General features: G+C 40.7%; 6 protein-coding genes across 13 annotated transcripts; 3 read left to right on the plus strand and 3 right to left on the minus strand.

Annotated features, from left to right (window-relative positions):
- Nucleotides 1-4,452: 4,452 nt before the first annotated feature.
- Nucleotides 4,453-18,683, plus strand: SYPL1 (synaptophysin like 1). Of its 3 annotated transcripts, none has more exons than XM_063134940.1 (6): nucleotides 4,453-4,547; nucleotides 6,098-6,216; nucleotides 8,417-8,621; nucleotides 9,953-10,141; nucleotides 11,118-11,199; nucleotides 18,189-18,683. In XM_063134940.1, the coding sequence occupies exons 1-6, from the start codon at nucleotides 4,479-4,481 to the stop codon at nucleotides 18,218-18,220; spliced, it is 696 nt and encodes a 231-aa protein (XP_062991010.1). In that variant the 5' UTR covers nucleotides 4,453-4,478; the 3' UTR covers nucleotides 18,221-18,683. The 3 variants fall into 3 exon arrangements, with proteins under 3 accessions (XP_062991010.1, XP_062991011.1, XP_062991009.1); XM_063134941.1 differs by having other exon boundaries at nucleotides 18,208-18,683; XM_063134939.1 differs by lacking the exon at nucleotides 18,189-18,683 and having other exon boundaries at nucleotides 11,118-12,080.
- Nucleotides 18,684-24,243: 5,560 nt separating this feature from the next.
- CDHR3 (cadherin related family member 3) lies at nucleotides 24,244-61,815 on the minus strand. Its single transcript, XM_063135015.1, has 19 exons — nucleotides 61,788-61,815; nucleotides 61,131-61,342; nucleotides 58,695-58,863; nucleotides 54,894-54,985; nucleotides 52,448-52,542; nucleotides 52,205-52,309; nucleotides 48,735-48,889; nucleotides 46,624-46,813; nucleotides 44,187-44,352; nucleotides 42,820-42,910; nucleotides 42,604-42,702; nucleotides 39,322-39,551; nucleotides 35,591-35,762; nucleotides 33,578-33,822; nucleotides 32,408-32,589; nucleotides 31,194-31,207; nucleotides 27,587-27,618; nucleotides 25,773-25,821; nucleotides 24,244-24,614 (listed from the first exon to the last, which is right to left on the minus strand). Exons 1-19 carry the CDS (start codon nucleotides 61,813-61,815, stop codon nucleotides 24,244-24,246), a joined length of 2,697 nt encoding a protein of 898 aa, XP_062991085.1.
- A 25,800-nt stretch (nucleotides 61,816-87,615) lies between these two features.
- On the plus strand, nucleotides 87,616-163,457 carry ATXN7L1 (ataxin 7 like 1). Of its 5 annotated transcripts, none has more exons than XM_063134165.1 (12): nucleotides 87,616-87,819; nucleotides 88,521-88,589; nucleotides 114,330-114,434; nucleotides 131,624-131,846; nucleotides 144,222-144,499; nucleotides 149,697-149,779; nucleotides 151,890-152,146; nucleotides 153,263-153,455; nucleotides 154,826-154,947; nucleotides 155,761-156,688; nucleotides 157,516-157,590; nucleotides 160,712-163,457. In XM_063134165.1, exons 1-12 carry the CDS (start codon nucleotides 87,705-87,707, stop codon nucleotides 160,751-160,753), a joined length of 2,490 nt encoding a protein of 829 aa, XP_062990235.1. In that variant the 5' UTR covers nucleotides 87,616-87,704; the 3' UTR covers nucleotides 160,754-163,457. The 5 variants fall into 5 exon arrangements, with proteins under 5 accessions (XP_062990235.1, XP_062990230.1, XP_062990232.1 ...); XM_063134160.1 differs by having other exon boundaries at nucleotides 87,628-87,819; nucleotides 160,715-163,457; XM_063134162.1 differs by lacking the exon at nucleotides 114,330-114,434 and having other exon boundaries at nucleotides 87,628-87,819.
- Nucleotides 163,458-164,906: 1,449 nt separating this feature from the next.
- On the plus strand, nucleotides 164,907-171,815 carry EFCAB10 (EF-hand calcium binding domain 10). The gene is made up of 4 exons (XM_063134168.1): nucleotides 164,907-165,036; nucleotides 166,851-167,015; nucleotides 169,232-169,316; nucleotides 171,576-171,815. The coding sequence occupies exons 1-4, from the start codon at nucleotides 164,940-164,942 to the stop codon at nucleotides 171,610-171,612; spliced, it is 384 nt and encodes a 127-aa protein (XP_062990238.1). The 5' UTR covers nucleotides 164,907-164,939; the 3' UTR covers nucleotides 171,613-171,815.
- A 168-nt stretch (nucleotides 171,816-171,983) lies between these two features.
- On the minus strand, nucleotides 171,984-194,539 carry RINT1 (RAD50 interactor 1). 2 transcript variants are annotated; one of them, XM_063134166.1, is made up of 16 exons: nucleotides 194,511-194,539; nucleotides 191,999-192,079; nucleotides 188,988-189,052; nucleotides 188,127-188,322; nucleotides 186,367-186,608; nucleotides 185,323-185,496; nucleotides 185,088-185,240; nucleotides 183,296-183,452; nucleotides 181,899-182,009; nucleotides 181,565-181,790; nucleotides 179,767-179,904; nucleotides 177,884-178,083; nucleotides 175,795-176,009; nucleotides 174,442-174,622; nucleotides 174,231-174,349; nucleotides 171,984-172,926 (listed from the first exon to the last, which is right to left on the minus strand). In XM_063134166.1, the coding sequence occupies exons 2-16, from the start codon at nucleotides 192,053-192,055 to the stop codon at nucleotides 172,704-172,706; spliced, it is 2,457 nt and encodes an 818-aa protein (XP_062990236.1). In that variant the 5' UTR covers nucleotides 192,056-192,079; nucleotides 194,511-194,539; the 3' UTR covers nucleotides 171,984-172,703. The 2 variants fall into 2 exon arrangements, with proteins under 2 accessions (XP_062990236.1, XP_062990237.1); XM_063134167.1 differs by lacking the exons at nucleotides 183,296-183,452; nucleotides 185,323-185,496; nucleotides 186,367-186,608; ... (2 more) ...; nucleotides 191,999-192,079; nucleotides 194,511-194,539 and having other exon boundaries at nucleotides 185,071-185,110.
- A 1,866-nt stretch (nucleotides 194,540-196,405) lies between these two features.
- On the minus strand, nucleotides 196,406-221,309 carry PUS7 (pseudouridine synthase 7). Its single transcript, XM_063134169.1, has 16 exons — nucleotides 221,194-221,309; nucleotides 218,232-218,631; nucleotides 216,658-216,742; nucleotides 216,435-216,536; nucleotides 214,868-215,012; nucleotides 209,890-210,001; nucleotides 209,219-209,296; nucleotides 208,755-208,883; nucleotides 206,280-206,405; nucleotides 204,860-204,921; nucleotides 203,568-203,728; nucleotides 202,246-202,372; nucleotides 201,272-201,373; nucleotides 199,289-199,418; nucleotides 198,468-198,559; nucleotides 196,406-197,273 (listed from the first exon to the last, which is right to left on the minus strand). The coding sequence occupies exons 2-16, from the start codon at nucleotides 218,600-218,602 to the stop codon at nucleotides 197,137-197,139; spliced, it is 1,959 nt and encodes a 652-aa protein (XP_062990239.1). The 5' UTR covers nucleotides 218,603-218,631; nucleotides 221,194-221,309; the 3' UTR covers nucleotides 196,406-197,136.
- Nucleotides 221,310-240,259: the final 18,950 nt, after the last annotated feature.

Below are 240,259 nucleotides of genomic sequence, written 5' to 3' on the forward strand. Positions count from 1 at the left end.
CTTCTCCCTGTCAACATCTCTCCCATGTGGCCATGGAAACCAGGCCAGGACAATGGCTGCCACACTGCCTCCTGGCATGTGCCACGAAAGCCATTTACGGGCTCAGGTACAACGACGGCTGATGGGGTCTGCAGGGGGTCATGGATTGGTCTCTTCACCCTCACCCCTCTGGCGGCTTTGGTCAAGGAGGGAGGAGAGCTTTTCAGGCAGTACTCTCTGCCAGCATGGAAGGCCTCTCCGAAGGACATGGCTGTGTGTGTGAGTGGGGCTGGGGGTATATCCAAACGATGGTCCTTGGACAAGCCTGAATAACAGCCAATTCCTTTCTCTTTTCTCCTCCCAGCCAAATCTGGGGACACTACAACCGGGAGCTCTAAGAGTACCTAACAAGTCTCCCTGAAAAGCTTTCCTCAAAAGAACAAGAACAAGAACTCACAATCCCCTCAGTCCTTCCCTTATATATATCACTCCTCCCCCATCCCAAGACATTCTAACTCCGCCCACTCAGGCCAACATTCTAAAAACCACAGACTTACAAACTGCAGACATACATTTGGAATTGACTTGTGGGGTGTAACGCCACAGGGGCCAGAGAGAACCGCCCAGAGAGCTTCGGCTATTGGGCGGTATAAAAATGTAATAAATAAATAAATAAATAATAAATAAAAACCAGGGCCACTGTCAGGGGGCAAAGGGTTAACCCCCATCCCATTGCCAGGTCCCCTTACAGCTCCCATGGAGGGCCTTTTCTACAGAGGCCCCGTGAGGCTAAGGGTCCACCCGAGAGAGAAGTGTGGGTAGAGATCTGTCTTGTTTTCTTTCCCCCTAGATGTTAGGAGAAGAATCCACCGTTCGGAGGCTCCTGGGGGAAGTTGGAGGGCTGCTTTCTCATGAGAGGGAGGAGATCCGGCAGCAGGCCAGCGAAGCCCTCCTGGCCTATCAAGAGCTCCTCCATCGCCAAAGGGGTAAGTTGGCAACAGAGGAGGAGGAGATGCAGAGCAGGGGCACGGAAGAGGCTCTGTTCTAGGCTACCTGAGGTCCAGAAGGAAAGAAGGAACCGTAGCCTTCCCTGTCTCAAGACAGTTTATCAATATTTGCCCCTAGCACCCCACAGCCTCCAGTTTTGAGGAGAGAGATTCCTCCAATGAGGCTGAACAACCTCTTTCCCCAATCTCACTAAAACACTCCCAAGGACTGTTGCTTTTCAGTGCGACCTCTGCAGTTCCGCTTGCTTTCAGGCTCTGAAGCTCTTCTTTTCTTCCCTTTCATCCAGAGGCCGTCATCATTGAGGACCTTTGAGGTCAAGATGTGTGGACACCTCCCAGTGAAGTAATGGAAGAAAGGCCGAAGGCTGGAGCAGCTGATGGAGGGAGCAGCCCAAGAGGAAAGAGAGGCCCTGCACAGGAGCCAGACGTCGATCCTGATAAAACGACCGCCAGCCAAGAATGCCAGGAGATGTCATTGGGCATTCAAGAGAAAAGAAAGTGTGGAAGGTGAAGCAGAACACCTCAAGGTGGAACGAGTGTCCCAAGGATTTGTGCAAAAGCATGGAGAAGACGTCAATGAAATTGTTGGCCCGGTTGTGAAATGCAGCAGCATCAGAACATTCCTGAAGCCAGCAACGCCCAGGAAGAGGCAAGCCAGGCACCTGGAGACATTAAGATGTAACGGAAGAACTGTATACAGAGCAGCCTCCAGGTTTGCCAAACCCTGAGCAAGGAAATGCTGGGTGCAAACCCAAGAACAGACTTCAAGGACTCCACTTTGAGCGATGGAGAACCAGGTGGGTTGTTGCACTAGAAGTAAATAAGGGTTTGGAGAACATTACAAGAGAAGAACCAGAAGAAGACGCGGCAGGAGGAGAGAAGTGACCAGAGCAAGAGGAAGACTCTGTTGGAAGAGCCTTCCTAAAGAAGGTCAGCTAGAAGCTACAGTGCCCTGGAATTGGGGCTGAAACACCAGAAGCAGTTTTAAAAACTGACTTTGGTAAATGAAGAGCTAAGCCAAAAGAGAGAATCTCTGGAGAACCCAACAGACGTGCTAACCTCGGAATTCAGTTACAGAATCAGCTGAGGGAAAGGAGATCATAGAGCCACACTGTCAAATGAAGCACTAAGAGATGCCATTTTCAAAGCTGCAAGAAACAAGCCTCCCCTGTTAATAGGGGGCACCACATTGCAACTTTGCCAAGACTTGAGTCCTGAGACCCTCAACAGAAGAAAATCTTTTAACTTCTTCACTGAACAACTCTGCAGAGCTAACATTCAACAATGCGGTGATCCTGTGAAACGAATAACCCACAAGGACAGCAAGACTTCACGTATTCTCCACTCACAAGGTAGCAAGATCTCAACTTGAAATGCTCAAGCTGAATATTGAAGGCTTGTCAGAATCTGAGGAGCAAGAATCTGACCCTCAAGTTAGGGTGACCATATTTTGGAAACCAAAAAGGAGGACAACATGGTCGCCCCCAAGGGGGCGTGTCCAGCACCAAGGGGGCATGCCCACCCGAACATAGCCTCGGTCACATGTCTGATTTTACAGCACACATTTAAGACAAATCTCTTCTACATAACATCTTAATGTTAAAATCACTGAAATAAAGAACAAGTGAGAGCTTCAATGTATCTGAAATTAACTTCACTCACTCCTACTTTTGTAGGTTTTGCTGTACTTTGAAGCTTTTGCTATACTTTTGCTATAAAATAATTTTAAAACCTCAATTTAAAAAAAAACCCTAAAAAATCAATGGATGAACGGATCTGTTTCAAATTTGGTATGACTAAAGCCCTTCCTAAGAGCTACCACTGTGCCAAATTTCATGTCTTTATCTTAAAAAATGACAGAGTTATAAGCATTTTTGTTAATTCCCATTAGAGCTACTCTTTGAAGACAAATCCGGATTTCCCCTCCCCTCCCGGATTTGCCATCATATGGTCACCCTAGCCTAAGGAATTGGTTTAGATTTAGTGATGACCAAACTTTCAGACTAGGTGCTTCTTTGCCTTCAATAGTTGTTTTGGGAATTTCAACAGGTGCAACTTGGTGTTTCACAGTGCTATGGGTGTTTGAAAAGCTCTGTCTGCTGAAATTCTAGTTTTTGCATACAATTTAAAGTTGCAGGAGCCCCAGTCTTGAAAGACTGGCAATCCTGTTTTAGATTTTCCTGCAGCAGCACATTTGAATCCCTGTGACCACTGAGGTCCTATAACTTCAGCAAAATTATCACTACTCCTACACAGTGAAACCAATATTCCTCTCTCTCTCATTCTGTATCAGATGAGCATTTTATTGCATGCTCATTGCTGGGCATTCACAGGTTTTCGCGGGTTCCTCCCACGTTGTCGTCTCCTGCCCTGTGGGCCTCCCACCCTTTCTAGCCTTTTTCACATGACAAAAAACACCCCAGTAAGTCCAACTTATTTTTTGAGATGGAACTTGCTGTGTGCAGGAGAAGCAGCGAGATCAAAATGACCAACATGCAAGTTGTTTACTTCCGCTTTTGAAAGGGGTAGAAATGAGGGACAAAGACACAGGCAGAGAAGCAACAGTAAGGAAACACCATTTCCCCCGTGTAATGACACTCCATATATTTTCTTTTGGAACAAAAGCACCAACCATTTACTCCTATATGATCCCTTCTGCATTTTGTCTTCTTGGATGTCCTGTGTTCTTGAAGGGCATTTCTCCTGTTTTCCCTCATTCTTCAATGGACTGCAAAATTAATTTGCACTGGCAAATTAACTCTGGGTTGGATCCATATTTATTCATACTTAAAGTAGACTCATTGAAATCAATGGGATTTAATGTAGCCCATAGATTTCAAGGGGTCTGCTATAAATATGACTAAATATAATCCACCTTTGCAAACTTAAAGTTGTCCACTGTACAAAATTAACACATCTCTCACTACACACACTACACTGCTAGCTTGCTTGACACACCAAGCCTTCCTCAAGGCCACTAATCAGCTCTTCTGTGGTAATGGAGTTCCCTGAGGGCCCAAGTTTTAACAGAGAAAAGATGCCACCACGAGCGCACCATTTAAAACAGTATCAGGGAAATCTTTAACAGGACCCAGCATACTGATTAAAACAGAGGTCAAATCGGTTTAAAAAGCATGTGGTTGTGCTGTGAGCTGTAATGCTACTGTCAGTCATGAGGCCCTTGTGAATTTGAGTGAGTGACAGCAGCTGACACCCACCTGGGCCTATTGTGAGACGACAGTTGGGGAACGAGGAAAAGGTGATTCCATTTGTGGGCGGAGCTTCATGAGGCAGGCTCTATAAAGGGGGAAACAGGCCTAGAGGGTGGCTACAGTTAGAGAGGGAATCTAGAGATAAGGCAGGTTGGTGGAGTGAGTCAAGATTGAGGTTGCTCGCTCACTCTTATCCCTTGTGTCTTGGGGTTTTGTTCTGGAGTGCCTTCTGGTTCTTGGTCCTTCCCTCTACTAATGTTTGTTTTTCTTCTCACAGAAAATGAGTGATTTTCACCTTGATCTTAGCCCACTCAGGGAGCCCCTGGCTTTCATCAAGATCCTTGAGTGGGTGAGTCTCTTGGGTGGGGTGCTTCAGGTGGCATGGTTTTGATTTTGCGAGAGGGAAACCTATGCAAAGGCAAGGGGTGAATGGGTTGTAATGGACCCTTTCCCCCTCAAAGACCCTGGGGAGTGGATGAGGAAAGGCTTCTGGGCCCCAAAAGCTACTTGGCCTGTTAACAAACTGGGGTTTATCATAACCACTTTTCTTCTGTAATGGGGCTTTTTTGCTAGGCCTGATGTAGCCCAAAATGTCTCTTGATTTAAAGTAGTTCTCCCTTAAAGCCTTTGTCTTGTGGGACACATGATATTGCTTGAAATATCTTAATGAATGTCTGTTAATACAGAATATTAAAACATAAAGAACTGTATTGGTTTCTATTCTGAGGCAGTAATGTATATCTTCTAATTCAAATACAGACTCTGAGAAAAGCTCTCATCAAAAACCTTAAAGCTTAGAATTTTGAATTTATAATTGTGTCTCATTTAGAAGGGGTTTTAAAGGGTTGGGATCTCCTTGTATATCTGTAACTGCAACAGTTATGCTATATAGGTCTGCTTAGCAATAATTATTGTTAGCAAATATTTATGGTGAGCACTGAGATTCTCCTTTAATTTACTTATCTTTGTGACTTCATATAAACAGCCACTTTGCCCTGGTTTATGACAACAGGGGGAATAAATTAAATTTAAGGTAGAAACCTAACTTTCTAAACAATAAGCTGATATTACTTTGACTAAATGTTAGAGGCCTTGTAGGATGTAATTGATTTCCAAAGAAGTTACAGACATCCAAATAGGCAATTTTCAAACATCTGGAGTTTCTGCACTTTCACAAGCTTCTTACTGAACTTTCAAAAGTTGTGCCTTTATTCATTTTATGGCCAGTTCAGTAGATGTTCAGTAGATACATGTTGGGGAAACTTGCTAAATTTGTTCATGTCATGCAGCGAGTAATGGCAGCCCTTAAAGTAAATCCTAATTGCTTTGCAAATGAATGCTTGCAGCACAATCATATCCATGTCTATTCAGAAGTAAGTCCCATTTAGTTCAGTGGGACCTACTCCCAGGTATGTGTGTATTAGATTGCAACATAAATGGACTGTAACCATTAAAATGGAGAGGAGGAGGATGTACGCTGCCTTGGGTTTGTTGGAGGGGGGAAAGCGAGATATAAATGCAATAATAAATAAATTATAGCATCAATACAATCTTTTAAATGGTTGAGTATCTTTTGATTGAAGATTCAGTTCTTAAGGTGCTAGAGCCGAGTTTCAGAGCTTTATATACCCTTATGCACAAAGATAGTAAAGGGAAAGGCCCAGACCTCTAGCATTTTAACCTATATCTATCTATATCTGAAAGTCTAGCTTGAGAAAATGAGGGCACAATTCTATGCAAGTTTATACAGAAAAAACCACCTCCTACTGTCTAAACTTGCGTACAATTGTGCCTTGAGTCAATTAAGGCAGGCTGTACAGTGTTCCTTGCAAGGAGGCACAAATGTGTATTCTGATTGGTATCTTCTTTTTATACAGTTCTTTTCTTCTTTTTATACAGTTCTTTTCTATCTTTGTATTTGGTACATGTGGAAGCTACAAAGGTGCAACTACACTTCTAGTCTCGTGCAAAGGACTTGTGAACAAAACAGTAACGGCTGCTTTTGCCTATCCTTTCAGGTATATTTCTATATGTAAATCTTACCACTCATACTCTCTCTCATTAAGTAGTATCCCAGTACTACTGGGTTGGTCCAGCAGTTAATAGCAGATGGAAAATTACTCAATATCTCTCTGATGATTAGTTGGATAAGTTTCCCTGTATTGATGAATGCACTGGTGCTCTGTGTATGTGTGTGTACACATACACACATGCATAGGGGCTAATGTGAGTTGAACAATTAATTTGCATAACAACTGGTCATTGTGAACATTCCCCAGTCATCTCAACAGTTTTATGTACTTTCTCTGGGCAATAAGCATAGTTTCAAAGGAACCTTAGAGAGTGTGCAGGAATCAGCAACATAAGAAAGGATTTTTGTACACTGTTTGTTCTGGGTGCTCTCCTATTCATGTTTAGATAGGAAAAAAAGTCCTGCAACTCCTGCATACCCCAGCCAAAATTACACTGGCTGGTGTATGCAGGGAGATGTACGTCTTCTTTCTGACTAAACATGTTATGTAAGATTGGGTCCTTAGTTTGCAGGTGATGTAAGAGAATGTTTATAAATAACTAGCAATATTAGATTAATTCTGCACACAAACACACCCAGACTGAAAATAAAGTCAATTTCTGGGATTACAGGAAACAAGGCTCAAATGGATCTGATTGTCAGCGGGTTTCTTTCTTCTTCTGCCCTTGGTTTATGGTCCGGTCTACCCATGCAGCAAAATGAGGTGGTAAAATAGGCTGTGTCTTTACATACTGAGTCTCGTGTGGCGCAGAGCGGTAAAGCAGCAGTTTCTGCAGCCGAAACTCTCCCCACGGCCTGAGTTCGATCCCAGCGGAAGCTGGTTTCAGGCAGCCGGCTCGGGTCGACTCAGCCTTCCATCCTCCCGAGGTCGGTAAAATGAGTACCCAGCTAGCTGGGGGAAAGATAATAATGGCTGGAGAAGGCAACGGCAAACCACCCCGCTATAAGGCCTGCCAAGAAAACGTCAGCGAAACCTGGCGTCCCTCCAAGAGTCAACAATGGCTCAGTGCTTGCACGAGAGGTTCCTTTCCTTTCCATACTACAAGTAGTAAACATATTTTTGATTGTTCACCTGTGTGAAAACCACACATAAGCAGAAAAGGATCATAGTAGGCAATAATACTACAGTTAAATTGGAAGACAGCATTATGGGATAGAGACAAAAAGAACTCCTCTTCACAGATTAGCTTCATTTTCCTAGTCACTGTGTTTGCTTTTTCTTCAATAAAATAGCTGTTTTGCACTTAAAAAAAGGCGAGAAGTTTCCATCTTTAGAGTAAGAGACCTAAACATCAGTCTGTTCCTTGGTTTCCAATGTTTCCTTCAGAAGACTGGAGTAATTGGAGACAATGGCCTGGTCTACACCTGCCAAAGAATTAGGTGATAGAAGCCTGACATAAGAGCAGGCTGTATTAAAAATGCAGATACTTCTTTTTTTAGTTCTCCCCATGTGAAAAAAATGCAATTAAAAACTAGCTCTCTGCTATGATCCTTTTCTACTCGCACATAGTTTTCACGCAGCCAAGCAATGAAAAATATGAATAACATTTATAGCCTGTAAAGGAAAAGCTCATTCTACCACTTTTGCACTGGCACCAGAATTAATCGTTCAGGTTAATCTCACATTTGTTAGTTATGGTGGAGGATGTATAAAAATCACTTGAAATATGCACATTCCCCAAGGCTTGTTGGGCTTACTGCTCTTTAATGCTTGCTTTTGTCTTCCATTCATTTTGTGCTTTATCCAGTAAATTATATCTGCTACCTTTCCTTTCTGAGCCATCACCCCTAGGTGTCATGGCACCATTAGTCCTAGGTTACATAGTCGCTTAGCTGCTTTTTCTTGGCTTGGGGTGGAATGGAAGCTTGTGTCAAGCATGCTCTTTTGAAAAATGTCTCGTATAGTTTTAGATATTTATAGTTAACCTGGTACGTAGGTGTTTGCTTAAATATATCTATAGCTAACTTTGACAATGCAATATAATTCATAGTTTTCCTATATGAAATAACAGGAAAATAGAATTTGATCTGCTAGCTGACTGTTGTACAGGAGTTTAACTTCAACAGCCCAGCCCAACTGGGTGTACTGGGTGTTTTTCCTTGCTATGATTGTAGATGTAGGAGTTGCATTCCCTGGTAATTCTTGAATATTTCTCTCATCTTCTGCTTATTTTTCCTTTTTTTAGGTTGAATCAAGTTACGTTTAGTTCACCAGATCCTAACCGATGCAATGGCACATGGCCTGAGTTACACCTTGTGGGCAACTTCTCCTCCTCTGCACAGTTCTTTGTAACATTTGCAGTCTTGATATTCTTGTACTGCATGGCTGCTCTTGTGCTGTACCTTGGTTATATGCACATATATAGGAGCGGTGGCATTTTCCCAATAATTGTAAGTTACTGAGATTTAAGGTCAGATCTAAAAAAGGAGAAAGTGTTCTCTTGCCCAGCCTTCAAATGAAAAACCCTTAAGGATAATAACTAATTTGATGAGTCGACGGTTTTCAGGCAGATCCAATACATTCAAAGTATACAGGGATTCTTTTAATTTGATATACCCATCTCAAACCAAAAATGGTTTTTAGAATCGTGCACCTGTACAGTTGAGCAAAGTTATGAAACTTAAAGTGGCTTCATAACCAGTGATTGATTCTGTTACTTGGAACAAGGAACCCTTAAATTGCCACTTATTCTAGAATGAGAATAATTTTTCCACTAGTAAAACTTTTGGCATGGCCTACTGTCAGTATAGCAAGCTCTTAGGAACAGAGGTAAATGCTACAGATTTGGCTGAACATGATGCATCTGCACTACAGGAGAACCAGGATGGTAAGGTTAAGAGAAGCTAGGATTGAGTAGACCTGGGTTCGAATACCAACTTGGCTATAAAACTCTCCTGGGTGACGTTTGGTTAGTCACTTGCCCCACCTACCTCAGGTTTGTTTTGGGAGTAAAATGAGATGTTCAAAATGTAACTTAGCATTTCATTTGGACAGAGAATTTCCCTCCAGCTTTGTGGCTGGAGCATGCCTGAATGAAGATGATAGATGTGCATTTTAAGTTCTTGCAATACAAGGAAGAGCAGTACATCTTCAGAGCTATATTTAACTAGCAGATCTGTATCGCTCTTGGGCTCCATGATGAATAAAGAGAGTGCTTCCAAAGTTTTCTGAAAATCAGTATTCTTTAAATGCATCCTCAGTACCACATCTTAGCTCATGTAGTCTTCATTCTGCCAGAAGAGTCACTCCCACATGAGGAAAACATTCCCCAGGAAATAGTAAAAGGCTTGCTAGGAGTGTAAGGATAGTTGTAGTACTGATCATAACTGATTAAAATTATAGGACTCTTGCCAGATCATGTAGGAAAATAACTCTCTAATTTTATGTTCCACAGTTGTAGATTCCACTAAGTTGTAACCTCTATACCACTTTAGTAACCGATAGCAATAAAGACATGTTATTGCTCACAAAGATTACTGAACCTGTTGGCTTTATTCCCTTCTCTTCTAGAAGTGTATCCAAAGCTACTTAAAAGTGAATAAAGCTTAATATAAAATAAAACCATAGTAAATGATCAAGAATAAAATGAACAAATACATAAGCATTCTTCATTTTAGTAACTATATATGTCAAATGCTAGTAGATGTCGGTTATTCTTTCACTTCTGTAATCCTGAAACCCTTGTATTGTGCTGAACAATTGGTAACTTGACTCTTTGCAGGATTATGTCTTTACTCTCTGTGCTGTTTTTCTGTGGCTGGTCAGCAGTACTGCCTGGGCAAAGGCCCTTGTTGACATCAAAGTGTCAACTGGTCCACGCCTTGTGGAAGAAATAGCTGCTTGCAAAATACAAGGATCCTCCTGTGTATTTGCTTCCGTTACCAGCATGGGAAGCCTGAATGTGTCTGTGGTACGTATGTCAACACTTGAGTGCTCAAGTATTGGTTTAGTGTTATGGACTGACTTAGCTACAAGAAAAGCTTGGATAATCACCCTACAAAGTAGAACTTGGGTTAAAAGAGACACAATGCTTGAGATCTGTGAACAGAATCTCCTACAGTGTGCTTTCCAGACTAAAATTTGACTGTGGTTAAACTTTTGTTCCCCGGTGCCATTTTTCTGACTCTTTGCCCACAGGGTGACAATGCAGTGGAACTATAAGGGGGTAACCTTTGATGAGAAAAAACGAGTGCGTTCAGTCAGGAGGGTGAGAGCAGGGGCTCAGCAATTTAGAGAATGTGGGGAGCGGGGAGGGAATTCTAAAAAAAATATTGGGAAGTTCTTTTCTGAAACATTTCGGCCAGCTTAAGTTTAACCATCCTTGCCCAGTGCAGCAGTCCCAAATTAAGGCCTTCCGCTGATAGCTTCTAAGTTAAAAACGTATCATGGTAAGTCCTATTGCTGATCTCCCACCCATGTCAAGTTTAATTTGGCTGTTAGGCTTGGGATCAACAACTGAAGACTTAAGACCAAATCTGGCTCATGGCCTCCAGTTGTTATTGTAAATATTGGATAGGCCAGATACTAGGAACACAAGGTTCACTTTGATAACTGCGACCCAGACCATGGTTCTAGAAGTCCTGTATCATTGCCAGGTTAATCCATGGGGTTCACCTAGGACATCTACTTTCTATTTTGTCTATGCCCTTGCTTCTGGGAGGTCCAGCACACTTACAGCTCAATCCATTCTGTGTTTACTCAGAAGTAAGTTGCACTTTGAGTTCAATGGCCCTTGCTTCCATATAAACCTCTTTATTTATTAGCTGCTCCTCATCTCTGAAGTGCAAAAAGTGCATAAAAATTGTACTAGAAAGAAGCTTAAAATGTATTAGTTCTTTTCAGATGTGAGATAGTAATGAATATGCATTTCTATTCTTAATATACAGGTTTTCGGCTTGCTAAATATGATTCTGTGGGCAGGAAATGCTTGGTTCGTATACAAAGAGACTAGTCTGCATAAACCAAATGGTAATTCTCCATCCTCTGGGCTCTATCCACCTGCATCCGGAATCTAAACAGATGTAGCGTCATACCAAAACAGCCTTGTTGCATTCTGTTTACAGTTTGAAAATGCTGTGATTCAAGTCCTTTAATAGTAACTTTTTTTCATGGATCAAAAACTTCAAACCATATGCTCTGGATTGAAAATGTAGAAAATTTGAAGGGATGGTTTATACTTCGTTGGAAATTCTCATTCAATCAAACCTGAAAATAGCCTTGTTAAAAACTAGATGAAAATCTTTCAGGAAAGAATATTTTGTACTGATTGTAAATATCTGCATTTGATTTGTACTAATTCTTGTCTCTCTAACTAGTACTGTTCCAAGCTCATGTTGCACCTCCGTTCAACATGTAATCTGGGGAGTTCAAAATAACTTGGTTGTGCATCCTAATGCTAATATGTGATACCTCATTGCTTAAGCAGGTTTGAGTTGTCTGGTTTAAAAAAAAAAATCTGAAATGGGTGTATTTGCATTTCTAATTTCTGTATACTTGTTTGACTGTTGCTTTAGAAGAGTAAATATTGGACACAACTTGAAACTTTATGGCATTTAAGACTGAGGCAGATCCTCAATATTTAAGGTGGTAACCTGTGCCCATTTTTAAGACAAAGTACCACCGGTGATAACATGTTTAAAATGGAAACACTGTAGGTACTTGTTTAAGTGAGAGATTCTGGTCCTGAGTGTACTAGTTACATAAACAGGTGCAGGAAGGAAACACTGGGAAGATGCTCCTAATTAATACTAAGTTTGCTGTAAAAACAAACATGGCTGCTGCTTAGAGGAATTGCCTGTGACACGCCTGTACTTTGGCTTCAGTTGACTTAATAAATCTAAGTTTCTAGGAATCTTGCTTGCTGTGTTGAATGTACTGTAAAACATGCTACCGAGTAATGTAAGGCCAATGTAAAAGCTAAAGCATCTTAACCTTTGCCCCAGGCTTGGGAGTTCTTGGCAGGCAGTCTCAACCCTTCAATTATGTAATATGCAGAAATTCATCCAGAAAAGCTTTCAGCTTGCTATATAGGTGCATGCCAAGAAAAGTTTATGTCACAGAAGGTGCCTTTGCCTGATTATTTTGGATCTCCTCAGCCTCCCCCACCATAGCCCACCTATTCAGCAGGGTCCCCCAACCCTTTGCCGCATCTTCAGGAGATTGCTGTGAGGAGGTCCATTTCTTGTCAGCCTTGCTGTATAGACATAGTCTTGCCTTCCCAAATGCAAGCAGTACTGATTGCCTGTGGAAGAACTGTAGAGCTGTTAACATTTAATTGCGTACATGATCCCTCAGGAATATCCCATTGTACCTGCACTGAAGTATACAACTATGCAAGAGAGCATCTGTTCATTTAGGCTTTCTCATGAGATGAAGGTCATCAGCTCTGACTAGGGGGCTGTCTATGCGTTGTCCTTGCCCCGTCCATGCCGTGTTGGTTGTATGGTGCAGCTGCTGATTCGGAGCCACCCGGGGGCAAAGAGCTGAAGATGCAGAGCAGAGAAGTCGAGAACTTACCCCAACTTTTCCTACCCGAGTGAGGTCAGCTCTTCCCTTTCTGTCCTCACTTGGGCGTTACGGGGTGTTCCCCACCGGAAGGCAGTCTGCCATTGGTTGCCTGAAGCTGGGGTAGGGCCCAGCGAGCCTTAATGGCTGCCGAAATACCTGCGCTGCCTCTCGCAGTGGAGATTATTTACCACCACCCTGCACCAGCAATACTGCGGGGCTTGGCAGTAGATCAGTACCAACTCAGCACTGTGAAGGCAGCCCCTAGATCAGTGTTTGGGAACCTCAGCCCCAGGGGCTAAGTTCAACCCCTTCCCTTTTTCAGAAACCAACAATTGTTTGGTGGTTTCTTGGCTTTTGAAGGATTGAAATGCTTCTCTTAAGGCTTAGTTGCTGGTAGTAAGCGCTTTAAACCAAAATAAGCTGGTTTTTTTTGTATTTTTGGCCCTACTCCCTTTGCATTCATCAGTGGGATGTCCCGTCCCCCACCCCCCCGAGAGCTTCTCTGAAATTGAATTTGGTCCTTTAGCTAAAAGAGGTTCCCCCCTGCCTGAACTAGATACTGCTTAGAGGTAAGTTGGATGTCTGTCACTGTGCAGTAAGCTACAGTCTCCTTGCAAACCCTCAAGCTTGCCTACTAATAATTTCTGAACAGTAGATTGAAGCTTAGGGCTCATCTACACTCAACAGTTTATTATTTGTATGGCTGCGTGTCAAAGTATGGTTTACAAAACCAAGAATAAACTAGAATACAATGATTTATAGTTGCACAAGGCAATGTGCAAACAGTTTCTTGTGTGGAGACGGGTTTTAAGTGGCTCAGGCAGCTCTCACCAAGTGGGGAGTTGTTCATGTGCAATAGCTTGCCCTGTGGTTAATTTTCTTTAAATGATAAAATAGTTTTTGATGGTTTGGAGAATATTGCCATTATATAGAACCCCTTCAGTATCTGTTTTGTAGGCTGCCATGAGGAGCAATTACAATGGCCTCTTGTGGCAACTATAGCCTCGCAAAACAAAATAGGCACAGCCTTTTTGTGTTTTGTACAAAGTGGGTATCCTGCTACATTACTAGGAGATGCAGAGGTAGGGTTAGCATCCTTTTGTTTACAACACATCTTCCACTTAGGACTGAGTGCCTGGTATGGTCTATAGAGTTGGCACAGAAACAGTACTGAATTGGATTTCAATGAGTTGGGGTACACCTTTTTGTAAGGATTAACTAGAATGGATTTCATGGCAGTGAATTTTGTGTGTGTTTGGCACAGTTGATCATAGAGTGAACACTTCTGTTAATGCCTTTTGGAATCTCACACAATGTGCTCTAGGAAGTGCAAATGTTATTGTGGTATCTGTGGAGGCTCTCCGCGTGATTTAGAACACTGGAAAATCTGGATTTTAAATTGGGCAGAGACTCTCCACAGATGCAGGAGTCCCTGTTGCATACAATTATCCACCAGGAGAATGGTGACCGGTGTGTGTGTGTGTGTGGGAGCTTGTATACTTGTCCCCAGGCCTGCTCCTTGTGTGTGGAGCATACATGCCTTGTAGTGCCACAATAGGATGCCCAAGGGAAAAGGAATGCTACCATTCAAAATCAGTGGGCTGCCACTTCTCAGGAAGCAAAGACAAACTGTTTTATGAATGGTCAGTGCTAATAACATTATTGTCACTACTTCCAGCACGTACTTTCTTTCTGGTCTCACTGTTTACAGTTCCACCACATGTACTGTATAAAACCCTGAAACTCGAATAGCTCTTCATGCATCTGATGAAGTGGACTATAGTACATCAAAGCTTATGACAGAACAAATGAGTTAGTCTTTAAGGTGCACAAGCCATGGTGGCCTGTTTTAATCTCTACTTTGCTGATGGTACTCAGAGTTTGGTATAATATGGCCTTGGCTGTCAATGACCTTAATAGTAGAAGTATTTTTCTTCACCAAATTTTCTTCACTATGGATCAAGGGAAAGTTAGTACTCCAAACTGCTATTAAAATCAATATATATAACTTTATTGCATATTAGCCACCTGGGCCATTCGCAAACATAAAACAATAACATACCCACCGCGAGCTTGCCACAAGCCAGCGGAAGTGCTACAAATAAGAGTAACTAGGATAACAATCGTCCAGGTTATATTTACAATGTTAACCAACATATAGTATTGGATATTAAAATTAATCGTTTGAGACAATCAGTAGTTCCCGGGCCTTAAAATCAATAAGGACTGAGACATGTGTTATCAATTTCATGTCCTTTAAGTTTACAGTCCCACTACTTCTTTTAGCTAGTTACATGGTCCTTCAGCAGGGCATTTTAAAGATAAGATGACCACAAATTCCTGAAAATACTCAAAAATGAAATAATTCTGCCCGTTACCTCTGAGAGAGTGCTTTTCTGTTCCACTAGGAGTCGCTGTTGCTGCATTAAGAATTTTTTAGTTTTTCAATCAGCACTCTTCATACGTCTAGTGTTAAGAAATACTAATTTCTGACAATATGCCACATGAGCTGCATGCTTGACTGTTATCACTCTCACACACCACTTTATTTTTTCATAAGCTTGCTGATTCTCCTGAGCAAATTGAATTTGACCTGCACTAGTGTTGTAGATGGTGTTTTGGATTTAAATCAGGATTCAAATTCTCACTCAGTCATAAAGGAAGCTCAATGAGTATCTTTGGGCAGTCACTGACCCTGGGTTTGCATGATCAAAACAAGCCACCATGGCTTATGTACCTACAAGGTAAGTAGGCTAGGTTGAGAATCTGGGACCCTTTCTGACCTAAGGATTATCCCAGGAAAACAGAGGGATCGCCTCTGCCTGCTCCCGGGATCCTCTGTGTGTCATTTAGACGCACGAGGACAATCCTGGGGGAAAAGGCAGGTGTAGACATGCCCTAAGTCTGTTTTCACACTCAAAACAAGACATGGTAGCTTAAAAAAGCCATGGTGGCCCGTTGAAATTGGCATGTGCTGGGTCTGGCCATGGCTTGTCGTCTCATCCATACTCAAGCCACATGCCTTATTTGAGGGGGGAAACAACATAGTATCAATATGTCCGTAGATTTTCCGTGCCTTTGTTGCTACCTGTGCAAATAATCTTTCTTAATGTTTTGTTATTTTAGCAGTCTATGTAAGTTCTAGGTGAAGCAGGTGGTAGAGGCTACCCATATATCAACTGATGAGATTTCTGAATCAAAGGCTTTAAAATCTTGACATAACAAGATGCAATTGGGTGAAGAAATGGAAAAAACTGGATTTGGGTGACAGGAATATAGCCATGTTTTCCAGCATGCAATTCTTACAAGACTTCCCTTCAGGAATGATTAATGGAATGTCCTTCAGCAAGGCCATCCCGTTCTTGATAAAACCGCTTATGAGTTCTGCATCTTATATATGCTGAGGTAAAAGAGATTCAGAAACAAAGCACGCCCATCCAAGGTAGTTGTAGATTAAATTTATTTCTTTCAGGCCTTGAAAGCTATTCAGATTCTGCCCGAAACTCTATGATACATAGAACATCATTTTTGTTTAAATATGAGGGTGTACAGCTATGTTTTTGCCAAATAAGTTCAGTCATGTCACAGATAACTTTTACCAGCACTCTCACCACCTTACACAGCAGTTTCTGTAAGAATAATTGAGATAATGTAGGTGAAGTGCTTTGAATACTTCATAGCCACTACATAAACGTTAAGTATTATTACCTTCAGACTGCACCATGTGAAAAGAACTTTAGAAAATAGTGAGCTACAGCTAACAGTGGAGATGAATATTGAATAATGATTGTAAGAGAACTGAAGATACATTATCCCAGTTAGGGCATGGTCTGAGGGCACATGTCGTATTACAGCCTTTCCCACCCTGGTGCCCTCCAGATGTGTTGGACTGCAAGTCCCATCAGCCCCACTGAGCATGGCCAGTGGTAAGGAATACTGGAAGTTGTAGTCCAAAGCAACCTGAGGGCACCAGATTGGGGAAGACGACCCATGGATTCTGCAGAACTTGCACAGATTCCGTGGACTTGTGGAATTTTACACAAATTTAGTCATAGAAAAAAAATTAAATAATTTAAAAAAAAATCTGGCTGCAAATGTGCACCTCCCCCATAGGCTAGAACATGAAAATGTGCATTTGAGGGATGGGGTGATTTGCAAATTCAGAAAATAGGAGGCGGGGATCTGTCAATGACTGAATGTGGAATGAAAGGCACCTGAAAATCTGAAGATGGAACGGATTTTACAAAATCTGTACATCCTTAGTTGAAGCTTAGTAAGTCTTGGTCTGGATAGGAGACCACTTGGTGATCCCATATATGCAGCCTTGAAACCCATGATGGAAGTAAGATAGGATGTAAACAGAACAAATAATTGAATATTGCACTGTTGTGAAAGAATCTGATTTGCATGCTGGTGGAGCTCCATTATTTATTTAATTGTGTTTGTTACTTACCCAGGTTTGGTTTTCTTTGGAAGGAGGACAGTGGAGGCTTGTGGCATTTTGCAAGTTAAGCATGGGTGTAGACACACAGCTTAAACACTATAGCAAACACATACAATTATTTATAAAATTACATGTGTGGTAGGCACTACTTAAGAAGAGGCATTCCGAGACTTTCCTCCTCCCAGAGGGAATGCCTCTTCTAAGATGGTGCGTACTGTGTGCAGGCCTCGCATCAACCATGGTTTCCTTTCGGTCTGACATATTGTTAAAGGTACAGTAAGTTCTAATTCTTATCTCACTCACTGGGAGGTTTCAGAAGATAGTGTAGGGAAACTGTTGTTCTTCCCAATGGTAACTCAGTAATGGGATATCACAGGGGTCTATTCTGTCCCCCATGCTTTTTATGTTCTACATGAAAACTTTGAGGGAGCTTGTTCAAAGATTTGGGGTAGGTTGCCTTCAGTATACTGATGTCATTCAGCTATTTTCCTTGGTCCACTGAAGCAGGCTTTGAAAACCGTTTTTATTTAGATTAGTTTTTGACTGCTGAATATGCCAATTACTGCTTTCCACAGCTGTTTGGAATTATTTGTTTGTCTTCATTTTGTTGTTTTATTGTTTTTATCATTGTTGCCTTATTTTTTATTTAGTAAATGCCTCATAAATACATTTCAGTAGGCATTTTACAACTTAAAATCACAATAATATCAACAAGATAAAACTAATAAACATGCCAACACAGCATAAAATAAAATATCAACATATAAAACTACATTGTGGAGATTAAAATAATAAAACACAAAAACAGTAATTTTTTTAGAGATTTTAGTTTTACTATGTTGTTGTTCCTTGCCTTAGAACTATTTTATGGAAAGGCAGGTTAACATTTTTTTAAAAATAAAAATAATCTTTTGTAAACCGCCCAAAGAGCTTCCGCTATGGGGCGGTACAGAAATGTAATAATAATATGTAACGATGAAGAACAATTGCTTTTATTCACATACAGTTTATCTAATTAAGTACAGTTTCTTGAATTGAGATGGCAGCCCTGTGCCTGCATGCAGGGATTAAGAAGAATCATTACAGAGATGCCAGTTTGAATACAGACAGAAAAATGTATGCAATGCTTTAAAGTCATTTTGTGTGGGTGACTAAGATGTACAGCTGTCTTTTTATGGGCCTGGTCAAGCTATGGGCATTTCAAAGTTGTGCTGATGGAAAGATTAAAGTAATAGGGTTCCAATGACAACAGCACCTCTTGCTTCATCCGAAAGGCACTCCTGCACAAATAGGATTATTTTATTTACACGAAACCAGTAGAAACAATGACATGGTGGAGTTCTGAATGGCAAACTCACCTCATTAGTGTTGCCTGAACTTTCGCCACTATAACAACCACAGACTCACAGTAAACTCTTGACATGTCAGGGCTGCCCACTGGCTGTGAATCACTCTTTCCTATCGCTGTTATGTGATTTTCTGATAAGTGGAAAATGAAATGTTCTAGTTGAACAACTTTTGTCTCCTTGATTTGTTGATGCTACTGAATAAGACGAGCTGCACTGGATCAGGCCAAAGGCCTAGCTAGTCCAACAATCTGTTTACACAGAGGCCAACCAAATGCCTATGAGAAGCCCACGGCAGGACATGAGCAAAATAGCACTTTCCAGCTCATGTCTCCCAGCAACAGGTATACATAGGCATATTGCCTGTGATACTGAAAGTAGCATGTAGACATCAGGACTAGTAGCCATGGATAGCCTTATCCTCCATGAATTTGTTTAATCCCCTTTTAAAGACATCCACGTTGGTGGCCATCACTTCATCTTGTGGTCATGTAATCCATAGCTTAACTTTGCACTATGTGAAGTAATACTTCCTTTTATCTGTCCTGAATCTTCTACTATTCAGCTTTATGGGAGGATACCGGCTTCTGGTATTATGAGAGACTAGTATCATTTCCAAAGTCCATATTTGTCTAATACCTTTGTTAGGCCAACTCAAAGATCACAACAAACATGCAAGGTTTCAAGATCTCCAGAGGGCTGTCTTTACGACGACGCTTTGATGCTTGTTCCTGCAAAACCCCGCAGCACTGCAGCTGCAGGATGGGGACGATAAATCCCGATGGCAGAAGGGAGCGTGGGCTATCCATCTAGAAAAGCCGTAGGATGGGTGGCCATTTGGTTCATCAAGCCTCTGCCCTGACTTCCTGCTCTTCCTGCGACCTATCCTGGGCTGCGATCCTCCCCCAGGAATGCCCACAGCCTCAACCCAAAGCGAGGTCACCAACAGACAGAGGAAAGAAGGCGGTGACATCGGAGCAAAGGAAAAGGTCATGGTACGTCAGTACTTTTAAAAATTGCAATTTCGGGGGGAAAGCCCCTCGTGGCTCCAAGTTGGCAGCTGCATCATATCAACAAAGCAGAGCCACTGTGTAGCCACCATAGAGTATACAGGATGTATAGACAGCATCTGTTTATTTACTTTATTTATTATTGCATTTATATGCCAACATTTTTCCTCCAAGGAACCCAAGTCGGCGTACATAATCCTCCTCTCCATTTTATCCTCACAACAACAACCCTGTGAGGTAGGTTGGGCTGAGAGTCTGCGACTGGCCCAAAGTCACCCAGTGGGTTTTCATGGCCGAGTGGGGACTAGAACCCGGATCTCCTGACTCCCAGTCCAACACCTTAGCCACTACACCACACTGGCATCTCTACCAGGCAAGATAATACAATAAAGGAGAATGGTGGCAGTGGTGAGGGAGTGCAGCTGTTAAAACTTTCTATCCTGGGCAAACCAAACAGGTTCCTTGGTTGGTGGGAAACAGAGGAACCTTTCTGGTTTATCCAGGTGTAGACAGTATAATGAAGGATCTACAATTGTCTGCTACTATCTTCTTCCCAGTGGTCCTTGGGGCACTGAAACCAGGCACTATCACATCACTGAGCAGAACTCAGTTTTAATACTTGAAAATTCATGACATTCAAACCGACCAAAGGAAGGGCAACCACAAAAGCCAACTGAAGATGCTTGCTACTCTTGTAGTAACTTAACAGAGTTTAACAAACCTTCACATACACCTCCGCTCCACCCTGATCTGAAATAAAGAGGAATTTTGGTCTTGATTATTCTTGGGGCTGCATTTGAGCAAATGCAGGTGTGTGTGTTGAATTGATCAAAGAAAAAGAGAACAACACAAACGCTATATTCATGTCTCCTCAGAAGCAAGTTCAAAAGCGACATCAATGGGACTTGATCCTAGGATTGCAGCCCAAAATAGTTTCCATCTAATTCTAATCAAAGTAGAAATTGAGGAATGCGTTTTAGAGTGAAGGCATAATGTTTATATAGATTTTGGTTTACAAATCAAGGAAAGTTCAGATAAAGATCACAAACCTACGTGAGCTCCACTACAGCATCTTATTTGTTCAGTGCTGTAACAGGCAACCTTTTTTTTTAGATATTATGAACTTGATATTTCAAGTCACATACAAAAACAGCAAACTGAGTAAATGATAAAATTAAATGGTGGTACAGATGTGAACAATTGTTTCCCATATAAAATACTTTTGAACCAATAATGTGCATATTTGAAGAAGATACAGATGAAACAATGCTCCTTAGGTTTCTTTATTCTCAACATACCAAAAATCACTTTTTAAAATCACTTTCCAATCAGCACATACACAATTATAGATTGCTCTCATCATGATTCAAGTGACATGCTATACCGAAATTATGCTGCTCTAGAGTTCCAGAGATGGTAAGATATTGCCCATTTTGGCCCTGAGATCACCATGCAAAAGTTTCCTACCACCTTATTGAAATATAAAGTAAACCTTTACCTACCTACGCTTTGTATACATACAGTCCAAACGTAGGCATGTTTACTCAGAAGTAAGCCCTACTGAGTTCAATTGGACTTATTCCCAAGTAAGTGAGTACAGGAGTATAGCCAAGTGCAAATAGAATTTTAAAATTGTGGAGGAGAGAGCAGTACAAATTCAATCGATCTCAAAGGGTGCTCACACCATATGAACATCCCTGTCACTGTGCATTATTAACTCCTACTACAACTCTCAGGAAGAGCTTAACATTTGGCTTGTCCCAGCCTTCTCCTTTGGGAGAACCACTTGCCAAGCTGCAGGTCACAAAACTTTAACTAGGACAAGTCTTTGAACAGAACATGAGTTGCAAAGGGATATAAGGGGCTGGTTCATTCTGAATCAACTTCATCGGTCCATTTATCTGAGTGCTGTCAAGTTGACTAAGAGCAGATCTAAAAAAAAGTTATCTCAACAGCTTACTGAGATCCTTTAAACCAGGGATGGGCAGCACATGGCACATGGGCCACAGGTAGACCCTCACCTGCCGTCCCCAAATTAGTTTTAATACATTTTGGGGGGGCAGGGAAATGACATCTGTAGTGGCTGTGGAATGCTCAGAGGATCAAAATTAACTTTTGGGGTTTAAGCTCCATGATTGAACTGACAAAGTATGTGCTCTGCCTATGAAGCTATGACATTGCATAATTGGGGAAATGCCAAGGGAAGCCTTCCTTGGCCCTGGCCTTGACACGGCAATTGCTGCTGCATTTAAGGAAACCCCACACTTTCTCTGTTATAGGGTGGCAGCAGTTAATCCCAACGCAGAGGGATGATGTGGGCTTTCTGGTGGCCATTTGGCTCACCGGGCCCACTCTCTGCCCTCTGCTCAGATGGACGGAGACCAATCCAGGGTTGCCATCTACCCAGGAACGGCCCCTCCACAACACAGGAGCAACGTTAGACAGCGGATGCGCCATACCTTGCTCCAGAAAAAAAACTCAGGGTAAATCTGGACTTTTTTAATTTGCAGCTTCGTGGGAAAGCCCCAGAACGGCTGTGAGGTGGCTGCTGCATGATATAACCGACGCAGAGCCAATGCACATCCATTGCAGGGCTTTCAAACTGTATAGACAGCCATCTTGTCAGATGTCCTTGCATGTGTCCATGTGCCATTTTGGGAGTAATCCAATTGGACGAGTTCCAAACTCAAACCCAAATATATGCCTTCTTTCCTTCACTCTTGCCAGTACCGACTGCTACAGATGTACAGCCTTTCGACACGGCAGTCCCCATATCTTTGCCTGCTCATTGCTATCACACTTTGCTGTTTATTAAATGTTTGTTAAACGTCCATTGACATTCATTATATGACTGCTGGCTAGGATAAATCGTGTTAAGGCTTTTGGTATATGCACAACACATTGGGCTCCCTATATTTTGTGCGCTCAACTTTAGGAGTGTTGGTGGATCTTTTCCCTTTCTTTTCAGTCTCACAGTGAGGGTTCCTTTCTTTTTTTGCTTTTGATCAAAACAAACATCAGCATGTTCTTGTACTAACCCTCTCCCACTTCTGCCTTTCCTCCTCTCCTGTGTGACTAAGGGATGATTCACACAAATAGTGAATTTTTGATTCTTATGTTGCGTAGCCACTTATGAGTTTCACTATGCAAATAGAAACCATTTTCTTTGGTAAGTATAAACACAGAACAGACAGTGAAGTGTGCGTGCGGGTTCTACAGAATTCTTGTGGTAAAATAATCCGCCTGTAGGGAATTTACGGAGAAAGCCGATTGAAAATTGCTATGGTTACAAGATTTTTTAATGCCTGCAACCATAAAAGTACTAGTAGCCCAACGGCATCTCTTATTTGGCCTATCAAATATATTTCCCTTAATTTTAATAATAATAATAAATTTATTTCTTACCCACCTCTCCATTTTGATTGAGGTGGGGAACAACAAGAAGTATAAAATACATAGTATGCATTGTTAAAACTTTCTAAAAAACATCCTAAAAAAACCCTAAAATTCCACTGGAAAGGCCTGCCGGAAGAGATTAGTCTTTATAGCTTTCTTAAATGCTAAAAGACTGTTAAGTTGACAAATCTCCTCCGGCAGGCCATTCCACAGTCTGGGAGCAACAGAAGAGAAGGTCCTCTGGGTAATACCTGTCAGCCTAGTTTTTGAAGCAAAACAGCTGTGTGTTACAAGATAATAGGCAAAATTCCATGGAAATACATGGCTTGTTCTCCCAGAGAAAAGTCATGTCCAATTTTCAACCTGATCCAGGATATTATGGAAGCCCAAAGATATTTGTAATTATGCAAATCATTCATGACCCCACTGGAATGGGGGAGGGAGGGTTGTGCCCTAACTATGCTGCCATTCTAACTAGAATACTTATATAGGAGAGGCTGTTATGTGTTAGCATTCCTCTTGCGTAGCTGATTCACGATGGTGAAACTAAAAGTAAGTACCCTTTGTCTGCACTCTTCCCTGTTTTGAATAGCAATAAAGTCAACCCACACACCCCTGCCCCGTCCAGCTAATGATCTACACTATTCATTACACCGTTGATTAAGTGCATTGTTGCGTCCTCCCTTGCTACGTTACAAAATGCAACTTGAGCCCAGTCAATCGAAATACCTTTTCTTCTATCGTTTTACCCCGGCACACTCTTCTTTAGAACGTTCTTCATTATGCTCATACCGGCTCTGAAGTAAACCTCCTTCTTCCGGTGACTCTGAGCTAGACCTGCTGGGATAAGCCGGCAGGGAGGCGGGGCGACGCGTAGGGACGAGGGAAGCCCTGCAGCGTCTTAAAGGGGCCACGTGCGCCCCGAAAGATAAGCGGTTTTTTTAAAAAATTAAGCCTCTGTCCCCTCTTTCACCGCCCTCCCTCCCCCTCCCCCTCCCCCTCCCCCTCGTCGCGTTGTGCCAGCTCTCCCTCCCCTAGAAAAGCCCTCACTTGTCCTAATCAGGAAGCAAAGACCATGGTCACGAAATATGACTTTGAAAGACGGCATTGAAAACAACGAAACGTTGGGGCACATTGTTAGTTTTAAAACGATTTTAACAGAAAGTGGAACGGTTTTAAAAGTCAGAAGAAACGTAACAACAACAGCATCACGTGACTGCTGACGTCATCTCTGCCAACTTGTTACGTTTCATCTAGACAAGTGTAGACGGGCAGCGGGTTACAGACACACATCATACTTCATTTTTCTTTAAGATTGATTTTGGTATTTGGGATATATTTTGGGAGAGGGGATTGGTGACCTGCGTGGGGGAACAGGTGAGGACGACCCCTTGACTAAAGGCCCTTCTTTCGGCTTCTGTAACTTTAGATTGCTATTTTGGTCAGCAGTCTCTGTCTTCTTCTCTGAGGGTTTTGGTGTCATGTGGTTTTGTTCTCCCAGCTTTCTGCCATTGGTATCAGCTTCCCTTTTGCTCAGATTCCCTCGACCACTCTGTGAAGTTGCTATCTCTGGGATTTCCAGTGCGACTGGGTCCTTCGCTTCCAACATAGGAGGCGCGTTTGTATCTTTCCATCTTCGGGCCCCAGACTTTGAATTATATTCGTACAGTTTGCCAGTGACTGTGAAAGAAACCGATAATTTAACTTTTCCTTTTCACATATGAAGGAGTAAGATTATCTTTAGTCTGTCTAGCTGTGAAGCATGAGAATTCTCCAGCTAGCTGCAGAAATTAAGGCCTTTCAATTGCACCAAATCTCTGAGTTGTGAAGAAGAAAGGTGCCAGGGCCATAAATAATATTTCAGCCTCAGAGTACAGTATTTGCCACAGAAAATTTCAGCTACTCTCCAGTAATTCCTATTTCTCCCAATCAAGTTTAATAAGAACATGGTGTCATAAATGAGATAATATGCATACTCACAATGCCCCCAAATCGAGAGATGGTCACATTTTTGCATGGCTGGTACAGCATGCAAGAAAACTATTTATAAATGCATATTCTCATCTACATCAAGAAAGACAGGGGAATGCACACCCACATCCATCTTTTGTAGAGGGAGCTAGAGTTTACATTGCACTGGATACACATCTCATTGGATCTGATGCACTTGAATGAGTCTGCAAAGGCATCGATGCTAGACGAACAGAAAGTGCTCTTGAGATTTGTCCTTTTAGCCTGTGAGGTTTTGCTTGAGGGGCAGCTATTCCACAGATATAGAGCTTTTCTACACGAGGCATTTATTGTGCGTTAGTCATTCCCTACTCACAGTTGGTTACGAGTTCTTTAGACAATGTTGTGACCCTCCAATTTCATTTCTGTTTTTAAAGAGCAGTTTCGGCAAGGTTTTTTAGAGCAGGAAAATGCGGTATTACTTGTGAAAGTGAAAGAAAATGCTTTTTCCACTTCTGTATTTGCACTATTCCACTACCCCAGAGTGCCACTTAGAGGTTATGCAGCAGGAAAGCAAATGTTCTTTGTGTAGTGCTTAGATCTCAATGATGCAATGAAACCAAAAATAGATACGGTGGATTAACAGCCTCGTATAGAAAAGCCCATAAAGTTTTTAACCAGTGGTTAAAGACCACTGCTGGGTGTGGGCAGATAATGATTTATGACTTTGGTACTCTTGCTAATACAACAGTATGACTTATTGTTTAAAATGTATGCCATTGACATTTGCCTTAGAAATGTAAATGTCTCACTGTAATTAAATTTAACCTCTTTCTTTTCAAACCAAAATTTTCTCATTTCTCCACCCACCCTCATTAATAGCAATACCTGGGTCTCTTGCTTCCCCATCAAAAACAGCGTTTATGTTTGTCATCTCCTAGGAAGAGAAACAAAACATTAGATCAGTATCATTCGTTAAAGAAGGAGCAGAAAGGTTGACACACATGGAGTGAAGTAGATTTTTATGACCTGCATGTTGCATTCTACTAGCAGTGCAAGTTTAATCAAAATTGCCCACAAAACCATTGCTACTTAGGGTGTTGCTACTTAATGTTCAAGGGAGGATTAAATATGTCTGGTATTCTAAGACCTCCAGCATTTAATCAGGAGGGAATCATAAGTAAAGGAAGAGAGATCTGGGAGTTTCTTACAAAAAAAAGTACACAAGCATTTCTTAAAGTTTGTGCATTGGTGTAAGTTTTTTTTAAAAAAACACCTTACAATTTCTCTTTCTGGAATTGAAATAATCAGCACATTATGTCCATGCACTTAGAGAGGCACTCCCAAGAGTGGCAGGTTAATTTTCCACCTGGGACAACTAACAATTAACTCCCCAGTTACTGCTATGTGAGTTCAGCCTGTTTTTCCATTATCTCCCTTTTGGTCAAAGTGTGTCGCATGAAATTGTGCATGGGGTAAAGATCCTTGAGTTGGTGAAAGCATAATCAACCCCCACAAGTTCCAAATTAAAAAGCTTTATTAGGATGGAGATATAAGGGTGGTTGAGGAAGAAAACAGCTAGCCAGCATAAAAAGAAGCAAAACAGTTTGATCTCTCAGTATCCTACTCTAGACTATCTTGAAGAGAAATCTCAGGTGATGAGCCAGAATCACCCATGATGTTCAGTACATGGCAATGTTAGGGAATAATCCCCACTTTTAACCCTATAGAATCAGGGGAGGGGATTTGACTGGAGAGGTAAAGCCATATGGGCTTGGGCAGATTTTTGACACTTAGAACATGGCACGACCAACACATAAGCAAAGGAGCAACCGGGAAGATGACCCATTGGCTCTTTTCAATAATCCAGGAAGGTAGAAGTAAAAACTTGAGAGGTGGGAAAGATTTCCATTCTGCTACTGGTAATCAAGAACCACGGGCTGGGGGAGGGGGGGTGCGGATTCCGGCCTGTGTGCATAGAGGATGCTTGAAATGTGACAGGTAGGCTGCTATGTAATGTGGAAGCTAGGCCTTGGTGCCAGGAATATTGGGGTATGTTTCGTTTTTGATTCGTTTTTTGTTTTTTAAGAGACAGGAATTTTATTTTTAGGTCTTTTCCCACAGATTGCAAATTCACCATTTTTAAAGCCCAAAGGAGCCTTGAAATTTATGGAGGACACAGTACTCTTGAATGGGGGTTTCTCCTTCTGATGAAAAAAGAATGTTGTACTGAATGGGCCTGTGGTCGGATCTAACAGGCCCCTTTTTATGTTCTTAAGCTCTATCCATTGCTCATATGTGTATCTTAATTCAATTATATATGTGCAAACTAGAGCCAACTAGTTTTTGCAAAGTATCTTGCTTTCTACTTCACTCGTGAATAAAGTTAACGTGGTTTAAACTTTAAAGCATAAAACGGCAAAGACTGGGAAGTGATAGGTCGCAAGAAAGGCATTGACTTCAAATGCTTGTGTGCTTTGTTAACTGATCTGAAACCTGTTTGTTTGAATCTGAGTATAAGTGAAAAGCAGCTCTAAGGTTAGGAAGGAGGAAGGGAAGAAGGAAGGAAGGAAGGAAGGAAGGGCAATAAGCTCACCACATGGCATCTGGGTAAAGGAGCGTAACCAGGGTAAATACTTTGCATAAAACTACCTCTATGTTGGCAACACTTCTGCTCAATTTTTATTTTATAGTCTACTTACCCATACTACTTCTTTCTTAGCTTTTTTCTTTTCTAAAGGGAAAAAGCACAATGTCATTTTATGTTTCCTAATGAACTATCCCCCCCACTTTAAATTAAATGTGTAACTATGGGTATGATAGAATAGAATTCAAACACTTTGAAGGACTTGAAGTGTTTAACTTTCCAACTGATATCAATGGGACATAGGGGCTGTCTGTATGTGGGGAAAGCCCAGGGGTGACACCACGGTGACACTGAGACATTTGTTCGATGCAGCAGCCACTGCAGAGCCATCCTGGGGCTTTCCCCTGAAGCTCCAAAGTAAAAAAAGTCAGGGACAGCACATTCACTGCTTATCACAGCTCCAGAGTCACTGCGGAGGTGTGGCCAGGCAGATGGCAATTCCTGATTGGATTCTGTCCGCCCGGGCAAGGGGCGGGACAGTGAGCCAAATGGCTGCTAAAACACCCCTGAGCTGCCGCCAGAGAAGAATCTCTCTCTCTCTCTCTCTCTCTCTCTCTCTCTCTGTCTTTTGCTGGGAAGTTCTCTGTTCCCTTTATGAGCTTGCTGTCAATACATAGGGAAAGCCCTGTGAGGCAAGGGGGTAAATGCGAGGGAGGGATGGGTGGAGGCAGCTGCTCTGATGACCAATGTAAATGCACTCGCTCCTTGGTGTGGGGATTACCTGGCGCAACCCCACAGGAGCAAAACCACGTGGTTTGGGGTGGGTGGGTTTGCGGAACCAATGCGTTGTCATTAAGACAGGCCCTCAGTCTCATTGTTTAATGCTGGAATGTAGAATGTGTCAAGTATAATTAATAACATGAACATAGCTTGAGCACTTGAATCCCCTTGATATCTAGAAGGGCTGAAGCCAAAACAACTGACAAGGCTGTTTTAAACATGAATGGTATGCAAAAGTATTTTACTGAGGGAAAAGGGAAATGCACAATTGTTGTTAGACATTTTTACCAGTTGCGAATCTTCCAAAATGCTTTCCTGATCAACTCTCCTGCAGATGGCTGCATTTGAGCAAAAGAAAAAGTGTTGGGAGATCCAATCACTGATCCTGTGTGTCATGTGTTTTTGGGCCACATGTACATTCTAAAAGCTCTATTCGACAAGCATTTTACTGCACACTCATTACTGGGCACTCACGTGAGGTCGTCTGCCTCTCGCACGTCTTCCACCCCTTCTGACCTTCATTGCGCCACCCCACCCCACCCCGAAAAAGTCCGGTTGCTGCTCTCTCCTACCGTACTGAATGGGCCTTTTTACTTTCTGTTTTCAGGAAGCGGCGTCAGAGCGATGACAGAGAAGCAACGGGAGCCGCTCATTTCAACTTAGATTTAATGGGGATCTAATATGCTCTGTTGGGCTGCCTTTGAACAGTATTTGAAAACTTCAGGCGCTGCAGAATGCAGCAGTGACTGCCATAACTGTTGCAGATTATTGAGATTATGTGACCTCACTTAGCTAATAGAGCATCTCCTCTGGTTTATACCCTAAATTCATCTTCTGAGGCTCTTCTTTGAGTCCCTCTGCCAAATTCTGAACTCCATCACACGTGGGAAAACATGCTCCCTACTGTCATTTCTCCGCTCCTGGTTTCATTGCTCAGTTACTTCCTGTTTCAAAACAGGAAGTAAACAAAGGGCACGAGGCCCATTCAGTTGGGCATTTCTAATCACTCTGCTTCTCCCGCACACAGCAGGAAAGAGCAGCAACTTCCGGCTTTAAAAATATTTTGGACTTTCTGTGGTTTTTCTTGTGGCGCAAGGAAGGCCAGAAGGGGTGGAAGGGGCGCAGGAGGCAGACGACGTCATGTGAGGAACCTGCAAAAAATCCATGAGTGCCCAGTAACGAGCATGTAATAAAATGCTTGTCGCATGGAGCCCAGGGTGAGGTAGGTGACTAACAGAAAGAGGGCCTTTTCAGTGCTGGCACCCCAGCTGTGGAATGCCCTCCCCCAGAGAGGCTTGTTTGGCACCTACTTTGTAGACTTTTTGGAGCCATGTGAAGAACTTTTCATTCTCCCAGACTTCAGCCTTTCAGATTAAAAAATATATTGTCCTTGGTGCTTTTTAGATTCTTGAACAGCTGTTGTCCTCTGCTACTGGATGTAGTTTGGTATTATTCGTTGGAGGTTTTAATTTACTTTTTTTCATTGCTATATTATATGATATAATATTATTTATTTATTTATTACATTTATATACCACCCCATAGCTGAAGCTCTCTGGGTGATTTACAAGGTTGAAAAAGATTGGATAAAAATACTGAAATTTAAAAATCAATATACAAAATTTAAAAACATAAAAACATAAAAAACCAGTTAACATTTAAAACAAATTTTAAACACTCAGCATAATATAATTAAATATTATATTAATATATTTTACCATTTTAATCTTTGTTTTGGAAACTGCACAAAGAGCTTCCGCTATTGAGAGGTATAGAAATGTAGTAAGTAAGTAAATGTTACATCAGTTGCACTGGTGCAATTTCTTTCCGAGCCAAATTCAAGGTGTTGTTCACCCTCTTTAAGTTAGACAGAAATAAAATCCTACAACTCCCAGCATTTCTCCAATCAGCATGGGTGGCTGGGGCATTCTGGGAGTTGGACTTGGAGAATATCAAAACCACTGATTATAGACTATATAACAAAACCCTGCATAGTTCTGCTAAGATTATAAAATGGTCTATGCCAGTGTAGGTTGCAATCCAACCCAGTTCTATGTATGACCTCAATGGGATTTTAGAACATGCCACTCTGGGGTCGGATACATATGAACCACCCAGAGAGCTTCAGCTATTGGGCGGTATAAAAATGCAATAAATAAATAAATGAAACATGCACACACACTTAAAAAAAACCCAACCTCTTACACATCAATAATGCGGCCCCATTCAGAAGACACCTTTAACCATGGCTTTAAGCACAGTGAATAAGGCTTTTTGCTTTATTCACCATGGTTAAAGCCATGGTTTAAGGTGTCATCTGAACACAGCCCGGCTTTCTGGCTTAACCACCATGGTTAAAGCTGTGGTTTACGGTGTCTTCTGAACAGGGCCATAGATATTTTTCAAGGAATAATGAAAGCAAGGGAAATACATACCTGGCATTTCTATCCTGTCATAAAGAATTAAAAATATTGATGTTATTAATATATTTGAGCAGAAATTTTCCAGTATAATACATAGAGAAAACTAGAATCCTATAATGAAAAATGTCAACAGCAATAGGGAGTCCACATTTTGCAGAATTTGCATTTTCTCACACTCTCACATTTAGGCACATATGGCAAAGTGAATGAAGTGTGCCCCTGGATATCATATCGTATAATATTTCAGTAGTTTTATACTTGGGGAAGAAATACCAGAGATTGCTATATCTCATGGACGTTCACTGAACTGCATTCAAGATACACACGCTCAATAGCTTATTTCTGCATAGAGGAAAACTTCCCATAGAATTCAGTGGGAAAGTTACTTGCATAGTTGTTGTACACTGGTTGCACAGGATCCAGATCTCTTCCCACAAGGTAGTTTTTCTGTTTTGGGATATTACATATCCCCAGCATTCAAGCCACAATATATTGGTGGTTGGAAAATTCAGGCAAAACTAATTTTGAGAGTTCTTCCAAAAACAGAGCTACTTACATGTCATAGGCCTCGATAGGCCAATGACTGGACCATCACCCATGATGCGTGAGTGACACAACTCCCCTCCCTTCTTCATTATGTGTGTTTTTTCTCCTTGCAAGCAACCTCTACAGGTTAAATAACAAGATTTTGAGAGTTGTGACCAAATTGGTCTCAGAGTATGAGAGAGATGTGCTAAATTCAGAACAGTTTTTTAGGATAGTTGAATGTGGTATGAAAAATGTGGTATCCTGAGAGCATAGGGACCATAGGGGTGAGCTTACCTGCTCAACCTGTCGTTCGCCCCAGACCTTGACCGCTAAGCAATAACTCCAAAGCCTCTTGCTTGATGGTTTCCTTTATTGTTAAAACATCTAGGAGCAGCCACACATCAAACTGCCTGCTTCAACACCCACACCAAGAAGAGCATAAAGCAGGAGCCCTGCCCAGGCCTTCGAGGAGGACCTGGAGACTGCAGACCTCTTAAAGGCTGACAGCTGCAGACCTCTTAAAGATACATTCACATATCACAAAAAATAGATCATTACCTGTGATATACATGGTAATATATTTTGTCCCACAGAAGTTGATCTAGCGAATCTAAAAGATTTTACTAACTTAACTCAGATTAGATAGCTAAAGAGTCTGCATATTTTACACAAGTAGCATTCCCACTGGATTCTATGGAATGTTTTCCTACATTAAGTTATAAACAATTGATAGTGTGGATCCCAAACACATATCAGTGCATTGGATGCTTCAGTAATGCTGCTATTAATTCCTGCTACTAAAATTCATCTAATACATTTCAGTTGGATGTGAAAATATGACATGTTTATGTAATTTTACCTTGGCTTTCTTGGTTAACCTTTATTATTCTCAGCATTAGTACTATGTGAAACTGTTTTTCAGTTTTGGTATTTACAAAAAATGATGCTGCAAAATAGGAAAAACATACATTCCATTAACATTGTGAGATTCTAGATCTAAGGCATCTCTTGAATGGAAACATAAGTGTAACAAAAACGACTGGGCATCTGAGTCCTATGCTAGGTGATCTGGTGCAGACCTCTGGCATTCTTATTGACTTCTATGGAACCTTAATATATGGACACACCCTGTATTGGGGAAAGACATTTGCAAACACGTTACAGTAGAAAGAAATTATACAAGGTGCATTGTTTCTTTTACTTACAGTGGCTTTTTATCAGCTTTGAGTTTTGGTGGGCAGCAGGTGCGGATGTATTTTGCCAGCAAAAAGGTAAGATACCCAAGAAGTCCAAGGAGTAGCAAGCTGCCAAGGGCAATGATGAATGGCACATACCAAGCTGATGCAGAATAAACATTTTCTCTATTGGTCACAAAGGTAACACCAGGCTTGTAAAATAAAGTTTGAAAGGAAATTTCTCAATTACCATGACCCCAGAAACATGCTCCTAAAGAAAAGCTAGACCTTGTGGTGGCAACTAGATTTCAGATACCTTTTATTCTGTTAGTGGATGTGCTTAGAAACTTGGTTTTACCTTAGTTCAGCAATTGTTAAATATTGTGAGCCTTCTAGAGGGTAGAGGTAACTGTACACCCCTGGTCAGCAACTACAAAGACGGAGATGTGGAATGGTGGCCCAGGACTTCCCCCACCTCCCACAGAGTTTCCCTAAGTCCATTACTTAGGGTGACCATATGAAAAGGAGGACAGGGCTCCTGAATCTTTAACAGTTGTATTGAAAAGGGAATTTCAGCAGGTGTCATTTGTATATATGGAGAACCTGGTGAAATTCCCTCTTCATCACAACAAGGCTCCTGCAGCTTTAACTGTTGTGATGAAGAGGGAATTTCACCAGGTTCTCCATATATACAAATGACACCTGCTGAAATTCCCTTTTCAATACAACTGTTAAAGATTCAGGAGCCCTGTCCTACTTTTCATATGGTCACCCTACCATTACTATAACCACCACTCCTTCCATGGACCTTGTTTGCCTCTAAATAGGCATCTGGGAGGGGCATGCTGGTAGTTGGCATTCAGGAGGCTGGATTTGCCCTAGCCTTCCACTTGTTCACCTTTACTGTATACCAGCCTCCCCCAACCTGGGGCCCTCCAAATGTTTTGGACTGCGGACCCCATCATTCCTGACCATTGACTATGGTGGCAGGAGCTGATGGGAATCTATCACATGTGATAGTCTATTTGAGCTACTGCCTACATGGAAGTATATTTGCGTGAAGCAATCATCCACTGAGGTTCCACTTATTTTAATACAAGTGATTGTGGTAGCTGGAATGCACATATAATCTACTTATGTCTTGTAAATAGTATACATACATCATTCTGCATTTAATATTCATCATGCTAACCAACTTACTGTTGTCGGAGCCACAGTGGTTGGGTTTGGAATGATTTTGATGGTTAATGTCACTGTGCCAGTCTGAATGAGGGCTGTAGCTCTGCCAGCACCGGATAATAAATTATCATCTGTTATGAAGACTAACAGTCTGTACTCCCAAATTCTGTCCAGGCCGCTCTCGTAGTCAAATGGGGATGCAAGTATCAGCCGTGAGACATTAGAGCCAGCGCTTGGCGAAAAGGCGAAATGGTTATTCACATTACCTAAAAGTGGAGCCAAAGGCAAAACAACAGATAAAAATACATAGGAAATGAAATAAAGACAGTGTCTGACTTAATTCACTGGTACATGTGATTTCTGACAAGATCAATTACATAGTGATTATTGCATAGATCCCTTAACAGGTGAGTGTTGCTCCCATTGATATGCATTGCTTATATGTGATGAAAGGGCTCTGCTCTGACCCTTTGAGCATGGTGGAAGTTTCAGACAACCCGGTTATCACTGAATCGTTACCATCACTGCGTGATAAAAATGGTCACATTGTCCTAAATAATTTGATTCTCTCTGTAATAGTTTTATTAAAGTTGTTGCACGTCTACTTTTAACAACAAAGTAAAACATGCAACGAAGTAACAACCCATGGGATTGTGCACAGCACACAGAATCTGAGACTGTAAAATGAATGCAAACGAGGATCATGGGTATGATATGCAGAGGTCAGATTATTCCTGACTGGATTTTATTTGTGATGGCTCCATTATTCTAAAACATACTTATGAGTGTTTTACACATTACATATGAAAATGCAACATATGCACACAACAAATACATGCTTACAAATGGGTGTACAATGCATGTACACATGCCAGGAAGTCAATATTGTTTGCAGCTCATTGCTGTACATACAGCTGGTGGCAAACACGTTTGCTGTTGTGTACTCTGTGAAGCATCCTTGGAGAATACAACAATGCAAACCCAAACTTACCACTGAAGCCAGCTAATAAGAGTCAGGACAGAGAGACAGAGAGAAGGTTTTAAGGATCAACTCTTTGTCTATATGAGCTGCCAGCCAGGCCAGTTTCATCTTTGCTGCTGCCCCAGATGACTTATGTGTCCAACACTACCCTGTGGCAACACCTTGTAGGGGGAGGGGTTGATAATGATGGACAAGCTGTCATTTAGGAAAACTTGCCTGCAGTTAGTGATCGTCATAGAATCTCTGATAAGTTTCTAAGGCACTCCAGAATCTAAAAACACAGTTTGTAAACTACTGCCTCAGAATCACGTACTGGAAACATCCAATTGGTTATGTGCACAAGAGAGGTCATAAGCCATGGGTTGGATTCAGGAGCTGCCTTCTGCAAACAGAAGGTGCGTCTGCCTGACTTTGGGGGAGCTCTTCTCCCCTGCTCATCCCATTCAACAGGCTTCACCCCCTCCCCCACGTATTTATTTATTTATTTATTTATTTATTACATTTTTATACCGCCCAATAGCCGAAGCTCTCTGGGCGGTTCACAAAAATTAAAATCATCATAAAACAACCAACAAGTTAAAAATACAAATACAAAATACAATATAAAAAGCACAACCAGGATAAAACCACGCAGCAAAATTGATATAAGGTTAAAATACAGAGTTAAAACAGTATAATTTAAATTTAAGTTAAAATTAAGTGTTAAAATACTGAGTGAATAAAAAGGTCTTCAGCTGGCGACGAAAGGAGTACAGTGTAGGCGCCAGGCGGACCTCTCTGGGGAGCTCATTCCACAACCGGGGTGCCACAGCGGAGAAAACACGTAGAATCCTTAGGACCTGGAGGGATTGCTGTGGGGACAACAGGGTAACAAAGTCACCTAAATCTGGCTCCAACCTCACATCTTTCCATTGAAGACTAGGTCAACTGATAGTGACATCCATCCACGCTACTAGAAACTACCACTGTATTAAACCAAAAGCTGCAACGCTGTAATAAATGTTAAATTTGACCTTACCAGCAGCCAATGAAAGAATCCAAAAGTAAAGTACCTGAATTAATAGAATATCGGAATGATTGAGGACTTGAATCCCGATCTTCACATGAAATAATAAAACCGCCAATGTTGGTGCCAAAATGTAGGTCCACTGGAACCTCCAGCAAATATGAATTGGGTGAGCAAATTGGTGGTTCATCATTTTCTTCAAGAACATTCACTGTTACCTAAAAGAAGAGACGTTTTAACCATCTTTCAATTATTCATAAGAACACAAAAAGAGATTGTCTATCTGATCCAGTATTCTGTTTACACAGTAGCCAAGCATCTACCTGTGCGAAACCCACAAGTAGGATATGAGTGCAATAGCAACCTCCAGCTCACATTCCCCAGCAACTGGTGTATATAGGCTTACTACCTCTGATAATGGAGGTAGCGCATAGCCATCAGGACTACAGTGGTGGCCAAAATTGTGGACACTTTTTGAAATTTTCATGTTTTGCAACTTTGCATGCTTATAGAAAAATGTTCTGTTTCACAAAATTCAAATGTTTATATATCAATTGAAAGACCTGATTCACGTAATACAACAACCTTGCTTCTTTTCCTGGGTGTCTAATCAACTCTTTACTTTGGTGCCATTGCTCTGTTTACACTTTTAATTTGAGAAATACTTCAAATATTCACACAATCTCCAATTGCGCTTCAGTTACAGAACAAACAGGAAAACTGACTTTCCCCAACTTGAAACATGATGTATCGCAGCTACTGCCATGTGATTGGTCCCCAGGACAAGGACTGTGATTGGCCAGTAGGGTTTGCAATTCCAATCCGCTTCTTCACTCAATCACCCGTGTTTGTTTTTAGACTAAAGTAAGCATAACTTTTTTTGTACTGCAGATATTTGCATTCTTTTTTTGTATTTAATTCAGCATTAAATTCTCTTCAAATTGATATATAAACATTTGAATATTGTGAAACAGAACATTTTCTATAAGCATGCAAAGTTGCAAACCATGAAAATTTCAAAAAGTGTCCACAATTTTGGCCACCACTGTAGTAGCCATTCATAGCCTTCTCCTCCAGGAATTTATCCAACCCCCTTTCACCATCACAACTTCTTGTGGTACCAAATCCCATATTTTAACTATATACTCATTAAACCAGAAAATTACCTTTTTCTAATCATTGGCAAAGATTGATCCACTTCCTCCCAACCTTCCAAATGTTAGGAATAATAACTGAACAGGAATAGAGTATCACCTCTGCCGCCTATATGTTTTTAAAGAAGTGTTTGAAAACCTATAAACCAATTATTATTAATTTTTTAAAAAGAGGAACTTCTTTAACAAGAGAATGCAGTGGTCCCTCTAGTTCAAAACAGTCCAATGTAGTTCTCTGATCTCCCAGAAACACGTCTTCTCTTGCCAGGGTACTCGAAATACTTAATTGAAGATGCCAGTAATCAAACCTGGAGCTTCATACATACCAATCATGTGCTCTACCACTGATGTATGAACTCTTCATGACTCTTAAAGTAGATTACATATCCAGTCATTTCAATTGCTTTTTTCTGTTGCAGCTGATGATTATCATCAATAATAAATAACTTAAATAAATATGCTTTAGTCATGCTGGAAGATCAGAGGATAGAGCATTTGCTCAAAATGATCTTTAAATCAGTTCTGGCTCGAAGCCTTCCAAGAGTATTTTTTTATTTTAAAAAACTACCCAGTGCTCAGTCACCAAAGGCCAAACTTTTGTGACTATTGTTGAATCAATCTAATCTCTACTCTGATAGGATAAATGCCACAAGACTTCCAGTTTTTGTCCCCTTTCCATAACACTGAACATTGCAACCCAGCCTTGCTTCTTTGTCATGATTTCATCCCTACATGCCAACTTGTCTCATCTTTGGCACTTTGTCCTGTGCTTCACATGTAGTCTCTACCTGTATTACTCAATGGCCCTAGTTCCAACCTGTTTTTTGTGGTCCATTTTCTGATCCTGACCCTACCACAGCTTGTGATAGTGCTTCTTGTAGATACCTGCACGCTCACATCTGCCTTCTTTCTTTTCATATACCTATTTCCCACCTCCAGTTTTGATGTCAGTCATATCCAGACTTCATAACTCCATTCATTTCAGACTCTTTTCAAAGCTTTATGAGTATATTCAGATTGAGGAATGTTGGGTCCATGTTGTGAACCATTTTCTCAAGCCCCAGAACTCCAAGAAAGTCATTCCGTCTGTCAATATTTATATACAATTTATATACAAAGCTGGACAGTGCACTCAGCCACATACCCTCCCTTATATTACCCTACCCTGTGCCTGCTTACCCTACCCTGTACCTGTTTGCATTCTCTTCCCCTCCTTATTGTTTTACTATGATTTTATTAGATTGTAAGCCTATGCGGCAGGGTCTTGCTATTTACTGTTTTACTCTGTACAGCACCATGTACACTGATGGTGCTATATAAATAAATAAATAAATAAATAAATAATAATAATAATAATAATAATAATAATAATAATAATATTTAATCCTGGTAAGAACACTGGCACTTCTTCCCTGATTTATATAACGAAAACTCCAGTTATATTTGGAATTGTGAGAAGTTTTAAAGGAGCCCATTATAAGGAGTAATAACAGCACAGGAAGCATACCAGGTTCACTAGTGATTATCCGCCCCTGTTGTCAACAACTAGTTTAGACCAGGAGTGTCCTATTCTTCCAAACACAGGAGCTGGCAGGCCTGGAATCACAGCCTAGCAAGGGAGCTGCCCAGCTAGGAAGTACAGCTGATGCTGGAGCCAAAGTCAAAGACATTTGCTAAAATGTCAGAGGAGCTGTCCACAAGGAGCTGGGTAGGATAGATGTTGCACCGCACCAGCCAAGCAGCAACCAACGTTAAAAAGCCAGCTTTCCGAAACCTGGTGCTCTCCTGATGTTTTGGACTTCAAATCCCATCAGTCCCAGTCAGCATGGTCAATGGTCAAGGATGCTGGAGTTACAGTCAAAACATCTGGAGTTCACCAGGCTGGGGAAGGGTGCAGTATAAGCCTTGCAACCACATTGTTCAAGGTTTATCAGTGGAGGCTCTTAACTGGAACCACAAGGGGGCTGTTTTTATGGTGGCTGGTTGCTGCCGTGATAATCCAAAACATCATGCTTTCAACTTCAGCAGAAAGCCCCAAAGTGGGTGCACAATTGCTGCTGTGTTGTATAATCACCGCTGCACCCACCCTGGAGCTTTCCGAACAAGTCTTATCCTTAAGGGTGGAGCTGGGTATAGGAGTCCTTAAGAGCAGAGCTGGGTGAAGGAAGGCCTTGTGCTGCCAGGCAATCACTCTGCCTTTTAATGGTGACTTCTGTCATTGTCTATGTTCTTGGAGGTGATCACGGACATTCTGAGGCATGGGACGGGGAAGGCATGTAGCAAAGTGTATACATCAGAGTCTCTAGATTCATTTGGGTCCAAGGATCCTGTGTCTTTTATAGAAATTGTCTCAGAATTCCACTAGGTCTGTTTGGGGCTTCCCTTTTTCTTCTGAGGAACTCCCATCTAATTCAATATTGCAGGAGCTGGCAGGTCATGACAAGGGATGACACCGGGAGTTAGAATTGGGGAGTGGGAATTCAGACATGAACTCTCTGTGTGGTTGCCCTGTGTGGTTGCAATGTCAGGCAAGCCCTAGTAATTCATAAAAATCATAAACAGGAAAGACAAGTGCATATTTCAGTTGCATTCATATCTGCATAAATGTTGTCATTTTACTTACAGATGCATTAGCATTTTTGAACTCGTTGTCAGATGCCTGCACTGTAAAATGGTGATTTGGAGTTGTTTCATAGTCTAATCTAGCTAAAATCTTCACTACACCCTTTTCAGGATCAATCCAAAATATTTCTGCGAGGTCACGAGTGCCTCCTCCGGCCAAAATCGAATATGATATTCCAGTAGAGGGAACATCTTTGTCTGTAGCAGTCACAAATCCAATTTCAGATTCGGCTGAAATAAAGCAGAATTTGAAGCACACACACACAGACACAGATTAGCAAACAAAACCAAACAAAGCAATATTAAAAAATAAGGTTTTTCAAGATTGCCTGAACAGGTTCCATATCAAATTTTCATATACACATGTTTCAGTCTAAACCATTTATATGGATGTTATGATGCAATCACATGGTGAGCCTCTGCCATGCACATAGCCTGAGCCAGGCCTTCTGCATGAGCACCTAGTCATGTAGAGGCCCAGTTCATGTGATCTTCCCCTGCTATTTTAAGGGGAAGGAGCTGCATGATCCAGGACTCTGTCTGACTGCTTGTTCCTTCTTTGGGAAGCTCGGTTTGTGCTGAATGCTAACCTCTTTTTCACCATGCTATTTCAGTGCTGGCCCTAACTGAATAATATGATATTTAGCACAAAAAAGGATGAGATTAAGACATTGTTTTAGCTCTACTCAGGCCTGGCCCTACCATTAGGAAGAATGAGGTATCGTAATTTTGGGCATCATGAAAGAGCAGGAAATTCTTGGTTGTTTTATTTATTATTTCGTGGGATTTTCTCTCTCAGGTGCCAAAGTAACATAGCTAGCACAACCCCTTTCCTTTCTCAGTTCACAGTTGCTTGAGCAGGGAACCATGAGCTAGACTGCTTTAGGCAGCCAAATATCTCGACCTGGTCCTGCCTATGATCTTTGGGATGACGTTAATTTATGAAAGGTCATCAAAAGAGCATGGATTGTATTCCAGGATTTATTATGCATCCCCTCTTTACACCCTTCAAAAAGAGAGAATAAGGAGAAGCAAAGGATGGAGGCAGGGAGAAAGGGAAGAAGTGGTGGTGTGGGAGAAATTGTGAACTGCGAAAGGGGAGGGGTGGTGGCCTTCAGCCAAAGGAACACTTTGTTTGGTGGTTCTTGAGCTTGAAAACTTTGACTACTTGTGATGCACAGCTTCGGATGCTTAAAGGACTGGAAATGTGATCCTACATTCCTCAGCACTAGCAGACTATAAGCTCCAATGGATTTGAGGGAGGAAATGTAAAAAACCATAAAAAATCAATGGATGATTCAATCTGGTTCAAATTCAGCATGCTGAAAGCTCTCCTTAAGACCTACCACTGTGCTGATTTGGATCTCTTTATCTTTAAAAATGAGGATGCTGCTGGCAAGGAGGGTGCATTTCCCAGTTAAGATGGAGGAAGCAGGAGGAGGAAGGATTTGAATTGGCAATCAAAAACACCCACTGGAGGCAAGACACACCCCTCTTTTGTCAGCAATTCTGCCCCTTGAAAACACACCCACAGAACACCGGATTCAAAACGAGGGATGAAAGTACATGTTGCAGTTTGAGCGATGTGCCTTCGCATGACCGGAAGAACCGTACTTTCTGCGCACCAAAATATTGCACTTCTTTTGGCTAAGTAGTGCAATTAAAGCAGGATGCATGGGAGTACTTCACAATAAAAGCAGATTGTAAACTGGAAAACTTCAGAGTCCTTTGCACGCAATTCGCAGTGATTGCAGAGTATAACGCTGGTGTGATAAAGCTCTTGATGTTTTGGAAGCACTGGAGGAGCTCCTCAATCACAGATGCTCAAAAGCCTAGCTTTGATTTAACGTGTTGTGTTTTTTAAAATTGTAAGCCACTTCGACTTTTCTTTTGAAAGGTAGGATATACATTTTGATGATGATAATGATAACAATGATGTTTGACAGAAATATTAATGGGTGCATACTGTATGCCACAGGTTTCAAGGACATTCTGTAAACTGCCTTAACTTCTGTAAACAGCCCAGAAAGCTTTGGCCATGGGGCAGTATATAAATGTAATAAAATAAAATAAAATAATTAGAAAAATGTTCCTTTAACCCAAGAGTCCGGTTCCTCATACACAGGCAGTTTCCCCACAAACAGATCTCTCTGCTGGTTAAATCATCTCTCTCTTTACATTTCTATAAGCTCACCCAGTCAGTAGAGGTGAAGCAAGAAGGGAAAAAGGGGATCTTTCAAATTAATGTAACTTCATTCATAGCTCTGTATCCAGGTATAGAGCATCATTGATGGATTTAATGTGGGAGCTGAATGCAGATCTGCTACAGAGACTTCTATGACTTTGGGTTCATCAACCTACTCTTTCCCCCAATTTTTCTACTTTTGAAACATCTCTTTTCCTGAGGCTGCAATCATAAGTGCACTTACCCAGGAGTAAGCCCCAGGGAACACAGTGGGACTTACTTCCAAGTAAATCTGCATAGGGTTGCACTATAAGGATGCATATAACTCTCATTCACTGTGAGACTGGTAAAGGAGGTTTTGCTGCTTTGTACACAGTTGTACTTCTGTTTTCAAGCAGACTTTTTAAAATGGTTGTGCAATGTGATGGAGCTTCAGCGGGGGGAAATATACCTGTGGAACGCACCTATTGGCTGGAGCCTGCGATGCCTTGAATGCATTCACCACCACTCCAATCTAGAGCAGTTTTGCAACTCTTTTAAAACTGTTTGCAGATTGAAAACAGCAACAAGGGCCTCATCTACACCAAACAGGATATTGCCGTATGAAAGTGGTATATAAAAGGCAAGAGCCACACTACTGCTTTATAGCGGTATTGAAGTGCACTGACAACTGTTGGGGCCCATTGACACAGACCATATACCACTTTCATAGTGCTATATCCTGCTTGGTGTGGCTCCTGCCTTTTATATACCGCTTTCATACTGGTGTAGATGAGGCCAAAGGCAAAGCATGAGCAAAGTAAAACAGAAAAAAAAGGCAAATCACCTGAAGCAAGAAGGCTAATGGCTAAATCATCATATAATTCATACAAACAGTGAAACCAGGAGGACCCGTTGTGACATCTCCCATTATATCACATCTGTCTTTAACCTAAACAAACACACAGAAAACCTCAATCTGTCCATAAAGCCTTGACTATTATTGTGTCTGTTTGTAAAGCATTAAGCGACTGATAGCTCAATACAATCAACAATACTCTTGGAGCATACTTAAATTCTACAACCTTGCAAAATCCTGAAAAGGGGCTCATTACTTACCTGGTGTTGTTTCCTTAACATTAAAAACATATGAAGTACTACTGAAGACTGGATAAAACTCGTTGACTGGTAGTATTTTGACGTGAATGTAGATATTACCTGCAAATATAGCAATTAAAGAAAGCATGAAGATGAATCAAACTTGCAAATCCTATTTTAAAGAGAGACCAAGAAGAATATTGACAACCCCGAAAAGAGAATAAAGGAGATACTTGCTAGAGAAGAAAGGTGAAGCAATATCTTGCACCAAAATATTCAAAATATATCTGTCCACTGCTTCACTTTCAAGATCCACATTTCCTGCGAGCTGGAATAAAATGAACATAATTTTATTGGGTTGTTGTTTATTTGTTTGTTGTCACTTCCTGTGATTTTATTGTTGTAGCTTGCATTTATTTGTAAGATGCCTTAGAAGGGTTTCTATTCCTAAAGGCGGGGTATAAATTGTGATGATTCATTCATAAATAAATAAATAAATAAATAAGCAAACAAGTAAAAGGTTACTTCATACACAACACAAATGGGTTATTCAGTGTACAAATACTGAATACGTTTCAAGTACAAAATGATATTTATTTAGGGAAGTTTGGCTCTACCAATTTTGATGGGGTTTCTTAGAAAGCAAATGAAGGCCTTTTCTATTTTTTTAGGAGAGATTTATATATTAACAAGACAATCTTTTGGGGAAGGGAGACTCCAAGCCAGAGGAATCATCAAAGCCCAATCCCTGCCAGAGTCTTGCTGGCAGAGCAGACGGTGGGTGGTGGGAAAATAAGTACGCTTGCTCAGGGGCAGACATACTTTCCTTCCCCCAATCTGCCCCTCTCTTCCCTCCCTTTTACTTGTTACAATCCTTGGAGCACTGACAGCAGAGCAGAAATAGGATGAGCACTTTTGGGAAACCAAAAAAAAGGACACCTGGTGTGGGGGGAGTGGATTTCTGGGGCCTCCAGAAAGTGCATCATCCCCCCTGCCACCTTAAAGGCCCCAATTGGAGTGGAGGAGGGGAAAGTCTGTCATTCCCACCCCACACTGTGGGGTCAGAGGGATAGCATGTTTTCCAGGGCCTCTGGAAAGTGCATTGTTCCCTCCACCACATGGCGAGGGGGAATGACGTACTTTCCGGAGGCCCCTGAAAGCACGCTTTCCCCTCCTCCACTCCAATGGGGGCCTTAAAGACCCCAATTGGAGGGGAAAGTGTGTCATCCCCCCTCCCAGTGCTACAGTCAGGGGCCTTTCTATAATATCTGGGAATGACACACTTCACCTTTAAGGTCCCCATTGGAGTAGTGGGGGAGAATGACACGCCTCCAGAAAGCACATCATTCCACCTCCCCACCCCCATTACACTAATGGTGGCCTTAAAGCGGAAAGCGTGTCATTCCAGGATGGGGCTTAAGATTAACTACTAAATTTCTCTTGACTGGGCCTAATATCTTGTCTGTCCCTAGCCAACAGTTATGCCACCTTTAACACTACTGCAATGTGAAATATTTTTTTCTGACTGAACGTGAGCTAAAACAAATGCTTTATTATGAAAAATTGCCTCCTTCCCCATGTTCTGTAGGAATAAATTAGCTGACCTCGATACTTCCTGAGCCAGGTGATTTCTGACGGAATTTATTACTTCCAACTCCAGACAGTCCAGTGAAGTTAAACAGGTTGTTTGGTGACTCAGCATCAATGTCTTTACAGTCATTTCTCAAATCAATGACTGATCCATTATGACTTGTTTCAGGAATCTCTACTCTGCTTAAAAGGGGGGAAATACACATAAAGACTGTTTCAGGCTTTCTAGTACTTTGCAATTAATAGAACCTTTCCTAAATGTTTAAAACACTTCACGTGTGTTATTTTAGTAAGGTATTTCTTTTTTAGAGTATGCTCACATAGGAACAGAAGTGAGACACTGATTAGGCATACTTGATCCCAACAAGGCACATTGCACTGGTGAACAACCAAGGCATTTTGGTCATGGAGTAGTCTGCCACAGAAGTTGTGGGAACATCATAGGACCAGTCCTAGCGGCAATGTTCACACAGAAAAATGTGTGCACATGTCAAAGACCTCAAAATGGTAGTTCTTACTTTCCTTCTCATGTTTCTAGTTCTTCACTAAAACACCAAAGATGGGAATCACCTGAGAGGACGTTATTGTTGCAGCTAAGTGTTCCCCTCCCCAAAAAGGGGGTAAGAGCCTTTTCCAGTTGATTGAAGTAATGAGAATTTCCCCCTAAGCACAATATCCATCCCAGGTCTTATATTTAGGTAGAAGGGGGTGAGAGATAGCCTTGCTGCTGGCTACTGAAATAATAGACATAAACACGCAAAAGGTGCAACTGTTTAAACAGCCCTCCTCCAATTAAATTGCAAAGTGCTTTAAGATGCAACTCCAAGAAAAGAAGCACTGTAGCATAGGGACTGATATTATGAATGGGAAATATATTTTCATTGAGTACTGTGTGTAACTAGTGCAATTTTGTGGGGGCTTGTGGCTACGGCTGCTGCCTGAGGCAAAATACATGATGGTGTTTCCTTCCCATTCCACATACAGAAGCCATCTGGACTGGCAGTTGTATCTTGCCATCTTATCATGGAGATGGCATCCTCCGTGATACCTGAGGCAGCAGGCTAGTTTAGGGGCACAGGACAGGCTGGGTGGCTTTAATTTACAAAGTTTTGTCCTTGAACTCTAACACAGGGGAGAAGCTGGGGCATAAGGAGGGACGGTAAGGGAAGGTTTCCACGGCTGCTCCAGAACATCTGTTTCCTGAGGCAGTTGCCTTCCTCTGACTCACCCTGATTGTGGCCAAAATAATTTTACAGATATAATAGGGTAAACTTTGGCTGTCACTCGTAGTCTGCAAGGCCACTCTACCCTTTGCCTAAGCTGCTGCGATGTCATAGAACGTTCACAAATAGACTGTCATAGTGGAGCCTTGCCATAAAATGTTGTCAAACAGTGCAGCTTCTGTGAGGAAAGCAGAAAGTCAGTCTGATTATAAGAAATCTAAAATGGGGCCTTGAAACAAGAGGTGAGCTGTTGGCATAAGAAAGGAGAGATAGTTTCAGGCATAATAAGGGCTTGGGAAATCACTAGACAGGAAGGGAGCCAAGAGACAGGGCACTCAGGAACTAGAAAGGAAGAGGGCACTATTTACTAAAGAGTTTCACTATTTCAACAGCCCTAACAAGTGATTTAGACAAGCCACCTCTTTTTCTTAACTATCCCACTAAATGTTCCTACAAGGGTTTGATTTTGTCACTTTCCTTTAATATTGACACTAATACTTAAGAGTGGCCTTCTGTGAGTTACTTCAGACACTGGCAATGTTATCATCCGATATTAAAGTAACAATCAATGACATTTTTAAAACTATGGCAATAAATCATTATGACTTCACAACCTGACATCCAAAATTCTATGCTAAGAAGGGTCCTGAGGTCCTGATGAGCTTGGAAAGTCTGAACATATAACACTGATTCTGGCCCACTTGCACTGGCTGCCTGTATGTTTTGAAGTCCAATTCAAGGTGCTGGTTTTGACCTATAAATCTTTGCACAGCTCAGGATCGCAATACCTGATGGAGCATCTCTACTGATATACAGTCATCATCTGAGGCTCTTCTCCAACTGAGGGAGACTCAGACGACGGCAACAAGGGAGAGGGCCTTCTTGGTGGTGCCCCCCTAATTTTAGAGCCTTCTTCAATTAGGGCCTAACTATTGCCAACATTGTCATCTTTTTGGCACCCAGTTAAGACTTCCCTCTACTCCCAGGAATTTGACTGCATATGATATGATAAGGTCTTTAATGGGACCTGGCATTTACTGTTGATTATTTAAAATTGTTAGACTTTTGTACACAACTGGTTTTATTTTATGCTATTATATTGTACTTTCAGGGTTTTAATATTTGAAAAGCACCTAATGAGCTTTGGCTATGAGGAGGGGTATAGAAATGTAATAAATGAGATGATATCATTTCCCAAAGTTTGAGGAATGTGAATAAATGTTAATACCTGTAATTATATTGATCACATACTGGTGGGTTGTCATTAAGGTCTTCAATGAATATAACAATTTCTGCTGTATCACTTCTTGTGCCACTTGGACTATCAACAACACGAATTTCCAAAGTAATGTTGGGATGTTCTTTGAATGGAGCAGCATCACGATCTATCATGCTGCTCACCTGAATCGAACCATTATCTAAGATGGAAATAAATGGTAAGGATTTCCAGTTACATGCGCAAATATCTTCTGCGACTAACTTCAGAATGTTATTTTGAAGATTAATTAGGTTGCTCCACATTGCACATACTTTTTTCTTCAATATCAACACCTCCTATACTGTAAAAATATAATATACTGTTTTGTGCTTCCCATTTGCCTGAGCTGTGAGATGTTCCAGGGATAGGACTAATGGATTTGGCTTCCGTTGATCACTGGAGATTTAAGGCATTTGTGTAATATTTTATATGTTGTCTATTTATAAAATAAATATACAAGTAGAATGTAGATAGAAACAAACAGCATAAAATTCACAGCAGGCAACAGATCCATTGTCTCACATCATATCTCCAGAGAGAAGAACCAGAACCACAAGGTGCCATCAGAGCTCACAACTCATTCTCTCTGGGTTGGTTCCAGACTTAGGGCCTTGCTAGATGAGGGGTTAGCCTGGTGCAAAGCCCGGGCTCATCCCTGTGTGTCCAGATGACGCACAGGGGATCCCAGGCTCAGGCAGGGGTCAAACCTACCTGGCCCCGAGGTAACCGGCACCACTTGTGGCCCGGTATTTTCCATCCAGTCCACCGCTTTTCCCGGCTACCACATTTACACACAAGTAGCTGGAGCGCTGCAGCCATCAGGGCAGGGGGGGAGAGGGGGGGAATCGGAGCTAGGGGGGATGGGGGGAATCGGAGATCGTGGGCGGCGGCGAGCGGAGATTGTGGGGGGGAATTGGAGATTGCGGTGGCGGGGAGTGGAGATCGCAGGGGGGAATCAAGGCCAGGGGGAGGAATTGGGGGCAGGGGGCGGGGAACTCTATTTATTTTAAAAAACACAACCCTACCTTTTCCGCTGGTGCGCTCCTGCGCACCCAGCCCTTTAAGAGGGAAACAAAATGGAGGACGGGACGGGGCTTTCCTGCAGCCCGTCACATCTGACGTCTGGATTGGAGCGACTGACCTTGCTACTTGTAGCACAGGCTCGTCGCTCCTCCAGCACCGATTCCAAGGTAGGTCTAGCAAGGCCCTTGGTCATACTTAGAGTAGACACACTAGTATTAATATACTAACTTAACTTAACTTCCACTGATTTCGGTGGGTGTATTCGAAGCATACTTATATCTAGATCCAATCCTCTGTTTCTGACCATGTCTTAAACTGTTTCTATTGTTACCACCCATGGACACACACACACACACACACACACTTCCCCTTTCCCTTTAGCTGAAGGGGTGATGCCTTCCCCATATGGATGGCTTCCTCTATTCAGAACTTTCCAGAGAGATTTCCCAAACCGTCTTTCCAAACCGAAAGGAGAGATTTCCCAAACCGACAGGAGAGCTTGTGCTGTCCCCGCCCCTAAATTGTGGTTAATCCTAACTATGGTTTGTTGAAACAAGCCAGCTTCATGGTGCCTGGGTTGAAGATGGCTTGTTTCAACAAATCTTAATTAAGATAAAGGTTTGGGTTTGGAAGAGTTTGGAAGTGAAAGCTTCCAAACTTTTCCTCACAGCCATGCAGGAGGAGAGAGGGCCCCAGTGCAACACATTCAAAGGAGACCAAACTATAGAATAGACAAAGCAAGCAGAACAAATCAAGCCATCGAATCAAACCCCCTGCTTGATGCCTGAAATTCCAGCCTCTGCTTGAAGATCTCCAGTAAAGGAGAGCATCACCACCTCTCTAGACAAGTGGTTCCATTGTCAAACTGCTTACACTGTTAGGATAGTTCAATCAAATCCTATCCTCCTGTAATTGATTCCTGCCTTATCAGTCTTCTCTTCTCCAGGCTAAACATACTAAGTTCCTTCAACAAGTCATCATATTGTTTTCCATACCTTGTAACGTTTCTTGCCATTCAGCACCCTCCAGGAATTGATTCGATAGGATGAATTCCTTACCTGGATTTATGGAGAAATTAGGAATCCCTCCAGGATTAGTGATGCTGAAACGAAGGCTATTATAAAAGCCCTCACCATCTGGATCCGTAGCTGTTAGGTTGGTAACAATATGTCCTGGTGTTGCTTCTTCTTTAATCCTGAAAAATCTTTGTGCCCTATAGTAGAAAACAGGTGGTGTTATTTTGTTTGTGTGTGTGTACACAAACAAAACATGACCATTCTGTAGCAAAACTGTCTTTTTTCCTTTTTCCTTTTAGTACTCTCAAACACTGAGTAAGTTTCTCTGAGAATGCTATTTCCCATGCAATGCTGTACCATTTTCTTATATTTAGACCTTTTGCTTTCTTCCAACATTTGGTTATCAGCATACATGCTGCTATTAAGAGATAATCAATTTACTTTTTATGTAATTTTGGCCATAAAATTTATTAAGTAATGCCAATTCTGGTGTTTTTATTACTGTTATTTCAATTTTGATGGATATTCCTTCAAAAAAAATATCCATCCAGGATCTTTGAATATGTTCACAGTCCCACCACATGTGAACATAGGATCCGCGGACCCCACATCCTCTCCAGCACAATGGTAAGACTTGTCTATCTTTGCTATTTTGGATGGTGTTAAATGCCATTTTTGCAATATTTTAAGAGATATCTCTGTACATTTAGCTGATGTGGCTTTAAAAGGAATTTCCCCCCACATTTTTGTCCTATATTCTTGATATATTTTAATAGTCCAGTCAGATTCCCAGCAAGTTCGTAGCCCTTGTTGTGATCCTAAATCCTGTTTAAGTAGCAATCTATATAGAGTAGTTATTTGCCCTTTATCTTTTTTTTGCTGTGTTAACTACCAGTCTTTCAAAATCTGTCAAGTTTCTGGTGCCTTGCTGTACCATGTACTGCTTTCTAATAATTGTGGATAGTTGATATCATGCTAACCATGTAATATTTGTATTCCTCAATTATGCCCTCCAGAGAGTCCTAGATACGGGTGATAAATCTGTATAATAATGCATTAATCTATCCAGTCTGATTGTCTTTTAAAGCCTTTTTATTTATCATTATCTCTTTTAGGTGAAAATCCGGGTGTCTACAGATTGGTATCAGTGGAGATTTCCCAGGCATCAATTATTCCTTTCTGTATTTCCAGACCTTTAATATGGAAATAATGCTTGTGTGTTGTTGTTGTTGTTGCTGTTGTTGTTGTATAACCTTTGAAATTTCTTTTTTAATGAAAGGTAATAATGTGAGGCCTGTATCTTGAAATAAAGATTTTTCTATACAAACCTAATGTTTATTTTGTGAAACATTGATTATAGACATTAAGTGTCTACGCTGATAGTTTTAACTGGAGTATTCCCCATCCTCCTTCCTCTATCCTCCTATATCTTAAATTTTTTGGTGTCCCAGGACTTTTACTTTTAAAGATGAATGTGTCAATCGTCGATTGCCATATTTTAAATTTTTTGGTGCAATTTCAGTGGGTAATACTTAGAACAAGTATGTACATTTTGGCACCACCATAATCTTTATAACCGATATTCTGCTCAATAGCAACAAGTTCATTTTATTCATCTTTTAATATCTGCTATTATTTGTTTCCAGATTCTTCCATAATTTAATTGGAAGTATTTATTCATATTTTTTTAAAATTTGGACTCCTAAATAACAAAATTCCTTGTAGCATAATATTTCAGTTTGATCCTTCTTCGCACAGAGTAAATTTCAGCCAAAACAGTCATTTATTTAGATTTGCGTGCCACCTTTCAGTATAAATATTTTCAATGTCATTCATAATATTAAAGATAAAAACCATAAAAAATTAACTGCAAAACAATACAAGATTAAAATAGCAGATTGTGGATCTTTTTTATCTTGGACTGCAATGCTTAGTGATTAGTTAGATAAAAACCTTTTGATTGACTAAAATGGTGTTCCTGACTTATCAGGCAGCAAATTAAAAATAAAAGAGTTCATTATTTTGACTATAAGAACTTTTAAAAATTGCACGGCAAGTGCCATCTCAGAAGTGCCACTTTCTCCTTTTCTTTTACAACTAAGGATAAAGCGTGGACACCAGCTATGACATATGAATACATAATCTAAAGGCAAAGTATGCTTTTTTCCTTTAGAAAAATATTGTTCTTATTCACATGTAAACATATTAATAAATTCATTGATTAAAACCCATGTGGTTAACAGCATAAGAGTGCAGTCCTAAATTGATAGCTGCCAATCTCTGAAACTGAAGTATGCTGAGTATCCTAATGTGTGCTTGGGAGCAGGAGACAAGGAGGCAACTTCCCTGGCCCCTGTCTATGTGAGAACGGGATTGCTCTTCATTGAATATAAACCCAAATTTTCATTGATTCGAATCTAGGTAAAAAGTGTCACACTGCAGCAGCAACAGCGATTTATCTGCTGAATTTTCTTATAGTGCAGTTATTAATGCGCATATGTGCACATTCACACATATGAGGCTATGGATTATAGACAATGCAAGCTATAAATTTTATGTGCGGAGCTCCACAGATTCATATAAGAGGAAAACCAAGGAGGGAAAGGGACGAGACAGCAGAGGAGGATGCGAGCGGGGGACTGAACATGTCTCCTCCCTCTTGCTGCCCATTCCACCCTCTTTGTTTTAATTTTAAAGCTCCATCAACATCAAAACAGCAGGAAGGAACAACGCAGCCAGAGGACATGATAGGTGGGAAGGCGGGGAATCACTTTGTCCTACCCTCAAAGCTCCACCCACATGTCAAAATGCAATTTAACTCCCCCAATGACACATAAGCACAATGCGGTGCAAACTCAGACGTGATCCAAAAGTTGCAGTAAATTGCAAATGTGAATAAGCGCATTATAGCGTTAAAAACCCAGCGTTACAGCAAATGGACGGCTGCATCATGTGTTCTGAAACGCGAATATGTGCATTTAAGTTGGGGTAAACAAGCTGTATAGACAAGCCCCTGGTTTCCTTCCCTCTCTGCCCCCGGGACTGCCCCCTTTCCCTCAATTGTGCTCGAGTTTCTGAGCATGGAGTTGTGGCAGGCACACCAGCTATTAGCATGGTTTACGGACTCCGAGGCCAGAGCCCTGCCTCCAACCTTGGAGCCAGTAAACCGAACATTCCTATCCCACCCCCAGACACTGCTTAGGGGCCATCAGATTGCTCTCTTTCTTTCTTTTTTGGTAACAGCCCTAATTTGATTCAGAGTATTTGGGTAAAAGCATATCCAAGACATCTGTGCAAGTAGATGTTTGAATACCCACCTATACTGAGGGCTTCACACCTTGGATAGCTTCTTTAGAGTTCAGACTGGTTCTGACTGAAACCGGGAACAGATTCATCACCCCACTGACATTGGAACCACTAGCCTCCACTGGCGTTTATTCTCCCTCCCCCTCCCCCTCGCACTGTGACTACTCAGTTATAAAGCCTAACTACATTTGTTTTGATGCACTTACATGTTAAAGGTTGGTGGTTCATCATTGATGTTTATGATACTGACAATCACAGTCCTACTGGTATTCAGACCAAGGTGGTCTTTTGCGACAATGTTTAAGATATAGCTGTAAAACCAAAACACAACTCAAGTATTATTTTGCAGTTTATATGCAATATATCTCGATATATTTCACATAACTGAAATTACAAATTTCAATTATGTGCTTCCTAATATATGGAACTTACTATAAACATGTACTTACCTATGTGGATCTTTCTCATAATCAAATACCTTCTTAGAATAAATGGTTCCAGTTTGAGAAATATTGAATAGTAATGGTTCTGAAGTCAATAAAAACTGGAATAAATGACATGAATTGGGTTATAACGGTAGTGTTTGTTATGTAATGTGTTTAAGAACAACGCAAATGGCGAATGCAATTTGTTTCATCTTAAGTCATGGCCCTAATTCTGGGGTGCAGAAGTTCAGGCTTGGAGGCCTCCGGTGTTCCTGGGTTGGCCGCATCCCTTTTCCCATGACCACAAATCTTTTAGTCAGTTCTCAGTGTAATGTCTCTCTTGGAGACGTTAGTTCAGATCCCACTTCAAACACGATGTAATGTCTTGTCCTTCAAGGGTTAAGTGGAACAAGCCCATGTGTAATCAAGGCTCCCAGATAGCAGACAAAGAAAGGTTTATTCTTTATTCCAGACAGAAAGCAAGTACCAGCATGCCATCCGTACTATGAACTAACAAACCCCAAAACACTTGGTTAGTTAAATACTCTTCAGCTGTGCTGGGAAACAGTTCATCTTAAAGAGAGATTACACCACACTCCTCTTTTGATCCATTTCCCCCCTTTCTAAAAATAGCCCCTCCTAAGGCTTAGTTACTCGTAGTAAGAGCTTTGAGATAAAATATGCTGCTATTTATATATACATATTGGCCCTGCCCTTTTGGACTTCAGCCCCTCCCACTCCTAGAATCTGAAATGGAATTCTGCCCATGGGCTGGCAGAGGTTCCATACTCTTGCCATACTTGATAGTTAACTCTCAGGTTTCTTTACAGGAACGTTAGTACCTCAGTAAACCAGGGCCAGCCCAAGAGCCCTTGCTGCCTGTCGTGAAGGCCATGATCACACCCTCCCTCCCTCTTTCCCCCATTTGATATACAGAAAATCAAACAGACTTGCAGTTGAGTCTTATTCCACACTGTACCTGTAAGCAGCAGCCTAGCTTAAGGGGTTGCAGGACAGGCTATCCGTGGAGCAATAGCCATGGGAAGTCAGGGGGAATGTCTGCAGGCCTGAACGTGCCTCATCTTTGCTATTGTCCCACTGGGAAAAGTTTTCTCTACGTTGATAGACAAGAGACATAAATAGGAGCCCCATACTCCAAGACAGACTATCTCTATGTCCCAGACATTGGAAACAAACAATGGGGGGGGTTGGGGGGTGTCCCCTCAATGCCCTGGTTGTGAACTTCCTTTTCCCATCTGGCTGTCCACTGCTGGAAATATGTTTCTGGGTCAGATAAAACTTCTTATATTCTTATCACATCAGTCTCCCCAACGCCATGAACTTGTATTATATTATATTTCAAAGTAAAGTTAACAAAATAAAGGCAACAACAAGAAGAAGAACAAACATAATAACATAATAAGATCACTAAAGGGACAAAGGAACTCAGTAATTATAATTCTTAATCTAGACCCTATATGCTTGTGTTACATCTACAGTAAAACCGCCTAAGTAGGAGCCAAATTTTTAATGAAAGAATAAATATACAAGTGCGGGGGGGGGGGCGTTATGTGTGTATTAGTCAGAAAAAATACAGGCAACTGTCCTTGGTTGGAATTTGATGAGAACTCTGAATGGCTTCAGCATAGGAAATGAATTATCCGCTGTTAATCCACTGTATCTACTTTCAGTTTCATTGCAGAATTGAGATCCCAGCACTACATGAACAGCATTTCCTTTCCTGATTTTCCACTACAAAAACATTAGGTGGCACTATGGTATAGCAGAATACCACAAATACACAAGTAAAAAAAACAAACCCATTTTCTTTCGCTTTTATAAACAAATACCATAGTTTCGCTGCTCTAAAAAGTGCTCCAGTGAAATCAGGGTCAATTGTCTAAAAAACCTGTAAACAACCATGAGTAAGAAATCACAAGCGCATGATAAATGCCTCATGTAGAAAAGCCCAATATCTTTCTTAAAGTTAGGATCCCTTGCTTGTTGCGCTTACTGAATAAGTTTATACATAGTCATAGTTTCCCAAATTAAACTAGCTCCTTAGCTGGTTGCTTTGGAGACTTCCAGTTACATGCTATATATGACTTTGCAGCTGTATAGAATTGCTTGAGAAAGTTTTAATTTTTAAAAAGAGTGCTAGGACCAACAGACCAGGAACAAGATGTCCAGGTAATATAAGACCAGAATCTTATATCACAGCATTTCACATTTTTTGATAATAAGTACAATTGTTTAAAATAATAAATTACATTTGTTTTTCCTCAACCCAGCTCTTTATTCCATAGGGTCTGTGTGGGCTTTTAATCCCAGCCAAACTGAAAACCACCCTTTCTCCCCAAAGCTGTTTGAGTGTTGTTGTTACTTAAAAGCATTTCTGATTAGTAAATGCAAGAGAGAAAGGTTTTAACGGATTTTGTAGCTGCTAAAGCATTTGTTGAACAAAACTTACATTGATCTCTCTAGGTGGTTTTTCAGGATCGCTTACATTAAGTTTGTAAATAGGTCCAATGGGTGTGTTTTCCAAAATGTAGACTGTGACAGCTGTAATGATAGAAATATGACGTACATTAATTTAAGGAGATTAAGAAACATATTGTGCAAGCATATAATATATATATACACACACACACACACACACACACATTGTGGTTTGATGCATGTGTGGTATCCTACTTATCAATCTGATGTAACATAATGAAATGACCTGGATGAATCCTTGCAGCTTAATTTAATAATTTAAAAATTAAGCGTTTACATGAAGAAATGCTGTTAAAAGGTGGATCTATATATTACAGTGGAACCATTCATAACAATTCACCTGAAATAAGAACAGGAGAGCAAGTGTGGTGTAGTGGCTAGAGTGTTGGACTAGGAGTCAGGAGTCAGGAGATCCGGGTTCTAGTCTCCACTCGGCCATAGAAACCCACTGGGTGACTTTGGGGCAGTCACAGACTCTCAGCCCAACCCACCTCACAGGGTTGTTGTTGAGACAATAAAATGGAGAAGAGGAGGATTATGTACGCTGCCTTGGGTTCTTTGGAGGAAAAAAGGCAGGATATAAATAAATAATAAATAAAAATACAATAAATGTAATCTATTCACTCAGTGGCCAACCAGCTGTCGACCAAGGACCCACAAGCAGGACATAGGTGCAAAAGCACCCTTCCACCTATGTTCCCCAGAACTGCTGTATATAGGCTTACTGCCTCTGATACTGGAAGTAGCACACAGCCATCAGGACTAGTAGCCATTAATAGCCTTCTCCTCCAGGAATTTGTCCAGCCCGCTTTTAAAACCATCCAAATTGGTGGCCATCACTACATCTTGTGGTAGTGAATTCCACAGTTTAACGATGTGTTGTGTGAAGAAGCGCTTCCTTTTATCTGTCCTGATTCTCCCACCAATCAGCTTCATGGGATGATCACAGGTTCTAGTATTAGGAAATACCTGCTTGATGTGTGGGATCACTTGCAGTATAATCTTAGGTGAGTTTACTCAGAAGTAAGTATGGGACTTACTCCTAGGCCGTTGCTAGACCAGGGTTTAGCCCGGTGCGAGCCACGGGCCGGCCCCTGTGCGTCCAGATGACACACAGGGGATACTGGGGTCAGGCAGGGGTCATCCCTCCCTTGGCCCAGGATAACCGGCACCAGTTGTGGGGCAGTATTTCCCGCAGTCTCGGGCTGAGCCCAAGACCGCGGGCGTGTAGTCCGTTCCGCTGCTTTTCCCAGCTACCGCATTTACTCACTTTTACCAGGAAAAGGGGCAGACAGCACACAGCTCTCCACAGGAGCACTGCGGCCACCAGGGGCAGGGTGGGGAGATGGGGGGGGATGGAGCCAGGGGGGATGGGGGGATCAGAGATCACGGGCGGGGGATTGGAGATCGCGGGTTGGCAGGCAGGGGGGAGATGGGAGAAAACGGAGCCAGGGGTGGATGGGGGGATTGGAGATCGCGGGTGGGCAGGCAGGGCGGTATCGGAGGCTGTGGGTGGGCGGGCGGGATCAGAGATCGCGGGCGGGCGGGGGGGATCACGGCCAGGGGGGAAATCGGGGGTGGGGGGAGCGGGGAACCCTTTTTTAAAAAACAACAACAACCTACCTTTATCATTGGTGCGCTCCTGCGCACATGGCCCCTTTAAGATAAAAAACAAAATGGCCGATGCGACGGGGCTTTCCTTTACCCCGTGGTGTCGACGTGCGGATAGGAGCGACAGCCCGTGCTACTTCTAGCACGGGCTGGCCCCTCCACACGCCTGGATTTTAAGGTAGGTTTAGCAAGGCCCCTAGTAAGTGTGTATATCATTCCAGCTCTTACACTAGTTCTATTCAGGGATTGCTGAAGGAAAGAGGCACCATGGATGCAGTAGGTGCCCTGTGTTAAGCCCCGCCCAGTGACTTCTGCACTGTGACTAAACTATTTTTTTAGAATTATACTAGTTTATTTGTAGGGCTTTTGCCATCTTCTCACATGAAACCCACCAAACCCTGCACTGCTCCTCTGCAATCCCCTTCATTTCAGTGGGACAGCAGCACAACGTAACTGATGACTCCATTAATCTGTGTATTTCACATCTTGGGGGATGCATTCCTCTATTTTGAAAGCGGCATAATTAGTGCTTGCCGTGTTTAACATGTCATCCAAAAACCTGCTGGACCTGTTATTAAATATTGCATTTCAAACAATACAGCAATATGGAACCTGAGTCAGGTTTGCAGTTTTGGATGTACTCCTAGATTCAGCCCTGCACCTGAACACCTAGGTTTCGGTGATGTCCAGGAAGATGTTTGCACAGTTAAGGATAGTAGGCAATTGTTCCTGGAGATGTTGGATCTGGCCACTGTGACACATGCTTTTGTTACATCCCATTAGGACAAGAGTAGCATACTCTACATAGGGCTGCCTTTGAAAGGTGTCCAGAAACTTCAGCTGGTCCAGAATGCTGCATCCAGACATTATGTTGACTGAAGTAGGTTATGGAGAGAATGTGACTCCTTGTTAAAACAGCTTCACTGGCTACTGGTCTGTTTCCAGGCATAATTTAAAGTACTGGTTATGCCTATAGACATTTAACTCTAAATTTAACTCTATGCCTTTAACTCTAACTATAGAGTTAAAGTACCTGGTCCCAACTCTATACAACTTAGGACCAGGCCATTTGAAACAACACTTTCTCCCATATGGACCTCCTTGGGAGAGGCCCTTCTCTAGGTCTCATCACCATCAGAGGGACATTGGGTGGAGACCTGAGAGTGCCTTCTCAGTCACTGCTCTCAGGTTCTGGAATTCCCTGTCGATGGAGTCCTTCTGCCAACAGGCAATGATGTTTTTATTCAGGCAGGCCTTTAGCATGTAAACAGCTTTGTTGATGTAGGTTTTTTTAAAAATTATTTGGCTGATGTTTTTTTATTATTATTATTATTATTACTGAGTTTTTAATGGTGCTTTTATTTATTTTTAATGTTGGGAGGAACAATCCTATGGCGTTTAAACAGCGTCTGAGGGGCCATAGGATATTTCAGATTCCCCAATCTGAGATCAGACTCAGCTCTCTGACCTCAGAGGGGTAATCAGAGATCTGATCAGCTTCACTTTCGCACCTGGGGAGAAAAGAACCACACTGGCTGCCTCTCCTAAATCAGGAACTTGATCTCAGAGAGGGGGAAATGGGGTGGATTTCAGTGGGTGTAGAGAGGAGGAAACTGGAGAGGCTAGGATACCAGCTATCCTGAGGCCTCTCCTTCTGTCTCCCTGTGAAATACTGTAGCTAGACAGGCAAAAAGCCCATCTAGTGAAAAATGTAGGTTGGAAGGACAGGGAGGTAAAGACTGCTGCATGTTTGAAAACATCGAGGATAATTTACACATTCACATTCATTCACATACACACAAATGCTCACTACAATTTTGTCTGTCCATGCTCTAGGCAAAAGAAAGGCAAAAGGGGCCACAGACTGGACTTTGCCCTGCAGTGCTTAGGGGGAGTTTGCTAAATGTTGCTCCCTCTACAGATAATAAATCCAGACGCTTGGGGTTCCCACACAGATTCCTAGATTTAAGGTAAATTGAGAAACTGATGGCACTGTTAAATAATAAGTAAGCTTGTTCTTGTGTTGTTGTTTTTACTCTTACACACTCTAATAGTAAGCTTTGTAAGTGAACTGTGCCTTCAAATGTAATTTATGAAAACAGAGGGTTTCAGCTATCAGCAGTCTGGTAAACATTCATTTTATTCCCTGTCAACATCTTACTTTGTGTTGCTGCATTCCCTTGAAACACTGGAGGTTCATTTACATCAAGCACTTGAACAGTTAGAATTCGTAGGTCACTTGCCCCAGCTGTGTCGTAAACCAGGATCTGCAAGTCAAATTGGTTGGGCATGGTTTCATAATCTAGAGTGAGTTCCCCACTGGTAACAACCTGAAATTTAAAAGAAGAAGAAGCAACGATTGGCAAATATTGGGCTGGATCCAGACTAAGTTAGTTGCATCTAGTTCACATTGAAATCAACTGGACATGTTAATTACTATTATTTAGAACCTTATATCCCACCTTTCCTCCAAGAAACTCAATGTAGTGTACATTGTCGTTGTCCCCATTTTATTCTCACAACATCCCTGTGAGATAGGTTAGGCTGAGAAATGGTAAGTGACCCAAATTCACCCAGTGAGTTAATGATTGAGTGTAGATTTGAATCAGGGTCTTCCCAGTACTAGTCTTACCACTAGACCACACTTGTCCTCAAGTCTAACTGTTCACACTGATTTCAATGAGACCTAAGTGCATCTAACTTGTTTCAACCCAAAGTATTTAAATATCAAATATAGAACTAAATGAGTACATACTAAAACAACGTTTCCTTTTACCAAGTTGTGCAATGTTTTAGACATCATTTGAGCTTCATTTAAAGCATATGTTCTTATGAGGTTTTAAAAAATCCTTGGGTATAATCCACTCAAAGTTAAGCATATTTTTGGTGCAATCCCATGCATCTTTACATGGAGGCAAGTCCCACTGTATTCAATGGAGATTACTTCCAGACAAGTGTTTGAAGGATTGCAGATTTATTGCTTTTAAGTAAAAGCCACGCACTTGCTTATCTCTCTCTCACTGAGATGTGGGACTTAAATTGTAGCCTTTGAGCTTCTCCACATGAGTGATTTACTGCATGCCCATGGTTGGCCACACATGGAAGTTTGCAGGTCCTTTACATGACACTGTTAACCTCCAGAATGTATCCCACGTCTTCCCCTGATAATCTTGCTTTACAAATATCAAAGATGATGCACTATTTACAATTATCAAGGGATACTGTGGGCCACTAGATGGCTCTGTTTTATTTAACATGGAGGTTTGCCAAGAGGGGAAATTTTCAATTACAAATCATGTGGTTGTCATTGGTCACCATCTGAAGGAGCCGTAGTCAATGCAGAAAGACCCAGAAGAAGAAGAAAAATGGTAAGGGTGCAGGTTTTTCTTTAATGTAGAGACACTCTTTGGCCTCAGCTAGACCTACTTGGTATAGTGCGATGAAGGGGTAAGGATCTCGCAATATTTTTATTGTGAGATCATTCCCTTTGTTTACACACAGCGCGCGACAACCCTGGAGGGAGAGGATGTCGCATCCGCCATTTTATTTTTTCTTAAAGGACATGAGCGCACGAGCACTCATGCGCAAAAGGTACTTTTTTTATTTCTAACAATCTCCCCCATTCCCCCCACCCCATCCCTGATGGGCGCAGAGCTCCTGAGCTCTGCACCCTGTGCGCAGGTCCTGGCTCCTCACGAGCAACTGTGAGGAGCTGGGACACACATTCTGCAGTCTCAGGATCAGCCCGAGACCGTGGAAAAAGAGGGTTCAAAGGGTAGGGCCAAATCCCGGGCAGAGGGAGGGCTCATCCCTCCCTGCTCCCGGGATTCCCTGTGCGTCATGTGAATGCACAGGGATTGCCCTGGGATATGGCCCTGTCTAGCTATGGCCTCTGTCTCTGAAAATCCAGACAGAAATAAACACAAGCAGAAACAGTTGCTCTAGCTATTCCTTCCAGCCCAGCCCTGAATTTGCTTCTCTACTTAGTCTGGAAACAATGCAATAGACAAAACAGCTGGGAGATGCTTGTTTGATGGTGTAGTGGAACCAGGGCTCTCAGAGACACAGCGCTGACACTTTGGGATTCCCAGGCTCAGTGACATTATTCTGCTACCCACCACAGAGCTCTCCATTCCCTCTAAGCTTAGCTACAATTTTCACAACAGCTGTGGGTGGGGCAGTGAATTTTCTCAACAACAATTAGTTGTGACTTCTCAATGTTGTAATGTACAAACTTTAGGGGCGCCCTAAAAGGGGGGCTTGTTGCATTACTTTTGGCAACATGGGCATTCATGCCCACGTTAATGACCATGTTGTACAGAATGCTATGCAGGAATGGCAACATGACTCTCTTTTTCCTTCTAACAGATGCTTCTAAGAGCACAAGTTGCAGTACAATAAGTTACATTCAACAGTTTGTTTTATTTATATATTTTAATAATATATGTCTAATTTGCACTGCTTAAATTAAGACAATAGGTTCCCACACAATATGAAACTAAAGCTTGTTTTGCATCAGTACTTCCACACTATTAACCATATCCTCCTGCAGCAGCAATCTCAACAAGCAAGTCACAGTTCCTGTGACTAAATTTACCTTGTACAAAAGTGTAGGATCAGGGTTGATCTTGAAAGCTTTTGTGAGTGGGTTTGAGTTTATTATTAAAGGATATCTTCTTCTCACTGTAACGTTTGGTAGTAAATTTGGTGTTAAAATTATTCCGAACGTATACACCACAGTACCAGCTGGAGAATTTTCTGTAACATTTCCTGTACCAGGTAAGCCAGAAATACTCAGTGTTCTTCCCCCTGCAGATTACAGAGAGAGAGAAAACATATGCTGTTAACAGGTATTATTTTAGTTTGTTAAATGGTGAACAACATACACTTCTATGTTACCATCTTCCTTTCTCTTCTGTTTCCTCTCTCTTCTGTTGTTCATGAACAAAGACTCAATTAATACATGACTTTTTGTCTCATAAACAGATAGACTAAAACCAAATGGCTGCTGCTGTAGGAAGAAGAAGATAAATAGTAGTTTGGGCAAAGGGGCTCTAGCTGAACTATTATGCTAGACCTGGGGGCTGTCTATTCAGTTTAAAAGCCCCCAGTGGTGTTGCATCAGTTATATGATGCAGCAGCCACCTCGCAGCCACTGCGGAGCTTTCCCATGAAGCTGTGCATTGGAAAAGTCAGGGACTTACCCTGATTTTCCTCCCAGAGCGAGGTCACTATGGCTCTTCTGCCATCTAACCTTGCTCTAAAGTTGCACCAGGGGCCATCCTGGGTGGAACGTAACCTCCAATTGGTTGCTGGAAGCCGGGTATGGGGCAATGGCAGGTCTGGCGAGCCAAATGGCCACTGGAAAGCTCATGCTGTCTCCTCCTCACACACACAACCTGCAGCAGCGATACCACGGGGTTTGGCAGCAGAGCAACACTAATGCGGCGCCGTGAAGGCAGGGTGCAAAACACTTATTTAGTCCAGGCTTAAAAGCTCCATCACACCGGGGGTTAACACACTCCCTACCTTGCTTCTCTGCAGTACTTTCGTTCTTCAGTTACTTCCTCTTTTCAAAAGAGGAAGTACAGAATGAGCACGAGGCCCATTGATTTCGCTGTTCTCATGGCGCTGCTTCTCCTGCACACAGCAGGAGAGAGCAGCGATTCTGAGTTTAAAAATACACTGGACTTAACCAGGTTTTTTTTTGTCATGCAAGGAAGGCCAAAAGGGGCAGAAGACGCGTGGGAGGCAGACGATGTCATGTGAGGGACCTGAGCAAACTCCGTGAGTGCCCAGTAACGAGCATGTAATAAAATGCTCATCGGATGGAGCTTCAAGTGTGCCAAATGCAGGTTGGTTATGTTAACTATTTAAAAATTCTCTTTTTTACATTACAGTTACTGCTTGCCATAGTTTATGAAGAGATCATCAGTGAAAACTTAAAAGACACACCAGTCAGGAAACTAGGCAAGAACTTTATTATCTCTATTACTTAAGGTGACCATATTGATGGCAAATCCGGGAGGGGAAATCCGGATTTTTTTCCAAAGAGCAGCTCTAATGGGAATTAACAAAATGCTTGTAACTCCGTCATTTTTTAAGATAAAGACATGAAACTTGGCACAATGGTAGCTCTTAGGAAGGGCTTTAGTCATACCAAATTTGAAATAGATCCGTTCATCCATTGATTTTTTAGGAATTTTTTTAAAATTGAGGTTTTAAAATTATTATTTTTAAAATCGTCATTTTTAAAGATAAAGAGATGAAACTTTGTACCATGATAGGATTTAGGTAGAGCTTTAGCCACACCAAATTTGAAACAGATCTGTTAATCCATTGATTTTTTAGGAATTTTTTAAAAATTGAGGTTTTAAAATTATTATTTTTAAAATCGTCATTTTTAAAGATAAAGAGATTAAACTTTGTACCATGATAGGATTTAGGTAGAGCTTTAGCCACACCAAATTTGAAACAGATCTGTTCATCCACTGATTTTTTAGGATTTTTTTAAAAATGAGGTTTTAAAATTATTTTTAAACTGTCATTTTAAAAGATAAAGAGCTTAAAGTTGGCACCATGATAGATTTTAGGTAGAGCTTTAGCCATACCAAATTTGAAACAGATCTGGGGCCAGTAGCAAACCCTGTTAACAACAACAGCAGCTTGCAATGAGTGAAGATACAGTCAGAAAAGATATTTGAGGGAAGGGGAGAATGTAACGCACAGAGTATAGCAAAAGCTTCAAAGTACAGCAAAACCTACAAAAATAGGAGTGAGTGAAGTTAATTTCAGATACATTGAATCTCTCACTTGTTCTTTATTTCAGTGATTTTAACATTAAGATGTTATGTAGAACAGATTTGTCTTAAATGTGTGCTGTAAAATCAGACATGTGACCAAGGCTATGTTCAGGTGGGCACGCCCCCTTGGTGCTGGACACACACCCCTTGGGGGCAACCATGTTGTCCTCCTTTTTGGTTTCCAAAATATGGTCACCCTACTATTACTTCCAGATGAGACTTTTCTTGCTATCTTCCTGCCTCATTCACAGATTTTATGGGATCCAGATGATATTCTCTTCCCCTTGTAATCCTCCACTTTTTTCCTTACCATGGCCACAGCTGGACCTAAGGTTTATCCTGGGATCATCCAGGGTTCGCCCCTGCCTGAGCACTGGATCCCCTGTGTGTCACCTAGATGAACAGGTTTGACCCCTGGACAATCCAGGGATAAACCTTAGGTCTAGCTATGGCCCATGGAAAATGGGTTAAGGGGAAAAAAAGATGGTATTTATTTATTTATTTATTTATTACATTTTTATACCGCCCAATAGCCAAAGCTCTCTGGGCGGTTCACAAAAATTAAAACCACAGTAAAACACCCAACAGGTTAAAACACAATTACGAAATACAGTATAAAAAGCACAACCAGGATAAAACCACACAGCAAAGTTGATATAAAATTAAAATACATAGTTAAAACAGTAAAATTTAAATTTAAGTTAAAATTAAGTGTTAAAATACTGAGTGAATAAAAAGGTCTTCAGCTGGCGACGAAAGCAGTACAGTGTAGGCGCCAGGCGGACCTCTCTGGGGAGCTCATTCCACAACCGGGGTGCCACAGCGGAGAAAGCCCTCCTTTGTATTCCTGTACAAAGGCCTTTGGATTTGAAGGGCTAGAGGCCCTCTGTCTGGAAGCACCCAACATGCTTCCAGGCAGGCTTTTATTGTGTGATCGCCCTGACCACATCATGACATTTTACAGAGGGTCAAGTCAATGGCCCAGTTATGACAACCCATGGAGTTGACGGACAAACAACCCAGAGTTTTAATCCATGGTTTCTTTTTGGGTTAAATCTCTGGGTTGTTTGTACCTCAAGAATCCAGAGGTCCAGGTTCACACATCACATCAAACAACTCAGGAACAGGGTATTAGTAGATTGTTGCTAAAAGCAGATGCAAAGTGGAAGCAGCGAGTGATGGGAGGTCGCACGCTTACTTCTTCCAGTGTGGCTTTTATTGTGTGATCGCCCTGACATCGCCATGGCATTTTACAAAGGGGCAAGACAACTCATGAATTGGCATTACATTTGAAGCAGGTTTATGCCATCTGCCAATTGTCACTCTCCTGCTGTGTCTTTATTTTTGTTGTTGTTGTTGTTCTACAGAAAATTCATTAAGGAGGGAAAAACGGAACTGTTGCACAATGCTTTTTGATTGGTAGCTATAGGAGTTGTCCAACTGGATGTACTGTCTCTTAAACAAGAAAAGAACAACAAAAGAAAACTCTTGACTCCAGCTAATATATCTTTGTCCTTTGAAAACGGTCCGGAAACTTCAGCTGGTACAAAACAGGGCAGCAAGCTTATTAACAAGGACTTGCCAATGAGATCATATTATGCCGGTACTTTTCCAGCTTCACTGGCTGCCAGTCCAGGTCCGGGCCCATTTCAAAGTGCTGGTATTAACATTCAAAGCACTAAACAGCTTGGGGCTGGATTATCTGAAGGAACACTTCCTCCCATATGTCCCTTCCCAGATGCTAAGATCATCTTCAGAGGTCCTTCTTTGTGAACACCTGCCAAAGGAAGTGAGGCAGGTGGCTATCAGGAGGAGGGCCTTTTCTGCTGTGGCACCCTGGCTGTGGAATGAGCTCCCTAGAGAGGTTCACTTGACACCTACATTATACTCTTTTTGATGCTAGGTGAAGACCTTTTTATTTTCACAGTATTTCAACATTTTACCATATTAGTCTTTTAACTTTGCTGTTTTAAATCTCTGTATTTTCAATCTCTGCATTGCTCCTTGGTTTTATTCTGGTTGTACTTTAGTATTGTATTTTTATGTTTTGGTTTAAGTCTTATACTTTAAATTGTACTTTATGTTTTTAATTTTTGTGATCCGCCCAGAGAGCTTCGGCTATTGGGTAGTATAGAAGTGCAATAAAGAAAGAAATGTCCATTGTAATTTAGCGACTAATCTATGTGACAGTATCAACACAGAGATGAATGCTAGAATACAATGCAAATTTTATTTTGAATTTGTTGGGTGTTATTTATTAGTTAGAAGTGAAGGACAGTCTCTCTGTAATAGTTGAGAAGTCAATATAACAACACCCAAAATGTTCTGTGGAAATATATTTGCCACAGTTTGGAGGGTGGCCAGCAGGGGCAGGGGAATTTGCTTTCATGTATTTCTATTTTCAAAAGCAAATTATCATGATATCTAGAATGACATAGCCTCACACAGCAGTATTTCTACATTCAGATACATGTTTTCTGTAAACAGAAGTAATGGTGCAATCCTGTCCTCACGTTTCACTAGCTGGACATGGATAGGATTGCTACTAAGTCCTTATGATAGCAGAACTCCAAATTTCAGTGATGCAATTTGATTATGATGGAGTAGTGACAGTCATCTTCTCTAAATGAGCGATTTATAGCACACTTGTGACTGACTACTCGTGGAAGTTTCTGGGTTGATTACATGACTCCAGTGCCTCCCTCATACTTTGGAAGGATTTCTGTGGCTTAATTTGAAATGGAAATGAACTAGTAACAAAAAAGATCCCCTTTCTGTTTCAGCATGAAAATTGAAAATCGTGCTATAAGACAAGGTAGACCGCAGCACCATCTTGTATCAGTAAAAATGAATCATATATAACTCTTGGTTAAAGGTGAAAAAGGGTAGGGGGAAGGGAAGTGTGTATAAACATTGTTATCTTTTCGTCACCAGGTTAAGACTTTTCTCTTCTCTCAGGCAGTTAACAACATATGCTGAATTTTTCATTGACCTCAGAATAGTTGTTTTAAATCAATACTGTTTTTAAATTGATATTGTTTTTATGCTTTTAAATTTTTGTATATCTGTTTTTAATGTTCATTGTTTTTAACTTTTGAAAACTGCCCAGGGAGCTTTGGCTATGGGGCAGTATATAAATGTAATAAAATAAATACATAAATAAATAAAGCGAGCACTTTGTTATTGTGCAATGAAAATGGAAGCAGAAAGCCACTGTAAAGTTGCAAAATTTTCTCTGGTGTAGAAACGCTCAGTGTTACAACAGTGTAACTTTAAGGGCACAATCCTATGCATGTTTAGACAGAAAAAAGTCCTACAATCCCCAGCATTCTGAATAGGCTGACCATATGAAAAGGAGGACGAAGCTTCTGTATCTTTAACAGTTGTATTGAAAAGGGAATTTCAGCAGGTGTCATTTGTATGCATGCACCACCTGGTGAAATTCCCTCTTCATCACTACAGTTAAAGCTGCAGGAGCCCTGCCTAGTGCAACCAGATACAAAAGAGGTCAGGACTCCTGCAGCTTTAACTGTTGTGACAAAGAGGGAATTTCACCAGGTGCTACATGCATACAAATGACACCTGCTGAAATTCCTTTTTCAATATAACTGTTAAAGATACAAAAGCCCTATTCTTCTTTTCATATGGTCATCCTAAGCATTCCCCAGCCAGCATATACGTTTAGTGTGTGCTGTTCCTTGCTGCGTACATTTGCCTTGTGTGAGAGAGGGTACAGAATAGGTTAAATTATGCATTCTTGCCTTTTGCAGGTGTTCATAGGCGACTTCTATGCATGGCTAATGCAGGGTATTCTTAAGAGTGTCATTGTTGTGATTGGTGGGTGGCAGTAGTGTTTATGGGACAACAGGAATTGGTGCCTCTTTTTTCCGTGTTATTATTGTTTTCGATATTTTGGCTCAGCGGGTATAATTTCAAGTAGAGATACCCCGTAAGCTTTGACGTAGCAGCAGCCATCTTGGCTGGACTGCCTACTTTCAAGTTAATATGATTCTATTTCTTGCCAAATAGACTCTCAAAGAAATTTACAATAAACCACCAACACAATTATTGCAACATTCAAAACACTATTAATAGCAAATAGCAATACCCATCGTATCAGCTCACGTAACAAAGCAATGAACACAAGTATGTAAACTGGGCATCCCCAAAACATTTTGACACAGAAACGTTGGCTTTCTTTGTAAAAAGAACAAAGAAAAAAAAGCCAATTGAGAGAAAAATGAAGTGCTTCTTATCGTACTGTTACCCTCTAGTTCATATTGCTGACAGCTAACATTGTGAGCTGCACAATTTTATTCGTAGGCAATGCTCACTAGCCATTTTCTTTCTCATGATTGTAATTGCACACTACAACCTGAAAGCAGAAAAATAGAAAGCAACTATCTAGATCAAGGGTGGACAGAAAGTAACTTGTCATCCTTTTTCTATTTTTATATATTTGTATTGATTTTAAACTTATCAAAGCATCCAAACAATAACAAATCCAACATTTGATCAGATGTTCAGTCTGTGTTACAGCTGGTAAATTCCTTATTATCTGGTCCTTGATGCTACTTGTTACCAGGATTCTTGAAGAAAATGCTGGACTATGTGGATCTTAACCTGAATGAGCAAGGCATTGCTTTATGTTCTTAAGCAAAAATGCATACTCTGGATCACTTAGAGATTAGTTATGGTTTAATTGTTGAGAGATCTTGAATATACTCTCTTCCTTTCAAAATTAAAAGCATTGGTGGATCACAAGCTCTGTAGTAAAAAAAAAAAAAAAGGACAATGTCAGACTGAACCCAGTCTACAGCTTAATTTAAAATTAAAACTATTCTGAGAGCAGTTAATATTACAGTGTTGTATACCTAGTATCTGAATAAAACCATGCTCTTACCAGATATTTCTCCTAGCAAAACAATGAGGCAAAGGAACAGCATGTTCTGTGTCTTTCTTAGAATGTGGCCATCCATGATCAAGCAAATCTTGATATCTTTCTCTCAGCCTACTTCAACCCCATTGATCAATTTTTCCTTATCATGCAACAGAAATGACAAATCAAACAAAGGTTTTGCTGTAGCTATGGGAGTTTCTAAAACATCAGTCTGTTTACCCTCCTGTGAATGGCTGATACAATCCTTCACAAAGTTAGTGAACCTCATATAAGAGAAATGGGGTGGGATGGTGGGGGGGGGAGAGAGAGAAGTGGTTTTTTAAAAAGGAAAAAGAAAAGTGTGTAAGAAACAAGCGTTTCATTACCTTAGCTGCTGTTGACCTTAAATAGTATACAGCAAAAGGGAGATCACAAGGCAGAAACTAGGCACAAGTAGCTAAAGCGGTCCTAAAGGACTTTTAAGGGAATTCTGATATTTCCTTCTATTATTTATTTATTTCTGTATTTATTGCACTTATATACCGCTTCCATAGCCAGGGCTCTCTGGGCGGTTTACAGAAATTCTACTAAAAGAGTTTTTCAGAATCACCATTAGGTGCTATTTAATGCCAAAATGTTTAAACAGAGTATATGACCCTGTTCAGACAACACGCTAAGCCATGGTGGTTAAGCATTTTGAGCCAAGTATTATGGCTTAGCATGTCATTTAAACCAAGACTTAGCATATCATGGAAACCATTCCTAACTATGGTGGTTACATAACCATGGTTTAAACACGCTCACTAACCATTTTCTGCTAAAGGGTTAGTGGCCTAACCATGGCTTACCATGTTGTTTACATCATACCACTTGAACATAGTTCTCTTGCTGGGCTTTTTCTATTTTAGGTGGGACATTTAGTGTTTGCCATTGCTTTTTATAGCACTAGCAAAAAACAAAACAAAATAGAGAGATTCTGGCAAGATAGAAAACACTAGATGCCCCACCTAAAATAGAAATTCCATGGAAAATATGAATTGTGTGAAATGTAGCAAAGATAATAAACTTGATTTAGGTCAAAAACAGAAGGTAAATAATAATTTTGTAATAGAACCCATTCCTCCTTTTCTGGAATGAATTCAGGGCCATTTGGAAGTATGTCATGATCTCTTTCCACCACCATAAGATTATATGGATCTAGTGTGGTGTAGTGGCTAAAGTGTTGGACTGGGAGTCGAGAGATCTGGGGTCTAGTCCTCACCCAGCCATGGAAACCCACTGGGTGACTTTGGGCCAGTCACACACTCTCAGCCCAACCCACCTCACAGGGTTGTTGTTGTGAGGATGAAATGGAGAAGAGGAGTAGGATTATGTACACTGCCTTGGGTTCCTTGGAGGAAAAAAGGCAGGATATAAATGCAATAAAAAATAAAAAATAAATATTAGGGCTCCATCACACCAGCATTTTATCGCACTTTTGTCCTGTCTTGTTTACCGTTTCACCCCGCGACCCTCACACGATGCCGTCCCTGTCTTGCAGTCATCTCGCCTCTTCCCCTCCATTTTCCATGTTTTTCTGGGGCAGGGAAAGTGTAGTGTTTTTTTCTCCATGTGGGATAAAACCACCCTTCTGTCCCCGTGCTATGTCACAGAATGTCCCTTCTTGGGGGGAGGTGTTGAAGGGTGATCTTTCTGATGAAAGAGGAGGGTGGGAGTGGTTCTCCTCCAGCGTGCCAAGTCGATCGAACAGACTTTCGCTGCTCCAACCCCACTCTCATTGCTCTATCATCCACCCGTTTCAACTTCCCTCCTTTTTTTGTCCACTGTACGAGGTGCCCAGCCGATGAAATGCTAAGTTGCTAAACTTTAGACAACAAAACTAGAGTGAGGGAGGGGGAAGGCACCCATGTCCATCAGAATGTCCATGAACCACAAGAACCAATGAACTGGAGGGGAAAGGAGAAGGGGCCGGGTTGGGCGGCGATACCAGGAAGTGCAAGCTGTCATGGAGAAAAAGTAAATGAGGCAAAATAGCGCAACGACACACACACGTGAAAGTGACCAGCACTTGACATGCTAATGAAATGGAGGTGGAAATCACAGATGCATACCATGAAAAATAAGCAGGTGTGATGGAGCTCTTAGAGTCCTATTGTACTATGTATTTTAGCATATGGATGTAATGTACATATACTCAATGTAATGAGTATATCATTTAAAAACTCATTTAAATGAGTTTATCATTTAAAAACTCATTTAAAAAGTATCACAAAAATACAGCAGAACGATGGGTAACTTTAAAAACCCATAAATACCCATTAATATTAGTGGTACCTCATTGTTGTACCACAATGTCACGGGGAGTGGCTGAATAGGCATGCATGAGTGCCATGCATGAGGAGAAATGTGCACCAAGTTGTTTATGAATTTTCATGCAAACTTTAAAAAAAAAATTCAGGATGAACCAAACTTAAGTCTGGAGAAATTCTCAAAGTTTGAGACAAAATGAACTTAAGACCGGAAAAATGAACTGAGATAATCCAAAATTGACAGATTTATCCATTTCTACTGTCAGACCTGAATAGTAGAAGTCAACCAAATTACTCTACAAGAGGCCCTGAATGCATCTAGACCTACCCTTTAGAAAATTCAACTGGTGGGTGCCAAAAAATAGGTCCTGGATATACTACTTGGCTTTAATTCTTAAAATGTAACTTCATTAAATCATGCTGCTTTTAAATTGCCATATATGTAAAGGCAGTTTCATGGATGAATAAATTTAATAGAGGGATGTCTCTGCACCATTCACAGAGGTGTTAATTATATTACATTCTTTAAGGAATTTGACAATCCAAATGATCCTGACAGATAACAGGTAACAAAGGCTTGGGGAGTTCTGATCCTCCCCTGCTGCTCTTCTGAAAGAAAGTGTAGATGTTTCCACAACAGACAGTGAAAGGAAAGTAGCTAAATTAGATATCAGAACTCTTTGTGTAGAATTGTCCCTGACGTCTATGCCCTGAGAAGAAATTTATACTGTGAGCAATTAGATTTGGATTTATCTTGACATACAAATGCAACTAAATGCATTTGGCAGACTGCAGTACTTACAGTTTATTTATTGACTAGTTTACCTACTGCTGTATAATTGCTCAGCTTCCTGAGATGACAGGATTGGCAAATGTACACAAATGTCTATTTGTAGTAGTAAATGGCCCAAAGGAAACAGAGTTGCTTGAATACTGTTACAGAAACAGTGTGGTTTCTATGTACACAAACTGATCTACAAACTTCTCAACAAAGTTAATTGCCCAAGGAATGATTAGTAAATGAAATAAATAAACAAATCCTTTGCCTAACCATAGCAGTGTTACACTGCACTGTATCACTACAGGAATATTTTAACTGAAAACAAAAAGCATAACTTTGCAATTACACTAGAGAAGATACCAGAAGATGTCGTCTCTTCATTCCTGTCAGACTAATAATGGCCTTTTGCAAAGAACAGCTTCCCTGCCTGCTAAAGTGGGAGTCCTCTGCACAGGACTGCAAAGAGCTTTCGTTCAGAGCTTGTAATAATGGATACATTCATTTTCTTAGAACAACAAACCAAAATTCTCCTCAGGCCTCGGGTATAAGTGATCGCACTACTCTGTGATATATGAAAGCAATTGCACAGTTGAGGGAAGGGGATGATTGTTCAGGGAGAACTAGGAAGACATGACCCACACTTGTTACTGGAGCCTCGAGATCCAGTGGAAGCCAGCCCAGGCTACAATCCCATTACTCTGAGGCAAACTAATGAATCTAAACTCATGATTCAAGATATTATAGAAATCTCTTTCACTGCATCTACGCACCTATTGTCCAGATCTCACGAAATTTGCTGGAGCCAATGAGATACAGTGTTAGAGTAGAACAAGCAAGATTTTGAACAGTGAGTTGCTGGCCTTTCTCTAATTGACCTGTTCTTGCACAGTTCCATTAGGACTTGTTTGAGAGGGGGAGATTCGTGCTTTGCTTTGCAACATGCACTTTCAAGAACTAGTAGTCCCAAAATTCCTTGTGCATCGGGAGGAATGAGGAAAAGGTTGTGGGAGTAACAAAGGCGTGGCAGTGTCTAGTCTTTGTTTTGGTGACTGGTCTTGAAAATATCTATACATTTTGGGAAGAAGTAGCTGAAAAAATCAGAGAGATTACCTCACCCGTAACCCACTCATAAAGGAGGCTATTTTGCCTTTACCTTGACCAGTATACTACTATAAGAAATTGTCCATTCTGGAAGTGTAATTATTATTTTGCAACATTATCAGTTATTGTAAAATGTTACTGAACGTGTTAAGTCTACAGGAGTTCCTGATGAAGACTTTAGGGCGCTGAAGCAGAAATACACCAGGGTTCCATACGCATAACTGATATAGTGGAAACTTCTTAGTTAATAAGAGCTTCATCCCACGTACCTGTTTCCCTCGAATTATCCCCTATAATGCTAAGCTGTCGCCGTTGTTGTTGTTGCTATTGGGCGGCTAGATCCTTTGCATACCAGGAAATGGGTTTAAGGGGGGGAAATGTAAAAAAATCATTAAAAAAATCAACGGGTGACCCAATCTGATTCAAATTTGGTATGCTTAAAGCTTTCCTTAATATCTATTACTGTGCCAATTTTGATGTCTTTATCTTTAAAGCTTATGCAGATGTAAGCATTTGTTTAATTTTTCTTCAAATCCTGCTCCTGCACCCCAGTGGCTGCTTGGAAAACAACAAATGATATGCTCGAAAACTAGTAGCAAAATATTGCACTTCTTTTGGTTAAGAAGCACAATTAAAGCAGGATGCATGGGACTACGAGCGGATCTACACAGCGCTGTGAAGGCGTCCTGAAGGCGCTTGCGTGCGCCTCCAGGGCGCCCCGAAAGTCTTTGTGTAGATCCTGCTTACGTACCTGGACAGAAGAGGCGGAGGAGGAGGAGGAGACGGTGGCGGCCCCGCATCGCCCCTCGTGGGGACGGGGCGAAAAGTTCCCGGGCTCGGTGGCTTCGCTGGGGAGTCCTTGCCGCCGCCCACCTCCCCGCCGGCCTCCTGCTGCCGGCGAAAGAGCCACCCGGGTCGGAGAGCTCGGCGGAAGAGCTCTCCAACCCGGGTGGCTCTTTCACCGGCAGCAGGAAGCCGGCAGGGAGGTGGGCGACGGCAGCGGCGGTGGCGGCAAGGACTCCCCAGCGAAGCCGCCAAGCCCGGGAACTTTTCGCCTCGTCCCCGCGAGGGGCGATGCGGGGCCCCCTCCTCCTCCTCCTCCTCCGCGTCTTCTGTCCAGGTACGTAGGCAGGTTCTACACAAAGACTTTCGGGGCGCCCTGGAGGCGCATGCAAGCGCCTTCAGGACGCCTTCACGGCCCTGTGTAGATCCCCCCGCTACTTCACAATAAAAGCAGATTATAAGCTGGAAAACTTTGGAGTCCTTTGCATGCAATTTGCAGTGATTGCACAGTATAACGCTTGTATGATAAAGCTCTAAGACAGAATTTGAAATCTCTGTCTATATGCTATTATGGAAATGAATCTGATGTACACATCCTATAGGTAAGATGATGCTACATGAGTACATTCAGTTTGGCAGAGTATTGTCTTTAGACGAGGAGAGTCAAGTTCAAAGCCTTCAAGAGACTGCTGTTAGAGGTCAGGTGTGTGGGAGGGAGGTTGTTAGAGGATGTGCATTCATTTTGGAACAGATGAGAAACTGAACCAAATGTGGCTCATTTGCTTTACTTTTTATTTGTTCCAAAATGAATTAAATTAGTAACAAATGTTATGACTCAGTACCATTTTTGGTATACCATTCATACTCATCTGGGGATGGAGGCTTACCTTTCTGCAGGGGCAGGGGCTACAGAACAAGTTTTGACAGTTACTCCTGGCAACCACTATTTTATTTTCTCAAATGCTTTGAGCATTGCATTGTCCGAGGACATTCTGGAGGAGAAATGACAGCTGCCCCCAGGGCAGGAATATAAATAGTATAGGCACAAAACAAAATAAAAACACAAACAATAGAAACATATATATGAGAAAATAAATGTGATTGGAATGAAAATGAAATAAATGTGATTCCCCCCCCCACCCAAGTAATTGCAACATGAAAGAAGCAAGGTTTTTTTTTTTTTTTGGTTCACTTCTAGTTCATTTGATGATCTGGTTTGGTTCCAGTTCAGGCAAATAAAAATTCAATAAGCAGTTCAGCACATATAACCAGCAGGTTCAGTTACAGTTCACATGAGGAATTTTAAATATAAGGCAAATTATTTATAATGATAATTTGAACATCTGGGTGGAGCAAGCTAATAGTGTCAGCAAGTGTCAGCAGTAACTACTATGAACATGCACGAAACAAAAAATAAATTTAAAGTACTTAACAAATAAATGCTTGTTTTGCTTGTACTGTTTAATTTTAATTGTACAATCAGAGACATAGAATCATAGAATCATAGAATAGCAGAGTTGGAAGGGGCCATCTAGCCCACTTTTAGCTAGTTTGTTAATCAGAATATCATGGGGCACTTTGTCAAAAGCTTTGCTGAAGTCAAGATATATGATGTCCACAGCATTCCCACAGTCCACAAGGGAGGTTACCCGATCAAAAAATGAGATCAAATTAGTCTGACAGGATTTGTTCCTGACAAATCCATGTTGGCTTCTAGTAATCACTGCATTGATTTCAAGGTGTTTACAGATTGACTTCTTTATAATCTGCTCCAGAATTTTCCCAGGGATGGATGTCAGACTGACTGGTCTGTATTTCCCAGGTTCCTCCTTTTTGCCCTTTTTGAAGATAGGGACAACGTTAGCCCTCCTCCAGTCGTCCGGCACCTCACCCGTCTTCCATGATTTTGCAAAGATAATAGACAAAGGTTCTGGGAGTTCTTCTGCTAGCTCCTTCATTACTCTAGGGTGCAGTTCATTGGGCCCTGGAGATTTGAACTCATTCAAGGAAATTAGGTGTTCTTTGACCATTTGTTTATTAATCTCAAACTGCAATCCTGCCCCCTCAACTTCTGCTTCACTTTTTCCAGGGGGGTCATAGACCCGCTTTTGGGAGAAGAGTGAGGCAAAGTAGGAATTGAGCACTTCAGCCTTTTCTTTGTCATCTGTTATCAATTTGCCATCCTCATTAAGAAGTTGAACCACCATTTCTTTGTCTTTTACTACTCACATATCTGAAGAAAGCATTTTTATTGCTTTTAGCATCCCTTGCTAATCTCAGCTCATTCACAGCTTTAGCCTTCCTGATGCCATTTCGGCACTTCTGTGCCACCTGTCTGTACTCTTCTTTTGTAGCCTGGCCTTCCTTCCACTTCTTATATGTATCCTTTTTTGTTTTCAGGTCATCTCTAAGCTTTTTGTGGAGCCACATTGGTTTCCTCTGTTGTCTTCTATCTTTTCTCCTTGTTGGAATTCTCCTTGTTGGAATTCTCCTTGTTGGAATTGTTTGTAACTGTGCCTTTAAAATTTCCTTTTTTAAATACTCCCACCCATCCTGCACTCCTTTTTTCATTAGGCTCACTTGCCATGGGACCTTACTTATCATAGTTCTGAGTTTATTAAAATCAGCTTTCCTAAAATGTGTAATAGGTAAGAAGCAACCAAATCAGATTGAAAAAAGGAGGAAAAAGGATTACCTAGTAGGTTAGTTAATGTGATTAGTTAACTTCAAGATTATATATGTTTCAACTGATTTAATAAGTAAAGTAAATAAAGAATCATCAGCCTTAAACGTGTGGATCTTGATATGGGCCTATCATGTTTCTGACATGCTTGACTTGCATTATTATTTTGTATTCATGATTCCAGCTTTCTATAATTTCTGTTCAGGTTTACTAACAAAACCTCTTTCAAGATTGCCATCTTCATGGTGACAATATGAATTTTAAACTTGAAAGTGCCCATTCACTGCAGTTGACAGCACCAACAAAGCAACCTGAGCCAATTAATACAGCTCACATCTAGATATTTTTTGCTTCTCCATTTATTTTACAATAATAATGCTAACCCATGGCATGGGTTGTTTAATTCTGGTTTGTCATGTTGTGTGAACCTAGCAGTGCTAACAAGCCATGGTTTTCTAACCACAAATACCCAGAAAGACAACCCATGGTTTGTTGATGGGTTGGAAACTCTGGGGTTATTTAAACCATGGATTGTTGTTACATGTGATCCCAGAACCATGGGTTGTTTTGCCAGACTACTGATGCAGCAGGCAAGAATGGTAAATAACCCAAAACACAGCCATTCCACGTCCCACTACAAAGGCACTTGGAATACAGGGTAGGAGCGAACAAGGAAAAGGGAAGCAAACAATCCAGGGATTGATAAAACAAACCACACTTTATTCAGTCATCTGCCAGACAACCTGGGTAGGCAACAAACCATGGTTTTACCATGGGTTAGCATTATGTGCAAACCAGGTCAAATTCACATCTTTTCAATCTCTGCCTGATGCTTCCCAGGCATTGCATGTCATATCTGAAAACAGGATCTCTGCAAACACGAGGGAAATAACACTTTGGCTGCATTTTGGCTCCCAAGCACATTTACTAGGGAGTAACTCCTATGGAGCTCAGTGGGACTTCTGAATAAATGTGATTAGGACATGGTATTTGTTCTGTTTTCCACATATGTTCATTTTTAATTTTTGCTAATAAGAACTCCAGAAGGGAAACTGCTGGAAACCAATAATTACCCTTAGTATGATTGTGAGCAAAACTGTGGCATAAATGCAGTGCCGATGAGGTTGTGTTATGTGGTGGATTCTGCATCACATAGGCCTGGAGCTGTGCATCTTCCACACACAACATTGTGATACTTGCAGCTAGGGAATATCGCCATCTAGTGCTCCAAGGAATTCTCACTTGTTATGCAGAGAAATAGTTGTGAAGCACACCATGCAACTATTACAGAACACATTAGCAATACATCTCTGACATTATTGCTATTGCCTGAAAGAGAGGCTTTATAGAAGAATCTTTGAATGGAATAGACTTTCCCTACATCCTTTCTTAAGCAAAATATGATAGATTTTTTCACAAAAGAGGCCAGTTTTGTCATTCAGTAGCAGACCATTAATTGTGCAATGAGCATTCCAACTAAAACCAATGGCAGAACTCTAGTTAATTTTAATGGCTGAGAATTGCACCATTAAGAGTGTAATATGTTAAAAAAATGATTTGTCAATCAATTAAAATAATTGTGCATTGTGAACCTATACATAGTTTTGGCAAGTCCCATGTTTTCTATATCCAAGACCGCTAATGATTGCAACCTTAATGATAATAGAAGTGAGGTTCTATGCAAGCTTACCTAGGAAAAAGCCATATTTTTATACAGTAGGATTTACTTCTGAGTAAAATACACAATAAGAACACTGATTTCTGTGGAATTCATTTCTAGCTAATTTGTTAAAATTATTACAGTAGTACCATTTTAACCAATTAATAAATTCAAATAAATATGACAAGAAAGCAATATATCTGATATGGAGGTATTTTTAAAAATCCCAGTATTTCTTTAAAAAAGAAGATGCAGATTATGCTTGCAAACTAATCTGAAATTCATGCATTGACTTTATCAAAAGATTCATATTTGTTTTGTATAAATTCCTAGCAACTGGTTCAATCATCTAGACACCATTTTTTTTAATTTTTTAATTTTTATTTTATTATTATTATTATTATTATTATTATTAAATACACTGAACTCAAGAAAAAAACAAAAATAGAAATGGCAGGCTTTTGGAAATACTCTGGGCCTGTGTTAATGTATTGGATTTTATTTTATTTTTTATTTGTTAGTATTTTTTTAAAAAAAGTTTTTAATTTTACTGTGGGTTTAATTCTATTTTAAATTTTGTTAATTTATATTTATATGTTTTAATTGTACATGTTTTAATCTTGTAAACCACCTTGAGTCCCAGTACTGGGGAAAAGGCAGTATATAAATAAATTATTATTATTATTATTATTATTATTATTATTATTATTAATAATAATAATAATAATAATAAGCATTGTTAGAAACACTTTCAACAGCTGAATTAACACATAGATCTACAACCCATATATAAGTATTTAATAGCAGCAAGTAAATATGATATCCTTATTTCAAGACTAGATTGGAATAGAGAATTGGAGTGCCCTATCTTGCGTAACCAATGGACAGTTGCTCTAGCATCTGCATTTGAAGCTTCTATAGATCTCAGGTTACATCTTATTCAGCAATATTTTTTTGTTTGTTTTGGGTCTATTGGACTTTACAATGCTTTTTCAATAAGGGTTTGTCTAACTTGCCCAACTGTTGGAGAAGTAATGCATCTAATGCTTCTTTAACTCATATGTTTTGGCAATGCCCAGTAGTTGCCCCTTTGGGGAGGAGATGATAATAACGATGAACTTTGTACTGAAACAATCTATAATATGGAATAATGTGCATCTCCTCCTAAATTACCTACTGGCTTCTTGGAAGTTAACACCTGGTCAGTGCAGATGGATTTTCAGAGCCCTTATGATAGCCAAAAGACTTATTGGACTGGTTCAGACAACACACTAAACCATGCTGCTTTACCACAAAATGGTTAAGGGAATGCATGCATTCCCTTAACCATTTTGTGGTAAAGCAGCATGGTTTAGCGTGTTGTCTGACCCAGGCCATACTATCACATTGGAAGGCCAAATTCACACCTCCAATAATGCAATGGATTGAGGACCTAATAACATTTTAATTAGGTATATAACAAGTGGATATAACAAGTGTTATATAGATGCAACTTGCAAGTGGATAAATATATGGATATCTGGTCTGCTTTTCTTGAAACCTTTGTATAAATCTCTCCCTTTTTGGGGGGGAATGGTACATACAATGGAAATGATGATAATTCTATATACACAATGTATGGTTGTTGTTTCCGTTTTCACAATGTATTTTCTGTTCTGTTTGTTGATATTCACAATTAAAAAAGAGAAAAAAGATAATAATAATAATAATAATAATAATAATAATAATAATAATACATGGGGATAAACATTTAACTCCTATAATGCATGGATCGAGGATCTTACAATGCTTTCAATATTTGAATGGCTGTCATATAGGCACCCTCTTCAAATGGATACTTATTTGGATATTTGATCCACTTTTGTTGAAGCCAATGTATAATTGCTAGAAACTTGTATTTATTTCATACAAATCCATGTATGTATAATAAGAAAACCAGAAAAATAATTTTAAAATGTGGGTGCCTGCAGGTGCCACGTTGGGCAACCTTTTCTGGGTGCCCTGGCACCTGTGGACACTGTGTTAAAGACCCTGCCCTAGGTGACCAGGCCAGGAATGGGGTGGAAAAAACATAGCTGCCCTGTTTCCTGACCCACTAGGAGATTGTAATTATTTCTTATGAAAATGTGTGCCTCATACCTTTCAACAGGTTAGCTTACAGTAAAATATTAAAAAACAGAATAAAATAGCTAGTACATAAAAATAGGCTAATTACAGCACATGAAAACAGTAAGTGGCCAAACTGAGCAACAAAAGTTTAAAAGCCTGAGGTTGAGAAAAGGACTTTGCTTGGTCCTGAAAAGCCCTTAAGGGTGGACACTAGGCAAACCTCTCTGGGGACAGCATTCCAAAGCTAGGCTACTGCCATTATAAAAGCCTTTTATCAAATAATGAGATAGGGTGGGACAATAAGCTCCATCTGACTAGCATTTTACTGCACGCTGGTTACTGGGCACTCACGGATTACTCACATGACGTCGTCTGCCTCTCATGCCTTTTCCGTCCCTTGTGGCCTTCGTTGTGCAGCAAAAAAACCCCGGAAAAGGTCTGGTTGCTTCTCTCTCCTACCGGACTGAAGCGACGTCGGAGCGGCGACGGAAGAAGCGATGGGAGCCAGGCATTTGAACTAGATGTGATGGGGCTATAAAACTCAAGGGAAGCTTTGCTTGTAGGAAGTCCCAGGTTCAATCCCTGGCATCTCCAGGTAGGGCTGGAATAAACCCTGCTTGAAACCTGGAGAGCCAGAGCCAGTTGATAATACTGGGCTAGACTAGGTAACCATCCACTGTATCTTAGATTGCTGGAAAACCTGCCAGAGAAGAACCTCTGGTTGATGATCTCAGGCTTTGGCAGGCACATGTGGAGACCAGCAATATTATTATTATTATTATTATTATTATTATTATTATTATTATTTATTTATTTATTTATTTATATAGCACCATCAATGTACATGGTGCTGTACAGAGTAAATATACAAATGTCTGCCTACTTTGAAATTTGGGAACCCTTCTTAACCCTTGTTTAGGTGTTATATGTTTGTAATCGTCTACTTAAAAAACACTTGTAAATTCCAGTCGATATAATAATCTCTGACCTCTGCATTAGACATGGGAGTCTGAAGCTCAAAAATAGCAGGTTGCCTATGGCATTCATGGCTGAGCTATGATTTGAACCAGGGATTTCAAGCCCATGCTCTTAACTACTGCACTGATCAAGCATCCTCTCCCTGTCTTTTATCGTATCACAGGGCATTTATTTTTCAAAACCCCTTCTTTTCAGTATTTATAAAATGTTTTCCTCTTCCACATGTTTAATAGGGCTGGGATTTTTCTTGGTTTTTACTCTGTATTATGTGCCAAAATCGATTCCTCTCCAGGAGTCAATTTGGTTTTAAACTGTACTACAGCTCCAATTGTCATCTTCCTGGTAGGTTCAGAAAAGGTAGGAACTTAAATAATGTTAATTGTTGTGCATGCCTTTCAAAGCCACATTAATCTTTGTGTACAAGGAATATGTGTGCGTGCATGTGTATGTCTTTGTATGCATGTGTGAATAAATCATCAGTTCATTCTATTAGGACATGAGACTGCAAGAGGAGTCATGCACAGTACTGTCCCTTGAAATCCCTTGTGGGGCGAGATAGGTGTCAAGAATAGTTGAATATTTGCAGTTTGTTCCTTTGCCATAATTCTTACTGAATCCACTAAAAAGCTACAGGCAGAAAACAGCATCCAATTTTGAGAAGGTAAATTCTCTCCAGTCTGTCATGCCTGAAGGCAAAACTAAAATCACTAAACAGCTCATTCTTATTAGAATGCTACAGCTGTAGTGCACAGTCTGAGCAGGGACTTCACACGGTGTTAACTCATTTTAATATGGTAGCGATTAAGTTTCGCACTGCTAGGGGAAGAAAAGGCAGAGCATCTCTGTCAGGCTCCAGCTGACCTCTGCTTCAACAAAATCTGAAATGTTTGTATGTGACTGAAATACTTAACTGATTGCACTCAGGGAAGATGATAACTTTGACAAAAGATTTGTTTTATGGCTGTTGAAATTACTATCCATATTAATAAGGCAAATACAGATATTGGCAGGTTCGAATCATGCAGACTGAGAATAAGACAACTTACACACATGAGGTTTTAGGCTGGAGACAATGAACTGAAGAGAGACTGAAAAGGGGTTTGCTGACTGTGGTGTACATACTCACCCTACTTTTGCCTCTAGTAAACAGGTTCTGTAGGTTTTGCAATGTTTCAAAACTTGTTTGAGCAGAAGCTACACGGGGCAAAAGAAATATGTCTGTAGATATTGAACATGTTGCCCAGTGATGGGGGGTGGGTGGGCAGGTTTCTGCCACTATATTTTTAAAAATGCATTGGGTTGGATCCAGACTTAGTCATACTTAGAGAAGCCTCATTAAAATCAATGGATACTCTAACTATGGATAAGTCTTGATCCAACCTATAGTTTCATAACATTAATTTATTCTATAATGAATGGATACAATATCAGGCAAATCAAACAATTTCAAAGTCCTATTTAACTTTTTTTCAGGCATTATATCTTAGAAGCATGTATATTAAATATCACATGACTAGAGCTTTTATACATGGGTATGTTAATCCACTGCATCGACTTTCAGTTTTATTACAGAACTGAGATCTGAGCACTACACGAAGAGCATTTTCTTTTCTGCTTTTCTGGTACATAACCTCCAGGTGGCGCTGTGGTATAATGGAATAGTGCAAATACACAAGCAGAAACAGCATTTACATTCACTTTTTAAAAAGTGGATTTTCCCTACTCTAAAAATAACTTGCCGAAAGTGCTATTTAAAAACAGAAGCAAAACTGAAGAGTCATGATATCCTCTAAAGAATCCGTAGGTAACTGTGACTAGGGAATGACAAATGTACCATAAATGCTTTGTGTACTAAAGCTCTGAATCGGCCTCTTTATTTTTATTATCTCTTCTTTTGTTTCTCTTCTCTCCATTTGCATTTCTCCACCTCTTTATTCTCCCCACTTCTCTAGAGATCATTGGCTGATCTACTTTAATGTCACACTGAGGGTGTATTTTTATTACAGGTCAGCCAGCTGCGCGATTCAGGGCTTTTGACTCTGCCTGCCAGTCTGCCATTGGCTCAAATGATTTGATGTCACAAAGGTCCTCGCAAAACTTTGCCTGCATAACTGACAGAGGGACAGACCACTGACTGAAATACAAGGTCCAGTGACAACTCTGAGCTAAATTAAACAGTCATGGGCTTACACTGTAGGCTTTCAGTTGCCACAGCTGTGGATGCAGATAACTTTATCTTTTCACTGGAAACAGAGATATAAAACTTTCTGCTTATACGGTGGCATAAGTTATTAATAGGCACCAGCTAATTCACATTAGATACATAAATTGGATGTGCTTTGTGCACCTGTTCACTTTAAAGTACCTTATGCCACAATAAATGAGTGAATTTTGTCAATTCACCACACTTTATGTCTTCCTGATGTTAAACACTAATATAGCTTCTCTCCTAAGAGAGGGGGAAAACTCACAGTAGGTGTGGAGATGATTGTTATTTATAATTAACTCAACTTTTACTCACAGTATCTTAATCTACAGGCCCTGCTTGATTTCATATATTCATAGGCAAAATAAAGAGCACAGGCAATTAAATTATCTCAAACCAAATTGTAGCTCACCTCTAGCAAAAAAGAGAGAGAGAGAGAGAGAGAAAACAATACCACAAATTCTACACACAGCTACAAATGGTCAGATGCTCTGTCATTGCTACCATCTTTAAAGGCCAGTTTTTTATGAATTCTCAAGAGCTGAGGAAAGAGGAGAACTAAAACAGTCTTACTCTTCATTAATGTTACAGCTTGGCCAATCATTGTGGCAATTGACAAAATGTGCCAATAGTTAGACCACAGTCATGCCAATAAGGTTGCCAACTTGTGAGTACAAAAATACCTAGACATACATAGGCATGGTCTGCATAGGATTGGTCTATACGTTTTGGCAAAAACAATGAACATAATTAGATATTAGGGTTTTGGCAACTCTATTGAAACATGATTGTAGTCTAAGTCATAACATATTTGGGGCACTGCCATGAGTGTTTAATTAATAACTAATTGACCACTACAGAGTATTTTCAGAACACCACCAGCATTGTAGAACGTCAAGGTTTTAATTTGCCAGGTATAGAGAACTCTGACAAGTACTGCATATTAGATTTTCTGAAAGCTCAGGGTGGGGCTCATAACTCTCCAAAACAAAATGCAGATAACAGTAGAGTAAAATCTATAAAATAGCATTTTAAAAAACCCACAAATCTTGACCATAGAAGACTAGGCTGTCTACACTAAAGATAGCTTTATGTGCTGAATTGATGATATCTCATCGATTTTAACCTCATGTTTATATAATAAATGTGGGTGGGTGGGGGAAGACATTGTGTGATGACTTGATAGCATCAACAAATGACAAAATGGCAGTACATTGCACATATTTTACATCAGCTGCACCGGCTGCCTATTCACTTCCAGGCTGAAAGTGTTAATTTTGGTCTATAAGGTCTGGAATAGTTTTAGGATCAAGTTACTTAAGGAATTGCCTGCACCCATAGGAACATGCCTCAGTTTTAAGAACTATTGGGAGGAACCCTGCTCATTGGTGTGCATGAGGAAAAGGCCCCTCATTTGTGGTACTTCTTTTCCCCAAGCTAAATGGTTGTCTCCTTCTCTATTACTTTTTAGGTGAGCCCTAAATAGTTTTTATATTATTATTATTATTATTATTATTATTATTATTATCCTTTTAATAAAGATAAGGATAAGGTTGGTCTTTGAGACTGAGATTTTGCCTTTTTATTGTTTATCTGACTGGTCTGAATGTGTAGTTGACTGTGTATTTTAATGCTTTAAATGTTGATGGTTATTGTTTTTTAAATTGTGCTTAATTTTTGTGAGCTGCTTTGGAAAAAAATATTTTGAAAAGCAACTCAGAAGTATGATCAATCAATCACTCAATCAATCTCCAGGTGAGTTGTGGTAGAAGGACCGGAACAGTCTGCAAATGGAGAGGTTGGGGGCTTGGGGTGCTGATCTCCTGCCTCTAACCTCCATCTCTGTGAGCTCCATCGCACCAGTATTTTATCACACTGTCATCCTGCCTTGTTTACTGTTTTGCCCCGTGACCCTCACTCGACGACATCCCTGTCCTGCAGTCAGCTCACCTCTTCCCCTCCATTTTCCATGTTTTTCTAGGGTGGGGAAAGTGTGGCATTTTTTCTACCCGTGGGATAAAACTGCCCTTCTATGTCGCAGAATGCCCCTTCTTGGGGCCATGTGCATTGAAGGGCGCACTTGCTGATGAAAGAGAAGGGCAGGGGCTCTTCTCTTCCAGTGCGCCAAGTTGGTCGAACAGACTTTTGCTGCTCCAACTCCACTCTCATTTATCTATCATCCACCCGTTTCAACTTCCCCTTTTGTTGTTGTTGTTTTTGCCCGCTGTATGAGATGCCCAGCCGATTAAATGCTAAATTGCTAAACTTTAGACAACAAAACCAGAGTGAGGGAGGGGGAAGGCACCCATGCCCATCAGAATGTCCATCAATCACAAGAAGCAATGAACTGGAGGGGGAAGAAGGGGCAGGCTGGGGTGGTGATACCTGGAAGTGGAAGCCGGTGCAGGTGAAAAAGTAAAGAAGGTGAAAGTGACTAGTGCTTGACATGTTAATGAAATGGAGTTGGAAATCATGGATGCATACAGGGGGGGGGGGAGTAGGTGTGATGGAGCTCTGTGTCTCATTTTAAAACAAGCTTCTATATTTTATTTTTATCATTTGTATTATTTTACAATATTTATATACCGCTTCCCATTGAAAATTTCGGAGCGATGTACAAGATAAAATGAAAATAAAAAACAGAATAAAACACTAAAAACAGATTTTAAAAGAAGCAAATACAGTGACTCATGGCTGGACATTAAAGAAAGGCTTCCTGGAAAAATGATGTTTTCAGGAGGCGCCGAAAGGAGTACAAAGTTGGCACCTGCCTGACCTCCAGAGGCAGGGAATTCCACAGGAGGGGAACCACCATGTTGAAGGTGGTGGACTCCAATCGGAGGAAGGATCTATGCGGAAACAGCAGGAGCAGACCCTCGGATGACCTCAGAGTGTGTCTGTGTGTTTTGCTTCAGGTGAAAATGTTATAAAGCTGGTGCTGCTAGGCACATAGATGGGCTGTTAAAGGAAGAGCATTGGAATGTAACACAATTTTGTGCACCACCCCAAAATCCATGTAATATTTTGGACCAACACTGTGGCAGTAATGAAAGGGAGGAACAAAGCAGCATTTGGACCAGATGAGATGACGTGAAACGCCAACTCTCAATTTAGATGAGATTTTTGAGGGCAGTACAAAATGTAACACCCTAGCCATCAAATGTCTACTTCCCTCCCCCCTGCCCCACTGTGAGTTGCATTTTGCTGAAATGTTTTCACAAAATCCTGTTACCCCTGCTGACTCTTTTTCACTCTTCTTCTGCCCTCTCTCCATTGTCACTCTTCATCTCCAAATCTAGACTGGAAGCTCCTATTGGCAACAGGGGCCTGTTTTTCTCTTCATGTTACCTGTCAGGTATTTTTATTTTATTTAGAATATTTATATACTGCTCCCCATTCAAGAATTTTTCCAGAGTGGTAGACAAATCGAATAAAAGAATAAAGCTGTACTTTAAACATGTTTTTAAAGAAACAAAAGCTATGTTGATGGATGTGCTCTATAAATGGAACAATAACCACTTTGCCTTTTTACCTGGTCAACATTTTCACACTTAGAAAACGTACCAGCAGGGCCAACCAGTGGGTTTATGGATCTTGGGGCAAGTGTGATGTTAGGATCAGGACCCTTCCTTCCTGCTGCCTCCTATAAAGACATGGATGCGTGACAGGGTGGGGGCAGAGGCCACCATTAACTGAGGCAGGGGGGCTGCAGCAATTTTTGCCCCATTTGCACCCCCCCCCCCATCCTAGCAGCCTTGTGTACAGTGGGAATATTCCAAAGCAGAACTGCCTAAATCAGCCTTGCTCCACCCCGCCTGTCACCCTCCAGATGTAGCCCCTTTTTGGAGCAGCACTATTTTGAAACGAGGACCATCCATCCTTCAGACTGCTCCATTTTGTACACACCCCAGAGCTCCCTCCAACTGCAGTGATTTGCAACGTGGGATGACACAATACCTGAGGCAAACTTTCCTCCGCCAACCTCTCCCTCCAACGCCTTGCGCTCTGTTTTAACAGGTGTCTCCTTGCTTTTCCCCCACCTAGAAGGCGCGAAGTGAAATGGGTTATGGTTCGCGTCTCTTTTTTTTCTATAAGTGTTACCTGTTATACACGGACACCAGTGAGCGTGTGTGTGTGAGAGAGAAAGTGAGTGTGCGCGCGCGCGCGCCACAGTGTAGGCGCGTGTTATTTCTAGGGGCCAGAAGCTGAGGCAAAGCAAGGAGCTCCATCCTGCAGAACGCTGCGCGCGCGCAAAACAGTCATTGGAGCAATGCAGGCTCTGCGCCTCCGAGTCCGCCTGTCATCAGCTTTGTCTCCAAGCAGAGCGCCACGAGCCACCTGAGGTGGCGGGCGGAGGGGAGGCGGGTCCTCGCCAGCGCGTCCTCTCGTGCCTTCTTCTCACCTGGCTGGCGGCGCGTGCCACAGCACGAGCCTCCCCACTCCCCTCTTTTCTTGTCATCACCGCCTCTTCGTCTCCCCAGCTGTGTTCAATTCCCTCCGTCCCTCCCCGCGGTCCCCTTCCCTTCTTAAGGGAAGCGCATGTTTAAGGGCACCGGCTTCGCCTCTCCACAGCGCGCCTGCGCATCAGGAGCCGGGGAGCCCGAGCTGATAGGGAGTAGTAGGGGCTGACACTACCCCCGTGTGGGCGGCGGAACGTCCCGAGGATGACGTGCGGCGTTCTCGAATCCCGTGTCTCGCTCGCTGGCTCCTCGCTCGTTGGTGCCGAAGGAAACGGGAAAAGCAGCAAGAAGGCAAGAGGAGCGGCGGCGGCGGCGGCGGCGAGAACAGGAGAGCCAAGGAGGAGAAGACGGCGAAGGAGGAGGAGGAGGAGAACAGCAGCAGCAGGAGGAGGAGCGGCGGCGGCGGCGGCGGCGGCGCCATGGCGGCCCTGGAGCGGCCCGTGCCCAGTCCCGAGGCGTTCCTGGGCCAGCCCTGGGCCGCCTGGGTCCGGGAGGCCGCCCTTCCGCACACGCACTGCGCCGCCCCCCTGCACAGTAAGGGCACCCGCCAGACACAAGGACCGGCCAAGGGGGACGCTGCTCCTCTCTCCCTAGACACGCACATGCGATGCATCTGAAGGGGGCGGGTGGGAGCGAGAGAGCAAGCGAGAGGGAGAGGGAGAGAGAGGGAGGGAGGCAGCTTGCATGCCCTGCCTCCCCCCCCCGCCTCATTGCACTGGGATTTGCTCCCTCTCTCGTCGCCCACTTGCATGGAGACAACCCCCACTCACCCCCGACCTACCCATCTCCCTCCACGGGTTGAGCCGTGTCCGACTGGGGTTGCTTGCAACAGTTCTAGGCACCTCTGGCTGGGCAAGCTGCATGAGGGGAGAAAGAGGCTGACTGGCTGTCAGGGGGGCTCGGGGGAGGGGCAGGAGGATGCCATGCTATTGGGGTGGGGGGACGGACGGATGGAGAATGAGACATGGCATTTCATAAATTGGACTAGGGCCAGGAGAGGATGCTGTTGCATGAGGGCTGGGTGTGGGATGGGGAGGCACGAAGGATGCTGTTGCCTGGGGGAAGTCTGTCTGGGGATGCTGTTCCGTGGCAGATGCAGCGATGGTTGCATTTTGTTTTTTGCTGCTGCTGGCTAACGGAAACCCTCTCTTTAACTCTCTTCATGTTTTCATCAGTACAGCCATGCACATGCAACCTCTGCCTTGGCTTTCTCTGACTTTGCTTCTCTTCTGCAGGTGTAGAGCTAGAAGAGTCTGGAAAAGAGGGTGGAAAAAACAGGGAGGTGATGAGGCTTAATAAAGAAGGTAAGGGGCAGGGGGCTGACAACACCGACTTGGGCATCTCTCTTTTTCTCTCTGTGGTTCTGCTTTTAAAGCTTTCTTTTGGCAAGCATGGCTGGAGCTTAACAGCCCATGTGGATTGTTGGGTTGGATAGAGCCATGCATAAGGATTGCTGGGCCTAAGCGCCCACAAGTAACTGCTGCTGTGTTGACTTGGCTCCAAATATGAATATATTTGGTTGGCTCTCTTAACCTGCAAGGATCAAAAAGTAATCTTAAATCAAAATTTGTCATAGCCGTCAGGAATGGTCTTTTTTTGTTCAAGCATCTCACTATCATTTGGAAAAATGCTGGGTTAAAATGTAGAAGTAAATTCACACTTACCTCTGTTCACCTGGTTCTGAGATATTCATGATAAAAAAGCCCTCTGCATCTAGTAATGCAACAGTTGAATCAACAATCTCAATGGTCTAGTTACAGTTTGCTTTTAGGCTTGCTGAAAATAGATCTGTCAGAATAACCAGTTGTTTGCTCAAACTGCATTTTTTTTACTTTGTTTTTTATAGTGATGAAAGAGTTGTTGTTGCAGGAAGGTGCATAGAGAGTATTTATGGGTTAAATCTTGTGCAATAGCTCAAGATAAACCTGAGCATCTTGGATGCTTTCATAAGACCATATAACAATTGTAATTCAAAGAATTATTAGTATGCCACCATGTTTGTGAGCGTGTGTACAGATTACAAGTGACTAGTGTTGGCAAACAAGCCCATACATTTGATAAAGAATGTAACTTATAACTGCAGGCAGTTCACATTGACAGATTTGTTTTGTAATATGATTTGTAGACTATCAGCTAGCATTTGTCATATTTTATGTATGTTGAAGAAGCTGTGTGAATTTATGTTAGCATGAGCAAGGGTTTGACATATTCTTAGAACTACTGAAACGAACAAATGTGTGTGTTATAGGAAAAAAGAGATACCATGTTACTGAAGCTGTCCAGGTCAAGCTAATGGCTTTGATCTTGTTAACCAATGCGCTGAGGCAATAGCTCATCCAGGTCAGGCATGTGCATCCCAAAGCTAAGGGGGAGGAGCTCATTCTGTCATGTCAAATGGCACAGAGACAGTGAAGCCACACCCACTGCTGGTTTCTAGTTCACAAGGGTTTTGTTCAATGGCTTCCTTTTGGTGGGATAGGACAGGATATCATGACAGTTCTTAAACTGGCATCTATCAGCAGAGTCCTAAGCATATTTGCTCAGAAGTAAGTCCCATTGAGTTCAGTGTCCATAGAATTATAGACTAGGGTTGTAAATCTGTGTGCTTGTACCTGAGAGTAAACCCCATTGAATTCAATGGTTTTTTTGAGTAAAAATGTATAGGATTGCACTGCACATAAGGATGCTCAAGGAATTTGTTCGCTTCATCTTTGGAATGAACTACACCTCCCAGGCTAATGTGTGAATCAAAAAATAGTTGGATTTTGGATTTCTCACTTCTAGTCTAGTCAGAGAACATTTAAGCAGTGTTCCAAGGTAGTCCAAGGGCTGTCTTGAAAAGTTTGAAGTCTTTAATTTTTTTAAAAAAATAAGTAATAGTCACTCCAAGCAAGTAGAATGCGCAGATGCACCTAGGAGTGATGGAATGTGACGATGTGCTGTCTCTCTCAGGTAAAAAAGAGGGGGGAAACTCTTCTCTATATGGGTGGCACTAATATCCTCTCTCTCCTAGGGGCATTTGCAGGCTCATTTTGAATTTGGTCACGCTTGTTTCACCAGACCTTTTTGCTGCTTGAAGCAACTATTACCTGTGTATGGCTTGAAATCCTTAAAGGCAGCCCTTGGACTAGCTCATAATACTGAAAATACTGTATTTACCTTCAGATTTTAATTTGGATTTCAGAAAAGTTGCAAATGGAAATGGGGTGAATGGACTAGGGGGGCAAACAAATGGGAATGTGACACAGGCCATTCCTAACTGCATATGCCATTTATTGCGCAGTCAGGCTAGCCCTGCACAGTTGTCTCTTTGGGAGGAGGAAACCTGGTTTAAAAGACAGTATAATTAGTAAACCTTTAGTGATAATTTCCTGTGAAATGAATACGTGCAAAATTTACTTTTAATTTTAATACACAAATAATTTTGTGTTTAGCGTTTTTTGGGGGGTGGGGTTTGAATTGGAAATGTTTTTGCTTTCCTCCCTCGTGCCCCAATAATTTGCTTTAACTTCTAGTCTGTTGTTTTCAGTGTTTTGCGATGGATGGTAGTTTAAAAAAAAGTTTATTAGCTAAATTTGATAGCTGTTGATTAGTACTCTGAAAAGCTGCAAGGGAAAAAAGTGTTTGTGGTGAAAAACAAACAAACATCCAAATCCATCAACAAACTTTGTCAACCAATCTTAAATACTTAGGGTTGTATCCAATGGATTGTAACCAATGTTAGTCTAACTTAAGTCCTATTCAATGTTAGGTATAGGATAGCAGTGCAATCCTATACCTAACATTGGATGCAACCCATATCCTGTGTGACATAGTGGTGTAGTGTCATGTTTTCTGATATTACTTTGTCATAGCTGTTGATGCATCCCAGCCTAAGTGTTTTACCTGTTAATGTAACATGCCTTGAAATTAAACTCTTGAATGGCTTCCATGAAAGTACAGTTAGATTATAAATATTAGCTATTTTCATTTGGTTGCGGAAGAACCATGTAAAATAATCTATTTGATAAGTGACGCATTCAGATTGAGAACTTCTATTTGTACTCTTTAAGTTCTAACATTAGTGTGTCAGCAACATAAGAGTAATATAAGAATGTCTAGACCAAGGGTGGGCAACTTGTAGGCCCAAACATCTGGAAGGCCACAACTCCTATCAGCCTTAGCGAATATAGCTGGTGGTGAAGGATGATGGGAGTTGTAGACCTGAAATCTGGAGGACGGCAAGTTGCCCACTCCTGGTATAGGCACTTTTAGAACAACTACAAGTGTGGGAGGACAACTATGCTTAGCTCATCTCATTGTAATATCAATCTGTGGGGTCACGTACCAATATCCCAGAATGGCAGCAGATGCTATCCTTTTGGCATCTGGAGCTAATTACAATGCTAGACATATATAAAGTGATATTTGAGAGTTTAGAGTACTTCAGATCCATCCTTGGTGATCCGTAAAATAGGCTCTTATTATTAACATCCACATATTAGAAATATATAGATATTAATACTGGCTTGATTTGAACCATGGACTTGCTTATTTTCTTAGGGTATAATCCTATGTACACTTACTTGAGAGAGTAAGCCTTATTGAACACAGCATGATTACTTGCGAGTAAACATAAGATTATAGTATTAGCTAGAAGGTATTTCCAATTTCCTTCCGTTTGTGTGCTGATATTGCACACACACCTAAGGAGGCAGTGCCTGTCAGTTCTGGGGTTCAGAAGTTTGGTTTGATAGCAAATGTGTAGGGCCTATACGACATGGTTTAAAGTGTATTCTAGAGACCAAGCACAAGCTGGTGTAAATGGACTTTAAAATGCTGGTTTCTATGGTGCTGCTACACCAAAGAATTCTAGTAAAGAGATACTCTGACTTGAATCATGTCATATCAGGCTTTATATAACTAAAATACAGTTCGTTAAACCATTTATCATCTTCAAAGTCTCCGCTCACGTGATATAGAAGAATACAGAGCTCTGTCATGTTTTGGAAGACATGGAACTCATCTAGAGAAAGCTTTGGGCTTACGTTGCATTGATGTAGGATTTGATGTGCAGAAAGTGTTGTTTGTGCTGTCTTCAAATGAAATAGTTATTGAAAACCAGTTCATACATTATCTAAGCTGTTTGATACGTGCAAATAACTATGCATATAAGTGGTCTACTTGCATGAACAGCATCATGTTTGAGGAGCCACTCATGAAAAATTGCAGTAGCTACTTCATTCTAAAGTAATTGCCTATTTCTAGCACATGTGGTCATGGGCAGGCTCTACTATGATCTTCTGCAAGTACTGCTTCTGATGCATCAATAATTGCATGAGCAGTTATTTGCAAACAGTAGCCAGTGCAGATAATAATATTTAGCATTTAGGTAGACCTTTAAAATATTCAAAGTGCTTTGCGTTTGTTATCTTAGTAATCGTTACAACCTTGTAAGGTAGGCCAGTAGTCTCACATTGAATTGTATTGAGCTGAAAGTGAAAGATAATGACTTCTTTAAGATTACTTTGTGAGTTTTAGGGGAGGGGGGGGCTTCTTCCTGTTCATTCTCTTAGTCTTTATTCTTCATTAGTTTGTGTGAACCAGCTTTTATAACATGCTGTTTGCCGCAGTAGTTGCATTGTGTAAATGGTGTAACAGAGGGGTTTGTGTGCGCGCATGCATTTGTGTGTATGTAACAGTCGGGATTTTATTATGAATGAATAATTGAATACCTTTTCATTTATGTGATCCAGTTTGTCTCTTTGCAGTGAAGCGTATTTAACGTGGGGGAAATTTGTATTCTTTTATACTTCTGTTCATCGCATAGAACCGGGTTGTGGTGCATTACTTAACATTAATGTTGGGGGTTGTGCATTTTTTGTATTTCTAGCACTTTGCTGGAGAAATTGTTTAACTTGGCGTTTATATTGTTACTGAATTTCTCTGTTCGGAGTGACAGAAACTAGCTTCTCAGCTTTGATGCTGTGAGTGGGTGAGTCAAATAGGCCTCCCCTGCTGATTTCCTCAAGGCTGGAAGGGCTTGATTGATCCTTATAAAAACATCTTGAGAAAGAAGAAAGTGGTTCAAATCTGTGTTAGAGGGAAGCTTCTAATATACATTTCTAATATACATTTCTAGCATGTTGCTTATGATTTATTGGGAGACCTAGATCTCATAAGATCAAGCTGACCCCTTACTACAGACAAATATGCAGTGTAAATAAATTCCCCAGCTTAGTGACCTCCAGATTTTATGGACTTCAACTTCCATCAGCCCAAGCCAACATGGCCATTGTTCAGTTCAATTCTGGGAGTTGAACTTTACACTGCTCTGTTGCTACTCATAAAACTTGAGTGAGTAACAATTCAAGCATTGTGTTGGGTTTGGATCCACTTGGGATAGGTGTAGCAGAGTGAGAAAATTGAGTAAGATAGATACTGTTTCCTAGAGCTGTGGTTGAAATTTCCATTCAACAATGGGATGAATCCTAGCGCTTGTCAGGGAATGTTCTTATGTTCAAAATGGCAGCTCTGCAACATCCCAAAGAGCAAAGAACTATCTAGGATATGTTGAGCATTATAGAGGCACTTCTGTCTTACATTGTTAACTTTGAGGAAAACAAATTAGACTCGCACATAAACAGCTAGGCTAATCTTAACTCTCCTGTGGCCACTTCTACAGGATAATCCATCTTTTTTCCAGCTGAAGAATGTGTAGCATGTTTGGCAGACTTGAAATGTATGTTTGGAAAAGTAAAATTGTATCATATAGAGATATATGGTGAATTAAATAAGTAGATTCTCTTTTTAAAATTCCTAAAGTTTCAGGGCAGTGGCTGGTAGTACATGGGAGATTATCTCTGCAACTTGTCTTATTGGCCTGGTGTACATATATTAACAACCCAAAGTATGAGTTGAGTATGGATTGTTGTTGAATCGTGGATTGTCATCATGTGCAAACCTGCACTATGGTTTAACTATGGATTGTTAACCATGAACAACCTAGGAGGAAAACCCATGGTTTGTTGTTGAATTGTGAACTCTGGGTTGTTTATGGTTAACAATTAAACCATAGTGCAGGATTTGCACACAATAACAACCCATGATTCAACAACCTGCAATTCAACAACAACCTATACTCAGCCTGTAGTCTGGTTTGTCATTACAAGTCAACCAGGTCTCTGAGCACACCTGAATTGTAAAGAAGGTATGCATACTCATTTGGAATATAGTGTCAGATGAAGAGTGAGAAAAACTTACTTTTGTGATATATCAGTAAAATGTCAGGAGTAGTAGAGCGGTTATCGTTTTTCTTGCACCGCTCATCATCTGTCTTTTACAGAATTGGGTAAACCGTTAATAAGGCAGCAGGGCATGTGAGTATCTAGTGATAAAGTAATATGTCATTTTGGAATTAAGGGTTCCCTGGGAAGTAATCTACTAAGATTTGATAGGCATTGTATGTATATTAGTATTTCCACATCTCAGATCAGTGGAATTTAACATATATTAATTAGCTGCAGGATTACAATCCGTACATTTACATAAACACTGATGAAAAAAACAAGTGTGAACATTTACATGCTAGAAGAGCCAGTTTGCTTATCTGATAAGTAAGCCGGAAAAGGTACCTGACTATCTTACCACAACTAACCACCATAATAGGTGTTTGTTTAGGCCCAGTCAACATGCATTTGTAGGGCTTGCTCTTTTTTTTTTTAAAGGAAAAATATTTCATCTTAATTATACAATGAAGTTACTGAGTTTCTTGAGTGAAATTGCAAAATACGAAATTATAAAGACACTTTGGAAGTTTCTGGTAAGACAATTTAAGTCAAAAGTTGGCCTCTGTCTTATAGTGGGAAAATTCCACTGCTTTTAAATGTGACGGTTTTTTCTTACAAAAACAAAAGTTATTACAGATTTAAGTTTTGTGGTTCATCGTTGTTTTACATGTAGGTTTGTAGATTTTATAGATGGAAATTGGATTCAGTGGTAGTCTATAAAGCATGATGGAAGAACTTGTTGCCTTAGCTTTAAAATAGAATGTATTCTACTGCCACACACTGAACTATCAGTTACTAAACAATTAGTTCAGCATGCTGTACTCTTCTGAAGGTAATGTCTGGAATTTCATATTTAGTGTTTGTGTGACTACTATAATTATCTACATTGGTAAACTAGACTGATGTGTGCAGACACACTTGGAGCCTTAATAGGGAAGAGGGCTGGGAAGGAAATGTCCAGACTAGAGGTATGAGATACTTTTGTAGAAAAATTGTAGGAAATCAGAACAATCTCTGTCTCCCCTCTCAAACCCTCTGTTCTGACCACAGGTACACTATGGCTACATTTGGACAACACAATAGTGGGTTAAAAGTCAACTCCATGGTTGATTATCAAGGGGGTACTCCCCACACAACATGATTATAATCAACCTTGGTGTGGATTAAGGTCAGTGTCAAGTTGATTATTATTCAACAGTGTGTTTTACTGACACATCCTCCCCTCTCCCCCCAAGTCCTCCTGCTAGTATCCCATCAGCCATTGCGAGTTCTGCTGGCTGGACCAGAGCAGCAATTGCTGTTTTAGTCACTCTTGCCAGGGGACTATGTAGTCACCAAAAATAACCAACTGTGTGAGATGAAATAGTCAATGGTGCCTGACACATGTAATGATAACCATGAGTTGTTCAAATAATCCACTCTGCACAGTGTTGGCTGTTTGCGTTGGTTATTTTGGCCGAATAACCAACCATTGTGTGAAAAAGTAGACACAGTAACCAACCATTGACTGTTTAACCCACCATTGGTTATCATGTTGTCCGAACACAGTCTCAGTTTGCTTTACTTCTGAGTAAATGTGTTTAGGATTACACATTTGATAGTAGTGTTTCTTAGCCAACTGAAATATTTATCAATGTTTAACTATGCTCAAATAGTAGGAAGAAATGTATAGGTTAAGTTATCAGTTATCTATTTCTTAGCCCTACTTATGGGAAGCCAAGTTGGGTGGTAGGTGGTAAGTATTTTATCATGCCATATCCCAAATAGCGGATGAGGTGATAAGTCTGTTTCTGGACTGTGCCACTTCATACTGCAAAGTCCATACTCCATACCAAAATTAAAAGTCCCTGCATATAAAAAAACAACAACTCATAGTGTTTAGAATAATGCTAGGCTAGAATTCTTCTCCCTGTTATGTTAGTTTTTTGTGTTGTGAAGAGACTCTTTTCGTATGGAAGAGCACTGAAGTCATGTAAGCCTCCGCCTGTATTTTGAAATGGTATGGCCCAGAAAAGGTCTGTTTCTTCATTTGCCTTTTGTGAGAATTAGGCCAGAGAGTGTGTTCGCTTTAGCATGGTTTGCATTGGGGTGGCCGTTATTACATGATACTGGGGCATTTTAAAATAATAGTCACTCTCTATGTAATATTCTTTTCTGCATGGCTAAACACTAGCCTTTAAAAGTATAAAAAATTGCTCTTTGTGAGTCTATTACTGTGAAAATGAATATCCATTATATGAAATCATTCTTAACCTCTTGGAGATTGGAACCATATGATAGTGATACAGTAACACAATTCATATGAAGCATTTTAACCCCCCTCTTAATTACAGAAGGTTGCTGTTTATGGGTACACTTTACACACAACTGGGGGTACTAGTAGGATTTATTATTTCTGATTGTCTTTAGTTTATCAGACTTTGCAACATCTGCACTTCTGAATTATCCTGAGCAATATTCAGCAGAATTTTTTTCTGGATTATTCTCTTCTGTAATTTGTAGAAAGAGGGCAAGGGACCACTCTGATTCACAAATGAATCTAAATATAAATTTACATGATACAAGTGGCACATTAGTCCCACAATTTTAATTTGACTGTCGGCTTTTATTGCAGTTCTTACACTCAGTGGAGTGTTTGCTGTTTGACATGAAAGCTTCTCTAGGCCTAGTTTCAAAAGTAATACATCACTGTTTACATATGTAGAAGATCAAAATGTATAACCACAGTTGTTCTTTGAAAATACTTTCTTGTGTTTGTAAAAGTCATCTTGAATGGCTGTAGTCTGAGGAAGAACCTTTACCTTAGACCTGATAAATTAAGGAGTTGTTGGATTGTGTCTGCTGCATTTGTATCGTCCAAGGAAAATAAAGGATGTACTACTGGTATCATATCAATTTATGAAAGCCATAGTAGAGTGGCCAGACTGTGAGTATCTGTGCAGTTTTTAAAAGAATTCTGAGCAGCACTGTTTGTGTATTTAAATTCTTTCATTCCCAGCTGGATTAAGTACAACTTGGTTTAAAAAGAGCAACTTGCTAGTGCATGCAGAGAAGGAGCAGCCCAAGAACTTCATTGTTGGCTCCAGTGTGTAAGCTCCGGGTGTGCTAGCTGCAGTGAGGTGGTGGGGCTAGGCCTCCTGTAAAATAGCAGGAGAGGGCAGGACAAGAATGGGAGGGACAACAAAGACTGAGAAAGTCTGGCAAATGTTTCTGCCCCTTCTCAAAAAGCCACTTCATGACACTGTGATGTTTTCTAGTTGTTGCACGGTGTTATCTTTCCTGCTTTGATAAGAGAAGTGAAAAGAGCAAAACATTGTGGTACAACTGCAGAGGTGTCTGGTATTCAATAGAGTCTTGGATACCAGACTTCTGCAATGCACTCTACATAGGGCTACCTTTGTGCCTAGTCTGGAAACTTCAACTAGTTCAAAATATGGCAGCCAGGCTGGTCACCGGTACACCTAGGGGTGACCACATTACACCAGTTTTAGAATCTCTTCACTGGTTGCCAATTAGTTTCCAGGCAAAGTATAAAGTGTTGGTTATCACCTTTAAAGCCCTACATGATTTGGGTCCAGGCTACCTGTGGGATCACCTTCTCCCGTACAATCCACCCTGCACACTCAGGTCCTCTGGGAAGAATTTACTACAGTCAACAAAAACCAGGCTGACAACTATTACCCAGGGGACCTTTTTCTCTGCCACTCCCAGATTTTGGAATGACCTGCCGGGAGAGATTCGTCAACTTAACAGTCTTCCGGATTTTAAGAAAGGTATAAAGACTGATCTCTTCTGGCAGACCTACCCATTTGAATTTTAAGATGCCTTTTAATAATGTGCTGCTTTTAATAATGTATTAATTTAAAATGATTTAACTATATGTGTTTTATGGCATTTGCATTTATGTTGTACCCCACCTTGATCTGGAGGGAGAGGCGGGTAACAAATAAAGATTATTATTATTATTATTATTATTATTATTATTATTATTATTGGCTAAATCTATCCTTCCTGTGGGGTAGTAGTCTGCATGGGGTGAGGAATGACTTGCTGCTGATCCCAAGTTGAAGGTAACTGTCCATTGTGAACATGCTGAATCTTACAGCAAAATTCAGTGCAGTTGCCAATGTGATTTTAGCTTTGGTGGCTGTGTGCTTCCACTGATGTACTGGAGACTGCTTTCAATCTGTGGTTTAAGTCAAGCTATCCCTGGCTCTACAAAGTGCACCAACTATGTAGTCTGCCTTGCAAGGTGCTCGATAAAACCTCAAGTTTTGAAGCTCCAGTGTTAACGTTGAGATATTTAGCGTGTGGTATCCCTTGAGATTATTCATTCTTACTCATGTTGTTCAAAGTATACAACAGGTGATGTCATGGCTAAAAATGCTGATGATACGAAACTATGTATTTCTTGCCTTTAAAATTTGTCAGTGTTGCGCCTACTTTTGAAGAATGACATAATTATATCCCTATGTGGATACATTGACTTACATTGTATTGTACTAACTCAGCTTGTAGGAGAGGGAAGTACTGTTGTGTAGGTGAGAACAGATGATAGGCGCATATCCTTTCCCATCTTGGTGTGTTGCATGGTGAAAGACTACTGATGGAGTTAGAGAACTGATAACAAATTCAACTTTGATCATCCCTTTTATACAGTATCTTGGATATCGGCTTGGCATGAACTTTTCCTTCACCCATATTTGTGCTTGGCTACTTTTAGCATAGATTGCTGTGATATGGTGACCATGAAGCCTTATATGTACTTGCAGCTTGTTCTGGATCTAGCAGCTTAGCTTATTTTGCCAGTCTAGGCAACTAGGTATACTATTATTTCTGTATAGTCCTTTACAAAGCTCCCTAACCCAAAGGGCTTACAATTGGGAAACCGACACAAGGGAAACAGAGGAGGGAGCAGGAAATGGAGCTAGGGGTAAACACAGGAAAAACATGCAATGAACTTTAGATATACATGTTTCAGCTTAATTACAGTAGGATTTTGTGGAACTAGGAAGTTGTTTCAAAGACTTCATGGGAAAAGTGAGTTTTGAGAAGGATTTGAAGGAAGTAAGGCAGGAGTTCTCATGGAGGTATTCTAGGAGGCAGTTCCAGGCATACAGGCAACAAGGGACAAAGGATGGGGTTTGCATTGGCTCCCTGCAGAATGGCAGACTAACTGAAAAATTGCATGGCTGACCCAGAATAGGATAGTTTGGCAGATTCTACACTTATAATTGCACCTGGGGATATTTTTGTGTGTGCTTGGACATATTTACAGCTGTTTAGGGATCTTGTCATCATAAGTTAAGCTGGTATGGAACCACCTTAGCTGTAGTGCAAAACTGGCAAACTGGCCTTGGCACATGTTAGCGTTCTTTTTGCAACCACAGGGAAAAAATACTTTTTTCTATATCGGAAGCACTTAAAACTCACTTTTCGCGGTATGGCTGTTACGTAAACCAACTCTCACATCATTATTTGTTTTCATGTTGTCACCAAACATTCCCAGCAGCAGTTTGCAGAAGCAATGGACATACAACATGTTGTAGGAGGCTATCAGTGTGGCAAACTCACTGCCACGTCGGAATGTTGTTGTTTTTTCTTGCAGCCTTAACGTGGACTCTATATCTTGAAAAGCAGCCATAATTAGCCCTACTTTAAAACAAGATTATCTTAAGTTGCTACAACTGTGATTGCATGGGAGACTGTAGCCCACACAGCTAAGTCTTTGTTTCATTTCCAAATTGTTGTTTAAGGCAGAAGGTTCAGAAATACATCTGTGTTTGTCAAACAACATGAGCTAAATATGTAATGTTGATATTTTATTTATTTATTTATTTATTTATTTATTACATTTCTATACCGCCCAATAGCCGGAGCTCTCTGGGCAGTTCTCAAAAATGATATGAGTGAATGTGTTAATGAGTAAAGGTCAGGTAGGCATGGATCTCGTGGGATTGTTCAGGTTCAAGTCCCATCTTTGCCTTGGATTCACTAGGAGGCCTTGGCAACTCACTCAGGTCTCCCATCTGTTTTTTTTTTATTAGTATTATTATTATTAATTTTCAAAATACATAGACAAACAAAAACATACAAACAAAGAATTTTCGTTGTTGACTACTGGCAGAAGGTAGTACATTTAGCATATTTTATCCATTTCTTTACAGGAGTAGTTAGCAGTAGAATCTATTACTTAATTGGAGTTTATGTAATTTTTTATAGCTGTACAATATAATTAGTTTATAATTCCATAGTTTCAAAAAGGGCTGTGACAAGTTCTGCTGCATATGCCCTTGACTTGTAAAGAATATAAAGTCATGCCATATACTATAAAAATAAGGAGTCTTAGCTTCGCCTTTAGCTATTTTGAGTTGATGTGTCAACTTTTCTGCCATAGCTATTTGCCACAATTCTGTATACCAAAATTCTAAAGTTAACAATTTCTCAGTTTTCCAGTTTCTGGCAATTACCCTTCGAGCAGCCATCAACATGAATACTATTAATTCTTTAGACTTAATATTTACATTTTGTTCCTTCCAAATCTGTAACATGGAGGAAACAGGGCCAAACCAGACCCTTTGTGTGTTTTATTAAACACATGATCACCAGTTTGGCTGCAAAGCACAGTGGTGGTCAACTTTTAATACCAAAAGGAGCAAGGGAGGCATGGGATCAAAACCCTTCCTGCCTTTTCTGCCCATGATGTGCTGCTTGAAGATGTTTCCTTCTTGCCGGTTCATTGCTGATATTGGAGCTGGGCAGGGGGGAAACAACTTCAAGCAGCGGAGCACATAAAGATAAGGCAAGGTTTTCTTTCTACCCCCTCCCCACTCTTTTTAATATTAAAAGTTTAATATTAAACTTGCTTCCCATCCTGTCTTATATTCAAACCGGCAAAGCATGTGTTTAACAATCAGGTGCTCATCTGGTTTGGCCCATAGTCACCTACCATTAAGGGTAATTGTGAAGGCAAAACACAGTTAAGGCTGCAATACTATACACACTCATGTAGGAGTAGTGGGACTTCAGATTTCCTTCTGAGTAGATATGCATAGAATTGCAGTGTCAGACTGTACACTTCTTTACAAACATAAAATAAATCAGTTGTAAAACAATCAACTTAATTTTAGTTCTAGGGATTATGTAGATCTTCACTGTCGCTCTTAATTTGTTCATTAGCTTTGGAGGGGACTGAGGGATCCCATTTTGTGTTCCACAAACCTAAATTTATCAGTCAGTCTGGGCACTTGCTTGGGATTATTATTGCCATACCGCGCAGGTGCTGTTGTTCCTGAACACCCTGACATGTTCTTCAGCTCATATTTTCCTTCTTTATGAGAATTGTGAGAAGTGTTCATTTAAACCTTGAAACAGCTGAAATTATTGTTTCTGAACTGAAACTATAAAAAGATGCTAGATATGAAATTCAACTTCATAATAACGACTTTTTTTCTTCATAGTGATCCTAGTGGGGGAATGATATATGAATGCTGTCTTTCCCACACAATCAACATTCCTCATGAGGCAAACTTGTCAGCTGAGTTGCAGTAGGATTGTCCGGATATAATGGGTTAACAGTTCTTTCTTTGTTTGGCGGAACAGTATAAAGCAGACCTTGGTGGTACAAAAAGATGAGTGCCCCAGGGAAGCATTGCTTCTTACTACTGCTGTGAAGAAAGAATTGACCATGAGGTTAGAAAGAAGTGTCTTACTCTGGTCTCTGCCATTTTGCATCTTAGTAAGAGACTCTTCTATTAAACAGAGTTTGCTGCGGGTTTCTGAATTTGATAGGGAGGGAGATGGCGGAAGAGTAGCCCCTGCTTTATGATAGCTAATTCATAGGAGTGAAACATTTAAAGAAATTTGGGGGGAAATTCTCTGAAAATTATATTAAATATTGGTCTTTTGTTTTGCTCTTCTGATGTGATTGATAGCATTCTAGTTATATCTTTAGATTCCCCCCCCCCCGATAAGCAATTTAAGGAGCTATTTATTTGTGTTACAGATATTAAAAGTAACATTAATGGGGTACATAATAATAGGCTGGAGAAGGCAATACTTTGGAAGTAACCTATTTATTTATATGAATTATTAATAGCTGTCTTTGGGGAAACTGCTTCCTGAGTTGTGCTGCCACTTCTGTCAGTGTCCTGCTTTGGATGCCGCTAGTTTTTTTACACTTGCCTGGTAGGTTGAACAGAACTGGCCGTTCAAATGGGCTGAGATATTTCTGTAGACATGCTGGCCTCAGGCTTGCCTTGCCCAACCTGGTACTTTCCAGACGTTATGGACTACAATTCCTAGCACTCCTGATCTTGGCCATGCTGGCTGGGGCTGATGGGAGTTGTAGTCCAAAACATATGAAGGGTACCAGGTTGGGAAAGGCTGGTTTAGGACTTCAAAGTGTAACATGTCCTAACAAGTCCCTTGCATCTGGCCACTAGTAACCAGTATGCTGATTGACCACCTCAGGTCTACTCTATTCTCTACAGCCAGTACCTGTTAACAAATAAGCTGCCAGATTCTACACTAGCTCAGCTGCCCGACAGTTTTCAGAGACAGAACCACATAGAACATGTTACAGTAGACAGACAACCTAGTTGTCCCTAGTTTTGTATTTGTTATGATACAGAGAATAATATTTTTTCTTGTTTTGTGGGGGAAGCAGTTTATTTCACTATATGCATATCCTGCTTCCCTATTAAACTATAACCAGGACATTTTAGTTTCCTGGGAAAGAGAACTACATTGTTTTCTGAGCCAGGGCAAATGGCTCCTCTCTCCAGTATAAGCCAACTTTCATGTCATTTCTGGGATTACAATGTGGGTGGTGGATAGGGACTGAGCAGGATGACCTTGGGCAGCCGTTGTACCTTCCAGGTGTAGGCACTGGAAGTGCGCACATTTTGTTTCTTGGGTTTGTGATGGCTGTAGTAGTACTTTCGAACTTGCATGGGTAAGACACACTTTAAGAGATCTCTTTAGCTATTATGTAGCAGAGGATACATAGGGTTGTGTCCTATGTGGAGTTGACGCATTGAACTGAATGGGACTTAAGTTATACTAACATTGAGTACAACCCAGAGGTACCAACTATATGTTATGTTCTTGTATGGTGTTTTTTCTCCTGGTAAGTGTCTGCTTAATGGATGCTAGACCCACTCCACTTGCAAACTCTGAAAGATATGACATTTATCTTAGGGAGTTAATTTTAAATACAATAAAGAAGATTGAAACTGAAAAGTTGAAAGCAATGGTTGCACATGGATGTGTGTATTAGATATATCAAATGAACCTGTTTGCAGAAATAATTCCAAACTGATTGAAAAAAAGAACGGAACATAAGCAGAAAAATATGAAGAAATGCTGCATCTAATGGAAACAAGATATCTTTGCTAGAGTGTTTTGCAACGTTGTATAATTCCTGGGGAACATGCAGCTGAAATGAAAAAAGGCTAAAGCCTGTATATTAAATGATGAAAAGAACATATTGTTTTCTCCAGTGCTCAGTTTTCTCAATCAGCCTCTTCCCCATCCCACCCCACTCTCACAACCTACTTTTTATCATAACAGAGGTGGTGTCTGTACTACAAGAAATCCCTATTTAGTGTGTGAGAAGGTGGGGGGAAGTGGTCTTTTAGATAGCCTGGTCCTAAGCCAAATAGGGCTTTATTGGAAAGCTCCAGCACCTTGAATTGGGTCCAGAAACTAATCAGAAACCAGTGCAGTTGACACAAGACCACTCTAATGTAATCTTAAAAAGTGTATATCTGAGAGCAGTCTGGCTGCTGGAAACTGGGCATTGGCACTCCTGGCCACAGAAGCACTGGACCCTCCTGGAGCAATGTCGGATCCAGGAGCGCTCCCAAGCTGTGAATCTGACCCTGCAGAGGGAGTGCAACCCCAGCCCAAACAGGATGTCCTCCCAGTCCTGGATTAGCTAGTCTGTTGTCTTGTCTGAGTTTCAGCTTTAGTCCACATCCAATCCATTGGTGCATCTAGGCAACAATCCCTTACTAGCTGCATTTGAGATTAAGTTACTGATCACTTTTGTGTCTAATTGGCAAGTCCACTGTTGTGGCTACCCTGTGACAGGTGTTTTATGTGCAGGCTGGGTAAATATGCAGGTAACTTCAGGGTGACTCCAAAGCTTTCAGTTAAAGGGCAAGGTCTTGACTTCAAAGCTCTCAGAAAGCCCACCATGAAGGCTTGCTGGAAAGAAGGTTTCCATAAGAGCCACCAAGAGGGAACAGGAGAATAAGGGGATAAAAAAGCTGTAGTGTTTTTCCCCCTGTCCTCAATTCTCTCTCCAGTTCTCTAGCAGAGGAATAAAACCTTTTTGGTATGTGGTATCTGTATTACAGCTCCCTAAGGATGTGAGGAGATAAATTGTAATGTGCTGACAGGTCCTGAAGTTGTGAATACTGTGAGCACAAGTATCCTTTCTAGATCTGCAAGGCCTGAGAGCCAACTCCTTAAGAGTGTTGATGTCCCCAGATTTTGCAGAAGAATTCTTTTGGTGGCCATGGGGAAGTCAGGGACACCTTCTTTCCTCTCAGTGGTATGATAAACAAAACTGAAATTCTGGAATGTGGTATGAGGTAGTGAAAGGAACTGAGCTTTCATCCAAACTTGGCATCTCTGTTCAGCCATTTTAACTTACCTGACAATATTTTTTTTGTAGAACAGAAGATCTGTTCTGCAAACAAAAGATCTTGGTTGGCCATCCTCATTAAGCACACCACACTTCAATCAGAATGCATTCTGGCCTCTGTGTTGTCTGTCTGTTTCATATGCTCTTAAAATGGGATGGGTATAATGAATTGGGCTTGTTCAGAGAACACGGTAAGTTATGTTTAGGCCACTAACCCTTTTGCAGAAAATGGTTAGTGAGCATGTTTAAACCGTAGTTATGTAGCCACTATGGTTAGGAATGGTTCACATGACACACTAGGTTTAGCTCAAACGTTTAACCACCATGGCTTAGCGTGCCATCTGAACAGGGTCATTGACTTGTTTGGGAGGCCTAGCCTAGTACTGACACACAGCACCATTGCTTTACAATCTATTATTAGCTTTTAGAAATTTCTCGGCCATGTCCGTGGTGGTAAACAAACTGCTTTTGCTCCTGGGGAGGAACCTGTGGTTTTCATCTATTGTCAATTGTGGCTTTCATGTGGTGGACTTCAGGATGAATAGTGAAATGACGTGGCTCCTGTCACTTTTCACTCTCGTGCTGCTAGATAGATTATACTTCATCGCCACCAGGTGTTTTGATTGGGTCTGATTTAACTTGTAAAGGAAGCAGACCAGGAAACAATGTGTCAATGCAACATGCTGTGTTTTGTTCTTGGCAAACTTGGGGTGAATATATAATGTATCTATGCAGCAGCCTGACCTGCATTCCAGATGTTTTGGGCTTCAGTTTCTGTCACCTCTAGCCAGCATGGCCAATACTGAGAGTTGCAGTCCAAAACATCTGGAGGGCACCACGTTGGAGAATGCTGCTAGACACTTTGAATACCTAGCTGTCTATATCTTCACTGTTCGATGTGAACCTAGGTGAGTGCCCTCTGAGGTCCCACTGGTTTCATTCAAAAGTACTTCTGAGTAACTCTGCTTAGAATTGAAAGCCCTGTCAAGTGTAGCCAAGCTAATGCTTTTGCAGCCTTGTCAGTCTCAGAAATCAAAGCTTTGATGAAGTTATCAAGGAGCGAAAGCCCTGTGAATATCGTAGTCTGCCTTTCACAATTGTGGCATTTAATGAGATGTTGGTAAGCTTGTTTGGGCTTCTCATCTGTTTCCTTTTCCCCTCCTCTGATTAACTAGGTACATTAATGCGGTATAAATGCTCAGCCTGTAAAAGCTTGGAAGCTTTTATGACGTGCAGGGAGGATTTCCCTATTTGATTCTAAGACCACTTTACATGTTATATTTTTAAATGTGTACACACACACATAAATTTTTGAATGTGACGAAGCACATGTTTGTGAACATATGCATTATATAAATATACTTCTTGGGGAGATATGTTGGCTACAGCTTAATATGTTGTATACTCTTGTGGTAAAACTGGGTTTGCCTCTGTGTCCCATAGAGGAATTGCTTGGAAGACTTCACACTTCTTTTCCTTTTTGTCTACTAACTAGGTGGTTTTCCTTGTTGTAGTTTTCTGCTTTGGCTCAGGGTTTTTTGTTTCCGTTTATGTGAAAACAATTCACATATCTTGGCACAGTTGCTATGAAGGGTATAGCTTTGCCAAGAGACTCTCTTAATGACTTACTGTATTTCTTTCATTATCTTCTTTAGCAGTATCTTCTCAGCAAATAATTTGTTTGGGCTTCCCATGTTGACTTTAGCCTACAGAGTACATCTTTGTTAAAATGGATTGCTTGGCCCCAAAGCCAAATGTTAGCTTGTTAACACCTATACCACAGAGTTTTGTGGGTATCAAACAATATTAACATTCATAATTAAGCCTTGGCTATATTAGCAGAGAGTTTCAGCCATTGGGTAGTATAGAAATGTAATAAATAAATAATCAATTTTGTATGATTCTCGTTTCCACCCCTGTATGCTGAAAACACAGGCCCAGTCCAATATTTACCTCACTGGATGAGTGTTGGATAGTTTCCATGATGAATGAACTTGCAGGGCTAGTATATCACATTCTTACTGGTTTTGCAGTTTTTTTACTTGGAAGTTATAGCTCCTTTGTGTGAATGTGAGAGTGTGATTTCTGTGACAGAGTCATACAGCTAAATTGGTATATTTCACTTGGAACATCTTGACCTTATTCAGAGGGTAATGATAGGATTACATTGTTCCAGTCATTGAACTTTTGTTAGTTGTGAATGTATTTTCTGTACATTTGAGTAGTATGATTCAACTCTTCTGTCTGAAATCCGTATTGAAGGTTAGAAGGTGCTTTTTTTTCCCTTTTCCCCTCAGAAGTTTTTATAAGAGAGCACTTAAGAGGACATAGGTACAACTTTAACCACCAAACCCATTCCCAGTTTTATCTGAAATTACTAAAGTTTCTCAAAATGGCCCTTGTAATGTTCAAGTATCCCAGTATAAAATGTCAGTAAATGATCTGGGAATTAAAACAACAGTTCTGAGTCAGCTATGAGAGAACATTGAAAAAATACAAAACAAATGATTTTTTTGGGTCTGCTATAGTTAAACACGGTTTTTGTTTTCCTTTCACAGCAGCACAAGTAGTTTTATGCACTGTCTGTGCTTGCACTCCCTCAAATAAGGGGGGAAATCTAATTATCTATCTTACCATAGTTATCTTGAAGATCCGCTATTCCTGTTTACTTCATTCACTTTATGAGCCTTCCAGGACCAAAATATGGATTTGGATTGTGGCTGTTAACTTGGTCTTTTGTCAGTGAGATGGGTCGTGCTGGCTGTGGGAAGGGTTGCTGAAATTGAGAGATTCAAAAATGGGATGAAGCCTTGACTTCCATTTTTCACTCTATGAATTTGAACTGGAATTGTGCAGCTTAAGACAAACCTAACCAATGGGGAAAATCATAGTCTAGGGTAAGATGAATTCTAGTTTGAGTTTAACAAGCAGAGCAACCCTATACTTCAATATACTGTTGGGAGAGAGATGTCAGCACAACATCTACCATATCCTACACTCACCCAGCCCAGAACAAGAGAGGAGAAACACACTGCTCTGGGAAGCACAGAATGGTGCAGTGACAACAACTTCGCCCTCAGCACCCATTTCCAGTGCCCACTAAACACAGGCAATGTGGTGATGTTGCAGAGATGCCCCCATGTCAACTGGACATGGTAGGAGCCAACCCACTCACGCTTTCAGGGAGATGCCGCCATGATGTCATCTTTGAACATAGAGGTTCAATTCCCTTTATAGCTCGCATTGTTCACAAGTACTGTTTTTGAACAGAAGACGTGAGGGGAAGGGAAGAGGGGCCATATCAGCACCCAAAACAGCTCCCTTGAGAGGAGGCCTTCTGAGAAGCATACACAGCACTTTTGAGACAAAATTTCATGATGCGCTGAGGGAAGAAAAGGGGTCTTTTCCCAATCGGGGAAAGGGAGGACCGGGGTAAGCAGCAGCTTCACAAAGGGGTGAGTTGCTTACTGCATAAGGCACAGGATTGAAAGCCTGGAGTTTGAGCCCCACCAGGAGGGTGGAGAAGGACCCATTTGACTTTTGTATGCCTGCCCAACAAGGGTCATGCCAAAGGCAAAAGAGAGGGAGCTCCTGAGACTCAAACCTGTGGGCTGTCAGGTTGGTGCCGCCTCCCTCTTCAACCCCATGCTTTCTCTCTCCTGGGACAGCGTCGGGCAATCCCAACGCCGAGGAGGGAGCATGGGGTTTCTTGTTGGCCATCTGGGTTCCGGAGCTGCCCTCTTCCTGGTGGAAGGTGACCTATCGCTGGTTGTCTTCCACCAGGCTCCACCTCTGGATTGGATGTGGAGTGACGTTATACCGTGGAACCTCCATGTTGACATTGCTCCATTTGAAAAGGTCAGAGTAAATCCCCAACTTTTTCAAAACGCAGCATCGCAGGGTAGCCCAGCAGTGGCTGTGAAGCTGCGCCTCAATTGTCTAACTGACGCGGCGCAGATCCACAGTCACCGTGGGGGCTTTCCCCGCATATAGACAGCCCCCTACACTGAGCAGAGTGGGCAGAACACTTCCATCCCACTCAGCCACAGCAGCAGACTGGAATGAGATGCATCATGAGGCATTTGTCTCCACTAGTGCTAACACCCAGTCATAGATGCCAGGAGCACATGGCTGGAGGAGGAGCTGTAGCCTGGTGGAGCAGCTCGAGTTTCACATGCAGGAGGTCCCAGGATTGAATCCGGGGTAGAGCCCCACCCTGCAAAAGGTGGGGAAGAGGAGCTTCCACACTCAGACACAGCAGAGCCATTCGGGAGGAGCACTGCATAGGACAATAGTCAGGCTTCTGTATAGGCCCACTAGACTTTTTGGCTCACCCCTCCTTTTACTTCCCTCCACCCCCAGCTGACTGCTTCATGCAACATGGCAGCAGCACCCTTCCACTCAGCATGCTCTGCCCCATCACAGTGCAGGGAGTCTGAGTGAGCAGAGAGTGGAGGTGCCCCTGACCTGAAATCCTTGTAGCATCAAGGTCCCTACCTGTCCCAGCCTGAGGCTGTCTGAAGCCACATCATGCCAGGGCTCCTGTGCCTAGGACAGCTGCTTGACAAACAGCAGGTGCCGTGTCCCCCATGGCTCCAGCTTCATGTTAGGAACATGTTGTAGAACTGGCATAAAACATTGTATGCTGTCCTGCTATTGTTAGATGGGAGGGTGGCATGACAATAATTAAAATGAATAAACAAACCACCCATTCCATAATTACCTGTTATGGAGCTGGCAAGGGTCCAGGAGCAGTTTTGTGCAAAGTGCTCTCTGGTTCCCATCACCAGAGTTCTCCCTTATGTGTATGACCTGAGACCAGCAACATATAGCCCCATGCCATGCACCCTATTATGTGAGATATGGCCTTCCTGTGTGGGGTTTATTCACTGATGGTGGCATGTAGTGATTGGGTGCTGATTTGTGCCATATTCTACACTCTCTTGTGATGTAGTAAGGGTATGGGGTGGGGAGTAGTTCTTTTGTTTGCCTCTCCATTAGGTTGAATGGAAAGAATGTTCGTTACACTTGTTCTGCAGTTAGTATAATGTTCCGCTGCTTTCAGCTATGTTCAGGTTCTGAAGGGGTATAGGATTTGCTGTGGGTCTGCTACACCATGCTATGGCTGCTGTGCTGGCTTAGCATTGCTCTGGTATATCTTGAATTCTACCAGCATTGGTGGGCTTTTCCCATATCCTATAGCCTTTCAGCCAGCAGCTGAAGTAGAGAATTGCTCCCTAAAGCCACTGTTCATATGGGAAAATAAAAGTGAAGGAAGGCCTTATTGGAGGATAGGGCAGGAGTGGTGGGAGAACTGGTTTATGCCAGAGCACTTCAAGTTAAAAAGAAAAGTTGTGCTGAGGGTATATATTGGACAAACTGAGTACTCAAATTCCGTAATATTGGGTGGTGAAATATACTCCCTGACATGATTGACTCATCTGTTTTGGCTCTCTTTTTAAGGTTTTTAAAAGGCATGAGGAAGGGATTCCTGTTGACTTTTGGAGGTAACAGTTCACAAAGACCACAATTTTCAGTACTCTCCTGTGGATCTCCCAAAGTGTGAGTGAAACTGAAGGAGCTTTGCTTCACTCTAATTCAAAATAATTTCTTATTTTGAAATTATACTTTGCAGGGGAAATGGGCATATTGAGCACTTTTTAAAACACACACCAAACAAACTGTTTTTCTCCCCCTTTTAAAAAAATGCTTTTAATGTTTTAAAAATGTAGAACACATTGAGTGATGGGGGAGGGGAAGATTCCCCAAGAAATATATTGGAATTCTCGACAGAATGTCAGTTTAGTTTTTCAGTCTTCTGAAATACGTACTATATACACCATATTTTCCTTCCTGCTTTGGTGAACAGACTATGCTGGGAGAAAGACAAAGGGGAATGTGACCCTGTTGATCCCCTTGGACCTCTGTGGTCCTGGAAGATCTGTGAGTTGTCTTGACTGCCCCTTCCTCCTCTCCTGTTTCCCAGCAGTGAATCTTCTTACAGAGTGTACCATTCTTGTTCACTAATGGTTTTGTTTTTGATGCAAGCAGTAATTACTGGGAAATTATCTGCATTCCTTAGCATCTCTAGCACTCTAATATTTAATTAGCTCAAGTAGTGGGGAGGCAGCATGCCATTTTGATTTATCAGCCCCTCATTTGTTGCCACGCATGTCAATCCCTTAGAGTCTGTTTTGCCATCAAGATTATTGTTTGAAGTTTATTTACCCTAGGTTTCCTGAGATGATAATCTCTGTCTACTAGATCTAGGGATTCCATTGTGTTCTGGTCAAACAACTTTGTTTCGATCTATGTCACTGATAATGTCACTGCATTCCTATATGAAACTCTTACATTCATTCCTAAGAGATAAAATAATCCTGTTACTGTATTAATAGCTGAAGTCCCAGATTTCAGTTCATGAGCAGAATGCTTTTCTATACCTTTTTCAGGAAAGGAAAAGATCCATGTATCCACAGGACACAAGTGGAGCATTTCTTTTCCATTGGTAACTGTAAAAAGGTAACATGTAAACCAAGTAATTATTGTAAAAAATTCAAATTGTTATTTATTACGGTTGCAGACCAGCAAAATCAACACCAAAACATGCAAAGGATAGATTAAAAAAGTGTCATAAAAACAAAATACAGCTTAGTGAGTTACTTCTCTCAGAAGGATTGCAGCATTATTTTTCTAATTTGCACTGAGGTCATGAGAATCTTAGAGACCCTTTCAGTTATATGGGAGGACACATCCCTTAAACAGATTAATACCAGTGTTGTAGGGTTACATTATTGTAGTTCGCACTCCCCTTCATCTTGGCTACAACTGCCATTGTCATAGGAATTGTTATAGACTATACCTATGATTTGCCTGTTTCACGCATTACATTTACTTTTTGTTATAAAAATGTGAACTACACAGGAAATAGTGTATTGAAGGGTACTATATAACAGCATTATATCTGTGTGAGTGCTGAGTGCCCAAGAACTGTCAGGACTACTTGCACACACAAAGTATAGTATGAACCTGCAGTTTGATAAATACTACTGTTCCCTGCAAATGTTGGCATGGAAGGTATTGGTCTATTGAAGAACAATGGTATTATCTGAGATGCCATCAACATTTGAAATATCGGGTGGACATTTTTAATCTAGTAAAAATTTTCAAGGTTTTGTTAAATTATGATTATATAGCTGCATATTAGTTTGGACACATCTGGGGTAGTGGTCTTATGCCCATAATAAACATTGGAGTACAAGGAAAGATCTGTAATTCTTTGTGGAGATCGTACATCTCTAGCTGAAAACAGACTGTTGTTTCTGCACTGTAGAAATAACCTTATTTATTTTATTTATTTATTTATTACATTTTTATACCGCCCAATAGCTGAAGCTCTTTGGGCGGTTCACAAAAATTAAAACCAGTCTGGTAAGAAGTCTGGCTTCTTACTAGACTTCTCCTGTTTCTGCAGTCCTTCACTTGGGTTTATCATATATTCCGTTGATTGGCTTCAGTCTATGAGGCTGAAAAAATTGTAAAAATTGTTCTTGTTTCACCCACTCTTTATGTCAGGTACTTTTTGTCTTTCTAGTTGGGGAATTATGTTGTCAATTTCCTATTGGTCTGTTTATAAATCTGCATGTGTATGTGCTTATTTCTCTTTCTGACAAGCTTAGTGCCATGATTTATTTATTTTTATGAACGTTCCTTGTAAGCCACCTTGAGGGTTTCTAGAGATCAAAAAGGAAGGGTATACATTGAGAAACTGTAAAATTGTTTTAAGTGTGTTGGCTTTAAGCATTTTATTGCAGATAGAACGATAACAAAATTATCTGCTACTACCCTCTTACGTATTGTATTTATCACAAATTATTTTGATCAATTTTTCTGTAACATTGACTTCATGAAATGATGTTTTAGAATAAGGTTTTAGATAGTACCCCTTAAATTACATATTAAGTAGGTGAAATTTTGTACCCACCAGCCTGAAAAGTGATCTGAAACTCCCCCACAGTGTAAAGCATGTTTGGCTATGAAATAACTAATCTTTTGACCCAGTGGTTTAAACAAACAAATGTAATGGGAGTTGTAGTCCAACACATTTGGAGGGTGCCACTGGGTAAAAGCTAAGGCAGAGGGCTGGGAATATAATAAGCTGGTCTTCTTCTGTGAATCATTTCCTAACTAACTCAGGAGTTATTCTGTTATGTTGATTCCTCCTATTCCTCCTCACTAGGCTAGAAAATCTGGGGAGAAAAATGGAGACACTCTCCCGGGAACCTTTTCTGTGTATGGAAACAAAGGGGCTAATTTCAATGGACCTTGAGCAGGATATGTTTGGGTAGCTGCTATTTCTGTGGTTGAGGAGAGGCAATCACAATTCGTGTTATTTATTTATTTTCCACCATTGGAGCAGATCTGAATTTGTTCTATCTTTCCCCCTTTTTGTCTTGGCTTGCCACTAGTTCCCGACTCTTCAAAATGTTTCTCCTACTAAGGTTTCATCAGGAGCCAAACTTTATATGAATATAACTTTGGGAAAGGATTTCTTTTTTGAAATAATTTCAGAAATTAGATGGTGGATGAGTGAGGTGATAGCAGTGGCTCTTCCTACATTTTTATTCATATGTTTGCAACCTACAATAGATACAGAGATCACATGTGGTGTTTCTTGTATTGCTATAACCCAGAGAAGATGCCTTGTCCCCAGTTTATATAAAATGGTAGACATTAAGTTTGGAAAAGCTGTATTCCTAAGGGAGCAATCCTATACATATTTAGACAGAAATAAGTCCTACAACTCCCAGCATTCTCCAGCCAGCTGTGTCATTTTTTCCTGCATAAATACGCATAGGATTGTGCTCTAAGTCTCTGTTCTTTGTAGTGAAACTAAGTTTGCAGTCCTCTATATTTGTACCTGAGAGTAAGTCCCATGGAATTCAGTGGGACTTACCTCTAAAACGACCTGCGTAGGATTGCATTGCAATCGTTTTTCCTGAATGTATTTTGAAGAAAAAACACACACAGTGTGGTAATATTTTAACTTTTGGAAAATAAATTATTTTTTGAAAGGACAACTTCTAATACTTGTATATATATATTTTTTAACTTTCCCACAGATATGCACTTATTTGGCCATTATCCTGCTCATGATGATTTCTATCTAGTAGTGTGCAATATCTGCAATCAGGTAGTCAAGCCACAGGTTTTCCAGTCACACTGCGGTAAGTGAAAACTTTTGTTCCTGGATTACGGCTCGGTGTACATGTCCCATAAGAAATGGTGCATTGGAAGATATTTATTCTTTTTCAGTTGAATGTCTCCTCTTTTGAAATCTGTTTAGATTAATTTAACCTACTAAGGTTAGAATTCTGAACACTTGTAAAACACTTCCAATTGCTGCTGGTAGCTTTTAAAGGAGGGGTGGCAGAGGTTGGTTGGTTTTCACGTGAGTTCTCTTCTAGAACTAGCTCAAAGACAGAAAATCTAAATGGCACCTCCCTTCCTATTAGTCATGGTGGGGTAGTCTTGCTCACTTCAGTTAGCATGGCGAAAGGGGAGCCAGGTTCCGGGAAGGGAGAGGAGCTCAATCCTGCATCTACAGGCAGAGGCAAGCTGACTTGCCTCTGCCTCCTTCCTTCAGTTCTGAGCTGGAGATGGGAGGCAGAGGTGTATGGGCTGCCCTCTGTTCTGAACTCAGAGTGCCCATTAAGTGCAAAGGCCAGTTGACATGCCTCCACCTACCCTTGAATCTTCAAGCTGAAAGGGGAGAGGAAGGGGGGTCTCTGTGCCTGTGGGGAACTTGGAGCACCCTTCAGGCACAGAAGGCAGAGCAAGCCTCGGCCCACCTCTGCAGCTCTGAACTGCTGGGGAGTGTAGGCTTGTTTTCTGACACACACACACACCCAACTCCCAAGTTAAGAGCTGGAAAGAGGAGCAGATTCCACCCAACCTGCCTCAGGGTGGGGTGGGGGGTCCTGGTGGCAACAGATTTTTGCTTGGCCAGTAAGGCTAGCCAAAATCTGTCAGCTCTTGTCACCACTAATTTACATAGGTACAGCTCACTGGGAAGTTATCCCTGTGCAACCCCCACCCTCTTGAAGTTAATGTTGTGCCCCATGGTTCAGATCTGCTGGTTTTCCACTCTGCTGTCCTTAGTGGCCATGCTTGTATTACTTCCTTTTTGGTCAGAAGTTTCAATTAGTGAAGTGAGTGGGCTTTAGTCGGGTGTGCCTGCCACGGTTCCAGGCCAAACAGATGTCCTCATGCACAAAGGCCCAAACCATGTAACAGATATGGTACATACCACCTGGGAATCTACCAGTGGGAAGGGTAGACATAATTCTGCCCTGACTTTTCATAGCCTTATGAGGACTGTGAAGTGGGCTAAGCACCCCAAATTCACCTTGTATTGCATTATAGTAGGTCTGCCTCTGACTACTGCAATTTGCACCTTGTCTTATGTCATGGTAGGGTTGCTTCTGTCCCCTTCCTATGCTGGCCAGTCCCCACCTGTCCACGCCATAAAAGGCAGTAGATACAGGACCATGATGGCCCAACCAGTTCACACAACAGGAGATGAATTCAGCAATCCTCCCAAAGGATGTTTGCAGTACTTACGTAGACAACATTTTTTTTCACTTTAACACAAAGGACCAAACAAAGTTTAGGGGAAGTTGCTATCTGGATACACTCTTTCTTTGCTATCAGTTCTCTTTCAGATCAGTGGGATTTACTTTCAAACAATGTTTTTAGGATCAGGTATACAACTATTGTGAGAAGTGTACTTAGAATAAAACTGTGCTAATTGTTAATCAGTAAGACTTTGGCTTGAATCCCTTTCTTTTTTCCCCTTTTTTTAATATAAGAAGCATGAAAGGGTGGCCTGATGTAAGTTGCATTGTCACAGCAAACACTCTATTTAAATATTGGAATATTGGAGTTTATACTGGACATCTGTGCTGCCTTTTCATTGAGCCATTACACATACATTATTGACCTGTTACATGCATTTTTATTTGGCATCACTTAAAGATAAATCTCATCTTAAAGTATTGGCTGTGAATGCCAAGCTCAGGTGTGTTGGATCTGTAGGTAAGCCCTGATATTTTTGCTGCACAGGTCCCATTGCTAAATTGAGATATTGGGCCTGTCGCATGTAATGCCACCATGGTTAGCATTGGGAAGGAAATGACGGTGCCTTAGCATGACATGTTGGACGGAGAAAAACCTGACAAAGATGACTAGTAAACCACCCCACATAAACCCCCTTCCTGCCGTGGAGTTAAGGGACCGCAGCATGTCTTACCATGTCGTCTGTCTTCCCATGCTTTGAAATGGCCGTTCTGCAAAAAAACAAAAACAAAACCATGCCAGCCATAGAGTTGGCTGCCTACAGTGGCCAAAGTTTCCAGCAATGCTTTTGCTATGTGCAGATTTTGTCAGTGGTTGGGACTGCCATCTGCCAGCTATAGTGTCCACGGTGACCCAATTCCCACCGTCGGGGTGGCTGAGATATGTGGCCGCAGTGGTGGGAGGAGGATGAATTAACCACAAAGTGTGGAGCAATAAGTAAACCATGCGGTCATGTGACGGTGCATGCATCATGGTTTCGCCAACTCCCCACTCCGTAGTTAATCTAACCGCCCTTCCCTCAGTCACATGTGAATAGGCACATTGTCTATATGTATGAAGGAGGAGGTTTGGACTAGGATCTACTTAAGCATGTGAATGCTATTCACATTGTCTGGGCTTGTCTAGCCTTCAGTTATGGATTAATGAACTGCTCATCTCATTTTTATTTTTTGTATTAATTACATTTCTGTATCACCCAATAACTGAAGCTCTCATGAACCCTTCATTCCCATTATGGCAGTTTCTGCTTTGATTAACAAGTATTTTTAGTTTCTTTGCCTACTAATTTGTTATTGGTCTCCAGGGGTAGACAATGTAGTGTCCTCCAGATGTTTTGGACTATTTCTCCTATTATCCCTGTCCATTGGCCATGCTGGGTGCAGCTGATGGGGGTTGTAGTAGAAAACATCTGGAGGGCACCAAGTTGCCTATCCTAGTCTAGAATTCCATTGGTTGAAAAAAAGGAGAGATATAAGGATTTGGCAAGAATGCTTAATGTGCAGATCTTGTGATCTCCTCCTTGTTCGTGTTCCTTTTGTCCTTCAGTGTAACAAAGCTAGCTGTTATTGTTTTTAGGCGCTGATGGCAAGAGAGTGAAAAGGTAGTCATTTCTGAAGTAGAAGTATTTGATTTTGGTGTGTGCTCAAGATGGATCTCTTTCATCTGGCATTCCTCTCAGTCCTGTGTGCAACAAGCAATTTAAGAAAAGTTTTAGAGCAAATATATCATCATAACAGGAAACTGTTGCCATGCCGGAGGGAAACAGTGAAAAGTGATCTTTTAGAGGTAATTTGCCCAAGAAAACAACCTGTGAGGAGAATTTGACAGTTCTTTATTAGGCTGTTTTGTGCCCCAGAGAAAAGCATATCTGGCTTTTGTTTGAAAGGGTACAGGATTCCAGGTCTTGTGTTGCCAAGAGGAAAGATTCCAATAATGGTGGTGGTGGTGGGGAAACCCAGGGTTAATTAATAAAGTGGTGATCCTTGTTTTAGGGGCCATGATCTGACCAAGAGATGTTCAGGTACAGGCAAGATCTACGCAGACAGTTGCAGTTCAATTTTAAAAGCAGTTTGTCTGTTTGGGAGCTCCTGCACTGAAAACGGCAAATGAAGCTCTTGCTCTATCCATAGAGCTGTATCAAGATAACTTGCGTTTCTTAAACGCTTAAGCGGGCTGGGAGAAGCAGTTGTCCTTCCCCTTCTTTCTCCCTGGCAGTCCCCTCCAGGTGTAGAAAGACCCTGCTGAATGGACTGGGCTGTGGTGCAGGGGCCTGGGAAGGATGAAACTGACATGCAAGAAAATTAACTTGTGCTTGATGTATTGGCTAAATTGAAACAAACATTTAAGACGATTTGCTTGAAGATGGCGAGATGAAAAGCAAATGGTAATTTAAATGTAAACTGTGGGGCTCAGTTTACAGAACTCACTGATTAACAAAGTGTCAAAATAGTGCACTATAAAGTAAGGCATGGTGTTATAATTAGCATATATAGGAAATTGGATGATTTAGGCAAAATCTTAGTTGGGTACATTCTATCAGTCTAATTTTGCCCAAACATGCATACCATCAAAGCTAGTCATGTAAAGGTTATCACTTTTAAGATACCTATAATTTGAGAGAAGAGTTTGGAACGTTGTTCCTTCAGTAGCTCAAGTAACAGTGCATGTGTACGCATGATTATTTGGGAAGCAAGTCCTACTGTGTTCAGCGTGGCTTATTCACTAGTTAAGTGCACTTAAGCTTTCAACCTAAGTTGAAGAAATTGGATCTCTAGTTTCAGAAGTTCATTTTTAGTTTAGATTTCATTTTTGCACATGAAACCATTACTCTGTATAAATCAGTTCTTGTACGAAGCCTTTTCACAGCTTCCTACTGCTTTGGCCTACTTCTCCTACCATGTCAAATTCAGCCTACTGCTTCTCATGTTCAAGGTCCTTTTGATGTAACTCTGTCCCTAACTCTCAGCTGACGTTGAAAAAATCTTGTAAGCACAAGCCACATATCTCTGCAAGTTCTTGTCCAGAAAGCAGCTGTTTCCAATGGGTATTCACCGAATATCTGAGATTCACTTTGTGCCTATGTGCACGTTGATTGTACCAAACGATTCCTACAAGTGCATAATCCCCTGCATTTAAACATGCTGGCCAGTTACAGATTATCCATGCACAGTCGTTTGCACATGCGTGTGTGTGTGCGCGCATGCGCATGCAGCTGCACACACAAACACATACACACATGTGCCTTCTGTTTAAGAATTTTGTAATGTCTAAAGCAGCCCATGCTTCTTCCTGAGATGGGCCTCTGTTGCCCTATCCTGGAAGTATTTTTTTCTTTTTAATAAGGAAATAGATTTTTTTTGTCTTTTTGCCTAGGAGGAGGCTGAACCAATATATATTATCTTGGAGAGATTCTGGTTTCTTTGGCACCATTCCCCTAATAGCAGATTGCCAGTCTGGCTCTTAGTTGTGACACAAACAATATCTACTATTTTTAAAAAAAGAATATACAGCTATTATCTTAGGTGTTTTGCTCTTATTGTTTCAAATGCTGGTTAAAAACTACTACATTGTGAGCAACCATTTATTCTTGTGTAAAAGCAATACCATTACAAAACAATCCTATGGCAATTTCCAAGAAATATGACACTGTAACTTTTCGTTGTTTATTCCTGGTAACAGTCATGTACTCTTGGATATTGGCATAACACGTAATGTTCATAGAGGAAAGAGACAATCCTGTCCCATGTTACATCTATCCTTCCTGGTATATTTTGCTCTGCATGTGGAGTTCCCCTACGGCGTTTCCATTTGATTTCCTGCCTCTGATTGAGGCCAACTCCAGCAGCAACAGTTTTGCGCCTGAAGGAGTCAGGGGGCTTTAGGTAACTTTTTTGCTTCTTTAGGCTGCCCTTTCTTTGAAACTCTGAGTTAGCTAAAGCACAGTTAATCAACCGTCTCATTTTATTTTCAGTATCTGAAAGCTTTCTACACATTTATGCACTTCTTAGGATCATTTCCTTGGCTGCTTTAAATAACAGCCACTTCTTGCCTAGAAGCTGAAACCACCATAGACAACTGTGTGCAGTAATGCTTACTGATTACTACTTTTTGGCAAAGAATTGGGGCTTTTTTCCCCACTGTGAAATAAAGCTGGTCTGGTGTATAACTGTATGGCCGTTCTGAGAAACATATTACTTATAATTTAAAATTGTGTTAATCTCTGCTTCTCTATCTGGTATATGCACAGCAAAATCATCAGTGGCTCATCAAAGCTGGTTGTGCATCACCAGGAAAACCTTCATAACAGTTACTGCACTGCACAATAAATCAACTTCTCAGAAATTCCTGTGAAGTGTCATGTTACTTCACACGACTTGCTGTCAAGTAAATAGGTTCAACAATGGGATGTAAACAATGGAATATTTTAGAATATGTTTAGAATGGGGAGTAGGAAATTCAAAAGGCACATTATTGAGGTGCTTTTTCAAACCATGCACAGACATCGGTACGGACCTGGTCTCCTTTTCAGGCATCTGTTAGGGGATGAACGTGTGTATTTATTGCTAAATTTGTACAACTGATATTTTATTCTAGTGGTTTTTACATTTTATTTTGTGTGTTTTTTTTTAAAGTGACAGTAAGCTACTTCAGGAGCCTGTGGGAAGCATTACTTAGAAATAATATTACTATATGAGAAAAACATTATTGAATTATTCTCCCTTGTGGGCAGGAGAACATTCCCATGTGTGTTTGGTCCCACTTCTGGGACTGGGAAGGCAGAGCTGAAGAGCCACTTCATGGAAAACGGGAGCTAGTCTTCTACCCCTAAGGCAGGGTTTTACCACAGCTCTGTGGGGAATGTGACCTAGGTCCCACCACTGGCATATTCTTAAACTGTGGGTGTTTCCTTCCTCCTCCACAAACAGCTTTTCCTGCCTTCTCCCTGAGAAGAATCAGTCACCAATACTTAAAGCCTGTTCCAGCGTAGAGCAGCTCTTCTTCATGAGGCACATTAGCTGCTCTGGGGATCAAACAGCTCCTCACAGCCAGTTTGACTCCCGGGTGGCATTCCTGCTGCTTCAGAGGGTTGTGACAAGCCGGTAGGTTATCCTAGTCCTAAGTAAGTCCCAACTTGGAAGTGGAAACAGTGGCTTAATTTTCAGGTGGCTTAAGGCTATTATATTTTACTATGCCTTTCAGAAGCAGCTAATGTCCTGTTCCCAGGCCTGCTCCTCATGGCACCCTGCTGACACATTCAGGGCATATAGGCATTATTCTTTGCAGCAGAACAGGGAGGTACAGCAACAGCCATAATACCGCCATTATTCTTCCTGGTCTAGGGACCGTTGATGGGACTCTCCCTGACAACCTAGCAACAGATCCTATTTTAGGGGCAGATCTAGGAGTTGGTCTTTCCCATTCTTTCTAAGGGCAATGTTAGGGCTGTGGCCCTTCACTTCCCCATCACTCCTGTGCTTTTTTTATTTCTCAAGGCACCTTGTCTCTTAAAAGAAAACAGAGCCATTATTACAAAAAGATCAGCGCCTAAAAACCAAACCAAACCAAGGTGCTCCTTCCTGTTTCTGAGATACTCCTGATTCTATCTCCAAGGCCACAGCTAGACCTAAGGTTTATCCTGGGTTCTTCCAGGGTTCAAACCTGCCTGAGCACTGGATCCCCTGTGTGTCACCTAGATGAGCAGGTTTGAACCCTGGATGATCCAGGGATAAACCTCAGGTCTAGCTATGGCCCAAGTCTCTATTGCCTCTTTAGGCACAAATGTTTCTTCCAAGAACAGAAATTGTATGGAGTGGGATCTTTCTAGACACAGCCAGGACAGACTTTTCTCTCCTGAACTTTCTCAGCAGCTTCTTGGTTATAGTCCTGCCTCATTGCATTTGGGCCTTTTTGAAGCTCCTGCAACATTCACTCCAAGCCAGAGGGATAGAGCTAGCCTTTCCACTGCTCCTTTATGGGGCCCCTTGTTCCATTCCTGGGTACTTTGAGTTTGCCATAAAAAAAGAATGGAGAATCTTCAGAGGAAAAAAGTCTGTTTATTCTCTGTCTGAGGACATTTTGTCTGGCGTTCAGATGCCTAAAGAGGATTATCCTGTGGTCACCATCATTTTAAAGTTCTTTTGCCTGTTGATTCTAATTGGAGCAATCAGAGAGCAGAAAGTACCTTGCATTGAGGTTTTGAGGCTTCAGAGTTACCCCTTTGGGCTTCTCCACTTACTTGGTGTTTGCTGTTCCTAAATCAATCAAAGATGGCCTCAAGAAGATCAGAGCCACTTTAGCAGATGCCTCCTTAGATGCCTTGCAAATAGATGTGTGCTCTGAGGCCTCCAATGTTGTAACTAGATGCAGCATATGGCTTTGTTACTGGTGGTGGTCTCAGTTTCCAAAACTGGTGCTCCTGGTTCTGGTCAGAAGCTCCTTCAGGTCCCACTGGATCCTGTCAAGATAAAGGATAAAAAGGTGCTTTCTCTGCCCTCCAAGAAAATTGGCAACAAGCCTTTCACTTCCGTTGTGTTCTTCTTGCCCCCATCTTATTCTTCTCAGAATAGTTGGCAATCCTCCAAGACAACATCAGGGAAATAGCCCTTCTTTCCTGAGAAGAAAGACATGACCTTCTTCCAGTGGGTGGTAGGGTTCAGGTATTTCTTAACACCTTGAAGGTCATCACCTCAGACAAGTGGGTAATTCAGACAGTTCAAGAAGGCTATTCTATGGAATTCTCTCCTATCCCATCTGATCAGTTCAGCCATCCTCTGTCTTCAGCAGTCAAGAGAAATGCAACAGTTTCCAAGGCAGTCTTCATCTCTCAGAACCAGTTTCAGACAAAGAATGATGCTCTGGGTATCTTGTGTGCTTCAGTGTTCAAAAGGCTGGGGAATACAAGAGTGATTCTGGACCTGAAAAGAGGAAACACGTTTATCATGAAGAAGCCTTTCAGGCTGGCTGGGACATCCTGGGAGTTGTAGGACTTTTTTCTGTCTAAACATGCATAGGATTGCTCCTTTAATTTCCTAAAGCTGACCCTTGCAGTATTGTGTGGTACCTTCAAAAACTGTATTAGATTGTGTGTGGTATAGATTCTTCCAAAGCTTTTGTATTGAATGGTCCTCTAAAACAAGGATGGGCAACTTCTGGAAGCCAACTTTCCCCACAGAATCCAGCAAAGTCTGCACCTGGCCATATGCAGTTCACGGGCTACGTGTTCCCTGCCCCTTCTTTAAAACATACATGATCCCAGATAGAAGGAACGAGTTCTTCATTTAGATTCTTTCTATCCATAATTATTCAAGATGCCATAACAATGAATACTTGCCAGTTTGTATATGCAATATGTAAGTTAATATAAGAGATATTGTATTTATTCCACTAGATATTGAGGGAAATCCAGGAGAGGACAAAATTTGGATTTTGGCAGAAAAACTGGCTTTTCCTTGACAGCAGTGCACAGATCCTTTCTCACCAGGTGGGAGTTACCAAGAACCCTGGAATTGTTCATGTACTAATGTTTGGAAATGGGAGGCAAATGTCCAGCTTGGCAATCTGATTTTTGAGCCAAAATATGATTTTTTTCAGGGTTCTTTCTGCCCTCCCCCGAATCTTAGAGATTATTCTTGAAAATGAGAGGTGTAATGTTGTAACTGTGATAAAAGTGGTCTGGATACATCTTCATTGCTACTGAAATATGTGTATATTCTTCTATCCTGGAATAACCACTGAAAACTAGTTTTGCAGGTTTCCAGTGTGTTGGGAGAAAAACCAGGAATTGTGACTGTTCATTGTCTGGGATGTCACAAGTATACCCCTTCTCTCCCCATCATGAGGGCTGTTTTGCAACTGTTTTGTGTTTTTATTTAACTGCACATAAAATGGGGGCGGGGCAGTGTAAGGTGGAAGACAGCAAATGTACATGTGCTGCTTTAATTCGAGTTAATACTTTTAAAAAAATGCACAGCATACTTTGATGTAACAAGGCTGAGGGGTGCCTTGCAAGTTGTATATGGCTGCAAGACAACGTGCAAAGTCAGGTTCACAGCCCTCTTTGAACTTTGTTCAAAAATACATTCTACATACATCCAGTAATTTCATCCCTGAAATATGAAGCTGGTTATTCCCTCTCCAAATGCTTTGATTGTGGGGACGTAGGCCATTGTATTGTGGGCAAGATGAGAGCGATATTTTTTTTGCCATTTGAAAAGCATTTTTTAATCACTTGTGTTTTGGTAGGGTTTTTTGGGGTGTTTTTTATAATAGCACTTCAAGTCAACTGCTTGCATATATATGTAGCCAGTAGGGGGAGCTCATATCATGTTTGTCCTTCAGTGACTGGCGTTTTCTGGAACCTGAAGGACACTTCTGCAATAGAACACCAAGATCAAATGCTTTCGTCGCTGCAGGCTTAATTCCTGCCATCTCACTTGGATGTTCAGCCCACAAATTAATTTGAAGATGTCTTGGGATCCTTTTAAAATTGGATTCAAATTTCAGCCTGTACCAAATTGCCAGTAGAACAAATAATTCCAAGCTTCTCAGAGCCTTATGTATGCTTGAACCTTATTCTGTATATCTCTTAACTTGATAAACACAAAACAAAAATATTTCTTATGGTGGATCCATCTCCACACATTTCCCAGCACTCACTCCCTCTCTCTCTCTCTCCCTCTCTCTCTCTCAATTATCTCTCTCTTTCAGGATTTCTCTTTATCCCAATTGTGCTCATTCCAGACATTTTGAGCCTGGCTGGGAGGAAATCAATTGGGAAGGGGTTTGAGGGGAAAAGAAGTGTTCTGGACTACAATCCTCACTATCCCAGACCATTGGCCATGATGGGAATTGTAATCCAAAATACCTGGAGGGCACCAAGTTAGGGAAGGCTGGTACAGAGTAAGGTATCTGCCATATACCCATAGTTCTCACACCTCTTTATAAAATAAGGAAAGGCCACTCCTAATGTACACTTCAAGTTGCGGACAGTAAAATATGTACAAGGCTGTCTTATGCTAGTTGCTCAAGCCTCTCTGATTCCTCTTCTCAGGCAGAATGGAGATAACTGGGGGCAAGGTGCTAATGGGATGCCCTTTAACCCTGTGGTTCGCTGTGAAACTCTTTGGCCCCATTCAGAAGACACCTTAAACCATGGCTTTAACCATGGTGGTTAAGCCAGAAAGCTGGGCTGTGTTTAGAAGACACCTTAAACCATGGCTTTCACCATACTGAATAAAGCAAAAAGTCTTATTCACCGTGGTTAAAGCCATGGTTTAAGGTTTCTTCTGAACACAGCCTGGCTTTCTGGCTTAACCACCATGGTTAAAGCTATGGTTTAAGGTGTCTTCTGAACACAGCCTGGCTTTCTGGCTTAACCACCATGGTTAAAGCTATGGTTTAAGGTGTCTTCTGAATGGGCCCATTAAGTTGCAGATGCACACACGTAATTCATATGTGCAACATACTTGTACATGCACTCGCTCAAAATAGTGAGTATGGAGAGAGTGTTGTTTTGAATGGTGATATGTGAAATATCAAAGTGTGAACATAAACCCGCCCCCATCTTGCAAGAGAAACTTGTCAAAGCATCTGTGGTTCTTATTTTTAAGCATCCCAAGCCATTTGTGTAATGTCTCTGTTGTCAGATAACATCAAAACAAACTACAAGGGTATTTCAGAAAACAGCGGCTAGCCACACCGCATTTTGAGAACTTTAATTTCTATCTGAAACAATTTTGTTCACACTTCTGCCATTCACCTTGAGAGGGAGGGGACACATTTCTCCTGTCATACTTCTGCTTTTGTTAAAATTAACAGTTTTGCATAAGAACTTTCATTAATTGCTCTCAACTGACAAAATATTGTATGTAGGAGGTAGGAATTCATAAATGGCAATAAAGAGCAAAATGATCTATTCAGCTGTTTTCCCAGATTCATTTACTAATCGTCACCACTTTTACTAATTAGCTATTGAAGATTTTAGTTGGAATCCAAAAGGTGATTTATGGTGTTCCATGCATGGAACTTGGTGGAGCTTCAGGAGTAGCCTTAGTACAATGAGAGGAGTGTAGCCTGGAAAGAGGGCCCAGGGAGCCAAAGGTCACATGCAGAAAGCTGTGCAATACCTGGCCCTGTTTTCCTTCTTTGAGCCAGCCTTCCCTTCTTCACCCCCTGACATGATGATTATGGTATAGTGCAGCCTTCTCCAACATGGGGTCCTCCATAAGTTTTGGACTAAAATTGCCAATCGTCCTGACTATTGGCACCCGGTATTTCATTTTCAGAAGGCACCAGGTTGGGCAAGTCTTGTCTAGTGGCTAGTGGGTTGGACCTGGATTGGTAATCATGGCTCCAAATTCTGGCTCAGGGACATTTTTTCAGTCTGTTTTATACATTTGGAGAATGGCAAAAATCAAACCGATAAAACTCTTTTGAAAATACTTTTAGATAGACCCTTTCTGCTTGATTTTATGGAAGTGTATATGTCAGTGAAATTGGAAGAAGTGATGAAATATACTCAGTTCTAACAGAACCAAGTTCTATATGTTCTTCTTGGTGTAATATATTAGTCTTTTAAAAATATTTATAACTTTCTTGCTCCCTCTTTGTTTACATTGGTTGGATGGAGGAATGCATTTTGGCTGGATTGTGCCTATATTATCAAGTATATGATGCTGTGAAAGAACCGTAGCTCGATGAATAGAGCACATGTTTTACCTGCAGAAAGTTACAAATTCAATCCTAGGCTCCCCAGTTTAGATTTTGGGTGGTAAGGCTGCGAAAGAGCTCTCTGTAAGATCTTTAGGATTCACTGCCTGAGTGGCACATGCTAGCTGCTGAAGCTAAGCAAGTTTGAGTCCAGTCAGTGCCTGGATGGGGGACTGCCTAGGAACTCCATGTATAAATGTATTAAATAAAAATAATTAGACGAGTAGAAAGTAGAGCAGTCTTCCCCAACTGGGTGCCTTTGAGATACTTTGGGCTACAACTCCCAGTATTCCTGACCGTTGGGATCAGCACTGAAGTCCAAAACATTTGGAGGGCACCACGTTGGGGAAGGCTGCAGTAGAGGAATATCACTGGACTAGTAATCGTGCAAAGTATGAGACAGTTTGATATGTTTGTGTGAGGTAGACATTGTGAGTAGCTCTCCTCACCTGTTAGTTGTACAACGTGTAAGGTGTATAGTGAGAAACGTTTTGACAATGCATGAACAGAAACAATGGTCAATAGTTGAACGGCAGCCAAGAAAGCTGATTTCTAGCTCTATCCATGTAAACAGAGTTGCTGGCCAAAACACTAAACCATATTGTTCACAGGCTGCATTTAACTGTGTGATACTCCAGAGTTGTGTTTTCAAAACATATATTGCTATGAAACGTTAGTGGTCAGGTTAACTGCCATCCCCAGTTAGTCATCTCAAGATTCGTCATCTGCAGAATTTTCTTTATGACTGTTGTCAGTGTGATATTAATGTTCGGGGTATATCCCTTTCATAAGCAGCCTTTTTTTCCTGCATTAAGTACTGCTTTGTTCTTGCTAAAGTAATAGTTCTACTGTATAACTGGTAGGGTGTGAAACCTGGCACTGGTGTTTGTAGACAGAACAGTTACTGGCTGCAAGGGCAGATCTGCTGTCTGCCGGAGCAGTTGACTGCCTCCTTTCCAGCCCTTGTGGAATACCTAATCATTTTGCTGACACTCTCTGACAGTGTCCCTAACGTGAATAGTTTCGTATTGTAGCAGTTAAAGTTGTTTACGGTCATCCTAGAATTGGATTAACTTAGCAGACCGAGCCTCAGTGTAAGTCCTTTTAGTTTACGTTTCTTCTAGCAAGATGTGTTGTTTATCTTCTGGCTGATTCCCCTCCCTCCCCCGCCCCCTGTAGAAATGAGGGATTTTTAGCCATTTTATTTCAGAAAACCGTGATGTTGTGTGTTGCAAATACAGGAAAGTGCAACACGGTGGTGATTTCAACACTCCACTGGAGTTAGTAAGTTTCTTAAACTGCCTTTTATTCGAAAAGCTAAATTTTGTTCCATTTCCTTTTCAGCAGTGCAAATACAATTGGGGTGGATCTAATTTGAAGACTGTTTTCAACCAAGCTTGAAACTGTTGTTTGTCCAACTCTGTTATAAAATTTTCTTTGTCTATTTTCTACCACTGCTGGAATATTCTCTACTGTAACGTTAGCAGATTTTCCCTTTTCTTTTAATTTAACTGACAACAGCGAGTGCTAGATTTTGCCACAGAGAAAGTGAAAGTGCTTAACAAGGTGTTTACAGCCATTGGCTAGGAAATAACTGCCTGTTATCCATATTGCTCCCAATGACTTCAGTTCTCTGGCACTTTACAAGAAGTGTTTTTCTCTCTCTTAAAATATGCTTGGCATTTGTTTTAACTTCTAAGTATTTTAAACTGGAAGTATGAGTCATGTTGGTTACGGAGACAGTAATCTTTAAAGTTTCTGACTTGCTATGGAAATGTCTGTTTGGTTAAACTGCTTCACAGTCTATAGAGCAGAGAATTAATTCTTTGCATGTTTAATGAAATTCTATGAACAACAAATGTGTCATTCTGTGAGATTGTCATTTTAACAGGAAGTGGATTGCAATAGTATAATAATACTGCAAACTAGCATCAGTGTTGCTCTGAGCCTCTGGTTTTAAGTGTTTTAAACTGTTTTAAATTATTTTTTAGCTGGGCCAGAAATGACCTGATTTCTCTGTTTTGACTGGGGATTCCGAGCTTTGTCTCAGTGAGACTGCCCAAGAATAGAATAAAATATTGGTCTCTGTTCACCTCCCAACCCATTCTTTCTAGCAGCTTCTTTCCTAATCTCTGCCCACAGGATTGTGTCCCATAGTGTAGGCACCCTGGGAAATCTCAGATGTTGGCAAGTCCTTGCTGACTTGCATGGTCTCATGTCATGCTATGCCATAATTTTGCAAGGTTCAATTTTCAATGCCATTGTAGCAAGAAGAAAACACCCTACTTTCAAGGCATCTTTGCACCTTCATGCATTTTTGCACCTGTTCACAACCATTATTTTATCAAGTTGTTGCTGCTCCAGTGCCAATTGTTTAACTTTAAAGGGCTTCTTCACTGTGTGATCCCAGCCCATCAGGGATCATGTAGTGAACGTGATGACATCACTGAAGGAAAGCTAAGCTCTACTATTGCCTTCACTCTGAATAGGGAGAAGGATCTCATATCCATTGTATAGGCAAGCAGGCTGACATTCTGTTTTGCCATACCGTGCTATTGTTCTTATTGCCCACCAACATGGCATGGCAGGAGGCTTGGCCTAATGCAACTCTAGTCAACCATAGTTATGGGAGACTATTTCTGGCGAAATAGAGGTGGGTGTGAAAACACATTCTTATTCATATTTTCCCCTTAAACAACCATGCATGATTGACTTGGGCAAGAATGTGCTGGCCTAATTGCTTACCAGTGGGGACATATTCCCTCCTTCCCCAACCCCAACACCCACTCTCACACATTCACAAAGAGATGTGAAAAATCACTGAAAATTGAATGAAAATGTCCCAGTCCCCGTTTTAGCGTGGTGCTATTTTTATGGTTGGTCTGAGATCTACTACAGGAGGATTGCTTTCATCTCATTCCTGATGGATACAGATCCAGTCAGTGGCTGAATGCTTTGACAGAGGCCAAAAAATCTTCCATGGTCCAGAAAGGGATTTTAGCATGCATTTCTATGTTTCTAACACTGACTCAGTGTTACTTCACTTCCTGCTGTTGTTCTGTATTTTTCATTAATAAGGCTTTTAATATGATTTGTTTACCTGAGGTAGGAACCTCATGATTTGCTCCAGTCATTAATGAATCAATTGGTGCCTAAAACTCTGGAAAAAGATAAAATGGTAATAATAATTTGGAGCACTTGATTCTCACTTTTTTTTCTTTTCAGAGTAAGTGACAATTATAACATGAAGTAGATATTTATCTAAAGCTGGCAAAATTAGAAATTCAGTATAGTCAACTATGAACAACTTTCTACTGTAAACAGGAATAACAGAACATGCTGTGCACATATAAACAGACGTTATTGGATTTGGATTATACCATTGAATTATTATGGTTGGCTTCATAAAATAAAAAGTAAACATATTCATGACTTCAAGAAAAAGGGACTAAATTAGTTCTTCACCCACTTTTTGGAAACAAGATATGAAGGGCAGGCTCTAATTTTTTAAACACAATTGTATATGTTCCTTTCTCTAATTATTGTTGCAATATTTTGTCATCTTCCTCTTCACTTTTTTTAATGTAATCTAGTAAGCACTGCGTACTTTTAAGAAGTTGATATTGTTGCTTTTTCCTACATTTCACTAAAAAGAAACCCTGATATTACCCAATCTCAGAATCTATTGACATAAGGCTATTCTACAAAACTTTATTCGTGAACTGAATCATAACAAGAAATTGCATGTACAAGAGGATACTGCATGTTTTACCCCTGTCAGTGAGATCAGCTTAGACATTGGATATGTGCATGTGCTGGGAAACTCAAGAGAACACATTCTTAACAGAGAGTCTTGACTTTGGCACTTTCCCCCTTCTTCCACTTGCACTGATTGGACAAAAATTGACCTTTAAGTTCAATTACAGAGGCTTCTTTAATTTTGCTGAAGGACTAGAGGAGAATTAATTTGGTCCCTTTTTCTTCTCTTTGTTTTTATTGGTTATGACAGTATATAAGTATTTATATATGGGCATGCATAAACACTGCTCATAAAGATTCCGTTATTTGAACTGAAGTCTATTTCCTTCTCATTGCAAAGGCGGAATGTGCCATTTCCTGTAATGTGGTAATTTCTGGTCTCCAATGAGAATTGGTGTATGTGAACAGTATCTGCAGATCAAATCAAGATCAAATCAAAGCAAGTGAGGAGGCTGATATTTGAGGGTTTGGATCATAATACATCATTTTGTGTACCCTGAGAGTCATGAGAAATAGGGACAAAAATTTAGGCCTATTTCAAAGAATGTAATTGAGATGAGAGCCGGCTGCTTATTTTCAATATGAGAACCCTCTCATGTATGGGATCACAGGATGAAACTCAGCATAAATGTTGCTGTACATATAGCCCACAGCAGCAATTTCCATGGCAGTTAACCTCCATGACAGTTTGAAAAAAAAACCCCTTATGTTGATGTGAATTGTTGCCACATTTTCATGGGCAATATTTCTCTGTACTTAGTTGCAAGTCTGTAAATGAGACTTGGGTCGGGGGAATACTGATGTTTACTATGTTTTGGTGACAGAAATGTTTTGTAAGTATTTTAAAAAAAGTTTTGTAAGTATTTTTGAAAAGCTCAGCTACTCTGTAAAGAAGCTGACTAGCATGGAGTGAAGAAGTATCACACATTACGCGTAAGGAGAATTTGTTTTTGCAGTCTATAGAGCTGACCTAATGGCCTGGTACTGTAAGCTTAGCACACTCTAGTGTCACTCAGGTGGTCCCAGCTGGGTCCCTTCATTGTACCTGCCCCAAGACCATATTCCAATGCTAGCTCAACAGCATCCACTGACACAGGTTCACAAGGTGTTGTCCTGACAACAATGTCACATTGCATCTATAACTGTATTAGCAACTTGGCCATCCATATAATATCTGTATTATATTTACAGCAAATTGGTGTAATGTAGAATGCTTTGAGTTTATGTTTTATACATTGCTTGGGTTTCTTTTTTCTTACCTAGCTGCATTTATTTTGTCTATTTAGTGTCTTGGTATTTTTTCCTATTGTAGAACGAAGACACGGTTCAATGTGTAAACCTTCCCCATCTCCAGCTTCTCCACCCTGCAATTCCAGGGCATCACTAATACAGATGAAACCGAAATCCTGTATCAGCGGCCATAACCCTGTCAACAACAACTCAAAGCCATTCAAAACGCCCAAAGACAATCTAATTACCTCCACTAGCAAACAGCACATGGTCTTTTCTTCAAAAGTATCAAGGGATAAACCTTGGTAAGTTGCTGTTCTCGCTGATTGTTGGTTTTCTTTTTCTTTGTGTCTCAGTACTTCTTATATTAAATTTCCCCATCTTTTGAATAATGGATCTCTTCTGAGGTTGGAGCACTGGGTGAATATGCTTTTAAAATAACCTATCTTAAATTGGAAATTACAAGATGGTTATATTGTTTTTGTGGTGTACCACAAAATGGTACCTCCTCTGGAATTGTGGTTTTTAGCATAAAATTTGGAGATTATGGCTAAAGGCTATGTAATTAGTTATTCTGTCTTTGAGTGTAATGAAAAGAAGCAAAACTTCTTTTTAATTTCATAGCTAGCCTGACCTCTGAGTAAGCTTGCTTAGGATTGCAGCCTAAAAGGCTGCAATTCTGTACCCACTTAGCTAGGAGTCAGCCCCATTGAACTCAGTGGGACTTACTTTTGAGTAGATAAGTATAGGATTGCACTGTTAAGATCTGATCAGCTATGCAGCCTGATTTAGGAGTAAATTCCCTTCAAATTAGTGGAATGCTTGTCTAAGTAAATACATATCTGTGTCTGGGCATGTCTGTGATATTGATAGATCACTGCCTAGAATTTAGTTCAAAGGAAGTTTTTTAATTGCACCCCGCCCTGTTCTTATGACTTTATATCTTCTCCTACACTATTCCTAATTTTGTAATATTTTTGTGATTTTAAGGTTAATAGGTTTGCTAAGAGATTGTGGGCCACCTTGAGCAGTTTTCAACTTGAAAGGTGTGATAAAAATATTTTTAATAAATAAATGAAGGCAGGATAAAAAAATAATTGTTCTTCTGCTTCAAATGATGAAACTGAAGTAACAGTACATGAAACTTTCCCCCCTTTTATGCAAGAAAATGTGGAAGCCTGCATAGTGACAGGTCATTTATTTAAAAATATATGTTACTTTTCTATGTAATATATTCAAAGCAGCTCTTATATCACTCCTATGATGGTGGAGAACCTATTCACCACCCACAATGGCTCTGCCTGTAAGGGTCTGTTGTGCATTAGTGTATCCACTCTGCTCACTTCCAGCAGCTCAGGCATATCCTTGTAGAATCTAAACTCATGGGGCCAATAGCCATCGAGCAGCTTCAAAGGGTCTCCTTAATCATCTGTGGATTAGAAGTTTCATTTTAAGTCAAGAGTGCATTTATTCTTTCCAGCCACTCTGCTGATTGACAGCCCAATCCTATGCATGTGTACACAGAAGTCTGACCCACAGTATTAAATGGGGCTTTTACTCCCAGATCCGTAAGATTGTAGCTTCAGTGTGCAAGGAAAGGCATGGAAGGTGGGATGGGTAATGGTGGGACTATATTACTTATATTTGAAAGTTACGCAAGGGAAGGGCTACTGTACAAGATCATAATCCCTTGCTGTATTTTACAGCATTTAGGCTGTAAGATCTTTGAATTCATCAAAGCTATATTGTGATATTATGCTGTTTAATGACTGTCAAGCTGATGAAAGAGGAATTTTGATGATACAGTAGCCTGAGCCTTTATATACCCATCATGCAGAATGCAAACAGATACTTTCTATACTTGGTCTGGCTTTCTTAGGGGCTAAGCTTGTACACAAGAGCTTATTCCCATGTACCAAATTCACACAAACCACATTTTTATGAAAAACGTACCTTACAGCATTCAGCTACTTTGACAGGCTGTATCTCTACGAGCTCTTAGTTATCATAATTTCATGGTCCTTATAGTGGAAAACCCCAGTGGTTATTACTATCCTCCCATGTTTTCCATCCTCAGATGGTTCTCACTTTAAAATAAATAAATCTGAAACACTCAAGAAATGGTAATATTGATTGCTCCCATTCCAAATTGGCTTTCTTTTCACTCTAGGCATTTGGTGATGTATCAACTTCTTATGTAAAATCAGAAATATCAGTTTAGGGGCAAGGCATTGAGGGTTTAAATCCATAGGTATGCTCATTATGCAATAGATAGAGGTTTATTCATTAGGAAATTACTCATCATAATTACTAGGCATTCAGACAGAAAATAAAAGATCTTTCTAAATCTGTCTAAAAAAACCAACTTGCTTTGTCCTGGGATACTTTAAAAAGTGGAGGCAATTATTTAGGTTATTACAGGAGTTTTAAAAGCCCATTTTCCAAAGCCAGGTTCTGATGTTTGGCAGGCAAGCAATCTCAAAAGGCCTGAGCACATGGCAGCTAAGAAACGAAGAACCAGAACGTCTACTAAATTGCAATACAATTCTAAAGAGCATTCCAAACTGAATTTGAATCTAAAATCCTGAGCTTGAATCTCCTGAGAGGCTTACCTTTAAGATGGAAAAGCTATATGTGTTCTTCTAATTGGCTAATTCCCTCTTAATTATTTACGCATAAGGAATTTACTCATGGCATAAAAGCAAGAGTCTCCACTTATAACCTACATTTATGCTGTGTGTATGTGCGTGCACGCCTCCACCCCCCCAAAGCTACTTGTTTTAGGCAATGTGGCAGTGATACAAACTTCTACTTCAACCAGCCACATTGGAGTCCCATTGAAGTGAATAAAGATTGCATGTTCATTGGCAAGTCTAGCCAGCTCTTAGCCAGCATGAGATGGCCCTCCCCGCATTGTAGATTTCAGGGTACCATTAAAAAGCACGACATTGTCCATCATTTTGTTTGTTATTATATTTGTATTACCATGGGGGTGACATTCAGATGTTCTGCTTCAGATAGGAAAATATTTCAGATCATCTCTGTTTAATAAGCAAAATCCAAGAAGGGTTGTATAAGCTCACGGACTCCCCTGATTTTATTATGCAGCTTGGCAGGGTTCAGGGTGTCTTCAGATGTATGAAACCTTATCGTTCCCTGTTACATATAATACTCCCCAACCAAATATCTAAAAATAAACAAATGCAACGAACATGCCTTTATCTTACAGCCAAGCCAGTTAAAATTGCCACACCAATCAATCAGATAAATATTTAATTGATCAATCTACTGATTTAAACCTATTAAAGCTTATAGCTCGACTCAAAAAGCGTCATTTTCGTGAAATAGCACTTCATACTTCACATTTTGTAGAAGGTTTGACTGAGAAATTGCTCATCAAAAGGATATATGCAAAGCCAGGAATATATTAGTCAGAGCTCCTGGGGCACATTTGCACATAGTGTATTTTGGGGGTTGGGGTTGAGGTTGAACACACTCACCTAGCATACCTGAATTCAGCAATACACATACGATGTGAGCTTCTGGTTGTGTTGATCCACAATCTATTGATAGTGCTGGCAGGTCCAGTTGACTTTAGGCCATTATTTCTCAAGTTCTTTGAACTTCTTCAGAAGAAAGGGCCTTTTTTCATCCAGAAGGACCTCCCCAGCCCTTGTACGTGAATGTGGACATTCTTGTGCATAGCTATATGTGTACAAAGCCACTACTGTGGACTGCATATTGGAGTAAAGGGATATGAAAGATTAAGAACATAAGCAGAAGCCCTGCTTGATGAGACCAAGGGTCTAGTGCAGCACTATCTGCCTTGAGCACTATTTTTGGTGGAAAGACAGGATATACATGTATTAATTGCTCCCTTTGTGTCCTATTGTGGGTTTTCCAAAAGCATCTGCTTGGCCACTGTGGGAAATAAGATGCTGGAATACTTAATATCCCTTTATACTTAATATCTCTCTGAAAATGGAGGTTCCATATATCCTGTCATAACTAATAGCTGTTGATAGGCCTCCATGAATTTCTGTAAACTCCTTTTAAATCCACCTTCGTCAGTGGCTATTGCAGGGGCAGGCAACCTGGTGCCTTCCAAAGGTTTTAGGCAACAATGCCTGTAATCCCTGACCATTGGCAATGTTGGCTGGGGCTGATGGGAGCTGTAGTCCAAAACATATGGGAAGGGTACCAGGTTGTTGACCTTGGTTTCTTGCCACAGCTTGAGGCTATGAGTATGATAAGTTAATCACGCACTGTGTATAATAATCATGCACTGTGTAAGGAAGTGATTCGTCTTCTGTTCTGAATTTAGTGCTGACCAATTGCATTGAGTGATAGAGTCCAGACTTAATGAGGACTACAATTTTCCCCCTTTCCCACCATTTCTAATTTTACAAACCTCTCATGTCCCTGCTTATTTACCCTTTTCTAAACAAAACACATTGCCAACTGCTTTAGCCTTTCCTCGCAAAGAAGGTGCACCAGGCCATGTTCATTTTGCTTGCCCTTTGTATACCTTTCCCAGCTCTATAATAATAATGCTCTTTCAGATGGGTCTTTTACCAAAAGCACTCCTCCTTACCTTATTTTCCCCTCCCTTTTCCACTAGCTTTGTGTCAAGGGAGTGGGGAAAGCAGGTAAGAAAGGGGGGAACCAGCTTATTTAACTTAATTTTATTTTGTTGCTGACCTTATTTTTATTTTTATTTTAAAATCAAATAGTTTGGATGCATGTACTGCTCGCTATACATCGGTGCTAGTGAAGTGTATGTGTACCCGCTGTTGTCTTTTCAGGAGGAGATACTTGGAGTAATAAGACCTGGAGTGTGCCTCCCTCTGGCAGCTCCAAATATCAGATTTTCTCTGCACTTCCTCTCTCCTGCCTGTCCTTCGTTTCCCTCATCCCCCTGTTAACACTGTCTTGCTCTGCAGAAGCCATTTTTCTTTCCCTGCACCCCCTCTACTCTATTCCTAACGACTGGAGAAGCCTGGGATTTGAGATCCTTTGGGTGTAGGATTCTGAAGATTCCTCTCACCTCTTGTTCCCCATTCAACACCTCTCCTTCTTTTCTTATAATCAGAGAACAAGGAAGAATCCCACCGTTTGTACATCACAGGGCCATTCTTCTGTTCATATAACTTGGCCAGTAGCAGAGCCAGAGGCCAGGTTCACACGACTGCCAGAGTGCATTGTGGTGTGTGCCAGCTGCCCTTTTAAATATTCAGCTTTGGATGGGTCATCTCTGTGGTTTATTGTATCATATGAATCCAGTGAGGGTGGCTTCTGCAAGGCTTCTAACAACCCCCACATAATTCTAAAACAGCCCATGGGTTATGCGAGGGTTGTTTAACCCTCACGTAACTCACCCTCGTCAGGTTCACATGACACATTAAGACATGGCGCCTGCCTGCTGTGTCTTTAATATTTGAAAAGGTGACCGGCATGTGTAAACGGGCCCAGAGAGTTGGGTGTCTTTTTCCTCTACCCATTGAACTTCTTTGCTGCTCAGTCCTTCACATTTTTGCCAGTTTCTGTATTCCCCTTTCTCCTGCTTATCCTCTCATTTTCAATAGGAGCAGTATGGAGTGAATTTCAGTCATAGCTGCTCTTGTCTTTTGACAGTCAAGAGGAAGTCTCTGTCTGATTGTCAAACTTGTTCTACCCTCCTCCGAGGTCTCTAATTCTTCGTCTTCCCCATTCGAGTACCACTGAATTAGTTGCCAAAAAGAGCAATTTCATTTTCTACTTTGTATATTCATTCCTTTAGAAACTAGATGTTCCCTTAGAAGGCTTAGATCTCTGCACAAGAATCTTGGTATTTCATGGCAGCCTTTCAGTCTGATGTTACCGGTGTCTTTTTGTATAAGAGACTGAAATTTTCAGGCAAACATGTTAAATACATACTTACTGGTTTCTTTTCATTTGAAGAAAACAGTAAGGCTGTAATCCTTTGTGCACATACTTGGAGTTAAATCCCATTGAACTCGTTGGGACTTACTTCTGAGCATGAATGTGAATTCCCATTTTCTGAGTACCAATTCTAAGTGTAGGGGGGCAACAGAAATTGATCTTGTCTCTTATTAAATTTAAAAACATAGAATTCTTATTAAATGAGTGCCAATTTTTCACTCTTTTTTTAAAAAAGAACAATTGGGGCTGGTTTATATATGAGCATTTGCTCTTCGTGCCAGAAGAGTGAATGCATGCTTCTGGACTATTGTTTCTGTCCAGGTGTAAAAGAAAGCGCCTCTTGTGAATTGCTCCTTAGAAATTGTTAAATGACTACCAGGAAGTCCTAAGGCGGCTTCCATTTCCACTTCCACAAACAGATCAGCTGACCTTGAGGTCTGGAAAGGGAAGGCTTCAGCGAGGCTGCTGAGTATTTGCACCTCCAACTTCCCTTTGCAGCCATAATTTTGCTTAAAACAAAGAACTGGGCTGGTTGTCTCCTCAGTCCTGGATTCCTGTGGCAGCCAGTCCCTATTTATATCTTTCGTTAATATAGAACAGGTAGCTAGAACAACTTCTATCTAGGGTAGAGGTCCCCAACCTTCCTGGACCTGTGTTCATCTCTTTACCTTGCTGTTCCTCGCCCATCTTAGCCTCCAGCTCTGCTCTTTCTCTCCGCTCTCTCCATTTGCCTTGCTTTTTCTTTCTGCCCATTGAACAACTGATCAGTGGCAGGTTCAGGAACAGGAAGGAGAACCAGGTGTCCTATCATTTTTCAATGTTTTATTAAAGACGTTTTTTTGAAGGGGGCAGGGAGTGAAAAGCATTGCAGGTGCCACTGGAGATGCCTACGGGCGTGGCATTGGGGACCCCTGCTCTAGGACATAAGAAGAGCTGTGGTGGATCAGACCAAAGGCCTTCCTATTCCAAGAGTATTCTGTACTCATGGTGGTCAACCAAATGCCTCTGGAAAGTCCACAAGTGCACTAGCACTCTCTTGCTCTTGTCCCCCGGCAACTGGTATACAGAGGTATAATGCCTTTGATACTGGAGGTGATATACAGCCATAAAGTCTAGTAGCCAGTCTCGATTAATTCGTCCAGGTTGATGGCCATCACCGCCATGTCATTCCGGCTATAATATCTCTTGCTTCCTCCGGCTCCACAGTGACATCGCTGATTTGTCGAATATTGCATTTGATATTTTTTGTTTTAGAAATTTATGAAGAAGAGGGAGGAAAAATAATACCTCCACTAGTAGGGCATCCCAGTCCTTTGGGTGATAGATTATGGGTTCTTGTATCCTCATTGTAGTTTGTTCAGAAATGAGTTCTGTCAATGGGCAGATTAGGGTACCTTTTCTTAAGGGACAAACTGAATGCATATTGTAATTATTATATATAGGATAAATAAGATAATTCCTTTAACCCTGAGAATCAGACTGGGTATTCCACTAATTTGTTTAATTTTAAAAAAACGATATAATGTTAGAAAGGCTCATTGCAGATATTTTCCGGACCCAAAAAACCAAAGTTAAGTACATACTGTGAACTGCAGGTGGGGAAAGCATGTCTAATATTCTGTTAGCTGCTTAAGTACATTTTGGTGACAATGTGAGGAACCTATAGCTGAAACACCAAACAAATTAATGAGACATGTTCCCTCCCTTTGAAGAAGCCATTTTTGTTTGGGGATAGGAAGCATTTCATTCAAACTGTTGGGAGTCCTATTCCTTGACAGCTTTGAAAAGTTAAAACGCACAGGAAGAGACAGCTACTTCCAGTATATTTTTCAAATGAGTACTAGAGAAAATTTGTTGCGTGTTGCTTTTTGGATTATAAAACCACGAGTATGCTTTCTGAATACTAGAAGAGTACCATCCTTCCCATACTTGTTTATTGGAAAATGATAGGGCCTGTAGACTCAAATCAGTTATGAAACTTGTAGATCAGAGAAAACAATCTTATTTCTGGAGCAGGGCTACTCCAGATTATATTCTTTAGGTAGTATCTCTTCTAGATCATAGAACTGTGTAACTTGCTTTAGAATAAAGATATTGTGTCTTAGTTGTAGTTTTAACATATTTTTGTTTTGAAAAATTGCTTTTTCAATTTTGAAGCAAAAGGAACAGAGTCAGTATGCCATAATGGATGGAGTGTTAGATTTGGATAAGGGAGGCCAGAGTTCAGGTTTCCGTTCCATCATCCAACTCCATGGGTGACTTTGGGCCAGATTCTGGCCTTAGCTAGACCTAACTCTTATCACGCGACTGAGGAGGGAAGATCCTGCGATGTGATTATCACGAGATCCCTCCTCCGTTTACATGTGAGGCGTGACGACCTCAGGAGGAGAGGTGTCACACCTGCCATTTTTTTATTTTTAAAGGGACCGGAGCGCACGAACGCTCGTTCACAAAAGCAAAGTCTTTTTTAAAAAATAATTAAAATTCTCGCTCCCCCCCACCCTGCCCCCGATGGGTGCAACGCGCCTGCAGAGCGCTGCACCCCATGCGTGGCTCTCGGCTCCGTGCGAGTAATTACGCGGAGCCGGGTCAAACCGCGGCAACGGGCCACACGTTCTGTGGTCTCGGGCTCAGCCCAGGACCGCGGGAAAAAAGGGCCCAAAGTGTAGGGCTGTATCCCGGGGCAAGGGAAGGATGATCCCTCCCTGATCCTGGGATCCCCTGTGCGTCATGTGGACGCACAGGGTTGATCCCGGGGTTCACCCCAGGATAAAGCCCCGTTTAGCTAAGGCCTCTGTCTCCTAGACTATCCTTCTTCACAGGGTGATTGTGAAGATAGACATGGGAGCACTTGTAGGCCACTCTTAGCTCCTCAGGAGGAAGAGTGAAATACAAATGGGGTGATTAATATTGATTAAAGTCTTTGTTGGGGTTTCATTTTTCAGGCCTCAGTGCAGCAAATATAGCTCTTGTTTTGGCTTTAGTTGACGATGAAATACCAGCTGAAAATGTTAACCAAACCTAAGTATATGCTGGATGGATTTGGTATCTTTTCACCTTGGCAAAATATCCGCCAATCATTGACCCAACTAATGTCCCAAATTCAATTTCTCAACAGCAACTTTTTTTACTAGGATATCCTTTTATGCTACTGTCTGGGTACTCTGTCCCTTTTTATTAAATTTGCTTGAATTAGTTTTTAGTTTAGTCTTAGTCTTTTTGTTTTTAGGAGAAGGGAGGTGCTTCATGTATTATGTGGTGACTTTACAACCACCTTTTTCAAGTCATATAGTTGCAATCATATCTGTCCACTCATCAAAGCATTCTAAATCATGCATTAACCCACAAAATGCTTACCACTATGTACCTAGATGGACTTTAATCAAGGCGTTTAACTATTTTGATAAACATGTAATAGAATGAGGCTCCTCCTAGAGTAATAACCTGAAAGCACTTCTGTTCTCTACACTGGGCTCCTTTAAAATTCTACACAGATTAGAATATGGTGAATATTACCTCACCCTGTGACTCAAGGAGCAACAGCCATATTTCCAACTGTAGAGATTAAAAAAAAAAACCATTGATAGTGTGATCAATGTTTTCAAAAGTGTGATATTGATGTGACATGGAAAAAGATAATGTGAGTATAAGAAATGAAGAATGTATTGATGTTTGGGGCCCCATGTTATACTTTTGCCTGTGACCCCATCACCATGTCACTATAGAAATAAATCTAAAAATGGCTGCATACAATTGGGATACTGAAAACAAGAAATCTCAAAGATAAGAATGATTAAAACTATGTGGTGATAATGTATAATGGTTTTGAATTTTTAAAAAATACAAATGCCTTTTCAAGCCATCAATGAAGCTGTATAACAGCTAGTTGTAAGGGACTGTGGCTCAGTGGTAGAGCACCTGCCTTGCATGCAGAAGGTCTCAGGTTCAATCTCTGGCTTCTCCAGATAGGCCTGGAAAAACTCCTACTTGAAACCCTGGAGAGCTGCTGCAAGTCAGTGTTGACAATACTGGACAAGGTGGACCAAGAGTCTGACTTGGCATAAGGCAACTTCCTACGCACAATGTGTTCTATGAATATGAGGAAATTAAGCAAACTAAAAAACAACCCTAAGCCTTTATGCAAAATTTTATAATTTTATATTATAAAATTTTGGTTTGTAAATATTTCTCAACCATTCAGGGTCTTCTCAGTATCCTAATAATGCATGGATGATTCAGGTCCTTCTCACACATGGACACAGTTTCCACATCTGAAATGTGAAGGTAAAAGCTAAAATGGCTAAAATGTACCTAGGGTTTTAAAATATATAAATGTTTGCTTTTTGTTTCATTTAAGATACTTATATCAGTCCTTTCCATTGTGCAGTCTACAAGGTGACTCACTCCAGTATATTTAAAATACATCTCTGAACAATATAAAACAAATTAAATAGCTAGTAATAAGTTAAAAGCTCAATCAAATAAACAGCTTTAAGGTGGGACAGAAATTATCAGAGCAGACACGCTTTTTCATAGCCTGTGAAAACTGACCCTGTTCAGATGACACGCTAAGCAATGGTGGTTAAGCATTTTGAGCTAAACATTATGACTTAGCGTGCTGTGGGAACCATTCCTAACCATAGTGGCTACATAAACACCATTTAAACATGCTCACTAACCATTTGCTTCAAAAAGGTTAGCGGCCAAACCATGGCTTAGTGTGTTGTCTGAACAGGCCCACTGTATCTGGTAGCCCTGTCCCTTTATAGCTAACTGTCTAACCCAGGGGTATTGAACTTCTTACATCTCAAGGGCTGAATTCCATTTCGGGGAAGCTCTCAGGGGCCACATTCCAGAGGTGGGTGGGGCTTAAAGTCAAAGGGGCAAGTCCCAAATCCCCAATAATACCAGCATGTTGTAGTTTAAAGCCCTTAATGCCTGTAACTAAACTTTGGGGAAGGCATTTCAACCTTTTAAAATCAGGGGGAAACTGCACAAAAAGCCTGGAAACCAGCAAATGATCAATGTTTGGAGGAAGAGGGTGGGGCCATTTGGGAAGCCCGAACGGGGCACATTTTGCCTCCAAGTCTGAGGTTCTGCATTCTTAGTCTAAGCTCTCAAGTTGGGGGAACCCAGAGCAAAGCCTCCAGTCATGATCTCAGAAAACAGAAAGGCGCCTTTTCTGTTTTCTGCCATGCATCAACCACATTAGCGTGAACACAAATAGCATGATAGACTCTTACAAGTGTTTTTAGTGTTGCGAGTGATAACTCCAAGTTCGTTTGAAATTTGAACATGAAATAAAGTATAGTAATCAATACTATAAAACAATAGGAGTATAATAAAATCAAGGTAATTTAAAGGAACAGGCTGTGTATTCATGGAACTTAAAAATAAAACAAAACTATGCAAGTTAAAGCTGAATTCAGCGACCTCTTTTACTTATATTGCATGCTTCTGCTAAACATGTGTAGGGATAAAGTATTATGCAAAGTGTTGTACCTTGTGCCTGGATCACTGGAAATCCTAAGCTCCCTTCAGTTGCACATTCACATAATCTTCTGAATTTTCACCTGTCATTAACTGCTCACTTTCGAATCTGTCTGCCGCTGGAATGTCTAGAAATCTTTCCTTTAACTTAGCTTTGAATCTGTGTGTGTGTGTGTGTGTGTGTGTATGTCACACTATGTGTGTACGTAGTGCTCTACAGAGTAAAGGTCTCTGCCAGCTAAGGGCTTACAGATATGAGATGCTGAATTCTGTGGCTAGTACTCACATTTTTGCACTTGCATGGAATTGAAGTACGCACATTCCTGGTTAAAACTCTCTGTGTGTAAGTTTATGGGGGTGGGGGTGTGCACACAAATGCAGACACAAATAAATAATCTGTGTCTGAAAATGTTACATGTTTGTGTGATTGGCAGTATTTCTATACAACTGCATGTCAGAGAAAATAATCCTCTCAAAAATTTACAAAGAAGGCCAAAAAGTTATTAGATAAGAAACTTTCCCATTTCTTAACATTTGGGCATGTGAATGAGGAAGTGTTGCACATGCAAACTAGAAGATACTTTTAGTTAGGTGTTCACTTGCACAGGCAAATTTTATTCATTTTTCATGAACGCAATGAATGTTATTATGTTTTGTAGGTAAATATCTATTGTCCTTTTTGTTTTTAAAAGGTATATTAGACAATTATAATAATAATATTAATTATGGCTTAAAGTCAAGGGATTTTATGCCATATACTTCAGGGTCTGCCAAACTTATTAAATGCTGCCAAATTGTCTTAACACTGCTCTTCTGTCTGCAAAGCTCTTTCATCTGGTTAATTCTGAAGATCTTGATATTTTTCTACTTACACTCCTCATGTTAGAGCCTTGCAACTTCCAAACCAGTTAGCCTCGTTTGGAGAGGAAAGCACACGAGACTTCCAATATTTCAAGAATAGGTGTAATACGTAGACACCAAGAAAAAAACAGATCTACAAAACAAATAGATCCATTTTTTTCAGATCCATTTTCTTGATTCTTAGAGTTACTTAAATTTTTATTTTCAAAATTGGCCATTTATGGAAATAGTTTATTGGAATGTAAATACACAATGTTACCAAGTACGGCCATTTTAGGTTACTTTAAGGGTTAGCATTGACTGTGATACAACACCATAGAGGAAAGTTAAGATAACTGTATGTAGCATGGAATAGAATAGCATGGTGCAGAAAACACATCTTGAAGACTTTTTCTTTGGTGTTTCAGTGTTCCTGTTCCTGTAGTCAGTCTAGAGAAAATTCCTAACCTAGTGAAGGCAGATGGTGCCAATGTTAAAATGAACTCTACAACCACTACCACCATCACCACCTCCTCAGCCTCTTCATCCACCATACCTGCTCCAATTAAATCTGCTTTGACATCTAAATCAGTGCCACCATCACCAGAAAAGATTCTGAACGGCAAAGGAGGTATAGCTCCATCAATAGACAAGAAGCATCAAAATGGCACTAAAAACAGTAACAAGTCGTACAAGAGAGTTTCAGGTAAGTAGCATTGCAGCATGACTTAATGAGATCCCATCGTTCTTCATTAGCAATGTTTGTTGCTGAGCAGCAAGCAATGTATCATATGCCATAGCTCTTAAAATGCTGGTTGTCTCCCTCCCACCCACCCACCTGCTCATGTCCAGTCATAGTCAATAAAATGTGGGCTCAGCTGCCTCAGACTTCACATTGGTGTGTTGGCATCATTGCTTAATTTGGTAAAGAGGTAATACAAGAATTAAGGAACGAATTCTGTAAAACCAAAGGGGAATGACCCCCACTTAAAAACAACAACCAAAAAACGTATTAGCCGTATAAATGAATCCTTTGACTGCTCTCCCATTCAAACAGAACGGATTAGACCCGAAGGTTGCCACCTTTGAACAGAAGGAAGGGAACCCTAGGATCTAACCCAGTGTTCTGAAATTTGAATAAGTGATATAGGGTACTCATGAACGTAAAGCAATCAGTTTGCTGAATAGGGAAGTGCAACTTCTTCCTCGCTTGGATAAGGTAGGTGCCCATTATGTGTCTCATCAGTCAGCATTCCCTTCATGTGAACCCTCATGCCTTAAATTGTAACAAAGCTTTTTGTTTCGTTTTTTAAATAAGCTGCTCTAATGACATCACTTTGCCCACTGCATTTCAGCTGGCAATCATGCAGTCTAGAAATTACTACGCCTGGAATTATTAAAAGTGTGGGGAGAAAAACCTGAAAAGTGACCATTTTATGTGTACGAACAACCAGAAGATAGTATGCCTTCTAATAAAAGAAAGGAATTAGTGTCGCTTGTCCAACTGTACTTGGTCCATCATACTGTGAAAATATATAGAGAGACTTTCTTTTTAAGTATCATTTTTTCATTTTCAAAGTGCTTTAAATCTGGGCACTGAACAAATATTTAAAAGTAAAGATAATTCCTGCCTTTGGACATATTAGCTTTAATAGACAGGAAATATAATGAAAGGGTAGGAAAAGGCAAAAGTATGGAATATGGGGAAGGAGAATTAACCAGGGAGGCCTAGGAAAAGAGATGTTTTCAATAGGTTTTTAAAATGGAAATAATAGAATGTGTCAATCAAATATCTAAAGGGTAGGAGATGAGGAGAGTGTTTCATTGGCAAAGGCACCCAAAGAAAAAGTGTTGTGTAAGGGAGAGAACTAGATCTATGAGATTTAGCAAGCAAGAGAACAGAGCACGTGGGTTGGAAGGTGGAGAAAGAAAAAAAGATAACGGCCATTTGTACACCCACCTTTTTTCCAGGGATCGTCCCGGAATCATCCCTGTGCATGCAAATGACACACAGGGGATCCCGGGTGCAGGCAGGGACCATCGCTCCATTTTCCTGGGATAATCCTTAGGTGTAGAAAGGGCCATAGAGAGTCAAAGGGATTAAGACACTTGAAAGTCAGCATATTTGTTGTAAATATGGAAAGGAAAAGCAAGTCACTGAAACAGGTGGAGGGAGGATGTTAAGAGCAACTAAAGTGAACAGAGGAATGGAGAATGGAAGGGAGTGAATGAAAACCAGGAAACAGCATATTAAAATAATTTAAGTCTAGTGATCAGAACATGAGCAAGATCTACATAGAATCAAGAAAAAGAAATGATGAAACACTAAGAAAGCCATGCTAAACAAGCCAAACTTCTTTTCTTCTCTCACATGTTGGATAGTGACTAGAGCATTATTGCTTCCTTAGTGGAGAAAACTACAATTTTGGAGAGGCTGCTGCTGCCCATGTGCAGGTGTTCGTGCACTGACATTCTAGATCTTGTACCAAGGAAGATGAAGAGCTGTTTAAGCTGCCTCTGTATATTCAGTAGCTTTGCTCCTTGTTCATCAGAGCTTTGTGGATGTTCACATGTGACTTCAGAGCTATATCACGAAGCTGTCATGACATGTGTTGCAATGCATGTGTGGAATTGGGCAAGCCGAACAGATGCGAACGAAGCACTACCTATTTAAAACTAGACCATCTAGTTTCATTCCAGACAGTATAAAACAAAATAATTTGAACCTCATTTTTCTTGCAAAAGAAGTGAATCAAGTTTGCTACAATATGAATATGAATCTTAATTAATATCTTACTAATAGATATTAATCTATTGGTAGCATGGTTCGGACCTAAACAGGAAACATATTTTAAGTGGAATGGCTAAGTTTTCCAGGGACATTGATTCAGTATTGACTCCCTTTATACATTTGGAAATGTAATGCCACCTAATAAGAGATCAAACAAATGTAGAAATATGTATGTTTTATTAGCAGACAAATTCAAACTTGTTTATATACTATGTCATTTTCTTATTTGGGTTGCTTTGTTCAAGAGCAGTGACAAGTTATTGGCTTAAGACTAAGACATAGGTAGCTGTCATTTAGCACTGTGATTATTTTTAATGAAATGACATAAAAGCTTCCTTTTCGTAAAATCTATTGTCTCAGGAATTGATCTGAGTAATGCTGTGCAATAAGGTAATACTGAAAATTTGTATTTAAATATTACCAGTTATTTGGCACTTCTTATTAAGAGAGCTTTGGCTATTAGGCAGTATAGAAATGTAATAAATAAATATTAATACCAAAGAAACATTAAATAGTAATTGGTCTGAAGGAAAGTGTTTGAATGTACAAAATTATTCATATTGGCATGGTAATAGGAGACATTTTTAACGAGACTTCCTCCCCCACCTCCAGCTTTAGTACAATGGTAATTTTCTATCCTCCTTATACAATAATGATCAACTCTTGAGTGACAAGATATGAGGTACTAATGTACCTCATATGATGTACCTCATATAATGTACCTCATATAATGTACCTCATATGAGGTACTAATAGGAGTTATGGTCTACAATTTTGCAGAGCTATAACCTACCTTTAGCATTATGGTATCCACATCATTTTTTTTAATCATACATATGTATGATGGTAGTGTCGCCAGTGCAACCCACTTCACACTTAGATGCTGTTGTGAGCTTGCCTCCCTGCTAGCTAGAACAGGAATGTCTTACAGGCTCAAATTTTAATTGGCCTCTAGAAAGAGTTCCACAATTGTGGGGCAGTTACCTGAGGACATCTCTTTGTTTGTCCTTGGTTTCTCTTTACAACCTCCTCTGCCTGTGGATGGTTATAGTCAAGCAGCACGATTAATTGATTTGTGAAGGTTATGCTGAAACAAAAGAGAAAAAGTAGCAATCCTTCATTGAGAGAGATGGGTTGTATTCTCTATGGAATAAATTAATAGAATCCTCTTTCTCAGCATTGGCCGATCCTCAGTTGGAGTATGGTGTTCTGTGATAGGTGCCACAATGCAAGAATATTTGTCAACATAGAGGAAAACATTCAAAGGATTCTGTGATGAGGGTGAAAGAAGGTCCAGCGGGCAAGTCATATAAGGAAAGGATGAAGGAGCTTGGTACAAACATCCTAGAAAAGATTAAGGGAAGACCAATATTTTAAGGAAGGAAGGAAGGAAAGAAAGAAGGAAGGAAGGAATAGATATCCACCGTAGTAAATAAGGAAGCATCTTTCAGTGACCTGGTTCATATGTAATGTGAAACCATGTTCTGGCATTACATGAGCAACCCTTGGGTTTGCATATTGCCTCTATACCTCATGTACTCTAGTTCCTTCTCTTGAGTTCAGTTTTGGGCAAACCATAGTTTGCACTTGCATCTGAATTGGCAAGCTATGGTTTACACTTTTTTCTGATGTAAGTAATAAAACTGTCAGGAGAGGAGCAGTGCTTCAGCTGCCAAATAGAAGGAATTCAACAATGGAAAAAGTCTTTGTAATTAATGTATAACTATGTTTTGTCTAGAAGCGTTTGGAGCCATTCACAAGAACTGAGTTAATTCTAGATCTTCTTTAGTATGCTTATGCAATCTGTCAAAAGTTAGCAAGTAGAAATAAATATATATGGTCATCTGAATATATCAAACACCTGGTTCTGCTGTCCAGCAGAAAGAATTGCAACACATTTTATTGCTGGAATAAGCTTTTGATGCCATCAATTTTGCCATTCATGCTTTGATCAGAGATCCAGAATTCTGTAACCTTTTTTATAATGAGACAGTGTCCTGTCTACTATGTCTTTGGAATAGTGTATCTGGGGCGGAACATGCTTAAATTCTGAACTGTGTTTTACTTATAGATTTGCATGGCAGGAATTAGTCATTGTTTTGTATCAGTGACTTTTTCATATGTGATGAAGTCTTTGTGAACGCAGTTTGTGTGTAATTCTTACACTCTAAAGCTTTCACCTTGGGAAAGGGTTTCACCTGTAAAATTCACACTGACTGGCCCTGATCCTAGCTCATTCAATTAAGTATCAGCAAACGTAATGATTGGTTATTGGCATGATTCTATGAACATGAATTTCCCATAACATATCTGGTAGTGCCATTGGAACAGCAACTTTCCTTCACCTCTCCAAACCATAGGAGATGAAAGCAGGAAAAGAGAAAATGCACATGCCTTCTCACAGATATGCAAGTACTTCTGTACATCTAGGCCCATAAAAAGAAGCTTGCACTTAACTTCTTTTATCCAGGGCCTCTTATCCAGGACCTCAGAGGCTACAATTTGGTCACTTTTGTTATATAACTTTCATAGATATATCTCGCTCAAAAAGCCTTTCCCTACATTCCATATTGAGCTTAGTAAATGCTGCAAATAGATTCATTCTCTGTCACACACAAGAACAGTATTGAAATCAGATCTGTATCTACAAGGCTTTAGCTAGATTTAAGGTTTATCCTGGGATCGTCCCAGTTCGTCCCTGCCTGCTCCCGGGATATCCTGTGTGTCATTTACATGAACAGGGATGACCCCGGGATAAACCTTAGGTTAACAAAGAATAATTTAATTATAGTCTTTTAAAAACTTTTGTTAGTTCAAGAACTGGAATAGAACAGAGAAATTATAGTTATTAATAACCAAATAGGAATCTATGCAAATAGGAAACTTTTCTCTGGGAGCATGCAGTCCCTGTCTGCATACCATGTACCTGTATATCTGTTGTCTGCTAATGCCATGTCTCATTGTAGTTGTGCGAAGCATAGAGGGAAATTGGAACATTTTAAGGGAGAGGACAGTATTTTTAGATATTTATTCTGATCTGCAATCTTACAGTGTCTTCAATTTCATAAATGTAACTTTTAAAAAATATCCATATTTTATGTATTTTAAACAGAAAGAGAGTTTGACCCAAATAAACACTGTGGAGTATTGGATCCTGAGACAAAGAAACCCTGCACAAGATCACTCACCTGCAAGGTAGCCTTTCTTCCTAGTTGAAATATAATGGTGCTTCAGCTACTTGAAATTTTCAGTAGTGGATGTTGAAAGTCATAATCATTTTTAGGTCAAAAGTAGGATTTTGGCATTAAAAGACAAGAAATACCCATATGAGCTTTACCACATACTTGCACAAATGTCCATTCTGACTTCACCCAGTAATTTAGGGCTTCAGGAAGACTGATGCACCCTTAATCATAAATTTCCTAACGGAATAAGTTGTTCCAAAGTATTTTTAATATCATCATAAATCATCATCATCTACTTCAGTGTCCTTCAGTGCTTGATTCAAGAGCTGCACATGAAACTGATTTCTGAATCAAGGAGGCATTCTAGAAGCTTGTTCCATCCCCTGCAAACATGATTGCAACATTTCTAGAAATGGTGCACTTCCTAACTTGGAGTTTATTTCCAGAAGTGCGCGAGGGTGAGTGAGTGAGTGAATGAATGAATGAATGAATAAAACAAATAATCCTGCAGTAATCCCCATTTACGGATAGAGGGGCTGAAGCTGAGCGAGCGTGTGACTTACTTAAGACCACCCAGTGACTTTCTGCCTGTTGAGATTTGAATTGGACTTTGTTTCAGGGTTAAGCACAGCATAGGTGTTGGGTAGTTGAGATACTAACAAGGTCAACGATACTAATAAGGCATTCCTGTCAGGTATGAAGGCGTTGGAATAAAGAAGGACAGCAAGAAGATCCAAACAAAAACTCCTTTAAGTAGAGTGAACATTCCACTAGCTTTTTCTGAGAAAGCAGGGTTGTTTTATTGTAGGGGCTCCCAAATGTATAATGGCTCCAGGGCTCCCACCAACTTTAACTGATCTGGAATATGGCAGTGGATGAGAAATCCATCTTAGCACACAAGTCTCACTTTGCCATATTATTACTGTTATGAAACTGGATTTGATGTTGTCACTGTGTTTGGCAGACTCAGGCCTAATTTCAGCAGTATGAAAGAGGCTTTATAGGCAATGAATATATTATATATATGGGGAACTTGGTACTGTCCAGTGTGAAATATATCCAGTTGAGTAGCTTCCAGTCAGAGGGATGAGGTACACACCGATTGTCAGGTAGGAGGCTAAATCACACAAGTGAAATATGGTCCTTCTCTAAAGATCACTCCTTAACTTAGGCTTCCCTAGTCTGGTGCCCTCCAATGGCCATGCTGGCTGGGGATGATGGAAGTTGGTAGTGCAGCACATCTGAGGGCACCAGGTTGGGGAAGTCTGCCTCTGCTGATTACAAAGAAAGTGGTGGGCAGAAAAATAATCTTTGCCTTCCCTTTTAAGAGATATGGAAAAGCCAGACTACATTTGTGTGACTATAGCACCGAAGCTTCCTGGTTTTAGAGCAGGTGGTGTAAAGAAAATATAGATAATATTTCTGGTAATGATTGACCTCTCCCCCAAACACAGCCTACCCCTGTTTGAAGGCAGGCTCTGTTTTGTAAGGATAAGAGCAACCTTACTGTTTTGCTCATTTTTTAAAAAGAAAAGTCTTCCCTGACAGTTGCAAGTGAAAAGCTATTAAACATGTATGTAAAAGCAACAAAGAATGTTATTTCCAGTGCTGGTTTGCAATTAGTATACAGAGTAACTTCATGGAATTTATTCTACTTGTAATTAAGATGAAACCTTTCATTTTAAAATATTTCTTTTCGTTTGACATCTGGATATGTGTTATAATAACAAAATTGTCAACAGAGTGGTATTAAATATTTAAAATAAATAATTTGCTGAAACTTGTGAGCAAAGCAAATATCTGCCCTTACAGTAGTTGTTGTAGATTTGCCAATTCACTGAAATTGTAAATTAAAAGGCAGAAGGACTGTGCTCTGGATGGAATGTAATACGCGTAGGCTGTTTCCATGGAAAGTGTTCTTGTTAGCAAAATAACATTTCATTCAAATGCAGTTTCCATAGGTCAGGCAAACTAACCTGTATGGAATAATTATGTACTTTTGCCATAACTAGAAATATATTTCAGTGATTATTCTGTGTATCTTCTGGATTAATATTTTAGAAATTTCATAACTGATTTTATATGACCTCCCAAATGCTTTTTAACCACCCTATTTTTAGACTCATTCACTTAATCACCGGCGAGCAGTTCCAGGACGTAAAAAGCAGTTTGACATCCTTTTAGCTGAACACAAAGCTCGATCTCGGGAAAAAGAAGTGGCAAAAGACAAGGAGCATCTGCAATCTATAAGGGAAACACATCAGAGCCAACCTGTACCAGTACAAGATGCTTTGTCAGGAGCATCAGTGAACTCTGGGCAAGAACCTAAAGGGACATCACCTGCGAAATCTAGACCGTCCAATTCAGTATTTCCTAGGTGAGCATAAGAATCTCGTATTCCAGGAGTGGAATATGCCTTGAGTAATAGCTGGTTTTGGGTTGTTCCAGGCAAGGCTTTTATTGTACCATCACCCTGTCTCATTCCCGGAATTTTACAGGGGATCCATATGTTGTCATGTTCAATTTGTAACTCTCCTTTGTTTTCCCACTGCTGCTTCTGCCTTTTTTCTTACCAGAAAAAAATCCATCAAGGAGGAAAAGGAAGAATAGATGCTCAGTGCCTTTTGATTGGTAGCACTAGAGGCCCTCCATCTGGAAGCACTCACTGTCTTTGCATTGAACTTGACAGTGTTATCCCATATAAAGAACCTTCTTCATAATAGGGGCAAAAAAATGTATATCTCAAAGAAATGGTAATTGTGGGTGCAAAATACAGTTTTGTGATCAAGGAATGGACTCTTCAGCCACCAGAATCCCCACACAGACTGCATCAGGACTCCTATTCGTTTAACATAAACAGAGTCTTGTTTTCAAATTGCTTTCCACAATCAGAAAGCTGCACCCCTCTTAATGAAGAATGATGCAGAAATGGTCAAGTTTCATTCTGAAGTCCAAACTCCACAGTCCAGTGTCTGATAAGGTCCCTGTAGTCCTCTAGACATTCTGATAGAAATTCCATAATATCTATACTTCAAAAGTTTGATTAGGGAGCCACTGAATGTAGCCACATTTCAATATTATTTCAGCATTCGTAGCTTATTTTCTGATCCAAACCTTTATCTGCTGACAAACATCTAATGGTGATGCATTTAATGTTTGCATACTAATGATGTTCCAAATCATATAAAGATGAATATTTTTAAAGGGATTTGTTGCAAGAAACTATGCACACATAGCTCGATCTTGTTACATATTAATTCTGAGACTACTGTTACTGAGTTCACAGGCTGTTACTGATAAGTAAGTGTGCACAGGTTTGCGATGTAAGACTTCCCTCCTAAATAATCTTAGTAGGGAGTATGTTCCACTGAACTCACTAATATTTACTCCTGAGTAAGTATGTTTAGAATCACACTGTAAAGCTTTCTTGCTGGGAAGCTATTTGTGGAATCTCTTATGTTATAGTGATCGTATACTTTTTTAATCCTCATAGACCCTCCTCTACGAACAGCATCAATAGCACCAGTTCTTCAAACCACAGTGGGTATGCACAGGAATTGCCTCTGCCTTCCCTGGGAGGAGATTTGCCTAGTAGATTATCCAGTGATGAAGGGGAAGTGGATGGATCTGAAGAATCTGAGAAATTAGACTGCCATTATTCTGGACACCATCCGCGGCCTCTTGGGGTATGTCTCTTTATCTTCAGTAATCCTGTTTATTGCTGACATTTGTGACTGGTTGCATACCCTTATCAAAGAAAAATCTTGTAACTAAAAGCACAAGCATTATACAAAGACACACAACAATAAAAATATGAATCAAAGAAGGAAACATATGAACGTAATGTGTTTTGGGACATGTATGACAATTTCGGATTTATACTCTATACTCTTCTTTAGCAGAAATAAAATATTTAATAGCATCATTTTAGCACATATTAGAAGTGATATTATAATAGCTAGTTTGCAACGTTCTGTCTTTAATAGCATCAGATTTGAGACATAGGCCCTTTCTACACCTAAAGATTATCCCAGGAAAATGAAAGGATCGTCCCTGTCTGCTCCTGGGATCCCCTGTGTGTCATTTGCATGCACAGGGAAGATCCCTGGAAAAAAGGCAGGTGTAGAAATGGCCATAGGCCTGGTCTACACATGCAGCAGCACAAGGAGGTAGAGTGGGCTGTATCAGCTTTGAGTGCCACTTTTGAATGTTCCACCACATAAAATATTAAGGGGAAGAATTCTAGCCTATTACACTTTCTGTTGTACTTGTTTTTACCTTTAGGTTTTCTCTCCCACCCCCCATATAACAACATTTAAACATGTATTTCTTTTGTCCTCCCCTGTCTCTGCAGTCAGTAGATACATCCTATCACCTCAGAACTCTACAACTTCATTGCCACCTTATCCTTCTACATGTGTAGACCAGGACCTAAAAAAAAGAACCCAGGAGTGGGTTTATATAGATCAAGCGGTCTTGCGGATAGGAGTGGTTTTGGTTGCCAGTAGCTGCCATTACGTTTTATCAGACAAGGACCAAACTGTTTCTACTGAGAGCTCTGAAACTGGTCAGCTGTTTTGTAAATAATAATAAGGCTGTAGTATGTGCAAATGCACATGTAATATAATGTAATTTGTGACTATTTCCTCCCACGTTGTTGTTTAAATAGTTAGTGATTGCTTGCACGCTACTGGGTTGCGTATACATGCAAACGAGAAACCAGAATAATTTTTACATCATCACAAACAGGAAAGCAAGGTACAAAACAGAGAAAGCGATATAGATCAGGTCACCTCAAAAATGAATCCTAATTCTTGAGAAATCCAAACAGTTTACTACTTCAATTATTTTCAGTAGGCTCAAAATAGATAGCAGTTGAATCACTATTTTAGCACTTTTAAATTCCTATAATTTGTTTATTTACTGACAATATTTTTATCCCACACTTCACCTAAAAAAGTCTCTCAGTGCATTGATCAGCCGCATTCGTTTTAGATTGTATGAACAAATTAGCTTGATATTTACAAGATTGCTGTGTCTTGTTTTTTCCCTTAAGTTTTGTTCATTCGGAAGTCATTTGATGGGAAGAGGGTACTATGTATTCGATAGGAGATGGGATCGTTTTCGACTAGCGCTAAATTCCATGGTAGAAAAACACTTAAATTCACAGATGTGGAAGTAAGTAAACAGTTTGTGCTCTCTGACTCTCTCTTCTGTGTTTTTAACTTTTTAATGCTTATAATGCCAAGAAATGTTAATGTAATTGTGTTCTATGAAAAAAAAAGCCTTTGGAACCTTATTCTTACATATGATAATGGCAGCGAGACTATTATATGCACAAAAGTGGAAAGGCTCAACATTACCTAGAATGGATGAATGGCTGGTGAAGATGTTGGAGCTGGCGGAGATGGCAAAACTTACGTCAATAATTAGAGAAAAGTCAACATCTAGGTTTAGAATCGAGTGGAAACCTCTTATAGTCCTTTTGCAGGAACTAGAAAATATGTTTTGTTTATCTATGGATTCAATGAATAAGAAGGAAACTTTAAGATAATAGAAAGACGGGAACTTTCTTTTCTTTTTTTGTAATTATAGAATAAGAGAAAATATTGTTACATATTTTTGCTGTGGAGAAAATAGGAAGTCCATTTTAATTTTGTATGTTTTTGTGTGTGTGTTTGTTCTTGTGGCATTTGCTTGTTTGTTTGTGTTTTGAAACATTTAAACTTCAAAAAAACGAAAAGGGAAGAAAAAGCCTGTTGTAGATATTGTAAATGATGTGAAGATGTGGGATAGGCTGGGGGTATACATGTGATCCAGCATCCTGCTCCCTAAACTCAGGTTTCAGTGATAAATGTGAGGCGGCCCAGAATTATTTTGGTTTGTTTCATTGCTCAGGCTTGGTAAGAAAGCTCTTTCTTCCTGCATTTCTTTTGCCAAGAGTTACATGTCTGAGCCTCAGTGTGTGTTTCTTTTCTTTTCACGTTTTAGGAAAATCCCTCCTGCGGTCGATAGCCCTATGCCCTCCCCAGCAGCACATATCACCACCCCCTTTCCAGCATCGGTTCTGCAGCCTTTCAGCAATCCCAGTGCCGTGTACATCCCTTCAGCGCCAATCAGTTCAAGAATCCCTTCTTCCTACCTAATGACTTCGCCCATGTTATCAAATGCATCTTTTGTCACTACGTCGGATACAAATTCCATTATGTCCCACACCACAGCTTTCCCTCATGTGGCTGCCAGCCTGAGTATCATAGATTCAACATTTAAGACACCGTCAGCCATGTCGCCAGTGCCAGCAGTCGTCCCTTCCCCATCCCACAAGCCGCCCAAAACGAAAACCAGCAAATCCTCAAAAGTCAGAGATCTGTCATGCCGCAGCGATGAGTCTTCTAGTAACAAAAAGAAAAAGCCGCCGTCTTCTTCGTCGTTATCTTTGCAGACTTCCTCTTCATTTTCAGGGTCTCACAAAAAGAATTGTGTCTTGAACCCCAGTTCAACACTGAACTCTTATCAGGCTACATCTTCCTATAACAGTATATCTGTGCACAATGCAAACAATGGAACAACCCCACACAGTGCCAAATCGGAGCCCTCAGGACGGACTTCATTATCAAGTAGCTCAACGGACTCAGTGAAACATATGAGCATTGTAGTAAGCAGTATTGACTCCTCTAGCTTGTCTGTGCCCTCTCTTGTCCACCATTCAGGGGACCATTCCTTAGCAGCACACAATGCAGTGTCTTCTCTACCCCTTTGTTTTGACAAATCAGAAGGGAAAAAACGTAAAAACTCTAGTTCTAGTAGCAAAGCCTGTAAAATCACTAAAATGCCTGGTATGAATAGTGTTCACAAAAAGAGCACTGCCAACCTTATTTCTACGGTGCCAGATACTCCAAACAGCTCCATCTCTCGGCAGGTAAGGGGTTCTTTTGTTTGCTTTTATGAATCGGTCAGGTCTTGCTATCTGTGAGGTTTGCTGGGGCAAAGCAGATATGCTAGGGTGGAAGCATTGTAGAAGTGCACTTTCCACATCCTGTTTGGTTATAATGATCTGCTCCAACAAATCTTGGCTTGTTGGTGCATTCATGAGCAAAGAGCTTGCACAAACCCTCCTGCTCTTCTCCTCCTCCCGTGCCCTTGGCTGCAAAGGAGACTTCCTGTTTTTTTAAACCACAGTTTCACACAATGTCTGGTCTGATCTTATTTATAATATCAATGTTATAGACTCAACTGTGGGTCATGGACATTTCATAGGATTGATTGCTTCGTGCATGCTACGTTGTTGAAAACAGAGTAACCTTTTCCGGGAAGCTTCTAAATGAGAACAAACTTCTTGTCAATATATATATTCTTATCAATATATAGCAATAAGAAGTTAAATGAAATCGATATTCTAGTTAGTAGGAGATATTGGTAGCCAGTGTGGTGTAGTGGCTAAAGTGTTGGACTGGGAGTTGGGAAATCCGGGTTCTAGTCCCCACTCGGCCATAGAATCCCACTGGGTGACTTTGGGCCAGTCATACACTCTCAGCCCAACCTACCTCACAGGGTTGTTGTTGTGAGGATAACATATAGAGGAGGAGGCTTATGTACAGCGCCTTGGGTTCCTTGCAGGAAAAAAGGCAGGATATAAATGCAATAATTCAATAAATTAATGTTGGGAGTAAGTTATAAGGTGTATTATAATATATTTCTGAATGGTTTTGACATCCTGCTTCTCTGAATACTGTTTGTATCTTGTAGATTGGAAAAAACAGCAGTGTAGCTTTGTCTCAATCCAGTCCTTCAAGTACATCAAATCCAGTGCACAACAAACAAGTGAGTTTTTAAAAGTATTAAGTGGTCATGTAAGATTTTTTTGACAATTGCTGGTTTGATGTAGATATGCAAAGCTAGGCTAGATCTACACCAAGCAGGATATAACACTATGAAAGTGGTTTGAAAACAGTATACGTAATTTGTCAATGGGCCCCAACAGTTGTCAGTGCACTTCAATGTCATTATAAAGCAGTAGTGTAGATCCTGCCCTAGTCTTACTACTTACATTTATTGTATTAAAGAAATAGTTGGGTGAAGTTCTTATCACACATTAAAATATGCTTCTTAACTAAAGGGGTAATCAAGCAATAACCCTAAAAACTTGATGCACAGAACTACTAGCTCCTGCCTGCTTACACCAGAGTTCATGGTAAAGGCACTTAGGCTGTAACCCTATACCCATTTATCTGAGAGTAAGCTGCATTGAACTCATTCGGATGTACTTCTGAATAGACACGTATAGGATCATGCTGTTAGCTTGCAATCTTAAGCACACTTCCATGGAAGAAAGTCCAACTGTACACCGTAGAATTTACTTCCAAGCAAGCATGCGCAGGATTGTGTTGTTCAAATTGGCTTTTCCTTTGAATTTGTATGAAAAGGTCGTACATAGCGGCTTTCCTTCTAACAGTAACAATAAAAACCACAGGCAACTATAACAAACACTGTTCATTTAAAATCAAATGTTATTAATGTGTATTATTTATATAGTTAATTTATATAGAACAAAGCAGAGTGTTCCAATACATAAGTAATCTTTACAACAACCCAGTGAGGTAGGTCAGTAGCATTATCACCATAGGAAATAGGAGGCTGTAAGAGAGGAAATCCAGGAGATTTCCCATTGCCTATTTCAAGGGAGTGATCACGTTTTCTGGATCACAAAAACTGTTGCTACAAGTGGGGTCCAAATATTTTATATTTTTCATATACATTATTAATCTGTTTAAATAATACCGAAGTATGTATATAGCCATGCATCTCTAGAAGCAGTTTAAGTCTCTGGGCAGTATCCTATGCTGCTGCTGCGCTGCCACTGGTCAGATTCAGACAACACTAAGATGGCACATTGTTTTAACTGCTTTTACTGCTTTTAAATTATATATTGTTTTAACTTGGTTCATGGTTTAATTTGTTTTTTAACTGTGTATATTTGTTGTTTTATACTGTATGCTTTTATCTGTACGCCGCCCTGAGATCTTAATGATACAGGGCGGGATACAAATGTTTTAAATAAATAATAAACCATACTGGTTAACCCCAAAATAGTTAACGGAATGCAATGCATTCGATTAACCATTTTGTGGTTAAGCAGCATGGTTTAGCATGTTGTCTCAACCAGGCCATTGTTTCTTTTGTACCAGTGGAACAGGAAGACAACACTTTCTAAATGAATCCTGGAAATGAACTGAAATACTTGTTTCCATTACCAGGGAAGGTTAATGGATGTCCCTTCTGGGAGCTCCTCTGACCTGTCTTGTTCCAGAAACAAGTGTTTCAGTTTGTTTCCATTCGCTTAAGGATCCACTAGCTTCCCACTGTGCTTGCAATAGATCCCATTGGCACGTGAACAGTGTTGAACACTAAGCACATTTCTAGCTTTGTGGCTAAAATATTTCTTATAACAATTAAAGTATTGCTTAAATATGGCTTTTGCAGTACTACTTTACTTAATCCATGGGGATCAAATGGAAATATACAGTCTTGTAACTTTAATGGTCAATTGAAATATGCATTATAGTATCTTTAAAATTCTCAATTTATCTCAGAGGTGCGATCTAATTTGTTCAACCATACATACAGAAATTATGTCTCAGATTGACTGAATCTCCAGCAACTGTAATAATAAGTATTAGGATAATTTCCATCCCTTCCACCAAAATTTGTCTGGTGTCAGATGCCAGTTGGAAAGTGTTTGGTAAACCTTTTCTTACCATTAGCGCATACAGCACATGATGGACTGTGCTTTACAGAGAGATGCCCATCGTTCAGAAATTATATTATGGTTTAAACCTTTTCCCATTGGTCTTTTAAAATCATAGATTTTTTAAGTGTATATATATCTTAGACTATTTGTCCTATGTGCAGTACAAATTAAAACAATCTACTGATAATTAAGGTATGTTGCCCATCTATATAGGTAGCATCTAGCTTATGTTTGTCAAAGACAAATTTCTGCCCTGCCTCGTTTCAGTACTTTAAATCTCAGGGCTCATCTACACCAAGCAGGATATTCCACTATGAAAGTGGTATGAAAGTGGTATATAAAGGTAGGAGCCACACTACTGCTTTAGAGTGGTATTGAAGTGCACAGACAACTTTTGGGGCCCAGTGACACATACCATATACTGCTTTCATACTGCTTTCATAGTGTTATATCCTGCTTGGTGTAGATGTGTCATGGGCCTCAACAGTTGTCAGTGCACTTCAGTACCTCTATAAAGCAGTAGTGCAGATCCTGCAGTGCACTTCAATACGGCTATAAAGCAGTAGTGTGGCTCCTGCATTTTATATACCGCTTTCATGCCACTTTCATAGTGGAATATCCTGCTTGGTGTAGATGAGCCCTCAGTCTAGGGATGCAGTTTTAAGAAGTCCTAATGAACTTGGTTGCACATGCTTCCAAACAAATACATTTAGGATTGGTCCATAGAAGTGTTATATTGCTAATGTGGTTGTTGGTTATTTATAGTCAGGATCTTAGTGCAACTTTGTATGCTAGTTGGTACTGTTGTGCCTGATGGCAGCTGAAGATACATGTCCTAGGCTGGCTCCTACTAAATACAAAAGAAAAGTGTTGGTGTGAACTCTTCCTTCGGTGGTTTCCTCTAAGAAAAATAGGTTGTATCTGACAGAGTACCTTTTTGGTGGCATCTAATGTAACTGGAACTCACTTTGAGACATACATTTCTCATAGTGATTAATAAGTTCCATATATATGTATGTCTAAATTGTAGCACCAAATGCATAACTGATTTGCAGTGCAAACAAAAAAGAGCATGTACTGGGATTTTTCTGACTGTTTTGCAATGAACTTTATTTAATGTTATACATTTAGTTTAATGTTAGACTTTTTTAACTGTACATATTAATTTAATTTTATACGTACTTTCTCTTTCAGAAGACATTAAACCGGACTGGTAGGATAAGGACTCTTCCATAACAAGGAAAAGCAACCAGCCTATAATCAGAGTTTCTTGTTTTACTTGCTGTGTCCTGCAGATAGACTTAACTTAATTTTTTGGTGTTTTTTTATTTTTAATTTATATAAAACTGTAATAGTGATTTATTTTCCTTTTTAACATAGTTTGGCCTCCAATCTGTGCAATCTGGTTTGATTTGGATTGATGATTTTTAATGCAAATATCTGTATTTCCCCCTCTTTGTTTCTTGCAAACAATGACAGCAGTAGACATTCCAAAATAATGCCATTTGATGTTAAAATATTAACATACCCTTCATTATTTAAAAATTACAGTAACTTCTGTATTGATTATTGTCCTATGGATACAAACAATTGCCTAGTGCATTTCTCAACAGTATATATGTTAACAATTGGGGGAGTACTGTGTGCCCAGACATGTTACTGATATCAGTGGTTTCAGTGTGCAACACCTGTTGTTCATTATAGTGTTCCTAATCCTTTCAATGCATTGAATGGTTTGTGCATCTTGCTTTCACAGGAATTAATAGGAGTGCTATATGAAAATGTCTTCATATGTAGATGGAGGGCCCCAAAGAATCCATGCTACTGTTCTCCTTAATGAAACAAATTATTCTTGAAAAGTCAGGAGTTGGGCATACTGAATTTGCATCAGTAGAATTGCACTGACAATGTTTTACAGGAATTACTGAATAATTCTTTTTATAAAAGTAGATTTTTGTAATCAGGAAATCAATATTACTAGGGTACTGCAAAATTACTACAGAGAAGTTATCTTTTATTTCTACAGTGTTAAAGTGCACTTATATGCTGGTTTATTTACATCCTGGGGAAAAGGAGAAAGAATGCAAATAGGGAAATGGTTACTTTTTTCTTTTTCTTTTTTAAAAAAGGCTTATGGCAGATTTTAAAACTTATGAAATGTTTAACAATTGTAAACAAGGCTAGGCCCTTTGGGGGGAAATTAGAAATTATTCTTAAAGTAATTTTTATGGTATTAATTTTGTAATAATTTATGTTTTGCTATATTTGGGAGGCAGGAGAAATCGTTTCTTGAACAATATGAAACTTACGGCACAATCCAATGCTTGTTTAGACAGAAAAAAGTCCTACAATTCACAGCATTCCCCAGTCAGCCATGCTGGCAGTTGTATGACTTTTTTTCTATTGAAACATGCATGAAATTTGCGCCCTTAGGAAAGTTTAAGCAATGTTTATACTTTTCATGTACTTTGTGGTTTTTTTGTACATTTCTTCAGACTGAAAAAATGTGTACATATCTTTGTTATTTTTGCACAATTTTTGTCTTCAGTTATAGGAACAGAACTTGTTTTTAAAAACTAATTTATTTTGTGTTGTATAACACAACTCGTGTTTTCAAATCTGAGTAACAAAGCACCCTCTGATTAGAAAACTGCCATTTTCTTCTTTTAGAGGGGAAAACAGTGATGGTGAAATTCAGTGGCTGCTTCTGATCATTAATGCCACTCAATGACTGAAGGAGCAATTCAGTAGTGTTAAGAATTCTTTAGCTCTCAACATGCAATCGTTCTGTAGGAATCTGGACTGTGGAGAGTGTTCTTTGAATGCTGCTTTATATATGTATCCTTTCACTTTCAGTGGCTTAGGTCTGATTTGGAGCATTTTGGAAACCTAAGTATATATATAGATATAAAATAACCCCTCCCATGGTTTTTTTGTTGCCCACATTTTTTTTAAAAAAAATGCTATTTAATTTTATATGTACTAAAACGTTCGGCCTGAAAACTGAAATGCATTTTTAAAAATGGATATGAACTGGACCAGCCTATAATGTATTATTAGTGTAGCATCATTCAACAGTTCTTTTTCTCCCCGTCTCCTCCCCCATTTGCCTGAAGACTTTGTGATTCGTTTCCAGCAATAGAGGCTCAGAAGCTTTGGTTGTTACACATACGCAATGCATAGGCCCGTCAGCCATATTTAAAGAAAAAAAGCGACTTGGATAACTTGTATGCCTTCTTTTGTATCAATGTTAACAATTGTATATAGTGCTGATCAACCTTTGTAGAGAATAGTTTATACAGCATATTCTATTATTGCTGATTCTCAGTGAACTATTGTTTAAAAGAAAAAAAAAGAAATTTTTCTATTTACACCTTATATTTTGTTATGCTGTTGACCCATGGCACTTTAACAAAACTCTGTGGGTTTTGCATAGCTGGTCAGTCATGGGGAATATTAACTGTTGCACAGAAATGAATTTGCACCTCCTCTATTGTGCTTTCCTACTACAGATTTTAGAATCTTTTTCCAGAAGACTTTTGAAGAAAGCATGTCCAATCATTCTAAAAGAAAATGCCATACGTGTACAGTCAATTTCTTTTCTACAAACCCATATTTTATAACACTAAGTATTTTCATTCTTGGTTCTGCACCTTTTATGTATTAGCAGTATCAGAGAGAACCCATTCCATGCTTGTGATAATTGTAAGTGTTGAAAGTAGGTGTAAATAGTAAACTTTATGGCTTACAGTTTTGAAAAAAGGAACAAACACGTATCTGACTGATACTGCCATGGTTTAACACCAGGCCTGGAGATATTCTCTAGTGAGCGATTGTATTTTTGTTTTGTTTTTTGGGTTTCTATTTTGTTTTTTGCTTTATTATTATTTTTTGTAACATGGCTTTGTAAATAAAATAATTTATATGTTTGTAAGAAAAATCTGTGCAGTGTTTTTATTAGCTTTTCTTAAAAAAAACGCCAATTTTATCTGGGCAATACCTTCAATAGTTACATTATCCTATTTAGTATTTGTGTTAACTACAATCTTACGGGATTGGAAGATAAAATAATCACTTCAAAATATCATTGATCCAGCAAATGGCAACACACATGAATACACATTTTCATCCCTGTCCCCAAAATCTGCTGCTAGATGGGATAGGTTGGTTTGCCAGTGGTAGACAACATGTGCGCTGCACGTGGCCCTTCTACCCACTACACCCCAAATGTTTAAAAAACAAACAAAATGGCTATGAAGCATTAAAACACACAAAAGGCCCCATTAGAAGACACCTTAAACCACGGCTTTAACCATGGTGGTTAAGCCAGAAAGCCTGGCTGTGTTCAGAAGACACTTTGCCTTTTTCACCATGGTTAAAGCCGTGGTTTAAAGTGTCTTCTGAACGGGGCCAAATTGATTTTGTTGTGCAAGCAAGCTAAATTTAAACCCTTTTTGCACCGCTAAGCGCTATAGAGCAGTTTACCACCAAAATTTGGCTGCAAACTAGCGTTTTTAATTTCCCTCCCTTTGCGGCCTGATGGGCGGGGAGCAAAAACGGTCCAAGGAAGCATTGACCGGGGGTGGGGGGCAACGGGACGCAATCCTTCGGTTGCCCTTAGAATCAGAGGCAAGCAAGTTAGTTTCATTTTCGCCTGGGGCTGCAATAATAGCTTTTGAAGAGCGCAGACTGCCTTTTCGTTCAGAGTTTAGGAAGAGGCTCGAAATCACCATTGCAGTCGGGCTTCCTGAGCCTTTAACAGCCGTTCGGCAGGCGAAAACTCAGCAAGCAAAGATCTCACCTCCCTCTATTTGCATGCCAAGGAAGGCTTGTTATTGGGTTTTTATTTTTTTTGGCCTGCCACGCGGCTTGTGAAAGGCGCAGACGCTCAAGTACGGGCGAGGGAACAGAACAGCAAGGAAGAAGAGAAGCGCCCAAGGTTCTGCAAGTGAGAGACGGGCTTTTCTCTTTCGCGTCGTCTGTATCCCCGGCTCCCTGCACGGGCAATGGAGGCTGGTGGCCCCGTTTTCGGTGGGGCTGTGCATCCATTCTGGGTTTCAGTCAGAACCAGCCAGAACTCTAAAGGAGCTATCCAGGGTGACGAACCCGGTCGCCAAAACAGGTTCAGCACCTTAGATAGCTCCTTTGGAGTTCTGGCTGGAACCCAGAATGGATTCACAGCCCCGCCGAAATCGGAGCCACCAGCCTCCACTGCGCGCGGGTTTCTAAGCCCCGAGAGAGCCGAAGCAGTGTGGACGGGGGGGGGGGGGTGACACAGGAGGCGCGAAGCTCGCCGTCGGTGACGGGGTCCCTGGGGCTCCTTCCTCATTGGCCAGGCGCCTCCGAATCCTTGCGTCACAGCACGCCCCCATCGCGAGGGCTGGGGCGCGTGAGCGTTCTTTCCCGTCTCCTAGCAACGGCGATGGACCGCGAGGCGGAAGGCCGGGAGTACCTGGCGCAGCACAAAATCCCCGACCTATTGTACCACCTGAGCGCGTTGCTGCTCTATTACCGCCCAGGTAAGGATGCTTCCCCGGGGCTATGCAGGTGAGCCAAACGACACCCCCCCCCTCCGCCAAGGTGAGCTTTCTCACCCTTGGGAAGCTCGCTGGGGGGGGGGGGGTGCTGTGTCGTCCGGTCACCACGGGATACGGAGGATTGTGCCACGCCAGCGGTACGAAGAATGTGTGGTTAACAAATACATTTTTATTTAAAACATTTGTATCCCGCCCTATATCTCTAGTTTCTCAGGGCAGCGTACAGATAAAAATCATACAATATAAAACAATAAATATACACAGCTAAAAACAAACCGTGAATCAAACTAAAACCAATATATAATTTAAAAGCAGTAAAAACAGTTAAAACAATGTGCACATATATGGGCTCGCTGACTCCCCACTCTCCCGTAGCAGCGCCCTAACGGAGGATGAAAATAATAGAGGGGCTGTGATGGGTGTAAAGCTTTGTCACCCAGTCATAGCTTACATGGAGTGACAGTATTTTTGGAGCCTTGTCCATAATGATTAGAAAACATATGAGCTGTGGTCCTGTTTTCTGTGATGACAGACTTGTATATTAGAACAAACTTCACCTAGCATCATCAGAGAAAGGGCTAAAGGGCTTTTGGACGCCTCAGGGAGCAACACTAACACTGCATTCCCATACTTGTATCTATTCAAAACCCAATGAAGCTTACTCCCAGCTCCGGATTGCAGCTTCTGTGGATTAGACACAATTAAATTTACTTCAGAGTAAACATGTTTGCCATCCTTGCACTGAAAACTGAAATTGCTGTGCATGATAATATGGCACTATACTGATCATTATGTAGTAAGGACTCATCTTCCAACTCTACATTAATTAATTAAAATAAACACTGTTATTAAATAGCCTGGTTGCAATAAGTCCCAATGTGGAGCTTCTTGATGAGGCTTTTATTGCACAATTGCCCTACCTCGTTCATAGAATTTCACAGGACATCCAGCAATGTCAACATCCACACATAAGCCTCCCACATTTTCCTACTGCGCCTTCCATTTCATTTCTTATGACACATACACACACCAGTCATTAAGGAGGGAGAAACAGAATAGTTCACAATACCTTTTGATTGATAGCACCAGGAGCCATAGGGTTAGAAGCACCCTTTCTCAGTATCTCTAGTATTTCAGACCTGTTCTTATGCTACTAATGCCTAAGTTGCAAACAAATAAGACTGTACAAATAAAGTAAAAATGCCAGACAAACATTCTTGGATTCGCTACTTTATTTTGTCATTGGTGTTAGAATTCTTGAATGTTTTATTTTACTGCAGTCCTAGGACTATGAAAATAGAGGTTGTAAGCATCTGGCAGGCTAGCATCCAACACCATATCACTGCTTGCCTGTATTAGGCTTAGTGGTTCACAATTTAGGTAGGAAAAGTGAAAATAATAATTTGGTTTTAAATATATCAAGTGCTTAATTTCCCATGAAGTGCAATTTAGCTAAGTACTAAGTCCAGCTAGCTCAGAAGACTAAGAGATAAATTCCTATTTCATCAGTTTGCTGGAACCCGATGCAATTTATGTTCTTCTTTCCCAGTACAATTGAATGGCCATTTCATTTAATTATGTATGTAACTAGAAAGTTTGGGTACCAGCATTTGTTTGTTTTCCTCTTCCCTTCCCATAGTTTTCTTCTTTGCGTTATGTTGTATTTTTTTATTTTTTAATCTTTAAAACGCACGTAGAAAACATTACACACTTAAACAGTGCCTCCCAGAGTATTTCTTTAGTTTAAAATGTATAACGTAAATGTATAACGATATGCCAATGTTCTTCTCTTACAGATAGACCAAGAGAGTTTTTGATAAAGACCTTAGAAAAAGTAAAGCTTGCAAAACTGACTAGTATGGAGTATCCCAATCTTATGGATGAAACAAACTTGGATGCTATGTTTAATATGTTAGACATTTTAGGTGAAGGCTACATAAACATATCACAGTACAAAGGAGGTTGGTATTCCTTCATATTTTACTACCTTCACATTTTAAGATAGCAGTATTTCTTAGGTGGTGCTGGGGGATTATTGCTCTGTCCCTTGGCAGTTATAACATGGGGTTCCACAGGACTATTTTATCACCCATGCTATTCATCATCTACATGAAACCTCTGGGGGAGATTATCAGGTGATACGGACTGAGGAGTCACCAATATGCACATAACACCCAGCTCGGTCTCTCCTTTTCATCAAATCTAGGTGAAGCAATGGGCATTCTGGACCAGTGCCTAGACACAGTGACAGACTGGATAAGGGCCAATAAACTGAGAGTCAATCCAGACAAGATGGAGATACTGTTAGTGGGTGGTTCATCTGCCTGGTTAAGTTTGATTCAACCTGTTCTGGAGGGGTTTGCAGTCCCCCTAAAAGGATCAGGCTCATGGATTCAGAACTGTCACTAGAGGCACAGGTGGCAGTTTAGGCTGATATACCAACTACATCCTTATTGAAACAGAGACAGCCTAGCTGCAGTTATCCATGGTCTGATAATCTCTTGTTTGAATTACTGCAATGCTTTATACACGGGACAGCTTTTGAAAATGGTCCAAAAACTTCAGCTGGTCTAAACTAGGGCAGCGAGATAGTTAACTCGGACTGGCCAACATGATCATATTATGCCAGTCCATTTCCATTTACGTGGACTCCCAGTCCATTTCCAGGCTTGATTCAAAGTGCTGGTACTAACATTCTAAGCCCTAAATGGCTTGGGGCTAGGTTACCTGAAGGATCATCTCTTCCAATATACACCTGGCCAGACCCTAAGATCGGCTTCAGCACATCTTCTCTAGGAGCCTCTGCCAAAGGTAGTGAGATGGGTGGCTATGAAGAGGAGGGCGTTTTCTGTTGTGGCACTCCGGTTGCGGAATGAGCTTCCCAGAGAGGTTCGCCTGGCACCTACATTGTGCTTTGTCTGGCATCAAGTAGGTCCTTTCTAGTTTCCCAGGCATTTTAGTTTTTTAGTTTCTGTTTTATATGTGGCATTATTTTTTAAATTTTTGCATGGCTGCTAGCATCTATTTGGTTATTATTTTATACTGTTGTTTTGATAGTTTATTGTATGTTTTCATCTTGTATTTTATGGTTTGTAATTGTTGTAAACTGCCCAGAGAGCTTCAGCTATTGTATAAAAATAAAAATAAAAAAGAGGGTGGAAACAAGTTGCTAGGGTACATCAAAAACAAAACTGAAAGAATATACTCAGTCTAGTCTTTACAGAAATGTAATGAGGCTTAAAACTCTTTTGTATTACATAATTTCTAAAAGTCATCATTTTTTAGCTGTCTTATCAATGTAAATTCAAAAGGCCAACAGACGTGTGTTTGTAACTACTTTGGCAGCCCAGTCTAGCAAGGTGCAGTGCACACCATTACAATTCAGTTAGCAGAAGCATTCTGAATCAGTTGGATAGGAGAAATACAACAGGAGGAGAGGCTAATAGGTCCATCATTCCCACTGGGATCTCTCCTGTGCCCTCTGGCTGAAAGCACATCCTAATGCTGATAAAAGTAGGCAAGTAAAATCTGGGGCCAGTGTACTGGTTCTAGAAAAGCCAGCAAGGGAAATTACATTGAGAGTGCTATATACCTCAATTTCTCTCCCTTCTTCTCCTTCATCCTCACACAATAGAAACATGTCTTTCCTCATGACAGGAGTCACAAATACTGAAAAGAAGGGGGACTTATTTTGTGAAATCTTGGATAGGAGAGGAGCGCATTTTCAGTGGAGAAATATTAAACCGCTAAGTCATAAACTCTTTGACATATGTATTTTAACACAAGATCTGCCTAATCTGTGATGAATAGACTTTTAATCTAGAGATGTCTGACAAGGGAGGTGTTTATTAAATAAATACAATAAAGTGCAATTTACATGACTTTCTCCATGCATGCAATGATGTGGGAGGAGATATGCACACACCCTGAAATTAACTCAGTCGGTACTAAATCAGTGGTTCACAACCTTGGGTCCCAAGATGTTGGACTACAATTCCCATTTTCCCACCCACCATAGACAATGGTTGGGGTGATGGGGATTGCAGTCCATTATCTGGGTAACAGCAGAGCCAAGGACAGGGAAGAATCCAAGACTAGAGCCAAGAATATAAAGAACTAAGCTATGTGCACTTCAACACTCACGTCATATGAAGTTTTCATTTTCCCTCTATTTTAGCACTTGAATCTTTGGGATTGAGTAGTCAGGATGAAACTTACAAAGAAACTGACCTAATTACACCAACAGTCTTCAAGGAAAATGTGTAAGTTGAACTGGAATGTTACTTAACTGATTAATTTTATGAGTTGAAAACATTGTTGTCCACGCCACATTGGACTGGATCAGACAATATATACCTGAATTGCTCCCTATGTCCCTCCCTATCCACCTGATGTAACTGCTCCTGCTTCCAGTGCACACATCTTGGTATAATGTTTGAAGAGACACATGTGCCTAAATTTCAATGTTTGCAGGCCCAGAGGTTGGACTTCTGATAGTGGCAAGCTTTACAATATTGCACTCAATTGTCCAGCCAAGTAATGCCTGCACCATCCAGAACCATTAACCAATCACTGACAATGCTGCTCTTTCCGTTGTGTAGTATGCATGTCACAATTTGCAGGTTGTCCCTTCCCAGCCTTCCAAACAAGCTGTTTAGAAGATGATTGTTTTATATTTATTTGTGGCATTTATATACTGCTGTGTATAGTAAAATACCTCTGTCCTTTCCCTAGACAGAACATTTCAATGAGAGTTAGAGCTCCATCACACCTGCACATTTGCCCTGGTTTATTCTCAAATTATCCGCCCTCGTTTCCATAGCATGTGAAAGCCTTGATCAACTTACAACTTTGCACTTTTACGTTTCATTCCCCTTTACACCTCTCCTGCGCACAAGCCTATCACTGTTCTTCCATTGAGATGCACACTGCCCCCAGACCTTTGTACTTCCCCCTACAGTTCATTGGTTGGTGATAGTTGGACACCACACTCTCCCTATGTGGTTATTCCGTTGCCTAGGCTATGCCCATTCCCCTCACACTGCCTGGAGGCTTTGGAGTGTGGCTTACCTTTGAGTAAACACCATTGAACAGAGAGAGACTTCTGAGTAAATAGAAGTAAGACCTCAGAAGTAAGCATGGGGTTGCAGAGCACTTCTTTCCAGTTTGCTGTTTTAAGACTTAAAAAAGAAAGCTTCTGAGTAACCACACTATTAAAAATCAGTTCTATATGTGTTTACTCAGAAGTAAGTCTCTCTCTGTTCAACAGGGTTTACTCAAAGATAAGCCTGCATGTGATTTTAGTATATCTGGTATGTAAATGCAGTTGAAATCAATGGGATTTACTTTTGAGTAAGGGAATCAGCAGATCTGTGGTTTATGAACTTGAAGATGCACAGCTTCACATAATCAAAACCATGGAAGATCGATCCTTCAAACTTGTATACTACCAGGAAAAGGGTTTGGGGGGGGGGAATTTAAAAAATAAAAAAATCAAGGGATGACCCAATCTGATTCAAACTTGGTATGGCTAAAGCCCTCCTTAAGAGCTATCACTGCGCCAATTTTGATCTTTTTATCTTTAAAACTGAGGGTGCTGCTGGCAAGGAGGGTGCATTTTCCACATTTCTTTTAAGGTGAAAATGGCTACTCAGGAGTAAGAACAATGGGACCTCTTCTTGCTCCAGAGGGACTGCTTATAACCCACATGCAAATTTAATCCATAAATTGATTAATCAACTAAAATGCCTATCAGCTGCCACTGGAGGTTGCATAGTGTTCCCCTTGTCATGCACTTCCAATTGCATGAAAGACCGCAGGTGCGTGGGCACGCTTATTCACAGTTGCATCCTATTCATTTCAATGGAGGCTTTTGGGCTGCGAGAGGTAGCGAAAGAGACGCAAGAGGAGAGAAAGGGGAGAGGAGAGAAGCTATGCAGCCAGCCCAGTCCAGGTTAATACTACCATCTCTTGAAAACGCCCACAGAACATCGTATTGAAAACGATGGATGAAAATAGACGTTGAAGTTTGAGCGGTGTGTTTTTGCATTACCGGAAGAACCAGACTTTCCGAGCACCAAAAAACATCGCTAAGGGAGGGGGGGAAGAACCATGATCACAGCAGGACATGGACGACATCATCGGAGTCCTTTGCATACAATGCAGGGCTAAAGCGGGCTATAACGCTGGTGTGATGGAGCCCTTAAAGTGCTTAAATACCTCCCTCTGAAATAAATGGGATTTGAAAAGTCTTAACTTTAAAGACCTATGCTACTATGGTGAAATATGAGCTACAGCTGAAAAAAACAACAGTAATAAAAGCAGCTGAAAGATTGTTTGTTGAAGAACACTAGCAAAAACAGAATAAACAATGGCCAAAATCCAGGGCAGATTTAAGTATTTGCTTGTATTTCTCTTTTCAATGTAATATCCTACTACTTGGCTTTCTACTGTATTTTTATGACACGTGGAGGGTAGGTGCAATTTATATATATATTCACTGTGGCTTTGTTTCTCCACAGGATGAAAAAATTTGCTGAACTATGGGCAGCATTTTAACTTTTGAGTGTTCCAATCTGAAACTGTTTGACTTCATATTTTATCTTATGAAAAACTAATAAGTCCAGTTATGGAATGAGCTTGTTCAGGGATACTTAACTGTACCACCATTATAACAGATGTGTAATTTCATCTTTTTTCAAAAAGGTTGAAATAATTTTTCCTTTGCCTAATAAATGCTGGGTACGTTATAGTGAAAACTATGCACAGTTTAGTCCATTTTATTTCAATGGGAGAGATTTAATTTTGTTTGTTTTAAGTCTTTCCTTCATGAGGGCTTAATGACACATCTAAATGTTGTTACTTATCACTGCAAGAGAACATGTTATTCTGACTGCGAGCTCTCTGAAGAAAGCAATAAAAGAATCATATTTCCTTTCCATATTTATGTAGCAAGTTTAAGAGCCTGTACACTTGGGAATTCCTGCTAAACCATTATTTCAATTACATTAGAATTATATTAAGATATTAGGCTAGCCAGCAAAATGAATACACTGGTCCAGTAGGTGGAATGTAAGGTTGTTGCTCATACATTTTATACATTTGCAATTATAATGGGTATTACCATTGGAACAGGATAGAGCTATTCCATAACACTTCACCAATGCATCACCTTTCAGGATCACAGTCGTGATAGGAGACCACTGTAAGCAAATGTGGTGCAATGGCTCAGAGCCCATAATACTTGAGAGACATTAGGAATAGTCCATAAGCCTAGCCCAGTCTGAGCTGCATAAAAGTCAACAAGGCAAAGCAACTCAACTCTTGCTTACACAAATAATAGTTCTCAAAACTCTCAAAAGAATCCCAATTTGTTCTTCTAATGGGCTTGTCCCTATAATATGTGTTAGAATGTATCGACTGAAAAGAACTTCACTTGATTACCACATGGTGTCAACTGAAAAATGATATTTGTCACACTATTGAAAACGATCTTTAAAATTGATATATAAACAGCTATTTCGTCTCAGCTAAAACAAAGTAGCCTCTTTTCTTTTTACAAATGTAACATACTAAATCACATAAGAGCACAGAGATGTCTGAGTTTGCTTTTCAGAATGCAAAAGTGTTATTCTTTTTCCAAATTTTGCTTATTTCCCAGTAATGGGCCAGTTTGTTCTCAAGTTAAGAAGAATCTCGACATCCTGTTGCGCTAATTTGTAAATTCCAAGTTCATTTAATGCTGCCATTGCAGTGGGCTGATTTGAATTCAAGATGGTTCCAGTTCTGTTTTCAGCAGCTGACTGTAGCACATCTTTCAAGAGCAGGGCTGAGCCAACATTTAAATTCAGTACAATACAAGCTTCCTTTATGCTGTGGAAGAAAACAAGAAAGTTGTAGTTTCAAACTTTGGATCTTCCCTAAGAGCCATGCAACCAGTTCCCTCACCAGTCAGGGGCTTCGGGCTTGTTTTTCAAATAGAAGCCCTTCACGTCACATGGAAAAACATTTAAACGGAGAAAACTTTAAAAAGCTGATATGGCATGGGGAACTGCTGCTCAAAGGGGAAAAAATCAAATGGCTCACTAACCACAGTGCTTTGGATCCAGCCAATAAACGGAGCACATGTCTCGCCCGTAACTCTGCACAAAAGGGGGGACGACACACACTATGCTTGCAGAAGTTCTGTCTTCCAGTTAATTTGGTGAATATTATGCATTTAAGTTTCCTGAAGTTGTTCCCCAAGTATTCCCCAAACACAACCTACTATTATGAACTGATGTGCTTTATACTGTTGTGAATTAATTCTTTCGGACACAGGAGACTATATGCACTGCTTAGATTTAAAGCATAGGTGGGCAACCTGTGATCCACATGTGGCCTTGGAGAGCCTTCAGTACTGACTGCTGCAAGTGCTCAAGCCTTTGAATCCATCTCCACCACCCCCACACACACCCTTGCACTGCAAACCCTACCACTCAGTTGTTTCATAGGGTTGGAGAGGAGCACGATGTGAAAAGGGCATATGGGAGTGACTCTTTCCGCATGCCTTTCTTCTCATCATATCGTATTTCTTCGATTCTAAGACGCACTTCCCCACCCCCATATAAACATCTCTAAAAACGGGGTGTGTCTTAGAATTGCAAGTGCGTTATTTCTTAGAATCAACTTTTTTTTTCTGTTGGTGGTACTGAAATTAGTGGGCATCTTACAATCGATGGTGTCTTACAATTGAAGAAATACGGTAATTGCACTCTTTCCACCCTACCAGGGAGAGATTGTGCTTTTCCCAGCCACACATGCTGGGGTGCAGATTTGCCCTTGTCCATCACAGCAGGGAGAGACTTTGAAAGCTGGGATTGCGCTGCCTGTCACTGGCTTGATGTTCACTTTCAAAGGGATCTCAGTGCATCAAGACTCTGCATGTGTTTGTGTTTGAGAGTGGTGGGGAGAGGGGTCAGAGGAAAGGCAGTGCACAGGTGAACACACGCACATCACCACCCATTGCCAGATGTTGCTCTCAGCAGTAAAAATGGTTTGCTCCAGGTTCAAAGATTTCCCTCTCAGGAAAGTGCTCAGAAAATACATATCCTGCCATTCCTTTTCTCATGAAAAAATATCTTTTTCCTGATATTTAACTTCTGAAATAAATGAGAATTTGAGACACGCTTACTTACTGTTTGAAATAATTCTCTGGCCGCTTGCAGTAATGTGAAAATAAAGGGAAAAGATTCCTTGTCATGTCAAACTGGAGTTGTGCTGCTCCTCCTTCATTGAAGTGATTAGCCAGAATTATCTATATATAGTATACCAAGAACGGGTAAGTTATATTAAAAATGACTAGCATATTTGTTGTTATAGCACTAGTGGAACACTACTGATACTTACTTCCTGATAGATGAACAAATCCACCTTCTCTGCAAACATCTGCCAGAATATTTGGAACAATGGGTAAGAAAGCTGCTGTTCTAGTTGTAGCAGCCGGTCTCTCAAGGTCAGTAGCAGTGGGCAGGCAGTGCTTGACAAGGACATTACTGCCTGTTCTGACTGGGATGGCAAAGAGAGCCACCTAAAAGAAACAAAATCATTCGAGTTCCTCCATCACGAATTTGAAGTTTGCCTAGTTTTTTTTTAGCATTGACATTAGTGAGGACTCCTAGTGCTAACAATCAAAAGACATTGTGCAGGTATTCAATCTTTGATTCCTTAGTGCGGTTTTTTTTGGGGGGGGGCGGTTGGTTGGTAAGAAAAAAGACAAAAGCAGCAGTGGAAAATATGCAGGATGGCTACAAATTGAAGATGACATTGTCTGGACATCTCAAACACACCCACACCCCACAATTCTCCCAGTCTTGTCCCGAAGTATTGTTAGTCAAATGTAAGATAAAGTCGTTCTGGCTAAAGAGTGTATGCGAATATCATGCTTATACAGGGAGAGTGGCAGAAAGAGGAGGTCTTCCTATACACACATTGCTAGATCATAAGACCACAGTGATCCTGTTCAGGTAACACGAAGCCACGGTGGTTAAGCATTTTGAGCTAAACATTATGGCTTAGTGTGTCGCACGAACCATTCCTAGTCATGGTGACTACATAACCGCGTTTTAAACACACTCACTAACCATGTGCTGCTAAAGGGTTAACTGCCTAACCATGGCTTAGTGTGTTGTCCGAACAGGCCAATGACTTGTCTAAAATAAAAGAGGAATCATGGTAGATTTTTAAAAAAGTATCTACAGCTTTAATTCTTCCTAAACACTAGCATACTTCTCTAGAGTAATGTTACAGAACTTTCGGTGTTCCAAAGCAGTAAAACTACTAGCAATTCACACAAGAATATTCCGAGTTCTTTTTCCACTGAATAAAATAACTTTGGGTTAGGTAAATGGTAAAATGACATCCTCAAAAGCACTACAACACAAGAAGTTTTCATGACCTGATAAACAGCTGTTTTACAACTACGATCACTTACACCACATGGATTATTGGAGAGGAAGGTTATCCCTGATTATTTTTCAACATCAAAAATAGCCACGCAGATCATTCCTTCCAGGATAAAACTGGTCTGAACAAACTTTACAATTTCATCAAATCTGTTCTATGAGTCTTGAGCTTTATACAACTGTTTCTTTATAAAATCATATAAATCTTTTCATTCCCTTTCTCCCCCCACCCCGGCTCTTTGCTTCCAATCTGTATATATGAATCAAAAGTTTGCTATTAGAAGAAACAAAGCGTCACCTTTCTTTTTTGTACATCTTGGCAGCTTCTTTGACCTCCCTGAAGACATGATCTACTTGTCGAGTCAGCATATCGTGCTTCAGTCGCTCCAGAAGGTTAATCATGTCATCGAAGACAGAGCTTTCCATAGAAGCCAGTTGTCCTAGCTGTAGCTTATTTAGTGCATTGCTATCAGCACAAACTTCTAGTGCAGCCTGCTGAAGCTGCAAGAAGAACTACACAGACAGGAAGATCCAATTAGAAGCAATGCCTTCAAAGAGTTGTATACATCTGAGGATTGTCTAAATAGTAATATACATAGCTCCAAGTGTGGTCCCCTAAAATTACAATGGCATTGTATTTTGAAAATCTGTGAGTCAATCTTATGCATATCTCCCAGCATTCTCCAGCTATGCTTGTAGAACATTTTTCTGTCTGCCTTTTTTCCATCTAAACATGCATAGGGTTGCACCCTAAATTACAGTTTTTCCAAAGTGAGGGAGTGTAGCTCAGTGTTAAGAGCACACACTTGACATGCAGAAGCTCCCAGATACAATCTCTGAGGTCTCCAGCTTAAATAAAAAGATCAGGTAGCATGAACTGGGCGAGTCAATGCCAGTCAGAGTAGATGAGGAATGGGAACCTTTTTCCCTAGCAAGGCCCACACTTCCTCAGAAGTAATCTGTCAGGAGCTGAATGCCAATGGTGGGTAGAGTCAGAACCATCTGTCTTTTGCGTGTGCGTGCGTGTGCGCACGCACACACACACACACACGACCCACCCCACAAAAGGGAGGCCTCGAAAGCAAGGGAAACACTGCTGCCCCTGCCAGCAGAGAGAAAACTGCCCCTATCTTGCTGAGTGAGGTCACCATTTGAAAGTGCCGGTCCACACTTTCAAAGCGCTCTGCTTTCTGTGCCTGGAGAGGGAAGGAGACCTCCCTTCTCGGCTTGTGAAGGAATGCCTTTTCAGTATTGCTCAGAGCAGTTTCCCACTGATCAACTGAGGAGACCATGTTTTATAAAGTTCCTAAGCCTTAGGAAAGAAGAAACAATAAGGGCAGAAACAACCTGCTATGAGATTTATTTATCGTTTCCCCCTTCTTAAAGTCTGTCATAGATATCAGTTTCTCAAACTGAAAATCAGTTTGACAGATGCTCAGTTACTACAACCTATACAGTTTGGGCAAAGAATGAAATTAGAATCTTTTTAACAAAACATATGGAAGACTTTCTGCAACAAATTGAGGCACAGAAGTCTTGATAATTTTAACTGTGGCAAATATATTTGTATAAGCATAAAGACAATAGTAGTTCTAATAATAGTTAGTGTGTGGGATTTTATGCATATAAGAAAGGTCATATAGTTCCAGGCAGCTATTGATAAACATGCTATTTTAATTGATGTGTTAGTATTTGTAGTCATTCAGTTAAGTCTACCTTTAGTTGAACCAGTGTCTTAACTTTGACTTGTAATTGCTGTATTTGATATGGAGTGTGTGTATTTTTAAAATGCACAATTTGCTTTTGAGAAGAATCTTTGAATGCCAAGACAGCTAAGGAGAGTCATAAGCAAATTCATTATTGGTTTTATGTGCCTGGCAGTTGCTCTTCAAAAGATGGACTCAATGCCTTTTCATTGTGATTGTGGAGTGGAGGCCAATGAAACATGCACCCAGAGGAGGTTACTGGTCCGATCAAAAGTATAATAAATAAAAGCATCCCCCCTCCCATGCTGGCAAGGTACAGCTAAGCAGGAAGGAAGCAGAAGCTGCGGAACAGCAGGGCTCTGGGCAGGACTCCTTTTTCCCTATTGCTGATTGGTGGGAGGGGTTACGGCGCATTGCATAACATGAGGCAGTGGATTGCATGTGGCCAATGGGCTCCCAGCACCTGGAATTGACACCACTGCCTGCCATGAACATGGGATCAGGCAGCTTCCCATGCTGAGATATCAGATTATCTGAAATTAGAAGTCTCTTAACTTTACTAATGAATACGAAAAGCAGTTCTACACTGTGATGAAACAGAGGTAGTTTTGCATCTTAAAATACTTAAATAGAGTTTTAGTAATTCACAAATGGCAATTGTAACAATATAAAATAACTTACAATGTTGTCAGCCCAGTCTGCTAATACAGTTGCTATGTAGTTGACAGCATTCAGAATTGCACAGTACCGAAAAGCTAAAGGCGCTCTGGTCTCCTCCTTCATAACTTGAGTTAGTCGTATCCTGAAGTCATCCACCAACTCTTTTTGCAACTCCAGGAACTGTAGCTTTCTAGCAGCTGTAGGAAGGTGTTTATACCTATCTGTGCAAGAAATTGGGTATTTAAATTATTTTGTATTTTTGAAGACTCATGTAATAGCTACATTTGAACAAAATATCCATCTCTAAAGATGGATCTTCCTACAGGCTTACTTTCACTTCATCCTATTAAACTAATGGCAATGGGCTCCAGAAAACCTGGCTTACAATGTGCTCATATGTTTTGCACATCTATGTCTATGTGTTTCACATGTTTAGCACATTTTATAGTCTCTCTATTGTCCCAGATAAGGAACATTTTTAATGACTGCAATACAGGCTGGGAACCTGTTTAGCAGATATACATAGGCCAGCTTTTATTTCCCCACATTTATTACACATTCTCATGGGTGTAATCTGTCAGGGGCTGCATATCAGTGATGTGGAGTGTTGGGGGGGCGGGGGAGAGTCAGCAGGAGACAACCCCTTTCCTCTCTCCCTTTCTATGACAAACGTTTTCTGGAAACGTTTTGTTGGAGAGTGCAGGGGATACCCTGCTGTTAGTCAGTGTGTATTTATTTATTATATTTATTTGTATCCCACCTTTTACCCAAGGATCGCAGGGCCGAGGAGAGGAAGTTAGAGCCAGATGGGAATGTCCCACGGCTGGCTGTTCCTGACCCCTCTTCTAGAATACTGCAGATAAACATTGACCACCTACTTAATAACATGGGCATCAACCTAAAAATAAACTGGGTTGGATCTAGAGTAAGTTTGTCACTTTTTAGACCTATTGAAAATCAAAAGAACTTAAGTTAGTCATGGCTAATTTTTCCATTGATTTCAGTGGGACTAAGTCCATAATCTTCTATACACTTAGGAAAGGAACCTCTCGTGCAAGCACTGAGTCATTACTGAGTCTTGGAGGGATGCCAGCTTTCGCTGATGTTTTTCTTAGCAGGCCTTATAGCGGGGTGGTTTGCCGTTGCCTTCCCCGACTGTTATTACCTTTCCCCCAGCTAACTGGGTATTCATTTTACCGACCTCGGGAGGATGGAAGGCTGAGTTGACCCGAGCTGGCTGCCTGAAACCAGCTTCCGCTGGGATCGAACTTAGGCCGTGGGGAGAGTTTCAGCTGCAAAAACTGCTGCTTTACTGCTCTGCGCCACACGAGGCCGCTCTGCTCCATACACTTACCTGAGAGTAAATCCCATTGAACCCAATGGGACTTACTTTTGAAAAGGGCGGAACTAATTTCCTCTGGATCCAGCCCATTCACATTGCTCCATGTTATTCAAACTATTATATTTCTGCTTGTCATACACTCAAAACCCATAAGTAAAAATTAATAGCATTGCTTAGTATACTTTAGGCTTCCAAGATTCCTATGGTGTGTTTGTGAGTGTGAGTGTGTGTGTGTGTGTGTGTGTGTGTGTGTGAGGAGAGAGAGTGTGTGTTTTTAAAGTAAATTACTTCAGCAATAACTGCCAACTGACAATTAGCCAATCTCCTATGGATATAAAAGGTCTGATAATTACCTTTTGAATTATTCATTGAAGCACAAAATAAGGAAAATCTACAGGAACTATATTTATTTGTTCAAATGCAAATCACATTCCATTTCTACCTGTTATTTCTTTGATGACACCATAGCCAGTGACATGATGTTTATTTCCTTCTTGAATATACGTTACAGTCTTTGAATTATTCAAGAGCCAAAGCCAAATGCCAGAAATTTTATAATTACCTGTGATAACCAGTAGCAGAGTCATAAAAGTTTCAGCACAGTCTGGGACTTTCATTTCATCTACATCAGTGATATCTTTATACTGTGATATCCAAGCAGCTTCAGATGAAAGCATTGAGTCCATCTTTTGAAGAGCAACTGCCAAGCACGTAAAACCAATAATGAATTTGCTTATGAATCTCCTTAGCTGTCTTGGCATTCAAAGATTCTTCTCAAAAGCAAATTGTGCATTTTAAAAACACACACACTCCATATCAAACACAGCAATTACAAGTCAAAGTTAAGACATTGGTTCAACTAAAGGTAGACTTAACTGATTGACTACAAATACTAACACATCAATTAAAATAGCATGTTTATCAATAGCTGCCTGGAATTAAATGACTTTTCTTATATGCATAAAATCCCACACACCAACTATTATTAGAACTACTATTATCTTTATGCTTATACAAATATATTAGCCACAGTTAAAACTATCAAGACTTCTGTGCCTCAATTTGTTGCAGAAAGTCTTCCATACAGTTTTTAAAAAAGATTCTAATTTCATTCTTTGCCCAAACTGTGTAGGTTGTATTAACTGAGCATCTGTCAAGCTGATTTTCAGTTTGAGAAACTGATATCTATGACAGACTTTAAGAAGGGGGAAATGATAAATAAATCTCATAGCAGGTTGTTTTTGCTCTTATTGTTCCTTCTCTCTTAAGGCTCAGGAACAGCAGCAAACCGAACAATACTCAAGTAGAGACATGAACATAGATCTGTCAGGAAAACAAAGGCAGCCTTCTCTGTCTGATCTCTGCTGGTGAGGTCTGTTCTTGCTTCTACTACTCAGGGATTTGCTCTTCGGCAGAGAAGAAACGTCAACGTGTCATATCCTGCAACAGTGTGCCCTTTGGGAAGTGCAGCACTATCCTAGAGTTAGTTTCAGTGATTGAAGATCCACTAGACAGATTTATTTAATGGATAATGGTGACCACCCTAGCCCCATTGGAGTGAAATGGGTTCTTCCGTGCTATAGTTCGTTGACAACTCATATTCCTGGTATATACGCTGCCCTCTAGTGGCATGAATTAGGCCTCCTGATTAGAAAACAGGTTATACCCTCCAGCATGCACTAAAACAACCTTCTCCAAATCTATTGGACTACAACTCCTATAATCCCCAACTGGGGGTGGGGGAGAGAGAATGGGAACACTGCTGTAGGATTTTATTGCACATATCTACACCCTTCTCCCCATCACAACACTGAGCCCATTCAGAAGACACCTTAAACCATGACTTTAACCATGGTGGTTAAGCCAGAAAGCCAGGCCATGTTCAGAAGACACCTTAAACCACGGCTTTAACCACAGTGAATAAGGCTTTTTGCTTTATTCACTATGGCTAAAGCCATGGTTTAAGGTGCCTTCTGAACACAGCCCGGCTTTCTGGCTTAATCGCCATGGTTTAAGGTGAGACCTGAGCAGCAGTGACAAGAAGCATGGTGAGTGGCCACTGCAGAAAAATGGCACACATTGGGTAGGACCCAACATTAGTCCTACTTAAAGCAGATCCACTGAAATTAATGGATCTTAAATTAGTCATGATTAACTTGTTCTATTCATTTTAATGCGTATACTCTAAGTAAGACTAACATTGGATACTACCCTTTATTTCTCATCCAGAATGCAAACATTTTGGAGCATAATTTTGTAGTCTCTAGTACCATGACTTGTTCACACTCCATGCACCTATTCCCCAGGGTAAGAGGGTTAGGAATGTGTTTAACAAAGTAAATCACCCCAGAGCATCTTACATTTTCTTTCCACAGTTAACCATCTTTGAAAGTAGGTTTCTTCTGATAAGATGTGCATACAACTGGGAAAGCTGTTGAGATATCCATGAACACCGTGCAGCTCTCTCTCAAACAGAAGTATCTCATCCACCAGATGACAGAAGAGGTTGTCGTCATACAACAAGCAAGGAATATCAGCAGCCAACTTCTCCATAATCAGCATCACCAAAGCTCGGGAAAATTCCAGCTTAAGAAGAGGCAAAGAGCTCAATTAAAATGAAAACTGCAGATATAGGTGTGATGGATGCGCCAAGATCATGGCTATCAGTAGAAGAAGAAGAACGTAGGTGCTTACCCTTGCATTCACTGCAGAGCCTGCCTTGTCCAGTATTGGTTGGATTTTGTCTTCGAGAAATTTAGCATGATTTCCAATCCACATGAGCACCTGGGTTAAGTACCATTCCGGCTTTTGAGGAAGGAAAAAGAAAAGAATCGTAATACATTTGAGAAAAACAAGCGGTACATTGCTAGGTCAAATATACATTCTCCCCCGCCCCCAGATCACAGCATTATATTCCGCGTGAGAATACATCACATTAGAGTCCATTGGGTCCATTCTCCTCCAACAACCCTCCACACCGATCCCCTAAATTGCTTCCCCTACTCACAAATTAAGAAATGGATTATGCTTTGACCGGGGAACTGCTCAACAAGAAAGTGTTTGAGAATGACAACACATACTCAGGAACTAGGCCACCTGAGCCACAGACCCATAAACATTGAGAGAATGGGGTGCATCATAGGTCAATGCAAAACAGCAAAAATCCAGATACAATATGTTGCAAGTTATTTATTTAAAATGGTATAAAATAACATTTGATTTTAGTTGCATTTTCAAAGACGTGCAAAATTTATTCAAAAACGTGTATACCGCTTCCCCAAAAAATTATCAAAGTGAATAACCTAGTAACCTAACAATAAAATTATCTGCTCAACAATAAAACTGTAACTATACTGGCTGGGTCACACCTCAAGGAAAGCCTGCATAAAGAGATAGGTCTTAAGCAGGTGCCTAAAGATCAAAAGTGTAGCCACCTGTCTAATTTCGATGCGGAGTGTGTTCCAGCGGATGGGTGCTGCAACACTAAATGCTCTATTACAAGTACTCCTGGGTAAACCTCAGGAGCATGTGACACCCCAAAAAGTGCTCCATCTGAGGATCACAAGGACTAGGAAGGGAAATTAGGTGTGAGCAAATGTATGTCAATCACCCCAAAGCCTCTCCACTCACTGACCAACACACTGTAATGCAAGATTACGTTCACCTCTTACTGTTTGTATATTTCCCCCCATACAGCTCTGTAAGCTGAAAATTCAAGGAAGGAACCAGGAACATCTATAAGAACATAAGAAGGGCCCTGCTGGATCAGACCGAGGGTCCATCTAGTCCAGCACTCTGTTCACACAGTGGGCAACCAGCCATCGGCCAGGGATGAACAAGCAGGACATGGTGCAACAGCACCCTCCCACCCATGTTCCCCAGCAACTGGTGCCCACAGGCTTACTGCCTCAAATACTGGAGGTAGCACATAGCCATCAGGAGACTAGTAGCCATTAATAGCCTTCTCCTCCAGGAATATCCAGGCCCCCACAAATCCCATTCCACCTACCCAACCACAGCCTTTATTAATATACCTTTCTAAAAGGTTGCTTTTATTATTTTAAGGAACGGTTTTGAATATCACACCATACCTTGCTTAAAACATTTGTTTGTCTATTCCCTGTGAAATGATACTTGAATCTTTTCTGAAGAGGAGCAAGCATGATCTGCATAGGTAATATAATAGGTGGAGTTGGAGGCAGAATGTACTTTTCTGGAAGTTGCTTTGGTTTGGTTAATAGTTCATCTCTGTAGTTTTTTTAAGAGTCAAAGTAAAATACCTTATGGATACAGTTATGGGTCTGCAGACACAGGATAGAATTCAGAGGGCCCTTTACGTGAGCAAAAGGCATTTCTCCTCACACAAGTGGCTGTTATCTCTCTGATTGATATCAGTTCCCCCCTCCAGCCCCCTGCCCCATATCCCACACAATTCTGGAGAATACCCATAACTCTCAGGAACGGCTTTTCAGGAGGCACAACAATGGGTGGTGGTTAAGCCCCACGGCACAAGTGGAACTCAACTCGCGCTTCTCTCAATCCAAGACACAGATACTTAAAAACAAAAACATGGAGGATCTTGAGTTCTGACAATTTACAAGAAGTACAAGGGTTTGAAATCATACCACGTTAGTCACAATTAGGACCCACTGAAATCAATTTGACTGGTGTTAGGTATTATTAAATTTTCACGTTGTTTTCAATGGGACTTAATGGTGACTAATGTTAACATCTTAATGTTCTTTACTTTAAATGTCAGCATATTTATTCACTGCATATTACATAGGACACAGATGCAAATTGTGTACATTGGCCTACTGCTAGTTTTTCATCGTATTTAGTGCGGCGCAATGCAATGCACCACATACTGTAATAACATAACGTTTTAAAATTTTGGTCAGAGCCAATGACTAGCCTGATACAACAGCATAGCTAGAGTGAAGCAGGTGTCAGCCTCATTTGTTCCTTGGATGGGAGAACCCCAGGAACCCCATATAAGAGCAGGATCTATCTATCCTTTATCTATCTCATACACAACACAAAACAAAGTTATGTTGGTTTTTAAAAGTACATTGGTTAAAGTGTGGCATTATTTACATTTCTAGCAGGGCAAATGCCAATTACACAAGATCCTTATAAATAGGCTTTATTACTAATCTAAGGATGCAGTGCACAAATGCTTCATGTTAGGCTCCCCAGGCACCAGTGGAGATGGCCACGCCTTGGCAAGCCACAGGCATAGCATATGGACCCCATGCGACTCATAAATCACTTGGAACAGGGCAGCACCAGCAATCGCTGAGTCAGGAGGTTTTACAACTGCTTTGAAATATGTGAGTATGAACAGAGGCTTTGGCAGAGTTCTCCTGTCCTTCTGAACAACGACTGATCCTTCCCATTTGCCTGTGCTCAGGTGAATGTTAAAAGCTCTGTTGCAGTACACTGCGGAGAAAGGGATTTTTTTTTTAAAAAAAACCACCTAGCCCTGGACTTCAGTGGGAGAAAGCATGTATGTGGGATGCACCATCAGAAAGGAGACCTTTTTCGGGGTGCAGAGCTATGTTGGGAGCCAGATGGACAACCGCCGGGGACTGCATTATATGCTTTCAGGTTTCCACTTGCCTTTTCTTGTGTGACTGATTTGAAACCCATTCATGATGTAAATAAAGATTGCCTCTCATTTCCATAAATTATCTCCATGCTGGGGAAAACGTCACAGCTGGTTTCTGAAGATCAAGGCACAGGAGCACGTCAGGCTGTTTTTTTCTGGTCACTGGTGACCCTAACATTCCATAGTAACTAACGTACCATATGATAATCCTACACTTTTTTGGAGTTTAGGCATGTCAACTTTAGAAAGGAAGACACTTTTTTTAAGGATACGAAGTCTGCAGTTTCAGAAGTTGAGAAAACAGTGTTTCAAAGTTACTGTATATCTCTAGGGCATTGGCAGGTGCAGCAGCCAAACCAAAAGGCTGAGATTGTACTGGTCCAACAAATGGCCAACGAAGGTGAATTAAAGTCTCCTCAAAATCACTGCAATAGAGGAGCATATAAAATTACTATGATTCAGACATTAAATGTAAAAACAAGAGAACTACTAGTTTGTATACACTACCTTGACAATTTATCCTTCAAGATCTTGTGCCAGAATTGAACAGTAGATCTTACAAAAGTTAGAAGATGAGAACAAGATGACTCCTGAAGTTTGATGTCTAATTCAGCCATTGATGCTAGAGTAGTAGCAGCCTCTGGTACATTGTTGGTCATAAGATATTGCTGAATGTTGTCACTAGAAACAAAAAATAAACATCTGCCTAACGTGCAAAGACCTTGTCTGATTTATCAAGTTCTTAACACTGGTGGTGTGAACATGTAAGATGCAATAAAAAAAGATCAGTTTAAAAAGCTTTAAATGGTGGACTGATATACTTGCAGACAGGAGACAAATAAACGCAGAGATAAAAATGCATTTAAAATAATTTTAAGAACTGTTAGAAAATAGTCCGATAATCCCTCTGCCCCATGTTAAAAATGCACAAGCCAAGACATGATACCAAGCTACTTATACATAGAAATCAGGTGCGCCATAAACTGATATGCTATTTCTGTCACCCTACTGCACACAAAGCCCCACACATTCTTATTTTTGTTCAGTAGAAAGTTAAATAATATTTTAAAATGCATACAGTTCTTTTATTTATTTAAAATAAACATATCTATAATCTGGTAACCATTTACAGGTTGCTTTCCCATAAGCTCAAAGCCACTTACAAACAGATAAAATACAATGTAAAAACCTAGAAAAGCCAGAGACATACTGAAATAAAACCACCAGAACTTCATAGAGTTCACTTACTTCAAATTCACCCAGCTCTAGCTAGACAGGCCAAAATCTAGTCGAAAGAAAAATGTTTCGCAAAATTCCTAAAATCAGCTAAATTACTGTAACTGCATACTGCAAGGAGAAGATCATTCCTCAGCCATGAGGCCACTACTATAAAGGCCTTCCCGCTAGCAACAGAATGTGTAGGTATTGTGCCTGCATGTGTTTTGAAAGGGCTCCATGCATGTGCCTTCATACCAGGATGCATTGGTATTTGGTGGCTCTAAATCTTTCATCGTGACCAAAGCATGTAGGATAACTGGAGATGCTAGTTACCTTAATTCCTCTATTTGTGAAATCCATTTTAAATAAGCAAGGTGTCGTTCCACTTCTTTTATTTGACTTATTAGTACACCAAGATCCTCCATCCATGGCTTCGATGTCAACAAGTGGTTATTAATGGACTCATACAAAAGGCTTTCGTGCTCTAGAAGTTGACTAAGAGATGTCTTGGAATCCTCTGCATTCTGTAAGGCTCTCTGGATTCTTTTAGGAACTTCGGATGAAACTGTAAGTACCTATACAAAAGAGTAATAGGCATCTATTCTTCCTAGGACATTTCCATTATGCAGCACAAAATGTAACATTTTGGCCAAGTTAAGACTTACAACTGGAACTAGGTGTTTAGATGTCAGGAGTTGAGCCTGTGATTTGATTGCACTCACAAATGACACTCTCCTCTTGGGTACATATTGACCTGGGAATTTTAACACTGGTTGGCAACAGTCACAAGTAACAACAAAACCAAGTGGAAGACTGGAGAGACATTCATGAAGGGAAAGGAAAGGGTGGGGGGAACATTGCAAACCAACAGCCCCTACCTCTAAATATTACCGTCAATTGTGTCTGAACTAGGCCTTAATCTTTGATCCAACTATGAAAAACTACAATAGGGAAAAATGAACTTCATTCATAATAAGGACCTGTACTATGTGAACCTTTATTTATTTATTTATTACATTTCTATACCGCCCAATAGCCGGAGCCCTCTGGGCGGTTCACTAAAATTAATAACATTCAAAGTATAAAACAACAGTATAAAATACAATATAACATAATATAAAATACAATATAAAAGCTCAACCAGATAAAAACAGCAGCAATGCAAAATTACAAATTTAATTATCAAAGTTTACTCTATTCCAGAAATTATCTCTGAGATTATTATTATTATTATTATTATTTATTTATATAGCACCATCAGTGTACATGGTGCTGTACAGAGTAAACAGAAAGAGAAAGCATTTGTTGTAGTCTTGCAGAATCTACCTTAGATGTTTATATCTATCAAATGCAGACAGCATCCTAAATGTGAAATACTTTTTTTTTCTTGTAGCAGAGAAATATTATGGCTTATGAAAAGGTAGTTCAGTGCATTAGGGTTTCATACTGCAGTAGCTGACAGGCCACATCACACAAAACACCTAGGTAGTTTCTCCAAGTCTCCTTTAGTTTAGGGGAAGTTCTTGCTATGTAGACACGTATTCTCGCTACCTCGGCAAACAAAAGCAAATGACATTTGATTGATCATATCTCGGCTTTAAAAGTCAAGATATGAATGAGGCTTTTGGCTTTGCAAGCAGTCCTTCACACAAGATAGCAAACAAACCAGGAAGTCTTCAATTAAGTAGTTTCCCATTTTGTCGGAATGGGAAGCTATAAACAGCTTCAGAACAAGCCAGATTACTAAAATAAGGGTTGAAGTTGATTTAATACCCTGGCTTGGATAGTAAAGCCATTAATCATAATTTCCAGGTTGAGACAAAACCGAGAAACTATAGTTAATTGAGGACTTCCTGGGTTGCTTGCTCTTGCCACGAAGGGAATTTATTTATTTATTTATTTATTACATTTCTATACCGCCCAATAGCCGGAGCTCTCTGGGCAGTTCACAAAAATTAAGGGCAAAGGGGCTGAAAACATATATAATTACTGATTCTGCTCCAAGCCACATGTACAGAAAACACAGCTGGACATTTGTATGAGCAGGATGCATTTGGTCATATATTTAAACCCCAGAGATATTTGTAACTTACCTGTTCTTCTAACTTTATTTTGTTTTCCGACAGCTGTTCAATAAGTTTGCCAAGCTTGCTTAATGAATCACAGTCATTTCCAACCTCCCTTTCTACAAATTCAGACACATAGAAAGGGATGTCACAGCTCTCTGGGTCTTTGGAAAGTCTCTCTTTCCCACTGTTAAGAGCTTCCATCTTGGTATCACCTGCAGTACTGAGTTTAAAAAGTTTATCGTTAACCCCTATGCAAAACCACTGTGAAACTTTTGCAAAAACAAAAGCCCATTCAAGGTGGGATACCTGAACAAAACTCCAATTCAGCAAAAAGTATTAAATGCCAACAGAGGCATGCAAATCCCATTAAATAAGGAGCTACACACTGGGAACTCCCTGTATGCTTAAGGCATTTTCATGAGAAGTAGAAATCACAGTATTTACTTCTGGGTAATTATTCCACAGTGCCTCCTACACTGAAAGCCTATTGTGATGTACTGGCTGTTTCAATACGGGAAAATTCCCAATGAATGCAATGTCACAAAATTAGGGTTTGCTCCTAATCATGTAGTGAGAATCCTATTTTAGATCAGTTTATAGTTAACAAAGTGATCTCTCTACACTGAGAGCCCAAGGCAGGACATTTCTTCTAAAGGAGGAGGTGTGTGGCATGCCAAGAAGTCCCTTTCACAGGGAAAATATCCTAGCTGTAACCAGTGTCCCTCAGATTTCTTCCTCTAGTAGAAACTAGAGTTCTTTTTGACACCCCACCCCCAGTTTAATTTATATAAGAGCATACAAGTGGCATTTCTCAGGCTACTGGCTTCCAATGTGGCTGGGGGTACACAATGATTACTCTGGAATTGTGCCCTTGGAGCCACTCACCAGACAAGTTGAGCTTCTTCAGGAATTCCTGTTTCTCCCCCTGGCTCTTCCTCTCTGCTAGTCTCCTGATGAGAAAGGGAAGCAAGCAGAAGTCACCTCTTTGGCTTGTGTCCTGCATGAGCTTTCAAGAGTACCGAAAGCATTTGCTCTGTCGCTGTCTTCTAGTTCCTATACGTAGTGGCTACCTTTGTAGGCAAACCGGAAGTGAAATGACAGCAGCTGGCCAACCAGATTTTTTTTAATGGCACAATTTAGACTGTCAAAGATTCTATGCCTGGTGGGGGTTGGGTGGGGGAGAAGAGTGTCCTGTAGTGTCTTCCTAGAATACATCATCCTGCAGTTCGTCAGGGTATGCAAAAAGGAATTCCCTGTGTATCAGGAATGGAACTTTCTCCAAAACCTAATTATTTACTTTTAAAACATTTTTTTAAAAAACCAATCAACCTTCAAACAAATTGAACAACTATAACAAATCATCATGTGACCAATTTATCTATAACAAAGTGGTTCAGTTTGCTAGAAAATTCAGGCTGAAGAGTCATGTATAAAAAGTTCAGCCATTAGATGATGACTTTGAATATAATGAAAGCTAATTAACAAATAATACTAAGAGGTACTAATACTCCATAAAGTGAACATTTGGTGTCACACCATAAAGTATGTGAACCGAACAGGTTTATCCAAAAGAGCGAGCCTCCACATTCTTTGATACCACTGAGCAATGGGTAGTGATTTGTCTAGTGCTCGGAGATCTCTAGCCTAGCTGCTAACAAATAATAATAATAATATTGTATTTATTTATTTATTACCCACCTCTCCCTTTGGATTGATGCAGGGTACAACACCAAATACAAAACATCATACTATACACATAACTGATTAAAAGCATAGAAAACTAATACATGATTAAAAGGTATCTTAAAATTCAATGGGTAGGCCTGTTGGAAAAGATCAGTCTTTATGGCTTTCTTAAATTCTGGAAGACTGTTGAGTTGATGTATCTCTTCCAGCAAACCATTCCACAGTCTGGGAGAAGCAGAAGAAAAGGTCCTCTGGGTAATGGTTGTCAGCCTAGTTTTCACTGACTGGAGTATTTTTTCCCCAGAAGACCTGAGTGTGCAGGGCGGATTGTACAGGAGAAGGCAATCCCGCAGGTAACTTGGACCCAAACCATGTAGGGCTTTAAAGGTAATAACCAACACTGTATACTTCGCCCGGAAACTAATTGGCAGCCATGGAGTCTTCTCCATTTTAAATTACTGAGTGCTGCTCTTTCCCTCACTATTCTCTCTGTAACATTTATTTCATCACCCTGGGACAGCTGTCTCAGTGATCACATTTATGAAGCTTCTGATTCAAATTAGCCAATGAGATGATCTTAAACCGAAGAAGAAAGCAGTATGATGGCAATGGATACCGGATTTAAGTTTCAAAAGCAGAGACATTATAGAATCAAGAAATGCAGTCAACAAGAGAGCATCACCTACCAATTACTATTTTTATGGTGATTTCTCCAGAAGAAGCTTGATTGATAGATAAACTTTCACTCCACTATAGCATTTTGAAACACGGCTTCAATTAATTTGGATGCTTTGCACACACAATTTAATTATGATTTTAAATTTCATTTGGAACATCCCCCATAATTCCATTAAGGACTTTACATTTGATCATTTCTAAACTGGTTTGAAGGTCATTTTGTGGAAAGGAGGCCAGGAAATTGTATAAAAGTGAAAATGCAAACTGGAAAAAAAAAGTGCGCTATAAGATTTTTGGATTGAAGGGAGGAACGTAAATATATGTGAACCGCCCAGAGAGCTTCGGCTATGGGGCGGTATACAAATGCAATAAATAAATAAAAAATAGCATAAAAGAGGCACACACACACAAAAAAAACCCCACAGTCATTCAAACAATGAGTGATAGTTTTTGTTTACTAACCCTAACCCTAACCCTAACCCTACCCTGTGCCTGCTTACCCTACCCTGTACCTGTTGGCATTCTCTTCCCCTCCTTACTGTTTTACTATGATTTTATTAGATTGTAAGCCTATGCGGCAGAGTCTTGCTATTTACTGTTTTACTCTGTACAGCACCATGTACATTGATGGTGCTATATAAATAATAATAATAATAATAATAATAATAATAATAAACAAGATATTAGATACATATAGGACTCTAAACTGAGGTTTGGGGTCATAGGCAGGTGTATTCCATTTTAATTAGGATTGGCGCGATTCTATGGTCCCTGGAGAGCATCCCAGGGGCCATAAGATTTTTCAGATTCTTCCTCCCAAAGCCATAGACACTGTTACAACCTCGGGAGGGGCACTTCATCATCCAATGTCTGTCCCTGTCCACTTGCAACTGCCATGGAAAGAACTGCAGCGCCTGATTTTGTAGGATGCAAAAGTTGCCTCAAATGACCTCACAGAAGTCAAAAGGGGAGCATTCTGGTGTGCAGGAAAGGGAGAAGAGACATTGGGGTAAGCAAAATCCTACAGCCTTCCTAACTCCACTCCTGGAAGTGCACCTCCTCTAAAGGAAAAAATAAATAAAAAGTAGGACAGAGAGGTGAAAATAACTTCCATCGCTGTGCCTGCCCTGTCAGCAGCAGGCTGGTAGGGCATAGGATATTTGGAAACATCTGAAATCAGATGCAACATCTAGTGGGAGCAAAAGGGAAGGAGGATGGGAAGGCCAGAGGATTCTGAGATTTGCGACCTTGGAGAGGCAGCCAGCATGGTTCTCTCCACGTTGGCTGTGACAAGGAGGGGAGCTTGGACTCCTGGGTCTGAGGTCAGAGCACTGTCTCTAACCTCAGATTCAGGAATCCAAAAAATCCTATGGCCACCCAAGATGTAGGACTGCTCCTTCCATAAACATGTAATTAATTAGCTAAAAGGATCATCACTTTATCGCCCTGAATATGAAATTAATATTAGATATACATCTAGAAAATAGAGAAATACTACAATAAAAGCAAAAAATAACATGAAAATCACTTACCTCTCTAGGGATAGAAGATGTGTCATTTTCAAACAGTGGTTGTGCCATCTCAAACATAGCATATAATGAAGTGAGAATGTTCTGCAGCAAAAGATGGTTTACATTTTCGACAATTAAAAAATAAGCACAATGATTTCACTAAACTGTGTGCCAACATGAAAATGTCTGCCAAAGAAATAGTTTCAGTATACATTTGCATACTTTTTCTGTAGCAAAAGCTGCATGGAAGCAAAGTGTCTATTTTCACCTGTTCACTTATTTTTCTTCAACTGAAGAGAGTTTCTATGTTCATCAATAGGTAACAGAATGTTTAGATCTTTACCATTAGCAGCACTTGCAATAATATGAGAGCAGGGCTTGAATGGGGTTGATTGGAGTGAAAGCATATGCCTCATCACTGCTGTGTTGTTGTTTTAAAATCCCTTATTTTTATTGTAGTTTGCATTTAGCGCTTTAAAATCATTAGCTACTGATGCAGGTATCTATGTATGTTTAACTATATATAATTGTATGATCATGTTTCTGTACTATTGTAAGCTGTTTTATGAGGACAGCACACCCATAAAGGTGGGTTAAAAAAATCTTTGAAATAATATAACCATCAAACTCATAATGGCATCTTGGAACTGCTGCCACCATGTTCTTAACCTGTTAACAATAGCCAGAACAATTGATAGCTATCCAGTATTTGAAGGCTCTAAGGGCGCAACCCTATGTATTAGACAGACTTTTTCCATTTATATGTGCACAGGATTGCACCCTAACACACATGTCCATGGGTTCCTCATTTGATCATCTTATTCTTTTTTCCTAGGCCTATAAGACATCAAGTTTTCTATTAGGACCACATTGGATAATATGGTATGTATATATGCACACTAGTACATGGTCACATCTAAACACGGCCAGTGCATTTATTTTGCTGCAATTATCTATGTTTGGCAGCCGCCCCAGTCTGTCATGTAAATCACAAGCCTTCACAGTGCATGGACTAAGGGAGATCAGATGCATGGGATAATAGCATTTCATCAAGATGGCACTAGACTGGACCTCCCCACCCTCAACAGTTCAGTGCAGTTAACAAGTACAGGACAGTAAGAAATTACACAGGAAAATTACTTCCCCATCACTGCATTCCTAGAATTGAGAAATGCTGCACTTACAGCACAATCCTATGTACTTGTACTCAGAAGTAACCCCACCGAGTTCAGTGGGACTTATTCCCAGGCAGGGCTGGTAACAAGTGTAGGCATAGCTGAGCAGCTGCCGAGGGCCCAAACCCCTGAAGAGATCCATTGACAAGAGTCCCCTTGACTTGCTCCTACTCTTCACCACTATAACCTGCTTGTTTACCTGCCACTTGCTCTGACCCAGGCAGTGGTGAGGAGGAGGAGCAACAGATGCCACTGCCTAACTTGCTCACTAGCCCTCTAGTTGTCAAGCAAGCAAGCGGTAGCAACGGTGAGGAACAGAACGAGGAGCAACGAGTTGGCCTTCTCATTGCAAGGACAATAAGAAGGCCAACTTACCAGGTGCCCAAGGACTCTCAAAAACCTGGAGTCCCAGGCATGTGTGTGTAAGACTGCAGCCTTGGTGAGTAATACAGACATTCAAATCCCCACCACACCCCCTCCCCTCCTGCTAGAGATCCTGTCATAGATGTCCCCAGTCTCACAGATGCCCTTCAGCTGAAACATGGATACAGTGTGGGCACTAGTTTAGATAACTATTTAAAACAAAAACCAGATATGACCCCCCTTTTTTGGGGGGGGAGAACAGGCCTCTTGGCAGCTATCATAGCTAAAAGCTATTACACCCTCCATGTCCAGAGGTAGTAGAGCTCTAAAGACCAGATGCTGGAAACAAATAATGGGTGACCAGACCCACCCCCCACCGTGTTTAGGAGCGCCTGGAAGCATAAGAACATAAGATGTGCCATGCTGGATCAGCCCAAGGGTCCATCTAGTCCAGCACTCTGTTCACACAGTGGCCAACCAGCTGTCAACCAAGAACCAATAAAGCAGGACATGGTGCAACAGCACCCTCCCACCCATGTTCCCCAGCAACTGGTGCACACAGGCTTACTGCCTCAGATACTGGAGGTAGCACATAGCCATCAGGGGACTAGTAGCCAATCGGACAGGGATGAACAAGCAGGACATGGTGCTACAGCACCCTCCCACCCATGTTCCCCAGCAACTGGCCTCCACTGGGAACAGAATGCTGGGTTCAGTGGACCTTTGCGTCCGTGGAAGCGGCAGGCCCTCAGCCTGGTCGCCCGCTGTTGCTGCAGCATAGGCAGCTCCCTCCCCACAACCCCAATACTGAGCCAATATGAAGAAAATGCCTGCCAGCCCCAAGCCACGGGGACGTGGCCACCGCAGCCCCGTCCTGCCTCCTAGCTGCTACCCCACCCCCTTTGAAGGAAGCCTTAAGAGGCGTCGTGAGAACGCTAAGCGGAAAACACCTGTCTGGGAGGGAGGGAGGGAAGGAGCGCGGAAAGACCACCTACCCCTTCACCTGCCTGCAGGCTCAAGCCACGCCCCCTGCCACCTCCTTCGTCTTCTCTGGTTGACGCGTCAGCAGCAAGACGCAGGAATCACCCAACGCCGTTACTAGTAACGCGAGAAAGGGGCGGGAACAAGGCGGCGGCGAAGAGAGGGGCCAGCCCCGCCCACTCTCTTCTAGGGTCACGTGGCAAGCCGGCGCAGCGTTTACACGCAACCTTTCGCCTTGACCGCCGTCGAACGCGCAGCGCCCAGCTTCCGGTTGGAGTTTGGAAGTCAGCTTTCTGGCGGAAGTGAGCGTTGCCCATAGAGAACAACGGAAAAATCCAGGATTTTAGGGTACCCGTGATTGAACATCAGCGTGTCTGCTCCGAATAGTAGCGCCCCCCCAAAAAAATATTGTATGCTTTAACTCTGGTGTTATGGGCGGGAATAGAATAGAATCCTAGTTTTAAAAACGTTTTTTTTTTTTAAAAAAAAAAAATAGCCCTATTTGCCACTTCCTATTTATATACAGCCCATTAGCTCATATTGCTGCTTGGGGAGGTTGTGGCTAACAACAGCCCTGCTGTGTAGGTTACTCTGTCTGGTATTGTAGATTGGGGTGAGGCTGAGTAGCATAGAACCCTGCAGAGTTGTCCAGTCCTGTTATCCCTACTTTGCAGAGGCAGGGAAGAAGCGGCTTACAATAACCCTGCAGTGTATTCTGCTTTAAATGTTGCTGGTCAGAGAAGGGGTTGGTCTAAATTTTAAGCCACATCTTTCCCATCTGAAACACCGCTCAGCTTACAGCAAGCAGAATTCAACTTCAGACCTTTAATTGTTCTAAAAAGATGCTTTACACAAAATTAAGATCAGAACTCATTTTGCTTGTGTTTGAAAGAGTGAGGTGTGGATAACATGTGGGTTTCACATTGCCCCCTCCCCCCCCCCCCCCGTCCTTTGCAGACCCCACTACCTAACTTTTGGCAGTGCAGTTGCAGCAAAACCACATTTTCTCTGAGCCATTAAAAAAAGGCACCCACTCCCCATGGACCTTGTTTTAAGTGGGGGGAAATGCGGTATTTTGGCAGCGTGGCTATGCGTGGCCTCCAGTGGAGTGAAAATTGGCCTGTGGAAGTTGTCAAGTGCTGCTGTAATCTAAGAAAACAGACAGAAGTTGGTTAGAACAAGGATGGGCCAAGCTCAGGCTTGTAGGATCTACTTGGTTATTTACCAGAACCCTGAGGTCCAACACCTGGGCCCAAGTGAAAAACAACAGGGGACCATACATTTAGGAATGGGCAACAAGTAGGCCAAAACATCTGGAGGGTCACAAGTTGCCCATCCTTGATTTAGAAGGAACAGGATTCCTCTGTGCATGTGCTTAGCCTAGGAGTTTGTTTTCAGAACCTGAATTGAACTCATAGCCCTTACGCACAAAAAACCCACTCCTGGTTTCTTTATTTCTGCAGCTTAATTTAGGAGAGTTTTGTTGTTGTTGATTGATTGCTATTATTAAACAGTTGGAAATTCTTGCTGATCACAAATTGTTCAGGGATCTAGAAGATCCCAATCTGCCTTTTGCCTGCCATTGGGTTACAGAATATGCAAGAGAGGGGGAAATAATCTTGTTCACCATTTGCCTTTATATACATGTTTTAAAACAGAAGCCTTTGTTTTTGCCATCTGTGGTGAACGATTGACGGAAATGGATTTATGGAGTATTCTGTATAAACAAAAAGCATATGCATTTGTCACATCTTCATATGTATTAATATAGATTTTACTAAGTAATATTGAAGAAATATGGGTAGAGGTGATGAGCATTAGAACAGAAGAGGACAATAGATATTTCCACGTAGTGCAAAATATTTGTTTCATTTCAAAAATAAAAATAAATGAACACATAACACAACTGTCAAATTCAGAAAGGCTATTTAATCCTGTCATGCCAGGATACAGATTTTCCTAGTTCGCCCATTGCCAGCAATAGACAAACCATAAATGTTGGAGCTAAACAACATTTGTTAAGGATACAAACCCTTACATGGTTTGTTTGCTTCTTTACAAGTTGAAACAGGTTGCAAAAAATGGACAACAAAGTTTAATAAAATTACAGCTCAAATAAAAGCAGCTGTATATGTTTACATCACATAGAGACATGAACATTTTGCCAACACAGCTCATTTTGTTATGAACGCAGATCCTATCAGCACTCTTAAGGCTAAATACATCTGTTCACTGGATATAATTATACATTCATTTGTACTCTATTCTAGTTTTCCTGAAATGCAGAATTAGGCATGCTTGCAACCAATTTTCATCCAAACTCGTGAAGACATGTTTACTATCATATCTGAGAAAACACTTTTTACATACTTCTGAGGATCTGAAATTACTAACAAAGTTATCCCATTTTCTTGCAAGCTAGTAAAGTCGCACTCTTCAAACAGCTCAAGCACCATATTTGCTCAGATCTTTTAAAAACAAAGTTACATTTTTTCAAACACCACTTTACAACAAATCTGAAATTATATTCTTTAAGCTAATACAAAAATACAATTTTTAATTAGAAAGTACCTGGATAAAACTAGTAATTTAGAAACGAATTTCATGTTAAAACATTGATCCAATCACTGCAAAAGATCATCAACGTAACCATATTGTATTTAACTGTGTCTGGTTTTTTATGCTTGTGTCCATTTTTAGCACTTCTCGGATGGCCATTGTCGCATAAGTAGATGGTGGAAGGGAGAACTCCATCTTAAGAGCCTTGAATTTGCCTTCTGTTGTAAAGAAATCAATGATTAGAGGGGGAAAGGTCCCCAAAGCAGAATAGAATCAATTAGTGATAATTTTTATCAGTTGTTTATACCACTCCCCAATACCTTAATGGCAAACATGCACTAGATTGTACTGCTAGTTCCTTCCTATAGGATCTCTCAACCTGTTTTTAAGGATCTCAAGTCACATCGAAGGTGATGCCTATAAGCCTTTAAATAGCAAAACTATCCCCAGCTTAATTATTCAAACCAAGACACAAAATGGAGGTTGGAAGGACTTTTGCAGATAAATGCAAATTCCACCTGCAGGAATTCCATGATCGGTTCACCCAGCTAAACCCAGGGTACAAATTGCTGCCCAGAATCTGATCTCCTGAGTAGGACTGTATACCTGAGATTGGAGCAGGGAATGGGAAGAAGGAGAGAGCTGTTGCTCTCTGAAGGTTACCATTAAAGGAATTCACACCTTCCTACAATAGCTCACCACTCCTGGAAGAAACTTAAGATGCACCCACATTCCCTTCTCCTCTGTTGTTTATGTGAGTTCAGGTGACATAGATTTAAGTGAAGTAGATGCACCACACATTCCCATTAAGCCCTGTTCAACAACTAGGTTTACTGAAGGGCCACTTGAATGGCCAAGTAGAGGGAAGTGCCCAGCACCTCAGCTTCATTGCATAAAAAAACCCCAACAGTCTGCAAGCAAGGTCTGGCACCCCTAAAATCAGTTGCTGCTCACGTCTATTTTTGTTTCTTTGTCTTTATGTTGGCAACCATGGGATCAAATCTGACCAAGGTACCTCCAGTTCTTGTCACTATCCCAGGGCAACTGTTTCAGAAAGGGGTACGGTGGCAAAGCATTGAGGGGCTCCCCTCAATCTCTTTCTCAAATGGAGGTGCATTTCAGCAGCAACCTTACCTCAACCAGCAATTCTTCAGATTCCCTCAATTAGCTAACTCACACACTCACCTCTGTCACAGTATTTGTTTCTAGGAAGCCATTTCCAGTTAACTTGGCCTATTATTTGATAATTTAATATGTGATTGTTTTGTTGAAAGCTTTAAGCCCAACAAGTATGTACAAAACTTAGCACAAACCAATTCAATTTGTAGGCATTATCAGAACAAAGACATACACAACTCAGATGTCATAATACATATGTGTATGAAGTACACCAAAACATTTTAAATGCTTACCTGTAGCAAGAACTGCAGGGGGTTTTCCTTCCATTTTATCCAAGTCAGTAGTAAATAATGGAATTTTAGGGTCATCGTATACAACCAGCTCCCTTTATAAAAAATACAAAATGAGATTTATAATGTGTCCAGCAATTATGAGAACTATATACCAAACTTAGAAAAAAGATTACTGTACAAGATTCCATCATTCCAGGATACTATTGTGTAAAGTGTGGTGTAGTGGCTAGAGTGTTGAACTGGGAGTCAGGAGATCCGGGTTCTAGTACCCACTCAGTCATGAAAGCTCACTGGATCAATTTGGGCTAGTCACAGACTCTCAGCACAACCTACCTCATAATGTTGTTGTTGTGAGGATAAAATGCAGAAAAGGAGGATTATGTACACCACCTTGGGTACCATGGAGGTAAACAGGCGGGATAAAAATATAATAAATAAAATAAAATAATAGTTAGGAAAATGGATCCCCAAACTGAGGCTTGAGGACTGCAGCATGTTATCATGCAAAGCATGTACGCTTCAAGACTACAATGCTACCCATCCTTACTTGATTCCAGTGGGATTTTCTCTAGTCTTTCACCTAAATCCTACTTTCCTTAACTATGAGGACATGTCATTTTCTTTCCACCAAGACTAAACTCTAAGCTTCATTTCTACAATGTATGAGACTCCCCTTTAGACTTGGAACTTCTATATTCACAATAAACTGAAGAACAGTAATAGGCCTTGTGTCTTGCAAGCTACAACACAAATTGAAAGCTCCCCCGAGTACACATAACTGCATGCTTCTTTGGCCATTATACTCTGTACAGGTTACTTACCAGCTCACATTCTGAGGCCGGATAATAATCTTTCTGTATGCTCCAGATAATGAATAGTCTCGAATTTTATGTTTCATGTTATTGATGTCCAGATTGTCCACAGCTAACATTTCCTTGTAGGCTTCCCCAACTACCATAAGGAGGACATATAATTAAGTATGACATGGCATTTAGAACAACCAGTTGTAAACAATTTAACTTCACCCTCTTTGGTCTGTTCAAACATCTCACCTGTAACACTGAAATGTAACTCAAAGGTGTAAACGGTTTTGTCTACTATCCTATTAAATATTCAGTTTTAAGTTGAAAATTGATTTTCTACTCAAATGCATACATGTTCACAAAGTATTCTGCTGCATAAGTAAACTAGAGCACTAGAGGAGCATTCTTCAGGTGCTACATTTGCTCCAAACACACAGGCACACAAATGTCTACACAGGGCACATGTGGGAAACCTGCCCTTGGCCATCTGCTGTACAGGCCCCCTCGATAACCCCAGATTTCCAGATTCTCACCAGAAGCAGGCAGGAGCCAGCATGCTCACTCCCAAACAAGTCATGGGCCCCATTCAGAAGACACCACAGCTTTAACCATGGTGGTTAAACCAGAAAGCCGGACCGGGTTCAGAAGACACCTTAAACCATGGCTTTAATCATGGCGGTTAAGCCAGAAAGCCTTATTCACTGTGGTTAAAGCCATGGTTTAAGGTGTCTTCTGAGCACAGCCTGGCTTTCTGGCTTAACCACCATGGTTAAAGCCATGGTTTAAGATGTCTTCTGAACGGGGCCACCGTTAACTAACCTTAAGTTGTTTCATTGTGCAAACTGGGCCAATGTGCCTTCATCATCTAGTCACTTCCTCCCTCTCCACCCGCCCCCACCTTTTATAACACCTTGCCTGATGAAGAGATTTGGGATTCTCAAAAACTTACACAATTTTTGGTTGATCTTTAGGTTGGCCTAGTAAAAGTATTTTTATTTTTTATTTTCTCAGTATTTTAACATCTAAATTTAAACTTTGCTGTTTTAATTCTGTATTTTAATCCTATATCAATTTCTGCTGTGTGGTTTTATCCTGGTTGTGCTTTTTATATTACATTTTGTATTTGGGTTTTTAGCTTGTTAGATGTTTTATTATGTTCCTAATGGTTTTAATTTTTGTGAACCGCCCAGAGAGCTTCGGCTATTGGGCAGTATAAAAATGTAATAAATAACAGCAACAATGAGTTAGGAAACAGTAGTTAATGGCTGAAATATCATCCCATAAATTTGGTTGGACTACATTACCTTTGATCCTAATTCTCATTAACGTACAGCCATATTTATTAGACTTATGGTTGTAGATAAATTCCAGAAAGGCAAAAATAGATGTCTTTCAGTCCTACGTATATTAAGGTAAGATTCAAGACCCTCTGAACTAAATGGGTTTTACTGTCAAGCTTGTAAAAGATTACAGCTTTAGTCAAGATTTTTTTAAAATATAATGTATATATGATATTGAAGAATCTGCATCTTTTAGGTCTGTTGTTTTAAATCTGTTATTGTATTTTAAATCTCTGCGTTTTATTCTGATACTAAGAATAGTATTATACTATTTTTATACTGTTTTATTCTAAGTTTTATTCTGATTTTATTTTATACTGTAGTAAACTTTTAAATTTTATATTGTATTTTATGCTCTATTTTGTGGTTTTAATTGTTGTGAGGTTTGGCTATTGTGTGGTATAGAAATGTAATAAATAAATAAATAAATATCTTTTAATAAATATCTTAACTCCATAGTTACATTGCCTAACAATTTGCTCCACTCGTCTTCCCCCTTTTTTCCTGTGGATATTTAAATATAATATCTTTTTATCATAAAAGAAAGAGCTCTGTCACTTTTGTGTAGACACCATTACGTTCATCCCAAGCACTTATGAGCTGGTGCAGCGAATTCAGTTATGCACATATCATCAACTTTTGATTTTAAATGAGTTCTTACTTTTATGCCTTGGATAGATAACATCAAAACCAGGCAATGGCATCACAACATCATGGATGGTATAATTGTTAACTTCTGCTTCTTCGATATAAACAGCTGTACCTAAAAATTCAAAGGGACATTTTCTAGTAATATATAGGTTTCCCAATCATCTTAACCATTTCCTTTTGAGAAATCTTCTTCCAGAAACATCCCCTGAATGCTATCTTTAGGAGTTCTTTAAAAAGAAGCAAAAGGAAAAGGATGAACAGTTTCAACACCATGTAAATTAAGGACTGGGCAGCCTGGTTAGCAGAAAAGTTTGCATAGAACAGACTAGAGCTTGACTACAGGCGCTATTCTGTCCTGCACCCAATTATAATCATTGTGCAATTTCAAGAGACTGCAATCTATGCAGATATATCTGCAAATCTATGTCAGAGTGTAGCTGAGACAAATAACTCGCTTCTTTCTTCCTGAAGCCTGCACCTCCCTCCTGCAGACTCCCAAAGCTTTCTTTTTTCCCTCACTCACTTTCCTTAGCAGTGGAGGCAATATCTCACCAGAGGCCTCTATGCACAGCATCTTTTCCATGTTGCTAACAGCACTGTCCCATGGGTCAGGTAATTCTCTCAGGGCACTAGTCCCTATGAAAAACTACCAGCAGAAAGATCTTGCTGCCACCTCCAGATAAGTAAGTGGGAAGGGAACAGGGCTCATAGGATAGGGGAATCCTTTAGATTCCACCACACTCCCAATGAGATCCCCAAGAGCACAATAAGGGTGCAAATCCAGAATTGGGGTACAGAAAACCCAAGCTTTCTTATTTTACAAAAATCAAGTTTGATTTGCCAAATATAATGCCATTTATGGGACGAGGGATAGTGGGGGAGCTCACTCATCACTTGTTTCAAGTAACAAGCCAACAAGCTACATCAAAATGCTTTGTGGACTATCTGCTGTACTTCCTGACATGAAGCATGTTGAAATTTTACCTCCTTTTAGTACAAGATCTCCTGGTGCAGCTCTAAGTCCATATTCTTCTATTCTTTTGCTCACCATGTTATTCCACACATAACTCTGATAGCTATGAATATACATCAAACGATTATTTCTTGGTATCTATAGACAGAAAAAAAGGTCATTCAACCAGTAATTGCCTTTATCCATCATCTCGTTACACTTCATCTTAATGACTACTTCATTTATTAATTTGTTACATTTGTATCTCACTTTTCAACCAAACGGTGCTGAAGCTGGTTAACAGTACGAATGCCGATATAATAAAATGCAATATAGCAATAAAATACGAAGTTAAAAAAACCATAAAAGCAAAGCAGGTAAAAACATCAATTAAAAAACACCGTTAAAACTAATTACAACATATTTACAAGTTAATGTATGGGCCAAAGGCTTGTCTAAAGAAAAATGTCTTTGCCCGTTGGTGGAAGTTCAGAGATGGAAACTGACGGGGCCTCTCTTGGCAAGGAGTTCCCTTGGTCTGGGACCAGCCACCAAGTAGCCCCACTCCAACTGCTAGTTATGTTTTAATAGAAGCGGGACAATTGTTTCTAGAAAAAGATTTTTCTCTCCATACAAAATTTCATACACTCATAGGTGTATTACTGGCAAATCTATGAATTTATTTAGGAGATTTGTATCCTGCTTCTCAGCTGAAGTCTTCACAATGCAATGAAAACATTAAAAAGCCATACACATAAAACAAAACAAAAGCAGTCTGGAAACGGCCCAGTGGACGGGGGAGGCTACTGTCCCACTAGAGCAGGCGCTTGGTGTCTTCTTCAACCACTTGCCGCTCTCTTTCCTCTTCCTTCTCATAAGACAGTTGGTGTGAGATGGCCTTGCGGTGGAGGGGGGGGAAGAGTCTACATCCTTGCTGTAGCAAAAGCTGATGCCTAGTTTCTTCCCCTGCCTGCTTCCCTCCCTCCATCTCCACAGTCATTGGAGCAGAAGAGGGTAACTGTGGCTCTCCAGAGGTATTGGCCTACAATGCCCATCAGCCCTAGCCAGAATAGCCGATGGTGAGGGATCATGGGAGTTGTAGGCCAAAAGATCTGGAGGGCAGCAAGTTGCCCACCTCTGCAAGAGAATCTGTGGGATTCAGTTTGGGGCACTCAAAATACATACTTTCATTTTGTAAGGCAGGATATTTCTAGGAAAAATGCTTCAGGGCACCCTTTATCATTCACCAGACATTTGACTTTACTCTCACTGGCCAAAGTACTTTCTGACCTGCTTGGAGCTCAGAGAGGGCCTTCAGCCCATCACCACAAAATAAATGCCACTTCACACTCACAATGCCAAACGCAGAGACTATATTCTTCAGTCCATACTTTGAAAGTCCCCGAAGCAACTGTCCTTCCACACACCTTTTCACAGGCAGTTTTCTGAGCGCTGCGGCTGGATCTTTAGTTTTTGCCCACTCCTCTCGGCATTTTACTAAGTATCCCTTTTCAGCTGCAACAATCATTTGCATAAAAGTTAAGCACTTTTAACTACAAACAAAGAGCAGTGCGTGAGTTTTGAAAAAGAATAATATAAACACAAAAGCAAATAAGCACAGATCTAAATCAATGGTACCCACAACACGAAATCATTCTCAACCAGTTTCAAAACTTTGTTCTATTTTAGCTAATTTCCTGAGGCAGGGGCAAACGCCCCTCATTACACTGACTTACCCAGTATTTATTTCCATCAAAACCACTGTCAATCTATTTTTACCTATGATTATACACAATAAACCTGGTCACTAGCTATATCACAAGATATGTTGTCTGAGGACTGCACCTTCCTTGTAAACCATAAACCAGCATGCTTGTCCTTAAAACCCGTTTTCTCCCAAGCTGAATTTTGAAGATTACTGTCTATGCCAGCTTTCCCTAAACTGGTGCCCACATGGGAATTGAAGTTTTGGACCAACTCCCATCAGCGCTTGCCAACAGGGCAGAGCTCAGGAATCCTGGAACCTGCAGTCCACAACATTTGGAGGGCACCAGGTTGGATCTGTGCTACCATGGCTTAAGATTCCATCTTGTTAGGGGAGGAACAAGCCAGGAATCCTGGTTCGGATGCAATACTAAACAAACCACAGACAGAAGCTTCCTGGTTTGTTGAGCAGCTAAATTTTAGCTGCTCCTGCTGGCAGGAGGAACCAGGTGGGTGCAATAGGGCAGTATGTACCAGCACACCTACCCATTCCCAATAAGCAGAAATCCTAAATAACTTTGGCTTATCCTTGCACCCAGACCAGGTCATTAACTCACATATTTCTATTTTGTTTGTTCTATATATATTTGCAGGAAGAGTTAAGTACTCCACTATTAATATCTCTCCCAGGGCATTCTTCTGAAAATCTGGTGACAATACATTTTTAGCAGCTGCTATTAAAATAAAGTCCTCTTATGGTGCTTTGAGTCTTAATTTGTTTTAATCTTTAATTCAGTAATTTTATCTGTTTAGTTGAATATTTGTATTTTGTATATATCAATTGCAATGGCTGGTAGCTGATGCAAATGAATATGTATATAGCTCAATGAAACTGGAGTTTGAAATAACGACTGCCATATATAAAAATATTTTAATACTTGCCTCCAGGACGTGGTCTTAGTATTAAATCCATGACTTCATTCCAATTATTCTGTAGAATAGCTCTAAAAATGTAAAAGAACGTTTACTTAATACTGCTTTATCAGAAGTATACATCCCTAAGAATTTACCAAGGCAAGTTACAGTATCACTTAAACCAGCAAATACAAGTGCTCTAGGCTGCAATCCTAGTTCCACACTATAAAGTTGTTGGTTTTTTTACTGATATCAACAGGACTTACGTCCATAATATTTTTAAAATGTTATTATTGGATAGTCAGCCCCATTAAGAAGCAAAAGGATGTAGCTTCTGAAAGACCAACACATTATATATGTAACATTTCTGGACCGGGACACTTTACAGTGCAGTCATATACATGCCTATGCAGAAGTAAGAATCACTAAATTCAATGAGACTTATTTCCACGGAAGTGTATATAGGATTGCAGTTCAAGTATCTAATGTCTGATGTTCAGAGAGATATGGCAAAGCCTTGGGAATACCTCAAGAACCCCACCTGCCAGTACCCAATTAGGCAAGCCTGTGGTTCTGGACAGAGGCTGATCTATTTATTATTTATTTTATTTATTATTGCATTTATATCCCACCTTTTTTTCCTGCAAGGAACCTAAGGCGGCGTACATTATCCTCCTCTCCATTTTATCCTCACAACAACAACCCTGTAAGGTGGATTGGGTTGAGAGTGTGTGATTGGCCCAAAGTCACCCAGTGGGTTTCCATGGCTGAATGGGGACTAGAACCCGGATCTCCCAACTCCCAGTCCGACACTCTAGCCACTACACCACACTATGACAACAGGGACTGCTGCTGCTCAAAGGATTCTGCTCCTATCAGGCCTCCTGAGAAAGGTAAGAGTGCTCAAATCCTATTAACCTGAATTTCTTTTAATCTAATGTCCAAAGTTCTACTCTACCATGGCACACAGGGCAATGTATAATATTAAAATCGTAACAGAAATATACATGCACACACAAACTAGGACAGAAACACAGATAATTTCCCTCTAAATTTAGCACAATGAGAACTAAGTAGGTCCTCTGCTGAAGAGAGAATGTCAGATTTCCACAGGCACAACCTGGCTAACTAGGAACATAGTTGATATAAAGCCATAGGAGGAAAGACAGGCCATTCATATAAAACAACATTTTAAAATCTATTTAGAACTTTTAGTGGATAAAGTTTTATACTTCAGTCTTCATCACCTAAATTTCCCCACAATAGACTATAAGACTATTATTAAGCATTTCTGTCACAGAGCTGAAGCTGCGAAACAGAGACTTGTCCAAGGCCACCTTGAGAGAAAAGGACTGATCTGGAATTTGGTGCCGTATTTGCCAGGCCCAAAATTCTTATTCAGTGGACTTTGAAGTGCTTTTATATGTGCAAAATAAAAGCAGCGCACCTTCCAACTTGATATGTAGGAATAGCTGTGGTTCCAAATCTTTGCATTCCATAGTAGTTAATGAATCCAATTTCCCTGAGAGACTGCATGGCTTGTTGAACCTGATCATCAGTTCCTGTTATATTTCTGATCAAAATAAAAAAAAATGTAAGAAGGGCGGGAACAGACACGCACACACTCTGTTAAGAATGTGAAAGATAAAAGCCATAAATAATTACTTTATACACAGTACAATCTTAAGCATATTTATTCAGAACTAAGCCCCACTATGTTCAAGAAAGCTTACTTCCACATGTGTGTGCATAATTAGACATACTTTCTTATATACTTATTTAGGAATAAGCCACACTTCCATCAATGTAACTTACTTCTAAGGAAATATGCATAGGAAATAAAAAAACAAGTTTCATTTTCAGAAGTTAAAAAGAGTTGTTGTGACTAGACCCATTCTTCTCAGCCCGACGCTAGCATCTCACAAGATATTTTCAAGCCCCCTTCCCTCAGCTATAAAGGAGTGATACTTGCTTAAAAAACAAAACTAAGAGAGCAATCCTATGAACCCTAGACATTGTCTGATGGGCAATAGGGTACTAGGGATTTCCCTCTCTGAGGTTGGAGACAGTGCTTTGAACTTGGAAGGGGGAATCGGATATCCACCCCTCTCCCTCGCAGCCAAAATGGAAAGAACCAGCTGTTCTCCGAGGTCAGAAACTCAACCTTCGAGAGGAAGAAAAGGGGTGTTCCAGTGGATGGGGAGGAGACTGAAGAGGCCAGGACAGGAGTTATCCTGAGCCTCTGCCAGCCTCCTTCCCTCCCTGTCTGAAGTGCCAGTGCTAGATGAGCTAAAAAGCCTGCCCAGTGAAACATGTAGGGAGAGATGACAGAGAGGGAGAGATTCCCTCTGTCAGTCCTCCTGCCATGCACTGGAGGATCAGAAGCCTCAGAGGGCTCATCTACACCAAGCAGACATTCCACTATGAAAATGGTATGAAAGCGGTTTATTTATGGATTTTTATGCCGCCATTCAGCCAAAAAAGGCTCTCACGGCGGCTTACAAAAGTATTTCTTGACAGTCCCTGCCCACAGGCTTACAATCTAAAAGACATGACACAAAAGGAAAGGGGAATGGGAGGGAGGAGGAGGAGGGGGAAAAGGAAAGCAAATTCAGGCACTACAATCTTAGTTGCAAAGTTCAGCAGTTACAGTTGACAGCAGGAGGGAGGGGGCTCTCAGCTGGAGCTGGACCCAAGCACGGTGGAGAGGTGCCTGGCTGCTGCTTCCTCCCTCACTGGTGGCCTCTGCAGAGACAGTTGGTAGCAGGAGGGAGGGGGCTCTCAGCTGGAGCTGGACCCAGGCACGGTGGAGAGGTGCCTGGCTGCTGCTTCCTCCCTCACTCAAAAAAATAATAATATATAAAAGGCAGGAGCCACACTACTGCTTTACAGTGGTATGGATGTGCACTGCCAATTGTTGGGACCCATGGCAAATACCATATACTGCTTTCATACCACTTTCATAGTGTTATATCCTGCTTGGTGTAGATGTGACATGGGACCCAACAGTTGTCAGTGCACTTCAGTACAACTCTAAAGAAGTAGTGTAGATCTTGCAGTGCGCTTCAATACCGCTATAAAGCAGTAGTGTAGCTCCTGCCTTTTATATACCGCTATCATACCACTTTCATAGTGGAATATCCTGCTTGGTGTAGATGTGTCATGGGCCCCAACAGTTGTCAGTGCACTTCATTACCACTATAAAGCAGTAGTGGAGATCCTGAAGTGCACTTCAATACCGCTATAAAGCAGTAGTGTGGCTCCTGCCTTTTATATACCGCTTTCATAGTGGAATATCCTGCTTGGCATAGATGAGCCCAGAGTTATTCCTATAAACTGCGCCCTAAAATTCTCAAGATGCCAAATCCTGTGCAAGGTACTAGATTCCATAGCTGCACAGCAATAGTGTACAGACTTGCAAACACTGCCCTCACAAGGGCCTTTAGCAGCCATTAGATAAAGCTGCTGGAAAATCCAGAAGGAATAGAAGGCATGATTTTTTTAAAAAAAAGATACTCTGCAGGAATAATGCAGAGAGTGCATTAAAGACAGAGGGCTGCATCCAGGCTGCTAATCGCACTTAGGTCACATTGAAATCAATGTCAAAAGTTAATCATTGGTTAAATCTACTGAAAACAATGAGATCCAAGTGCAACAACCCTAATCTGAATCCAATCCAGGCAGTTTAAAGACTACATTCAGATCTGGGATATTCCTAACATTAAGGGATAACTGAGCATCTTGCACATTATACCACCCTAATCACCTCTGTTTGGTTTCATTTCAGTTATATCCTGGGCGTAGAAGAAGAAAGCCAAACATTGTATTGGAGAGAGAGGGAGTTATTCCACTTTTCACAGTCCAACAGTTTCTAACTATAAGCACAGATTTGTAGTACAGTCTTGGATCGCAGCACCTTTACCTGAGAACCACTGTGAAATTATTTCCTTGCAATTCTCCCAATTTCAGGGGGTAGTTCTTGTAACTGAAGTTTCCAAGTTTGAAATTCATCAGGCACTTATTTAAGTGAGCCAGGCGTTGAGCAGTAATCCTACATAAGGGAAAGGGGCGGGGGGGGGAAGGAGTTCAAAAGAAACAGGGTCACAGCAGAGGGAAAACAATTGGTTAAAGTTACAGTGGCCCAGTTTTGATGTCATGCAGCTCAGCTTGGCAAGCATATGATGGTGAATTAAGAAATACAAGAAATCTTATTATGATTCACGGCAGCCACTTCATTACATCTTTTAACACCCGTGTCCCTAGTTTAGAGCCTGGAATATCGTCCAAGTATTTCATCTTGTATGCAATACTTGGTTGAGTGTTTTATGGAATTAAATATTTCAATCAGACTGCCAAGTATTTAAAAATTGCCCTGTTTTTACATACTTTAGAACAGCAATCTCTTGAACTGTAATAGCCCTTTTGTCTTTCGTCCCCATGTAGGAAAAGATGTTCGGCTTAACTCTTTTAAAAAAGAAAAGAGAAAACAGGTCATGTAAAACAAAAACAAAAAAACAGTTATTACATTTGTACAAAGAAAACTTTTCAGACAAGACCAGATTCAGGACTAGATCTTCTAAAGATAGCCAAAGTAGAAATTTGATCCTAATGCATATTATTCAATATACTAATCCAATCGTATTGCTATATGAGGCTTACCAGACGATAATATGCCACTTTTGTGCAAGAGAGTTGACTAAACTATGTTTAGATTCCACACATCTCCCTCCTTCCCTCTCTCTCACGCGCACACACACCGGGGGGGGGGGGAGAGAAAGAGAGAGAGACAACTCCTCATTCTTTTCTGCAAATGAGGGATGCCTCCAACGTATGAAATGGAACCTCTCAGTCTTAGCAATCCACTATGTCAAAACACTACAAACGTTTATACATAGTTCACAAATTATTTTCAAATTGAGCACTTCAAAACAGTCATGCTACTCTCAACATGCTGCAATATTGCTCAAACTATTACAAAGCAGAGTATCTCTACCATCTCCTAGAAAAACATTTCTCAAATTTAATACGCTCTCCCCAAGGGCGAAAAATGAACACACCTTAAAAATTTTGATAGTACATTGATTGCATCCATGGTATCCTTATTTTCTTTGTATAATACGAAGTGGCAATAACTTCCCCTGGATTTTGGCCAAGAATGTTTTCTTGCATCTTTAAAAACAAAATATTAAACACAAAAAGTATTAAAGTCTGAAAATGAGTATATTTTGTGTTATTAAGTTTTGCAAACTATCATTTGTACACTGGCCCTCCATTCTGAAGAGGAAGAAATATTTCAGGCTCACTTTTTTATTCAGGAAAACACAATACTTGTCAGCAGTTTCTTTGCAGTATGTTACGACACTTAAGAGTGCTACCACAATGCAACGTTCTCCTCTCGCAAAACAGCAGTGGGCAAAAGAAACTGTCACCTTCTGAAAATAAAGGCCATTATAGTTTGTCTGAACACAGCAATGTCAGGAGGAAGACTCTCACCAATGAAAAATTATCATTATACTGGATACTCTTAGGGCAAATACATGGTTTATTGATGCAGTGACTATTCTTCATGCCGGATACTCCATTTATTGCGATTGGATGTAAGAAAGTCAGTTTCAAATCCCCATTGAACAATGAAGTTCACTGGGTGGCTTTCAACAAGGGCCTAGGTTGTTTCACACATAATGCCAAACCCGGATCTGCATACTTACATGCTCCCTCCTTCCTAGTTTTGGCAACCCTAAATAATAAGGCTAAGTATGGAAGGGTGGCAGAAGCATGCAAGCACCAGGCTCATTCCTACCATGACAAATTATGGTTTGGTATTCCATGTGAACTCACCCATTACCTTTCACTCAGCCTAAACCAAAATAAAACATCCCAAATAAGAGCTAAGCTATTAAGTAAGAGATGGCAACAGTGATTCATCTTGGGATGATAGAAGATATGCCTTTTCTCAATCCTGGTTAATTATAGTGAGTATTTGTGTATTTACACCATAGTTAAGGACTGGGCAGAAATGTGAAGCGTTAATTTTAGAAGCAAATAGATCCTTACGGCTTTGAACTTCCTCCCCAACATTTTTTTTGTTTTCTCTTGTATCAAGTGTAAAGATGGACATTTTATATTGAGAAAATGGTAGGAGTGTGGTAATGATGAACATCTAGTGTGAGCCACAAAGAAGCAGAGTGGGACTACTTGAGATTAATTCCACATTACTTTGGTTTAGCTGCTTTGTGAAAAACAGGAAGCATGGGCACATGGAATTCTCAATATCAAAGAGGCTTTCTATATTAAAATTATGACAAGGATCATATTTGTCACGTAGAAATCTTAGTGCTAACTTAATTCTCAAACTGCAGCTGATTGCTTATGTTTAATTGCATGCTTACTTAGAAGTAAATCCCAATGAGTGAGGTGGGCTTACTCCTGGGTAAATGCGGAAAGGATTGGGCTGCACCTATATCTATTTCTGTTACTTTCTTCAATTTCTTCACTATTTAGGTGGTTTGAATTATTTTCAATTGGATTGGCATTTCATTTTCTCCTAACATGAAATGCCAACATCTCTTACCTGTTGAAGTTCTGACCTCTGTTCATATGCATAGGATAAAGAGCATAAGAGAGCAATGTTTTTATCTTATTTATTTTTAAGGTATCAAAGTGCTTCAGATGGGAACATGCAAGTTTATGGTTTATACGCTGTAGATGTCTGGAGCATTCAACAGTTAATGTGGCGACTGACATCTATTTAGACAACTATGCAATGGAATCGTGCAGAGGAGTAAGTGAACAAATGGAAGGTTTATATTTATACACGCAACGAACTACACTGAGGGCAGCAACACAGAGAACCAATAAACAAAGGTTATTATTAAGTGTTCAATGTGTTTAGGACAGAAGAGCCTTCTAATTTCAGTTCAAATTCAAGACAGCCTAATTAACTGGGATTCAAGTGTTGAAGTATGGATCCTTTCCTTCCCCCACCAGTACAAGATACACTGGTCTTGCAACAGCGGGCCAGTTCACACACCACAGCAGCAAATTGTGGGATGTGTTCCGCATGTGAGCCGCTTCCAATTTTTGTAAACATTCTCCAATCAGAGATTGTCAGTGCGATGTGCGATCTCACACTAATAGGTTGTTTAGAGGCGAAACAACTCATCGGTTAAACCAATAATAAATTACGGGACAACTGCTGGGTTGATTAGCTCCCAAACAAGCCATCAGTCCGGGTTCACATGTCATGGTCATAACCTCAGATCAGGCTATCACAGAGATGGTTTACAGAAACCAGAAGTAGCTTGCAGATGGTGAGCATTCCTGCGACTCATGGGTTAAATAATCTATGATTTGCCGCCATGACATGCAAATCGAGTCACTGCCTTCCACATGAGGAAATTGGTATATATGCATTGAACCACATACATCCTAATTCACTAAGATGCACATGGGAAAATATACAAATATTTGAAAACTACTGCTTGAAGTTTTATAGCATCGTAACACCTAAGCTAACACATGCAATTTTTCTCCAACAGTTGTGTGCAAGGGAAGATGGAGAGCATGGTTTGAAAATTCATTTTTTCCCTGTAAACATGCATACTCCATGCACAATGCATGCAAACAAGGATCACCTTTATACATATTCAGTGCAATATACAATTACATTTTTCACCACTTCTTTAGTATCATGTTGTCAATCATATCAAATGGAATAAGCAATAAAGATATAGTTGAAGCTGCAAGATTGCATTTTTAAAGCTCAGCAAGGAAGCAGGACACTGTACAGAGCAACAATATTGTTATTCCAAGACCACAGGCCAGCATAAACTGGGATTGTCAAGTAGTTTTACCAGCCCCTATAGTTCTGCCTTAGCTATAGATAAAGCTGCTGTTAAATCAGCAGATAAAATGTTTTTGCAGCATGGAGATAAACATTACTTACTGACTGCTGTAGATCAAGTTGCTGCTAAAGGCACAAAGAGCAGTCTAGGGCATTTTTTCTGGTCAAACTTAGCATAGGTTGGGGAAAATGTCAGGTACACTACCATGGAAGACCCAGACCAGTAAAGGGAAAAGAGAGACCTTACTACCTCAATCATAAATAGTGAAAGCTCAAGACCAGACAGAAAATCTCTGAATAAAATCCTGATTCCATTTACTGACACGTGGCACTGGGTTTCCCCCACCTCTCCTTTTTGCTAAGGCATCAACGATCGTGGTGTGTAAAACACTTGCTCATTTAAGCAAAGAGGCTAGCAAATTAAAATGGCCTTCTGCTTTGGGTGTTTGGTAGACAAATTCCATCGGGCTGTAGCAGATGGAAAAAAGGAAAGTAGGGCCACTCTGTCAAATCTGCCGAAAGACCAGGTCCATCAGTCCACTCCTCTTACTCAATGGTTTTCATGACAGCAGGCCATTAAAAAAACTCTGTAACTTTAAGAATTAGTGCCTGAATTTGCTTTTTTCTCCCCTCTTCCCTTTTCCCCATTTTGTGCCATGACTTTTAGATTGTAAGGCTGTGGACAGAAACTGTCTTGTTTTTACTGACTGTATGAGCCTGCTCAGACAACACGCTAAGCCATGGTTAGGCTGCTAACCCTTTTGCAGTAAATGGTTAGTAAGCATATTTAAATCATGGTTATATAGCTACCATGGTTAGGAATGATTCACACCACATGCTAAGCCATAATGTTTAGCTCAAAATGCTTAACCACTGCAGCTTAGCGCGTCCTCTGAACAGGGTCTATGAAAGCCGCTCTGGGAGGCGTTTTGATTAATATATTTCATGTAATCAGTCTCTTACACCTGTATACTTAAAAGCAAGAAGTCAAATTTTTGTGAACCGCCCAGAGAGCTCCGGCTATTGGGCGGTATAGAAAAGTAATAAATAAATAAATAAATAAGTCAGGTGAGGTTTCACCCCATCTTTTCCTGCAAGGGGCGTAGATAACTTATCTAGGATGATTCTTGTGAACATTTGTGCTTTAAACCAATACCAGATGTTCCTGAGCTTGAAATTAGCTTCCTTTTAGACAAATTTGTGAAGAAAGATTTCAATAGCTGGACCCCACTGTGTCTGATGCACAAAGTGGTCCTGTAAGTTGATGGGTATGTTGATACACTGGGCACAGAACTCAACAATTGTACATATGTCTACCAACTTACTGACCACTTCATAGTTAAGCACTTTAGAACACCTGTAGTAAAGGTGTTCAGTTGCCATAGGATGATACTCTTTTGGGCACACTTCCATGAACACTGGGGCCTTAGCTAGACCTAAGGTTTATCCTGGGGCCATCCCTGCCTGCTCCCAGGATCCCGTGTGTCATTTACATGAACAGGGATGACCCCGGGACGATCTTGGGATAAACCTTAGGTCTAGCTAAGGCTTGGAACAAACCTTAGCTTGTTCCAAGGTCAAGCTAAGGTCAACTGCTTCTGTGTATACCCGGACATGAATAAAAGTTACTTCAGTACAAACACTTGATACTGTATATATGATATCGAATTCCATACAGTACTGCATAGACTAAACACACAATCCCTTTAACTTCTTTTTAATTTGATTTGTACAAATTTACTACATGTCCGGAGTTTAAAACTGCAAACATAACAATATGCCACAATATGCCAAAAGAAAATATTGAATTCACCCTAAATCTTTGTTCTAAAACTACAAATATCCCTATTTTACCTCCCTTTGTGTGAAAACTTATATTAAAGCATCACCATTTCCCACCACATAATGATGTATTGACAGTTCTGCTTATAACAAGACAGTTACTTGATTATGGACATTTCAACCATAGCATTATAAAAAATTGATTACATTGGCTGTGCACACTAAGCAAGAAAATATACAGGGATTTTAATGCCTTTCAAGATTTCCCAGTGTCCTGGGAAATTCAAACTAACAAAGCCCCCCTTCACATTCAATACCTAGTTGACACAGGCTTTGACGAATTAGACAGATTTTCATCTCAGAGCCACTTTATTTTACAGGTTTCAAGTACCAGCAATTGTCAAACTCACTTGCAAGTGCCTTTTTCCCAGCTACGTGATAAGCAATGATGTATCTTTTCCCATCCCGATCCTCCGTTTTAGTCTCTAATCCTGGAAACAAAGCTTTTACAGCCTGGTGTATAACTTTTCTTTTCTCTTTCGTGTCATCAATTACCTAAACAGCAACATAGGCACCAAAAAAAAAACAAAAAAAAACAAAAACAAAGTAAAAACTTTTGATTATCACCATTTGTCTTCATATGCCAAAGATACCTTTTGAACTTGAAAACTAGATATAGAAATTCTGAAGCAAATCCAGGACTGAGTTGTCAAGTCACCTCCATCTTAGTGCTCCCCGCTCCGTCCAATAAAAGGGATGGCTAGGCTTCTGCTTGACACAGCATCATCGAACACCAAACTGCACAGATATGCTTCCTGTGACAGTTTCAGAAGGGACTGGCAACCAAACTGTGACATAGCTATCTCGCTTTAATAGAAAACAAAACATCCAAGTGTTTCCTGAGAATTAGCGACCATTCATGGGTTCCTAACTTTTCCCATAAAGAGGCTGAGCTCTGAATACACAGCCAGAAAATTGAGAAAGAGACTTTGGGTGGCATTCACAACATATATGCATGTATTATCACGGTATCACCTATGGTACTTTGGTTTGAAAAATCTAGGTAGCGCAAGTGGTTTAATACATTTCACATTTGCAATTTTAGAACTTGAAAAGTAGTAACAGTATATGAATAATACACATAGCATTTTAGTAGGTGATATTCTGTTTAGTCTTTTTCATAAGTGCTGACCATATTGTACATGGATTAAACACACTCTAAAAAGCACTGGCATACACAAACAACAGTGAATCATCCCTGACAAACCAGTCCAATATCATGTTTATAATACTGGTATATCAGTTGGCACTCTCTAGTTTAAATAGTTATTTGCTGGAGAAACAACCTATGCTTAAGACACAAGCAAAATAAATTTCTTAACATGGGAAAACCATCTCTCCGCATGTCAACTTTCCTATTGAAATGCAAGGTCTAATTCTCACAAACAGCAGATGAGGACTGTACCACTTTAGACTGCAGGCAGGGCTCACAATTGCATGCTCCCTTATACAAATAAATAAATAAAAAATCCCTGCACAGTTTTTTAAAAAGCAATTATGTCGAGGAGAAAGCCATGTTAGAGCCTTTCTCCATGACATGCATGTTTGCTATGTACAGGGAACTCTTAAATATATATAAGAGCATTCTAATCCTCCTTGCAATCTGTAGTAGTACAGTCCAAATGTAGGCTTACGCTCAAAATCTGAATTATTTTGTTCACAATCAGGATGGTAAAAACAGCCAAATTTCTCTACCCCACAAACTTTTTTTAAAAGTGGAAAATCAATTCTTCTAACAGAGGAGACGATGATTTAATCCTATTTGCATAATCAAAATAATCAGGGGGCCAATACAAAGAACAACGAATATAACACTCAAATTAGCATTTAAGCTAAGAGGAGGGTGTATTTCCAAGGACAAAAACCCTACTCCTACGTGCAGTTCCCCCCTCCCCCAACATTAGTTTGTCAATTTACCTCAATGGAAACACTGCCTTCTTTATTTTTAAACAGCTGGAGTTCTTCTAAGCGCTGTTTGTCTTCAGCCGACAACACGGTAAAGTTCTCTTCAGAAGGATCCTAATAAATTTATTAAAATGCAGCAACATATAAATCCAAATCAAAATGTACACTAATCCTTCGTTGAAGACTTTAATTAGACCGTCCACTTAATTATGGAAGCTACGCAAAGAAAACTTACCTCATCGTCCACTGGCACAGAGAAATCATCTAAATGGATGGTATGTCCATCTTTTCCTATTTCATGAACAACAAAATCTGAATATCTAGTAGGAGACAAGGCAAATCAGTCAATAGAGAGCGCTACAAAATGTCTAACAAAAGACTTAGTTTATCAGCACTTTTACACCATAACATTTACAAATCGGAAGCCAGTCTGGGGTATGTTCCCTCTTCTCCTCTCAGAGTTATTCTTATTTATTACCATGAATTATTATTATTATTATTTATTACATTTTTATACCGCCCAATAGCTGAAGCTCTCTGGGCGGTTCACAAAAATGGGAACACACAACATCATTTATATCCTGACTTTTTTTTCTCTTGCAAGGAACCCAGGGCAACTGACATGGTGCTTGTCTTCTCCATTTTATCCTCACAACAATCCAGTGGGGTAGGTTAGGCTGAGAATCAGTGACTGGCCCAAAGTCACCCAGGGAGCTTCCTGGCTGAGTGAGGACTAAAACCCAGATCTCCCGAGTCTCAGTCCAACACTCTAACCACTATACCACACTGGCTCTGTTATTTCCCCCTCCCTGCCATGTACCTTACATGTGCTTCAACCAAAACCATGTTTAACAAAAAACAGGTTCCCTCATAACTCCACCTCCCAAAACTATCTAAAGCCGATTTCAAACTCTGCTTTATAAAGGAACCATGGTTTGCACAGGTGTACACACAGCATGATAACCAGGCTTTTGCTGAAAAGGAAAGAGAGGGAAGGAATTGCTGCAGGAGGAGGAAGAATGGGAAGAAGCAAACATTCACAAGGAGAGTCCCCAATTTACGAGGAGCCAGTGAGGCATCTGGAGTGGGCCTGAGAGTTGTGTGATGCAGTCCTAAGCATGTTTACTCAGAAGTCCTTCCAAGCACAATGGATCTTAGCCCCAAGTAAGTGTGCACAGAACTACAACCTCAGAAACATGTGGCCCTCCAGCTGTTGGACTACAACTCCCATCATCCCTCACCATTGCCTATGCTGATTAGAGCTGATAGGAGGAACAGTCCACCAACATTTGGAGGGCCACATGCCCCACCCACCCCAGACTAAGGGGTTAAACCAAAAGTTTCACACAAGAGGTGAGTCTGAGGGGGGATAATGAGAGTTGGTTCTGCAGCCATAGGCATCCTTCTTTGGTATCAAGTCCCATCAAAATCAACGGGACTCAGGGCCAAGACGGTTATTACTTTAAATCAGTATCTAGCAGCTACAACTTTCTCCCAATCTGCATCAGAACTGTAGCCTTAGGATTAGGGAGCTTTTAAGATCCAGATTGGGGGAACTGTACCTACTCTAATGTAAAAATGAAAAAGAGATGCCGCTGTTAGATACAGATTTAAAGTAATGTCTGTTTTGGCCCTCATTACCAAGAGAACGTGGTTAGGATCATAGTATGCATAAATGGTGGCAAGCAGGATGGAGCTAGCTACTTCTGCACCTCTTTTCAGGCACAAGACCCCTTTTCAGCTGAACCAGCACCATTTATAGCATCAAGCCAAATCCATACAGTTGAAAAGTAATATGTTAGGAGTTACCTCTCTTTTAATATTCCAGAAAAGCCCTTGTGGGAACTAACAAATTTTCTTATGCCAACATCTATCTCGGTCAACCCATGTTTCATCATGTCTGCAAAGCTCTCTGTTTCTCCTTCTCCATCACTTTCTTCCAGTTCTTCTTCATCATCTTGTTCTGCACTTTCCTCATTCAGGACTTTTTCCTTATTTGAGCCTTCAAGCACAGGTTTCACAGTCTGCTCCGCCTCAGCTTCAACCTTACAATCAGCATTCTCCCTCCCTTTCAGTGGTTCTTCCAAGACCTTCTGCCTTTTAGTTTCATCCACATTAGCCTCATCATCCTTAGAATGAGGACGCTTCAGGAATACATTATCCATTTCCACTGCTTCCATTTTTAAAGGATAGAGATGTTTGTAAAGTCCTGCAAAAGGGTGAGTGGGGGGAAATGACACAATTTAACACTATAAAGGGATTTCCCATACTTTTACATGGTTATGTGTTGCCCCTGTGAAATATTTAAACCTCCTAACAAAAAGAAATGCATTTAGAAAAAGAAAGAAACCATATTTCATGAGGTGGCCCAGGTAGTAACATTCACACTCTTGTTTAGTTGCAGATGAATGCAACTTTTATTCTATTTTCTGTTGAGCTCATTTCTATGGGCAGAATTTTCAATCCACAGTCCAAAGTGGTACAGCACAGGAATAGTTTTACCATGTGATAAGTGGACCGAGAAGACTTAGCTTTCCTTTCCTGAAGAATATATTATTTTTTTGCTCCTGTCTTCATTTTTTCAACAATATTTCCACACTTGCACAAAAGGGTTTGATTTTTTTTTGCTTCTCAAGTTCATTTTCCCCTTTTTATTTTTAAATATAGACTGCAGCATATAAATCTATTAAATACATAAAGAAATACCCAAGAGAATCTACTGCCTTTCCCCCATAACTTTCAGCATTCACCTACAGCGTGCCCTCCAATATACCAGAAGAGAGTGAACAAGACTACCTGAGAAGAAAACGGGTGAGTGAACTTACTTATACTTGCTGGAGACAATACTGCCAACTCACTTTCACAGAAACAGTTTCAACCTCCCCTCTTGGGTCAGGCAAAGGTGGAAAATTAAGGACTTTGAAGAAGAGCAAGAAAATATTAAGTAACAGGGCAGTCATAGGGGGTATCTTCATGGCGTTGGGTTGCTGCCACATCACTGCTACACCCTGCGCTTTCACTGCTGTGGTGTGGTGGCAGCAAATCTTGATGTCAGGAGGCAGACTAGGCTTTCAAGTGGCCATTTGGCTTGCCAGGTTCACCTCCTGCCCACCTTCCAGCAACCAATCATCAGTCATCATTCACCTAGAAACACCTCCCCCCACATGAGTGACACAGGAGCAAGGGTAGATGGCGGAAAAAACACAGTGGCCTTGCTCCAGCATAAAAAATTGGAGTTAGTCCCCAACTTTTTATCTGTGCAGCTTCATCAATTTGCCCCATAGTGGCACTGAATCATTTATCTGCCGCAACGCCAATTCGTAGCCACTGTCGGGCTTTGACAGTGTTTAGACAGCTCCCTAATATGCTAACACTGATCAATGGTTTACAAATACGCTTCCACAACAAAAGAACTTACCCCAGAAGAACAAACACTTTGCTGTTCTCCCCCTTCTTCTTTAACAGTTTAATAGTTTTACTGCTTTTAAATTATATATTGTTTTAACTTGATTTATGGTTTGTTTTTAGCTGTGTATATTTACTGTTTTTATACTGTATGCTTATATCAGTACGCCGCCCTGAGGTCTTATTGACATAGGGTGGGATATAAATGTTTTAAATAAATAAATAAACAGTTTTAAAAATTATTGTTTTTATCATTTAAAGTAGCAGGAAGGGGTTCTTCCATCAGCCAGATTCTGGCCTTAGCTAGACCTAAGGTTTATCCCAGGATCGTCCCGAGGTCATCCCTGTTCATGTAAATGACACACAGGATATCCTGGGAACAGGCAGGGACGACCCCGGGATGATCCCGGGATAAACCTTAGGTCTAGCTAAGGCCTCTATCTCTGTAATTCTCAGAACTTAAGGGCTGCTGTACATATGATAATGTATCTACGTTGGGGTGAGGTGAGGTGGGGGTGGAGGTATTTCCCTCATGCATGAAGACAATATACATGGCAAAACAGCTTTCCCAATGCACATAAGAAAGGAGGCACTGCAAATATTCACCCTTAACAGTGTTATTTTTATTTGTATTCCACCCAACACCAGAGTAAAAAAACTATATTTCTATTTATTTATTATATTTCTATACCACACAATAGCAGAAACTAATATACGTTTGACAACTTTTACCTGAGTTACAGAGCTGTGTAAGAGCCTTACAAATATGCTTTAGGGCGCAATCCTACGGATGTTTAGACAGAAAAAAGATCCTACAACTCCCAGCATTCCCCAGGCTGCATTGCTGACTGGGAAATGCTGGGAGTTGTAGGACTTTTTTGGTCCAAATACGCATAGGATTGCGGGCTTCATAATAGTTATACGTCGAAGTTCGTACAGTACCAAATACACCCACTTCCTTCTATAAGACCTATTAGAGTATGCAGGACGCAGCCATCCCACAACAAAACATAAAGGGTGTCCCTCGCCCGCCCCAACTCTGACACTCAAATTTTCCATAGACCCATTTCGAATCGGAGATGGCCACTCCTGACCTATATTTTAAGGCAGTCACAGAATCACGTCAAGGGTGACCGAAGAAGCTAGGCGGGGGGGAGGGGGAAAGGGTCTCCCCCAAAATGTTGAAGCTTCGGGAAGTGGGGGAGGGGGAAGGCGGGTCTTTAGCTTCAATAAGATTAATCCAATCACGGGAGGTTGGGGTGGCGATCTGCCGACGAGGGGGGCTTTCTAGTGGCTAGGGGGCGGCGTGGCGCCTTCCCTTCCTGTGGCGGCGGCATCTGCAAGGGCGCTGGCCGAAAGCACTTACCCCACGCCCGATCTTTTCCCCTGCAAAGAGAAGCGAGGAGCAGGCGGCGGCCACTGCCAACCTCGCAGCACACGTGCCCAGCTTGTTCCACGGCCTAAGGGCCAGGGGTGGAAGAGAGGGAAGGGGCGGTCTCTCTGCCTCTCTCCTTCAGCAGGCTGGGAGCAACCAAGGCTGTTCCGGGGCATGCGAAAAAGCGCATGACGTTCTCCCTGCGCGTCGGGCAAAGCTCCTGCAGGTAGCGCTGGTTGTCTTTTTTATTATTATTATCTCCCAGCCTGCCAGCACCTCCCTGAATTCCTGCGCTGTGCAGAGCCGATGCAGTTGCTGCATTATACTGAGGCGGCATACGGATTAGGTGGCGCTTCAGCGAAGTTGCTCTGCCTGCGATCCGGATTCGCGGGTCTGAGTTCTGCCTCTGCTAATTCATCTGTTCCCAGCCTTGCTATTTCTCCGTGCATTAAGCTGACAATACTTTGCAACTGCATTGCTGGTGCTGCCCGTTTTTCTGTTTGCAGCCTTCAGGGCTGATTAGAATCCCCGCTTCACCCACCCGAGGCTGCATTGAAAAGGTGGGTGGGGTGAGGAACCTTACTCTTTAACCACTGTCATCATGGTTTTGGAAACCTGTTAGCACGCGAGAAAGAAAGCCCACCATCAAAACCAATGTTCGAATTACAGGGAGGCTTGTACCTGCTCCTAGAGTTACTGTTTTTAGAATGCTATAAGACAGAGAGGGCATAATTTGGCTAACATTGGGGAAAATGGGTTTTATTAGACAAACACATATACACACTAGAGCATTGCTCAAGCTGTATCTTCCATCTCTGGGCTGCAATGGGGTTGCCAGGGTAGGCAGGCTTGGCTCAGGTTCATTAGGTGGTGAAGATGGCTGTAAATCATGCAAATTGATGTGAGAGGAGATTTTTATTTATTGCATTTTTATACCGCCCCATAGTCGGTATATGGGTGGTTCACAAAAATTTAAACCGTGCAAAGTATAAAACAAACTGTATAAAAACATGATATAAAATGCAATATAAAAGCACAACCATGTGTCTCAAGCTGCTAGAAATACCATTCTTCTCTCACACCAAGGGTCCAGAATATTTGAGAAGCACTTCTTCCACTCATAACCCTCAGCCATGGACTAAGAGTAGGAAGTGAAGATCTTTAGCAGATGCTATTACCACCATCAAAAGTAAGGTGACATCCACAAGCAATAGGGCGTTTTCAGTGGTGGATGGTTCTGTTTGTAGAATCCTTTGCTGTGTGGGTTTAGACGGATCTGCTCCAGAGGTGCTTTTAGCAGAGTAGTAAAATGTGTTTGGGGGTGGGGTGGGGTGGAGTGGAGTGGAGTGGAGTGGAGTATCAGGCTTTTGGCTGTAAACTGCTGGGTTAAGAATTAATGCTATTACTTTCGTGTTTGGTTTGGTGCGCTACTGTCTTCATTCTAAATTGAATTTTACTCGTTTTACAAAATTGTTAGCTGCTATAGGTTAAAAAGCAGTGTACAAATTGAAGCAAGCATAAGTTGGCTGTGAGCTTGATGGTTTGTTATTCCCAAACCTAGGTGAAAGGAATAACAAACCAAACTACTTCAGGTTGCTAACTTTTAAACTGGTCTCTGTACCTGTGCTTTTAACAGCTCCTCCTTATGCAGCTGGTGATAACATTCATTTTCATGCTCTGAAAAGTTTCACTGCTTGTGTAGTCCATGCTGTACCTGAGGTATTTTTCTATTCTGTTGACAACCCTAAAATCAGTTACTCCCTCACTGCTGTTGTAACATCCTTTTTGAGAATTTGCAGCATACGTACAAAATGTTTTGCAGTAATCCCATTTTCTTCTCATTGAAAATCTATGAAGGCTTGGCAGATCAAACTTTTGTAAATCAAGAAATCCAAATATTCTGATGAGGGATATTCACTGTGCTGTATGCAAATGTAAAGTGCAGACAACATGGGACACCATTGGACCAAGATGTCCTGTGGTAAGGGCCTTTCTCTTAAGAAGCTATGGCCCTGGTTGGCAACTTATTTATAATCTTGTTTTAGTATGGACTGAAGGCAGCACTGGCTGGTGAGCACTGTTAATGAAGGGACTGTCGCACTGCTGATAAACTATCTGCAGGGCCTACTATCTGTCAGCAACCATATGCTTGCATGTGTGGTGCTGACTGAGGTTCCCCTTTCTTCCACTGCCACCTCCTGGAACAGGTAAGGTCAGATGTTCCTCTTCCTCCTCCAATTGCCGTACAATAAATTGCCCCACTCATTCAGCCAAGGCACAAAGGACTTTTTAACCATTGGTATGCACAACAGTGAAGGCTTTGGCACAGTAACATAGGGAAGGGGGTGTTAAAAGCCTTCTTTCTCTGTGTTGATTTGGATGAAAACAGTTCTGGTGCATAATAACATGGGATCTTGGGATTAAAGACTATGGTGGGGACCAAACAGGAAGTTTCCTGGGAGCGAGATTGGGCTACCAGTTGCCTGTTCCTACTGTAACTACCTGTGTGGTAAATTACGGCTCATCTACACCGAGCAGGATATTCCACTATGAAAGTGGTATGAAAGCAGTTTATAAAAGACAGGAGCCACACTACTGCTTTATAGCGGTATGGATGTGCACTGATAACTCTTGGGGCCCATTGACACATACCATACACCGCTTTCATACCTCTTTCATAGTGCTATATCCTGTTTGGTGTAGATGTGTCATGGGCCCCAACGGTTGTCAGTGCACTTCAGTACCGCCATAAAGCAGTAGTGTAGATCCTGCAGTGCACTTCAATACTGCTATAAGGCAGTAGTGTGGCTCCTGCCTTTTATTACCGCTTTCATAGTGGAATATCCTGCTTGGTGTAGATGTGCTCTTAGACTATGGAACAGATACTTGCCAAAGGCATTCTTAAAGATTCTTGACAGAGTATAGTTTTTGAACTGGGTTCCCTACAAACATACTCAAAACGCTGCTTCACTGAACAGACTCAGTTAAAAGAAACTGGCCTCAAAGCATTATTGTTATGTTTCGAGAGTAGACAAGAGAACTCCGATCGTAACTTGAATAGCAAATAATTCTCCCTCCAATTACATTTTGTAGGTTGGCTTCACCAGTGGTTTTTGTTTCAGATGTGTGTAGATAATTTTAGTGAAAGTATTTGTAATGCTGGTTCTGCCTTCAATAGAAACCACTCATAATTTAAAGATATCAGTTTAAGTTGTCTGTAATCATGATATAAGTACAGATGTTACTGGCAAAAGAAATTGATGTATTTAATTCCACGTGCTGTTCACACAAACTTTAAATGTGTACAGAGTGTATCCATGTGGATTGATAACATCTTCCCTCTCACACCTGGCCTCAGCGCTTCTGCGCTACCCTGAAGAAAGTATTGTGTCTGCAGATTGACCGTACTGTTTTAATTACCTGTAGTGTATATATGTAGATTAGAATTAAATATAATTTCATACAGTGTGTAGACACAAGAAGAGCCTGGGAGCAGGGGCAGGTATGCCAGGATGTCAGAAAGAGGAGTATAATTCTGTGCGCGCGCGCACACACACACACAATGTGTACCTTCCATTTATATTAGGATATATATTAAACTAGTTTTGGTCTCTGTAAAGATTGTTGTGCCACAACTGATTTGTGAGGCAGACCACTTGTGCACTCTTCTGTCTGATTGGTAGGTTGCAGTCACTCCACTTTTCCTCTAAACCTGGGTAGCCCCCCACCCACCCAAAGCTACAAGCAGGAGATAGTGACCAGCTTGGTGGGAGGTAGTGATCAGCTGTGACCTTCCATCATAGTGTGCAGGCAGCCTGCTTTTCTATTACTGCCCCGTAGGTGCAAATAGTTAAACACAGATAGGTGAGTCTGAGTGGCTAAGCATGTGGCGAGAGAACCCTCCCTTGAGATTACCAGAAACTCATGCTCAAATCTCAAGTCGAAATTGAAAGAAGACACTTATGAAAAGACTATAATAATAAGAGGTAAGCATCAGAATGAGTACTTGAGAATAAAACTGGTAAAAAGGCTTGCTAACGTTATACTATACTCTTAGAGCTAAAATATTTTGCATACTGTGTTGCCTTGAGGCTCACAGAGGAAACTGGGGGCAGTCAAAACAAAACAAGAAGAAAAAATAGCACCTTGGATAGCTTCAAGTGAGTCCTGTTGGCTAAAACTCTCTTCTATTACAGCAATAGAAGGATATTGTCTTAGCAGGATGCTAAAACCAACTGAAGTCTTCTGTACATTGTCAAGACCTGTAAGTGTGGTCACTTCTACCCTTCCTGGAGGAGCCGACTGGACTGTTACAAGGCAACCATCTGATTTTGTAGCCTGAGCTTCTGCAAGGCTTCAGAGATAGCGGTTCTGCTGGGAACTCATCTTCTGAGACAGAGAACGATGGCAGGGCTGTGTCCTCTGGTTGGGAGGACACTGAATCAGGTACTGACTGTCCTATTCCTGAGGAAATAGCCTGTGCCTAATCCTCATCAGAATCCTCTGCTGTATACTGGAAAGTCCCAAGGGCTGACAAAACACAATGCAGGGGTCAGCTGAAGAGTTGCAACAAGCACAGCATCTTTTGGTGATCAAAGGAGGGGGTGACCAGAGGAACCAGAGTGACAAAGGAATAAAGAACCATATTCCATTTTTATTATGTTTGGGTGTCCAACAGTTTTCACCTGTCAGAGGAATGGCAAAAATAAGAAGAACACACTCTTTGCACTTTTGGCGGTTAGGAGATGGATAAGAGCAAAATCCTTTTGTCACCTTTTAGGCTAGAAGATGGCCTAGAAAAGCATTAATTAAGAAGGAGATAGCTTTAGCTGTCTCTGAATACGTCAAATGGTTTCCTGTTTTGTGGATCTGGGAAGCCCTGGGGAAGATGTGTGGTATTCCAACTGGGTGATGGATGACTGTAAAGAAAATAAAACTGAAGGGCAGCTCTGTGTCATAGCCTCAGTTAAGTGTAGTGGCCTCCTTTGGTAGACCCCAGTTTATTGACATTTTTTTAAGAGTGATTGTCCTTTGTTGCCATAAGATATTGCTAGTATATATGCACAGCTGCACTGCATCCAACACAGTTTTGTAAGAGACCATGATAATATGCAGTCTGTAGGCTCCAAATCCTAAACAGACAACTGGCATGAATAAATTAAAAGAATAAAGACCTTTACAGTTCTCCTTATTTCTGTTGCCATTTTAAATGAAGCGTGTAGCAAACTACAGAATAAAGGTCTTTTTTATTGTAGTGGGAGGAAGTAAAAGCAGGTCTTCCAGAATGCAGTGAGTGGGAACACATCCATGGAAGATTGGCTGTGCGTATGTCAGCTCTTTCTCAGAATGGAATAAGGCAAATTAACTGTTAGAAAAAAGTAAAATGTATTTATTTATTACAATAATTTATATCCTTGCTTTCTATGCCATGGGTTCTCAAGCATTCACTAAATGTTATCAGGGGCATATCTATATACTATTGGGATAATATGACAACCATTATTCAGAAGATGCAATACTTGATTACTAGTTTCCATATGGATCATATTGGACAAGATCCTGCCAAAATTTAGCACTTGTCCCTTTTATGTACATGCTTAAGGTAGTGATCCAATGCACTTAAGAGTAGCTGCATTGAATGTATGTTGGATTTACTTCAGAGTAATCATGCATAGGTTTAAGCTGTGGATCTCTCCCATATGTTTGGCTAAACTGCATATAATGCTTTGGAGATTTTTATTTATTAAAATGTAACTCCATAACTGCTACAAAATGCTGGAGAATTCAAATAAGAGATGCTACTGCGGGAGCATGCAGGCAAGTGTCAGCTGTTTACTTGAAACCCAGCCAATTTTTGTCAAGCTTTAAGTCACTTCAGAATCTATAAATCTTTTCTAGGAAGATCAGTGGCTATAATCCCTGGTAAAGGTAAGGGGATGTTTTAGATTTCTACATTCTGGATGGAGCCAGTTCTGATGGCCCACATGGTAATATGTTTAGGATCCATGTTTGTTTATTCAAGTCATTTCACTCATTGTTCAACATTAGGAGCATTCACACGTAACGATAAGCTAGGTAGCCTGGCTTATTAGGGTTGACTGTGAGTGAGCAGTGTAGTTGTGCATACAGCACATTTGTTCCTGCTTTGCTTGAGCAGGTAAAATTAACTAGGAAGCATTTGTTTATTGCTGGGCCAACATCAAGGGTAGACATAGTCGGGCACCTGCCAAGGGCCCACATCCCAGCAAGGCCCCCCTGACAAAAGCCCTCTGCAGTTACCCCTCTTCACCACTGCAAGCTGCTTGTACACTACCTCTAGCTCTGGCCCAGACAACAGTGGTAGTGAGAAGGAGGGGCAGTAGATGCTCCGGCCTACCTGCTCACTGCCCGTCAAACAAGCAAGTGGTAGGAATGGTGAAAAAGAGGTTGAGCAGTTGGTGGCAATGGCGGTGAGAAGGTAGACTCACTGAGGGAGGGAGTCCATTGATGGTGACATGCCCAAGGGCCCTCAAAACCCTAGAGCTAACATTGTCTTATTGTGACCTCCAAACACGGGCTACTGGTTTTGCCCCCATGCAAACAAGCCCAATGTTAGTTGCCGGCTTACTATCCTGACTTGTTTAGGAGCAACAAACCAGGAGCCCAGATTTGGACCAAATGCTTCCTGGTTAGTTTTACCTGGTTCCGCAAAGCAGGAGTAAATTGGCTGCAAGTACCAGCATGCTACGCATTCACAGTAAACTAGAATAAGCCAGGCAACCTAGCTTATTGTTATGTGGAAACATGGCCATTGTCAGTATGATTGTTAATTATAATTCTGACCTAGACTCAGTTGTACAGGAGCTTCCTCAAGTCATCCACCCTTTTGCTCATGGGATTTCCTCTTAGGCTCCTGGGAGTCTGATCTCCAACCCCAGTTTTTTCATACCTCAAAACAGTTTCCTATAAAACGCATCTATATTCCCCACATCTTTAATGTAAATGTATGTATATTCAGTTTACATCTGTTTTCTATATTGATTTACGTTTAGACGTAAATTTGTAACTGGGAGTGAAATAAGTGAGTTAAGAGTGCAAATCAACTTAAACGTATTTGTGTTTCATGTGTGAAAATACCTTAATATGGATTTTAGTTCTCATTCTGGCCTCTGCTGTAGCTCTGTAATCAAGTGCCATTTATATAGTTCATCTGAATGGTGATTAATTCTTGTTTTGTGTGAGGATATGTTCAGATTACTAATCTTGTCCACATAATAGTATGTTTTATTTTATAGGAAAAGGTGTTTTGTGACCACTAGACTGGATGTAGGGCTGGTGTCAGAAGCTGGCATCCCAGGGCAACTACCAAGGCCCTCGCCACAGGAGGGGGGCTATTGCTGCCCCCCGCTGTTCCTCACTTTTGCTGCCTGTTCACATGCCCTCTCTAGGTGTACAACTAGTGATAAGAACAAGAAGGAACTGCAACCTCCATTTTCCTTGTCCTCTCCATCATGGCAGCCAGTGGCATAGATTGGGTCGAGAGAGAGAGGTCAAGTGAATGAGTGGTGATGGTGGCAAGGAGATGGTCCACTTCAGAAGGGCCCCCTGTTAAAGGCATCTTGCCCAGGGATGCTCCCAAATCTGGAACAGATACTAACTAGATGGTTTACTGTATACATTTTAACATTACGGCCATAGAATTTCATAATCAATAGAATAACCCCAGTTGCTGTTTTCCTGATGGGACTCCTGTGTGTGAAGCAGAAATCCAACAAGTCAGGCTTTTCCTGGCATAGAAGCATAGTGATAGGAAAAGCTCAACATACTAAATTTCTGCATGTCAACACTTGAGCACTGCTTTTTTTAAAAAACGGTGGCTCTTCTAATAAAGCAGTTTTATGGAAATCATACAGGCTGTTGCTCTGTTCAAATGTGAAAGAACAGGAGCCAAAGAAAGATACTGATCATATTTGCAAGTGACATTTGACAGACTCTAAAACTTTCTTCATTTGATGATTCATAGGGTTCAGTCACATTCCACTCAGGTAAATGGCAAAAATTCAATTACTTTAACAGAGATGGTTTCATTGATAGCACATTTACCATCACACTACACTGTCTGCTTGCTATTGAGTAGACACATAAAAGATTACACTGCGAATTAGCAAACATATAATTAAGCTTTGGAACTTGAGAAATCAGATATAAATATTTCAGTTTCTTTCAATTGATCCATAAATTCATATTCTTCAGGAATATTGTATATAGTTACATCTTTAATTAAAAAATCACTACCCTAAATTGAATTCTCTATTAATATGCTAATGGTGGAATTCAGAAGTTAAGGATTTCAAAACCCTGCCTTTTCCAAAAATTCTCTGAAGATAAATTAGATAAAATCTGCATGAGAAAAAGCTAATAATTTGGCAGACGACATGTTTTCTGATTAATATTATGGAGATTTTTAAAAAATGTGTTTTGCAAAATGATGACTCAGCTGTACAGTGCAAGTGCAAAGTTTAAAAACCAAATAATGTACAAAGAATAAAAGGATATGGCCATGTGAGGAGAGAAGCTCTTGCGCCCACCAAAAAACACACACCTCAAAACTCCCTTGGACTACTAGTCCTACCATGAGGCAGGATGGATGTCCAACTTCAGATAGCAGATTTTGAAGTTCCATTAAAGGGCAGCCAATTTACAATTATTTCATTAATCTTCTTTCTTTTTCTTTTTGCCATGATACAGGATGCCATTATGAATTTTCTGCTTCAGGCACCAAAATGTCTTGCGCCGTTTCTGCTTATGAAGTGACTCTTAGCACAATCACAAACCACATAGCAATAACGTTAACAGGAGTGCTGTTTGAGCAAAATAACAAATTTTCTCCAGTATAAACATGGCCTAATAACTGCTTAATAAGAGATTTTTTGAGGAAATATGTGAAGACTGTCCACTATAAATGTACAATCAATGTGTATCTCACATTCTGTTAGGCCCTTGCTCTTCCTAGCCTTAATTAGTTCAACAATTTGAGGAGAGACAAACTCCATGAATTAATTATATTTGCTAGGCTAAAATGAATGGCCTAGAGTTACATGTAGATTTCACTGACTTGTTAGGCCTTGGCCCTTGTGGTTAGGAAATCCGCTGAATGCATGATGAGGTCACAATAGTGGTGAGGAGTTTGCATCTACAGTGTGCTCTGAAGTATCATAATCTCTAGGGAAGGCTAATGTGTCCTTTAAAGTCTGTAGACCATCTTTGCTGGCAGGGCATCAGTAGCAAAATGCTGAAAAGGAAAACGGCAGCAATCTCATCTGCTTTTCTTTGGGCCCAGATATATGACCATGTGATACCAGAGGTAAGCGACTAGCACCAACAGGTCAGGTGCTTTTTTCTTCTTTTTGGTCACGTAAATGCTCAGAGAATAGCATGAATTGTGTTGCCAGTTGAAATTAGTACTCTAGATATTCATGGGATAATGATAACATAAGAACTATTCAGACATTCTTCTTCCTCGTGCAATTAGAATCATGATTGGATCATGGTGGGGTACTAGTTGGCTGTTCCCACCTACCATTGGTCCTGCCACCCTCTTGTTGGAAGGCAAACATCTGGTGGAGGCCCTGCTGTATGTGTGTAGGTCCCCAACTAAATTGCATGGGGAACCTACACACATACAATTTAGAACCCCGATCATACAATTAAAAGCCCTGATCCCTGCTGCATACGTCTGCCCTCCAGCAAGTGAAGGGTGGCGAGGCCAGGACCAGAGACACAACTGAGGCAGTGGTGTTAGCCATTACATCTACACTCTCCCAAATGCATCTCCATTGTCCCCCCCAGGCCAGAAAGTCTGAATGGGATCCTTGTGATAAATTATGTTACAATGGTTGTGGAAAGATGATGGTTTTTGTATTATCTTACTATTAACAACTTTGTAATGCATGTTGTTCATTCTGTCTGCTTCTTGTGCACCATAATCTGAATTACATTGGCTAATTTGCCTCGGCCAACATCACCGTTGGCTTAAATGCAGAAGATTGGAGTAGATGCCCTTCAGGGCCACTTCTGATCAGGAATTTAGTTCTGAATCAAATTTCCCAAAGAGATAGGGGCTACTCAAAGTGCTACCGTTTATAATGTAGTAGCATGTTTCACATACTGAGTGCAGAGAAAGAAAGTGCTTTGGCAGCATTAGTACTGATACCACATTATATCCAGAGGAATTCTTTTTATAGGTATTTTTAGTAGAGCGGGTGTGTGTTTGTTTATTTGTTTTGCATTTGGAAAAATAACTAGCAGTAATGATAGTGATATTATTTTTAAAAATGCACCACACACTGCTCTTTCTTCAACTGTGCAAGGTGTGAAATTATGAACTTTGAGTAATTCGGTGGAGTCAGGTACTCAATCCACATACCTACCTTTTGTTCCTCCTCCCACCACCTCTTCCTTACCACTCCCATTTCTCCCACTTCTGTCTCCCTCTGGGCATATACACAGGTGAGTCAATTCACCTGTGCTACACTTCTTAAAAAAAATGAGTAGGAATTGCACAAGTCTGTTATGTTAGAAGTTTTTAAATGTGCCATTTTTGAAAGGAGGAGCAGTGGTTGTACTACACCAACTGGAAATGAAATGACACAATGGAAATTGAAATTGTGCTACACTGACATGCCCATTCAGAAACATCACAGTGAATGTCACAACCACGCCCCTGCAGAAATGCCGCAAGGTTCTGAAAACAGGGATCACACCAGTGGATCTTTGCTGTACTGTGGTGTGCTAGAAAACTAACAAGATTTTCCTTGTGAAAAAATACAGGCAAAGCGGGAGGGGGGGGGGAATCTCCGGGTGGCTGCAGGACCATGATGACGTCGTGGTACAACAGCAAGCAGGACAAAGTGATAGGACTTGACCAGGCAAGGATTTTAATGTGCTAAGTCCCAAGAGCCATTGTGATTTTCTACCTGGTACTTTCCCTTTTGAGTAATGTTGCAATCTAGGTTCTGTTCTTGTTGCTGATGCCAGTGGTGAAGAGGGTAAGGAGAGAAGTTGCTCTGTTTCTAAGGAGGGTCTCCTCCATTGCTGATGAATTTCAGTGTGTGCCCCTGAAAATGTGTGAAACAGTGCCGTCATTTTGCTGCCCGCAAATGGGTCCACAAAATTTGGATGGGGTTTCACCTCAAGACTGAATTTGTATTTGCAATTACAGAACCATGTCTGATACTGTGGGCTACTAACTCAGCAAACATGCATGGTGGATATCATGCAGGAACAGTTGTGCCTATGTGAAGTCAAAACTTTGGCATAGCACCAGAGCCATCAGCTGGTCCAGTATGCTGCTGTAATATAGCAGTGTGTGCCAATGGTTCAGCGATGGCAACAGACTCTGAGGTAGAGGTCCTGAACAGGCTTATTTGGAATTGTTATACAGAAATAAATGGGACTTTTAAGGAATCAGATATGAGTCAAACACACACCATATATTTCTGTTGGCTTGTAATATTTGCTATTACTACAGTTATATTACTTATTACAAACAGGCCAATTAAAGTTAAAATGATGTTAAACCTAATTTCTAGTTGTTTTTGGATCCATGGCTTTTATTGCTAAGGGCAGACAAAGACGGAAATAAAGAAATGTAGATGTAAGGCCTGTTCCAGATGAAATTGGAATAGTTTACTTAAACCATCATTTTCGTGTCAACTTTTGTGTTTAGAATATTAATAAGAGAGTCTTGAGATGTGTTGGTATTGGATGCAGCTTGGAAACTGATGTAGGAGTACAGGGAATTTTAAATGCCTGGAGGCAAATAACTGGTCTTTTTCCAGTTATGTGAATCTGACTAAGTTCATTCATAAATGATCTTTATAGAGTTTTAAATAGATTTTTTATTGCTTATGAGTGCACAAATCAAGATAGTTAGATTTTTTTATTCTAAAGTTTAGTTGTAAGACTTCTCATTTATTGCTTGTATAACATTCAGTGTAGCTGCAGCTACGTTACTGTCATGAATTGACTGCTCTTATTTGTATGTAACTGATTTATATTAGAGTGGAAGTATCCCTTTTCTATTTAGAGTACATTCAAGTTATTGCAGTTAAAATTAGCAAGAGTTACAAAATTATAATGGCATGTAGCCCTGACCCACAGATTGTGAGGGTCAGGCCCAAAGCCAGTCTAAAAGTTTCGGGGGTGGGGGCACCAGAAAGGTAGGAGGCAGCTGGTTTGCAGCCCTTTTTAATACAAAACTGCAAACTTTTTCAATTATTTGTAAACAAACAGGGGGTAGATAAAATTTAGGGTGGCAGCCCCTCCAGCTCCCCCCCCCGGGCTTTAGGCCTGGTGAGGGTTGCCCTACTGTGATAAGCCAAACATCGATCCTGAGAGCCAAGCTGTTATATGAGGAAAACATAATTACCCAGACTATCCAGTACATTAGCCCAAGTTCTTGGGGTACTTAACTACATGAGATGTGAAATGTTGTGACATGTGAAAGTATTAACAACAAGAAGTCAACAATGCCTTGTCTCCCTTTTTTAAAGTAACAACCGCAGAGTATCTTTCCTTTACCACTCAGGACATGCAACCAGCTACCACACATCTTGATTCATGAGGAATGACTTCCAGATCCAAGCCAGTAACTCACAAGCAAGCTGTGTCCTGGTGCTTCTCATTTTAGAAATGAACTAGTAAGGAAAGGATCCAGTACTATGCCAACAATACCATAGCCAGATAAAGTAGGCTGAAGCCCAAGAGCTAAGGTACTCCTTCGTACATCCCTGAAGGATGAACCTACAGCACAATCCTATACATGTTTACTCAGAAGTGAGGTCCACTGATTTGGGTCTAATAGGACTTACTCCAAGTAAATGTGCATAGGATTGCAGCGTGAGACTAGGAACTACTTCATAAGAACTGTCTTGCTAGATTTGACCAATATTCATCTAGCATTGTTTCCAGCACAATGTGACAGTGATGGTCTTCCTTCTGTTCCCCCTCAGCATCTAATAGTCTGTGTTATACTGCTCTGACCATGTAAATTACTATGGCTAATCCATTGACAGAAACAAGGGTGTCTGGGGGCATGTCTACATGAAGGGTTTGTGCCGGGGTGGCTTCATAGCAGCCGCCATTGCGAAGCCATCCGGGGGCAAACCCTGGAAACTCTGCTCCAAAAAAGTCAGGCAGTTATTCCGACTTTTTGGGCAGCGGAGGTGTGTCACAGCCCTTGGTGCCCCACACCTCTGTAAAAGTAAAAAAAAAATGGGGGAAGGAGAAGAATGGGGCCATTCCACCACCCCCCTTTTTTAATTTATTGTCTGTATCTGCTCAGCTGCTCAGATACAGATAATAAAAATGGGGGCGGAGAACGGGCAGCCAGAGAGAGGAGAAGTGGTTCACCTGGAGTCCCTCTCCTTGTGTCCTCCTCTGGCTGCCTTGTTCCTTCCCCCTGTTGTTTTTTAATTTTTATTATCTGTAGCTGCGCAGATACATAAAATAAAAAGGGGAGGAACGGCTCCATTCCCCTCCCCTTTATTTTTTTTACTTTTCCAGAGCGTGAAAATTCACACTTGTGTTCCTTCCCATGCAGATGCCGGGAAGCAACACAAGTGCAGGAGCAAGGTGCCTCACAACGCCAAAGCGCTGCCATCAAGATGGGGGATGGGATGAAAAGAATATTATTATGGTTCCCTGAAAGCCTGCAGATATGCTCAATCCTTTTGCCTTTATCTAGTCCTGCTTTCTTGGACACTGCTTTTCTCTCTTAGGATGCAATTCTGTGCACACTTTCTTGGAAGCATATCACATTGAACTAAGGTGAGTTTACATACTACTTAGTAGAGACATCTTATAGATCCCTTAAGCATCATCTGCTAGGATTGAAAGAAAATTTGGCTCATAAACTACATGTGACTATTTGGAACATACACTTTGAAGTCATGATTTTAGGAAGATTATTGTCCTTCTAAGATTCCCCCACTTTATACACACACAAACACATCTTGTAATTTATTCACATATTTCTCCCTTTAGAGGGCTTTATTTTTTTATATTTGTTTGAAATAATTCTACCTTTCATCCTAATATTTACCAGTAATCCTAATATTTCTGTATGTGCAACCTATAAGGTTGTTTATTGAAGTTATATTGAAATTTTGAGAATTAGATTTTATTTTCTTTATTCTCAACATTAGATAACATCTTATGGCAAGCAGACATTAACTCTGAAAGGCATGGGATCACTGTCAAGCCTCTTATTGATCAATTCTGTGTGTGCAATTCTGATATTATAATGAAAAATACCTGCACAAGTTGCCTCCGTGGCTTGCACACAACAGCAATTTAGTGTCTGCGGGGGCAACCTGAAATGAGTGGAAATGCTAATTTCTGGTTTCTCCTTGTTTCAGGGTTTCCCCTAGGAAGCGCTAAATCTCCCTTACCCCCTTGGATTTTGCCCAAAATGATCTGAGAATGGCTACTAAGCTAAATACTAAATCAGAAATCACAAAGTCCAATTGTACAGATAAAGTACAGCATGTTAGTATTAGGTTTAGATCTTCCTGAGGTGGCAAAATAGCACCCCTTTTCTCCTTGTTGCATTACCAAGGGTAGCTCTGCTATGAAAAAGGCAGCAAAACTCTATGGACAGCCATTTTTTAAATATCCATTTGTTTGTGGTGTAGCCAACCTGCTCTGTGCAGGCAGTTGCACATGTTGGGTTGGAGTGGATCCTGCCATCATGAAGGCCAAGGCTGTCTGGTAGGATCTACACTACTTTATAGCTCCTGCACCTTTAACTGTTGTGATGAAGAGGGAATTTCACCAGGTTCTCCATATATACAAATGACACCTGCTGAAATTCCCTTTTCTATGCAACTGTTAAAGATACAGGAGCCCTGTCCTCCTTTTCATATGGTCACTCTATCTTACACACAATTCTAAGGATTGTTAGAACAACTGTGAGCTTTTGGTTGATACACCATCACAGAAGATATAGAAATACAACTCTATACTGCAGTATCACTGTATGAAGAACTGCTAAAGCCATTGTATTATATTCAGTAATTGTTAGGCTGCAATCTTATACCCTCTTACCTGGGAGCAAGCCCTATTAACTCTGTGCAACTTACTTTTGAGGAAATGTATATCAGATTGCATTCCCAATCTATTTAAGCTTTGCTTTCTACTGTTTTTACTGCTACCACTACTGTGCAGTGTATACTGTAACTGCCATAAATTTACTTCCCTACTTCCTTTTTAAACACAGTTTATAAACATTCATTAATCCTGTAAAGCAGCTCTGAATAATTAGCCCAAACACACCTCTTTTCATACATATTTTAAAAAGCCAGTCAGGTAGCTTTTGGGTATTAGCACTAATGCCAGCAAGATGCTGAGATATCGTGTTTCTTTTTTGATAGTTTTACTTCTGACATCTCCAAAGCAATTTTGCTTATTTTTTTTACTTTACTCTTGCTGAATGATGTAAATTCAGTTCTTACTTCTTTCAAACCTGCAGAGATGCTCAAGTCACGCATGTGCAATCGAGTAACAAATCCTCTTTGTCTTGATACAGACATAAATATTATCTTTAAGGCAACCTTTCACCAAAGTTGTCACAGGAGTTCTTCAAATCAGTTAATATAAAATAACTGCAGGCAGGCAGCTAGTCAATTGAAATGAAAAAGAGGGAGCAAACTTTGTGCCACGAGAAGCCCTGCACTCATACATAGAATGGTCATGGGAAATGAAGGAAGGGCAGACTGTGGAAGAGGAGGGTGTTGGACTGGCATGCTAATGAGTATTCCTCTTCATTTAGGAAACTCTTCTTTCTACTCATCTGATTAATCATTAAATAAATCCTGTAGTCATGATCCAAAGAATATTTTTAGGTTTGTGCAGGAATGTCCACTTGTGCATAGAGTGTCTGTTTCTTGCTAGAAGCTGCTTCTGAAGTTCTCTCAGGTTTTTAAAAAAACAGCTTTTAGTAGGTAGGACATATGGAGCACATAATCTGGCCCATTGGGCCTATGTCAACATTATCAATAAAAACAAATACAAAGTAAAGCACACAAGCCTATTAATTTGTATAGGCTTTAAATGTGCTTAACTCTCTGTCGGACTATAGCCATTCAAAAATAACCCTGTGAGCTAGGTTATTTTTCAGTCAGGGAACTGGGTTTGACAAATGGTATGTATTTTCAACCATATGATGTAGTAGATAGTGATAAAGTGGGAAATAAGACACAGTGCATTAAAAACAGATTTAAAGCCAATTTGACTGTTAAGGTTTCCTTTAATGGTCTCTGGATGCTGTAGTTTTGTGAAGGTTAAACATCTCACTTTCCCTGGGCCTATCACAGCTTGGTAATTAAATTGTTTTAAAGGTGCAACCCTATATATGTTTAGACAGAAAAAAAAATCCTACAACTTCCAGCATGCCCCATACCTAAATGTGTCATGTCTGCATGTTCTATCAGACTAAACAGGTTCATTACTAAATATGAAGTATAGGAGTGAGTAGGAGGAAGAATTTTATCTATCATTATACTTTAAATTATGCAATCTTCAAACCACATACATCTCAAGGATGTATCTACTGACTTTTAAATTTAATGAGATGAGCCTGGGCTATTTAGTCTGAGGATAATGTCTTTAGTTTGCAGCCTCGAGGGATCCAGAAAAAAATGGTGACCTAAAAACTAGGTTAATAATGTGAGTGGTGTTTTTTTTTAGTTAGCAGTATTTTGAAGTAGCACAGCTTCAAAGTTGGAAAGAATCTAGGCCGCAATAATTAATAGTATTTTGAACAGGGCATTCCTGAAACTATTTGGACTAGTGGGTTTAGGATGATGGAGATTTAAAGTCTGAAATAGTTTTTCATTGGTTGGTTTGGGCAGCTGTAGCCATGCAGTGTACACATGCAAAGGGACCTTTTGATGTGCCCCACTTTAATCTCTATGGCAGTGCAATTAAGTACATGTTCTTGTGCTAAAGTGGCTTGTATTATATTATCAGCAGGTGTACTGAAGTGGGTATACATATAAGATGGAAGTCTCTGATTCAAATTTGGCCTCCACCATTAACTCTCTGGATAGCCTTAGGCCATGTGTGGACAAACTGTAGCTCTTCTGATGTTGGACCACAACTCCCCTCCTTCCTTACCATTGGCTTTGTTAGCTAGGGCTGCTGGGAGTAGCAGTCCAACAATATCTGGAGGACCACATTGCTCACCCCTGCTTTGGGCAAATCATGAATATTTATTAAGCTTCAGCTATTGGGTGATATAGAAATGAAGAAAATAGATGATGATAATGTTTCAGCACACACACACACATCTTTACTGTGCAGATAATACTGGTAATACACATTTATCATAACAACTGAAATAATGCATGCTAAGCACTTTGAACATTTTAAAGGTGCTATATAAATGCTAAGTATGACCACACTGTACATACTCAGTAGCTTTTCTGGGATGCCATTTTGATTTATTTATTCAGTGTACCAGAGGCTGAATTGAGGGGAATTAATCAGCAATCTGTGTCAAAATATTCTTTCATCATGGGACAAAAAGAGTGTATACATTTACGGAATTGTTATCTCTAAAGATGTGAAGTCCTTTCACTAAAACAAAGGGCCAATGCAAATATTGTAAACTGAGGGTCATACTAGTCTAGGGTTAGGGTTAGGTGATCTATGACTGGATTTTCTGTGGCTTTTTCCAAAGCTAAAAGAAACATAGGGTGGTGGTCAGCACAATTCAGTTCAAGACCATGCTAAGAGAAAGAGGTGAACCTTCCCCCCCTCCCCTACTGTTTTGCCTTGCTGTAAGTTTCCCTCACGGAGCAAACAGCAGCTTTGGAGAGGTGCTTTTGATCAGGAAAGTGGCACGGGGGAGGGGTCACTTCACCCCCTTTCTCAGTCCAAATCAGGGCATCTGCTGCTGCTATTAGTTTTTTTGGGGGGGACATAAGAGATCCAAACATGGCCATGGATTTCCTGTTATCTCATCTACTTTCCCCCTCACCATGTTGGCTAAGGCTGGTCCCTTCTATTAAGCAGGGTGCCCTGCCTTAGGAGAAAGGTTTAGGGGTGCAATTAAAGAGCATCAATATAGCAAATTATCAATTATTACAGTTTATTATATATTTACTATCTGGGGGGCACCATTTGGATTTTCTGCCTCAGGCCCCAAAATGCTCTAGTGGTGACTCCCAAGCCAAGAGATTTGTGTCTACAGCACTGGTTGGACACATGTGGCCCTCCAGATGTTTTAGCCTACAACCAGTTGCCAGTATTTCCTATGGTAAGAGGTGATGGGAGTTGTAGTAGGGTGACCATATGAAAAGGAGGACAGGGCTCCTGTATCTTTAACAGTTGTATTGAAAAGGGAATTTCAGCAGGTGTCATTTGTAGATATGGAGAACCTGGTGAAATTTCCTCTTCATCACACCAGTTAAAGCTGCAGGTGCCCTGCCCTCTTTTGATCTGGTCACTCTGGAATAGCTCCTGCAGCTTTAACTGTTGTGATGAAGAGGGAATTTCACCAGGTTTCACATATTTACAAATGACACCTGCTGAAATTCCCTTTTCAATACAACTGGTAAAGATACAGGAGCCCTGTCCTCCTTTTCATATGGTCACCCTAAGTTGTAGGCCAAAGTATCTGGAAGGCCACAAGTGGTCCACCCAGGTCTAGGAAATAATACACACTAATAATAATAATTCACAGCAAACTGACTTAACTTGGGTCTTGCAGAGGTATGCAAAATGTATGCAGCTGTTATGCACCACCTACTTAGTATTACCAAGAGGAGCTGCAACATAGTTAAGGTGACTGTCATATATCTCAGAGGGGTTGTATAGTCATAAGAAGCTACCTTATATTAAGTCGGACTTTTGGTCCCATCTAGCTCAATAGTGTTTACTCTGACTGACAGTGAGCGTCTAAAGCCTTAGGCAGAGATCTTTAACCCCGCTATTATCAGAGTTCTACTGTAAATCTAAATCTGCAAGTATCCATAAACAGGCTGAAGGTTTCAAACCACCCTGCATAGAAAGT

Source organism: Elgaria multicarinata, chromosome 9 (genome assembly GCF_023053635.1).
Source record: "Elgaria multicarinata webbii isolate HBS135686 ecotype San Diego chromosome 9, rElgMul1.1.pri, whole genome shotgun sequence".
NCBI lineage: Eukaryota > Metazoa > Chordata > Lepidosauria > Squamata > Anguidae > Elgaria > Elgaria multicarinata.

Excerpts from the sequence above, each read along its gene's own strand:
- SYPL1 (XM_063134939.1), top strand. The coding sequence starts at position 4,479 with ATGAGTGATTTTCACCTTGATCTTAGCCCACTCAGGGAGCCCCTGGCT. Across the intron at positions 4,548-6,097 it reads TCATCAAGATCCTTGAGTGG|TTCTTTTCTATCTTTGTATT; the intron begins GTGAGTCTCTTG and ends CTTTTTATACAG. Across the intron at positions 10,142-11,117 it reads GAAGCCTGAATGTGTCTGTG|GTTTTCGGCTTGCTAAATAT; the intron begins GTACGTATGTCA and ends CTTAATATACAG.
- CDHR3 (XM_063135015.1), bottom strand. The coding sequence starts at position 61,815 with ATGGCCCCTGGTGCAACTTTAGAGCAAG. Across the intron at positions 35,763-39,321 it reads TCAAAAATGCTAATGCATCT|GTAACAGTGAATGTTCTTGA; the intron begins GTAAGTAAAATG and ends CTCTTCTTTTAG. Across the intron at positions 25,822-27,586 it reads CTAAGAAAGAAGTAGTATGG|GAGATGACAAACATAAACGC; the intron begins GTAAGTAGACTA and ends TTCTCTTCCTAG.
- ATXN7L1 (XM_063134165.1), top strand. The coding sequence starts at position 87,705 with ATGGCGGCCCTGGAGCGGCCCGTGCCCAGTCCCGAGGCGTTCCTGGGC. Across the intron at positions 87,820-88,520 it reads CTGCGCCGCCCCCCTGCACA|GTGTAGAGCTAGAAGAGTCT; the intron begins GTAAGGGCACCC and ends TCTCTTCTGCAG. Across the intron at positions 114,435-131,623 it reads GGTTTTCCAGTCACACTGCG|AACGAAGACACGGTTCAATG; the intron begins GTAAGTGAAAAC and ends TTCCTATTGTAG.
- EFCAB10 (XM_063134168.1), top strand. The coding sequence starts at position 164,940 with ATGGACCGCGAGGCGGAAGGCCGGGAGTACCTGGCGCAGCACAAAATC. Across the intron at positions 165,037-166,850 it reads GCTGCTCTATTACCGCCCAG|ATAGACCAAGAGAGTTTTTG; the intron begins GTAAGGATGCTT and ends CTTCTCTTACAG. Across the intron at positions 167,016-169,231 it reads CATATCACAGTACAAAGGAG|CACTTGAATCTTTGGGATTG; the intron begins GTTGGTATTCCT and ends CCTCTATTTTAG.
- RINT1 (XM_063134166.1), bottom strand. The coding sequence starts at position 192,055 with ATGTTTGAGATGGCACAACCACTGTTTGAAAATGACACATCTTCTATC. Across the intron at positions 186,609-188,126 it reads AAATAAAGTTAGAAGAACAG|GTACTTACAGTTTCATCCGA; the intron begins GTAAGTTACAAA and ends TCTTTTGTATAG. Across the intron at positions 172,927-174,230 it reads CCAGAGAATTATTTCAAACA|CATAAAGGAAGCTTGTATTG; the intron begins GTAAGTAAGCGT and ends TTTCTTCCACAG.
- PUS7 (XM_063134169.1), bottom strand. The coding sequence starts at position 218,602 with ATGGAAGCAGTGGAAATGGATAATGTATTCCTGAAGCGTCCTCATTCT. Across the intron at positions 210,002-214,867 it reads TGGGAAAAAGGCACTTGCAA|ATGCAAGAAAACATTCTTGG; the intron begins GTGAGTTTGACA and ends TTGTTTTTAAAG. Across the intron at positions 206,406-208,754 it reads AATTTCACAGTGGTTCTCAG|AAATATAACAGGAACTGATG; the intron begins GTAAAGGTGCTG and ends TATTTTGATCAG.